This window comes from Mesoplodon densirostris, chromosome 8 (assembly GCF_025265405.1).
Source record: "Mesoplodon densirostris isolate mMesDen1 chromosome 8, mMesDen1 primary haplotype, whole genome shotgun sequence".
Taxonomy (NCBI): Eukaryota; Metazoa; Chordata; class Mammalia; order Artiodactyla; family Ziphiidae; genus Mesoplodon; species Mesoplodon densirostris.
The window spans coordinates 75,722,311-76,010,668 of NC_082668.1; positions in this window are offsets into that span (position 1 = coordinate 75,722,311).

Sequence of the window (288,358 nt, forward strand, 5' to 3'; positions counted from 1 at the left end):
CCCCAGTAACAAAGTATAACATTATTAAGTGTCCATAGACTTATGCAAATGCTGAAATAAAAAAAAATTAAAGTTCTCAGTCTTGAGAAGGAAGACTTATTATGATCCCATTTTAAAGAAGATGAATCTGAGGCCCACAGAAATTGTTTAGTTTGCTCAAGATCACAAATCTAGTAGATGGCAGTCAGGACACTGAAACTCTTTGTTTGACTTTAAAACTCATGTGTGAATGACCACACATTCCTGTGCTTTTTTCCTCCTGCACCAGAGACTAGCCCACTGGGTACCTAATAAGCTAGGTTACCAAGACTGCCTTTAGTATGATTTTCTTTCAAGTTGTCATTTTTCTTCACTCCTCTCCCTCACCTCCCTCTCTCAAGAGGGGGGAAATTGCCATTAAAAATGGACGATGGCTTTCAGAAAGGGTATTTGCATGATAGCAAGGTGAACAGACTTCTGAGTTACTACAGCCAATTCACTCAGTTATGATCATCAGACAAAAGAAAGGGACAAGGAAAATCAAGTGGAAAATGCCTAAATTAATACTCTCAGTTTCCCCAAATGTGAATATCAAGAAAGACTCTTCTAATGAAGAAAAGCATGTTAGTTCTCTAAAAGAGAATTGCGGTACTTGAAGTTGTTTCAATGTGTTATTCAGCTTTATGCTCTGAAGCAACTCACAGTACCCCAATTGTTTCCTCACTCAGCTACATATAAAATGTGTACTTAGGAATGCTTTATAAGACATTCAACAAAGTCTTTCTTATTTAACTGCACTGATTAGAACGGGCAAGCATTTCATTTTGGCACAGTGTGGCTCACTACTTCATTTCATCCTGTTTGAAATATTACTCAGAGTTCAGAATGCCAAGCTTTGAGCAAAGAAGAACAATGTATGGTTTTAAAAATATAAAATAAAATAACAATAGTTATGATGAGAAGAGAGTGAAAATAATGTAATTCTTAGTTCTGTCAGATGGCAACTAGTTCGGTGGGGGAAAAGGTGGGTCCCATGATGTTACCAAAACAGCATCTAAAAAACCCCTGAGATTACAAAAGAAGCAAAGTTTAAAACTACCCTGTAGGAGTGAGGGTCAAGCAAAGCACTGTGTGACTAGATGAGAAAGACTTGGGGAAAATGTATGTGAGAAGAGGTACTAGTGAGGGGGAGGGAAAAATTGCCAGACAGCCTAAAAACAAATCTGACCTTAATGGTGACCATGATAAACATATAACAGAAAACCTCATGGAGCAAAACCAGGGCAGTGAAGAAAACAGGCAAAAGCTACATGGAGTCTAACATTTTTCCTTAGATACTTAAAATATGTGAGTGATGGTCCCTGACATTTCTTGGTGCTCCATCTATGTGAGTTCTAGATCTTGCTCTAAAAAGGAAAACAAATCTACTTCTCCATCAATATAGAATGAGACCATGTACTGAAGCTACAGATCATGTTAGAAAATTGTGGTCTATGACCTCACCCCCCGTCATCTTTAGGTGAAGAAACTATAAGTTCAAAAAAATTAAATGACTGCTCAATGCCATTAGTGTAGTGACTGTCAGAGCTTCTACTTGTAGGGCGTGTGTGTGTGCATTGCCAGGGAAATTATTTTTAATCCTTTTTGCTAAATCATATGTTTATTTTTCACATTTTTATAATTCTGAAATATAAGTACACTTACAATTAATGTGTACATTTGAAAAGGTCATGTTTTACTTCTTTTATTTTCTTCCCTCTCTTCTTCCTGTCTGCCTTCCTTCCTTCCTTCCTTCTTTCCCCATTTTCCCTCCTTTATTTTTCCTCCTTAAGAGCTGCTGCTAAATCTATGATCCATCTTACAGTCTTGAATCTTTTGGACAAGTAACTTCCAGATTGAGATCTAAGCCAATGAAAGAGAATTCTCAGTGAGCAGATCATGGATATGATGGAATGTTTGGGGGAATATCACTTCAAGTACAGCTAAAAACTTTTCTTGTTTAATTATTTTAAATCCAATGAAACATTAGCTATACAAGAACTAAAACACATCCCTTCTAATGATAAAGCTAATGTTTTCTTTACTCTATCACATTAATTATTTTAATTATAGTTTTCACCTGACAATTGTTTAAGGTACAGAAAAAATACTATGGTGCTTCACTCACCTTTAAGCTTCTGATCAGTACAAAGAAAACTGAAACTGAGTCAATATTTTTTGAATGTCATTAGTGAAGACAGTAAATATATCATAGACTAAGTCGTAAAGGGTTTTCACATACGTCAGCAACAGATCTAGAAAGTAGGGGTAGAGATTATTTCTGTGGATGACCCAGCAACCCCACTACTGGGCATATACCCTGAGAAAACCATAATTCAAAAGAGTCATGTACCACAATGTTCATTGCAGCTCTATTTACAATAGCCAGGACATGGAAGCACGTCCATCAACACATGAATGGATAAAGAAGATGTGGCACATATATACAATGGAATATTACTCAGCCATAAAAAGAAAGGAAATTGAGTTATTTGTAGTGAGGTGGATGAACCTCGAGTCTGTCATACAGAGTGAAGTAAGTCAGAAAGAGAAAAAAAAATACTGTATGCTAACACATATATATGGAATCTAAAAAAAAAATGGTTCTGAAGAATCTAGGGGCAGCACAGGAAAAAGGATGGAGACGTAGAGAATGGACTTGAGGACACGGGGAGGGGAAGGGCAAGCTGGGACGAAGTAAGAGAGTGGCATGCACTTATGTATACTACCAAATGTAAAATAGCTAGTGGGAAGCAGCCGTATAGCACAAGGAGATCAGCTTGGTGCTTTGTGACCACCTAGAGGAGTGAGATAGGGAGGGTGGGAGGGAGATGCAAGAGGGAGGAGATATGGGATTATATGTATATGTATAGCTGATTCACTTTGTTATAAAGCAGAAACTAACACACCATTGTAAAGCAATTATACTCCAATAAAGATGTTAAAAATAAATAAATAAATAAATAAGTCCTGGGGCGGGGGCGTGGGGGGGAACACAGTAATGTAGGTCAAATTAATAAATTCTATGTATACACTTGGTTATAAGTTTTTAGATTGTCTTATTAGTGTGTTTATATTATACAAATCCTTTCTGGGAATCATCTCAACACTACTTCCTAAGGTGCCTCATTATATGGAAGGAAGGGAGGGGAACGAAGAAACTAGCATTGACCAATTTTTTGTCTCTTTTTTTTTTTCTGTATTGGCATCGATCTTTTATGAAGGTACATTTCTCTTGAAAATTGCTACTGATTTGGCTTGCAACCATTTTCAAGACAAGGATCATAGTTTACTTGTGGATTTTTACAACTATTAGAAAAACAAGACTGGTTTCAAGCAGTTTTAAGGGAAAATAGTCATCCTCTTTTCCTGATTTTAACAGTCCAGGACACTATTGATTTATTAAAATATCAGTTCTAGTTGATAAATCCAAATACTATTTGCCCAAGAAAAAGTACAACCTTGAGACATTAGCAGGAAGTTTATATTCATTCGAAGAGAAATTTCTACCTGAGGATTTCATTAGATTGAGTATATGATACAACTTTTATGACAAAAGTTATCTTTTTTCTGGCTTTATGTTGCAGATTTAAAGAAAGAACATAATTGCAACTACTCTTTGTGTCTTTCAGGCACCTCATTTCTCCAGTCTTCTCCAAGTGAAACAATACAGATCTATTAGTGTAATTATCACATAAGGTCATTTACCACTTTGTAATTGCTGTAGGTTGTGAATGATGTATGAAATGAAAGCATCTGCAGTGCAAATAGAACATAGGCAAGAATGCGCTGTGTGCTAATTAGGTAACCATCTAACGATAAGACCCTAGGGAAACACAGTATAGCAAAATCCCACAGTGCTCTGCAGTCACAAGGCAACAAAACATTCCTAAGGAGTTCAAAAATATATCCATTATTAAGTATAATCCTTTCCTCCCTTCAGACTCTCTGAACTCTGTTCCCTGTGAGCATACACCCTCTCTATCTATTTCATTCTGTGCAATGTTAATCAGGCTCCAACAGTCAAGAACCATCTGATTGACATAAGAATTGTTCTTCTCATTCACATTAAAGATTGAGAACTTATTTGAAGAGTGTGGATGAATTTTGCATTTATGTTGTTTTCCTGACCATTCTATTAAAATTTTTGTTTAAAGAGTAGGCCACATTGCTATGTAAGGGTGACAAGCCTCAGTTATCAAAACTGATGGGTATGAAAGGAATGGAGTCCATGTTACTTAAGGCAAACTTCTACTTTGTTTATGCAACAATCCAACAGGTTTAGAGCAAAGAGAATATATATAAAAAAAAAGTTTAACAAGCTGAGTTCTTCACCAACTCTTAAATATTCAGCTAATATTTTATTTGGTTGAATTGTAAGTTTCAGGAGTCTGGCTGAAACTGAGCACCTGACATCAAATACACTGAACATTTGGCCAAATTAACTAATGAGATGTTCCTTCTTTTCTGCTTCTATAATGCATTACTGAAAAATATTTGTTTAATGGCCTGCTGTGCCGATTTGGATAGAAAGGATTTATTTCTTTAAAGTTGCCTACCAAAATGCATAATCTAGTCATTCTGAATGCCAGCAATGGCAATTATTTCCTTCTATTGTGATTTCCTTGCTATTTATATAGTATTTTCTACTCATCTTGCTTTCTTCTTGAGCTCAACATAATGTACTTCTTAAGATGTCACACTGTCACTTCCTACTGCCACTCCAGCACAACAGGATTCCTATGAACTTGTCTTGAGACAACAGTTGATTGGGGTTAGTTTCTTGCCTTTCCATTCACTGCTATTTGTGACTCATAAGTGGTGCTAATAAAATGTGTCTATGTGCTTCACACAACAGGTTCAGATTTTTGGTAAACTTCTACTTAATTTGGAACTTTCGGCCACACTGAAGTTTTTCTGCCAGTCTTCTACTTGATGGGCTCCTTCTCTTGATGCATTTTTTTGTAGCTTCTTGCCACTTCACAGCTACTTAAGTAAACAGAACTTAGTGACTATTTTTCATTCTATACCATCAGTTTTTCCACTGTGAATGTGGTTCCCCAGATGTTGGTTGTTAATGCAGATAGGGTAAATTTATTCCTACATTATTTTATAATTTTTGTATATGTCCACTTATAAGACCCAATCATTTTTTTCTTTATCAAAATATATGTGCCTACATGTGACAGCAATAGACATAGATTCTGAGACATAGGGGAAAAGACACAGAGAATGTCATTGTTATCATGGAGCTTGCACTGAAATTCATGAAAAATCAACAAGCAAATAACCAAGAAGATTCTCAGGTAGTTATAAATATTTGGCAGAAAATTAAGAGTGCAATGTTATAGTAAATGCAAATTTAGACTGAGGATTTAAGAAGATATCTCTGAGGATGTGATATTTATGCAAAGATCTGAATGACACAAAGCAGCTAACTGTGGTAAAAATCTATGGGAAGAACATCCAAATAAAATGAAGAGTTAGTGAAAAGGTCAAAGGGCAAAAATAAGTTTTTTTCTATTAGAAGTTCCTAGAACTTCTTAAGCCTAGAAATATGGGTACAGTGTAGGATTTCAAAAGCTCTTTCAGGCTTCAGTGAGGAGAATCAAAGAATCAGAGTTTAAACACAAGTCTTGTTAGCTGATTGTTACAGTAGTCCAAACAAGAGAAAATGGCTTGAACCAGAAGAGATAGGGGCAATTGAAAGAAGTGGGTGAATTCGGAATATATTTTGGAAGTAGAATTCACAGGATATACTTGTAGAAAAGGTGGTAACAGAACTAATAGAAAGGATAATTCCAAGATTTTTGGTGATCAGCAAGTAGATATGGGTCCATTTACTCAGATAGGCAAGGATAGGAGAGAAACCTGTTCTTTGGGGAGAGGAGAATAAAACTTTTTCTTTGGCCATGTTTTGATTTGTAGAGTCTTAGAGTCATGCCTATAAGAATGCCAAGTTGACACTGGAAATAAATGTGAGATTCATTAAAGCTCTGAGACTAAAAGACCTCACCTAAGAAGTTTATATCCATAGAAAAAATAAAAGGGAGCAGAGCCTTGCCCCGAGGGCCCTCCAATCTTAGAGGTGGAGCAGAAGAAGCAAACAAAGGAAACTGGGAAGGAAAGGCCAGTGAAGTAGGAAATATAGTATTATGGTATCCCTAAAGCCAAATAAAGAAACACATTTCAAGACAGAAGGAAAGGGACCAAAATGGCAGAGTAGGAGACCCCAGCCTCCATGGTCAGAAAGATCAACAATTAGACAGCTACCCGTGAAGAACAGTTCAGGGAGAGCGCAGAAGTCCACTTAAGAAACATCAGCAACACAGTGAAACAAAAAACCTGAGAATAACTGAATGAAAGGGGAAGGAAGAACAACTTCATTTTCCCTGCATCATCCGATCCCCTAGGCGGGCACTGCCCCCAGCTAGAAAGAGTTCCTTTCACCAGGAAAGGGAGAGCAGGGTGAGTGACCAGGTTCTGCAGTCTTTTGGGGAGCCACATGAAGGACTCACTTTGATTTCACCCTACCCAGAGACCAGCGAAGCTGAGACATATAGAGATGGATAAGAACAAGGAAGAAGAGTAGGGGCTATAAGGATCAGCCTCATAGCAGGGGTGACCATGGATCACAGTGACCTGCTCTGCAGAGGACCACAGCTGCTTTCACCACTGAAGACACCAATGCCAGCCAGCACAGCTGCTGGGATCCCCTGCAGATTTCACAGGTTCCCCTGACAGGTATTTGCCTTTGCAGACACCAGTCACCTGCGTCCCTGGTGGCTCCCTACCTGTGCCCCATCTGAGCCTGGGATCTGCTCCAGCAGCCCTTCAAGGCCTCTGTGCATCATAATATGCCAGCTTAGATCCCTGAGACAGACCCCTTCACCACTGTCACTAGCCTCCAATGCACACCTACAGCCAAGGCCCCTACAGCTGCGTGTGGGCCCAGATGCGGCCCTATCTTCCTCTGTCACTGGCCTGCACCACTGGGCTCACCTGCAACTAGACCCCATCCAGCTGTGTATGTGCATGCCCATGGCCTGACCCCTGTCACTGGCCTCCACTGCATACCTATGATGAGACCCTGCAGGCATAAGAGTATACACTGATAACAGGGCCCCCGAGTTGCTTGTGGTCCCTGATTTGACCCTATTTCTTGTCACTGGCCTGCACCACTGAGCACACCTAGATCTGGGCACACCTAGAGCTAGCCCCACCAGCTATGTACCTGCGTGCCCCTAGCCTGACTTCTGACACTAGCCTCACTGTCATGCCCCCAGGGTGAGACACTGAAGCCTCACTAATGCACTCCAATATTCAGAGCCCCACAGTTGCTGTGGGCCCAGCTTCAGGCTGTCTCCTGTCATTGACCTCCACTGCTGGGTTAGTGTGCAAGTAGCCCTTCCAACTGTGTACTTGCACACTGCCAACCCAACTCCCTTCACCAGCTTCTGCTGCTGTGCATGTGCTGGTGGTGAGACTCTACAATCACAGGAGTATACCCCAAAGAGTCAGAACCCACACAGCTGTCAGTGCATCTACAGTTGGTCCTGGCCCTTGCTGCTGACCTTGGCCCTGACCACTACGTGTGTGTTCGCAATTGGCTCCTACCACTATACAGGCACCCGCAGCTGGACCCCACAGCTTATTATGTGTACACCACCAGCTTCAGCTACCATCACTGCCTGCCCTGATCCCTTGCTGCTGAGGACCATGAAAGAGTGTACTTTAAATATTATTTATTATTAAATATTAAATATTAAATATTATTTCGGATTAGGGGAGAAATTAAAGTGGAAATGAGTAAACCTTGCCCTGTTAAACTGAAACAAATTCTTCAAAATATTTGAAAGGTTCTGATATAGAGAAACAACAACAACAATATGCGAATCAGGCATATCTGGATAGAAACTACAGCTCTGCCATTTACTTACTGGATTACTTTGAGCACTTTACTTATTTTCTCTGAATTTCAGTGTGTCCAAGTGCAAAGTAAGGCTCCAAATGCTTATTTCATAGGATTCATATCAGGCTCAGTGAAAAAAATTATGTAAAACATCTAGTATAATGCCTGGCAATATGACACATGTATAATAAGTAGTGAATATTTTTCTTAAGACTCTATTTAATAGAGCCTTGGTAATCATGACTTCTATATTCAATTTTAAACTGTAAGTTACATGAGGGCAGAAACCATGTCTTATTTACTTTTTTCTTTTTTTTTTTTTGTGGTACGCGGGTCTCTCACTGTTGTGGCCTCTCCCATTGTGGAGCACAGGCTCCAGACACGCAGGCTCAGCGGCCATGGCTCACTGGCCTAGCCGCTCCGCGGCATGTGGGATCTTCGCGGAATGGGGCAGGAACCCATGTCCCCTGCATTGGCAGGCACACTCTCAACCACTGCGCCACCAGGGAAGCCCCTTATTTACTTTTGAATCTCTACAATCATCCACAATGCCTGGCATATAGTGGGGAATCTATGTATACCTGTTGAAGCAAACTGAACTGAATTCCTTGATGGTTCTTATCAATTGCTCTGTAACAAATCATCACAAAACTTAGTGGGTAAAACAACACAATATTTATTTTTTTGTTGGGACTACTTACTCTACTCTACTTTGTGCCAGCTAGGATGGCTCAAAGCCTAGAAATTAGAATCATCTTAAGGTTCACAAATTTGCAAGTTGATGCCTGGCTAGAAAGACTTAAATGAGAGATGGAACAGCTGGGATAACTTGGGCATCTCTATCTCCAGTTAGTCTCTCCAACTTGATGGCTTCAGGGAAGAGAGACATATGCCAGCTCAGAGCTCCCAAGGCATGAATCTTGAGAGAGAGAGAGAGAGAGAGAGAAAGTCAGGCAGAAAGTGTATCTCTTTTCATGATCTAGATCAGAAGTCACTTCTACCATATTCTTCTCATTGAATTGCAGAACAGAACATATCATGGCCTTTTCTGAAAATATAATCTACCCCAATGTATTAACAATGTTGTTTAGTAACTGATCCAAGGTAATCTGACCAGGATTTTGTGAAGGAAAGCAATGACACAAAATTGGTAATACTTTAATAACTGTTGAAGATATAAGTAAGATATGTGTATAAGGGGTTCATTGTTATTCTGTTTGTGACTCTATTTGAAATTTTATATAATACAAAGTTTAAAAAATTTAAGGTCTGATTTTAAGCTAGAAATACATCTCAGATTTTCTTGTCTTAATCCTGTTAATATTCACCTGGTGCCTTTTTATTTTTTCAGTTCTACTCTTATGGGCTTCCTATTTTCTGATTTCAGTGTGGGATAGAGATTAGACTCTTAAACAGACTCCTTGATCATATTCATTGTTGCTTCTCAACTATCCAATTTACTACAAGCATTGCTGACACTGACCATGTGCTCATGCAAATGCCCAAAAGTTTACCCTTCTGACCCTACCTCTACCCTCACAAACTCCTGTTTAAGCTTGGGCTAGACTGTATTACTGTTCAAAATACTTGTTGCCCATTCTTGTGGGAGAATTATCTACTTCTACCCCATTGACATCATATTTGATCATTTAACTTGCTTAGTCCAGTGGAATGTGAGGAAAGATATGTGTGACTTCTAAGAGAAGTGATTGTGTGATTCTAATAATCTCTTTTCTCCTGCCAAAAGATCAGAAATATCCCAGGTAGTGGTTTTTCCTTCAGCCTGGATCCCAGAATGAAGATGATGACTCACAGCAGAGCCATATACCAAAAATGGATACGTAGTACAAGTGGGTATTAAACTTGTTGTAAGCCACTTTTTTTTTTTTTTTTTTTTGCTGTACGCGGGCCTCTCACTGCTGTGGCCTCTCCCGTTGCAGAGCACAGGCTCCGGACACACAGGCTCCGCGGCCATGGCTCGCGGGCCCAGCCGCTCCGCGGCATGTGGGATCTTCCCGGACCGGGGCACGAACCCGTGTCCCCTGCATCGGCAGGCGGACTCCCAACCACTGCGCCACCAGGGAGGCCCTGTAAGCCACTTTTGAGGTAATTTCTTCCTGCAGCATAACTTAGTCTAGCTGCCTGACACAAACTATGTCCAATCAGCATTTGTTGTGGCTTGTTCAGTGCTAGATAAAACGTTTTCCACCCACCAGCAACTGCCATCCACAAAATAACCTGGTTGAGTTTAATGTTAGATCCTATCCTTAGTAATTAGCAAGATCATCATCATCTAGATTACTTCATTTGTGATGGCAAAAGGATTAGAGATTAATATATCTGTCTATGTATATTCATAGTCAACACTAATCCCTGCAATAAATTATCATGTAATGTTCAGTATTATATGTTAAACTGGTGAAATGTTATGGTCAGTTTATTACATGTGCTTAAATATCTGAAAACAACCATTAGAATACTGAATAAAAGCAAGTGAACTCCAACAGCAATAAATATTTATCTCCTAAGTTTTCATCCTTTCAGTACAGTGAGAGTCCATTAAGACAAGTAATGTGCTCTTTTTCTTTAAGACAAGAATGCCAACATTAGTTGTGCATAAAAAATAAAGTAGTACTTTGTACTGATCAAGACAGACTAGATAACAAACCACAACAAGATCTCAGTGGCTTAACACCTACAATTTATTTCTAGTTGATGCAAAGTGTGCTATAGGTCAGGTCACCCGCCTGGGCAGCTGTCTTCTGTGTGGCAACATAACAACCTAAGGTGTTTTAATCTTGCTGCTCCACCTTCCCAACAAACAATTTCAGTGATTACTACTGAAGGAATATAGACAGAGGAATCATGCAGAGGCTTCGCATTGCTTCCATCCAGAAGTGACACATTTAATTGGACAGCATCAGTCATGTGACCTTACCTAGAGCCATGTCAGGGCTGGCTCAGTTGGCTCAGGAAGAAAAGAAATATTGATGAGCTGCTGCTTTTATGTTTTAAATAATATGAAAAGGATGCCTGAATAAGGGATGATTACACTGATGGAAGTGGAAAGAGAGAAAGGTTGCACAAAAATTTAATTATAGGGTCACTGAATTCCCACGTATATGCAAAAATATAAAAATATTGAAAGTAGTGTTTTACCATTAATGTAGCAGGAATTCCCCAAATTGTACAGTAACATCTCCCACCACTGTATTTCTTTCAATCAAATAGTAGGATATAACTGGAGGAACAGAGGTGACAATAATACTAACAATAGCAGCAATAACAGTAGTAGCAACAACACTGTGAGCTAATGTTTGTTAAGTACTTAGTCTGTGCTGGAAACTATTTAAAGGGCTTTGTAGAAACTGTTATGTAAAATGTCAAAGAAGACCTAGAAAATAGTTATTATTGACCTCGAGAAGTTTTTTCAGAATCTTAGAGTAGTAATTAATATAGTCAATATTGTTTCAAGGAAAATATGAATGACCAATACCAAGGAATGTACGCTATTGGCCATATCTCATTCTATGTAGTAGTTTTTATATTTCTTTACATTCTTTTATGGTTTGGCAGGAGTTCAAAGATAACATATGTGCATTCCAGTGCTCCAAGTATTTTTGAATCTGTGCTAACATAAAATGTGCTTTCACCTCACCAACTCTGTGTTATAATACCAACTGGGGAATATTCTCATGTACATCAATCAGGCACAGGGTAGACACTACAAATCTTAATCCTCTCTTAGGTTGGCATGGGGACAGGGGAAAGAGTTTAAACAAAGAAATCATAAGACTACCAAGTTCTTATGGAAAGTAAAAGAAGAGGCATGTGAAATTCTAGGTAGTGGAGCAGGGGGAGAATGTGATGGGGAAGGCATATAAGTGGCTTTGAACGGTATTAGTAAATTTTATTTCTTAAACTAGGTCTTGGTTATATGTGGTATTTGTTTTATTATTTAAATATGCATATAGACTATACACATTTGTATAGTATAATTCCACAGATAGCAAAAGAAGTTTATTGGGTGAAAAACTTAAATAGACACAAGATCATAGCTATATTTGACTTTTCACATCACCTTACTAATTTATTTTTGCTATGTAGAACAAAAGACTTTGGGGAAAGGTGACATAAGAAATATTTTTGAAGCAATAGTGACCACTTTCATTAATGGGCAGTTACATACAGTGGTAATGTGTAAAAGTTAATTGGATTGGATTAACAATCATTTCAATACTAAATTATTAGAAATAGATTCTAGGAGGGGAAACACTCTCATGACTTCCAATTTGTTCCCTGTATCTACTTCCTGTTGATCAGATATATCCTCAAAACTGATGCCAAAAGGATCTTTGTAAAATGCAAATCTGGTATCTGATTTCTGCTAAACATCTTCAGGGCCACCTCTGTTTCCATGGAGTGGTGTCAGGATCTCTATGTACTTTTAAAGCTTCATTTTCTTTTACTCCCACCATGTGATAACAATTACATTCAGTCACAAGTGGTCCATCTTCCATGTTTTGCTCTTCCTCAATTTCCTGCTTTTGCATATTGCTGGACTCTTTTTCAGGAGTATTCTCAGTCTTATCTGCCTGGCAAACTGCTGCTCATCTTTAAAATTCATCTCAAATTTCACCTCTGCTGAGAACTCCCCTGACTTTTCCAAGAGGATTTCAATGTTTGCTCCTTAGGCTCTTACAGTATGTTATCTGTACCTCCACAAATGCACTTAATGTAATTTTGTTTTTTTCTGAATCTGTCTCTCCCACTGGAATGGGAACAGGTGGAGAATTGGACTATATTCTAGTCATCTTGGTAGACAGTCAGCCCTCTGTATCTGTGGGTTCTGCATCCGCATATGCATATTCAACCAGCCCTGGGTGAAAAATATTAGGAAAAAAATAATTCCAGAAAGTTCCAAAAAGCAAAACTTGAATTTGCCATGCATTGGCTACTATTTACATAAATTTACATTGTATTAGGTATTATAAGTAATCTAGAAATGATTTAAATTTTATGAGAGGATGTGCCTAGGCTATGTGCAAATACTACACCATTTTATATAAGGTAGTTGAGCATCTGCAGATTTTGGTTTTGGGTGGGTGGGTGAGTGAGGGGTCCTGGATCCAGTCCCCTCTCGATAGGGAGGGATGACTATACTTAGGATTTAGAGTAGTGCTTGAAATGTAGTGGGCACTTAACAGATGCTTGTTGAATGAATAACTAAAAATGAATAAAGATGAGAATATTTAGAACCAAGATTGCAAATTTCCCAATATAGCTGAATCTGGTACCTCTTGGGTTTGACCAAATAACCAACAAATGAATCACATTCCTTCCTTCCAAACATAATGATGATCTTCTAATTATATCTCCCCTAACAATAAATATAATGGTTTACCTTTGTTTCATGTGTTATAAACTTGACACTACATTAGATGCAATTACATGCATTCTCTAGTCTTCACATTAACCCTTCTAAAGTGGGTATTATTAAAACCCATTTCATGGTGAAAATCTGAAGCTCAGAATAGATAAATAACTTATCCAAAATAACATAACTTAGAAGTGGTAGATTGAACCTCCAAATATGCCCCAAATGGGCATATTATAACCCTACTGCACAGAAAAAAGAATCAAGGATTGCACAGATGTGAAGATTTCTCAACCTACAATAATAACACAAAACCACTAGCAAGCCTGGATAACCAAATCCAGATAATCTATCCCCAGATAACACAGATAATCAAAGGTCTGTTCCTACATCCAGTATGGAGGTATATGAAGATCTTGAATCTAGAGAAAGGAAGATCCTGCCCTTTATGCCTGTATTTCTGAACTACACAAAAGAAGAAATGTTCCAGTAAACTCATTTTGAGAACATTATTTATGCCAACTGTCTGGGCAAACACTTCTATTTCATTCAGGAATATTTGTTATCAGTTCCCTCAAAAAGAACAAAAGTCTAAAACTTTTGGCTTTCTACTCACATTGTTTTTATCTCAGTAAGAAAAACAAAATAGTGTATATTTTGTCTAGGTTGGTCACTAGCTTGGAGATTCAGAACCATAACTTTGCAGTTACATTTCCATCATTTTTCTGTGTAAGATTCTTTCACTTTTTCTGATTCTTTTTCAGAACCATATTTACATCCGTTTCTAATAAAATATTTTGTCACTCCTGTCAATTCTGAACGATCTATTAAACTTTGCATTTTACCTATGTTTAAAACTACAGAAGTAATTTATTTAACCTTTATCCTTATTTTCCTCTGCAAAAGTAATGAAGAATAACTTATCTTTGTTTTTTTAATGTGTAGTCTTTTGCGAATTGATGGGGAACATGATTACCAAACTAATTGACTGTTTAGTTTATTGAATGTTGGTGATTTATAAAATGTTGTATTTTTAATGCATAATTAAAAGATATACACAAGAAAGATATCCAGAGGCAAATTTCCTTAACTAAAACAGAAGAACTCTCTATAAGTTGGAGGGTATAAATCCAGCAAAAGGTAATGTGTACCAATGTGGCTATATTCATGAATGACATGCCTAATGAAATATGCTATTTCTAGTACAAATAATTGCCTTTGTTTTCATCATCTTTCCTGGTGTATCCTAGCAGCCTACAGAATAGTGTACATTTTATCCTGATCTACAATCAGATAGTTCATAAAACTCTAATGGAAATGAAGATTTTTCTATTTGAAGTGGTCAAATTTCCATTTTCAAACATATCACAGCTTATAACAACTGATGGCATTTGGGTTTTCTTTTGAGTTTTTGGATAATAGCAAATTATAGAGAAAATCTACCAATTCTTTGTGAGTTGAACTATGAGGGAAAAAAGGCCCATTATCTGCCTGAAAGAAAAGCAAATCTACATGGTATTTTTAAATGAAAAATATATATTTGTTTGTAGCTGTGTGCCATTTCCAAATTTAAGATCATTAGTCCTGCTTAAGAGACCAGGGAGTTTGTTCAAATAGATAAAAACCTTTCTTCTCTTATGTGTAAATCCATCTGAGGAATAAAGAGAGGATAAGGAAAGTAATGTAAGAGAGTACTATTTTTCTTCCTATTTCAGTGGCCTGTGCTCCATAAAATCCAAGTGGTTATTTAGAACAATCCACTTTGACTGGAAATATGTTGTTGCATACCTTTGCCTTCCTAATATCAATACTTTTTCTTCTGTTACTTCCACTTCTTTCCTTTGTACCTAATTGAAACCCCCAAGGCCTCCCTCCTTCAACTCAAATCCTCTTCTCCGTTGAGTATTTCACCATCTGAGCCTGCTAACTACCTCAGTGATCTCATTCATTCAACAAATATTTCACAAGAGCAGGCTTAGAGATCATCCTAACCTCCATCCAATTTGGAAAATTTTGCTATAAAATTCCTAACATATTAAACTTTTGATTAAATACTTGCAACTACTGGGATCTCATTACTTTGTAAGACACCAATTCCTAAAACATCTTCCCCATAGTTAAGCTAATATTTGCCTGCCTGTAGTCTTCACATATTGTTTTTTAGTTCTGTTCCTTAAGGACGCCAAGAAATTATCTAATTCCTTTTGTTCAAATGATGGCCCTTCAAATATGTGAAGAACTTTGTGATGTTTCACTGTTGAATTTTCTCCAAGTAAAAATATGCCCAGTTCCTTCCATCAGTCTCCAGTATGGATCAGTTCTAATTACTCCATAATCTTGATCTTCTTCTTCCACATACACTTCAGGTAATTGAATTTCCCTTTTGAAATATCACCCTAATAGAAGTCTTGTATCTTGATAATGGTGTTTACATGATTTTATACAATTAATAAAGCATATGAAACCACACTTAAAATGGGTGAATTCTATTGAATACAAACGACAGCTTAGTGAAAAGCAAAAAAACACTGAAGCAAAGCCACATATATATCACCTACACATTACCTCCGGCATTGCCTAATGAAAGCATAATACACTAAAGTTATCATCTCCTTGGTTCTAGACATTACTTTTCTACTTTAATTTTTCAACCATGGCAGTGCTGACTTATGGTAAATATGCAAGGATCTTTTGCTGTTTGTTGGAAATTATACACAATTGAGTTCTGAAATCAAATATAAGCATAAACATATATTCCAGTTTTGTTTATTCTTAACTTCGATTTATCTTCCATGTTGATTTATTCACTCTGAATGTATTCATTGAATCCATACTATATGCTATGCAAAGGTGAATAGGCGGGATAAGGACCATGCCTTCTTGTGGCTTACAGTCACTTGGGGGAAACAGATGTAAAACATAAACAAAAATAATTACGATTTGTGTCAGTGTAATGGAGGGTGCTGAGACAGAGAATAAGAATAACAGGGAATAGGAGGTGAAAGGTAGAGAAACTCTCTTTAAACTGAGAGTTTAAGGCAGACAACATAAAGGAATTCACATTTAATTTGAAACCTTAATGTTAAGTTGCAAGAGGCAACAAAGGGAACATCTGAGAAAATCACACTGCAGACCAAGAAAACAGAGCTCAGAGTGTTTGAGATAAAGTCTGAAGGCCAGAGCTGTAAGGCTTAATATAAGAGGCACTAGCAAGAAATAAGGGAGGATAGTTAGGCAGGACCAGATCATGCAGGCTGTCATAAAGGATTTGGATTTTTTTTTCTGCATAATACAGGAAGTCATTGTAAGACTTTAAATAGAAAAATGATATGGTCCAAATTATAAATTTTATAAAGATCACTTTGCTTGATGTGTGCACAGTAGGACAGAGAGAGATTGAATAGATAGAGAGGAAAGAAAACCACATCAATAAAAATACTGAATAGAGTTAAGCTTGGACCACAATACTTGAGATCTCCTCTTGGATCATCATGTCTCCCTTAGTAATCACCCTTTGAATATGGTTGTTAAACTTGTGTTCTCCAAAGTGTGATGGACACACTTCTTGAGTGTGCAAATGATCCTTTGAGAGAAGAGAATAATGATGAGGAATTTCTATTTATGTTTATCTCATTTGTTACAAAATTTTCTACAGACATAGACAAGCTTATTCTAAGCCTTCTATGAAAAAGCACAGGCCCTAGAATAATGAAAACACTCTTGAGCAAGAAGAAAAAGTGGGAGGAAATACTCTCCTAGATATTAAGGCCTACTAGATAGCTCCAATAATCAAAATCCTATGTGATATTGACAGAAGGATACACATATAAATCAATGGAACAAATTAGAGAGCCCAGACAGACTCACATAAACATGCCAATCTAAATTTTACAAAGGTGCAAAAACAATCCAATGGAGTAGAGTTAGCCTTTTCAACAAATGGAGCTGGAACAATTGGATATCCATAGTCAAAAAATGGAGTTCAACTTAAATCTCACACCTTATACAAAATTTAACTCATAATAGGTCATCAATTTAAAACATTTAGAAAAAGTTAAGAAAAAAAACTTTTATAAAAAAATAATTGAAAGGTTTCAGGATTTAGCCTAGGCAAAGAGTTTTTATAATTGACACTAAAGCACTATTCTTAAGAAGAAAATTGACAAATTGAATATCCTTGAAATTTAAAATTTTGCTCTGTAAAAGCCCACATGAAGAGGATGAAAAGATAGACTTAAAATGAGAGAAAATATTTGCAAACCACATACCTGACAAAAGACTGGCATCTAGCATATACAAAAAAAAAAAAAACTCAAAAGTCAAGAATTAAAAAAAATCAATTAGAAAATGGGCAAAATACATGATCATATATTTCACTAAAAGGATAGAGAGATGGCAAATAAGCACATAAAAGATGTTCAACACCATTAAACATCAGGGAAATGCAAATTAAAACCACAATGAGATACTGCTAGACACTTAGAATGTCTAGGAGAAAAAACTAATGACAACACCAAATGCTGGTGAGAATTTGGAGAAGCTGGACCACTCATACATTGGTGATGAGAATGCAAAATGGTACAGCCATTCTCAAAGCATTTTGGAAGTTTCTTATAAAACTAAACATGCAACTAACTATCATATAACTCAGCAATTGAACTCTTGGGTATTTAGCTCAAAGAAATAAAAACTTAGGCTCACACAAAAATCTGTACACAAATATTTATAACAGTTTATTTGTAGAAGTCAAAAAAATGGAAAAACCCGTACATCCTTTAATGGGTAAATGGTTAAACTACAATATATCCGTACCATGGAATACTACTTAGCAACAAAAAGGAACAAACTACTGATACACACAACTTGAATGAATTTCCAGGAATTAATGCTAAATGAAAAAAAGCTGATCCCCAAAATGTTTCATACTGCATAATCTCGTTTATATAAAATGTTTGAAATGACAAAATTATACAAAAGGGCAGGGTGCGGCAGAGGGCCTATGTGAGGCTATAAAAAGCAATGGTATGGATACTTTTGATGGTGGAACTATTCTGTATCTTGACTGCATTAATATCAATATCCTGGTTATGATATGATGCTACTATGGTTTTGTAAGAGGTTACCATTGGGGAAAACTAGTAAAGCGTACATGGGATCTCTCTATTATTTCTTACAACCACATGCAAATCTACAATTTTCTCAAAATAAAATGTCTAATAAAATATATGATGTGTAAATGTAGTATAAAATTAACATATAATTAATGTTGTCTTTAAAAATGTAACCTTCACCCTAATCTTTAGGACATATTATGTAGTAATTTCTGAATAGAAACTTGCCAATCAAAATGAAATGTCCACACAAACTATTGGGTGTAAGATAGGCTTAAGGATGTAATGTATTGTACAACACAGGCAATAGAGCCAGTATTTTGTAATAACTGTAAATGGAAAGAAATCTTTAAAAATTGTATTAAAAACTTTTAAAAATTAAAAAAAAAAACAAAATGGAGTGTTAAAATTTATGTATGTGTGTATATATATATATGTCTATCTAACTATCTATCTATCTATCTACCAGGCATCCGTAAAGCCCATCCTCTTGCCTTCCATAAGATGCATTTAAGATTATTTGCCCATGTAGGAAATATGACAGAAATGAAAATATTCTCTTCATAAGTTTATCAAAAATTTTTCCAATAGTTTTACCATCAAGAAAGGGTATGATGCTAATTCTATTTATTTTAAATTAAAGCTAATTAAAATCCAAAATTACAAACTAATATTTAAAATTAGCAAACTACCTGTAGTTAACATAATTTTGATATTTCATTGTAGATTTGATATAAGTAGCACATTTGCCTATGCGTATTTCTCCTACATGGAATTTTAGAATTGATAGAATATCTGCCCATCTTGTATACTATGAGTAATTTATAAATGGTTGGTAATCTCAATAAATTCAGAAGTAGTAGAAATGAGGCGGGCAAGTAGAGGACTTAGAAATTGGTAATGTTTATACTTCAAGCCACATATAGAAATGACTTCAGAATTGTTGTTTAACACTGTAACTACAATGGCATAAATAATTTACATGAGTGAAAATGATTGGAAAGAAATTCTTACCATGTGATTAGTGGTTATGTTAGGATGAGGATGGCATATACATGGCACTCCTTTCTGCATCATGGCAGACATTATAAATCAATTACAGGTACTGTGACCAGATGTGGCCAAAGAATCTTTCTCAATTTGCTGCCTTGAAGTCATGACAAATCTGCCAAATTTAGCAGTCATGTTAAAATATTTTTCCATCCCCTTATGAGAAATTTCATTATGAATTATTTTGTCTATTTTTCAAATTTTCTATACTTTATTATATTTTTATAAATAAAATGATTACATATGAAATAATTTAAAAATTTAAGCCAGCATCTGAACTATCCAAAGGAAATAAATTCCTTATGCCAAGAAAACTTGCCTACTGGGAAATCTGTATTATCAAAATTAAGAGAATTAAATGCTTAAGTTTTCCAAGAAAGAATCATTCCAAATATGAGGACGGAGCCTGAACTGTTCTATAAACTAAAAACATTGCACTCATACATTTACAGACTGAGAGGACAAGGGAGCTCAAGTGGTTTCTAAGTGTAAATTTTTACTCTACTAAAAGTAAATATCATTCCAGTCTGTCCAAATGAGATTAAAAATTCAATTTAGCTATGACCTGCTATGTTCCAGAAGCTGTGCTATGGTCTAGAGACCCAAAGGATGAACAAGCTGTACACACAGTCCTTCCTTCATGTGGTTCACAGTTGATCAAGGGAAATAGGTTTATGAATAACTCCTTGTGGTATCAAGTGGCAATGTCCTAATAAAGAAATCTACAGAGGGCCATGGGAACACAAAAGATGGACAGTTAATTCTGACTGGAGACATCAAGGAAAGCCATATGAAAAAAGGTAACGTTGAATTAGCTAGTTCTTAAAAAAATAAAATGAAGTTCTCCAAGTATACAAATAAGGGTATGCTAAGGAGAAATACCATAAATTTAAAAGCATCATGGGTTGAATTTTCTACTCCTCTGCTTCTCCTCCAAGTCCCTACTTTTTGAACCTGACAGAACAAAACTCAGCAACCTTGGAGGCTGGATGGAGAAAGAGCCGACTGTGATGTGCTTTCACCACACGTGCCAGCCTTTGTCAGCGTGATGAAGTAGATGTTGGGAAAAGATTTCAGATTAAATTAGGTTAGAGTTTTTATTATTTTTTGGAACTGGATCTTTTCAATTAGTGAAACTGAATGTTGAGCTTAAAACAAAAGATCACTTTTTTAACACTTAAATATGAGCAGAAAGTCATGGGCCTACTGGAACTTTCACCAAGGAGCAAGGTAAGAATTATCCCCCAAAGGACTTAAAGGGGCAGTGGGACAACTAAATAGAGTTTATGCTGTGATTATTTTCATTGCATTTTATTTGTTCAATATTCTAATGGCCCAATTATTTCCTGGCAAGCCCATATAGAATAATGTACAAAGCTGGTTTCTCCAAAGCTAACCATCAAATGAGATCATAGCTGTTGAACAGTTGCTAGGAGTCAATCATATATCTAAATGCTTTAATTATTTGATCTCATTTTTTCCTCATCAAGCCCAAGAACATACAGGTGGTAAGTAAACAGCAGGTCCTGGATCTTAACCCATATAGTCTGAATCAAGCACCCATACTTGAAATATGTAAACTACATTTACTTCTAAAACTCTAAAATTTCAAATTCAAAGTAAAGGATACATTTTAAATTCAAAGTAAAGGAGACATTTCAAATCTGAGACACCTATTTTAATGGTGTAATATTACTGGGCTTCCTATCTGACCATTGTATTTATTATCCTAACTAAAAATTTAAAATAAATATTGTCCATATACATGCACGTAGAAAAGCAATTCATTTCAATGAGACCACATAACAGACCCAAATAATCAAATAAACAACTAAAGAACAATAACAAAAGCCTTTTGGGTTGGGTTTTGTGGAAAATAGTGTTAAGATCCTACATTCATCAACTTTTAGACTTGTGGACATAAACAGTACCTTTTTTGATGGATACCAGAAAAGGCTTCAGGAATAAATAACAGATTTCTGGCCTTCAATTTCAATTCACTAACACCCGCTCTTATAAGCCTTTAATGGTATGCAGGCTAGAATCATTTAATGATACCTGAAACAGTATCATTAGAGACCTGGAGACATGCATGTCTCGACTCAAAGTTGGATGCATAGAAATCCGTTACTTATCTCCTTCTTATTTAGTCTGTCTGAAAACGGATAGTTAAATAAAATATTTAACAGCTAAATTCTTTTTTTCCTATTAAAGATATTTAATGTGAAACCACAAACAGAAAAAAAAGCAAAAAAAAATTTGCTCAAAAGGTTATAGAAATTGATGCATATAAAAATGGCCATCTAAAAATGACACAACCTCAAAAAGTTTCTATTTTTTTTAACAAGTATGTTCCAAAAGAATATGGCCACATTTCAGAAAGACATTTCTTCTCCCAACACCATGACAAGTGTTGATATCACTACAAGGATTCTGAAAATGAATTCAAAGCAACATCAATTTTTTTTAAATGTTGGAGAAAGTAAAATGACTCTGGTATATATGTCTTGTAAAGACCCTGGTTTTTACAGACTTAACTGTGTTCTCTTAATACTCTTTCTCTTAAAAGAACTATTTGGACTGTTATATGGATCTTTCTCAAAAAATTTTTTAAGCACTAACATTCACACACAGATGCACGCAGACACACACACACACACGTACACACACACAAACTTTCATAATTTTTAAAGTGAGCAAGTCATTTTATTCACAATCTCACGTCTTCTTTGCTTCACAGTATATTTCGATCCCTGCTAAACAATACAAAAACAACTGTTTGTAGCTAAAGCTCTTATAAGGAGAGTTAGAATTTTCCACAGGTACTCTCCAAGCACAGAGTGATTTTTCCAAATGGTCTGTAAATTCTCTGTAAATTAAGCACTGGCATTTTACTTCCCTTCTGCTAATCATGTCAAGCCACCTAATTCCTAACTGTAAAATCAAATGTCTTACTGACTTTCTCCTAGCTGAGTCTTCTCCTCACATATTAAGGGTTCAGTGGCTGTGCTTTAAATGAACCCGTTTCACTGGCAGGTGCCTGCTGTTTTTTAGGTTTTAAACGGTACCATTACTATCATTTATAAGGATAGCATCACAATTAAGAATGTATGAATAATTTAAAATTGGGTAGCATTCAGTTTCACAGTCTGTCTGGCACGAAGGTTTGAAAGTGCAAGGTCTTTATTTTATTACAAAACACTGGCTGTCTGGGAAAGAGGAGATGAAAAGTTACTAATTTCAGGTTTTACTTCAAACCCTTTAATCTTGCAAATAAGTGCCTTCAGTGAGGACTTTGTTATTTTCTAAAGCCTAGCCAGAGTCGTGAATGTCCTTTGTCTTTTCCCAAAGTTCTTACCTTATCCTAGGTGAGCCGAATGAGACAAAAGGGAATCCACTGGAGGAAGTGATTATTTAATAGAGCTTTTCTATTTAAATCCTAACTTGTGCTGTTGGCAAATATTATGAAACACGATCATTTCATTGCCATAAATAATGTTTTATAATTAAAATTCCATTCTGTGGTTGGGAACTGTGTGATAGACTGTTTGCGAATTGGTAATTCTATTTATTAAAAACAGCGGCATTAATTTTGACACATTGAATTATAACACAGACAAACAGATCTTGCGTTTTAATTAAATGCTCTATTTGATGAGGGGTTTTTTTTGTTTTGTTTTTTTTGTCTAAGATTTAATACCAGATCCTACAATTAGTACGGTATACAACAGGGGACGATCTTAGCACAGAACAGACTCTGGCAGAAAAGCTCTGTTAGGATTCAAAAGACGCAGAGCAGAACTCCTGGACCTCTCCCTACAACAGCCCCTCTTTGTGTCAGGCCTGGTACCCTTAGCTGGTTTGTTAAGCCCTCTCCAAGCCACCATTTTCTTTCAAAGTCTCCAGCAAGGCTTCCGGTCCCATAATGTATTACTTATTTTCTAATGATGAAGCAGGGCTGAATATTTTTTAATAAATAAATAAATAACCAAACTGCTTTGAGCTTTCTTTCACATTAAACTACATTTAATATTCATTTCACATTTTTTTCTATTAATTAAAAGTAAACCGTGTATTGTATGGTACATTATCCCTCTAACAGCCCCATGTGGAGATCATGAAGTGGAAGACTAATGGTGTAGACTTTAGCATTTAGTTTTAACCAGAATAATTTACATATCTGTGAGAAGAGTCCAAGGCATGTGTAAATAAGCAGAACTCTGAGATATCAAGACCCTTGCTCAGTTTACTATGGACTGCCGAGCTATGGGCTGTGTATTTATTCCATCAGTCAGGTAATTTAATGAGACTTACACAGCATCATCTATTTCTGAAGAAGAGACAAAAGTTATTATTAAGGAGAGGCATGTGGCACTAAGAAAAATGTGTTTGCTTGTTTTATTTTATTCTATTACCCCAAGTAGCAAAGGTGATCCTATTCAATGTTCATTAAAGTTTACCTTTATAATTTATCAAAAGGGGACCACATCAACAGTTTTATGCTGAGATTTCAAAATTGGAAACATTAAAATTTGATCCAAAATGCCAGATATTTATGGAGCTTTTTCATTAGAAAAATAACTACACAGCTTTAATCTATAGATTTTTATTAATGCACAACACTATTATGTGAACAGGAGAAAGTACATTAAAGAAAAGTCATCGACTCTGAAAAGGCATTTTTAACTTCACATTACCAACTTTGGAAACAGTTCTAAGAAAGGAAAGATATTTCTTAAAGAATTGGTAAGTTTGAATAAATGATCATAAAAGCGTAATTTTTAATGAATTTCTCCAGAAAGAGTTAGACTGTATTATGAATAGTGTTAGGGAGTTACTAAAAGACTAAGATTATTTTAAGAAAAAAACTCTGTTTCTTTGATAAAAATGTAAAGGGAATGACATCAGGATTTAGTATTCAGACTTATTTAAGTAATATGCTCTTAACATATGCCTTATATGAAAGTTTTCTCTGTTAGGAAATCATTGTGCAGGGTACAAAATTCAACGAGGACTATGGCTATACATGTCAAACATCCTGAAGAAAAGTGAAAAACTCAATTACCAAGGATGTTTCCAAATATTCATAATTTTTGGCATTGATGTGGCCAAACAGAAAATGAAGAACAGAAGCAAGTTTCACCCTAATGATAATTCTTTTTTTAGTAAGATATTCAGATCATTGATGCCAAGGCTGCTTATATAATTTGAATTATCTAGATATTTATCCTAAAACTTCATCCCAAACTTCACATCAAAACTGAAATTAATATTAAAATATTTAGAATTGATTGAATTGATGCTGTTTCTTTAAAAAACATCGTAATCTTTTGTAACCTAAACCAACAGTACAGAGCACAAATGTTCAGACATAGACACTGCATTTTTACATGGCCTCTTGAGTGTTCACACTCCTACAAAGGCTGTCAGACCTGCTAAATGGCATAGCCAAATTTCTCTTGAATCTTTTTATAATACAATGATGCATAAGTGTAAGTCAACGTAGCATTTGACTCTTCAAATACCACACCAAAAAGTCCTTTAAATACACAACTCAACCCATAGGATGAATTTGAGCCAATTCCACAAAAATATCTAAAACTTTACATACCCTTTGCATATTATAACCTAATGTTAAACTTACATACAATTCTTCCTGCAGCAAAAACTCATTTTAAGATTATCTACCTTGGTTTAGAATGGATCTACTTCATTCAAATCATGAACGCTACCCTGATTAAATGAAAATAAGTCTACAGAATGCATATTTTTATAAATGCTAATATTGTATTTTCTCTACTTTCATTCCAAATAATTATTTTAAGGAATGTGGGAAATCATTTCTTTGCAAAACACATAAAATAAAAAATGAGTCTGACAACAGAAGACTGAAAGTTTCAGAAAATAAAGTTCTTCATTTTTATAAAGTTCTTGTCATACTACATTTTAATCTTTTATTTTTTCTTGTCATTGTCTCCAATATATTCTGAGTTCCTAAGGCACAGACCACAGTTTAGCTGTCTTTCTCTCCTCAGCACCATTTATATTATCTTGTACACAAAACGTGCTTTTTAAAAATATCTGTATTGAAAGTTGAATGAGTAGAACTTTCGCAGGAATTCCCAGCAGAATTTCAAATAGTTTAGCTACAACTTGGATTTTGAGACTAATAAATAAAAGGCAAATTGCTTTGGATAGAAAAATGTATACATAAATCACTGAAAACATATTTTTTAAAGCAGAGAGGATCATTCTCTTTGAAAGATGATTTTTTTCCCTTCAAATATTTGTAGTCATGATAGGCCACACATTTTATAAATTTTAAAAAAAGGTATCAATTCTTATTTTATTTCCACTTAGGCTTTATAAAGTATTTCAGTTTGTCTGGCTGAGTTTGTCTGCTTTATGTTTTTAAGACATAATTTAGTATTTTAAAATATTGTACTTTCCTCATTCTTCCAGAAAAGTGTGATAATATAGGAATATGTGTCAATTAAAAGATTGCTTACTACATCATTAGTTGACAGAGATTCAATGGAGTTTCTCAGCAAAGTGAATCTTGATGCATTTGCCACCCTTTTATTGCAGAGTCTTTTCTATACTTGTCATTACACTTGTTTGGACAGAGATTAAAGTAGAGTTATTTTCTATTAAGTTGCTTAGCTAACCATCAGTGGTTCTGAATTTTCAGTGCCAGTTTTAGGAAGACACATGCACATGTCCCTTTATTGGTTTTGATTTTTAAATTCTGGCATGGGTCCTGGGGATCTGTATGTGGCATTCACTCAAATCACTGTGATTCTTTTTCATGTTTAAAAACCAGTGCTGACTTCCATGACGTCAAGCCTCCAGTGTCATATCAGATGCGAGCTTCCATATTTGTTTTCAACTTAGTAATATACAGTATACCAATGTTATATGATTAAACTCCACCTTTTAATGTGGAAAAAAGATGATATTAATTTTCTGATCTTTAGGACCAAACTGTTACAGTAAAGCAATATATTTGAAAGTCCTGAATATTTACAAATTATTCAGTTGAAATGTTGTGATTTTTTAATGATCTTTCTCTTTTATATTCTGCTTATTGATAAATATACTGAAACAATATATTTAATTCCTCTTAAATCATAGCAATGTTTAAAATGACCTCAAACGGAAATATACTGATGATAAAATTATTGAAATTTAATGACAGAAAAAGTCCATTTCTATAACATGAAGAACTTTATAAAGGAGTCATATGATTGTTTGGATAATACTAGATTAAAGCAATAAGAACTGGAATGCTGTGACATGGAGTCTCCTTTCTTAGGTACTAATAACAGCCTTCTGAGCACACATATTCACTTTCAGATTTTTAAGCAATTAGTTTGCATATGTCACTAAATAAATGGCATCATTCCTTAAGCAGGAACCATACCTGTTAACCATCTCAGCTTATTCTAGCTTTAAAGCTGGGCTTGATGTGCACAGCATGCTCAAAAACTGTACTCACAGTTCAAATGAGCTGGATTACAGACCATGACCACTGAGACCCTCACATGACAAAGCCTTTGTGTAATTAATATGCAGGGTAAAATGCTCCCTGGACTGCTGCTAAAGCGATTTAAATCATGCACATAAAAAATGTAATCACAAATTTAGCATGGTGGACAGAGTAGTCACACTGGGCTTGATTGCATAGAAGGTTCCAAGTGTGTTTTAAATGTCCTTTAAGATTGAGATTAGGACTTGTACTTACAAGATGCATATTAATCTAAAACTCAACATTTTTCAGTGTGGGATCACAGTAGGAGAACATTATGGGCAATAGAGGTTCATTCTAATCCCAGTAGGTAATTACACTTTGAAATAATATTCTTTAATTAAATCTTGTTTGCAGTTGATTGATTTAAACACTAAATCTAAAAACCTAAATTTGAGTTTTTATCAATTTTTGATGCTTATTGCACACAACTTGGGCTTTAATTGATGTTTCTGAAGTTTTAAAGCCCTTGTCCACCGTATCCTGGCTGAATTTAGTGTAATTATCAACATCATTCTTTAATACTTTTGATGACTTTCTCTGGAAGCTCAGTAAGTTTGAGCACCTTTACAATTTTAATGTATACCTGAAAGGTATTTTATATGTCACAGTGCCAATATTTAAATGGAAGATTCCTCTCTCACACCTCTAGTAGACACATACTTTAATCCCTTCTCTGAAATACAGACATAGGGTGTTCTTCCCCAAATATTTACCGTTTGCAATATTACAGCATAAAAACTAAGTTACAGCTCTAATAATGGATGAGGTACAAAGAAAAAAATGTACTAAATTTCAGAGTTATTTGCAGTTTTTCAAATTTTAAGTAATATGGCATTGAACAACAGCAACAACAGAAAGAAACTCCTTTCACCTGTGAACAAAGGGAAACTAACAATATATACATCATCTTTTACTTTTATAGCTTCTTTCTGGCTACTTGGAAAAGCTACCAAAACATGATCAAAAAAATTATTGTGGGCATTTTAAGATGAATTCCTTTTATATTCAGTAATCCATATGCCACCAAATCTGTGTAATAACCCTTAAAAGCAATATGCTATACCGTACCATTGCGAAGGAAAGACAGTTCTGGCAAGTAACGTTAATATCTAATTGAATTTTAGCCTTGTAGATTCTGGAACTCTTACAGTTCCTCACTCTTCTGACATAAGTGCTTTTTCTGAAGCAAAGTTGTGAAAAATGTCGTATCTTATGACCCACAGAAAGGAACTTTGAAATATGTCCTAATTTGGCACATGATATTATCTGTCAGCGATGATCAAGAATCTTCATAATTTGTTGCAAATTTTCAAATTACAAGAGACCATTTTAATAGGCATCCATATAACCAACTAGTTGTACACTTTACAGATTTATTTCCAGAAACACAAAATTAGGTCTGGTAGCCTATGCATTGTGATTTAAAGATGCTGTTCACCACTGTTTATATTTAAATTCATACAAACAAGGATTGGCTTGGTATCAGCTTCAGTGGTGCCATATAGCAGCATCTTGTAGATGTAGCCCAGTAAATTACATTCATGATGCCATATTTAATAACTGAAAATTCACATTTTACAACAATTGCATTTGTCACTGCTGAAAAAAAACTAGTGTGTGGAATGTTTTATTACAATGACTACATTCTTGTGAGAAATGATTAAGTCACTATAAGAGAAAAGTAAGGCCAAAAGACCTCACTCACCATAACGCAAATATTAATCACACATAAATAATACAGGTGTCTTGCAGTAAGCCACATTCCCCTAAAATATAGATTACACATCCTAGGGGCAAATAGTAGCACAACAGACTTGAAATAAATCCCTCAAGCCATGGTGGCCAAAAGGAAATCATTTATGTTTTGACAGTTTAATATACTTTTTGGTTATGCATAACAGATGAAAATATTTACACCAATATAAGAGAGTGAAAGAAAAATTAAATCTGACTAATCGACCTGTTCAAAGTGTGATTTTTAATTTCAAGGAATTTTTTAATAACTACCCCAAATAATAAATATGCTTCCTACAATTCAACCGTATCCATTCATTTTTAATTATTTCACAGCAACTAAAAAATAAACCAGTCTCTCAACTCAAAGAGAACTTTTCCTGGTATGCACACATACCACATCTGGAGAAAAGAAGGGCTGACTGCCAACCCAGAACACTGCGAAGTGAGATGAACGTCACCAGGAGGGATGCACAGGGAGTGGAACTAGGAATGCCTCTGGGGAGAGAATCAGGCCTAGAGGAGGTTATGGGGCAGAAAGACCTATCTGCTATGACTTTCACTTTTGTACTAACTGAATTTTTTGACATATGTAGGCTGCCTCTTCAAAAACAATCTTAAAAAGGTGGAAGTCAACAAAATAGAAATCCTTGTCTTAGAAATATATTTCATTCCTGCTTTTCAACAAGCATTTATTAAACACTTGCTAAACTTGAAACATTGGATTAGGAACTAAGGAAGGAGTTAAAAATTGGCAATCAGCAAGCTCCTTAGCCTTAAAGTGTTTAAAATTCACTGAGAAATTTATCTGATAAATTGAGTATCAGGACAGACCATATGCAATCAAACAGACATCATATGGTTCATACTGAAGCATTTCAGGAAAAATCTCAATAGGTTTAGGATAATCAGGGAGGCGGGGATACAGGGAGAAGGTGGGGATGAGTAGTTAGCCTTTGTTAGGAATATAGACACTCCAATAATATGAGTCCTAAAATTGAACTATAGAATTCTGAGATTGGCAAATGAATGAAGACATTATTTGTAACACCTATTTTAAGGAATTAAGAAAATCTATGTCAAGGTTTCAGAGGTTTTAGGTAGAACACATTTACAAATATGGCACATCTCTACCAAAAAAAAAAAAAGCTGATTTACCCATGATCACTAAATAAGATATGGTGATGTGCTACACAATTATCACTATTCACATGAATGGTATCTTTGGAAACTAACATGTCAAAAGACTCCAACATCCTTGTAAGAGATGGTAGAGTAAAAGTAGGTTCTAATATTTCCTAGTTGATTTTCTTTTAACTCTTTGTTCTCTTGTTCTGTGTTGACTAGTTAAGAGTTCTCTTTTTCAAATAAAGTCATTCACTTTTGCTAACCTCTACAACACACGTTCCTTATCATTACCCCAGCAAAATGTCCAATCAGTCAACATCACAGGCTCTACTGTCCTAACTGTTACTGGGAATAAAGTGCCCTGTTTCAACGGTGAACCACTACACTTATGCCCTGGATCCTTCCTTCTCGCCATCCATTACACTGATGAGAACTTTTATCCTTAATTATCCCCTATGGCTCTTATAGTATCAGTTTCTCCCTACAATGTCATTTCTATCAGCATGCAAAGATGACCTAGAAGGTCCTGTTTTTAAAAAAGAAGAGAAAGGAAGGAAGGGAGGGAGGAAGGAAGAAAAACAACTCTGCTTCTAGCCTACTTCCTTTTACACTGTCTGCTTCACACTAACATTTCTTGAAATGATGCTTTATATTCACCTTTTTCACAGAGTTTCCTGTATCTAATCCAATCACACTACCATTCTCACAGCATCACAAACACTGCTCTTAAGGTCACCATGTTTTAAAATCCAAAGATCCAGTCTCTATCTATGCATATCTAATCTAAACCTTCACCAGCATTTGACACAGTTGGCCACTCCACCTTTCTGAAAATATTTTATTTTGGTCTCAGTCTTCTCATATTCTTAATTTTCTTTCTGCTCCACTGATGGTCATTTTAACATATCATATTCTAGATTTTTCTATTCAGCTCAAACTCTAAATTTTGAAGCCCTGCAGAACACTCTCTTATATACCCTTCTCTTTCCTATCTACACCTTCCACCTTGGTGACCTCATCCAGTCCTATAGTTCTAAATTCTAATTTTAAGGCTCAATGTATATCTTTATAACACTCAAAACTCACATCCAACTGCTTCATTCACTCTGCTCCTTGAACAGTAAAACAAAACTAAACTGTAAAACACAATTTTTAATTTTTCTTGCCAAAATTGTTTCTTTATGAGTTTTTCTCACTCATTCAAGAACACCATCCACGCAGCTTTTCAAACCGAAAATGTAGGGTCACGTCCCTCTCTTGTTGAAGAGCTTCCAATAAATTCCCATCATGCTAAGAATGGAACATTTACTTGTTTCCAGTGTTCCACACAATCTGGCCCTATGCACTTACTCCTCTGACTTCTTCTGTGCTCTCCTCCTTCTTCACCATGCTCGAGCCACATCAACCATTTTCATTTTTCTGAACATTATATTTTAAATTAAATGCTGGACTAGCTAATCTAATGTAGCTAGTAACACCAATGTTCTCTATCCCGTCATTCTTTTATAATTCTCTGCATTGAAATTATCACCATCCGATATTTATCTTATTGGTCTGTTTCTTTTATATCACACTAGAATGTTAACTCGAAGAGAGTAGAAACCTCACCTATCTATTCTCCACTATTTTCTCAGAGTCTAGAACATAGTAGGTAGTAGATACTCCCTTCCTTTTTGATACATATAGATATTCCAACAACTTTCATAGGATTGTGGTGAAAATTCAAGGATAACATATTTGAATATTGTGTTACCCAATACATGTTAACTGTTATTGTTTTAAATTATTATTTCACTGGTATCATCATTTGTATTAATAGTCATACAAGTAGTTATAGGTAAAAATGGTATATACAATGTATATATCTGTTAGGAAAATTGTAGCTTCCTACTAAAGTGTTCATGTAACAAGGGCATATGTTTAGCCTTATTCCTCGTGTGTGATACGGGCCTTCACCAACTACCAGAAAAGATTTGGATGCTGGAAAGAAGGGCACTTGTTTACTTTACACAGAAATAAGCAAAGTAGCACTAACAGCCACCTGGGATTTGATCCTAAATGAAATGAAGGCCGGCCATGTGAAGCTGAGGTCCCACCTAGTTATTTTGTGAACCTGAACTATAATCAAATGTCCTCCTCTATCCCTGTTTTCATCTGAGGCTTGCTGATGCTTCCAACTCGGGTATCTCCTCAACCTTTCCCTGAGAAAACATCCTCAATAGTTCTCAGGAGGACTTTTACCATAATTGATGAAAAAGACATTAGAAAATGAAAGAAGTTCTCTCCACAAAACACATAATAAAGATATTTGAGGAAAGAGGGTAATTATCTTTAGAGATTTTTCAACTCCCAAAGAAAATATGTTACCTTGTTCCAGATACACAAATTAAAATGAAATCTTAGGTAAGACTAAAAAAAAAAGTATTCTAACACTATACTGAAGGGTTTTTAAAGAGTATTTTTTCAGTTTCCTTGGACTCCATGACTTTTGTAGGCTTCATTCACTTTTGCTTTTGTGAGACTCCTTCCTCCATAAGAATTATCAAAAATTGTATTTACTAACTATATTCACTGACATAAGAATATATTATTATTATATATTTAAAACACTTTTCATGATCTAAAAGTTTAGCATTTGAATTCAGATTTTAAAGAAATTAAAATGTTTTCATGGGCCTCAAAAATTTTGGTAGGCCTAGGCTGCTATGCCCACTGGGCTTAATGGATAAGTTGGCCCTGCTCAAATGAAAGAGAAATAATTTGAACATAATTTGTCTATCAAAGGACTAAATAATTCTTCAACGAAAACACTGCATTCACATATCACAGTTTTTGTTATCCCACATTACTAAATGATTATTCAACATACATTTTGAGCACTTAGACACATGACAATAAACTCAAGCCCTATTTTTTGCTCTGGTTATAAAAAGAATTAAATTAAATATATTTCTGTAACCAAATGAAAGTAAAGTTTTTAAATCATCAAAAATATTGCTATTTAATATCCTTGAATATATGGATTCACAAGAGCACACCCTCACTTTTTTTGTATAAGAGCTTTGAAGACTAAAATGATGTATATCAGAAAAAAAGTTATACTTGAGCCCATTAAAGACTTTGAATATGAAATTAAAAACCAAAGATTTTATTATAATGACTCACTATTTTTCCCTTTTCCCTTCTCTTCCTGATAATATTCAGACAAGTTTTTATATGCTCTATCTTACCCCCTTTCTCCATCTTCATCCTAGGTAGGATGACTATACATTCCAATGTGCTTGGGAGATTTCCTGTTTATGCCTTTTGCCCTAATGCCTTCCTTCCACTCATAAGTGATCTAGGTTGGACAATAAATTATAGCCATCTTATCTACAGTGACTCTGCAGTTTATTGTTCATTCAATTCCATTTATATTCTAGCCAACAAATTAAACTATTTAAATACAGATAAAGATAAGGAAGATATTTCTATCACATTCAATCTCTCCAAGTATAGGTCTAGCTCTGTAAATTCAAGTGCAAATATTATCATTAGCATTCCATTGTCATACAATAGAGTTCAATGTAAGATTCCCCATAATCTTATCTCAACCTAGAAATATGATATTGTCTCTCTTATCTAATCTATTCACTGTTCTCCACTTGGCTTTTCATCATTCTCTCATTCTTCCCATTCCTAGCTGCTTTAGATAAAATATTGTACACATCCCAGACACACCCCTGAGAGCCAAATCTCAAGACTGGCCTATCATGTCAGCATCCTAAGTAGATCTATTTCTCTGCCTCCCTCTCTCCCTGCTATGAAGAGATGTCACCGGTTAATGCCATATGGCTTCATTTTGTTCTCAACATTAATAACTTGCCTGGTAGGTAGACAGCACAGATGTCCATCTACATAGTTATTTCAGAAATTTACTTGAGTCTAAAATGTGTCTTCTTCTACCCCCTGAAATATTATTAGAACTTCATCAAAAATCTTCCTTTATTATCATTCAAATGTCCCTGGGAAAGGCAATTTCTAAAGTTTTTGTCAATACTCCATACTCTAATATAAGTTAAAATTTCCAAAACAGAGTTTAATAGGGAGGATGGGGAGAAAATGGAGGCTCTGGGGTAAAATGGAGGCAAAATGGTGCCTTACCAAAAGAAAATCATTATGACCCCTAGTCCAGCTAACTCTGCAGCCCATCAAATTCTCTTCCTGCTAGAATCAGCTTTGAAACCAATTTTAAAATATCAATTTTTATGGAGGCTTCATAGTGTTAAAAATAAAATATGCTTTAGAATCTGTGAGATTTGGGTACAAATACTGATTCTGCCATTTACTTACCCTGAAATTTCATGCAACTTAAGAAATTTCTCTAAGCCTTAATTATTTAATCTATAAAAGAGGTGATGATTCTTAACTAAAAATGCTGTAAAGATTTGGGGAAAATTACATCACTAACTGCTTAGGCTACCCTGCATTTTCATAAAAAAAATAAAAGGGCCCTTCTCTTTTCCACTTTTCAAATAAAATGAGATGTCACAAATGTATCAATATTGCAAGAAAAGAAGGACATTCGAAATAAGAACACTTGCACAGGGACAAATATCTAACTGGAAACAGGCAGTTTGTATGAAAGCTAGCCCAGATCCTACCTGTACAGCCAAGCACTTCATTTCTTCCATCCCTGCAATTCTGAAAATTTTAATCTCTGGAAGAAAAGCAAAACAAAACAAAACAAAGAAATACTGTATTCATGGACACCAAGCTCAGATGATGGGGGAAAGGCACCACACTGCAAACAGGGAAGAAGTCTACAATGTTCCTCTTACCTCACTCTCAGTAACTATGGCTAGGCTTGTATCAGCCCACATGCCTGCAAACTACCAAGCCAGCTAGCAGGCTGGGCACCCTAGAGCAAAGTCAGTCAACTGACATTCTTCCTGGGCACAGTAAGCTTCTAATCAGTACAGCCAAAAATCACCAGATATTTTCAACAAGATGTAAATGAAAATTCTTGAAATAAAGGGGACATAGAAAATAAATAGGGACTAAAAGCAGAAACAGAGATAATGTTCATGCAAAAGAAAATTATGGGAAAATGTAATTAACACACTTAGAAAATAATAAATGACACTACTTTCATAAAACACACAAAATAATATTTTTTAAATCAAAGAATAAGAAATAATCCATGGAAATTATAAAATCTAAAAACAAAATTTTAAAAATCAATAGAAGAGTTGAAAGATAAGCTTAAGGAGCTAACATATAAAACAAAAACAGAGTAAATTAGATAAGAAAAAATAAGATAATTAGGGGACCAACTCAGGAGTTTTAACATCTGGCTAGTAGAAAACATAGACAATGAAATGGAAAGAAATTGTTAAGGAAAACAAAAAGGAAATTTTCCAGAACTAAAAGATATATATATATATATATATATATATATATATATATATTTCCAGGCATATGCCCAGTAGGAAGAATGAAAAAGACTCATACCAAAGCACAAAATCATGAAATTTTAATATGTCAGGTATTACTATTAGATTAGAATTGCTTCCAGAGAGAAAAACAAAACTCACCCCTTTAAAAAAGTTAATATACAAGGGATCAAGAATCAGAGGTGTTTCAGACTTTTCAGAGAAACACTGGGAGCTACCAAACAATGGAACGAAGAAGGGTAGTGTACAAACATTTCAGTCAAAGGCTCTAACAACTTATCTTCCAAGTACCCTTTCACATAAAGTTCATTAGAGGATTTATTCCACCAAATTCAGGAAGCAAAGCAAGAGCAAAAAAAGGAATTCTGGAAGACAAGAATGAGACAAAACCTAGTAGCAGGCCTAGCTTGAAAACAATCAAACCAGAGCTGAGACATGGATGGAGACTTCTAGGAGGGTGGTCAGAGGAAATAAAATCAACACATTCAAAAATCTGAATGCATAGAAAATTACACTAAGAATTTGAAGGTCATGGGGAGATTTAGCTACAGGTACAAAGATAAGTAAATCAAGCATAACAATTTATTTTCCCAAGGAAAACTATAAAAAGCTATGCAAGAAACGGACTGCCTATGCTGTGCTGGTCTGTCTCTAACACATCTTGGAAGCAGAGCTCTCCACTCCAAGCTGGAGGATAATGAAAACTTCAGGCTATCTTCCCAGCAGGAAGTTCTAAGGTACATGTCAGCCCTCTTGCAGTTGAACCACTTTCTTTTCATTCAGCCTTCTCTAGACTTTGACATCTGGGGATGAGTAGGGTCCTGCTTAAGAGCGTATATCAATCTAATAAAGCCATTCTTGGTTTTTTTTTTTTTTTTTTTTTTTTTTTTGCGGTACGTGGGCCTCTCACTGCTGTGGCCTCTCCGGTTGCGGAGCACAGGCTCTGGACGCGCAGGCTCAGCGGCCATGGCTCACGGGCCCAGCCGCTCCGCGGCATGTGGGATCCTCCCGGACCGGGGTACGAACCCGTGTCTCCTGCATCGGCAGGCGGACTCTCAACCACTACGCCACCAGGGAAGCCCTAAAGCCATTCTTATCTTTGGTTTCAGCCAACTGGCTTTCCCATCACTGGCATGCTGCTCCATCTTTATTACAGCTGATTAAACTGGGGTGACTGTGTATCTTTTAGTGGTGGCAGAGCAAGCCATTATCTTTCTTTAAAAATTTTTTTTCTATATCTCTATATATTCCCCAATATGTGTGGAAAGTAAAGAGTTAAAAAAAAAAATTCTGGGACCAGTCGGGTCCTTAACCTTGGAAGAATAAAGCAGCCTTCCAGAATGGATGTTTGGGTCTGTGAGAGCTGGGGAAGTGGAGCTCATTTCCGGGTTGTTTTCTTTATTTAACTGTCCTTCCTTTCTCATTTTATGTTTGGTCCTATGGAAAGAGTGTCAGATAGTTAGTGAAGTACTGATTTCCTCTAGCGTTAAGTCATCATGTAAATACAGCAGGAGATAAACAGCTCAGTAGTTCTAGAATCAACGGGGATAAGATGAGACTAAAATGGGAGGCAGACATGTCCAACATGAAGAAAATTAGTGGAAATTGAGAGGCTCATTCTTTATTTTCCTCTGGTAACATGAGGAAGAAATCCAAGAGCATCTATAGCAATTGTGGTAGATCAAGGAAAAAATATCAGTGAGTTCCGTATCCAAGAGGACATTTGCCATGGATCAACCTGATTGTGTCATGAGCTGGAGAAATGACTTCTGGTCCTTTTCAGTTTGCTAGTCCCATCCTTTGCCTTTATCTAGAGACCTTCCCCCTCACTGAACTCCTCTCTATCTGACTAGCCAACTTGCCATTTCCTTGAGACTAGTCTCAAAACACAGAGTGTTTAGCTTAGGGAACTCACTAAGTTGCACTATTTCATTGGATGTTTCTGGAAAGATGTTTTGATAGATTGCAGCTAGAATTTACAGCCACTGAATCTGAGGTGTATATAACAGGAATGCATAATAGAAGTGGACACAGGCTCCCAGGCATCACAGTCACAAGGCTCTGCTGTAGATGAGTGTGCCCTACAAATCCACTGATAGCCTGACAGTGTGTGACTTGCTAAATGGACACCACCATCTGCACATCCAGGTAGATACTTGACACGTATTGGCCTCAAATTCCTGTGAAGTTTACTGTGGCACAGTAGGTGCCATGGAATAGCTTGTGCTCCTTAAATTCATAGCGTGTTCAATGTTCAAGGAGTTAATTAAAAAATACTCTCCAGATTTACACATTTTCTCAGAGTAGATCAAAAGAGGGTTTGGAAATACAAGCCTAAAGTAAATAAGACCAACTGCTGATTTTTCAATTAGGTTATGTTTCAGGGATACAAAATTACATATTCCTTTCCTATGCACATCCCCTGCACTTTTTCAAACACAGAGCAACCCATTATTAAGCTATTAATCACCTCTTCCAATTAATTGCTAGAAAATGACTCAGGTTTTAGTAGTAGAGTTGCAATTGAAAAGCTCTTTGCTGTTTGGCAAAGTAAAGTTACAGGCAGTAGTAATTTGAGACAGTGAAGCTATTAGCTGCTGTTTAGAATCTCAATTACTCTAAAGATAGATAATTACAAATAAAACAAACTTGTTCTCCTATGTTAATAAGTGCTTCTCTTTGCTTTACAAAATTTATGAGTGATTTTTTCAGCCACTAAATATAATTTCCACGTGAAAAATTGACCTTAACAGTATGAAGTGTGGCTACAAGTAAAAGCTGTGTTTTCATCGAAAAGAATTAATGCATTTCCTGAACTCTGGCTGCTAAAGCTAATTGATTTATTGGCTATCTATATAGTGTGCTATTGTCTTTATGCTCTGGGGACGTGGAAGTTCTTCACAAAAGAGCTAAATTCTGCCATATCAATATGACAGTTGAAGCACATATTCCCTTTCTTCAAGTGTAGGGTTTCTTGAAGCTTGCAAATAAGAAAGAAAAAGAAAATCCTTTTCCAGGATTGGTTGGAGTTAACTGAACACTGCTGCATCCCTTGGCTTATGGAGTGTGTACTTTTACTGCTTTAATGTTCCTGAGAAGTTAATAGTGTGGGGTTCCTTGTCTTTTTAATCATATTCCTTTCATAGTAAAATATTTATTCAAGCAAATGTAAAGTACTTGTCAAAATATGAGAATATGAAATTGCCTTTTTTAGGTTTCTTAAACACAGCAGTGATACAAAATAAAAAGTGATGCATTTTCCCTGAGGGCTAGTTTTTAAATTCATGAAATTACCAAATATGTTTTTAGTTTTTTTTTCCCTTTTACCATTTGGTTGGTATACAAATTAGTAAATATAATGAGAGAAGTTTCTCAGCTGCAATTAATCTTAACATTTGTACAATCATCTCCATAAAAACACATTTAAAAAGGTGAAAAACCCAAATACTGAAATGATTCTGTCTAGATTTTTCTTGTAACATGAAGTATAGTCAACAGAGTTGGTGGTGCCTTTAAGATGAATTTCAGTTCAGGAACCAAAAGAAGACAACATTTTATAGCTGGTATGCACATATCAGACTGACACCAAAGGGAAGAGAATATGGATGAAGTGATTCCAAATTCAAGGTATCCTATGCAACCTACAGGCCTCTGGGCCTTTGATGAGAAGTTCTCATCTTTCCTTGCTCCAACCTTACTCTTTATATAGGTGTTGATTTAGGTTAGCTAGAAAGATAGTATGGTGAATTTTAATTTTTTCTTGAAAGTTTCTTTACCTCCAAGGATATATACATAGTATTCTGTATAGAGATGTAATGCATAAGGAACATTTTTTTCCCTCAAGGTAAGAGCATTAGTCTGATTTGCCAATGTCACTTCCTTGTTTGGTCCAAGTATGTATTAACTCCATGCTGACTGCAGTGCTGATTGCAGTCAAAAACAGAAAAAGAAAGAGGAGCTCAGATATTTTCAAAGGGAATTAGTAAAACAAATTTATCTTACATGTCCAAAAGATCTAGAGAATATCTGGAAAAGAAGTTAATTGGTGTAAGAAAATAGGATTTTTCCTTTTTCAGACATTCGTGTCATTCAAGTTACCTTGCTATTCTCCACCAGTTTTCCCAGATAAACTCTTTTGTATATGTAATTGTTCCCTCTTTCATATCAGCACACCTTTAAAGCAAATCAGCAGAATGCTGCTTCCAAGTTTTAAAAAGAAAAATATTACTATGTGATTCACAAATTAAAATTGTCTTTCCCAATACAGAAAAGTAGGCAGTCTGCATCTGAAACCAACAGTTTTAAAACAGAGGAAGTTTGAAATTCCAAGTAAATTTAACTTTGTGAATTGAAACAAGGACAAGACAAAGGTTCATTCTGAAATAGTTTTCATTAACAGGCTCAAAAGGTTTTCTGAATGATCACTGGGAAGAGTTAGTACCATGGGTATATGGGGTACCATTTAGGAATGAGTATGCTCCCTATATTCAAAGTTTTTAGAATTTCATAGGGAATAATACAGCAATAGGCAATCTGTACCAGCATATATCCATACAACCATTTCCAAGGAGCATGGTATGGTGAGTGGTCAGAATTTTACAGAGCGGCTGAAAAGGGAAAGTTTACAGTAGATATTTTATATTCATGGATATTCTGTATTCTCTATATATGTTGACTCGCATTACAGGTAATCCCATCTCTTAATAGCTGTCATAATGCTGGCTTAAAAAGTCAGAGATCAAGTGAGAGACCTGTCAGCAATAAGTAATATTCAACTCTGACTTTTCAGTATTTCCACATTTATTGACCCTACTATTCTACTGTACCCTATGTATCTTTGCATTTGCTTTAATTCGCACTCTGTCCTACACATTGTAGTGGGAAGAAAACAGTCAGTGGCTGAGTGAATGGAAGAATGGATAAGTAAATCTGCATTTACTTCTGATGAAATGAAGCACTGAGCACAAAGGATTACAAATATTTCTGAGAATATGCCTTATTATCCTTAAGGGAATTTTCTGCTTTGCCCACCTTTACAGAAGATATATCTGCAGAGACTGCAGAGTCTCTGCAACCCTCTGACTCTGCATATGTGTGTATGTGTTTGTATATAAATACACTACAAAAAGTATCAAAGTTTGTAGAAGATAAGCAGTCTCTACCCTGGGATTAGAATTCTCTGGATTTTCCTGATCCCATAATCTTCTTGCTAATTGTCTGATATTGGATATCTATATACATTTTATCTATCATTTTCTGCCTTCCTAGTACTGGACTTGGCTCTGGAATAAAACTCCAGATTTCAGTATCCGTTAGATCAGCTTTCCAACTTGGACCTTTGTTTCTGATCTCTCCTAGTCATCTATACACTGTTCCTTCATATCTTGCAGGTTAATATTAACTTTGCCAGTGGAACAAAGTAAGTTGATCGTAGTTCATTACTATGTTGAGGTCTGTATCAATTAGACTGATTATTCTGAACAAAATTATACTACTGACTTTTAAATATGCATTAAACTAATCTGATCACCAGGAGTCTAAGCTTGGCTGCATTCATACCTCCACAGATAATATGAGAAATAAAAGCAACATTTTTACTTATGAATTACAGTAAAGTGTAGAAACTGTTATCCTCCACTGACAAATGCGTGAGGAGGTACAGAACAAAGGTACCATGGTATGTCTATGGCAACCCAAACTTAATTCCACTTCCAGTGTTACTTTGCTTTTTCAGTAACTGTCTATTTTTGGTGGGACAAACATCTCAGAGCATAAGCAAGTCCAAAATAATAATAGGTACTAAGCAGCACACAGAAGGCTGAAGATAAAGAGGAAGAAAAATGAATGGCCCAGGAGAACACTTCAAATTTCCTAAAACAATATTTAAAGTTCATACCTAATCATACTTGGCCAAGACTTATGCTAACCTAACAGCATATAAAAATATGCAAGTTTTTACCTAAACATATGTAGTCAAGGCCTCTTCTGATTTAAAAAAAATTATTACTCAGGATATGCATAGACAACAAGTACAACTTTCAGGAAAATACTGACTAAGGAAAAAGAACACTAATTATACTAGTTTGAGCAGTGGTGACTATTTACTATCCATTTTTGTCAGAATTTTAAAACAAATCTTAAAATTGTCATGTAGATATAGGGAACCTGTTACTTGCTTTCTTCTCCCATCCATCTTCCATTAGCTAGGTAATGAGAGCTCTGTCCATTGGTTCATATAGAATGAAAGTGAATCTGAGTAAGATGTTCAGTGAGCCTGAGAAGCTTTAGAATGGTGTCCCAAAGAAATGCTTATTTTCTAGTCATTTAACTGAATTTCATCTTTTTTACTTTGTTAGGGAGACTGGAACAGGTGTTAATATCCACATCTTGTAGAAGAGAAAAGGGAAGAACCAGGTACAAAGTAACAACATCTTTCCTAGGACAGCTCACCTGGACTGAATATCAAGTCTGTACATATCACCTATTGTCCCATCCATTCTTCTGTTCAGGCCATGTGATTTTAAAACCCAACCTCATAATAGGTTAAAAATACAAAATTGGAAAACATAGAAATGTCATAAAACACCAATTGTCTTATTTCACCAAATTTTACATATTTTTTTAGAATGTAGAGGATGGATAAAAGGGGTTTTTGAAAATTCTATTTCGTTTACGTGCTCCTTCAGTGCAAAGGGAAATAGCAATCTTGTGCATAAATGGCTACTCCTGCCTTCCTAGGATTCTTATGTGTTATAAAACCCTTTATAATATCTGATACCCAACTGAGTACTTCCTTTAACCATTAACTCCTTAAGCCATGAATATTTAACGAAAACAAAGTTTAAACCCCTGACTCTTTTCACAGTTAGTATCTATAATCCTTTCTTTCCAGACTAGGTATTTCTAAATCATGTTAAAACTTTCATCTTCCTTCTGGTCAATTTCAAGGTTTTTATTGAATCAAATGCAGTTTTTTTATACCAGCTTTCCTTTTGCTTTTAGACATTTCTAGTGGCTTAGCAAGAGCTGTTAAAATTAGGTGATTATCCTATATGTGGTACAGTGAATTAAGCATTCCTCATTTTTAGGCAATGACCTCTGAGTGAATCACTTACCTATTTATTTTTAATACCTATTTATTTTTAATGTATGGGATAATTAAAATTGGTCCTGAAAAATTGAGGCATTTTTCTTTCTTTTAGATTTTGTTAAAAGTTTAATTTTTTTAACAAACATCACAATAATTCACTTTCAATAATACTAAAATAAATGTTAATAAGCAAATCTTTGATTAGATATATTTTCTGCCAATAAATCACTAGAGGAATAGGCTAAAAACAATATAGTTTAATTATAAGAACAGTGATTCTGTAATAGGGTTTTTTCCCACATTAAATGATTTTATTTCCTATGAAGTTATAAAAGATTGACTCTGTTATTTATTCCCCTTAAATCATAAAACCAAAGAAAAGGTAAGGAGGAAGAACAGTTAACCTCTGGTGACCAAAGGTGCACTTGATCTGTTATTTTGTATTCTATACTCTTCAAAAGAGCAATATAAACAGAATTATTTATGCCCAGCAAAATGTTGCTTAATTACTTATGCACCACTGTTTGCTTGTATTTTAAGCTCTCTCTACCACCCACAGGCAGACGTTAAACAGCTGCTAAAAGCTAGCTTTAGTCTTGCCTGTTTGAAATTAGCATACTTGAGCTTTGAAAAAACTTTGTTACCAATTTACATATGCATAGAGACTGATATTTAGACTCACCATATGATATGTCCCTCAAGAGCTTTTCTTATTGCCTCCATCCTCAGGTCTCAACCTAGAGACTGTAAATCTAGCAGGTGATTAATTCTATACCCTTGAGAAACTAGCAATTAGCACTTTCAACCAGTAAAAAATTGTCATTTCAAAACCCTGTTTACTATGCCCATGTATTTTCTATGAACTCACAGTTAACTCTACATAGATGTGTATGGCAATAGATCTGCAGACATTTCTGTCTCTTTATGTAAAATATAATATTGCTACCAGCTAATCAACCTATTAAATATATATAATTGACATTCCTTTTTTAACATAAAATAGCAAGATGTAGCAAGCATGGAAACACTATACATGATGTCTTATGTTACTAAACCTTAATCAGTTCATTTCAACATGATGACTTTGTAGGGTTTACCTGTTCTGTGTCAATTCTTATCTCTGATAGCTGAAATTACCGTACTTCCAGATGTTCTTATGCATTATTGAGGTCTTCTGCAGTAGATGCTGGAAAAGGTAAGATAAGGTTTTATTTCTTTGTAGTAGTCACAACACTGAGATCAAAGACGGTAAAGTGCAGTGCTTAATATTGAAAACTATGATGAACCTAACATTTATTTTCAAGTCGCAAACCTATCATAAAAACTGCTCATCAATCTTTAGTTAACCATTTTATGTGTAATCTGTGAGTCAAGCAATGAAATGTTTTGAAAGGTTTAAAAATACATATTTGACCACACAATAAACTAGCGCTAATTATGTATGTGGATAGCACAAGTTTTAAATTGAAAATATATGTTTGGAAGCTCTATCCTGTGAGACAAGTGAAAATAAAAAGACCTATTAAAATTGTTTTACAGAATAACTTATATGGAACAATGTACTTTGGTCAGATTTTAAAATCTGTTAAAGAAGAATTTATACACTCACACACACATACACACACACACATATTTTTTAAAAATGGTTTCTGATAAAATCTTCCAGTGCTCTGGAGAGTGCTAACTGAAGTGAAAACAGAGTAATTCCATTTACTGAAATGTTTTCAGTTCAGTTCAAGGGAAAGAAGATAGGTGAAGGTAGCTATCATGTACGCCACCCACAGTGTTAACTTACTATAACCAAAACATTGTATTTTGAACATTGTTACACATTTTTATGATTACAAGAGTTAAAAAAATGCTATTAGAGTATCTTAATTTCCTAACTTCAGTGATCTTCAGTTAACAGACAACCTTACTTTACAAACAGACATTGAAAATCTAGAAAACATATGCAGGAACAATTTAGTCCCCAGTATTAGAAAGCTAAGGGCAGCAGATCTCCTTTATTCAGAAGTGCAAAGTAAGGAGCAAATGCAGAATGATCTTATAGAAAAGTGGACTTTATTTTCTCCAGATGCACAGTCATTAGATGGTCTGCTATAAAAAAGCCTGCTAGACTTTTGACTAATTACATCATCGAATCATCATACTGTTAAAATCAGTTGCAGGGCACTTGTATACAACTAAATCCCTGCTTCTAATTACTATTTTAGTCTCTTTCTCCTTGTGACATGTTGGTGATAGATCATTATTTTTTCAGCAATTTGTTCACATTTATATGCAATATAATTGGATCTGATTAATTATTATGATTAATGACTGCAGAATTTCCTTGCAAAGCTATTAATACTGGTAGTATCAAATGAAAGACATGGACAAATGAAAGCCAATGGATTCCTGTTGCTGGTACTTGCAGCGTCTGGGCTGAAGTAACCCTTTGCTGTTCCCCAGCAAACAGAAAGTGGCTGCAAAGGAGAGCTCTTGGAATGCCTATCAGAAGCTCATAATGTATGAAGTGTTTTGAATGTTTTTTAGCTTATTTAGGTGCATAGTAAACGAGAAATCTAGCAGGTCTCTGTTCAAAAAGAGCACGTCATGTTATTGATCTAAAGTAGTAAGGAAATGTGTAACATTCAAAATATGTAGAAAGCTATTAAGAAATAATTGTCTTGAAGGATATTTGTAATTTCTCCATTTTCCTCAACAAACATGATATAAGGCACTTAGTTAACTTCTATTAAATGTCAGATTACAAAACTTCCAAAGGACATATTTATGTACAGTGTGTTTTGTATTTTAAATTATATTCTGGCTTAGAAGTAGGATATTACATGTAAAAAAAGCAAACAACGACTGAGTAGCTTAGGGGATCGACTTTCCAGTTACCTCTGGGACCTGACTTTAAATCTGGCTTTGAGCAAACTGAAGAAAAATCATTTCAATCTAATGGCAGCAGCAAATAAAAAAATCAGATAATTTGAGTTCCTTGAAGGTGGCAGCAAGCTTTTTGCTTTATGAAGTGTCCAGAATTCTGGGCTTTAAAGGAAAGAATTGGATTTGGAGGATGCATGCCTGACTATAAATTGTAAAATACAAAAGATGTTGAGTATAATTTGCATCTGTCATAAACAGTACCAGCCCTGCTCATAGCATGAGCCTTAACAGGGGGGCATGAAGTCTTGAATCTTGCTGAGAAAATAGATTCATTTGTCTCACCAAGAATTGGTAGTGGTGCCTGCATTAACATCAAGATTCTAAAAAAATATATTTTAAAGCTTTTTGGTTAGAAGTGGATAAAGTTATCTGAAAAATGTTCAAGACGAAAATGTGAACAATTATTTTTTTAAATGAAACAAGGCTGCATGGCCAACCCAATATACAAATAAAATAAATGAATTTGCTTTATAAACAGCTACAATTTTTCTTCAATGATTCATATAAAATTAAGCTCACCAAAAGGAAAAAGAAGGTAGACTAAAGAAATCATTGTGTTCAGATGAAGAGCAAAGCAGTTAAAAAACACTCTTAGTCCTTTTAGTTTTAACAGAGAGTAAATTCCTGTGAAGCTTTCACATGATTATTGATACTGACCTGTAAAATTTTTTATTCAAATTCATACATTTTACAAGATATTTGCATCGGGTCTGTAATCTCATGGAAGTGATTAAAACAAATGCAGGAACATCATTAAAAATCTTCTAGCCCCTAGTAGAAGAAGCATTCTGGCCTATCAGGCTTCTTAGATAAGCTACGAGTACCCCACTCCCCTGCCAATGGTTTCATATAAATTATTTATATAAGGATAATGTTAGTTTTTCTTCTGAGAGTAGAAAAACGGGATTAATGTGAGGATCAACACTGAAGCCGTTTTCATGGGCTCCTTGTATATATAAACTATATTCATGGCAATTATTTTAAAATTAGAGCTGGCCTTCACCCCAGGTGACAGTAGGAGCTGTGGGGAAAGGCAGGAATCCTGCTAAAGGGTTTCATTTCTGTTCCTAAGTAAGCATCACTGTCCAGGAGAGAGAGGGCACTCAAACACCTGATAAATAATGTTGGCTGTTCACAGTTGCTAATATGAGAAAGGTAATGAAACAATTAGTAACAGGGCAATTAATGACATTATTAAATACACCGTGTGTGAATTGCCATTAAGAAAATTGGTTATGAAGTACATTTTGTTGGGAAATGCAACCTAAAGCAAATAAAATCTCGCACCATCAGAGGCATAAATAAAATTAGTCTGGGCAACGGGTGTTTAAAATTATAGTAGATGACCTATTTGGTACTACAAGAGAACTTCCTTTAGTTCACATCTTAGCTTGATTTCAGGTACTCAGTTTGGACTTAGCGGAAAGAAATCATAATATGTTACTAACGTACTGCCTTGTGGCAACATGCATCCAAACGTTTTACACACTTTTTCAAGAGAATCTTTATACTTGACATTTTTATTGTCATTACCCAGACACAGAGACCATAGAGTTGTGCCTGATATGTGTGACCAAAGAAAGGGCTCCACAAAAGAAGCCCATTTTTATTTTAATTGAACTAAACAATGGAATGATCAAAATCAATTATTCCCATGTTACCATTTTAGAGAACCAACTTATGTATCCGTTCTTTATCTAACGATTCACAGATCCAAAAGCAAATCATCTAGTAAACTAGTAGAAGAAGCAAGAGTAAATACTAAATACTAGTGTCCTTGAATCAGTTCTACGCCACTGACAGAATCTCTAAAAGCTGCTCCTTGGCACACTACATTCTAAACAGCCTGTCCTAACTCAATTCTAACGTCAAGAATCTACCCAGACAAGGAAGGCTCTGAGAAAATCTGATCAATCCAAGACTGACCAAGCATCAGAAACTCTTCCATCCAAAACTGAATTAATCTGCTGTGTCTGAGTATAGGACATCCCACCTAAGAATATAAAGTCTGGATTCCCCAAATATATCTGTAGAATAGAATAGAGGACAAGGAATGGCTAAAATATAGACATGGAAAGGAGTATAGATTTTGGCTATTCTTCAATTTATGTGCCATGACGCCCACCAGCCTTTCCTACCACAAAATAAATAATCTAAGGTGATGGGGGACTGCTTATTTTTCTCTGAAATCCTCACCTCACCAAGTGAGTGATGGGTACATAATTTTTTACAATGGCAACGTTGAATCTTCCATTTAGAGTTCTTAGACTCTTTAAAGACCATGGAGTTTACATTCATCATTTTGTCGATGAAAAAACAAGGTTCAGAGAAGTGAGATGGTTTGCCCAATGCCATATAATTAATAAGTGACAGGGTTTGAAAGAGACCCAGATTCCTTGGCTCCAAATCTACAGTCCTTTCCAATACACTACATAGTTGCTGACTGATATAAAAATGTGGTATAAAATCTAGGTCTCTATTTTTTCTATCTTGACTTTAGTCAGTGAGAAGTCTCTAGGAGATTAGTGTTTTTCATCTGAATAACTAATACTCTGGCTCATAACTAAAGCATATGTTTTACAACTATTCCCTTAGAAATTGAATTAAAATTGGAAACAACCTAAACATCCACCTATAGGTATTTAATTCAATAAATAATGTCATATTCATACAGTAAAATGCTGTTAAGCCATTTGAAAGAATGAGGTAACTCTTCATGTACTGGCATGAAAAGATATTCTTAAATGTTTAAAAAGCAAGCAGCAAAAAAATATGTATGGAATGATCATTTTTAAATTCTATATTTGGTTATATGAGGAAAGGAAGTCTGACATAATACACACCAAATGTTTACTAGTAGGTATCTCTGGGAATAGAAATAGAGGGGTTGGGGCTTCCCTGGTGGCACAGTGGTTGAGAGTCCGCCTGCCGATGCAGGGGACACGGGTTCGTGCCCCGGTCCGGGAGGATCCCACATGCCGCGGAGCAGCTGGGCCCGTGAGCCATGGCCGCTGAGCCTGCGCGTCTGGAGCCTGTGCTCCGCAACGGGAGAGGCCACAACAGTGAGAGGCCCACGTACCGCAAAAAAAAAAAAAAAAAAAAAAAGAAATAGAGGGGTTGGGAGGGAGAATTTCATAACCAACTACATATAATTCTGAGCTACTTGATTTTATTTCAACAGGGTATTCTTGCTTTTGTAGTTAAAAATTAAAAGGTAAAACTAAAGTAATTCCATAAAATAAAATAAAATCCTAATTTTTACAGGCATATTGATATTTATGAAGATCAGTTCTATGAGGGCTTTTTTTTTCAAATTGTTATCACATTTTGAAGTGCAGACAATTTTTGGTAAGCAAAATGTCGAGTGGTTTTTTTAGTATCTTGCTAAATATTTGCTAATTTTTCTTCAATATGGGTAAAAGTAATTATCAGTGGTCATAAAATAAGTTATGGAGTATTACATTTTTATCAAATAAGAGGAAATTAGTCTATTCTATTATTATTAATATAGTGCTATTTTATGCAGAGAAATGAGAAGAACAAATTGAGGGTTTTTTTGTGGGGCGGGGTGAAATTTTAAAATATCATTTCCAAGGACATTGGTGTGCATTTCTTAGTGGAAATATTCAAAAGACAAAGCAATTCTGTTGTTTGGCAACTGTCAATGACTCTGCTATGCAATTTCCACATATAATATTTGAGCCCTTCAATTTTCTAAACATACAGCATATTCTTGGAATAAAAATATGCAAACTCATGTGGATTTAGTAAAATCATATTTGTTAGGAATTTGGAACTCCTCAAAAGAAGACATTCTATAGATACTACATTTGAAGAACCCCAGATTGCCTATTTAGTGTGCAAAACAAGAGTTTATCAGAACATCAATTTGTGAACTCCCTTTTCATCCAAACCTCTGATTTAGCTAAGATTTTTTGAAAATGTTAATGTGTCATATTACTTTTGAAATCTCTATTTAACAACAAAACATTATAACTCAGAATACACATTACATTTTTAAAACATAAAAATTTCTGAAGTAAAATTTATACCTGTAAAATAAAAAAAATTAAAAAACTGTTGAGAAATGTTGTTTTCTATGTGATGAATACATCAGTTTTCTTCTCAATGCTGAGAAGTAAATGAAGGTGTTGTTATACATTTATTCTAGGAAAAAGTGCAATAATTTTAAATTTAACAATTGCATATTGGCAATACATTTCTGCTTGAGTATTCAGGTCTTGTATAAGAACTATTTAATGGAAAGGAGAGCTTCATTTTATTTCTGATGAAACTATGTACAGAGAGGTTTGGTTGCTCCCCCAAAATATAAAGCAAGAAATAGAAAACCAAGTCAAGAACCAAAAAACAGCCAATGCTTTGTTATTCTCCAATACTTTTTATACTTATATGCATACCAACTACATATTTTGATGTTTTTAATTCCAGCATCTTAGATAAATACCTAGTAGGAAGGACACATGTCTTCTGATCAAATTTTTCACAATGAAATATTTCATAGAACTTGTCGTGCTAAATATAGTTGTTCTTTTCAAATATTGATGATGGTACATTACAAAAATATGAATCAGATCAGCAGCAATATTAACATCCAGAAATGTGTTGCTACATATTCTTGTTTCTCAAATTTTTTAATCCCAGAAGTAAACATATGCAGAATGACAAACAGGCATTAGAAATTGAAGTTTCAACTTCAAGACGCTGAGCTTCAAAAAAAGAGGGTCAAAAGGCACACTGTTGTAAAAGAGACTTACAACACTAACTATGTGGAAAATCACACATTAAGATATGATAAATGCAACTCACTAATGATCACCTCTGGTGATATTATGGTTTTGCAAGCATACTGCTTGTATTCATAGTCAGGAAAATAACAGTGATTTACCATTCTACTGCCAATAGCTGCTCTGGATTCCAGTTCTGTTGCTGTAGAAATACTTCTTAAAGCTGTTTTACAATAACAGGAAGGCTGTTTGTCTTCTGTTGTTGAGCTGAGACACTCATGTATGTTCTGTTAAATTAAAAATAGAGGAGGTCAGTTTATTTATTAGAACCAGGAAAACCAAAGAAATAGGAAAACCAGAGAGAAGGTTAAGTGAAGGAAGCTGTAATAGACCGTGGTTGGGGAAGTAAAGAGTTAAGAACAGGTTAATAATATCTAGCTGAATAAGAAGGAAAATATTTTAATAATGGAAGGTCCAGGAATGAGAATTGTGTAATAATTGTGTAAGGAGCAATACAATTTACTCCTGCAATTGGCAATATTTGTCAAATGAAATCATACAGTTTGTGATCAGGAAGTACATTAACAAACTTCACCTCTTTTTATCCAAAGATGTGCATGAAATCCATACAATCAGAGGATGAGAATTTCTCAAACATGTCCCTGGTTTTCTGGTGAATGATTTGCCTATTTACTAGACCAAGAATCTGTTTACTCTGATCTGAATTCACAGCAGAAATATACCCAAAGTTAATGCAAGCTTAGATAGGTGCAAAGAGATGCTTGTTACTTTTTAAAGAAGAATAAAAGAATTAAGAATAAATCCTGATTTCTAGAGAGGCAGAAACTAAGCCTAGTATACCTATCTGTTTGTATGTATGTTTGAAAAACAAGGCTCCTACAACTGAGTCATTGGTGAAACAATGACCAGAAACACACTTGATGAGGTCATGCTATGATCTTCCATGATTGCTCTGACTGTCATTTTTGTGCCATACTGTTCTTGGGAAAAGACCTTAAACATCTGTATCAGTTTGTTAGAGCTGCCATAACAAAGTACCACAGACTGGGAGGCTAAAACAGAAATTTATTTCTCACAGCTCTGGAGTCTGGAAGTCCAAGATCAAGGTATTGGTGTCTCCTGGGGCCTCTGTCCTTGGCTTCCAGATGGCCACCTTCTCCCCATGTCCTCACATGGTCTTTCCTCTGTGAGCGTGCATCCCTGGTGTCTCTTTGTGTTTCTAAATTTCCTCTTCTTTTAAGGACATAAGTCATTGAATTAGGGCCCACCCTAATGGCCTCATTACAATTTAATCACCTCTTGAAAGGTCCTATCTTCAAGGCACTGGGTGTTAGGTCTTCAATATATGAATTTTAATGGGACACAATTCAGCCCATTAACAGCATCACTTGTAAACATCCACTGTAATCTATCACAATCTGTTAATCTGCAAAGAATACTATTTCATCTCTCTGAGCCCTTCAGTGTAACATGTAGATAGTACACTAGATTGATGTTTTTTTCAGTTGTGTTCCTCAGAGTACTCCCATTACATACTCAGTACTCAGTGGCAGACTGGTAGATGTTTAACAATGGCTTTCTGGAAAAGAAAAAGAAGTTCTGATTTGTAGCCTTTGCCAGTTTCCAGGATATAAATACCCTCCCCATGGCCATTTACAAGCTGCCAGTGTAACATCACTGAATGCAAAGTTAGGAAGGGATGCCAACAACTGGGTGTCATGAGCCAGATAAGCTGAGTCTAGCACACCACTGCCAGGTACGTTGGTGGCTTCAAGGGGTAAAAACTTACTTTATCAGAACAGTGCTCCTTTTTATTTGTTTTATACTCTTGATATTCATTTTTCAAGTGGTTGGATTGACTCCACAGAAAAAGTTTTAAAGTATCTAATTACCTAGTCTCTAAGATTTTCTAAAACTGTAAAACTTTTACTCTTGATTTTAGTATATTGTTTCCATTTTATTTTTGATAGACTCTAAATATCTTTTTTTAAAAGATAGAATATTGTTTCTTATTGCTTCCTTGATTTGAGTAGAGATGTGTGGTTCTTGAAACTCTCCTTGGAAATTTTTTGCAAGATACCTGATACAGCCTTTATCTATAGGATGACAGAACAATTGACCAATGTCCCAATATTAGTCCATATAGTTATTAGCCTTTAATTCCTGTAAAGCTTTGATAGTCACTTGTCAGAAGCTGTTCAGGTCTTTTGAAAACATATCATTTAATGTAAAACATCTTTGAGAAGAATGAGGCAAATATTGAATGAATTTCCCTCTTCTAATGTAATAGTCCTTCTCCTATGCTCCTACTAATCTCTGAAATACCTTCATCAAATCAACAATTGTTTTGATCATTATGTGTGTTTTCATTTCTATCTTCTCACTAACACTCAGAAAAAATATCGTGTCTTTGTCTTTATACCTGTAATACCTAGAATTTATTGTACACATTATAAATATTAGGGGATTGAAAAATTATTAACCAGTATAAAAATTAATAATTAGTACTCAGAAGAATGAATCATTATTAATAATAAATAGTACATGGTGTGTTACATTCAGGAAAAATAAAAGGATAAAATGAGTGATTTTTAATTAAGAGAATTTTCAGACTGGAAAACTTTCTATATTTATATTAACGTGTTATTTTTAACTTTTGAAGAATTTTTAGCAACTCTTCCCTTAGGAAATTCTTAGAAATAAGTAAATAGTTTATGATTTTATTTAGCTTCAGGAAAATATGTTAATGAACAAAGACTGCTGGGTAATTTCAAGAAAGCATGGAATAGCTAATGAACAAATTCTAGTTTTATTAGAGAATAATTTGAATTATTAGGTGCAATAAATTTTGAATAATCACCAAAAAAGTGACTTCAATATTTGCAATAATTTCCTAACTCTATCACCATTAATGTTTGAAAATATTATAGTTATTGGCCATTATGATATTTCCTTGGTTCAACAATATTCTGAGGTCCCAACATGTATAAACAGTATAACTCAGAAACCCTGCACCATAATTTAGTCTCAAAAGTCAGCCCCCCTCTTATAGCTCTCAAATTTATGCAGTAAACTGCATGTATTAACATCACTCTACTGATCTCTGAGACTCACTAAATTCAATGTACAAATACAGAAAAATGATCATAAACACACACACGCATTTACATGAAAACAAGGAGGTTATATAAAAGACACTATTTGGGTAGCCACTGTGCCCTATAATTGAAATGGCCAGATCTAACTGTTTCACTCTAAAATTAATCACTAATCATCCCTAATCGATTATCTAAGGTGTTTTTTTTTAATTTTCTTTTTCTCTATTTTTTGGGTCAAAAGAGCATCTACTCAAATAAAGCTACCTTAAAAAATGTAGCTGGCTGAGCCTATTGTATTTCTAGAAATGTAAAGAGCAAACGTTTGAAATCCCCACAGTCACACAATATATCCCCAACCATAGGATTCCAGGTAAAGCAAACAAACCAAGCAACATTAAAAAACTATGCAGAAGAATTTTTTCTAGTAAGATAAAGCAAGTTTCTATATTTTTAATCTGTTACCTTCCTTTGGATACATCACCTGTCAATCAACTTTTATGTGTTTATGTCATTTTCTCATTTTCTCATCAAATGTACAAAGTATATCTGTGGAAAACTTGATCTGAAATGGCCAAATAGTGTTAAAAAAACTGAAGATCAAACTGACATTTTATATGATATCAAAAGGTAATCACCCTAAAAAAATGTGAAGCAGTATTTATTTCTTCCCTTTTTGAACAGGCACACTGTGATGCTATCAATGAGACACCATATTTCTTTAAGGAAAAAAGGAGAGAAATGTGTATTTAAAACTTTGAAATTGAGTGGAATTCCACTGATATCTTAGAGAAAAATAGAATCTATGGAACCTGAAGTTGAACTGACGCAAAGGAGGTGGCCATTAAACATCATGGCAGTAACATAATAAAGGAATTAGTATGTATGGTTTAACAGAAATTGCTTACCAGGTCTAATTGTATTCCATATAAATGTTCCATCATCTTAAAGGTCACCTAACACTTAGGACAAGAAAATGCCTAGCAACCTGTGGGAAACCTAAGAAAATCCACAATATCACTCTTTGAAACAACAGTATGCAAGAATTGTAACTTACAAGTAGTAAAATGTGTGGTACTCCTCTAAAATATTCTACCTTCCATTGGTGTGACTTTTTAGAGGACACCAATGCATTATATCGGTTCCCTCAAACTAGTTTTTCTTCCTCAAGTGACTATAAATATAGGGGGAAAAGTTTGATATTTAAGCATACGTATGTCAAATCTAATAAATGAGTGTGTGTGAGGAGGTGGGAGAGATCTTTTATCCTTAAACCAAAGAAATTTGAAGTATTGTTTTGCTTATCTTTTTTCAATTTTTTTCAAGAGGATCTCTTTATAATGAAGGCAAATTCTGTAAATGAGAGATCAGTGAAGACATCAGTTTGAAACTGTAATTTAGAAGGTACTAGTAGGAAAGGCAAGAATGAGGTTCATAATGTTAGTGCCTTGCATTGTATTAGCAAAATACCATATCATCAATCTCCTTTCTTTTTCTGTGTCTGACTCTGCCACCTTCTTGGCTTGTACACCCGGAGGAGCATAATTATAGGCATGTAACACATGCATTGTGACTTTGAAGGTATGGAATTTAAATTACTTCAGTACATAAATCACCCTTAGCCTGTAAGTCCATATTACTGTGCAAATGAGGAAAACCTAGTGCTTGTTTACCATACTTTGGAAAACTTAAAAAGAAAATCTAGTACATTGCATAATTATTGGATTTGTAAAAACATGCTGTGATAAAATTAAATGGGCATTTAGTTTGTCAATGCTACTTTCCATAACACGTTACACAGCATAAATTTCAGATAACTGCTCATATAGCAACTTATAAATATACCCATATATTTGCCTTCACTTTAGCATTAAAGAAAAAAGTGATTAAAGCTGTAGCATCCAACTCTCTTTCACTTACAGCATTTCATTTGAGCTAAAAATCTCAAGCTATAATAATTAACCCAATAAGCCTGCAGCAAATATATGCATCTGACACTATTTCCCTCCCTTTTTCCAAATGTTTCATAATAACAGACAAAAAGTTTGTGTGGCTGGTAAATACTACAAATTCAACAACACATAAATGTATTATAGCATCCTTCCAAAACCTGAAGTAGACGTCCATTATACTCCAAAAGCCAAACACAAACAGAAGCCCAAATAATATACCCTATATTAAGATACCGAAAGCTTGCAGAACATTTTGGCTTTAATTATTATCTTCTGAAAAGCAGTGCATTGTTCTCTGGAGCATGAACAACTAAGGAAGATTAGAGTACAGTGAGAGCTTCTATTTATTCTAAAAATTTAAGAGAGAAAAATGTATGAGTTCTAAGAAAGGGAAAATAACCAAAATCAATTAATATATGCCCTTGTTTTTCAAACAGTTCTGATGGAGTTGGTCTCAGTCATTTTTTAAATACCAGGCCCTAAAGCATTTTTTTTGAATCTCAAGATGATTATGTAAATACTAAGTAGCTCATGCTAAAATGAATTCCTCTATGAAATTCATTTTACACTTGAGAATAACACCCCTTTCCCCTGCCTGAAAAATGCCAGATCTCCTCCTGGTTGAAACGTGAATTCTGCTTCTATAAAATTCTCTCAAAGATCTATAATTTTTATATATTTAAAAAATTTTAAATATGTCTCAAGAAGAGCTAAGGTAAAAATGAGAGTAAAATAGAAATAAAAGATCAAGGCTATATAGAGTAACACTGGCCAATGGAAATATAATAAGAGTCACGTGTAATTTTAAATTTTCTAGGAGCCATAATCAAAAAGTAAACAGCCATATTCAATTTAAAGTATTTTATTTAGCCCAGTGTATCCAAAATATTATCATTTGATCATATAACACATATAAAACACTCTTAATGAGATATTTTACATTTTTTATACTAAATCTTGTAAATCCAGTGTGTATTTTACATTTATCCACATCATGATTTGGACACTAAATTTTCACTGGAAATTCTTTTTCTGTATTTAAATTTCACACAATTTACAGTTGAAAAAGTAGATTTACATACCCAAATTTTCCAAGCACACTTAAAACTTTTCCAATAACAAAATTAAATATCTTTTCAAGTTTAATTAAAATAAAAAGAAAAACTTATTTCTATAGTCTGATTAGCATATTTAAATAGTTTTGTATCCACCTATGGCTAGTGGCTGCTATAATGGACATTGCATAATAGAGAAATAATAAGGATAATTAAAACCTTAACAAGAAACACTAATGGCTTTATTATCTAATTAAATATCTAATACCTTATCTTACAATTTCCTACCATATTTGAAAGAATGTAACCTATTGTTTTTTAGTTAGTTAAATTGCTATATATGTAAACAGCATATAAACTCATTCACATTTTAAGTTTCCAGCTGGTAGACACAGTATTTTCTACCCTATATTTAGCTGAATACATTTTAAAGTTTGTGAAAGTATTTCATATAATTGCACTCAAAACATCTGAGTAAGGTGTCTTGGATGGGAATAGGAGGGACTTTTAGGATGACCTATACCATCTTCCAACTACTTAAGTTCATGGATTGCATTTATTTTTAAGTCTTTTGTTGAAAGTCTATTTTTAATTCAATAAACTTGGACAAATTCATGTTTACTACCAAATTACAATGCCAAATAATGGAGTAGCTTTAATCTATTGGGAATAGTACATTCTTCATATTTCTTGCTGTAAACTGGGGACTCTCTCAGCTCCTAAAATCTTCCCCACATCTTAGCCATATGGCCCTCTTACAGTGAGCAGCTTATTTCTTCACAGCCAGAAGGAGAACTTTCTCCTAATCCACTAAAATAGATACTTTTATAAAATAATACATATATGACTCTTGCTCATATAATGTAACCTCATAAAGGGAGTAACTATCCCATCATATTAATAAGTTCCTCCAACACTCAAGTTGGGGGTCTTTATACAGGATTGTACACCAGGGGCAGGAAATGTGGGAGCTATCTTAGAATTTTGCCTACCAAAAATAGGTATACTAAACAAAAGGAAAAAAATTAAAAGGGCTATTAATACTAATTTTGGGCAAGTAAAAATTCAAGGAAAATACAATAGGCTCCATCCATGTGGAAAATTTCTATCAGTAAAAATTACAGTTTGTGTACAATATAAAATAGTCTTGATGGTTTATGCACTAAAAATCAGACCACCAAAAAAATTAAAGGAAAAACATTTTTAGAAATAGGAGGAGAAATTAATAAAAATCTAAACATAGCTTAAATGTTTCCCATAATTTGACAGAAAAGGTAGAACATAAAGAAGAAGATGGAAGATTTAATTAGGATAAATAGTGAATTTGTTTGGTCAATACACCCTACTTTGTATTATAATCCAAATGTAAGTAGACTTGCATTTCACAGTAAAAAAAATAAGTCCATTTTTCAAATATTCAAGGAATATGAACAAAATCAACCATAAAATGTCAGATTATTTCAAAAAATTAAAATACTGCAAGCTACATGCTCTAAAAACAAACTGCTAATTAGCAAACATAAGTTGATGTAAAAATATAAAAAGGAAAATAAAAGTAATAAAGATTAAAGCAGAAATTTAAAGATATGTATCCAATACCTTCCCCCTACAGACAAATAATATAATTGATTAATCAAACCAGAATCTGTACTTATCAGGAATATTTGCCTAAAGTTTTCTTTTCTTGTGGTGTTCTTATGTGGCTTTGATATCAGGGTAATTCTGGCCTTGTAAAATTAGTTTGGTAGTGTTCTCTCCTCTTCAAATTTTTGGAAGGGTTTGAGAAGGACTGGTGTTAATTCTTTAAATGTTTGGTAGAATTCACCAGTGCAATCATCTGGTACTGGGCATTTCTTTGTTAGGAGTTTTTTGATTACTTATTCAATTTCCTTACTCATTATTGGTCTGTTCAAATTTTCTTTTTCTTCATGATTCAGTTTTGGAAGGTTTTATGTTTCTAGGAATTTATCCATTTCTTCTAGGTTGTCCAACTTGCTAAGAGATTAGATCTTAAAAGTCCTCACCACACACACACACACACACACACACACACACACACACATGCTAACTATGTAAGGTGCTGGATGTATTAACTAACCTTATTGTGGTAATCATTTTGCAATATATACATACATCAAATCATTACATTGTACTTCTTAAATTGATACATTTATATTCATTTATATCAATAAAGCTATAAAAATATTTTTAAAAAACCAAAAGCTGGTGTTACTAAAGCAAATAAACAATAGAATTTGATGTTCAGAATACTAAATATTGAAGGTTATGAATAAAAAAAGACACACAATGCCAGATATGGAGAATTTCAAAAATTTAAAAGATAATTTTATGTTAACTAATAAAATCTAAGTGAAAGAAGCCATATTTTCTAGGAAAATTTAAACAACAAAATTGACTTGAGTAGTGATAGATATCTGAATAAAAAAATAAACATAAAAAATGGAAATGATTGTCAATTACCTAAATTAAAAATTCATTAGGCATAGAAGGACATTATAGGAGAGTTTTATAAAATTTTCAAAGAACAAATAATATTTGGTTTTGTAATTAGTTCTAACACTTCTTCCCCCTTTTCTAATACCAGATGATGAACTCTGGGTCTCAATCTTGAATTCTCATCAAATTCTGCAGTTTCTTTATCTTTCTATTCATCAACACATAGTCCTCTACCCAGTTTATTTACTTGCATTTAGGCATCTCTCTCTCATTTCATTTGTTTTCTGATACAATTTTTGACTTTTTTGTTTATATATTTATTTTTAAATTAAGGTATAATTTACATATAATTACTCAGTAATTTTAAGTGTGTAGTTCAAAGAGTGTTGACAAAAATATAGATTTGTATAACCACTACCATAATCATAGTGTAAAACAGCTTCCCAAATACTTCTCTCATCCCGTTTGGTGTCAATCCCTTTCCCCACCCCTGGTCACTATTAATCACTTCTCCATATTTTTTTACTATAATTATTTCTTGTCTGGAATTTCATGTGAATAGAATCAGGCAATATGTAGTCTTGTGTGTCTACCTTTTTTAATTTAGCCTAATCTTTTTAAGATTCATTTCTGTTGTATGAATGCATATTTTGCTCCTTTATACTGCCGAATGCAATCCCATAGTATGTAGATTTTTATTTTCCTTAACATCTTTTGAAGAGCAGGAGTTTTTAATTTTAAAGTTTCTACTTATTTTTTTCCTTCATAGTTCATGGTTTTTGTGTCTTTTAAAATAAATCTGCCTGATCCAATATCACAAAGATTTCTATGATTTCTTTTAGTATTTTTCAACCTATCATCTATTTTGAATTAATTATGGGTAGCATGAGAGATGAGTACATACCTTGCACATAGTTATACAATTGTTGCTGCACAATTCGTTGAAAACATACTCTTTGCACATTGAATCACCTCTGCACTATTGTCAAAATCAATATATGGGTTCATCTAATTTTGGACCCTATTCCGTTCCATTGATCTATTTGTGTATTCTTATCCCAACCCCACATTGTCTGTTTAAGTCTTGAAAGGAATCTAAGTCCTCTAATTTTTTCCAGTTTTTCAGAATTCTTATTCCTCTTCTAGGATCTTGGCATTTCTATATAAACTGACAATTTCTACCAAAAATCCCACAAGAATTTTGATTCTGATTACATAGAATCTACGGATTACATAGAATCCACAGATCAATTTGTAGTGAATTGATAGCTTAAAAATATTGAGTTTTCTTTTTTTTTTTTTTTTCGGTATGCGGGCCTCTCACTGCTGTGGCCTCTCCCGTTGCAGAGCACAGGCTCCGGATGCGCAGGCTCAGCAGCCATGGCTCACGGGCCCAGCTGCTCCTCGGCATATGGGATCCTCCAGGACCGGGGCACGAACCCATATCCCCTGCATCGGCAGGCGGACTCTCAACCACTGCACCACCAGGGAGGCCCCTGAGTTTCCTAATCAATGAATATGGTATATCTTTCTAATTATTTAGCTCTTCTTTAGCTTTTTAGCTTTGTTTTGTCATTTTCAAACTATAAGTTGTTCATATACTTTCTGATATTCATCCATAACTATTTCCTATTTTTCATGATAGGTTGATTTTTTTAAAGTTCATTTTCCACTTTTTCATTGCTAGTGTATAGAAAAACAGTTAATTTTTTTATACTGAATGTGTTTATTTCATCTGGGTCATCTGATTATTGGAAAAATTGTTCATAATATTTCCTTATTTTCCTTTTAACTTCTAAAAGATCTACAGTGGTGTTCTTCTTTCAATGCTAATTTAGGAATTTGTGTTGTTTCTTTTTTTCCTTATCAGTTTGGGTAGAGTTACATGAATTTTATTATTTTTCATTTTCATTTTATTGATTTTTTTCTATTCTTGTTTAGTTTCCGTTTTTGCTGATTTCTGCTGTCATTTTTATTATTTTCTTTCTTCTGCTTACTTTTGGCTTAGTTTGCTTTTCCTTTTCCAGTTTCTTAAGTGTAAGCTTAGCTCATTGATTTAAGATATTTCTTGTTTCCTTTTCTGGAAATATATTCTGTCTCATATTAATGTAGTCACTCTCATTTACTTATGCTTACTGTTTGCTTTGAACATCTATTTCTAGCCTTTTGGTCTATTTGTGTTTTGGTCCTTAAAGAACATCTCATGTCAGCTCGGTGCTTTGTGACCGCCTGGAGGGGTGGGATGGGGAGGGTGGGAGGGAGGGTGATGCATGAGGGAAGGGATGTGGGAACAGATGTATATGTATGACTGATTCACTTTGTTATAAAGCAGAAACTAATAAAAAAAAAAGAACATCTCATGTAGATTACATATAATTAGCTCTTGCTTTTTTAATACAGATTGACAATTTCTGCCTTTTTATTGAACTGTTTAGCCATTTACATTTATTATAATTATTGACGTGATTATATTTATGTCCAGCATTGTACTGTGTATTTTTGTTCTTCTCTTCCTCCATTTCTGCCTTTCTTGATTAACATAATCAAATATTTTGTAATATTCCATCTTAAGAACACTATTGATTTTTAGCTATGTCTCATTCCATTGTGATTTTAATGGTATTTCTAAGAAAAGGAGTATGTTTCTTAAATGTATATCAATCTACCTATAATTAATAGTAAATTAGTAAAATAGTAAATTACTTCAGGAAAAATATGACAGTTTGCAAAAGTTTAGTTCTATTTGTTCTCTCAATTTTAGTGTCATAGTTGTCTGCAATAGATGATAGATAGATAATATTATATATAATAAACTCAATAAGTGTTATAAATTTTAGTCATTTTTTAAAATAAAGAAGAAAAAGAAAAATAGTTTTTATATTTACCTTTTCTGATGGTCTTTATTTCTTCTTATAGAAATTTACTAATTTACTAACTAGTACCATTTCCCTTCAGACTGAAGACTTCATTTAGCATTTCATATAGTTCAGGTCTGCTGGCAGCAAGTTCTCTAAGTCTTAGTTTATCTGAAAAATGTCATCATTTTGCCTTCATTTTTTACAGATTTTTGAGGTTAAATAGATGTAGCACAAACTTCACATATCTAAAAGATATAACATGATAAGATTTTACACACATGCATGTGTGAGTGTGTATTTCATGAAGGTTATACATATAAAAATCATCAAAAATCACTAAAACAAGACAACAAACATTTTCATCACTTCCAAAATTTTCCTGGTGCCTCAATGTTTTATAGCCCCCCCTCCTCCCCAGTTCTCAGGCAACCATTGACCTGTTTTCTGTCATTATACATCAGTTTGCATTTTGTAGAATTTTATTACAATTAGAAATACACAATCATCTTTACTTGTGGAGGATAACTTCACTGGATTTAGAAATTTTTTTGCCTCTTTTGTTCCTTCAGAATATTGAAAATGTCAAGTCAATGTCTTTTGGCTTCCATAATTTTTAATGAGAAGCAAGCCATTATTGTTTTCATTCATTATTGTTTTCAAAATTTCCTTTTTTATTGACAATCTATATTTAAACTACTGTGTGTCGCAAACTGGATTTCTTCATTTTCAGTCAGCTTAGGGTTCTGTGAGTACTTGAATCTTTAAATTAATATTTTCTAGCAAATTTGAAAGGCTTTTGACATTTTTTTCAAATCATTTTTCTGTCATTTTCCCTTGCTTTTCTCCTCCTAGGATTTCAATTACATGTGTGTTGGACTGCTTCATATATGACCACAGATCTCTGAGGTTCTGATCATTTTTCTTCAATCTTTTTCCATCTGGGCTTTGGACTGGGCAATTTACAGTGATATATATTCAAATCACTGCATCTTTCTTCTGCCATTTCCAACATACTATTGTGTTCACCTTGCTATTTCAGTAACTGTAATTTTCAATTCTAGAATTCTATTTTTTTAATAGTTTGCATTTCTCTGTTGAGATTGTTTATCTGTTCAATTATTGATGCCATATTTGTCTTCAATTATTTGAATAAATTCTAATTTAATTCTTTGAACATACTTAGAGTGGCTGCTTTGAAATCTTCCTCTGCTTATTTTAATATCTGGCTTACTATAAATAAGATTCTATTGATTCATTCTTTAAATTAAAAAAAATTGTGCCTATGGGCTACACTTTTCTGTTTCTTTGCATGTCTGGTCGTTTGGTTGTTATTTGCCCATTTTAGATAATTTATTGAAGTGACAATGGACAATGTTCTCCTGATGGTTATTGGATTTTTTTCTAATAAGTGGATAGTTAAGTTGCCCAGAATCAAATCACAAACTATTTCTACTCCAAGTCATGCAGCTACTTACATCTGCCCTGTTCTTATGCTTTCCCATTGCTGCATTTTTTTAACCTAATCCCTGTGGGACTCTCTTTTACATACAAAATTTAGCAGGTTTCCTTGCTTTTCAGGATATCCTTAATTCCAGCAATTCTGCTGGCTTTCAGCTTTGTAATCTTACCCTTGAGGCTTTCTGCACCCAAAGGTATTTACAACTGGAGAATGCACTTGTTTTTGAAAAGCATTAACTTCACATTTCTGGCGCCTTATTGCTCTAAGTTTCAACAGTATTTTTCTCTCTAGTCTCTGCCTTTCTTTTGGTGCGCCATTTGTGGTGTCTTTTGCACATGCATAACTTAACTGTCAACCAGGGACTCAGACAATTTATGTCCTGAAGGGGTCTAATCTTTTGCTTTTTCACAGTTAGGGATTTCCCCTTTGAGTTTCTCAATGTTTTCCAGACCTGAATGCTTATCTCCGTTAACTTCAGTTGATAAATCTGTTGTTTTTCCACTATAATTTCTGTTTCTCCAATGTCATTTCCTTCAACCAGAGCCTTGGGAGGTTGGGCAGCACATGTGGGCCAGGAAGCTGCAAACTTTCTTCTAGTTCTGTCATTGGATACATTCTAGTGTCTTTAAATATATATGTATTTTTATTTTATCTGCATTTTATAATTGTTTATATATTGGAGGCTTATGGGAGCATTTCAAATCTCTGCCTCATCAGTAGCTGAGTCTTTGATGCAATTATTTTTTATAATTCATGGGGCTAGACTAATAGTGTTTTAATAGTTCTAATAGTGTTCTCATTGATCATAAAGTCAACATATATACACTACCGGATGTAAAATAGTTAGCTAGTGGGAAGCAGCAGCATAGCACAGGGATATCACCTCGGTGTTTTGTGACAACCTAGAGGGGTGGGATAGGGAAGATGGGAGTGAGGCTCAAGAGGGAAGGGATATGGGGATATATGTATGCATATGGATGATTCACTTTGTTGTACAACAGAAACTAACACAGTATTGTGAAGCAATTATACTCCAATAAAGATCTATTTTAAAAAAATGGTGTTCCACAGGTAATGTAAATATGTTCATAGTATGAACTATACAATAACATCTTTATGAGTTTTTTAAAACTCATGACATCTTTGTTGTTTAAAAAATAATAGCCCCTTAATGTGTTTATTTGTTATTGTACTAATGAGAGTTGTAAAGTGAAGGAAACCCACAGAGAAGAGTCAAAAACTTTAAATTGACTTTAGATTTAGTCACTAATCTATATTCTCGTATATCAACATTTGAAAAGCATTTATTTCTTCTTGGAATACCTGTAGAACCAAAACATTAGGCATAAGGTATCCCTGGAGAACTCAACATTTCTGAGAAAAAAGCTTCACCACGTTTTTGTGGAATTTTTTATTGCAAATCAACATAAAACTGCATGAAAAACTTTGTCAAAGTAGAAAAATATAACAAAATTGGAAACTATGTGGTTTTTCTTAACAGAGATATGGGACTTCCACACTGATAAGCATGAGAAAGTGAATTGGTTCCTATTGGTTCCTATTGGTTCATATTGGTTCCCACATATGAAACGTTAGTTCCACTGCAATATGGAAAAGTCACGTTTAAGGAGCATTTATGGAATTACGGCATTCAGGTAAAGACTTAAAATATATGAGTCAGTTCTGTGTTTTAAGTTCAGAGGAAAACAATATAAAACGATTTTTCAGTGCATAAAGAAAAAAAGGTAAAAATTACTTAATTTTCATTCCATGAAAATAAAAAGATGTTTTAAAATTCTTAAAGTAGTTTTTCACTGTATGTCATACTCAGCCAAATCTCTTGAATCTCGGTTATTTACTTCTGTATCCTGAGCTGTAAGTGACCTATTTTTCTGACTGTAGATATATTCTCCAGAAGTTTGTTTTACATTCAACACTTTTGATATTTTCACACCATTTTAACTTCAACTTGGCATTAGTAGTGACGCTCTCACACAATTCTATCCTAGAATTTCACAAAAGGAAAAAAAATGTACAAACTTCCTGTTTCTCTAAAGAAGTGAAAAAAAAAGGAATTGGTGGTGTGGTAAGCAGATGTTAAGGCTATGGATTAAAAGGAAACTGTATTCATATATCAATAATCTACACATTTAAACAAGCTTATTAACTTCTCCCTGGGCATGATTATCTCAGTGTATTTCTATAATAAATTCCAGTGTATCGAGTGTGCAGAGGACTTTCGGCAGAACTCATCCACACAATAACAAAATGTCATAACTGGTGGCAAACTCAACAGCACATGAGGGCATCAAGCCTAGGAAGAGTCCCAGAGTCAGGCAGCAAAGCCACTGATTATAGGTAGAGAAAACCACACAATTTATCATCCAAACCAAGAGAGAAACACTGTTAATAATAACACTAGACAACAAATGAGTCCAAGACTCTACTGTGCAGGGCAAACCATATGTATGGTCTTCTTAGCAATAGGCAATCAGAGAGAAAAAAAAGGCAAATGCTAATATAAAGGAGTCAGAATTGCAATTCACCAACTTAGAGTACTCAAGAAGAGTTACTTATAGCAACGAATAGTGTTTCCTGAAAGATATTCCTCTACTTTGATATCTGACAAAAATCTCAAATGCTCTGTAACTCATCCTTTCAAGTTAGCCAGAAAGGTGCTTGTTAGAGCTTAAAGAGCCTGGACCAAAAGTGGCATTGTCCTGGGAGAGCTAGATATAATTTTTCAATCCAAATTTTGTGTCTTTTAGGCCTAAATGAAGAATCACATCTCTAAGCCAGCTTTTCCCCAAGCAAGTCCTGAGAAACACTAGAACTGAGAGATACAACATGTTACTATAGAAAAAACTTATTCCATTGTTTAAAAAATTGGAATATTATGTTAAAAGAAAATTAATAGTATTTGTGACTGTAGAACATCATAATCTTTAATATGCAAAGTTTACTGACTCTCTAAGACTAGACAGTAATAATCAATAATAATAATAAATAGTAATAAGCAGTTTTTCCCCCAAATATATTTGTCTTAAGTCAGATTTCACAGTAGCAGAACATGAGAAAGGCATTCTAGCACAAGTGATTTACTGAGAGAGTGCTTTCAGAAACGAAATACAGTTTCAGCTGGAGACTAGCTTCAGTTTGATTCCCCCAGACAGCACAAATTGGACCACAAATTAGTCTCACTCTGTGGCAAGGTGGCTAGTTTTTTTGTACCCCTTTGCCAGTCAGTCATTGGCTATGTGTTGCCTGGATTGTGGGTGTAGAGGAGATGCTACTGTTAAACAACAAAATTCAACTGAGTAAATTTGAAGATCTAATTGGTTTTACTCAACAATTCATGAATAGAACAGCATCCCATTAAGCAACTGGAAAGCATGTCTAAAGAGCTACAGAAAATGAAATGTTTATAAAATTAAAGAATGGGTGGGACAAGGAAGTTGCAAATGAAAAAAGAATTATTTTGAGCAAGGTCACCTTCCTTTGGAAAACAAAGTAGTCTAATAGGCAGATTACTTCACTGGTGCTGACCAGGAAATTCCAGACTGACCAGCTAAGATTACATTCCTGAAGAAGGTCAAATCTGCAATCAGGTTAGGTTAGCCTTGGTTTGGTAAGGTGAACTTAGCACAAATGACTCCATTTGGGGCCTGTTTCTTTTTTTTTCTTTTTTTTTTTTTTTTTCTTTTTTTTTGCGGTATGTGGGCCTCTCACTGTTGTGGCCTCTCCCGTTGCGGAGCACAGGCTCCGGATGCGCAGGCCCAGCGGCCATGGCTCACGGGCCCAGCCGCTCCGCGGCATATGGGATCCTCCCAGACCGGGGCACGAACCCGTATCCCCTGCATCGGCAGGCGGACTCTCAACCACTTGCGCCACCAGGGAGGCCCTGTTTCTTTTTTTTTAATACTACCTTCTACATCAGGCAGCTAGTGTTTAATAAGATGGTAATTCTTCAGAAAAAAAAAAAAAAGAAAGAGTAGTGGTGAGTTATTAACAGCTAACCTTCACAGAAGCTGAGAGATGACTGCACCTGACAGTAAAAGTGATACCTGGGGCAGAAATCTTAACATCTGGAACACTGACAGCAAATTCATATAAGAAACTAACCTTTAATTTATAAAAGCCAAATTTTCAGGTAATACAGAATCATTAGTATTTGGATTTATTTTTTTTTTAATTGAAAGGGGTTACGGAAATCTCAAAAATTCCAGGGCAACTTTTAGATTGAAAGATTTAGGGAGACACAATGTCTCACAGGTTGAATATGTGAGTAATTAGAAGTACTGCTTGCAAAAAAAATATTCATTCTCAAAAAGAATGATAATACGTTTATGACATAATAAGAAATATTTTCAATTTTAACCTAACTCACAACCTAATAGTATTTTTATCAACTGAAATATTCAAAATAGTATTCCAATGTTTAACTACATTTACAATACCTAGAATTCAAAGACCAGTATTAAACTGCACAATTTCTAGAAGTCAGAAGTAATTAACTGAATCAGAGGATCTTAAAGTTGCAAATGAAATTCAAATTTTCATTATTATTAAGTCAGTTGTATAAATAGTAATAAAATAATATTCAGTATATATAAACATAATTTTGTAATATTTAAAAGTACTACATTCTTTCACACTAACTACCCAAATAAGTTCACTTGAGAACATCAAAACTTAGGATTATTAAAGATAGTAAATATTTTATTTTCTAGTTGAAATTAGTGTGTTCCAATCCATTAAAAAATTTCAAAAATTGGACTTCATATCAAGTACTTCTAGCTTCAGAAGAGTGTTAAGGTAATAAAATAATAAGATACAAACTGGGAGAAAATATTTTCATATCATACATCTGATAAAACTGAGAAAATATGTGCATATCATATATCTGATAAAATACATCTGGATAAAATAGATCCAGAATATATAAAGAACCCTTAAAACTCAATAATAATAAAAAAAAATTTTTAAATGGGGAAAAGATTTGAACAGACTTTACCAAGGAAAAAACACAGAGAGCAAATAAGCATATGAAAAGATGCTCAACATCATCAGTCATTAGAGAACTGCCATTTAAAACCACAATGAAATGCCATTCCACACCTATTATAATGGCTAAAATTTAAATAATAACAATAGTGATAACAGTAATAACTAACAAGACCAAGAGCTGGTGAGAATGTGGACCTGGTGAAAACACGGAGCAATTGGAACCTTCATACATTGTGGTGGGAATGCCAAATGTTACAGCACCTTTGCAAAACAGTGGTAGCTTCTTACAAAGTAAAACATACTTACCACAAAATGCAGCCATCCCACTTCTAAGAATTAACCCAGTAAAATAAAAACTTATGTTCACACAAAAGCTTAAATGCCATTTGTAATGGCTTTCTTTATAATCACCAAAAAACAGAAAGAAAAAAAAATCTCAAAAAGGGAGTAGATGAATAATATATCATGGAATATTATTCAGCAATGACAAAGTAAAAATTGCTGATAAACACAATGACATGGATGAATCTCAAATGCACTATGCTAAGTGAAGAAAAGCCAGAATCAAAAGGCTACATACTGTATGATTCCATCTATATGAAATTCTGGGAAAAGCAAAACTCTAGGGATAGAAAACAGATCAACGGTTGAGTGAACAATTGACTGTTTAGTTAATGGGGAAGTTTGTGGGGTGATGAAACTCTTCTATATCTCAATGTGTTTGTGATTATAAAATTGTATATGTTTGTCAAAACTCACAGAATAGTCACTAAAAGGGATGAATTTTACTTTATGTAAATTGTGCCTTAATCAAAAAATAGGAAAAAAAGTAATGTGAATCTATTTAGTAAAGTGATTTTTCTTGTCAGAATATTGTGGTTCTTTAATTAATATCATTTGATACTCTGGCTTGAACTGAAACTATATGCCACTTGCTATACTAGCCCACTCATGAGAAAACACATCACCTTCTGCAAATAAGTCAAGGAGTACTCTTTCAAACTTTATTGATTTGGTTAGCCAGTTAGTGAAACTTTTAGAAGTTCAGTCAGTTTTTAAGAATGTACCTCAATCTAAATTTTTCTATTTATTTTTGAATTTTTTTACAAAACCATAATAAAATTGATTCTAACATCTGAATACAATCTAGAATATTTTGTCACATTTAAATTACTTTCCATACTGAAAATTTTTCTTTTATTTAAAAAAATCCTGTTGAGATTTGTTCATTAAGAAATGAATCTGTCTCCATCAGAAGACTCTAAAAAATAATAAATATTTATTCCAAGTAATCCTGTATGAATAACATTAAATCTGAATAAATAGAAGTTAGTTAATAATATTTTCAGTTTTCATGAAGTACATGAAGATCTATTTTCAAAGAAAAGAAAAAGAAAAAGATGAGAACTCAAGATAGCTACTTCTGTAAAATTCAGCTTGAGCAATCTCAGATTCCTTTATCAATTGAACTCCATATAAAGGAGAAAATCTGGAAATGTCCCCAGAGTATGGTTCATGGCCCTCTAGTATTCTGTTCTAGTTTTATAAATGAGAAATCTTGTCATCTTATCATAGAGTCCCAGAAAATTGTAGCAAACTTTTTCTGCTAAGTGAACCTTAATAACCCTAACTTTAACTTCAAGGAAATTACCCTTGGAAACATTTCACAGCCCTGCAGGTTGCTGAGGATATAAAAATTTTTCCCTCTCCAAGAGTTACTAACCCGCACAACAGATTCCCTGAGACCTTAGCAGTAGCAGTTTAAAAACATTCAATTATAATAATCGCATTTTTTATTTCTCTTATAAAACTAGTTCCTCCAAATTTTATATAGCAAAACAAACTCCGGTCAAAAAGCGTTAACAATTTATTCACTCTGCAGCTGCCTAGTTCTTAACATGCAATTGCTACTTTATTGACACTGTGGAGTATACATCAACCCTCAGGAAATGTTTTACAGGGTACACTTCAGATTTTTTAAGAACGTGATTCTGAAAATGTTCTCAGAATATCATGAATTCAAACAGAAATAATGGAAGAAATGCTTACCCGGAAGGCTAGAGTGCTTATTTAAAACCAGTTCCCCTCAAGTTGCTTTCACTGGAAGGTTATTTTTTTTTATTATTTTAAGTTTAAACTTTGGGAATCTATTCTGGAAACCTATCTACTAAGGAGAAGCAACAACCAGTCTCGACAGACACTCCATCTAACTTCCAAGAAGCTGAAGCAAATTATTTGATTTTACAAAATGCAGGGTATCCTCATCCAAAACTCACAAGCATAATGAAATTCAGATGGTAACTAATATCTATTGCACCATTCCAAGCTTTCTTTCAATAAATTCCCTGTATCATATAACACAGGCTAATGAAAAACTTCCCATTCACAGCCTTGCTTTGCCATCTATGTGCCTTTGCTCAAGCAATTCATCTACCTTAAATGTCCTCCCTCCCTATCTCAGCCTGCCCAAATCCTACTCATTCTGCAGGGGTCATGTCAACCATACATTCCTCTGAAGCTTTCCTTGACTTCCCAACATTCAAGTAATTAATCGGACCCCTCCTTCATCGGAATTCCTATAGCTCTTTATTTATACTTAATGACACTTAATTATTTACATTATAATAGGACTATTAGTATATGTGTGATAAATCATTACTCAATTGCAATATCTTTGTGTCCCAAATTTTTTCTGATTTAGTTTTAATCCTCTCCTCCAGTTATGCCTTGCTTAGCACATATCAAACTCTCAATAAGTATCTGACAAAATGAAAAAAGGAAGGATATTTTTGCTCAGTACATTTCTAGTTCAAATAAAAATGAGCTTGAGAAGTATGTATCTTCTGAATTATCATTTTAAAAAGTGTGTTTTCTGCCATTTCAAAAAAAATGTATTGCTCCTCAAGAGAACAAGGAGAGACTTAACTGAAGAGATAAAACAAAGAATTATCATTTCTGATAACTGATCCCTCTATCTATTGATACTCATAAATACTCTTATTTACTTATTTATTTATTTTACTTTGGCCTAGTGATTATCTGTATTGTGCTTCTGTGCCCCTCTTAGTCTGTTCTCCTATACACCTTGGCTGGTCTGCTCAGTCACATGAGGCCACTAATACTGCTCTGGGGGCAAGGCAACCTCCATCCCAAATGCCTCTAGTTAATGTGGGTTTCTGCCCTTGTGGATCCTGGAGAGGGGTGGGGATGCAGCAGGGCTTCCACCCGCTCCCACCAACCACTCTTATTTATTCTTAAAGATTTTATTAACTCAAAAAATATTTATTTTACAAGGCACTTTAGATATGTTAAGAATATAGTTTGTCTCCTCAAGAAGGCAGAGGAGAAAGATCCTGGGCTCACCTCCTCCCACAGACACACCAAAAGAACAACTCTCTCGGAGAATGACCTGAAGACTAGCAGAACAACACTTCTGTAATTAAGGATATAAAGAAAAAAACGAGATGCATCTTCAAGATGGCGGAGGAGTGAGATGTGGAGATCAACTTCCTCCCCACAAATACATCAGAAGTACATCTACATGTGGAACAACTCCTACAGAACACCTACCGAACTCTGGTAGAAGACCTCAGACTTCCCAAAAGGCAAGAAACTCCCCACGTACCTGGGTAGGGCAAAAGAAAAAAGAAAAAAACAGAGACAAAAGAATAGGGACGGGACTGGCACCAGTGGGAGGGAGCTGTGAAGGAGGAAAGGTTTCCACACACTAGAAAGCCCCTTCGCGGGAGGAGACTGCGGGTGGCGGAAGGGGGGAGCTCGGGAGCCGTGGAGGAGAGCGCAGCAACAGGGGTGCAGAGGGCAAAGCAGTGAGATTCCCGCACAGAGGATCGGTGCTGACGAGCACTTCCCAGCCTGAGAGGCTTGTCTGCTCACCCGCTGGGGCAGGCGGGGGCTGGGAGCTGAGGCTCGGGCTTTGGTCGGATCGCAGGGAAAAGACTGGGGTTGTCAGCGTGAACACAGCCTGAAGGGGGCTATTCTGCCAGAGCTAGCTGGGAGGGAGTACAGGAAGAAGTCTGGAGCTGCCGAAGAGGCAAGAGGCCATTGTTTCAGCGTGTGTGAGGAGAGGGGATTCAGAGCACCACCTAAACGAGCTCCAGAGACAGGCGTGAGCCACGGCTATCAGTGTGGACAACAGAGACGGGCATGAGACGCTAAGGCTGCTGCTGCAGCCACCAAGAAGCCTGTGTGCGAGTACAGGTCACTATCCACACCTCCCCTCCCGGGAGCCTGTGCAGCCTGCCAATGCCAGGGTCCTGTGATCCAGGGACAACTTCCCTGGGAGAACGCATGGCGGCCTCCGGCTGGTGCAACATCATGCTAGCCTCTGCCACTGCAGGCTCGCGCCACACTCCATATCCCTCCCTCCCCCTGGCCTGTGTGAGCCAGAGCCCCCGAATCATCTGCTCCTTTAACCCCGTCCTGTCTGAGCAAAGAACAGATGCCCTCAGGCGACCTACACGCAGAGGCGGGGCCAAATCCAAAGCTGAACCCCAGGAGCTGTGCGAACAAAGATGAGAAAGGGAAATCTCTCCCAGCAGCCCCAAGAGCAGTGGATTAAATCTGCACAATCAACTTGATTTTCCCTGAATCTCTGGAATACCTGAATAGACAATGAATCATACCAAAATTGAGGTGGTGGACTTTGAGAGCAACAATAAATATAATTTTTTCCTTTATCTATTTCTGTGAGTGTGAATGTGTATGCGTCTTTGTGTGATTTTGTCTGTATAGTTTTGCATTTACCATTTATCCTAGGGTTTTGTTTGCCTGTTTTTTTTGTTTTGTTTTGTTTTGTTTTTGATAGTTTTTAGCACTTACTGTCATTGGTGGATTTGTTTTTTGGTTTGCTTACTCCTTTTTTTCTTTCTTTTTTTGTTAATTACCTTTTGATTTTTTTACTTTTAATAATTATTTTTTATTTTAATAACTTTATTTTATTTATTTATTTATTTCTCCATTTTCTTCTGAGCCATGTGGCTGACAGGGTCTCAGTGCCCTGGCCGGGTATCAGGTCTGTGCCTCTGAGGTAAGAGAGCTGAGTTCAGGACATTGGTCCACCAGAGACCTCCCAGCTCCACGTAATATCAAATGGTGAAAGCTCTCCCAGAGATCTCCATCTCAGCATTAAGACCCAGCTCCACTAAACGACCAGCAAGCTACAGTGGTGGACACCCTATGCCAAACAACTAGCAAGACAGGAACACAACCCCACCCATTAGCAGAGAGGCTGCCTAAAATCATAATAAGGTCACAGACACCTCAACACACACCATCAGACGTGGTCCTGCCCATTATAAAGACAAGATCCAGCCTGATCCTCCAGAACACAGGCACTAGTCTCCTCCACCAAGAAGCCTACACAACCCACTGAACCAAACTTAGCCACTGGGGGCAGACACCAAAAACAATGGGAACTACGAAACTGCAGCCTGCAAAAGGGGACCACAAACACAGTAAGTTAAGCAAAATGAGAAGACAGAGAAACACACACCAGATGAAGGAGCAAGGTAAAAACCCACCAGACCAAACAAATGAAGAGGAAATAGGCAGTCTACCTGAAAAACAATTCAGAATCATGATAATACAGATGATCCAAAATCTTAGAAACAGAATGGAGAAAATACAAGAAACATTTAACAAGGACCTAGAAGAACTAAACAGCAAACAAACAATGATGAACAACAAAATAAATGAAATTAAAAATTCTCCAGAAGGAATCAATGGCAGAATAACTGAGGCAGAAGAACGGATAAGTGACCTGGAAGATAAAATAGTGGAAATAACTACTGCAGAGCAGAATGAAGAAAAAAGAATGAAAAGAATTGAGGACAGTCTCAGAGACTTCTGGGCAAAATTAAATGCACCAACATTCGAATAATAGGGGTCCCATAAGAAGAGAAAAAGAAAGGGACTGAAAAAATATTTAAAGAGATTATAGTTGAAAACTTCCCTAATACGGGAAAGGAACTAGTTAATCAAGTTCAGGAAGTGCAGAGACGCCCATACAGGACAAATCCAAGGAGAAACATGTGAAGACATATATTAATCAAACTATCAAAAATTAAATACAAAGGAAAAATATTAACAGCAACAAGGGAAAAACAAGAAATAACATCCAAAGGTATCCCCATAAGGTTAACAGCTGATCTTTCAGCAGAAACTCTGCAAGCCATAAGGGAGTGGCAGGACATATTTAAAATGATGAAAGGGGAAAACCTACAACCAAGAGTACTCTACCCAGCAAGGATCTCATTCAGATTCTACAGAGATATTAAAACCTTTACATACGAGCAGAAGCTAAGAGAATTCAGAAGCACCAAACCAGCTTTACAACAATTACTAAAGGAACTTCTCGAAGCAGGAAACACAAAAGAAGGAAAAGACCTACAATAACAAACCCAAAACAATTAAGAAAATGGTAATAGGAACACACATATCGATAATTACATTAAATGTAAATGGATTAAATGTTCCAACCAAAAGACATAGACTGGCTAAATGGATACAAAAACAAGACCAATTTATATGCTGTCTACAAGAGACCCACTTCAGACCTAGGGACACATACATACTGAAAGTGAGGGGATGGAAAAAGATATTGCATGCAAATGGAAATCAAAAGAGCTGGAGTAGCAATTCTCATATCAGACAAAATAGACTTTAAAATAAAAACTATTACAAGAGACAAAAAAACACTACATAATGATCAAGGGATCAATCTAAGAAGAAGATATAACAATTGTAAATATTTATGCACCCAACATAGGGGCACCTCAATGCGTAAGGCAAATGCTAACAGCCATAAACGGGGAAATCAACAGTAACACAATCATTGTAGAGGACTTTAACACTCCACTTTCACCAATGGACAGATCATCCAAAATGAAAATAAATAAGGAAACACAAGCTTTAAGTGATACTTTAAACAAGATAGACTTAATTGATATTTATAGGACATTCCATCCAAAAACAACAGAATACGATTTCTTCTCAAGTGCTCATGGAAAATTTTCCAGGATAGATCATATCTTGGGTCACAAATCAAGCCTTGGTAAATTTAAGAAAATTGAAAGTGTATCAAGTATCTTTTCTGACAACAATGTTATGAGACTAGATATCAATTACATGAAAATATCTGTAAAAAATACAAATACATGGAGGCTAAACAATACACTACTTAATAACCAAGAGATCACTGAAGAAATTAAAGAAGAAATCAAAAAATACGTAGAAACAAATGACAATGAAAACACTATGACCCAAAACGTATGGGATGCAGCAAAACCAGTTGTAAGAGTGAAGTTTATAGTAATACAATCCTATCTCAAGAAAAAAGAAACATCTCAAATAAACAACTTAACCTTACACTTAAAGCAATTAGAGAAAGAAGAACAAAATAACCCCAAAATTAGCAGAAGGAAAGAAATCATAAAGATCAGACCAGAAATAAAGGGAAAAGAAATGAAGGAAACAATAGCAAAGATCAATAAAACTAAAAGCTGCTTCTTTGAGAAGATAAACACAATTGATAAACCATGAGCCAGACTCATCAAGAAAAAAAGGGAGAAGACTCAAATCAACAGAGTTAGAAATGAAAAAGGAGAAGTAACAACTGACACTGCAGAAATACAAAAGATCATTAGAGATTACTACAAGCAACTATATGCCAATAAAATGGACAACCTGGAAGAAATGGACAAATTCTTAGAAAAGCATAACCTTCAGAGACTGAACCAGGAAGAAATAGAAAATATAAACAGACAAATCACAAGCACTGAAATTGAGACTGTGATTAAAAATCTTCCAACAAACAAAATCCCAGTACTGGATGGTTTCACAGGCAAATTCTATGAAACATTTAGAGAAGAGCTAACACCTACCCTTCTAAAACTCTTCCAAAATATAGTAGAGAGAGGAACACTCCTAAACTCATTCTACAAGGCCACAATCACCCTGATATCAAAACCAGACAAAGATGTCACAAAGAAAGAAAACTACAGGCCAATATCACTGATGAACACAGGTGCAAAAATCCTCAACAAAATACTAGCAAACAGAATCCAACAGCACATTAAAAGGATCATACACTATGAAGAAGTGGGGTTTATCCCAGGAATGCAAGGATGCTTCAATATACACAAATCAATCAATGTGATAAGCCATATTAACAAACTGAAGGAGAAAAACCATATGATCATCTCAGTATATTCAGAACAAAGTTTTGACAAGATTGAACACAAATTTATGATAAAAACCCAGCACTGCCATCAAAACCACAAGGCACATGCAGTCTACACAGGGATGCTCCTGCACAAGGTCACAAGGTTGTTTTACCTTCAAGACCAGGAGAGGTAACTGTTTAACCTAGTTAATAGAAACAAACACAGAAAGTCAAACAAAATGAGAATAGAAAAGAAAGAGCAAAATTTAGTCCCAAGAAAAAATCCTAATGAAACAGAGATAAGCAATTTACCTCATATAGAGTTCAAACCAACAGTCATAAAAATGCTCACCGAACTTGGGAGAAGAGTTGAGGAACACAGTGAGAACTTCAACAAGGAGTTAGAAAATATATATAAAAAAAAGAACCAAGAACAAAGAAACAGACATCAAGGTGCAGGAAGCACAGAGAATCTCAAACAAAATGAACCCCAAGAGATACACATCAAGACATAGCATAATTAAAATGGCATATTTAAGGATAAGGAGAGAATTTTAAAGGTAGCAAGAGAAAAACAAGTCCCAAAAAAGAAAACCTCTTAAGGCTATTAGCTGATACTAAGGTTATTCTGTTGATATCAGGAGAAACTTTGCAGGTCAAAGAAGAGTGGCATAATATATTTAAAGTGCTTAAAGGAGAAAATCTACAACCAAGAATACTCTACCCAGCAATGTTATCATTCAGAATAGAAGGAGAGATAAAGAGTATCCCAGACAAGCAAAAACTAGAAGAATGCATCACCACTAAAATGGCCTTATAAGAAATGTTAGATGGTCTTCTTTGAGGTAAAAGACAAGATCATAATGAAAAATAAGAAAACATGTAAGAGAAAAAATCTCCCTGATAAACATATAATAAAGGCAGTACATCAGCCACTTAGAAAGCTAGTATGAAATTTAAAAGACAAAAGTGGTAAAATCAACCATAATAAGTAGTTAAAGGTAACTTAACTACTTATGTAAAAGTTGTAAAATATGATGTCAAAAACGTAAAATGTTGTGGGAGGAGTAAAAATGTAGAGATTTTACAATGTGTTTAAACTTAAGCAAATATCAGATTAAAAAAATAGCTAAATGTATAGGTTGATATACATGAACCACAACAAAAAACCTACAATAGATACACAAAGAGAAAGGAACCCAAACATAACACTAAAGAAAACCATCAAACCTCAAGAAAGGAGACCCAAAGAAAGAGAAAAAAAGAGAAAAGAACTAAAAAAACAACACAAAAACAATTCACAAAATGGCAATAATTACATACCTATTAATAATTTAAATGTAAACAGACTAAATGTTTCAATCAAAAGATTTAGGGTGGCTGAATGGAATAAAAAAACAAGACCCATCTATATGCTGCCTATAAGAGATTCTCTTCAGCACTAAAGACACACATAGACTGAAAGTGAATGAATGGAAAAAGATATTCCATGCAAATAAAAATGAAATAGCATACTCATATGTGACAAAATACTTCAAAACAGAGACTGTGATAAAAGCCAAAGAAGGGTATTACATAATGATAAATGTGTCGCTCAAGCAAGGAGATTTAACATATGTAAGTAATTATCCACCCAACATACGAACATCTAAATATATAAAGCAAATATTAACACACATGAAGAAATTGACAGTAATACAATAATAATAGAGTACTTTAATACCTCACTTACATCAATGGATAGATCATTTAGACAGAAAATCAATAAGGAAATATTGGCCTTACATGACATATTAGATCCAAGGTACTTAATAGGTATACATAGAACATTCCATCCCAAACTGCAGACTAAACATTATTTTCGAGTGCACATGGAACATTCTCCAAAATAGATCACAGTCTAGGTCACAAAATAAGTCTCAATAAGCATAAGAAGATTGAAATCTTATCAGGCATCTTTTTCAAAGATGAAGGTATGAAACTATCAAATATAGGCAAAGATATGAAACTATCAAATACAAGAAGAAAACTGGACTACCATATGACCCAGCAATTTCAATCCTGGGTATATATCCATCTGAAAAAAAAAAAGAAAAAAACGAATTCAAAAAGATCCATGCACCTCAATGTTAACAGCAGCATTATTTACAATTGCCAAGATATGGAAGCAACCTAAGTGTCTATCAACAGATAAATGGATAAATTAGAAAATTAGATGTGAATGTAAGATACACACACACACACACACACACACACACACACACACACAAAATAGGATACTACTCAGCCATAAAAAAGAATGGAATTTTGCCATTTGCAGCAACATGGATGAACTGTAGGGCATTATGCTAAGTGAAATAAGTCAGAGAAAGACAAATACTGTACAATATCACTTATGTGTGGAAACTATATATAACAAACTAGTGAATATAACAAAAAAGAAGCACTTTCACAGATATAGAGAACAAACTAGTGGTTACCAGTGGGAGAGGGAGGGGCAGTATAGGGGTGGAGAAGTGGGAGAGACAAACTATTGGGTGTAAGATAGGCTCAAGGATGTATTGTACAACATGGGGAACATAGTCAATGTTTTGTAATAACTCTAAATGGAAAGTAACCTTTAAAAATTGTATTAAAAAGAAAAAAGAAAACTGGAAAAAATGCAAACACATGTTACTGAACAGCCATCGTGTCAGTGAAAAAAAATCAAAAAGGAAATAAAAAGTTACTTTGAGAAGAATTAAAATATAAAGACAAATTTCCACAATCTATGGGATGCAGTAAAAGTAGTGTTAAGAGGAAAGTTTGCAGTGATACAGGCCTACCTCAAAAAACAAGAAATTTCTCAAATAAACAACCTAAAATTACACCTAGAGAAATTATATAAGGAAGAACAAACAGCCCAAAATTAATAGAAAGAAGGAAATAATACAGATCAGAGTGGAAATAAAATAGACACTAAAAATAAAAGAAAAACAGAAGAGATCAATGAAACTAAAATCTGGTTCTTTGAAAAGATAAACAAAATTGGTAAATATTTAGCTAGACTCATTACGAAAAAAAAGAGCCCAAAATTAGAATTAAAATTAGAAATGAAAGAGGAGAAGTTTCAACCAAAGTCACAGAAATATAAACAATCATAAAAGCAATTATATGCCAACAAATTGGACATCCTAGAAGAAATGGATAAATTATTCCTAAAAACATATAATCTTCCAAGAATGAATAAGAAATAAATAGAAAGTCTGAGCAGACCAGTTCATAGGGAAATTGAAACAGTAATCCAAAAACCTCCCAACAAACAAAAGTCCAGGACAAAATTCCTTAGGGGCAAATTCTACCAAACATTTAAAGAAGAGTAAATACCTATTTTTCTCAAATTATTCCAAAAAAATGAAAAGGAGGGAATACCCTCTAGCTCATTCTAAAAGACCAGCATTACCCTGATACCAAAACCAGATGAAGAAAAAAGATAATTACAGGCCAATATCTCTGTTGAATATAGATGCAAAACTCCTCAACAAAATAGTAACAAACTGAACTCAACAATACATTAAAAGGATCATACACCATGATGAAGTGAAAGTTATCCCAGGGATGCAGGGATGGTTCAATATTTGCAAATCAATCAACATGAAACACCACATTAACAAAACAAAGGATAAACATCACATGATCATCTCAATAGATGCTGAAAAAGAATTTGATAAAATTCAACATACATTCATGATAAAAACTCTCAATAAAGTGGGTATAGAGAGAATGTACCTCAACATAATAAAGATCATATATAGCAAACCCACAGCTAACATATACTCAATGGTGAAAAGCTGAAAGCTTTTCCCCTAAGACTGGAAACAAGACAAGGATGCCAACTCTTGCCACATAGTATTGGAAATTCTAGCCACAGCAATTGGACAAAAGGAAAAGAAATGAAAGTTATCCAAATTAAAGACGAAGAAGTAAACATGTCACTATTTGCAGATGGCATAATGCCATATATAGAAAACTCTAAAGACTCCACCCAAAAAAAAAACTATTAGAATAAATGAATTCAGTAAAGTTTCAGGATACAAAATTAATATACAGAAATCTGTTGCATTTCTATACACTAAAAACAATCAGAAAGAGAAATTAAGAAAAATTCCATTTCCAATTGCATCAAGAAGAATAAAATACCTAGAATAAATTTAACCAAGGAGATTAAATACTTGTACTCTGAAAACTATAAGACACTGATGAAGGAAACTGAAGACAACAAAAGTAAGTGGAAAGATAAACCATGCTCATGGATTGGAGAATTAAAAGTGTTAAGATGTCAACACTACCCAAAGGAATCTACAGTTTTAATGCCATCCTTATCAAAATATCTGTGACATTTTTCATAGAACTAGAACAAATAATCCTAAAACTTGTATGGGTCCACAAGATACCCCAAATAGCCAAAGCAATCTTGAGAAAGAGCAAATCTGCAGATATCACACTCCCTTATTTCAGCTTATACTACAAAGCCATAGTAACCAAAATGGTATGTTACTGGTATAAAAACAAACATATAGATCAATAGGAGCTCACAAACTCACACACATATGGTCAATTAATCTAAGACATGGGAGGCAAGAATATACAATGGGGAAAAGTCTCTTCACTAAATGTTGTTGGGAAAACTAGTCAGCTACTTGCAAAGGAATGAAACTACAGTTGACTCTTGAACAACATGAGTTTGAACTATGTGGGTCCATTTATACACAGATGGTTTTCAATAAACATGTACAACAGTACTACACAATCTTAGATTGGTTCACTCTGTGAATGTGGAACCTCAGATACATAGGGCTGACTATAAAGTTATAAACAATTATTCAACAATTTGGGTGGTCAATGCTCCTAACTCCTGTGTTATTTGAGGGTAAACTGTAGACCATTTTCTTACACCATATACAAAAATAAACTCAAAATGGATTAAAACCTTAAATGTAGAACATGAAACCATAAAACTACTACAAAAAAACATCGGCAGTATGCCCCTTGACATCAATCATAGCAATAATTTTTGGATATGTCTTCTCAGGCAAGGGCAACAAAAGCAAAAATAAACAAATGAGACCACATCAAACTAAAAAGCTTTTGCACAATGAAGAAACCATTAACGAAACAAAAAGGCAACCTACTGAATGGGAGAATATTTTGCAAACAACATGTTTGATAAGGGTTAATATCCAAAATATATAAAGAAGTCAAACATCTCAATATAAAAAGGAAAAACAAAAAATCCAATTTAAAAATGGGTAGAGGACCTGAATATATACTTTTCTGAAGAAGACATATAGATGGCCAACAGGCACATGAAAATACTTGACATCACTAATAACCAGAAAAATGCAAATCAAAACCACAATGAGATATCACCTGACTCCTGTTATTAAAATGATATCAAATAACAAGTCTTGGTGAAGATGTAGAGAAAAGGGAACCTTCATGCACTGCTAATAGGAATGTAAATTGGTACAGCCACTGTGGAAAACAGTATGGAGAGTCCTCAAAAAAATTAAAAATAGAACTACCATATGTTTCAGCAACCCCACTTCTGGGTATTTATTAAAAGAAAATGATAACACTAATTTGAAAAGATAAGTGTACCCCATTATTTATTGCAACATTATTTATAACAGCCAAGATGTGAGAGCGACCTAAGTGTCCATCAGTAGATGAATGGATGAAGAATATGTGATATATGGGGCTTCCCTGGTGGCACAGTGGTTGAGAGTCCGTCTGCCGATGCGGGGGACACAGGTTCGTGCCTGAGTCTGGGAGGATACCACATTCCACGGAGTGGCTGGGCCCGTGAGCCATGGCTGCTGAGCCTGCGCGTCCAGAGCCTGTGATGCACAATGGGACAGGCCACAGCAGTGAGAGGCCCGCGTACCACAAAAAAAAAAAAAAAAAGTGATATATATGTATATATATGTATGTATGTATGTATAATGTAATATTAGCCATAAAAAAGAATGAAATCTTGCCGTTTGTGACAACATGGATGACCCTAGAGGATATTATGCTAAGTGAAATAAGTCAAACAGTGAAAGACAGATACTGTAAGATTTCTTATATGTGGAGTCTAAAAAAAAAATCAAATGAACAAACGTAACAAAACAGAAACAGACTCATAGAAACAGAGGAGAAAACAGTGGCTAACCAGAGGGTTGAAGGGATGGACAAAATAGGTGAAGGAGATTAAGAATGTCCAAATGTCCAGGGATGTAATGTACAGTACATGGACTATGGTCAACAATATTGCAATAACTTTGCATGGTGACAGATAGTAACTAGACTCATAGTGCTGATTATTTCATAATGCACAAAAATATCAAATCACTGTGTTGTACTCCTGAAACTAACATAATACTATAAGTCAACTATACTTCAATTAAAAAATAATAAAATGAATAAACAAACAAATAAATAAATAGTTTCAGTCCTCAAGATAATTCTATCCTCAAGACAAGACAAAATTTATAGGTTTAAACTTGGATGTCAGAAAGTTAATAATAAAATATAGTGTAAAAAGAACTATGCATAAGCACAGGTATTTTGAAAAGACAGAAGGATATCACAATCTTGAGTGACAAGTATATCTTCCCAATAAAGGGTAAATATAATCTGTGCCTCCCAAAATAAGAATACATTTCCCAAACAAATTTGAGATAAGGACAAGGCTAAGTTATAAACATGCAGAAATTAGATGGAGTATGACTCCTTGAGTCTGCGTATTTTCTGGCTAGAGTGAGGCACTAAAGATATGACAGTGACGAATCTGAAACAGCCTAGTTCCATTTGAAAATTATCTGACACATACTTTATAGTATCCAGCATGTGGCCTATTTTGATGAAAATTCTATGTGTTTGTGTATTCTACATGGTTAGGTATATTGTTCTATAAATGTTAATTAGCTCAATTTGGTTAATTTGGTTCACATTTTCTACAACTTCTATAACTGATTGTTTGTATGCTTCTTCTCAAAATTATTGAAAGAGGTTTTATATCTTCAGGTATGATTGTGGCTTTTTCTATTTCTCCTTTTTTGTTTATGTTTTCCTGTTTTGCTTTCATATATTTTATAGGTATGTAATTAGTTGCATATATATTTAGTACTGTTATGTCTTCCTACTGAATTTTCCATTTGCCACTTTGAAATGTCCCCCATCATCTCCAATACATCTCTTTGAGTTAAAGTCTACTCTATCCAATATTAATATAGTGAAATACAGGTTTTTTCCACCCATTTACCTTGATGTAGGTAAATATATATTGTATTGGGGTCTTATTTTATACTGAGAGTCTTTTTTTTTTTTTTTTTTTTTTGTGGTATGCGGGCCTCTCACTGTTGTGGCCTCTCCCGTTGCAGAGCACAGGCTCCGGACGCACAGGCTCAGTGGCCATGGCTCACGGGCCCAGCCGCTCTGCGGCATGCGGGATCCTCCCGGAACGGGGCATGAACCTGCGTCCCCTGCATTGGCAGGCGGACTCTCAACCACTGCGCCACCAGGGAAGCCCTCCTACCAGCTTTTGAGTTACAACTTTTTACATTTTTAATTAGCTACTCTACAGATTACAATATGCATCTTTAACTAATTAGAATCTACATCAATTTAGTACTTTATCACTTCATGAATAATGTAAGAACTTAGCAATAGCATGTTTCTATTTACTGCAAGCCCCCTACATACGAACCTTCAAGTTTCGAACTTTCAAAGATGCGAACGTGCATTCATGTGTCCAATCATGTAAGTTAGTTCACGTGTACATTGGTGTACATTGTCACATGTGTGCATCCTCTACAAGTGGTTGTGCTTTTGTGTACTTTACTGTAAGTACTGCATAGAGTACAGTAGTACAGTATCTTTGTTTCAAGCCCAGGATGTCCAGAAGCAAATGTAAAAGCAGCAGTGATATAATGGGTACTGCTAAGAAGCACCAGGAATTGGAGACACAGAGAAAAGATGAAGAGAGACAAGAGGAAGAAGTAACTAAAGAACTGAAGAGATTCACAACACAGGAAACGGCAAAGGGATTTTCTTTATTTGAGGGGGCACTGTTAATTTTTGAGGCACAGGACCTGAACGTAGAATGGTACAGGAAGGTTGCAGCAGATGTTCAGAATGCAATGCAGTGCTACTGTGTCACCTATGATGAGAAAAAAAGACCTACTACCTAGACATCACTGGATCATTTTTTCAAGAGGGTGATAGAATTGAATCCAGCAAGGAACCAGAACCTATGCCATCAACATCAGGCATGAGTGAAATTGCAGCTTGCCCTCCATCTCCTATTGCTGATGATCCTTCAACTCTACCATCTCCCACCTCCTCTCCCTCCTCCAGTCAGTAACTCTTCTTGCCTGTTCACTAGATGCCAGCCCCTCTATGCCAACTGTTGTACTGTACTACTGTACTTTTCAAGGTACTGTACTGTAAGGTTAAAAATGTTTTAGTTTTTGTGTTTGTTTTTTAGGTATTATTTGTGTGAAAAGTACTATAAACCTATTACAGTACAGTACTATGTAGCCAATTGTGTTAGTTGGGTACCTAAGTTAACTTTGTTGGACTTGGGAACATGTTGGACTTAACGAACTCACTCTCAGAATGTAATGAGTTCATATGTAGGGGACTTACTGTATTCTCTCCTCTTTCATTTTGCACTGTTGGGTGCTGTATTTTATCTTTATAAATGTTATGCACCATATAATACATCATTAATTTGTCTTGCTTTATATAATTTATTTTAAAGGTTTTAAAAATATTTGTATATTTACCCAAATACTTACTCTATTTCTTCCTGCAGTCCTATGGATTCTTCCAAAAGTTTTCCTTTCAACCTGAAAACTTTCATTTACTATTCTCTATAATTTTGGTCTTTTGGCAGTGAATTCTCTCATTTTAATCTTTTTTAAAATGTCTTTATTTGGCTTCATTTTTCAGTAATGTCTTCAATAAATATAGAACTCTAAGTTTGCAGTTATTTGTCCTGGAACTTGAGAGCTAGTATTCCATTGTAATTTTGTCTTCCGTAGTTTGCATTTAGAAATCAGCTTTAAATCTTATGATTGCTTCTTGAACATATTGTGTCTTTTTTTCCCTGGCTGCTTTTAAGATTTTCTCATCATCTCTGATTTTCAGCAATTTGACTGATGTGTCTAAGTGTGGCTTTCTTTGTATTTACCCTACTTGTAGTTTACTGAACTTCTTGAATATGTATATTGAATTCTTATTATCAAGTTTCAAAGAAATTATTGGTAATAATCTCGTCAAAATGGCTCCTGACCTGTTCCATAATCTCCTCTCTTTTTGGGTCCCTAATTACACATATGTTAGGTGACTCGACAGTGTTCTGTATGTCTCTCACACTCTGTTCTGTTGGGTTTTAGTTTTCTCTCTGTACTTCAGATTGTACATCACTGAGCATTTCTTCTGTCTCATTCAGTTGTTGTAAGCCTATCAAACTGATTCTGCATTTCAGAGGTTGTAGTCTTCTCTTCTATAACGTCCACAAGTTTTGGGTTTTCTGGGGTTTTTGAAATTTCAATACTCTGTTGAATTTTTCCATCTTTCTCCATTTTCCATCTTTTTCTTTATTTTCTATAATATTTATGACTGTTATTTCAGATTACTTTTTTGCTTATTACATTCGTTTGATGTGTGTTTCTGCTTCCATTGAATTGTTTTTCTCTCCATTATATGGGTTATACTTTTTGGCAATTTTCCATATCTCATAATTTTGAGTATATGCCACAAATTCTGTATTTTAAAATGATAGATAATTTGATATGTATTTTCCCTAGAGAAGGCATGTCCTTTTCTCACATGGCAGATAGTTTGAAGGACTGATCACTTAGATTTAATTGGGAACTGAGTTGTATTGAGGTTGTTCTGTGGCTTTATTTAGCATCTTTTTACTTCATGTTAAAATGTCTTGAGGATAAGAACATTCTTGAGTTTATCATTGTTTCCTTTTACCAGAAGAACTCTCTCCCAAGCATCATGACTCTGTGGGAGAGTTTTTATCTGACTTCCTACCTTAGGCTTTCAGGTCTCAGCCCAGCAAAGTCCTTAAGGGGAAACTGATGGTGAGAAGTGGGATCATTAGTGAGCTTAGGATTCCTGGTGTTCCAGTAGGTCACACTGGCCTGAATGATCATTAAAACATTGCCAGTTTCTTTCTTTTTTTACATATCCTCAGCTAAGGGGAGTCTCATCTTCTTCCCACTTATGGCACTTTTGCCCAGTATGAAAAGTGCAACCAGCAAATTACCATAGTGACCGATAACCATTTAACCAGGAAAAACTATTTTCGTTATGGAATTCTATGTTTTTTTAGATTTTTTAGAACCACAGCTTTTCTATGTCTTCTGACATAAGTGGGATTGTAGTTTATCTGGTTTTCTCTAGTTGGTAAAGTACAGGTTTGCTGTAACTTTCTACATTCTAAACAGAAGTGGACTTGGTTTTCTTGTAATCAAAATACAATTTTAATAATTCAAAGTTAATAAGCATATCTGAAGAGTAAGTGTATATATATATATGTATATCTATGTGTGTGCATGTATATATTCCCCTCGCAATCTGCGCATCTATCTTAGAGACTCATAAAAAATTAATGTTTCTTAATTAGAAAATATGACAAAGAATAAACAATTAATAGAATGGCTTTTGTGAATACAAATTTGTTCACCAAGTCCCAGACAAATACTTAAAACTTGTAAATTTAAGTAAAGAAAGCATTTCTTTACATTAAGAAGCTCATTACTGCTGTCCTTTCTACCTCCATAAATAATAAAGAAAAAATAATAAGTAAACTTTTAATGGGTTATAGGAAATGTTAGAGTTTCAGCTGCATTCCTAACTTTTTTTTCCCCTTTCTTATCCTTATGCTATGCCGCTGCTTTCCACTAGCTATCTATTTTACATTTGGTAGTGTATATATGTCAATGCTACTCTCTCACTTCGTTCCAGCTTACCCTTCCCCCTCCCTGTGTCCTCAAGTCCATGCTCTATGTTTGCGTCTTTATTCCTGCCCTGCCACTAGGTTCATCAGTACCATTTTTTTAGATTCCATATATACGCGTTAGCGTACAGTATATGTTTCTCTCTTTCTGACTTACTTCACTCTGTATGACAGACTCTAGGTCCATCCAACTCACTAGAAATAGTTCAATTTTGTTTCTTTTTATGGCTGAGTAATATTCCATTGTATATATGTGTCACTCTTCTTTATCCATTCATCTGTCGATGGACATTTAGGTTGCTTCCATGTCCTGGCTACTGTAAATAGTACTGCAATGAACATTGTGGTACATGTATCTTTTTGTGCATTCCTAACTTTTGAAGTTGTGATCATGGACCACCATGTTCTCCTACACATGGCAGCTTGATGCAATGGTCAGAGACAAGACACTGCACTGGACCTCAGCTTTAGAGTCAGGTATTAGCATGGCAATACTTTCTCCATCCTATGGCATCAAGTAGCATTTTTATGTCTCTAGGTCTTTTTCAGGGAAATGGAATTGATCATATTCACCACTAGTCAATGCTTGCAAAGAATATGGCTCAGCTTAGAGGCAGCATTTTCATTATTATTTAAAAGAAAGAAAGAAAGAAAGAAACAACTCTTTTAAAAATTTTAGAATAATCAAACAACTCTATAACTTCAAATTCAAAGTATGGATACCAATATATATATAGATTTTTGCAGTACGCGGGCCTCTCACTGTTGTGGCCTCTCCCGTTGCAGAGCACAGGCTCTGGATGCGCAGGCTCAGCGGCCATGGCTCACGGGCCCAGCTGCTCCATGGCATGTGGGATCTTCCCGGTCTGGGGCACGAACCCGTGTCCCCTGCATCGGCAGGCGGACTCTCAACCACTGCGCCACCAGGGAAGCCCACCAATACTTTTATACAAGGCTATTCCAAGTAAGTCAAGAATATTTACTCAGATGCAGAAAGGGATAAAGGGTATAGCTAAACTTACTACAGTAAAGAGGACTTCTTGAACAGCTACTGACTTAGGGATACTGACAGACAAAATTTCAGAATTATTGTAAGTAAAATCTTGATTTTCTTATAAAACTGGAAAAATAGTATTATATTTACTTTCTTTTCTAAGATTTGTATGTATGTGTCTGTGTCTGTGTCTGTGTCTATGTGTATACATACACATATATTTTCAAGAAAACTCCATTCCCTCAAATAATTAAGTTATTGATGAATGATCACACTCATTCAGATCAAACTAAGGCATTTCTTTTCTAAGTACAAGACATTCAATCTTCATCCTCTAGTCCAAAGAACAAAATCTCTTCCCATATGTCTATGACAGAAGTTATATTTTTAATCTTATTTAAAAAGTAAAATTTTCCTTTAAATCTTCATTAAATTAGATTCAATTTCCAGGAAAGGTAGGGCTAAGATAGAAGTTTAACATTCCTTCTCTGTTGCAGGGTACAATTATACAAATTGCCTTTTTCATTCAGAAATTTTAAATACCCATTTTTACCAAAGTTTTTAAAACTCCTCAGTTTGTTTGGATAGGAACTCTGTATAAAATATAATGCAAAATAACTCATTTCTAATGGGCATTGGAAGATCTGGCCAGGAAAAAGAGATTCCTTTATTAAGCTTAACATCTGGCAATTTAAAAATCAAACATATGACTCAAAACAGAAAAGAAATTCTTCTAAAATACACTTTGGTTTAAATTCCTATTATTTCCCATGAAGCATTTTGGAGAATATAAATATTAACTTAGCATCTGAAAGATAATAAAATAATGATTGGTTGTCAAATATGATATGACAAAATGAGAAGAGAAAGTTTACAATTTGATCTGTCAAATAAGTTCACTTTTTGTCACAAATAAGTTCACTATTTGATCTGACTATATTGATTGTCAATACAGTCTCTTTGGACTGTATAAAAAATAATATTAAATAACGGCATGAGAAATATTCACTTTTTACACTGTATTTTTATATTTTATATTTATATTTATTTATATATTTATATTTAAATTTACTCTATAAAAATTAACAAGAATATTGACTTGTTGACTTTAAAAAAACCCAGCATATTCCACTGTTCCTCCTTAATCCAAAGGGTTAAATTTGCACTGCAAAAGAAACATCAAGATATTTCACATTTTAAATTCTAAGACATGATTCTCAAAATGTAACTATACTCATTTAATGATGATAATACTCCACTAAGTAGATACTTTAACTTAGAATTTTAAAGGTAATCTCAGAGAGAAATTATGTTTTTCTCCTAACTCATCAAGAACCTTGCCTTTATCATTTAATCTTCCTAGAATTTTAAATACTTGGTGCAGGAAATGAATACTTTCTCATATAAAGTAATCAAAGTGGCATAAGAATCTAAAAATATCATACCACTGGTCAACACATGCAAAATACTTTGATGATAATCCAAGGAAATTTTTGTCTTAGTGTCTAACTATTTCCTGTGATGTTAGCCTATTTCAATATTTCTGAAACTGTGTTGCCTGAAACTGCGTTGCCAGTTGTAATATATAATTTAATACATAATTTTACCTCAGACCTTCTGCACCATATAGTTTAATTCTGTACCACTTCTTAACGTTACAAGCCTATAGCCATCATATGCAAACACAGTGAGTGGAAATTACATTAACTACATTAATATGTAACTACTTTTGCCACTTAACTTCCTAATATATTTTTCATTATCTATAAATAAGAGGGCTTGTTGGGCTAAAAAAATATCTATGGGAATGGGTCCTTCTAACTCTACCTATAGAAGTTTGTGTGTTATCCTGCTATTGGCTGAGGGTTTTCATCCACAAAATAGTTTTGTTACTCTTTGATCCAACTCCCAGTACCATGGCTTCTCTCTATTGCAGCATTTCCACATCTGCATAAACTATTATACCTCTGTCTGAAGGCAAGCTTTTCATTGATCCCTACTCCAAAAATCTTCTCTCACCAAACATTTGGTGATTTTAGTAGTTTCTACTGACTTTGGGAGGAAGGGCACACAGCATAATCATCCTGCAGCCCCTCATTCTAACAATCACATTTTCCCACTGGCTCCTGTCCCAAAGAAACAAATACATCTTCTCCTTCCTCACTAGTCTTCACCCCTCAACTCTGATTTCTCATCAAACATTTCTCCCTTCATCTGAGGCCCTCTTTGTTTTACTCTCCACTCTGAGTGCTTATATTAAAGCATTTATTTTCAAAAAGAATGCAGCTCACTTCCTAAGAGATATTAGAATAATAAGGTTTTTTTCTATTTTACCATTTGTTTTGACATAAAACATCCTTCTAAAAGAACCCTAGTTTTAATTTTCAGGAATTTTGTAAAATTTTCATCATCATCATCATAATCATCATCTCTTCCTTCTTGCACTCTCATGATTTTCTTAAAATGTGGTCACTGCTCTTCTCAATCTTCATTTTTCCAACTTCTATTTTTTCTTTAATATGTTTAAGAAAAATGTCTCATTGCTCTTTTTTCAGGATTGAAGTTTTATTAAATCATCTTTATGGAGTTATGAGAACCTAACAACATTTGATCATCATGGTTCCTGTTGCTTTGGAGAAAATAAACTCCTTAGTCCTTCCTGAATATGACTGATACCAATAAATAAAAATATGAAGAAGTCATCTACCTTAATCAGGACTTGGAAGAAAATATGGCCTAAAAATCAGTATCTTTCTAAGTCACTACTGTGAAGCAAACATGCTATAATATTAAAATCTGGTCAGTAATAGTTCAAGATTTGAAAATTTAGACAAAAAGTATATTTTGCAGCCTATCTAGCATACTGTCTTTTTGCAAATGATTTTTGAGCACTTAACATTGGCCAGGAAAAATTATGTCACGAAATTGTATTTCAAAATAAAACATGCAATAAATTTCACTTTGAACAGAATATAATCTTGAAAGGATGTATATTGAAATATAAACTATTGGATAGGATTAAAACAACCACAATTCTTTGTCTTAAGCAAAGATAGGTTTACAATATGAACCCTTGATGTAATCATACAGATACAATGCCTTTTTTTTTTTTGCTCAGAAACAAACAGGTATAAATTCAAGGTATAAAGATTGCACAGGCATCTATAAAAGCTTTTAAACTCTTCTTCCAAAGCTGCCCTACTAGTTATAGATTGAAAAAAAATCCATTATTAAAAGAGGGATCAAAACAGGCTGCAATTATGCCCAGTTAATCCCCTCAAAACAGTGTGGTATTTCTTCACCAAAGTAATTATTTGCACAGGAGAGAAAATAACAACCATATAGAGCAAATTAAAACTTTACCTTCAGATGCTACCTCAATTGTTATGCAGATTTCACTCTGTGCATTCATTGACCAGAAAGAGAACCAAATAATAAGATTTTTCTTCTCTAAGAAAAAATATTTTAATATTATTTATTCCCCAAATAGTTGAAAATGATTATAAATGTCACCTATTTTCTCTTTTATATGACCATATACATTTGAGCACACTTATGTCTTTAAATACCCATGTATTGAAAAGGTGAGCAAACACATCAAGCATTCTTAGAATTTCTGTAGGCTGCACCTGAATGCATGTGCAAACACACATCAAATGACCACTGCCGTGTACAAACTGCTTGTTTAGGCTTTTTTAAATACGACGATCACATGTTTAAATGTCATGCTGGGATTTAGTTAACTAAGGTGGCAGGTTCTTAAGATGGAGAATTTATTATGTTGAAATTTTCCTAATGCAAGACTGAAAAGGAAAAAAATATGTCAGCTTTTATTTATCTCCAATATAAATACAGGCAATTTAGTTCTTCCCCAAAATACAGGCGGATTAGATGAGTTAGACAGTAGTCAATTCATTTTGCATAGGAATGGCTCATTAAGAAAAAAAAAGGGCCCTGCATTTGTATTAAGCTCTGATTGGACAGAGCACAAAATGAATTTACAGTGTCACTCAGAGATGTAGCAGGACTAATGAGGGAGGAATGGTGCAGCGCAGGGTGGGTAAATCTGTAGTGTGTTCATTCATTCCTTCAGCTGGTACCGCTCATGAAACTGAGGTGTCCCTCATTATGCATGTGTCCCAGGGGCATTCTTTAATATTTTAATAAATAACAACATCAGCCCAACAAGAAATTAATGAATAGTATCATTAATAATGAGCTGGAGTCTTGTAGTGATGGGACAGATATTAAATTGAACCACTGTGGTGCTATCTCTAGAGACTTGGGTTATTTCCAGTGGCAAACAAGGCGTCTGAATGAAGCAACCACTGCTTTGTGCCAACAGCTTTTACAACAGGTTGGGAGTAATAAAAGAGGATTTTCTGCACGATAAAGTTAAGCCCTAGAAAATCTGCTGGTGTAGATCGGTGTGAAAAGTACTGCCAAACGTGATCCTTAATTAAACTTTAATTAAGATAAAGCTTTTATTTTTTTTCTCTTCCAAGAAAAGTAGCAGCCAAATGGGCCCTGGCTATTTTCTACCAAAATCTAACCTAAAATCATTTTGTAATATACCACAAAAATTATGCTCAAATAATATTAAGGTGTTGACTTAAATCCACCAAATGAGAATTTTATTAGGAATAGTTGAAATGGCATAATTGCCCACCAAAATAGTAAGAACATGTGTGCATATCTGGAGTTGTATGAACAACGAAGTTGTTCCCTGTCTCAATGTCTCACTTTCTATTATTTTCATATTTAAACCACTTAAAAATTTTTCAATTTTGTTTCACAATATTGAGAATATTTTTACATTGAAAACAATGATATAGGTTATATAACTTTTCAGTTAATCTTGAGTCTCAGATTAAATTCAGATTATATAAAATTGTTCATAAAATTAATAATTCTCATCAATTAAAAAAAACTGCTTCAGACACTGAAAAAATTCTTCAGTTTTCATTCCTCTAACTACATGATGTATTGCTGCTAGTTTTATTCATGTTAATAATTTTATTCTTGTATTTTTGTAAACTGAGGTGGTATAATTTGGTTCTTGCTTCTCAGCAAAACTGTAATTGTGCAAAGAGATGTGTTATGTTGAGAACCGAATATAATATTTGGAATAATAACAGTAACTATTTTATTCAAATATTTTACATGGAGTATTGAATGTTATTATTGTGGAGTTTCTATTTTCTACCTAATTTTTTCTACATTGTAAAATCTTAAAATATATGATTTTAAAATTATTTTTATGGAAACTTAAAATTCCTTTTTAACACAAAAATCTACATTTGATATTTTAATAGAAGAAAAAGTGGTTGCAAAGTATACACATTGCTGCAACGCTCTATGCTTTTTATTCACGTGTGACTATATGCTTTATTACATGGTGACAGATTTTAAACAGTTTGCCTCTTTAGTAGACAGTTTTCAGATTTATAAGAATTCTAATATTAAGTGGCTTGAATATAATGTATGTTAGTTTTATTATATCTTTGTAGTTTATCTCTGAATTTTTTATACAGTATAAAATTAATAGCTGCCACTTATTTAAGGAATGGTTTCCAGATATCATAAAGCTTAATTCCATAAATAGGAACAAGACTAATTCTATAACTAGGATATCAGTAAAGGGTATACAAGTTTTTAATCACCATATGGCCTTTGCCCAGCGTAGTTATGGAGCAATCTAAAACTAATGCCAAGCTGCCCCTAAGTAAACTTTGTAAAGCAGATTCATATTTTTGCTCTATCTTCTTCATTTTTCTTCTTTTTGGTATTGGGTCCACACAATCTCTAGTAAATTTTAGGAAATAAACATCCCTCCCGTTCTGAATAGTGGAAATTAGAAAGGATAAACTAACCAATTATCTCTAAGGGGACCTATAATTTTATGGTTAGTATTATGTCATTAAAAATAGTCTCAGACTGATGGAGCAGTTTGTCTTAGACAAGAACAATGGCTATAAGGCTCAAGGTGTTAAGTAAGTAGAATACCTTAGTTAGTTCTCTCTGATATGCTTGTAAATAGTGAAAGGTGTTGTTGAGATCAAGGTGAGTCAATGACATAAGATGAAGAGCTAGGGCTGTTAAACTCAGCAAAAAGCCTTTTATTTATGGCCCTATGTATCCCACTTTATTTGATTTTATCTCCTTTTTACAACATGCATACACAGACCTTAAGTCAAATAAACATTTAAATTAGTTCTACTCTAGCCAACTTTGAAACATTTCCAACACACAAATTATATGATATGATTTGAGGAAGCTTAGTGTTTCAAACTGAGTTCCATCAAATGTTGTCAATAATTTTTTTTTTTTTTGCCTCAGAACTGAATTAATCTAGTTTATTAAAGGCAAAAAATTACAACTGCAGGCTTCCCTGGTGGAGCAGTGGTTGAGAGTCCGCCTGCTGATGCAGGGGACGTGGGTTCGTGCCCTGGTCTGGGAGGACCCCACATGCCGCGGAGCGGCTGGGCCCGTGAGCCATGGCCGCTGAGCCTGCGTGTCTGGAGCCTGTGCTCCACAACGGGAGAGGCCACAACAGTGAGAGGCCCGCGTACCGCAAAAAAAAAAAAAAAAAAATTACAACTGCATATCTGACAAAAGCATATTCTAACTGTGCAGTTGAGACCCTATAATTTATATCATATCATATACTCATAGGATATAACCTTAGCATGTATATATATATATATATATATATATATATATATATATATATATATATATATAAAATTTGTAGTCTCCATCTTGATTCCAGTAATTTATATAGATCATAATTGGATCTTCCTACACATGAAAACTCTAAGTACAAAGATGTTCACCGGACAATTATTTATAATAGAAGAAAATTGGAACTATCCACAAATTACAACAACAGGGAGCTATTAAGTGAAATATGCAATAGCCTGTCAGGTAGCAGGTTGTAAAAGAATTAAAGACTGACAATTAGATGATAAATGCATGTGTTAATGCATGTGTTATGAGATAAAAGTTTAAAAATTAAATTCAAAATTATAAATAAAGACAAGAAGAAAATACATGTATAAGATCATGGAAGCATTGTTCACAATAGCAAAATCTTAGCAGACTAAATGTTCATCAGAGGAGAATGGATATATGAATTTGTATATTCTCTTACTAGAATATATATAGAAGTCAAAATGACTTAACTACAGTGGCATGTTACAATATAGTTGAATCTGAACACCTATAAAATAAGAAAAGAAGGCTTAAATAATTAGGTTCCATACGATACCCTTTGTATGATTCTAAAAATAGCACAAACATACCACATCACACAAATGCAACAAGCATATACAAAAAGGAAAGAAAAGTAATTATAAATATGGGATTCAGGGTGATAGAATGAGGGAGAGCTTATAGGTAATGGTTAAATTCCAAGCAGGGTGATGGATTCATGGGTTTTTATATAATGCAGATAGACTGATGATGATAATGAAGAAAATGATGATGATGAAGAGGAAGAAGAAGGAGAGGAAGAGGAAGAAGAAGGAGAAGAGGAAGAAGATAAAAATAGATGATATATAGATATATAATAGATATATACATACATACATACACAGAAAATAGGAGAGCTAAATTAACAAGGTATCATCATTGATGATTATGATTCATCCATTTCTATATACCTAAATCCCGTGACATAAAGTGACGGTGAAAATGGTAGTATGTTTTAGTGGTTAGGATCATAAAAATTTCAACCAGACAGACTTAGCTTTGAGTCCCAACTTAACCACTTAATAGTGTTTGAACAGAAGAAGAGTTATATGAACTCTTTGACCCTCAGACTCCTCATACATAAACTAACAGTATCCTTCACACTGCTGTACAGCATATCATATATAAAACACCTGGCAAAATACCTAACACATAGCATATCCTCACAATAATCCTTAGGATCATTAAATATACTTATCATCAAATAATTAAATATATATTATATATAATGATATATTCCATATTACATAAAATTATATATATAATTTAAATAAAACAAGCATATAGTAAGACTAGAATAAATTATTTCATATCTTGACTTTGGCTATTTCTAAACAACATGACAAGAAATTAGTTTTAGTTCCCTGTTCAATATATGCTAATTTTTCTATAATAACTATGCATTTATAGAAGCCTAAAAACAGATCCTGTCTCCCAGTAGGACTAAACATAGTACATGAGGATGGAGTAGGACATTATAAGGTAGTTATGCCAAGAGCCAAATGAGTGGGGAAAACATCACCAACAGACATATTGAAAAGGAGGAAAATTGGGAGAAGAGAAAACATTTAAGATAATGTTAAACATTTGGAAAGCTGTATAAAAGTCCCTTTATAAATGAGCATATTCTGTGTTTTAAAACTAATTTTAACATCTATTTTGAGAAAATAAAATGTAGGACTTCCCTGGTGGCAGAGTGGCTAAGAATCCGCCTGTCAATGCAGGGGACACAGGTTCGAGCCGTGGTCCGGGAAGATCCCACGTGCTGCGGAGCAACTAAGCCAGAGAGTCACAACTACTGAACCTGAGCTGTAGAGCCCGTGAGCCACAACTACTGAAGCCCTCACGCCTAGAGCCAGTGCTCTGCAACAAGAGAAGCCACTGCAATGAGAAGTCCATGCACTGCAACAAAGAGTAGCCCACGCTTGCTGCAACTAGAGAAGCCCGTGCACAGCAATGAAGACCCAACGCAGCCAAAAGAAAAAGAAAAAGAGAAAGTATATAAATAAATAAATAAATAAATAAATAAATTTATTGAAAAAGAATTTTAAAAAAAGAAAATGTAAATAAAATTGTGTAAAGGCATGAATTAGAACACTATTTATATTACTGAATTTGTATTGGAGGCAATTTCTGCCCAAAGCAGTTGATGGTGATGTTGTTGATGATGATGATAATGTTGGGGTTGGTATATGAAGATGATGGTGGTGATGGTCAAAGGTGATATAATAATAATAAAAATAGTTAACATTCATTGAGCAATGAGAGGACACCTGCATGACTATAAGTGTTCCACAACTATGAACTAATTGGTTTTTTAAAACAATCCTACAGTATTATTTTCTGCATTTTACAAATAAAGAAACTGGCAGTTTCTTGTAAAACCTTCTAAAGTTTATCTAAAATGTTAAAGTTATGAAGCAAAGAAGAATCAAACTCAGACTTTCTGACTCTAAAAGACAGAATACTATAAAACAATGAAAAATAAGATTTACAATGAAACTGTGGTCATGTGAGAAAGTACTTACAATGTTAAGTGTAACTACATTGTATAAAATTGTGTAAACACAGATATGAATTTAGGTTTTAGCAACATTTTCAACTGGGCCTATGTATTTTTCTCTCCAACTACAAGTACAGAGAAAAGCTGGCTATTATGTAGGTAATATTATAAAAATTAGTAGAAAGAGAAATTCCTGAGTGTCAAAGAGAAAATAAAGCTTAAAGCAGAGTGGTACTATTTATTACTGGTTGGTATTGCAGGAGCCTAGGTAAAAGTGCTCTAAAATTTAGGAGCTATAAATTAGGGAAGGCAGTTTTAATCCATAAAATTTTGAGAAAAAAAAAATAAAAACAAAACCCTATCAGGTCAGGGAAGACGCAGGCTTTACCTATGCCCAAAATTTCTAGGTAGAAAAGTAAAAAGTCATCTATGAGGAGAAATCAAAAGCACAAGCTTATAATAAACATGAGTGTAGAGTCAAAATTCTACCTGCATTTATTCATTCAACAAACATACTATAAAATAAAACAATAATAATAATGATAACTCACATTTGGTGGAATTAAAAATAAGATGAAACTAAAATACAAGAGAGTAGTATAATGGAAATGAAAATGTGAGGAAGAGGTTTTAGTTAAAGTATGCTGATTATTATATGGTATCTAGAGGACAGACATGTCCATGGACTCATTTGGTACAGTATGTTGGCTAAAATGCAAGGGCCACCACTTAAAGAAAAAAAATAAAAGAATGAATGAATCATTTCCAAAACAGTGAAAGGAAAAGTCTTGGAGTAGGGGGAGCAAAAACAGTCAATAATACAATAAAAGGTAATAAGGAGAAATAAGTAAAGAAAGAATATTATAAATAAAACTCATAAAACCACAATTCATTTATATGAGTTATCCTAATAAATGTAAAAAGATAAAAATTTCCTTTTAAGACACCATTTCTAAGTTTGGATTTTAAAAAATCTGTCCACATGCTCTTTATAAGAGACATGCCTAAAACCAGGCAAATGCTAACCCAAAGCAGCAGGTATGGCAATACGGGTATCTGACAAATTAGGTTTTAAGGCAAAAATGATTTAAGGGAAGAGGGAGGTCATTCAATTGTCATAAAAATGGCAATTCATCAGGAAGATATAATAATGCTAAAACTGCTTGAGCCTAAAAAGATAGCCTCTAACATAAATACATGGAAGAAAAAAACTATTAAAAGAATTTGAAACACATATGATCAATCATACTGGGAGATTTTAACTTACCACTTTCAGGAACCCTTTGGAAGAGCAGAAAAAATATTTGTAAAATTTTGCATATTAGAATAAATAAACCATCATTAAAGAGGATACTGGTGAGAGTTGCAAAAATTCTGGAAATATCACATATTTTTTGACAAGGATTTGATCTGTCAAAAAATAATAAAGTCTCAACTATAGTACCTTCTACCTAATCATTATGTTCTTATGTTTTCTGAATGCATTTAGTAGTCCTTAGCTTAGCTAACAGTTCATTGGATGGTTCCCAGATAACCTTAGAGACTGGAAGTACTTCATGAAGAAGTTTCATTAATTCTGTTTGTAAAATATTAAAAACGAGGATGAGAATGAAACTTTTATGACTCAATTTAACTTTACTAAATTTACTGTAAAATCTCCTTGTTAAAACATGGAAAAAGATAATATATATACTACTGTTTTTTAAGTAATTATGTGTATTATGTATACATTTTTAAAATATAAACTTTTTAAAAGGTATGTTGACATAGATAGTAAATATAGTGGAATTTATATGCACTTATATGTGTATGGATTATCTCAAGAAGAATATTTAAGAAACTGGTGGGAATGATTACTTTGGGGAAGGACATGAGCTGGCTGGGAGATAAACATAAGACAGAGGTTGATGTTCACATTACACCTTGTGCTCATTTTGAACCACATGCATGTTTTACTTATTCAAATAAATAAAATTTGCTTTCAAAATGTACCTATTAACTGAAGTGTTAGTGACAGTTAATAATTCATATAGCTTAATATTATTTTCTTTAAAAACTGCCAATGCATTTACAACAGGATGTCAATGATGAAAAATTATGCATAAAAAAGAAATTTATGCAGTTATATTAACAGTAGTATACTCTGGATGATAAAATACTGGATTTTATTACTCATTTTTTCTGAATATTTAACTTTCACATTGAACATGTAATTTATTAAAAATCAAGGATAGAAAAAAATTAAATACTATTATAATCATGAGCTTGTGTATTAATAGTAGAATTGTGAAAGAAATGACACATAGGAAAGAGGTTTTGAAATAAGCCTAAATAGGAATTTTTAACTGATTGGATATTGGCAGGTGAGGAAAAAAAGAAAAGGATTTAAGATTCTGAAGTCTGGCCTGACAAAATAGTAGTTATTAACAGATACAGGGAAACTGAAAAGAGGACATTTGAGTTTTAAGTTATGACAAGACATGAAGTAGAAATGTTTAGCAAATTTTTAAAAAGTTTTAAGAATGGATTTTTAAATAGAACCTCCAAGAAGGTCATGAGCTGTTGTTTGGATTTCAAAGCCTTTTATTAACTGGCACTGTCCAGCTTCTACAGGCTTAAATCCAAGAAAACAATAATATATCAACAGTAAAAATACTGAAATAAATGGCAAGTTACAAACTGATTTATTGCATATTACCTCCTTCACACTGTGAGGAAGAAAAAATGGTTATTATAAGATCTATTTTACCAATGAGGAAACTGAGATTCTTGAAGTCATTAATAGTTTGCCTTGGAGAGAGAATTTAGGTCTTTTGACTCTCTGATCAGAATTGTGGGTGATGTCCATAGGAAGTCAGACCAATCTATCTAAACAAAATAACATACTTCCTATATGATTGACAGATGCAGGGATACTTTAACCTGTGTAAATCATTATTTTTATCCTTTAAATTAGCTTTTTATTTCAGCAATATGGTCATTGATTTTTCTCAGCCCTGTTTCAAAATATAAATTTAATTCTTACATATTTTTTATTGTGTTACCTAATTTGGCTATTTTGAAAATACTCTACAAACCTTAGAACAAAATTACAGGGTATTTGGCAATGAAAAAATGAGCAGAAGACCTGAGTAAACATTTTTCCAAGGAACACACACAGATGACTAATAAGCACATGAAAAGATGCTGAACATTGTTAATCATCAGATAAATTCAAAAGAAACCTCAATGAGATATCACCTCACACCTGTCAGAATAGCTGTCATCAGAAAGACCACAAATTACAAATGCTGGTGAGGATGCAGAGAAAAGGGAACTTTTGTACAATGTTGGGTAGGAATGTAAATTGGGGCAGTGGCTGTGGAAAGCAGTGTGGAGGTTCCTCAACAAACTGAAAATAGAACTACCACATGATCCAGCAATTCCACTCCTGGGTATATACCCAAAGAAAATGGAAACGCTGATTTGAAAAGATACATGCACCCCAATGCTCATAGAAACAGTATTTACTATAGCCAAAATATGAAAGTAACCTAAGTGTCCATAAACAGATGAATGGGTAAAGAAGATGTGGTATAGATAGATAGATAGAGATATTTATAGATATAGATATATTATATATATATAGATAGATATAATGGGTAAAGAAGATATAGTGTATATATATATACACACACACATATATAACATATTATATTATATATAGAAAAATAGATATATCTATATCTACATATAATATAGATATAATAGATTAGATATAGATAGATATATCTATATATAATATAATATTATATAGATATATTATATATAGATATAGATAGATCTATATATAATATATTATATAGTATATATGCTAAATAGATATATAATATATTATATATAGATATATAAAATGGAATATTACTCAGCCATAAAAAAGAATGAAATTTTGCCATTTGCAACAACATGGATAGACCTGGAGGATATTATGCTTAGTGAAATAAGTCAGACAGAAAAAGACAAGTACTCTATGTTATAACTTACATATGGAATCTAAAAAGATAAACCAGACTAGTAAGTATAACAAAAAAAGAAATAGACTCACAGATATACAGAACAAATTGGTAGTTACCAGTGGTGGGAGGCAACATAGGGGTAGGGGATTAAGTGGTACAAACTACTATGCATAAAATAAATATGCTACAAGGATACATTGTACAGCCAGGGAATACAGCCAATATTTTATAATAACTATAAAGGGAGTATAATCTATAAAAAATTTGTATCAGTATGTTGTACACCTGAAACTAATATAATGTAGTGAATCAACTACACCTCAATAAAAAAAATAAATTAATTAAAATTACAATGTGGGGCATTTGGAAGGCAACTATTTTTATGTTTTATCTTATGAATTATTGCCATGAGCATAGTATCAACATTCTTGAAATAGAATCATTAACTTTCATGTGAGTCTTTCACAGTAGCAAAATTGAATCAATGTGGAGCAGTAGGTATACAGTTTTGTGCATATTATGTGTTTTCTCTTTCCTCTATTTCCAACATTAGTATTTAAGAGTTCTGATCTCTGTTTATAATACTGCAGAATGTAAGCATGAAATGGATGCCAAACACCATTATTTCTAAAAGAAGTATTTATTCTAAAAAAGTACATTTTATAAACAGCAACCAAAGCCTCTCAGCATCATCAATGGACAGGGGCTCTTGTTGCCAGTTCTCCTTATATTAACAGATCAGTTAAAGTGGCGACATTCAAAAAGCATCTAGTGGTTTTGATTATAGAGCATTGTTGTTGGGGTCTCTGAAGGCTCTCCTTAGTTCTGAGTGATGAAAAGGCATCATATATACAAAATAAATGGCCAATTTAGAGAGTCCAGTGTCTACCATTTGAGTGACGACTTCCTTGAACTTTGAATAATAATCTCCCACCTTCTGCTATGGTCTGAATGTTTGTGTCCCCCCCCCCTAAAATTCATAGGTTGAAACCCTAACCCTCATTGGGAGATGGAGCCTTTGGGAAGTGATTAGGTCATGAAGGACTGGAATTAATGCCCTTATAAAAGAGATTCCAGAGAGCTAGTTAATCCCTTCCACTATATGAAGACACAGTGAGAAAGCGCCATCAATGAACCAAAAAGTGAACCCTCACTAGACACAGAATCTGCCAGTACCTTGATCTTAGCCTTCTCAGACATTAGAACTGTAAGAAACAAATTACTGCTGTCTATAAATCACCCAGTCTCTGGTATTTCGTTATTTCAGCCCAAACATACTAAGACACCCCTTATAGGAAGGAGTAGCATTAGTTTGGCTTTCTAGAAACAAGTTTTGTTTCTGGGCATGATTATTTGTGCTTCCTGAATTCACAGACTGGCTAAAGAAGAGCTTGTTAGCACTGACAGCTAGATTTTGAAAGAAGTTTACACTAGACCTTTGACTTGAGCTATTTGTGCCAAGTTCTGCACCCAGAATTGTGTGTGGGCACTAACTGCACCAAGGATGTAGAAGTTGTGAGCACTTATAATTTCAAAATGAGGTCAGATGGCTAATTGTGCTGGCTACTGGTGATCTGTTGGCATAACTACCTAACTCCAGCCCATTTATTTGTATTTGTGATTTGAAGTTCAAACTAATTGAAGCAACAACAACTATAGAGATTGAAGAAAGGGGATCATTGCTTTTAGATCTGACTCTGCATATCTTCTTCTGTCACTTAAACAACCTCCCTGTCCTCTTGAAAATAGGATGCTTATTTAATTCTGGCAATAAGTAGTGGGCAAGATATTCAACATACTGATAAATTATGGAGTAAGGAAATTGTTTTTATTGAAGTGTGTTATTAATTAGAGCATAATGAAATAGTTAGGTGGCCTTTTCAATTGACAGCTAGGAGTTAAAATTCAAAAGAGCTGTTTATTATAGAGTACAAATGGCATCAAGATTCCAGAGTAGAATATGAGGAAGGTATGCCTCTGTACACACTAAGTGCTCTCATTTCTGGTGACTCTATCATGCAGTTATGATGCAGTAGCAACAAAGTCTTTTTTGATAGCTTTCTCTTAGCTTTTCATTTCCTGTGTGGGGTTAAGATAGTGGACATTCCTCCATTTTTTCTGATACAAGTCAATCTACACTAGAGTAATACAATAAAACCATAGCAGTGATCTATCTAAAAAGTCACACTTTGTTTAAATGACAATAGCTTATTTTATGCTTCCAATCCAAAAAATTCAGCCTAAAAATGGGAACTGATTCACGTATTCTTAAATTGTTTAATGAGTATATTAAGAGAGAGTTAATACTATGATGGTATGTAACATTATATACCATGTTACATCAATGCTATATGTATAATTATGGGCATGTAACTTCTATACCCATATCCATTTGAAAATGTGTGTATCTGAGATTCTGTGTGTATATACACAATGGAGAATACTGTTTAGTCTCTAAATGATTTCTCCCTACCCTTAATCTGTATTTAATCAGGAAACCATTCTGTAATGAGAAAACTGTTCATTTTAGTCTTTTATGTTTGCAATCCCAAGGTTCCTCCTTAGTGATTACATTTAGTAACTCCCTTTCACAGTCTGAAAGCACAGGCAGTTTTTCCATAATAAAGGCTGGATTAGCATGTATCACGAAGAGACACCACCAGCTGTCACTTCGAAATCAGACCACTCAGCCCTATTCGAGATGACAATAGATAAACTGATAAGTGACAAGCAGTTTTCCTGTATTTATCCCATAAGTAGTTAATACAGGCTAACATTTTCTGTAATAAAGCTATAAAAAGGGTCAAAACATGAAAGTTCCATTTAAATAAGATAAACATTATTGGCAGGGAAAAATTCACTTCAGGACGTTGTGTTATTTCATTCATTCAGTTGAGCTGTTATAATCGTCATTAATATTTCTACTTCTCTTTGCGGATGTGTTATCTTCTCATTTGACAATATTCAAAGTTATATTTGCTGTGCAAAATCGAGGATACATATGTATAAAGACAGAATCCAAAATGATTAAAACATTAAAAAATACCTTCTCTTCTAAGGATTTCTGCATATCATGGTATTTCAGAGAATTCTCTGAAACCAAAATTAGTAGAGGAATTTTAATTCTCACTATGTTTAGCAAGTAGAATGCTTCAGGCAGCCCTCAAATATTGCTTAACACTGTTAAGCTGTTCCTGACTATAGGAAAACTAAGATAAAAGACATATGGGCAATATGTATCAATGAGAGATTTAGGAAGCACTTGTTATTGATAATGGCTTTCAGTAATCAGGAAATTAGGAGAACATGATACTCTGATCATCACCATTCAAAATAGTGGTTTTGGAGATTTACATGATGACTGTTGGATTTAAAGCCTTTTAGTCAAATGATTTTGTTTTCAATTTTTCTTCATTAATTGCTTAAATTACAAAACAATACGTTCTCTTTTCAAGTATTGAAAAAGTATCCATCAAGTATATATATATATATATCAAGTATATATCACCCTCTCTGCATTTCCACCCTCTCAGCTAATTTTTATTATCAGATTGGTATCTGTCTTTACATGACTTTTTCCATGTATTATCATCCCCATGTTAGAGAAAATGAGAGCAGTACAGACAGTTGAAGTACCTTGCAAAAGATACAGACCTAGTAAGTAATAGAGCCAGGATTTCAACAAAGGCAGTCCACATCCAACACTCACATCAAAACCATTATGCTACAAGCCTGCTTCTATCAGATTTGATGGTTGCATAAATGAATGGGGTGAGGTAAAATTTAATTTTGATTCTCATATGCAGTTTTGGGCAAATGAGTTCTGTTATTAGCACATATTGGTCTCAAAAGGAAGGAGGAGATTTGGAATAGGAGTGATGTAATAAGTTCATTTTGGTAAATTTAGTTATATTCAAAAAGGCATTTGAGCTTCAGATGCCAGTAAGATTTCCAGTTGTGGATGTTCAGCAGGCACAACAGCAAACAAAAGATGTCTGGGTGCGGGCTTCCCTGGTGGCGCAGTGATTGAGAGTCCACCTGCCGATGCAGGGGACACAGGTTCGTGCCCTGGTCTGGGAAGATCCCACATGCCGCGGAGCGGCTGGGCCCGTGAGCCATGGCTGCTGAGCCTGCACGTCCGCAGCCTGTGCTCCGCAACGCAGGGGGGCCACAACAGTGAGAGGGCCTGCGTACCACAAAAAAAAGAAAAAAAAAGATGTTTGGTATGGATATACAGAATCAAGAGCATAAGCATACAGGTAAAGAACAGAAAAATAAAGTCTGAAAGAAGTAATCAGAAATCCAAGGCCAAAAAAGAAAAAATGGAGACACAGAAGCCAAGAGAGTTGAGCGTTCCAAAAAGAAGAGAGTAAGATAGTCAAAAATGTCCATCACTTCAGATAGGCAAGTTAAAGGAAAACTGAAAGGAGAACATTGAATGTGGCACTGGAAAAATCATTCTACATTTTTGCCAGACCAATTAGTGGAGATGTAAATAAATTGAGATGGTGAAAGGAGAAAACATTTTTATAACGCTAGCTAGAACAGAAATTGGTTGTCCAAGGGAACTGCTGTTCAATGGTAGTTTCATTTGTATTGTTTTGACTAATTTTGTCTTACCTTAAGTGGAAGAGAACATTGTGTATACAATCAGCCCTCCGTATACATGTGCTTCACATCTGCAGATTCAACCAACTGCATATGACAACCAAGGGCAGTTGGTTGACAACCGCAGATGAGGGGGTGGACTGTATTCACTGCAATACATCATTTTATATAAGGTACTTGAGCATCACAGATTTTGCTATCCACAGGGGCTCCTGGAATCAATCCCCAACGAATAACAAGGGACAAATGTATTTACAAGCTGCAGGAAAAGAGTCAGGGTGAAGGTAGGGAGAGTGGAGAGGAGAAAATCTGTCCTGCTCATCATCTGATCCCTAGTGTTTTCCACAGCATCTCTTACTGACTAAGTGCTTGACCCCCCAAACTCTCTGATCTGAAGAATAATAATGCACAAGTTGTTCCCAGAAGGAGAATTTCACCCTCTGGAATTTTTATTTAATAGTGAATATCTTTTACTCTGAAAATCAAAAAAATATATATGGCTGGGAATCTGAGAAAGGATTCCCACATATTCTGGTCAATACTTTTAACCCCTTTAGTCTCTGATTCCTACAATTTCCACCCAGGACTAAAAGCCCCTTTAAGGGCCCTGTGGCCCTGTCATGTCTTTGGATCCAGAGAACCGAGCCTCAACTCTCCTCTTTTCTTCACTCTGGGGTATGATTCATGTAGTGTTTACTGGGTTAAAAGACTAAGATGGTTCAAGAGTCTACCAGTACTCAGGCTGTCCTCATGCTTACCCAGCCTCCCCCCTTGGCAGACACAGGGCAGAGCTGGCTAGACTACCATCCACTGCTTTGCCCCTGCTACCTGTGGCTGACGGTTTCCAGAGACTCCTAACCTCCCAAAAGCTAAGAAGCTATAGTATTTTAACATTCGGGATTATTTCAGTATTATTTTTCTAGGTGTCAGAGTTTATGTCCTGTATGGTGCTTGTTGAGGCTGCAGTATGATACACACACACACACATACACACACACACACACGTTTATATATGTACTAAAATGTCATATTATATATATAATATCAGAAAATATGATTTTCTATAGTTATTACCATACAGAAATGTAAGGATTTGTCAAATGAACACAAAATGGTCTAATTTGTTAATAATGCTATTACACTCTTAACTTTCAAACTTAAAGTTTTAACATTTAATTCTGGAGTGCTATATTAAAGGTTTTGGGGCATTCGATATTTTAGGAGGGAGAGTATTCAATGAATAGGATAACATATACCAAATATACCATGCTTTTTTAATAAGAAAATAAGTGAAAGAACTGTCAAAACTCTCACTTCACTACCTGTTTTGAATCTATGTTTAATTAAGTAGGACTTTTAGGCATCTCAAGCACTTTCACTTGTGAATATCTATTTTAAGAGATCAATGAAAAATTTTCCAATTTTTGTGCTTTGTTATTTTACATTCTCCTCATGTGTGTTAGTTGGCCAGTTTCTTTTAGGTTACCTTAATGTCTTTCTTTCTTCTACATTACAGATATACTCACTTATTTTTGCCATTATATATAACATCCCAAAATAACATGAATAAGAGTTTTTCCTTTGCCATTGTTTCACTCAAATAAGATTAAACTTAAGTTTATAAATATGGGAAACCTTACATAGAATAGCTTATCAAAGAGGAGTAAAGGTCTTTCTAAAATCTTCTGTGTGTAATTACTATAGTCCTGTACTTGACTTCCTGTTCCATTAACTAGTCTATTAAGATTTGATTTAGAACTATCATAACTGAATATGGATAATATCTCATGTCCCTATTTCATAACACGGATGTGAGTCAAGTTCAAAATAATTATTTTTATTGTTCGGTTGCCAAGTAATCAAAAGCATGAAAAATCATCCTTAAAATTATCAGAAACCTGAAAAAACTCTTTTTGATTACCCATTAGTCATTCTCTCCCATTCTTCCTTGTGATGAGAACCTGATTTTGCTTGGGTATGAGGCAGTCATATGCTTTAGAGGAGCTAGGATTTTCACCAGACCCAGTGGATGAGTCTTGATTAGTGAAGGACAGTTATATGGTGAATCTGGTCTCCTTGACCATGGTTGTTCAAGAATGGGTTTGCAATGGATGCAAGATTGCATAGATAAGCTTAGGGAAAGAGAGTATTTGCTAAATCTCTTATAAAGAGGCATCAGAACAAGCATTTTCTCATCTAGGCTCTGCATTTTGTGTGTCTATGCGTGAGAATATGATACCTGGAGATATTGCAGCCATTTTATGACTATGACAAAATAAATCTGCAGTCAAAAGCCACCATGATGAGGGTGGCAGAGCTGAGCTATAAATCTAGATCTTTGATCATATTACATAATAATGAATTAACCAATCTAGAAATCTTCCTACCTCTTCATTCCTTGTTCAGTAAAGAAATGAGTTTAGCAAAGTCATAATATACAAGATCAATATATTAATGGTATTCCTAGATACTAGTAACACACAATTGGATTTTTTTAATGTCATTAGATAAAATATTTAGGGATAAACAATAAGAAATGTGCAATATTATGCAATGAAAACTAAAAAATTTTGCTAAAAGAAAATAAAGAAGACCTAAACAAACTGGTTTATAGATTTCAATGCAGTCTCAATCAAAATTCAATCAGGCTTTCAGTATAAATTACAATCTGATTCTAAAATATACATGAAATGCAAAGAACAAAATAATTTCGAAAAAGAAGAACATAGTAGTAAGTAAGTAGTAAGTAAGTAGTACTCTACCCTATTTCAAGACTTACAATAAAGCTACAGTAATCAAGACATTGTGGCATTGGCCAAAGGACAGACATTTAACTCAATGGAATAGAATAGAGGGTTGAAAAATAGAGTTACACATATATAGTAAACCAATTTTGACAAACATGCCAAGGTAATTCAAGGGGGAAAATAGTCTTTTGAAAAATAGTTCTGGAATAGTCAGATATTTATATGTAAAAATAAATAAGTAAAACTTTACCCTTACCACACACCGTTTGCAAAAATTAACCTGAAACGGGTCATAGTTCTAAACGTAAAAGCTAAACCTGTAAAACTAACAGAAGAAAACAGAGGAGAAAATCTCTGTGACCCCGGGACAGTCAAGGTTTCTTAGATATTATTCCAAAACCTGGATCCATAAAAGAAAAGAAAATTGATACCTTGGACTTTACCTTTTTATTCTCTAAAAAAAAAAAAAAAAAAAAAGGAAAACTTAAATCTAGAATATGTGAAGCCTTAAAACTCAGTGATAGGGCCTCCCTGGTGGCGCAAGTGGTTGAGAGTCCGCCTGCCGATGCAGGGGATACGGGTTCGTGCCCCGGTCTGGGAGGAGCCCATATGCCGTGGAGCGGCTGGGCCCGTGAGCCATGGCCGCTGAGCCTGCGCGTCCGGAGCCTGCGCGTCCGGAGCCTGTGCTCCGCAACGGGGGAGGCCACAACAGTGAGAGGCCCGCATACCGCAAAAAAAAAAAAAAAAAAAAAAAACTCAGTGATAGAAAGACAAACAACCTCACTTTAAAAATGAACAAAAATGAGCAAAAGTTTTGAACACTCTCCCAATGAATTGCAAATAAGCACATAAAACTCAACACCATTATTTATTAGAAACTGTATATTAAAATCACAATGAGATACTCCTACATACCCACTAGAATAGTTAAAATCAAAAACACCATACCAAGTGTTGTTGAGAATGTGGAGCAACTGGAACTCTAATACATTGCTTGCAGGAAGGCAAAATGGTTATAGCCATTTTAGGAAACAACTTGGCAATTTCTTATGAAGTTAAATATACATTTACTATATGACCCAGAAATCCCATTCCTAAACATTTCCCCAAGAGAAATGAAAAAATATATTCCTACAAAGGCATAAATGCAAATATTCATAAAGTCTTTATTAATAATAGACAAAAATTCAAGTGTTTATCAATTGGTGAATAAATCCATATAATAGGATACAACTCAACAATGAAAAGAATAAAAAAGCTACTTATACATATGACAATATAGATGAATTTCAAATTCATATGCTAAATGATAAAAAAGAAACAAGAACCTGCATACTTTGTGATTCTAGTTATATGAAATTCTAAAAAAGGCAAAGATAAAAAACAGATCAATTATTGCCAGAGGTTGATGGTGGGCTGGTAACAAGGAAGCACATGGGAACGTACTGAGGTGACGAAAAAGTCCAACGTCATGATTGTGGTGTGGACTATCCAACCGTATTCATTTTCAAAACTCACTGACTTGTACAATTAAATTTTGTAAATTTTATTTCATGTAAATTATACATCAATAAATTTGATTTTTTTAAAGTATCTGCATTTTGCTTGTTTTTGCATCCCTTTTCACCTTTCTTTGTCACCTCCAACCAAGAAAAAGAATACCTAATCCGTGATCCTTTGAAACTATGACCATTTTGGAGAATATAAACACTTTGGAAAATGTTTCATATTTTTTTATTGATTCTAACTCCAGGAGTATTGCAAGGAGCATTTTGTTTCTTGTTACAACATATAAGACATAACTGGAATTCAGACCAAAGAATTAAATAACAGAGAATAATATGTGGTCAGTCTCTTTTCACCTTATGCCCCCTGTGATTACGTAAACTAGAGAGCATAAAATTGAACTAGCACCAGTCCTCGTTCTTAATATTACCCTCATCTCTGAATAGACTTGAAAGTGATTACCAATCATTTTTGTGTGTGCTTTCTCTCTGTCTCTGTCTCTGTCTTTCTCTGTCTTTCTCTAGCAAACCATACAGTTTTTCATATAAATTCCATTTTTACTTCTTACAATTAAGAAAGTTAAGTTTGCAGCCTTTAAAAGTGAATTAACTACAATCTTATTCTAAAATTAAAATTAAAATGCTTTTGAGATGTGGATATATTTAGTTAACTCTTTATTGCCACTTTTTTTGGCAGGCTATGAAGAAAAACAGTATTTGTACGGCATTTATAATGTTACTACAGCCAAGAAAAGTGAACAATTTTCTGACAAGAACTCCATCCTTATGCCTCAACAAAAGAGACTTAAATAAATCTCAGTTCTTAATCTGAAATCTGAGATGATTAAGCCAAGAAAATCACATTTGGCATTTTAACACTTTCTAGCTTTACTTCTTTTCCCACTTGTATTGTGTATTTTAGCCATTCTTTCCTCATGAAATTTTATTTACATGTATTTTTTGTTAATATTACTGTGAAAAGCTAAGTATTCAGCAGCAACAGGCAGGTTTGAGAGACACAAAGGTGTATTTTGATTCTCATTCAACTTCAGGCTCTAACTTCAACAATTCTCTACTTTATTCTTTAGTTTTCTTTTTTGTTGTTTTAAAATTTTTATTAGAGTACAGTTGATTTACAATGTTGCATTAGCTTCTGCTGTACAGCAAAATGTGTCAGTTATATGTATATCCATTCTTTTTTAGATTCTTTCCCCATACAGGTAATTACAGAGTATTGAGAAGAGTTCCCTGTGCTATACAGTAGGTCCTTATTAGTTATCTATTTTATATATAGTAGTGTGTTATGTCAGTCCCAATCTCCCAGTTTATCCCTCCCACCTCTTTAGTTTTCTTGAATATAAAAGGATAAAAGTAGCTATAACAACTAATCTTCCCATTGTAAGGACAAATCTTTTAAATATGATAATCACAAATTATCCAACAATTATCCATATTTGTATGCATAAAAGAAAATTCAGGAGGTTTTTTATCTACGTTCTGAGTTTTCTTTATTTTCTTAGGCATATCTTATTTTTGTAACATACCAATTTATGTTCTCTATTCCTTTAGAAGACAAAGCTCTGTCTCCTGACTACTGGATATCTTTTATTTGAGCATACTAACCTTATTTTTGGAAACTCTGTAAATACCTAAAACCTATTTTCCTTCATTTCTTTAGCTTAAAAGTAAAGATACGTAAACTTTAGGAAAGTGCTGAATAATTGGTAATGTGAATATTGAAAATCACTGTCTCCTTAGATGCATGTAATTCTGGTCACAATTTCTAATATGCTTTTGACAACAAATAAAATGTCAAGAAAAAACAAAAATCTAGGAGAATATTAGTAGTTTAACTTTTTGTAACTGGTAACCTTAGACCTCTTTTTTTTTGAAAAATGAAGTTCCATAGTTTCTGGAGCTGTTTTAAGATCATTTAGTAAGAAGCTACACTTTTAGCTGGTGCAAAAGCTGCTCTCACAGTGCAAACAATACTTCTTGGTTTTAGAAGAGGGGGAGCTAAAGGCCAAAGGGTAAATTCCACTTATAACTTGATGCATATTTTTGTGGGCAGAATCAATGCCAGAATGGTCAACAGCCTTTCCACCACCAGGCTAGCTTGTTGCTTATGTGATCAACTTCCCTTAGATGTGACAGAAAAGTCACGCTGAAAAACTAAATGTATTGATAAGTTGAGAAAAATTAACCTTGCCTTATTTTTGTTAGATTTATGATTTCTGCATTTTCTTCATGAAAATCTGCTTTGTGAGGTTTTGTCTTTGTTTTATTCAGAGTGTAGGAAGAGAAGGAGGATGTGAGGAAGAAAAAGCCTGTGAAAGAGTTTGTTTATAACATTTGTTCTTATTGTTTAGAAGAATTTTTAAGCCATTATGGAAAAGGCCAAAAATAAGGAGAAGGAATAATTATGAAGACAATATTTTTAAGATTCCTTTTGAGAATAGGGATGAAGAAAAATTAAGCCAGTTATAAAGAATGTCTCCCCAACTCCAGGTTTTCTGTCTAATTAGATTCTGGCAGAAATTACATTCTAAAGTATTCTTCAAAACATTTGGGAATTTTAAAAAATCTCTCTACAGGGGGCTGTATTGGCAAGCACAGGCTCAACAGTGAAGAAAATGAAGGAATCAATAAGACGTCCCAAGTCAAAAGAGGAACATTCTTGTACTATACCTCCCTAGAGACATGTCTTTTACATAGTAACTGGAAGAAGTAAAACCTCAAGAGCAAGAAAGGACTACTAAATGTGTAAAACATACTTTCTTTTTATTCAAAGTAATTTTTAATTATTATGCTAAATATTGATAGTATTTACCTGGGGAGGTAAAATATTTGGGGCAGAGATTAAACATAAGCTTCTACCGTCAAAGTGTGACACTTAAAGAACATTGAGTGAGAATTATTTACATTATTTTTTGCTTTTTCTGTATGATTCAGACCAATAAATGTTTCAAATGAAAAAGTAAAAGTTTTCAAAAAATTATCCAAGGAAAACGGTTTCCAGTCCACACGTCAGGAGCTTGGAAGTTGCCACCCCTCCTAACAACAAATAAAAAGCTGAATAGACTGAAAAGTCAACAACTCTTCTTGGATCTGTAAGAGAGTGGGGGACACAGGAAAAACTGCTGTCTTTCAGACTGGAGAGACAGAGAGGTGAAAACAAGAAGTCTCAACTAACTGTGGAGGGAACCAGTGCTAGGAAAACCTGAACTGTAATTGATGAATTGCTGGAGACTCAGTATGGACAAATCAGAGATTTAAAAACACCAAGGGGATTTAGTAACATGGGGACTCCCACAATATTGTAAGATTTACCTCCAGAAGCTCAACCATGTGCTCAGAGTAATTATCAGAGAGAAATCTCCTCTTTCTTCCAGCAGGAGGAGAAGAAAGGAACCATTTTGAAAGACACCAGAGTACTCTGTTCTTAACAAAGCCTGCCCTCAGGGGAAACTAGTTAACCAGAACCTATCCTGCTGGGGTATTATCAGAGCCTAACTACCCAACTCAAGCCCACTCTAGCCATTCTGTGCTAAGTTATATGTAATGCAGTAGGACAAGAAAAGAAAAGAAAATGCATACAGATTGTGAAGGAAAAAATAAAACCATCTTAGTGCATAAATGATATGATTGTCTATGTAGAAAATTTAACAGAATTGACAAAAACACTCCTGTAATGAATAAATGAACATAGCAAGATTGCAGAGTACAAGATTAATACCCAAAAGTCAATTGCTTACCTATGTACCAGCAATGAACAAGTGGAATTTGAAATTAAAAACACTATACCATTCACATTAGTTCTCCCCAAATTAAATACTTAGATATAAATCTAGCAAAATATGTACAAGATCTATATCAGGAAAACTACAAAAATCTGATGAAAGAAATCAAACAAGAACTAAATAAATGGAGAGAAATTTCATGTTCATGAATAGAAAGAAAATACTGTCATGATGTCCGTTCTTCTCAATTTGGTCTGTAGATTAATGCAATCTCAATCAAAATCCCAGCAACTTATGTTTTGGATACTAACAAACTGATTCTAAAGTTTATTATAGAAAGGCAAAAGACCCAGGATAGCAAACACGGTATTGAAGAAGAACAAAGCTGAAGGACTGACACTACCCAACTTTAAGACTTACTGTAAATCTACAGTAATCACGACATTGTCGTATTGCTGAAAGAAAAGCAAAACTGATCAATGAAACAGAATAGAGAGTTCAAAAATAGAACCACATAGATATAATCAGCTGACCTTTGATAAAAGAACAAAGACAATGCAATGTAGAAAAGATAGTCTTTTCAATAAGTGGTGCTGGAGCAACTGGACAAATGCATTTTAAAAAAACGAATCTAGATACAGACCTTATATCCTTCACAAAAAAATTAACTCAAAATGGATCACAGATTTAAAGATAGAATACATAATTATAAAACCCCTAGAAGACAGTAGAAGAGAAAACCTATGACCATGGTTATGGTGATGACTTTTTAGATATAACACCAAAGGCACAATCTATGAAAATAATAAGCTGGACTTCATAAAAATTAAAAACTCATGCTCTGCAAAAGACAATGTCAAGAAAATAAGAAGACAAGCCACAGACTGGGAGAAAATATTTGCAAAAGACATATCTGATAAAGGGCTGTTATCCAAAGTATACAAAAAACTCTTAATACTCAACAGTAAGAAAACAAACAACCTGATTTTTAAAATGGACTAAAGACCTGAACAGATACCTCACCAAAGAAGATATATAGATGACAAATAAACATATGAAAAGATGCTCTACATTAGAAGTCATTAGGAAATTGCAAATTAAAACAATGAGATACCAATAAACACATATGAGAGTGGCCAAAATGCAGAACATTGACAACACCAAGTGCTGGTGAGAAGGTGGAGCAACGCTCATTAACTGCTAGTTGGAATGCAAAATGGTGCAGCCACTCTGGAATAGAGTTTGGTGGTTTCTCACAAGACTAAACATATTCTTACCATACGATTGCATGTCTTGATATGTCTTCAAAGGAGTTGAAAATGTATGTCCATGCAGAAACCTGCATATACATGTTTATAGCAACTTTATTTATAACTGGAAAAACTTGGAAGTAACCAAGATGTCCGTCAGTATATGAATGGATCAGTCAACTGTGGTACATCTAGACAATGGAATATTATTCAGTACTAAAAAGAAATGAGCTATTAAGCCATGGAAAGACATGGAGAAATCTTAAATGCATATTACTCAGTGAAAGAAGCCAATCTGAAAAAGCTACATGCTGTATCATTCCGACTATATGACACTCTGGAAAAGGCAAAACTAGGGAAAATTTAAAATTTAGTAGTTGCTAGAGGTTGAAGGGCAGAGGGTGGACATAGAGATGATTTAGGTGGAAAACAAAAGACTCCTAAGGAAGTGAAAATACTCTGATACCATAATGTTGGCTACGTGTCATTATACATTTGACCAAACTCATAGAATGTACACCAAGAATGAACCTTAATGTAAACTATGGACTACAGGAGATTATGAAGCATCAATGCAGCTTCATCAATTGAACCAAATGTCCCACTCTGGTGGGGATATTGATAATGGGGCACACCATGCATGTGTGGGGACAGGAGGTATATGGGAAATCGCCATACATTTCCCCCAATCTTGATGTGAACATTACATTGCTCTTAAAAATAAATTCTTAAAAAAACCAAAATGCCAAAAAAATCTAGCCAATATTTTAATAATATTTTGTGAATATGTATTTTCAAAAATATTCAACTAAAGTATGACTTGGAAGTCATTAGTTGCCATAAAACATGTTGAGGACTCCTAGTGGAGAGTTTTATGAGTGAAAATATTTGAGTTCCAGTGCCATCCATTTTACTATTTGTGAGTTCATGGACAAATAACTTTGCAGCTCTGTGGTTTATCTTTCCCATCAGTAAAATGAGGATTTCCTGATTTGCCAGGTCTCCTCAGATTCTATGAGTGACCCTGTTATTGCCCCATAGATGGCATTAGGCACTATGCCTAATGCCTGTGCCATCACTAATCTTTCTGACCAATTACTACATCAACTATTTTCAGTCCCATTCAAGTACAGTGAATCTGAGAAGCTAATGCAATACTAAAGGGTTACAGAGCAATGATGAATTTTTACTGTATTCCATGTTTCAGACAACATTTCAAAAAACCAGAAGTCTTAAACCAAAATAATTATCAAATATATTGAGAAATTTCAGGCAACTTAATTGGTTCAGGGAGAAAGTAATATGTTGCAATTCATTATTTGTTTCTTAAATCTGTCTGCACTAGTTCCCCTCTCCGCCCTAGTTTTTGTATCTTACATGATATCTTAGCTTGGGCTATATTAATAAAATATCACAAACTGCGTGATTTAAACAGCAGAAATTTATTTTCTCACAGTTCTGGAGGGTAGAAATCCAATATCATCTTTCCTCACGACTTGGTTTCAGGTGAGAGCTCTTTTCCGGACTTGCAAATACCTCCTCCTCACTGTATCTTCACATGACAGAGAGAAAGGGAGGGAGAAAGAGCAAGCTCTCTTATATCTCTTCTCATAAGGATACTAACTGTTGGAAGAGGGCCCAACTTTATGACCTTATTTAACCTTATTAACTCCATAAGGCCTTATCTCCAAGGGGGATTGGGGCTTAAACATATGAATTTTGGGGAGATACAAACATTCAGTCCATGGCAGATAATTTTAACATCTACTCTGGCAACCAGTTTAGAAATTGACATCTCCCTTACTTTGCTGGTGAAGTTTGACTGAATTCTTCCTCAAAATGTGTTTAAAATTCTGCTTCTTCCCTCCTTCTAAACACGTCTCACTTTGCTGCATTTTTCCATACAAATACAATGATCTTTAAAAAATGATAATGGATTTCTAATGACCCAAGTAGTAATACTCAATGCTTGTATGCACACACATGTGCATGTGTGTGTGTGTGTGTATTGGTGGTGGGTGAGAAGGCATTGAGGGTGGGTGGAGATGAGTCAAATCAAAACACAAGAAGAGTTTTTTCAAAGTATATATATATTTTTTTTTTTCCTGGAAGCTCTCTTCTCCACATCTAAGCTTTAATTTTTTAAAATGTTCCCTGGATAGTGCTCATAGTCAGCTCGCTCTCTCCTCTTTAGCCCAATGGCAATGCCACACCATATTCTAAATCACTGAGATACAGAATAAATTCTCCATTCTTTATTCTGAGATTTATTTCAGAGAGTGACCAGAATTTAGTCTCTTGGGCTATATATGCCTTATAGCATACGTGAACATACAATACACTCCAGATTTCAACGACCCTAGGCTAGTCATAACTACTAAATATCATCCTACAACAGTGGTTCTCCAACATTTTGGTATCAGAACTGCTTTATATTTTTAATTGTTATTAACGAACTCAGAATTTTTGTTTATTTAGGTTCTACCTGTTGATAGTTACCATATTAGAGATTCAAACTGTAAACTTCTTAAAACACAAGACTACACAGCATACATTCTATTAGCCTTCAGAGCAATGATATAATCACATGTCATTTGGCCTCTGGAAAACTCCATGGCACTCAAGAGAGAATGAGTAAGAAAGCCAAAAACATCCTAGCATATTATAAAAAAATTTGACTTTGCAGACTTCTTAGAAGGTGCTTCAGGGAGCCTATGGATATTCCAGCTATACTTTGTGAATCATTACTGTAGGCTATTCATAATTACTAACTGTGTCTTGAAATTATTTTATCCTGAAATCGCCTCATCCTCAATTTTACTTTTCCTACAGGGTGTTGCTCAAATGCCAATTTCCCTATAAAGCATTTGTTGACCTAGTTATTTCTTAACAGTGGAGGTGGTACAAAAATATTGATAGAATCTATATTAGAGTAACTAGACTAAATAAAAATACATATATAAAATAAGTAGCAATATATTTATATTAAATTTTATTTTTAGAAAAATAAAATTTAAGGGTAGAGTAGCCAGACCTACTAATGGGTATAAAGGAAACAGAGGAGTCAATGATGACTGAAAGCTTTGTCCTGGGCAACTAGAAGCATGGAGTTTCCATTGATGGAGAAGGAGTAGGCTATGAGGGAAGGAGATTTAGAGCAAGAGGGATATCAAGAGCTTGTTAGTGGCAGGTCAAGTGTGAGAGGCCTAATCAAGATGTTGAGTATTAATTTGGATATATGAGTCTAGAATCTAAAGGAGACATTTGTCTAGGAGATATAAATTTGGGAATCGTCAGCATATGAGACTGGATGAAATTACCAAGAGAGTGAGTATAAAAAGAAAAAGGAAGACCTCTAAAATCAAGCCGCAGGACCTTCCAGAAATTCATGTCAAGGAGATAAGATAGATTAAGCAAAGGAGACAGAGAAGGAGTGGTCTCAGAGGGAGGAGAAAACCACACAAGTGGTTATGTACTAAAGACCAAATCAACAAATGTGTTTCAAGGAGAGAAGGGAGATCAAAATTATGGAAATGCTGCTATTAGGTCCAAGGACGTACTCTATGATCTTACAAGCCCAGAGGCATCATTCACATACACTACCCTTGATGTTGCCTGAACAACTACAACCAGATACTGGGATCTTACTGGATGCTATTACAATGAGAGTTCAGAACTGACAATTGGATTTAGTGATATGGAGGTTACTGGTGACCCTGATAAAAGCAGTTTCACTGTAGCTGGGGGTAGAATCTTGACTGAAGTATGTTCAAGAGAATAGGAGATGCTAAATTAGAGAGAGTAGGTATAATCCTTTCAAGAAATTTTGGCGTAAGTGAGAACAAAAATAGGATGGCACGAGAAGGGGATATGAGCTCAAGAGAAGATTTTTTGATGGTAAAATTTTGTTTTGTTTTTCTTCATTTTCTGTTGATTTGAATTTTCTAGTAGAAAGGGAAAAAATGTTAATGCTGTAGAGAAAGAGGGGGTGGAGAATAGCAGGAGAAATGTCATTGAGTAGGAAAGAGGGAATGGTTGGAATACACTGTTGGAAGGCAGGGCTTTGGCTAGGAGCATGGACAGTTATCTTTAATAAAAGGATAACAGGTAAAGTATATGGGCACAGAAGAAGGTAAACTACATAGAGTAGTAAAATCTTAATAATATTCTCCTCTAATTGTTTCACTTTTCTTAAAAACAAAATTGGGGCGAGGGAGGAATTTTCCACTGCAGAGATTGAGGATTAGAAGGAGGCACTGGAGATTTGAGGTGAGTAGAGATAATAACAGTCATCTAGAGGAGAGGGGGAGTGAATGGATTATGGAAATGTGGGATTCTTGGGCAACACTAAAGATCCACTGAATTTTAAAGTTCATAAAAATTAAAATGAAAATAGTGTGATGACAAGACCTTCACAGGATTCTTATTTTGAGATTCACCTCCAAGGACCCTATAGCTAGAAAATTACATTTAAATATAATTAGTTGTCTTTGTAAACCTATGTATTATGATCATATGTATCTGTGTGCATGATTTTATGCATTTTAAAACATTTTTCTAAGAAAGGTACAAAGAACTCACTAGACTGACAATGCAGTTCATGCCACAAAAAAGGTAAGACTGAACTCTAGCGAGTAGCCACAAAAGTAAGGTCTGGAGGTCAGTTGGATGGCAAAAACATTAAGGAAGAATCTCCAGCTTATCTCTGCTGATAGAGGCATGGCCTTCTGCAGAGGGACTGTCTTACTCTGAACACAATATTTATGGAATAAATGAATATACTCTTCTCAAAATGTGGGCTATTCACTTTCAAAGGTAATCCTTAAATACCTTCAATTTCTTCTATAAATATTAGTCTATGTAGACTTAAAAAATCTCTTTTTGAGTCTTTTTTTACTTCATTTTATCTATCCATTTATATTTTATGTCATCCATGTCATACAGATTATAAAATATATTGCTATAAAGTTGGGTGTAGTATTCTCATAAAATTTTAAACTCTACCCCATATCTGTAATTTTACCCTTTTCTATTCCTAATGTGTATTTTTGTATTTTTAAATTTTTTCTACTTAATCAGACTTACTATGCGTTTGGTTGCTTGAGTTGATCTTTTCAGAAGACAATCTAGAATGTAATGATGCAGCCTGGTTTATTTTTCCTACTTTATCAATCCTGGGTTAGAATCAATGTCAATTTCTCCAACTTGCTGTCAGGGTGACTTTAGGCAACTTATTTAAGCTTCTTGAGCTTCAACTTCCTATATATAAAATAGGAATAATAATTGCCAACCTCATAGAATTGGTTTGCCCTATCAATTAATTTATATGTAAATGGCTTAGAAGTGTGGTTGGCACATAGTAAACCCTCAAGAAATACTATGTTTATGACATTATTTTCTGGTTTTTCTTCTATAAAACACGTAAGATATTTTCCACTTTTCTTATTTTCTAAATTGCAGTGATAAATTGTATTTTCTGAGTTTTGCTTTGGCTTTAACTTACAAGTATTGAGTGTACAAGCATTCACTTTGTCTTAATTTCAAAATTGTTTGCCACCTCAATAGCATTTTCATCTTTATACCCAAGAGTATGTAGAATGTTTTAAAATGTTCCATTAAGTAGGCTATGAGACACTTTTTTTGTGGTTTATGTTAATTTTACCATCTAATGATCAAATATATAGTTTCTCTTATTTTTGTGTATTAAAATTTTCTAGTTATTTTCTTTAAAATTGCCCGTTTTTTTAATTGAAGTATAAGTTGATTTACAATATTATATTAGTTCCAGATATACAGCATAGTGATGCAGTATTTTTATGGATTATACTCCACTAAAAGTTGTTATAAGATAATGACTATAATTCTCTGTGCTATATAATATATTCTTGTTGCTTATCTATTTGTCCATGGTTTTATTCAACAAACTCTGTGAATGGGTCTTTGAAAGTTGAATATAATGTACTTAACCTGTTCATTTGATGAAAAAATATTATTTAAATCCACTATATTGTTATTTACTTTACCCTTTTTTCAACATCTTTACTGGAGTATAATTGCTTTACAAAGGTGTGTTAGTTTCTGCTTTATAACAAAGTGAATCAGATATATATATACATATATCCCCATATCTCCTCCCTCTCGCCTCCCTCCCACCCTCCCTATCCCACCCCCTCTAGGTGGCCACAAAGCACCAAGCTGATCTCCCTGTGCTATGCGGCTGCTTCCCACTAGCTAGCTATTTTACATTTGTAGTGTATATATGTCCATGCCACTCTCTCACTTCATCCCGGCTTACCCTTCCCCCTCCCTGTGTCCTCAAGTCCATTCTCTAGATCTGAGTCTTTATTCCTGTCCTTCCCCTAGGTTCTTCATAACCTTTTTTTTTTTTTTTTATATTCCATATATATGTGTTAGCATACAGTATTTGTTTTTCTCTTTCTGACTTACTTCACTCTGTATGACAGACTCTAGGTCCATCCACCTCACTACAAATAACTCAATTTCATGGTTTTCTCAGTGTATATGCCCAGTGGTGGGATTGCTGGGTCGTATGGTAGTTCTATTTTTCATTTTTTAAGGAACCTCCATACTGTTCTCCATAGTGGCTGTATCAATTTATATTCTCACCAACAGTGCAAGAGGGTTCCCTTTTCTCCACACCCTCTCCAGCATTTATTGTTGGCAGATTTTTTTTTTTTTTTTTTTTGCGGCACGTGGGCTTCTCACTGTTGTGGCCTCCCCCGTTGCGGAGCACAGGCTCCGGACGCGCAGGCTCAGCGGCCATGGCTCACGGGCCTAGCCGCTCCGCGGCATGTGGGATCTTCCCGGTCCGGGGCACGAACCCATGTGCCCTGCATTGGCAGGTGGACTCTCAACCACTGCGCCACCAGGGAAGCCCTGTTGGCAGATTTTTTGATGATGGCCATTCTGACTGGTGTGAGATGATATCTCATTGTAGTTTTGATTTGCATTTCTCTAATGAGTAAAGATGTTGAGCATCCTTTCATGTGTTTGTTGGCAATCTGTATATCTTCTCTGGAGAAATGTCTATTTAGGTCTTCTGCTCATTTTTGGATTGGGTCGTTTGTTATTTTGATATTGAGCTGCATGAGTTGCTTCTAAATTTTGGAGATTAATCCTTTGTCAGTTGCTTCATTTGCAAATATTTTCTCCCATTCTGAGGGTTGTCTTTTCGTCTTGTTTATGGTTTCCTTTGAAGTGCAAAAGCTTTTAAGTTTCATTAGGTCCCATTTGTTTATTTTTGTTTTCATTTCCACTTCTCTAGGAGGTGGGTCAAAAAGGATCTTGCTGTGATGTATGTCATAGAGTGTTCTGCCTATGTTTTCCTCTAGGAGTTTGATAGTGCTTGGCCTTACATTTAGGTCTTTAATCCATTTTGAGTTTATTTTTGTGTATGGTGTTAGGGAGTGTTCTAATTTCATTCTTTTACGTGTAGCTGTCCAGTTCTCTGAGCACCACTTATAGAAGAGGCTGTCTTTCCTCCATTGTGTACTTTTGCCTCCTTAATCACAGATAAGGTGACCATCTGTTCATGGGTTTATCTCTGGGCTTTCTATCCGGTTCCATTGATCTATATTTCTGTTTTTGTGCCAGTACCATACTGTCTTGATTACTGTAGCTTTGTAGTACAGGCTGAAGTCAAGGAGCCTGATTCCTCCAGCTCTGTTTTTCTTTCTCAAGATTGCTTTGGCTATTCGGGGTCTTTTGTGTTTCCATACAAATTGTGAACTTTTTTGTTCTAATTCTGTGAAAAATGCCATTGGTAGTTTGATAGGGATTGCATTGAATCTGTAGATTGCTTTGGGTAGTAGAGTCATTTTCACAATGTTGATTATTCCAATCCAAGAACATGGTATATCTCTCCATCTATTTGTATCATCTTTAATTTCTTTCATCAGTTTCTTATAATTTTCTGAATACAGGTCTTTTGTCTCCTTAGGTAGGTTTATTCCTAGATATTTTATGCTCTATCAGCCATGCTGATAGCTGCGGCCATCATATGCCGCATCATATGCCCATCTCTGGAGCTCGGTTAGGCAGTGCTCTGAATCCCCTCTCCTTGCGCACCCTGAAACAATGCTCTCTCGCCTCTTCGGCAGCTCCAGATTTTTTCCCGGACTCCCTCTGGCTAGCTGCGGTGCACTAGCCCCCTTCAGGCTGTGTTCACGCAGCCAATCGCAGTCCTCTCCCTGGGATCTGACCTCTGAAGCCCGGGCCTCAGCTCCCAGCCCCCACCCACCCCGGCGGGTGAGAAGACAAGCCTGTCAGACTGGTGAGTGCTGGTCAGCACCGATCCTCTATGCAGGAATCTCTCTGCTTTGCCCCCTGTAACCCTGTGGCTGCGCTCTCCTCTGTGGCTCTAAAGCTTCTCCCCCGCCCACCCCTTGTCTCCACCAGTGAAGGGGCTTCCTAATGTGTGGAAACTATTCCTCCTTAGCAGCTCCCTCCCAGAGGTGCAGGTCCCACCCCTATTCTTTTGTCTCTGTTTTTTCTTTTTTCTTTTGCCCTACCCAGGTACATGGGGAGTTTCTTGCCTTTTAGGAAGTCTGAGGTCTTCTGCCAGCGTTCAGTAGATGTTCTGTAGGAGTTGTTCCACATGTAGATGTATTTCTGATGTATCTGTGGGGAGGAAGGTGATCTCCACGTCTTACTCCTCCGCCATCTTGAAGGTCTCCCCCTTATTTACTTTTTACTATGGACTCTTTTTGTCTGTTTCTGAGAAAGATAGAAATAATCTACTGATAGGCTGAGACCAGCACACAAGAGTGCCTCTGTCTCATTTAATGCTTTTTGGTTTGACTTTTTAATCAAAAATTATATTGCATAAGTAATGGTCTATAAATACATTTTCATTCTTTTATTTTTATTTTTCTGTGTAATTTTATTTTCTGTGGGATTCTTACAGCACATAGCATGTTTAAAAAGAAAAAAAAGACAAATAAGAGTCTGTATTTTTAAAAAGATTGCTTAACCCATTAATATTTATCATGACTTACTGGTCTGTCTGAGATTATTCCTGCTGTATTTTTTTAGGTTCTCTAATTAACCTGCTTTCTTATTGTTCTTGTATTTTCTTCCCTTTCCTGCCATTGGTTGTCTTGTTCAAGTTTTCTTTCTCCATTTTTCCTTTACTTATCTAGGGTTTTGGACATTATACATCCATTTCTATTGTCCTATTAAAATTTTAAACAGTATATTTAAACTTTAAAAAATGATTTCCAAGAATTAATCCATATCATATTGTTCTCTTCTATGAGATAACTATAAATAACTAATAAATAATTGTGCTTTTACATATTCTTTCTCCCCAGCTTTCATATGTTTGGACTCATAAGGGTAAGACTTGTTTTGAATTTCAGACCCAATTCTTTTGATTTTTGTCATCTTTGAACATTTACTTGGATTGGGCATTTGGTATTTGTAGTTCAACTCTCCAGGAGATAGAATTTACAATCAAATATGAGCCTACTCTATACTGTCAGCAGTTTATTATCATGACATAAAATAAAGCTATAGTAATACTTGGTGTGCATTTGCTGCAGAAATATACATGTAGATCAATGAAAGAGAGTAGAGTCCCAAAAGAGGCAAATGCTTATGAGAGCATTTAAGAATTTGAATCATTTAGGGAAAATAGACTATTCTGTGAATGACCACATAGTAACTGGTTACCTATTTGGAAAATATAAATATCAAACTCATAAACACATACAACATAAACAAAAGTGTATTTCAGATAAGTAGAGGGACAGATGTAAAAATTTTAAAATATGACATATTGGAAAAAAAAATTGAAAATATTTTAATAATCTCAAAATAGAAAAGGCTTTTCTAAATTACAAACTCCAAAATCCATAAAAGAAACATTTGAAATATTTGGCCAAATTTTTATATTTCTGTATTTAAAAAGACATTATGGCCAAAGATAAAAAGCAAGGTACAAAGTAGGAAAACAACTTTCAACACATACAAGATTCAAAATATTTATAATCAGACTACTTCAAAAAGAAAACTACAATGCAATGGAAAAAATGAGAAAAGAATAAGAAAAAGTAACTCTGGGAAGAAATATAATTAGCCAATAAATACAATGTATTTCAACCTCACTAAGAATCAGGCTAAGACAATTTTAAAATAAGATTTTATGTTTTAGCAAAACATGAGAAAAAAATTTTAATATTAATAACCAGTTTTGGTAAAGGTGAGAAAATGGGCAAGTTCCTATATTTTTAATAAAGCCATTTTGGAGATAATTTTTTTAAATTTCTACTTCTAGGAAAATTCCACCTCCACCCTACTTTAGAGAAGAACAAGCATGCATGAATTAAGAACAGTATGTAAGGATATTCATTATAGCATTGGCTGCTTATTTTTTTTTAGAAATTGACAAGCCATGTCAACGTCCCTCACTTTAGAATGATTAAATTTTGACTCATTTATACAATACCTTGAAGCTATTTTAAAAGTATAACCTAGAACTAAATACACTGTTTTGTAAATATTTCTAAAATATATTAAGAGTATATCAGGACCTCCCTGGTGGTCCAGTGGTTAAGACTCCACACTTCCACTGCAGGGGACGTGAGTTCGATCCCTGGTCAGAGAAACTAAGATCCCACAAGCCACACGGCACGGCCAAAAAAAAAAAAAACAAAAAAAAAAAAACCATAAAACAAAATATATTAAGAGCACAAAGCAACTTGCATATGCATATTACAGGTTTATAATACCTTTTGTATAAAGGAGAGTGCACAACAGAAAGACAGAGAAATAGAGAAAGAGACAGAGATGGGAAGGAAGGGAGGAAGGAAGAAAAGAAGACAGGAAGAGAAAGAGGTGGGGAAGGAAGAAATGTACCCATGCAGGAAACACTTGTTGAACATTTACTATACACCAGTCTTTGTTCCATGATAAAGATAGACAGTGTCCCTGCTCTCAAGGAAATGTAAACAAGTACATGAACAAATAACTGTGTAAGGAAGTTATTCAAATAGTAATAATTCACACATTAAAAAGTGTTATAGAGCAAATAATATACACAACACATAGAAAATGTAAGAGGTGTGTGGCAAATACAAGATGAAGTGGTCAGGGACGGCTGCATTGATAAAGGCCCATTTGAGCAAAAATCTGGATATTGAGGAGAAAACCAGAGAAGGGAAAAGGAATTTCAGCACAGATAATGCAAAGGCCTTGAAGGAAAAGGAAGACAACCAGTATGACTGGCACATGTTCAGTACAGGCAGATATGTGAGAACTGAGTTTGGAGATATAGACCAGGACCAGTTCACATAGGGTTACATGGGCCATAGCATAAAGTTTGGATTTATTAAAAGTACAACGAAATGATTATTGGAGGGTTTACATCAGGTAACATAACTTGATTTGTGTTTAGAAATGTCACTTTCACTCCCATGTAAAGAATGAATTGTAGGGGACAAGAGTAAACCAGAGAGACCAGTTAAGAAATGTTACAGTATGGGGGCTTCCCTGGTGGCGCAGTGGTTGAGAGTCCGCCTGCTGATGCAGGGGACATGGGTTCATGCCCCGGTCCGGGAAGATCCCACATGCCGCAGAGCGGCTGGGCCTGTGAGCCATGGCCACTGAGCCTGCGCGTTGGAGCCTGTGCTCCACAACGGGAGAGGCCACAACAGTGAGAGGCCCGCATACGGCAAAAAAAAAAAAAAAAAAAAAAAAAGAAATGTTACAGTAATCCAAATGACAGATTACAGTGGTGTGCATTAGCTGCAGAGATAAAGTTCAGTGAGTTTATCATATACTTAGGAGGCAAAACAACAGAAACCTACTCTTATGTGGAATGTGAGAAAGAAATCAAACAAGATTCCAAGATTTTGGATTTGAGCAATCAGGACAGATGGTAGAACAACTTATTAAGATTGAATGACAAGAGGAGGGGCAGATGTTAAACCTATAGGAGTCGAGAATTTAGTTTTTATCATATTAATATTAATAACATAACTAACACTCGTGTAATAATGTGTTTTAAGCTCATGTATATTAACTCATTTAATCTTCATAGCATCCTATTACATAGATAGCTGTTGCATAGCCAAGTGAAACCTTAAAGAAGCAAGCTGAGGAGAGAGATCAGGGAGTTAGTTATTTTCATATCAACACTATATTTTATATAGATAGTTTTTAAAGCTATGGAACTAAATAAGACTCCTAGTGTCCTGGTTATCTATTGACACAAAACAGCAACCAATATATACAGTCAGAAACTCTTTGGTTTGATGAATCAGACAAGGCACAATGGAAATGGCTTGTTCTCCTCCAGAATGTCTGGGAATGACTGTGACGAGGAAACCATCAAAAGAGCCCTTCACTTACCTATTTGTCACCTGGTCTGGTCAACTAGAAGAATTTACTTAGGATCTGGACTGAAATGCATATGTATGACCTCTGCATATGGCTTGTACTTCTTATGGCAAGGTGACACAGCAAAGAGAACAACACCTAAGAAAGAGCCTTCAAAGAAAATGAGACAGAAGCTGCCTATTTTCTATAAGCTAGTCTGAGAAGTCACACAGTGTGACCTCCACCATACTCTGTTGGTCAAAGCAGTCATGAACCCACCCAAATTCAAGAGGCTGGTACTTGGACCCTACCTATCAATGAGGAAAGGGAATGTTAAAGAATTTGTGGACTTTTAAAAATAATTCCACTCCTAGAATGTACAGAAAAGGGAGACAGGACTGAGCATTGGAGGACTCCAATATTTAGAATATTCAAAGAAGCAGCCATCAAAGATAACTACATGCATATATATGTACCCAAACACATAGAAAAAAATATTCAAAACACACAGTAGTAAAGTCTGAGGATAGATACAATTGAGGAAAAAGGTAAAGGGGAATATTTCACTTATGGTTTTGATAACTTCTGTAGAGCTTGAAGCATTTTGAAAGAAAATGTACTAATATTTTACTTGAATATTGTTTTTCAAATAAGTGCTCAATAAATTATAAGATCATCATAACATGTTTGTTAACTTAAATATATTTGTTCCTTATTCTGTCACTTGAAGTATGCAATTTTTAAAAACACGGATGTCAACAGTTACAGATAAAATTCAGAATATTTTGCAAGAAAGTTGAATGTTTAGGTTTTTTAATGTAAAAAAATAAATTTCAAACATTCTCCACAATTCTGACCCCCAGCATTGGGTGTTCAGACTCAGTGGAGAAGAGAAAGGAGAACAGACAGATTACATTACAGTTTTCCCTTTCCATTATCAGCTAAGGTCTAATAATTATATGTATACTCCATTCCTAAAATGAAGAATAGGAAAAATTAAAAAATATTTTAATGGAGTATGAAGAGGGTTATAATTGTAATCTTAGCTGAATAAAAATCTTGATATTTTATGGCTTTCCAGCTTTATTTGACTCTTAAAAGAGAATTCTTATTCCCAGAGAGAGAGAGAGAGAGATTTATAGCACTTTGTTCTAAAGAATTGCATTCATCCCAAAGCAAATTGGAATAGGAAACATATGTTTGCTCATAAAACCTATAGCAGCCACTAAAATGTAATCAATGTTTCTCTAAAAAGACTGAATATTCATTCACAGTTCACCAAGCCTCTCCCAGGGTAACGCAGTCAAATTGATCTATTCCTAAGACCTTTACCACAGGTAGTTTTATCTGAGAAAAAAAAGGATGAAAAACATTTCTGCACTCCAATTGTCCATTCTTGGGCAATGCTTAGCACCAGACTGCTCTGTCTTCTTCCTCAACCATTGACAAATGCTTTGAAAAAGTATTATTGTAATCTGTGAAATCAGAAGACAACAGACCAATGATGCCCTTCCATACAACACGTCTTGAAATTTCTAATCAAAATTTCATATCTGGAGCAGCTTGGATCTGACAGAGAGCCCCAACATGAAATGCCAATGTTTATTCATTCACACCCTCCTAACTTTCAAGGAAGATACTGGCTTTGTCCTCACGCAGTGAAGAGTGTGCTCTTACATTTTCAGGCAGTCTTTAACAAAGTTCCACATCAGAGATTAAGGTCTTGGTAGAGAGGTTGAGGTCTACAAAAAGAGGAAAACAGAACAGACATAAATGTACATAAAATGGATTGAATGTTGGCTAAAGGGCAGATGAGGGTATGGTCATAAATAAAAACTTTTCATGGTGGCAAAAGGTAACTGGAGAGATATTATTGGATCAGTGTGATAATTCCACTTATTTATCAACTGTTAAGGTGAATTTGGCAATCGAATAGAAAGCAAAATATCTGGTTCTCTAAATATAATTATATTGAAAGAATGGAGAATAAAATTGAAATTCTATTCCCTAAAGAAGAAAATAACATTGAATTGTGTGATATATGTCTTATAAATAAATACAAATTAACAGGCCTTCATGTTGAAGTGTTAATCTATATGGGTTTTTTAAATTATATTGTACCTCCACACTATTATAAAGAGGAGCAAGTAGGTAAACTGAAAAGGGAAGGGAAAGTAAAAGTGGAGAGTCCATGAAGTGAAAATGGAAAGAAGAATCTTTTTCCACAAAAACCAGGAAATTATGGATTCAGCACTTAGCTGTCATTGCTTGTGGTCCCCTTGCTCCTCTGACATATCACCCATAGTTGGGTTGTCAGATAAAATACAGGTTACCAGTTACACTTGAATTTCAGGTAAATGAATAATAAAATTTAGTATAAGTATGTTCCATGCAATATTTATAGAATATAGTTATACTAACATTTATTTGTTATTTACCTGAAATTCAACTTTAATTGGGTTTTCTTGTTGTTGTTGTTTTCTGGATCCTGCAACACTAACCTATAGACAAGCTGCCATCCAACAGTTCTAGACATTGGTAAACTCTCTAGGGAAAGAATGGTACACTTGGGTACGTTATTGGGGAAAAAAATTAAAAAACTTGACTATGATGAAAGTGGAATCAAACAGAACCAATTATCATTATTAAATTAGATTTTTGTGTGACTGTCCTTTGAAGTTTATCCTTTTTAAAGAATCTTACTCCCTGCTTTACTTTTCTTGCCCTGTTCATTGTGAATATGATAATTTGTATTAAATAAAATTTTGCTGTAGCTAACATCATAGTGCATTTCTTAGTCTTGCAGATATTTTTGTTTTGCTTTCTTTTTATAGAAAAAAATATTTTAGATCACTTTAAACATATCAGAGCAACTTTAGTCAACTTAAACCTAAATTAAGTTCCTCAAAGTTTCTATGAATGCAAGGTAATTTAAAAAAATAAAGGCATATGATATTGTCAGGAGAGACAGGAAGTTTAGCATCTGTCTCTCCTGTGAGGTAGCACTGTATCTTTGAATAAGTCTGTGACTTTTTTTGGCCTCAGTTTACTCACATATCAGAAAACAATGCTGACATTACTAAGTAGATTACATTAAAAGTATTTTCTAAGTCTTAAGATTTTAAAATTGCAAAAATGAGAAATGCAATACCTACATGGTAGATTGAAACTTTTATAAACTTGATCTTTTTTTCTTTGCTGCAATCCTCCATTCTTTCATGTATACTTACAAGGTCTATGCAACCTGAAATGTATGTCATAGTCCAACTCTAAAATTCAGGCCCAGGACTTGCATTTCCAACAGTATGACTGATTAGCTATTATGAAAACTCCCCTGTTATGAAAAACCTATTTAAACATATATAAAATATAACATAAGGCCTTTTGTGTGCATAGCTGAGCTCCTGAAACAATGAGTTATCCCCAAAGGCAGAAATTGGAGGAAAATTGAAAACCTGAAATGGAAGTGAATGCAAGACTTAGCTGTCCTGGTTGTGGGTGTAAATTGAGGGGCCGTGGGTGGTTGTTGTGAACGTTGGTAACCAAGAAGTTGGGACTTAATGGACATTAAGGGACAAATTATAAAATCCTGGATACATGTGAGCTGAAGAGTTGGAATTGAGACCCCACAGAAAGCCAAAATTCTTGAAATGATACATCTTCAATGTATAAATACTTTCTGTCAAAGAGAGATGAAATAAATACTTTCCGTCAAAGAGAGATGAAAAGAAAGTCTATCTATCATGACATTGACACTTCACGCAAAATCAATTCTCATTCGAGAATTATCGATATATCTATCTACCTACATATATACACACATACTATGTATTCATATACATACAATGTGTGTGTGTATCCCAGAAAGCAAAATTAGTACTTAAGACTTAATCAAAGGACTGCCCACACCCACAGCGTGGGTCTTGGGAAGGGTGTGTGTGTTCTATGTTTGAAAAGAAGAATTTGATTGATATGATAAAAAAGTAAACTCTGGCAAAAGTAGCCTATGTGTCCACCAAATAACATTCCTTTTCCTTCTGTTCACATGGTTCAACAGCATTTTCCAGCCTCATTTGCAGTCAAGTATGGCTTTGCCACAACTTTGGCCAGTGGAATCTGGTAGACATGAGTATGTAGCTACAGCAGCCATACAAAGCCTTTAAAATAGTGGGTGCTCAATAAAAAAGAATGAACACCCTCCTCTCTTCTCTCACATTTATTTTTGATTCAGTTTCTCAATAAATACTAACTGAGTATGCTACTCTTATTCTTTGGCCTCCTGGAACTCCTCCACTTAAGGACTAACCCAAGGCATCTCTCTCCAATAATACCTTATGAGCCACAATATTTCACACACCCTCACTACTATCAGAACTTCCTTTCCCCCATGTCTTCCAAGTTTTCCAAATTAACAACTGAACTGTTAAAACATTACGAGGGCATTCTTGACAGTTTCTTTTTGGCTGCAATGCCCTAATCTAAGAGATAGGCTTTGGTGAGGATCTTTTCAGTTGTGCATTAGGTTAGTGAGGATTTGCCCTTTCTGATACAATTTTTCCATAGGGCTTATCCTGTTGCCAGAAGTTGACAATAAACCATTCAGGGAATGTTTTATTAAAATCTATCACTTTTAGTCTCTAGGAACTGCATTAGCAGGCCCTTAATATATTGATAAAAACACAGTTGCAATGGGAAGTGTCTAAAATACCTCTTTGTAAAGCAAAAGCTTGAGTGGTATATTGCTAGGCCAAATTTAAATTTTCTTTATCTGAGATATCTTCCAAACAGCATTAGTGTTTATCTTCCTTTTGTGTGATCCAAAATTATCTGGGAGCAATCTAAAAAGAATTCTAAAATGGTAAATATATGTGTTCTTTGAAGATAAACACTTTTTTAGACATGACCAGTTGTTTAAACGCACTATTTATCATTATAATGAAAACCCTAGTCTTTTCCTAACACACAAAGCATAATTGTTTTGGCTTATGAATTTGGCTGTTACAGAGCCCTCCCCTATCATTTTATACGGTCTTTGAACATCATCCCCCTACACTTTCATGTATATAGACTAATTAAAATAATAATAATACATTTCATTTTCCTATTTTTATCAAAAGTGATTATCTTTAACGAACTCTTTAAATTGTTCTGCTTTTGTATCAGTGATTAATGTATTGTGCCTGGTTCTTCTTGCCTGTTAATTGTTTTATACAAGTGGATGCTAATATAAGCAATAAGGTTTTATTAATGTCCCAATCAAATATATTGAAGCATATATGTGTTAAATACACGAGTGCTAAATAGGTGATCTTTCTTAAAAGAACATTAGGTTTTGAACATTGATCCATATTTATTAATTAATGTCTCTTTCAAAGCTTCTCTGCAGGATGATTAAAAATTGTTTATATTTTATCATATAAAATGGTATATCTATTAAGATTTAGATTTATTCAAAAAGTATAAGTGAAACTCCACCCCTTGAAAATATAAGCTTGAATATAGAGAAATTTATAATTCAATCCATATTTATTTAAATATATCCACTTTTAATAAGTACTTTACAATAAAGTCTTTCTCTGCCAAGCTATAAAAATAAATTACGTAGAATTAAATAACACAAATTTTTTTGAAACCTACAAAAGAGAGAAAAAATGTTTGTTAATTGTGATACTTTGGTGCTATCAAGGTATAGTTTCCGTTACCAAGAAATATCTCAAAATTAGATTTGGTTCAAGCATGTGAAACTCAGAGATACCACAACAACTTTTTTAAATTTTTGAAAAAAAGGATTAGCAGAGACAGAGTAAAATGTTGACATCAATGTAAATGTGATTATATCAAATAATGTTCAACTCTTTCTTTCCTCAATTTTCTAATATCTGTTACACTGTAATCTTAGCATAATGTTTTGCCTGCTTAATCTTCAAATTGAGTTGCCATCATGAGTAAATTAGAACGACCTTAGACAATCTCTGAAAATGCAGTTATTTGGTTCATTTTTACTCATTTTTATTTAAATATGATATTTTTAACTTGAAAAAATAGGGTATGTGGATAGATGGCAGCCTGGTCAAACAATTTTCAATAATCATATGGTACAAAAGTTTCATAGCCATAATAAACAAAGAGTAAAAACCAACAGGGAAAAGACAAATCATCTGTGGTAGTTTTAAAACACTGGGTTTAAATACTTTGTTTAAAAGTTTTTCCCATTACTCCCAGTGAGAGATCGGGTATATGTACCTTCCCCTAGAATTTGGGCAGCTTTTTGACTGCTTAATTAATAGAGTATGGAAGAGTAATGCTGTGCAAATTCCAAGGCTGCATCATAAAAGACAATGCAGCTTCACCAGAACACTCACTCTTAGGGCTCTGACCCTCTGTGTAACCGTCCACCTGTTCTGAGGACACTCTGCTATGAGGAAGCCAGGTTATGAGGAGAGAACATAAGCAGGTGTTCTGGTCAGCAGTTCTAGTCTTTGAGTCATCCCAACCCAGGTGCCAGACATGAGTGAATGAGTTTGTGCATGTATTAATTGTGTGTATTAACACAAGTGTGTTTTAGCTTCTATAACAAATTACCACAAACTTAGTAGCCCCTTCCAAGGGAGCTACTTAATCAGATTCACCAGGAGGTAGACAAGATAAAACTATAATTTTAAAAACATATGCAATTGATTTTAATGGGCTTAAAAGCCACTGAACTAATGAAACAAAGTAATTCCTCCTTGACAACATTGCTTTTTCCTCATATATACCTAAAATGAACTATTTACTCATATTCATCACAATCTTATACTCATCTAATCAATTACAAGGTTCAATTGTAATCATATCCTGGGATATAATTTCATCTTTACTCTACCTGAAAACTCCACCCCTTTCCATTCTCATTGCCTTCATTCCAGGGCTCCACCCAATATTTTTAGACTATTGTAATAGTCTAAATAGCAACCAGAACACCATCTAATCACCTCTAAATAGTAACCAGAACACCATCTAATCACCTCTAGTTCTCATTTCCTTCTATCCAGACTTCACCAATTACTCAGAGGGATCTTTTTAAAAAACTGAATATCTCTTGTTACTTTTCTGATTAAATCATTTCAGTAGCTTTCCATAAAGTAAATGCCTGTAAACACCAATTCCTTCAGAACCTCTATAGGACACACCCACCCGACTCATCCTAACCCCACGTTCTCACCCTTCATTTACCTAATTCATCATTCAGGTCTTAACTTAAATGTTACACCCTTTCCTTAACACTCCCCCACACATGCACACATGCCCCTAAATTAGGCCTTCTTGTTATCTTTCATCAGAATCATTGCTCATCCTTTTCATAGCCATCATCACATCTCCAATTACGTGCTTTCTCACATATACTATAAAATCCTAAAGAGCTTGGACCATACCTGACTTCAGTGTACATGATAAGAATTCAGTATTTCATGAATAAATAAGTGAATAAATTAAAAAATTGATGAGAGGTATTTATTTCCAGTTACCAGATGTTTTGTTTTGTTTTGTTTAAAAACAACTTAAAAATTACAGAATGCCAAGCTAAATATTTTGATTCTACTTTTTAACAAAAAGTATCTCGTGTTCTCTCTGCAGATGCTTAGAAGCTTCAGATGAAAATGTTAATTATTATAAAACATATTTTTATACTGGTATAAAACCACAGTCATACACTCATGGATAGTGTGTTAGTCATGGAGTGGGCAGGAACCAGATGGCACATCCCAGAGGAAAGTTCAATAAAGGGATCTTTACCAAGGTGTGAGTGGGTGTAGGGCAGCGGTCCCCGAACTTTTTGGCACCAGGGACCGGTTTTGTGAAAGACAATTTTTCCATGGACAGAGGGACTGCTGGGGATCATTCAGGCGGTAATGCAAGTGATGGGGAGCATCAGATGAAGCTTCGCTCACCTGCCATTCACCTTCTGCTGTGCGGCCCAGTATCGGTCCCTGGCCAGAGAGTTGGGGACCTCTGGTGTAGGGCAACCTTGATGCAGTTATGACTAGTTAATGTTAAACTCACCGCCATCACTTTTCCCTCCTCCTATCTCCTACTGGGTTTCAATCAGTGGAATTATACTGGAAGCCAGAAAGCAAGGAGTTTTGTATCTCAGGTCAATCTCCCAGGACACAGAAGAGGGTGGAGAGAGTGGACGGTGTGTCTCCAGGGCAAACCAAGAATATGCAGCTCAGGGGAGAAAAGGGCATGCCTCCATGCATAACTCAGGCTTTTTATTAGCTTCAGGTCTTTACCAGAACTATTAGCAAGCATTAGAACACTTCAGTAAAAAGAGGCTAATACATTTTTTCCCCCAAATGCAACAATAACATAAAGTACTAACTATAGTAATTCTCAACGATGGCAATTTCTCTCTCTGTTAGGCAGACAGCAAAGATGGAAACAGGCATAGGGTAACCATAAATACAAATTTTCATAGGATGGTACCAATATAAGCCTGTTGTCCCATCCCTATTAATAGTACCTTCTTTAACTCTAAAGTGTCCTAGTCTGAATATCAAATTATACTACTATACTATTACTATCAAAATATATAAAGCAAAAGTCTTAGAAATAAAAATAGGAATGGGCAGAAACAAAATTACAGTAGTAATCTTTGATCGACATTGTGAACTAACTAAATTAAAACACAGAGTGTTTAAAAAATGTAAATTAAAAAGGTAAATTCTGATTTGGAACCAAGATGGGGGAGTAGAAGGACGTGCTCTCACTCCCTCTTGTGAGAACACCAGAATCACAACTAGCTGCTGGACAATCATCGACAGGAAGACACTGGAACTCACCAAAAAAGATACCCTACATGGAAAGACAAAGGAGAAGCCACAATGAGATGGTAGGAGGGGCGCAATCACAGTAAAATCAAATCCCATAACTGCTGGGTGGGTGATTCACAGACTGGAGAACACTTATACCACAGAAGTCCACCCACTGGAGTGAAGGTACTAAGCCCTACATCAGGCTTCCCAACCTGGGCGTCCGGCAATGGGAGGAGGAATTCCTAGAGAATCAGACTTTGAGGGCTACTGGGATTTGATTGCAGAACTTCAACAGAACTGGGGGAAACAGAGACTCCACTCTTAGAGGGCACACACAAAGTAGTGTGCACATCGGGGCCCAGGAAAAGGAGCAGTGACCCCATAGGAGACTACCTGCTACTGTTGGAGGGTCTCTTGCAGAGGCGGGGGGTGGCTGTGGTTCACCATGGGGACAAGGACACTGGCAGCAGAAGTTTTGGGAAGTACTCTTTGGCGTGAGGCCTCCCAGAGTCTGCCATTAGCCCCACCAAAGAGCCCAGGTAGGCTCCAGTGTTGGGTTGCCTCAGGCCAAACAACCAACAGGGAGGGAACCCAGCCCCACCCATCAGCAGTCAAGGAGATTAAAGTTTTACTGAGCTCCACCCACCAGAGCAACAGTCAGCTCTACCCACCACCAGTCCCTCCCATCAGGAAACTTGCACAAGCCTCTTAGATAGACTCATCGACCAGAGGGCAGACAGCAGAAGCAAGAAGAACTACAATCCTGCCGCCTGTGGAACAAAAACCTCATTCACAGAAAGATAGACAAGATGAAAAGGCAGAGGGCTAGGCACCAGACAATGGTAATAGGAACATACATATCGATAATTACCTTAAATGGGAATGGATTAAATGGTCCAACCAAAGACATAGGCTTGCTGAATGTATACAAAAATAAGACCCATATATATGCTGTCTACAAGAGACCCACTTCAGACCTAGGGACACATTCAGACTGAAAGTGAGGGGACGGAAAAAGATATTCCATGCAAATGGAAATCAAAAGAAAGCTGGAGTAGCAATACTCATAACAAATAAAATAGACTTTAAAATAAAGAATGTTATAAGAGACAAGGAAGGACACTACATAATGGTCAGGGGATCAATACAAGAAGAAGATATAACAATTATAAATATATATGCACCCAACATAGGAGCACCTCAATACATAAGGCAACTGCTAACAGCTATAAAAGAGGAAATTGACAGTAACACAATAATAGTGGGGGAATTTAACACCTCACTTAAACCAATGGACAGATCATCCAAAATGAAAATAAATAAGGAAACAGAAGCTTTAAATGACACAATAGACCAGATAGATTTAATTGACATTTATAGGACATTCCATCCAAAAACAGCAGATTACACTTTCTTCTGAAGGGTGCATGGAACATTCTCCAAGATAGATCACATCTTGGTCACAAATGAAGCCTCAGTAAATTTAAGAAAATTGAAATCATATAAGGCATCTTTTCTGACCACAACGCTATGAGATTAGAAATGAATTACAGGGAAAAAATTGTAAAAAAACACAAACACATGGAGGTTAAACAATACATTACTAAATAACCAAGAGATCACTGAAGAAATCAAAGAGGAAATAAAAAAATACCTAGAGACAAATGACAATGAAAACACGATGATCCAAAACCTATGGGATGCAGCAAAAGCAGTTCTAAGAGGGAAGTTTATAGCTATTCAAGCCTACCTCAAGAAACAAGAAAAATATGAAATAAACAATCTAACCTTACACCTGAAAGAACTAGAGAAAGAAGAACAAACAAATCCCAAGGTTAGCAGAAGGAAAGAAATCATAAAGATCAGAGCAGAAATAAATGAAATAGAAACAAAGAAAACAATAGCAAAGATCAATAAAACTAAAAGTTGGTTCTTTGAGAAGATAAACAAAATTGATAAACCATTAGCCAGACTCATCAAGAAAAAGAGAGGACTCAAATCAATAAAATTAGAAATGAAAAGGAGAAGTTACAACAGATACCATAGAAATACAAAGCATCCTAAGAGACTACTACAAGCAACTCTATGCCAATAAAATGAACAACCTGGAAGAAATGGACAAATTCTTAGAAAGGTATAACCTTCCAAGACTGAATCAGGAAGAAATAGAAAATATGAACAGGCCAATAACAAGTAATGAAATTGAAACTGTGATTAAAAATCTTCCAACATGGGCTTTCCTGGTGGCGCAGTGGTTGAGAGTCCGCCTGCCGATGCATGGGACGCGGGTTCCTGCCCCAGTCCGGGGGGAATTCCGCATGCCGTGGAGTGGCTGGGACTGTGGGCCATGGCTGCTGGGCCTGAGAGTCCGGAGCCTGTGCTCCGCAGCGGGAGGGGTCACAGTGGTGAGAGGCCTGTGTACCACAAAAAAAAAAATCTTCCAACAAACAAAAGTCCAGGACTCAATGGCTTCACAGGTGAATTCTATCAAACATTTAGAGAAGAGCTAACACCCATCCTTCTCAAACTCTTCCAAAAAATGGCGGAGGAAGGAACACTACCAAATTCATTCTATGAGGCCACCATCACCCTGATACCAAAACCAGACAAAGATACTACAAAAAAAGAAAATTACAGACCAATATCACTGATGAATATAGATGCAAAATCCTCAACAAAATACTAGCAAACAGAATCCAACAACACATTAAAAGGCTCATACACCATGATCAAGTGGGGTTTATCCCAGGAATGCAAGGATTCTTCAGTATACACAAATCAATCAATGTGGTAAACAATATTAAAAAACTGAAGAATAAAAACCATATGATCATCTCAATAGATGTAGAAAAAGCTTTTGACAAAATTCAACATGCATTTATGATAAAAACTCTCCAGAAAGTGGGCATAGAGGGAACCTACCTCAACATAATAAAGGCCATATACAACAAACCCACAACAAACATCATTCTCAATGGTGAAAAACTGAAAGCATTTCCTCTTGTTCCAGGAAAAAGACAAGGATGTCCACTCTCGCCACTATTATTCAGCATAGTTTTGGAAGTCCTAGCCATGGCAATTCAAGAAGAAAAAGAAATAAAAGGAATACAAATTGGAAAAGAAGAAGTAAAACTGTCACTGCTTGCACATGACATGCTACTATACATAGAGAATCCTAAAGATGCCACCAGAAAACTATGAGAACTAATCAAGGAATTTGGTAAAGTTGCAGGATACAAAATTAATGCACAGAAATGTCTTGCATTCCTATACACTAATGATGAAAAATCTGAAAGAGAAATTAAGGAAACACTCCCATTTACCATTGAAACAAAAAGAATAAAATACCTAGGAATAAACCTACCAGGGAGACAATAAATCTGTATGCAGAAAACTGTAAGACACTGATGAAAGAAATTAAAGATGATACTAACAGATGGAGAGATATACCATGTTCTTGGATTGGAAGAATCAATATTGTGAAAATAACTATACTACCCAAAGCAATCTACAGATTCAATGCAATCCCTACCAAATTACCAATGGCATTTTTTACGAAACTACAACAAAAAATCTTAAAATCTGTATGGAGACACAAAGGACACCGAATAGTCAAAGCAGTATTGAGGGAAAAAAACAGAGCTGGAGGAATCAGACTCCCTGATTTCAGACTATACTATAAAGCTACAGTAATCAAGACAATATGGTACTGGCACAAAACCAGAAACATAGATCAATGCAACAAGATATAAAGCCCAGAGATAAACCCACTCACCTATGGTCAACTAATCTATGACAAAGGAGGCAAGGATATACAATGGAGAAAAGACAGCCTCTTCAATAAGTGGTGCTGGGAAAACTGGGCAGCTACATGTGAAAGAATGAAATTAGAACACTCCCTAACACCATATACGAAAATAAACTCAAAATGGTTTAGAGACCTAAATGTAAGACCAGACACTATAAAACTCTTAGAGGAAAACATAGGAGGAACACTCTTTGACATAAATCACAGCAAGACCTTTTCTGATCCACCTCCTAGAGTAATGGAAATAAAAACAAAAATAAACAAATGGGACCTAATGAAACTTCAAAGCTTTTGCACAGCAAAGGAAACCATAAACAAGATGAAAAGAGAATCCTCAGAATGGGAGAAAATATTTGCAAACAAAGCAACTGACAAAGGATTAATCTCTGAAGTATATAAACAACTCATGCAGCTCAATATTAAAAAAACAAACAACCCAATCCAAAAATGGGCAGAAGACCTAAATAGACATTTCTCCAAAGAAGACATACAGATGGCCAAGAAGCACATGAAAAGCTGCTCAACATCACTAATTATTAGAGAAATGCAAATCAAAACTACAATGAGGTAACACCTCACACCAGTTAGAATGGGCATCATCAGAAAATCTACAAACAACAAGCGCTGGAGAGGGTGTGGAGAAAAGGGAACCCTCTTGCACTGTTGGTGGGAATGTAAATTGATACAGCCACTATGGAGAACAGTATAGATGTGCCTTAAAAAAACTAAAAATAGAATTACCATAAGATCCAGCAATCCCACTACTGGGCATATACCCAGAGAAAACCATAATTCAAAAAGGCGCATGCACCCCAATGTTCACAGCAGTATTTACAATAGCCAGGTCATGGAAGCAACCTAAATGCCCATCGACAGACAAATGGATAAAGAAGATGTGGTACATACATACAATGGAATATTATGCAGCCATAAAAAGCAACAAAATTTGGTCATTTGTTGAGATGTGGATGGATCTAGAGACTGTCATACAGAGTGAAGTAAGTCAGAAAGAGAAAAACAAATATCGTATATTAACACATATATGTGGAACCTAGAAAAATGGTACAGATGAACTGGTTTGCAAGGCAGAAATTGAGACACAGATGAAGAGAACAAACGTATGGACACCAAACAGGGAAAGCGGCAGGGGGCTGGTGGTGGGAGTGTGATGAATTGGGTGATTGGGATTGACATATATACACTGATGTGTATAAAATTGATGACTAATAAGAACCTGCTGTATACAAAAATAAATAAAATAAAATTTAAAAAATAAATAAAATAAATTTCTCTCAGTAATTAAAAAAAAACATAAATTCTAGTTTTAAGTAAATTGCTCTCTATAGATCTTATAAGGATCAGAAATAAATCTTATAAAAAGCTACGCAAAGGAAACAGTATATTGACAACTCAAAACATAAAGAGAATTCAGACTCTGTTCTCTTACCCACAGTGCCATAAACTAGAAACTAATAATAAAACTTAAAATAATAACAATAATAATATCCTCCAAAACTTGGAAATAAGATTACAGTGTCAAAGAAGAAATGAAAATTACAGTTAACTGATCTAAAAACTAACAAAAATAAAAATCCAAACAACTTGGCCTATGGAATAAAGTCAAAATAATGTTCAATGGTAAATTTCCTGCTGTATAATGTTTTTATTTCCAAAAATAGAATTAAAAAGTAAATTCAAATGCAGCTCTAGAAGGTAGAAAAAAGGCAACATTAGCCCAAGGAATGCAAAGGAAAATAAAAAAGTCAAAAATTAGTGAATTTACAAAAAATAATTCATTCAACACATCCAATTCCTGATTCTAATGAAATAAACATATTGTTGAAAATACACCAATAACAGAAAGAAAATAATGTAAAGAGTTTATTTCAAAATTATAAAAATTTTTATTGTTTAAAATTTATTAAAATATGAAATATAAAAACACTTCTGTGGAGCTATGGGTGGATTTTGGGTTTGTTTGTTTCTTTTACTTTTTTGCTTTATATTTTTTGCTTTCACCAAAATAACCTCATTTTACTAGTGGGTTCTTTCAGTTTTTTAGGAAATAGATCTTTTCATTGCTTTCTCCTATCTAAGATGGGCTTTTATTAAGTTAGCAAATCTTCCATTCCAAAACATTAAAATCTTAAAAAAAACAGGAAAAATAAGATGCTTTTACTTATAAACACAGATAAGTAATGCTAAATAAAATAAGGGCAACTTAATTTAAACAGCATTAGAAGTATTCACCACAACCAAATAGTATTTATGTATAATTATTACTTAATATTAAGTAATAAATTAACAAATTATACAAATTTTCAAAAAAACATAATTGCTTGAATAAATATTAATAAGGAGTTTAGCAGAATATAATACCAATTCCTGATTTAAACTACAAATAAAATCTAGGTAAACGAGGGACAGTTTTCACCTATATGATAAACCATTTAATATATTAAGAAATATTATTGGTAAAGAGGAGATAATGTTATCTGCAGATAGTATGACTGTCTTCTGACAAATCTCAAGATAATTTTTGACAAAAACAAAATTTTGTTTTTATGAAAAACAAAGTACATGAAGGTGGCTAGTTACAACAATGAATGCTATATCATTCTGGGTGTCTCTTTACAAGTTGTTAGTTAAATAAGTTATGGATTTAATGTTCAGTTTCACCATTCAAGCAAAACACATTACTTGCACAAGGACAAGTCAAATGTTCCCATTATGCCTTTCATCAATTTAAAGCTTGCTCTCATCTACTGTATTTACATCAAAAGGGTTCTATCTTTCATAATAGTTACCTTTGTTTGGTGCAAAAATGGCTCTCAAATTACTAAGAAAATGACAAACACCAATGATTCTTTAGGAATTGTATATATTTTGTTAATTTAGCCCCAATGTCACCTCTCCTCTTAAATTAGATAGAACTGACAAAGCCCCATCAATTCAGGGAGAAATCCAGTGCTCTCCCCAAGATGTCAACAGATGCCCAGGTAATTATCCTTGTCTCTTCTGCCTTGCTCTTTGTTCCTTGCTCTTCTCTCTTCTTTCTTATTACTATCAACAAAAGCATATTTGGCTTTCCCCATCCCCAAATTTCTGTTCATTTCTGATGTTGGAGGATGCAGAAATTCTCCTACAGTCTCTTGCTTCTTCCAGCTTTCTAAATATAACCAAAAAACGTAACTCTGTTTCTCTAAACAAACAAGCAAAGTTACTTCCTAAGGAGAATTCTGATGTCTCTTGTTAAGTCAGTTTACCTCATTATAGTGTGTAATTACATATGCATGTTTATCAATACCACCAGCTAGTAAGAGGATTTTGCACAGAGGTTAAAAACATGTCAAATTGCTTTGGCCTGAATCCAGAATTCCCCTCTTACTAGCTGTATGACCACAAAGGAACATCTTTAAGCTTCAATTTCCTCATCTAGAAACAGAGACCACAGAAGCACCAACTTCACAGGTTATTGTGAAGACTAAATGAGATCGTCATTAGAAAAATTTACTAAAATGCCCATAGTAAGGCCCAACTTAACAGTTTATTAATATTATTTTTACTATTTTGCTGCTTGAGCTTAGTTTTCAGTTAATGGAAACACTGTTGTTTTTATAATAATGCTGAATACTGACAAGTGCCTAAGTGTACTTTAAATACTGATATTTTTTTCTTTTATGATATCAAAAACCAACTGTAAATAATGGAATAAAATACCCCACTCACAATAGAAACAAAAATATTGACTAAGGGTAATTCTAGCAACAAAAGTGAAGGGTCCATGAAGGAAGACTATAGGTAAAGAACCAACCTGCCATATTTCTCGATAAGAAGACATTGACTGATGACCAATCATCTAGGTTTTCAAAATAATTCTGATAAAAATCCAATGTTTTACTTTTTTAACTTCAGAAAATTATTCTAAATTCCATCTAGAAGAATAAACAGGCTAGTATAGCTAAAAACTCAACAATATTATCTCTCAATAGAGAAAAATTTACTGACCATTAGAAAGTATTTAGGTTTTTTGTGACTCACATTTAGGAAATAAAGATGCCATAGGTAAGAGCATCACCATTCCTTTTTCAGTGAGCAGAGAAGTCCTGTTGCAATACTGTTGTGGTTTGTTTGTTTTAGGATGACAATGAAGGGAAACAGGATATGAGGATTCCAGCAGTGTCCAACACAATTTCTCCACCTACCTCCTTCCCTAGGAGAGTTTTTTCCCTTTTTCACCCTCTTAACAAGGATGTTAAGACAATGAAAAAAGAAAAAAAAAAAAGGCTTCTTGCTTGTATGACTGAAGAACTGTATTCTATTCAAATTTCAGCCCTCTTACTTTGACATCAAAAGGCATTTGTGTTTTCTAAAGCAAAAATGAAAAATGATAGGACCAGCTTTTTGCTGTTTTCTCCTACTAGACAGAGAGTTCACTCTTGAGGGCACACATATGTTTTTCTTCCTTCCAAGGATGCCATTTTATTTCTGAATAAACAAGAAGTGAATGTTTTCTGAGTGGAGAAAGACATGGCCTCAGGGCATTCTAATGCTTACCAGGTTGTTTATCTTCTAACTGGAAACATATTTATTATTTTCTGAGGCTCTACTCAATTTATGGTCTAAGTTTGAGAAAGAGAGAGGCAGAGGTGGGGGGAGGGGGGATTGGCTAAGGGAGAAGATGAAACACTTGCCTAAGGGGAAATGAGTGACAACAAGAGGAAAATGTCTTAGGTCATCAATTCTCAAAAGCCATCTTTTATTTCTACCATATATAAATCATAAAGGAAATGTGTCAAAATTATAAACAATGCGAACAAGTTTTTTTAAGAAAAAACTTGTTCTATTCAGATAGATTATCACAAAGAAAATCTATATATCATCTACATATGAATATTCATTTGTATATGAATAAATGGAGTTAGAAAAGAAAATTTAACCTTGATTAGTTTTCAGCCTTGGTCCTCATCCTCTTCCTTATCTCTGAATCTTGGATTATTTTAACTAAGCTTCCTTGAAATTTTCCTCTGTTAGAATGTCTGACATAAGTAAGGTTACCTTGGAATAACTTTTTTTTATCCTATCATCTGGGAAATCTATTTCCTAAACTTCTGTCCTTAAGAACTTTCCCTTCTCTTTCTACACTTTTCTATTCAGGAAATGCAATCATTCCCATTGCCTCAATTATCACACTTACAGAAATGACTCCCAGATATAACACTTAACTCCTGATCCTAGTTCCCTATCTGTAATAACAAACTCAACATTTGTACATATTTTACATCTCAATCATATTTCAGTTTCTTAACTCAAAAAAGTAGATTTATATTTTTCTCCTTTTTTACTCTGAATTTTATAACTAGTTTCCAAATTTCAGTACCTTTTGCATTATGTGTCCTCCTTCCCATTCTTATTGCCACCACCCTGCTTCACACCTTTTATATTCCCTACTTTAACTGTCAGAATTTGTGTCTTATTTTTCCCTGTTCATATTTATCCATCCCACACACTGTGGCCAGATTATTCTACCCAAAGCATCACTGAGATCGTCTCTGCCAAAAGAAATCCTAAACTCCACTTTAAGGTCCATTTTAAATGTCACTTCTTCCATGGCATTTTCCTTGACATACACACTGTTTGTACTATCTCCCTCCCTTTCATACCCCATAACATTTTGTGTATGTGTGTCTTTATGTCAGTTGTCCTACCCCTATAGCTATCTACATGAAAAAGCATGTAGAAAAAGAGAAATTAAGAACTTTTCAAAAAAACAATATGACAGAAATGAATATAGGTCTCCCATGATTGTAGTTGGCATGCTTTATTTATATAAACTTTCAACAACAGTATTAATTTGATACATTTATTTTTCAACACATTTTGAATTCTGGTTCATTTTTTTGAATGTTAGGCATCAAGACTGAACTCCATTAATTATTCAGACTATGTCATCCAGTAAGATTCTCACCAATCTGGAAAATGACAATTTGGTACAAAACAGCTGTAAGTAGAAAGAGTGAGAGAAGACACAAAACTCAATATTTATATCCTATTACAGTTTTGTGAACTTTGAATTGAATTTCTGAAGAAAAGCAGTTCAGTTTTGCATTATCTGGAAACTGTCCAAAAGGAAACCTCAGCAGCCTGTGATTTCTAAAGGCCACACAAAAGCCCAGCTCTAATGACGAACACTAAACCTCCACTCCTTCTGTTTCTTGGCCTACTGTCACCGATGGCTTTTTAAATGATTACAAAAGTCACAGTTGCACAACTCTCAGGGAAAAAAAAGTACTGCTAAAATCAAGTGTATAGCGCTCATTTATATAGATTAGAAATATCAAAATTCTTTAAAGCTATTTCTCATCCCTGTAAACGTAGCATCACCTAAAAGCTAGCAGTCTAAGAAAATTGTATCATTTTTTAGCATTTTCATGGTACAAATGTGCTCTCATATGGCTGGCAATCTGAAAGATGGGTTATTTATAAGAGGAACTTCAACTGGAAGTCAGCAAATTTGGAGCCCATAATCACAATAATGACCAGCTTGCTTACCCTTATCCCTCACTTCTTTGTTTTCCTTAAAAAGAAAGAAACATGCTAATTAAAATTAAATATTCAAATTAAACACCTTACATAAGAAATATATAGGTCTGATAAGGGAACAGGAAAAGCTGAGTAGAAGGAAGAGAGTACTGATAACCAAATCTTTGTGTGCACCATATAAAAAACAGAAAATCAAGCAATGCCAAACCCAATGTCTGCAAGCTACATAATAACAGTGCTATCTCCCTTCACTTTTTTGGAAAGAAACTGGAGTCTTCTTAGTTATTTAAATGCTTACAGGCAAACATTTTATGGCAAAGTAGGTTTTCAGCTAGAAAAATCTAAAATTATTTAGATTTTTGGAATATGAAAAAATTTGAAGTAATCTAGAATGTACCAATGCAGAAGCTCTGAAATTCTTTTGTAGTTTATTAATTTTCCTAGTTTTTTTGAAAATCCCAACTAGTCCCAGGCAAAAATTTGAATTAATTCACCTCACTGATTAAACTTTTGTATAATATTCATAATTTATAGAGTGACGAGACTTTGGGTAAATGACCCATAAGATACCATCAGATTTAAGTTCTAGAACATTTACTTAAAGCAATGAAGTTGGAAGAATCTGAACTTCACTCCCAGTAGAATTCTTGCTTAAAAATAAGAAATGCTTCTTCCTCTTTTTCTCTCTCTTATAAAATCCACTCTTAAAGCCACTTTGCTTTGTTAACTTTTATAGCATGTATTCTCACTACAGCCTTCAACACCTGAAAAATTAGTGGAAGAATTTGACTGATTATAGAGGCTGTTTTCCTTGTTCCACGGCTTGTTCTAAAAGGGATACTCAGCAGAACTTGCATTTTTTTCTTTCATTTTGTGCTGTCTGCATGAGTAATTACCTCCCTGATTTCTGAGATGCAATTGAGTAGCTTCCACATTAGAAAAATCCAAAGATTGATAGAGCCATCGCTCCTAAAGGATTAGTTTGCTTCTGTAATTCCATGGAGTAGGTCATTCCAATAGCAAAATGCTATAAAGTTTAATTTCTCCTGTTTTTGAAAGCCACATATTGTTACCAATTTCAGGGAAACTGGAAAGGTCCCATGGGTCTTTTAAACAGGTAATGATCTTTAAAATTCCCGAGGGGCTCTCTCTTGCCCTCATGGCATGTGTCATCCCAGAGAATGGTTTTGTGATAACCAAAGTGTAGAGTTCACTTTCTTGAAAAATAAAGCTTATGACAATTAATTTACTCATTTGTTAATTACAGTTTCTAAATATCTCTACTGGTACATTCAAAGCAAGCTGAAATCAACTATGCAAACCCCTTAGCAGTATTTGAACTATGAAGAAGCTTATAACCTGGTTCAATGATGAAGAAGTACTTCTTCTAAAACAGGTGTCATTACTGAATGAGTTAGCCTGCCTTAGTCTGCTTGGGCTGCTGTAACAAAATGCCATAGATTAGGTGGCTTAAACAACAGAAATGTATTTTCTCACAGTCTGGAGGCTGGAATTCTGAGATCAGGATACCAGCATGGTCTGGCTCCTGTGAGAATTATTTTCTGGCTTGCAGATAGCTGCCTTCTGACTGGGTCCTCACATGGTGGAGAGAGAGCAATCTCTGGTGTCTCTTCCTCTTTTGTGTAGACACCAATTCTTGCAGATCAGAACTCCACCCTTATGACCTCATTAAGCCTTAGTCACCTCTTGAAAGCCCTATCTTCAGCACAGATACATGAGGGGTTAGTGCTTCAACATATAAATTTGGAGGAGACACATTCAGTCCATAGCATAGCCCAAAGAAAATAAAGAGCCAATGAATTCTCATACATTTAGATGTTCAAAAACTACATAATTCCAAACTCGTGTTATGTGTGGAATCTGTTGCACTTTAGTTCTGCCTTTTTTTCTTTTTTTTTTTTTAACTCATCAGTCTGGTGGTCCCTTATATCAGGCAGGTATCTGGCGTGTATATTATAGAGATTGCAAAAACCGTTACAAATAAAATTATTTGTAGCTAGCCAAAGAAAACAGTATCAAGTTTTGTTTACTCCCCAGTACTTTTCAAGTTAGCTTATTTATTATATTCACAAGCTTATTTAATTTGTCACAGATGTTCACGGGAAGATTTTGTAAGCGTCCACTGTTAGAATATTTTTTCAGAAAATCCATTTTCCAAATGTCTGAATAATGACAAAAGACTTCCTAGCAGAATATTAAGCCAGGAAATTCATCTAAACATCACAAGTGTAATCATATGTGGTATAAGCTGTAGTTGCTGTCTGATTAATTTTGGCTCAGTATAATGTTGTTGGAACGACTACATTTGACTCAATTTTTTTTCTCTTACATAAAAGTAAACACCAAAGCAGAGAGGGCACAGGAAGAAATGGTGGCCTCTTAAACTAAATTCTTAATGAAATCAAAAAGTTTAGATTTCAGGTCACCTTGCAAATATGTCCTGTTTTCTTCCATCAATATTGAAAAATAGACTCATACTTTCCATATATAACAGTAGAGTTTTATTTAAATATTTATTTTCAGTCTATCTATGTAGTCTGGGGTATTTGTTTTTTTTTAAATTTTCTGTTATACTATTTATTCTTGGCTTTTAAAATTAGTTCTGCTCCTTAGTCGGTTTAACTGAGACGCAAGATCTTTGTAAGTTAGCTGCACATTCAGTAAATTGAAATTCAACCTCCCAAGACAAACCACAGATGCTCTACATATTTAGCACAGTGCTTCTAACCAGCTGTACTAATCTGGGCAGTAACACTGCCCTGTGGCTAAACATCTGGACAGAGCTAGAAACCAGAATAATAAATAGTTTTAGAATTCTATCAGACAGATGACTACAGGTGACATCACAAAATGTAAAAGACAAAAAAGTAAAAATATATATCTGTAGCCAAATATGGTACTATAACTTGAAAGACAGATCATGAAAATTTCACATTACTGCTATCAACGAATTTGACCTAAAACAACATTTTCCATTTTATAACTAGCTGTCCAACCATATGTACAAAATCTTAAATTTCAAACAGAGATGAGGTTGTACAGTTATGAAAATTGCACCACATTTTGAAGAGGTGAAGGTACTAGCTCTCTTACAATTTACTTGTGCCAGGAATAAAGTTAAATTCCCTAGAGAAAATCATGTCAAAAAAATGTTCCCATGCCCTAATCCTGCCCACTGCATTAAGACACCATTGGATTCACCACAAGAATTGTGAGAAAGAGTTGCTTACTTTTGAAGATTCTATCAGGGAGGCATATTGTTGTATTTGTATAGAAATTACTACGATAGTTGACATTATCTGTTTTCACTTTAACATAGGTGGAAGTTGAAAACACTTGCACCACTTGCTTTGGGTACCAGAATTCCAGGATAATCAAACAATTTTAACATCTATGTCCCCAGCATAGATTTAGGAATTTTGATGATATGAAGGAAGAATAAAGAATATCTTGTGCCTAATGGCAGATTTCCATGGAAATAGATAGGAAGTCAGAGACTATGGTTATCTGATAAACATATTTCTTCTAGACAGAGATTAATTGGAAAAATCTTCCTCAGTTTCAGATCAGAAACTAGGAACAACCAAGTAGATGTAACATTCAAATAATTTGAGCCTAAAATTGACCTAACTAATGTGCAGAATTATTGAAAACTCTAGTTTGATGCTGCAGGAAGACCAAACATTCAGAAAACTGGGTTTTTTTTCCCTCCATGCCAACTCATAACTCACTAATTAAAATCTCTAGGTGATCTGAGAAAAAAATATTACTAAACATTTTTTTAGATTTGTCATTCCATGATTAGGCATAAACATTTATACTTCAGAGTTCTTTTTCATCCTTTCAATGTTATTTCAAATATATATAGAAAGTAACTGAGCATTTTAAAAGATTTCTTATAGATATAAACATCCATTGAGGACAATATTGTTCTGTAAGCTATTAGGCCAGAATTTGTTTTCCTACCTTAACTTTACAGAAGATTTTATCTCCTATATATTCATATGAAAAGGGTGTTTTCATAAAAATAAAATTTGAGGGAGGTTTGACATTTTTATTGTCCTTTCCATTGCAGAATAAAGTCAAGTGTGTGCGATGAAGAGCTCACAATATCATTGTAGCTGAAATCTATATACCAGAAATTTACCATTTGATAAAGAGGGAGGGAAGACTATTAACACCGGTAGTTTCCTGAGCATCATTTTCACAGTAATAAAAAAGTAAATACGTTTCTTAAAATTTGTTCAGAAAGGTATCAATTGAGGAAAAAGTATTTTCCCATTCTAATATTCAGTGTCTTGATTGAAAGACAGTCCAGGATTTGGGAAGTAAAAGAGTCATAAAGAGACTTTCGAGAGATGGAGGAAGACGCTGAGTTCAGCTCCCCTCATGAACACACATCAAAACTACCATTAATTAATTTGGAATAAGAGAAAGAAGATAAGCAAAGAATTAAAGGAAGGGGGAAAAGCACAAAAAATAAATTACATTTGTCTTTTATTTTGTGCCTACGTGCAACTTCAGAGCAGAAACTCTAGAAATACTAATAGATTATGTTCCAAAAGCCTGTTTATAATGTCATTTATTTATGAGCCTTTAGTGACACTATTGTCAACAGTTGAAAGTGGGCAGAGTTGAAACATTATTTTTCCCCACTGGGTTTACATTTCAGAAAGTATATAAATTTAAACTTAGAAGAGAAGCCTCTGTTTGTGGTCCAGAGGCACGTGCCATGTCTGGGTCTCACTGCAGGAAAATGAGATTGCACCACAGGTCTCTTGGCCCTGTGTTTGAAAGAATGACAGCAGCTCCTGTGCCCTGTCAAGCCAGCTGGCCATTCTGAGTGCTTTTCTCCACACCTCCTTGCTCCATGTTCTTCAGAAAACGGAGCTTGCTTTCTGAAGCATATCATTTGTTTCCCCATGATCAAACTTATGATAAATGTTTAGGGACAAAAACCAGTAGCTCCTGGCAAGGTTAATATGCATCTTTCTCCTTGAAGATTTTTTTCTTCTTCACATCACAGATAGGCAGTCAGTTTTGTGTGCTCTTGCCTTAGGAATTTTGACCTGTATAGATGGAGTCAAAGACAGGAGGAGATAAGAGCAAGTGTTCAAGAGTGAGAGCTTTTTTTTTTTTTTTTTTTTTTTTTTTTTTGCAGTATGCGGGCCTCTCACTGTTGTGGCCTCTCCCATTGCGGAGCACAGGCTCCAGACGCACAGGCTCAGCGGCCATGGCTCACGGGCCCAGCCGCTCCACGGCATGTGGGATCTTCCCAGACCGGGTCACGAACCCATGTCCCCTGCATTGGCAGGCGGACTCTCAACCACTGCGCCACCAGGGAAGCCCCAAGAGTGGGAGCTTTGAGGAAGAAAGCTTTTGTAGTCAAGGAGAATCTCTAAGTTAGGTAAGAGGACTTGTTTGTTACCCCTGGAGTGGCAGTGACCATGTGGATATATGTAGAATAACTAAGAAGATCAGATTCTAGCCACTGGAGTCCCAGGCTCACAGGGTCCCTATGTTCAAAGGATGACAAAATATTTGAAGAGCCTTCAGACTGAAAGGGGCATCTCTAAAGTTACCAGTATAACCCATGACTGTGACTCTTAAAGGCCTCCTGTATCTTAGTTCTAGGTGTGACCTTCACTGAAGCGTTTATGGATAGTCTTAATAATTAATATTAAGGTTAAATTTGCAAATAATCTTGCAAGAGGGGAACCCCAGAGTCAGTTTTAGGTGGGTTTTAAAAAAATAAAGGAAAACGTTATCTCTTGCATACTGAGTTTGTGAGCTAAAAATCTGTAAAGCATTAAAGCAACATTCTCTGTAGAAATTCTGAAGGAAAACAGTGTCCTGTGACCTTGGAAATCCAAGCAGAAATGGCAAGAGAGAAAAAGTAAGCTATAGGAATAGAATTAGAAAAAATGCCCTTGGCTAAGACAGAGCAACAGAAAGACCAGAAATTAAGAGAAGAATGACTCTTTTTGAGAAAAGTTGCAGAGAGAGCATTGTTTTGAGAGTAAATTTTTATACCTTAAATACAAATCTAACTATAGTTTCTACATGTGTAAAAGGCAGAAAACCTATTGCATTACATTATTCTTTTCAACAAAGCTGTCCATTGTAAGTGTTATCACGGAGAGTGAGAAATAGTCCATATCTAAGAAAATGTTAAGATAGGAAGAGTAAGGTTACTTTTTAAATGAGATGTAGATATTTTAATAGATAATTTTGACAGTAAAGTATTCACTGGCCCTATATGATCAGATGTCTATTGTGTCAGAATTGTGGGAATAAAAATAGAGGGAGATATGGTCCTGTTCTTGGGTATCTCAAACAAAATCTATGAATGAACAACTTGAAAACAATACATCTATCTAAATGACAGCATATGTGGTAGATATCACAAACTAGTGCTCTAGGCTTTCAGAGAAAGAGAAAACTGATATGGCAAGCAAATCTTCCCAGAAGATAGGGAAAGAATAGAGAAGAAGAAATTCAGGCTGTAGAGAGATCTTGCTAAATGTATATTTTCTATTAGACTGACTTTAACAACGGATAAGTAGTGTCACTATATTCAACATCAAAGTAAACTAAAAATAGTTGAAATAGAATCATTAATAGGATTCATAATACATCTTTATTTGCAAAATAAAGAGAGCTAAAAGTAATTATATTACATGTGGTTTTAGGCATCAAATGTACATTAATTAACACAGTAAATATGAAAACTTAAATTTATGAATGCCCATGGAGAGATAAAATGATCAAGTTTTAGTGTGCTAAATCTCTCCTCCATTTTACTCCCAATACTTCCTGTCATTCACTGAAACACATGGTATGACTCCTCATAATATAACATAAGCAAATAAAAAACATCCCATCACCAGAGATTCTCTCAATCTCTTAAGCTTCTGCTGTGAGAAAAGAGCAATTGAACAGATTTTACTCAGCCCATCATGAGTCTTCTAGGTAAACTCTGAGAGTTTGGTAACATGATAAAAATCCACTCCCCAGTGGGAAGTCTAGTTGACTACACTAGCTAGACATGGAGCTCTAATGATTATTAAGCATGTCTTATAAAAAGGTCCAAAGTCGTTGGAACATTCTTTGTTTTTTTCTCACTTAAGTGGCACACAAGGAGTAAAAACCTACAAAAGCCATTGAACAGAGTTCTTATTAACCAACATTAACTGCCTGCTCTGGGAATTGAGTCCCGGTTCTCAAAAGCAAATAATAAAAAGCAAATTTCATCACACAGGGATTTTTTTTTTGGTTGGGTTTATAAGTGTAGGAAGATTAAACAAAATGGCCTTAAAGGCTACAAATGTCCAACAGAGAAGCCTTGCTTCCTAGGATTCAAATCTATTGCAAGAACTACCTGTTTTTTCAGAGACAGCTTTCTTCTGATCCCTATAAACTGGCAGTTTTCCCTTACTCTCCCATTGCACACCAACCTTTTATCAGAACTCCAATTAGTTTCATTGTTTAACTAAGTGAAGAAAAATCTCCCCTGTCATTGCAGTTAAATCTCAGATAAAGCATTCATGTTCTTTTGATAATTGGTATATGTGATTTTTCAGTACTTATATGCAATATATTAAAGAAATTTAGACAACATTATAAGAAGATACATTCTGATGGAATTCCCTGTGGTGTCAGTTCACTGACATGTAATATAATAACAAATATGAGATCTAGTTGGCATTATTAGACCTCAAAAATGGACCACTAGAATAATTGCTTATATTCTTGCTCCATTATTAACTTAATTATTATGAGAGGGTTAATTGTTAAAGTCAACCAATTATTATGAGATAGTAAAGTGGGCTAACCCATATGATCGTCAACTTGTTTTTCTGTAATTTTCATATTCAGGAAGCAAACCTTTAAGGACCAGATTTCAGCAATCTAGTTCAAGTCTAGAAACTGGATTAATCAACATATGTGCTGAGATGCAATTTCTTTTCATTTTTCCTTCCTAGTTCTTTGTTTTGTTTACCATCTAATTACCAATTCTGATCCTTAACAGAAATTAACTAATAAAATTTTAGGCATAAGCAATTAGAAATTTATAAAATAAAAAAACAGAGTAACTCTACTGAATACCTTTGAACACATACCTTCATCTTGTTCACCCTAGCAAGACCTCCTATAAGTTCTAAGTCTCACTACAGAAAAATGCTTCATATTTTCACAGCCATCAAGTTATCCATATTGACCTGAAAGTAAATTGCTTTATTACGCTCATAAAAATCCTAACAAAGAAAGCTATCAGTAGTTATATCAGGGATTTCAAACTCAAATGCCTACTCAGGCCAGAAAGTTAATTAAAATGAGTAAAGTTTTCCAGGGGTAGACCATCATTATACTGGACAAATATGACATCCATCTAAAAGAAGCAGACACCACTCAGCAATAGCTTATTGTTTCCGGAAAGGCATTGAGCCTAGACCAGCTAAATCTTTTGACGTTCCAAGGGAAACCAGTATTGTAGATTTTTATGGGAGAAAAACAAACAAACAAACAAAAAAAAACCCTCATGATTTTAAAACTTTGGCATAAATTTAAACATTTTTAAAACACTATGAAAGTCAGAATAAATACATCTGCTGCCTGGATTAGCCCATTTTGGACCTCTAAATTAAATAACAATGCACTTCAGCTGGAAAAAGATCATATTTGACTCTTGAATGCCATTATAGACTATTATCATTCCTATCCTTTTTCCTTTTAGAAAGCTGTCATATCCTTTTTTATTTTATGTATCTTTTCACCATTTAATTCACAATGAAACATAAGTGAATTAGAGTTAAGAAGGATAATGGTAGGGAATGCTCATATGCACAGTAGTAAGAGTGGTTAAATGCTGTTTTAGCCAAATTATCTTCTATTACTTTAGATTTTTCCACTCTGACTCTAAAGTAAACCCTCAAGGAAAGTATAGATTCTTACTGTCTCTTGTTAACTGAGCAGAACTAAAACTCAGTGTTCCATCCATACAACTAGGAAGGCAATTCAAAACCACTAGCATATCTCAATAAAACTGGAACCAAACAAATACATACATACATACATACATACATACATACATACCCCAGGATATCAGTTGGAAAACTTTTGAATTCTTATCTCTACTATCATTCAGAACCTATATATGGACATTTACAAATCTGATCTACGGATCTAATGTGTAAAATGCCCAGATATCAATCCAGCTTTCTAAGCAGCCCTTTCTACTGTCTGACAAGACAATAGGTGGTGGGAGAGCAAGCCCCTTAATAAATGCTCAGGATTTTGATTACAAAAATAATGATATTTTCCTGATAAGAAAGGGTCAAACACAGAAGAATTAATTGTTTTATTATAATGGAAGAATTAATAAATAACTTGGGTCACATTGTGATTTCTCCATTAGACATATGATCAAACTGATTCACTTAAGAAAAACCTTTTATCTTTGGCTGGGGAGTCATGGGAATCATGGCATTACCAAGAATTAAAAGACACAAGAACTGAAATCATTCACTATCTAAGAGAAAGAGGTGAATGTGCTATTGCCATGTCACTGCCCATTATAATTAAGAAAAAGCATACAACATTCTCTATTTGTACCTGACAAAATGTAAGAACTTAACAAGGAATTATTGATTTATAAGAACAGAAAATTACAGACTAATAGCCTTCATAAACATAGATGCAAATATTCTTGGCAAATTCTTAACAAATTGAATTCGATAATCCATAAAAAGATTAAAATATCATGACAAAGTATAGTTTACCCCAGGAATGCAAGGTTTGTTTAACATTGGAAAATCCATGCAATTCACCATATTAACAGTAAAAAAAAGAAAAAAAGAAATGACATCTCAAGAAATACAGAAAATGCATTTGATAAAGCTCAACACTCTTTCTGTTAAGAATTCTCAGTATGCAAAGGACAGAAGAAACCTTCTTCAACATGATAAAAGGGATCTGTTATGATTTAATATTTATAATTGATATTATAATTTAATAATAATGGAAACAACCTAAATGCTCATCCATGGGGTATTGATTGAATAAATATGCTATATTCAAAGAAGCAACTACTCCCATTTGAACGTTAGCTGGACGTACTGACCAGCTTTCAAAGGATAGAATAAGGGAAGGGAAAAAGTGACTGTCAAGCTCTACCTTAATCAAGTAATCAAAGTTAACAACACTAGTGATAAGTCAAGTTGGTAACATGTCCCCCTGGTATGATGCAATGAGAGGGGCACCTTATCTCTGTGGTGTTCTTCCCCAAAACCCATGACCTCAGTCTAATCATCAGACAAACCCAACTTGATGGACATTCCACAAAATACCTAACCAGAACATCTTGAAAGTGCCAAGGTCATGAAAAAAGGAAAAACTAAGAGATCAGATGAGACTAAAGAGACATGATAACTAAATGCAATATAGGATTTTTCATGGGATCCTGGAACAGAAAAAGGACATTAGTGGAAAATCTAGTAAAATTATAGTAAAGTCTGGAATTTAGTTAACAGTAATGCACCAATGTTGGTTTCTCGGTTTTGACAAATGTACTACAGTAATATAAGATTTTAACCTTAGGGGAAACTGAATGATAGGTATATGGAAACCCTGAACCATTTTTGCAACTCTTCTATAAATCTAATATTTTTTTCCAAAAAAGATTTTTTTAAAATTGAGGTAGAAAAGAGTTTGTGTAATATAATAACTTTGTGAGAAAAAGAACTTAAATATATTTTTCTTATTTTAAAAAAATGAAAAAGAAACACAGGAAAGATAAACTAGAGGTTGATGACAATAGCTTCCTATAGGATATGGGTAGAATTAGAGTGGATGGGATATGTAGGAGAGCAAGATTTCCTGAATATATCACTTTCTATGGTTTGATTTTTGAAGCATGTAAATGTCTTACATTTCTAAAATATAAAATTAAAGCAAAAAGAATAAAAACATTGAATACAAACAGAAAGAGTGATCCTAAGGGTATCCTTGCTGGATCACTTTGCACTAAATCCTGAAGAATTCAGAATGTAGGGTATCTTGCTAAACAACTGAATTGAACTCTTTAAAGGACCTGAAGTCAAGAGGAACAGAGTGAGGCAGTGTGGGGTGGGAGGTAGGGTAGCTGTTCTTAGGGACACTAGGGAGACATAACCATCAATTACAATGTGTAAACCCTAACTGGATCCTCAATTAAAAGGAAAAAATCAGCTATATGAAACATTTTCAAGAAATGGGAAAATTTAGTATTTAGTGTGGTCTGTAGGGTGTTCTATAAGTAATGGTGATGTTCTTGGGTGTGATCATGGTGTGTTTGTCAGAAGATGTCCCTGTTCTTGGCAGATGCATGCTGAAGTTTTTAGGCATGAGGTATCATGATGGCTGAAATCTACTTCCAAATGATTTGGCAAAAGGGGATTGTATGTCTATTTATAGAGCAAGAGGGATCAGACTTGGCAAGATGTTAACAGTTGGTAAATCTAGGTGTGGGATACACTGGTGTTCATTGTACTGTTTTTTCTAACATTCCTATAGGTTTGCAATTTTTCAAATACAAATTAGACTTCAGAGAGTCAGCTTACTGCCTTTTACCTTCTTTCCTTCCGATGAGCATTCTCCATCAGGCTAGGCACTCTGCAACTTTGTCATCTATTTTATATTCATTTTATCTATAGTTATTGGCTTATTTATATTTTCCATTTCTCTTATCAATTTTGCTAATTTGTATTCTAGATCATCCATGTCATCAATATTTTCAAATTCTTTAGCACCTCCCACATATTAAAAGTACATATATGGAGCGTTGTATAAGTTAGGGACATCTCATCCAAAGAAGGTTTCAGTTCCTTTCATATTTGTCGTTTTATTGTTTGACTTCTCACACAAAAGCTAACTATAGAGACAGCCATAAGCAATATAGGTCAACATATTCAATTCCAGTTAGTATACTACATATGCCCCTTGACTATACCAGTACTAGTTAGCTAGGAAAAAGTACTGGTCATAACCTTTTGATGTCAATACTAGGAAAAGCAGAGTCTAATACCATTAACCATTAAATATACTAATGTATACTTATGGTTTTAACCTCTCTTTTTCTTACATGCCTTCCTTTCTCACATATTGGAAAGGACAGGATACAGAGAGCCAAATCCATATACATTGGTCCCAGGTCAGCAATACTGCTGGGATGCCGGGCAGACGCAAAGGCTAATCACACAGCAGGGAAAGATTTCCTCAAATGCAAGATGTTTTCCTAAGTACAGCATGGCATTTGGGGAGACTTTTTCTAACCGTGTCTCTTTCTTCTCTTTACATTCATTCTCTATACAGTAAATATTGAAGACTTGCTATCTGAGTTATAAAGAAATTGAAAACAATATTTTTTACTTCTCTGTCTTAAAATATTAAATCCTAAAACCTTGCCAAATGTGTACTTTAATGCCAGCTCATGCTCCCATAAATAATACAAAATAAATATTCACCCAGAATTTTTAATGTCCTTGATATGATTCCCTAATAATCATCTCAAGACTATTTAAGAATTTAGAGAGCTGAATTGTAATTACAAGTAGATGTTTCTCTTATATTTTAGCTCATTTTAGTTTTTAATAGAAGAGGATGATAATTTAAAGAGTTCTAAAGGTGTAATTGGGGAACTAAAACCTCATACTAGGGTTAGTGGCTAAGTGCATGGACCTTCTGTGCTAAACTCCTAACTCTGCTACTTCACAGCCATGTGGCCCTGGGAATGTCACTTTACCTCTTGGCCTTGATTTCCTCATCTGTAGGACAGGGTGAGCAAATACCTATAACATGGGATTATAATAAATAAATTGAAAGTTGGAAACAAGGTGAACTAAGCAGAAAATAAACCAATGCTGGATAAATTATAACAAACATATTTTAAAACTTATCTCCTGGGAGAAAAAAAGGAAAAAATGTCAGAAGACAGAAACAAAAGGGAAAAGGAAGCCAGAGCAATAATACCACGTCTGGTTCTGCCATAGCTCTTTTTTCAAAAATTTTTTATCTTTATACAATTTTTAAAGGTTACTTTCCATTTACAGTTATTACAAAATATTGACTATATTCCCCATGTTGTACAATACATCCTTGAGCCTATCTTACAGCCAACAGTTTGTATCTCCCACACCACCACCCCTATACTGCCCTTCCCCTCTCCCCACTGGTAACCACTAGTTTGTTCTCTATATCTGTGAGTTTGTTTCTTTTTGTTATATTCATTAGTTTGTTGTATTTTTTTAGATTCCACATATAAGTGATATCATACAGTATTTATCTTTCTCTGTCTGACTTATTTCACTTAGCATATTCTGCCATATCTCTTGAGTGGGGAAATGGGGCTATCAAAGTTGGTTATGACCAAGAGTTCAGATAAAATATAATCTTGAGAAAGGATTGGGGCTATAAGATGCATGAAATTAGAAAGGGCACACCTCAATTACTGATACCTTTAAATTACTGCATCTTCAGTTAAAAAAAAAAAAAGATCTTACAGGGGGAAAAAAATCTGTCTACCTACTAAGGGAAAACAAAGAAGTTTGTTTCTGTCTAACCTCTAGGTGAGAAAAAAAGTCTCATCCAGAGAATTTGAAAACACAGACTGTGACTTCCAAAGGTTTAGAGTCTAAATATATACTACGTGCATGGTATAGTCAAACCTAAGCTGAATAGTTAGAATAAAAATTGCATAAGGCAAAGCTTAGGAACACAGATTGACACAAGGTACTGACTGATGCTAGCAGCTGTCAGAGCAAATATGAGAGCATATGGGTGAATGATCGTATTAATCCAACAAGGAACATTTACATGCAGAAGGACATGGAAGAGTGGAAATTGAGGGTGTTGGAAAGAAACGGATTCAGGACTTCAGTTGAAGAAGATGAGAAGTGATGCTGAGAGACAGGAAGTGGTAAGATGGACACAAAAGCTCTGGGCATCACAATGATTTCAAAACAGGTGTAGTGGGAGAAACAGAGTGAGATATCTGAAAGGTTAGGTGATCCCATTGAAAGATTAGTATGCTACATTTAGGATGCTAAAATTTGAGATTCCTATAATGGAGTAGGTTCAGGATAAGGACAAAGGAGAGAATTCCTGAACAGCAAAATTAATAAATATTCTAATGTTAAAGAAGTCAATGTTAGGTTCAGGGTGCCAGCCATTTTCCCCCTCCTCCAGGATTCTGGCTGATAGAAATGAGACCAATAGGAATCAAAATCTCAGCTCATTAATAACAGTGTCATTCCCTCCAAATGCCCAGCTCTGTGGCAAAGCTAGATAGAATCATGCTGCTGGCACCTGAGACCAAAGTGAAGGCAGGTCAACCACCTGCCCCAAACAGTCTTTGTGATCAACCTGTCAGGGAGTGTTAAGTCTGCAGAGCAGATTCTGACTTACCTACCTGGTTTTACTACCAAAGTGAGTCATGAGCAGAATGGAAGGTGGAAGAGAGAGTGGTGACCTTCTGACCTGACTATGCTTACCATGTAGAAAAAGGAAGTAGAGAAGAGACCAATTCCTTTTGTAACAATTCTTGAAGCAGATAAAAACAAGAGAGGGAGGGAAGCGGGTGGGGACAGAAAGGAGGGAAGGGAGAGAAAAGAAAGGAGGGATAACAATAGAGCATAAGAATGTGAGAGGGAGGGTAGGAGGGAGAGAGGGCAAGCTCCAACTCCCATTTTTGAGGATAGTTAAGAGCACCCACCAGAAAAGAAAAAACTTGGTCAGTAAATGTCAAGTTCTTCTCAATTTTACCAACATATTAGGTATTCCTTCTCATTTAGAGAGACACAAGCAAGAGGAGGAGATTCTCTCCATAACCGCCCCAACCCTAATAGAGAGGAGAGCACAAGTCCCCACCAAAAGAAGTTTACAAATCTTCCCAATGAATGAGACAGTGTATAGGTCATCTGCATGTATACCATTGTCATCCATGGTGCAGGTACAGTTACAGCTTAAAGAATTATGGTAAGTCTGTGTATTTGCAGATTTTATCACATGTCTAAGAAATTTTATTTGCCAGGTTATAATACTAGACCATTAATTTCCAAGTCTTTCAGTAGATCATAAACCTAAAGTAAATGGTTTCCTTGGCCTCCTCTATGGCTTTCCTACCTCAGTAATGGTCACGTGAAAAGCCACATGAAGATGATGATACCTAGCTGTTGCTTGTGGTTGGAACCTAAGAATATCAGTGTTGTCCATACCCACACTTAAATTAATCCATCACACTACCATAAACATATTTTGGAAGTTTCAAGCTATGTAAATTTACACACACACCATTCTTTTTTCAAATATATTAAATTTTCTAATTGAAATAAAACAGTTATGATTGTTTCTCCAGATTACTTATATATTTAAAATGTATAATAAAAGATTCTTATCCTAATGCATCCATTATAGTATCATAAACTAGGTTTTAAATTCCACTACCTGTTCATACTGAGTCTCCATCTCAGCTACTGTACTATCTGGCAACTATACCAGTTACACAAATCTGCTGTTCAACTGCCTGACCCATTTTTGTGTTGCCTCCAAAGGCTATTCTTTTTCATTGGCAGGTTCTTTCCTCTTCATCTATTACAAATCTCTAACCTTATCTCCTCAACATGACCCACAGCCTAATAAGATAAAACAGGGAAATTGCATGGGCATTGGATTGGACTCAAACAAAACAAATGGTTCAAATTCTGGTTCTACGAGCCACTAGAAACATAATCATGTATAAAACATCTAGGTATTATATGTTTTAGTCTCCTTCACTATTAAATGTATACAATAAAACTGCTATCATAGGCTTATATAGAATCAATGAAATAATGTATATAAATATTAAAACATCAGCAGTGGCTGGCATGAAGTAAACACTGAGTAAATGTTAGTTCACCTTTCAACAAAATGTGGGTACCATTTTTGAAAAATTGGCAACTCCCGCCACCATATCTGAAAGTCATTCCATGCTAGCCTTGACAGTTATTTTGCTTTTTTGGACAAAAAATATATTTCTTATACTTCCACTGCAAACTACATTTCCCGGCCTCCATTGCCTGCCAGCTCACAGCTAAATTCAGCCCACAGGAGGCACTGACCAGACATGAGAGGGCAGGAGGGAAGGAGAAGCCAGGGTATAGCTCATCTGCTCTCTCTTCTTCATATAGCATTTCCAGAGCAGCTCCCAGTGGGCAGACTCTCCCTCCATGGCCCAGCTTCCTCTTACAAGGGCTGTAAGGAAGAATCTGTCCATGCCTTCCATAGCTTCTGGCAGCTTGGTGACAATCTTTGGCATTCCTTAGCTTGTAGAATCATCACCCCAATCTCTGCCTTGATCTTCACATTATGTTCCTACTGTCTTTATATTTGTGTCCAAATTTTCCATATTTATAAGGACATTAGTCATTAGATTAGGGGACCACACTACTCTAGTATGACTTCAGGTTAATTTAACAAGTTGCATCTGCAATGACCCTATTTCTAAATAAGGTCACATTCTCAGGTACTGGGGGTAATGACTTCAATAATTTTTTGAGGTGGACACAATTCAACCCATAACACAGGCTAAGGTGCACACTGGGAGAACTTAAGTGTTTAAAGGCTGCTGCAAAATCTAGACACCTCTTTGAACATAATCTTCATTCTATAAAAATAGAAAATTTGCAAGCATCTTCCTTTCTTTACAGATCATTTCAAAGAGAAAAAGGGATATAATTCAAATGTAATCCAGTCTCTCCTTTATTCATAACCCTAGATACTAAGTGATTGTGAAGATATCAGTTTATGTTTCACTTATATTATGGTATTGAATGATGTAACTGGTATATAATTTATGATGGGTCTTCCAATTAGCTGTGTTCCTTAAAAGTCAGGTCACCCAGAGAGGGTCTGGAGGCATATTAATTAGAATCAAATAAGACAGATTGGCATTACATGTCACCACTATAAAAGGCACAGTAGAATCTGAGAAAGAAGAGATTTGCTATAAGCTGTTACAGAAAGAGGAGACGCCATATCAGGGGAAGAAGACAGGATAGAAATAAACTGAAACTGATGCCCTGCAATCCAAGAAAGAAGCAGAACAAAATATTGCTTAAGACAGCCTAGTAAGTAGAAAGAGATAAAATGTTATTAACACAGAAATAACACTTAAAGCCAAATGGGAATGAGCTGATACAAAAATCTTAAAAGCAAAATTGTTACAAAAAAATAGTTTTAAATTTGTGCTTGCCTTTTGCTTGCAGCAAAGAAAGCGCTGGCATATATGGGAAGGGTAAGGCAGGTTGTCTTCTACCATCCTTTCAAGACTAAGCTGCTATTTATGGTATAGATGCTTCAGAGAAATAATTTTATGGAAAAAGACTGCTTGGGGAGAAGTACAAATTTATTGAGCTCTAACCAAATTTGCCCCCCAAATCTTTGAATTTTCAAAGGAGATACTGGAAGTTAGAAATAACCATTTTCAAAGGTTCACAGTAGCGCTAGCTTTGAAAGAAGTGGAGACTTGAATTCACCTTTGGAGCACACGCTTTCTTTGATTTTTAAAAACCACTGTAATAAGTATTTCTAGTCAAGGAAATGCAAAACAGAGTTCCTCTTTTGAAATGAAGGAGTTTGCTATGCTCTAAGAAAATAATCTGCTCAGTACGATTATGTGAAATAGTGGGGTTTTTTGTGGGAAACAATGCATCTCTAGGTCCAGTATCTTTCTGAGAAATACTTGGAATAATGATCTACAGTGCAATGACTCTATAAATTTTTCCTTGTTAGCAGGCGTGTGCGTGTTTGTGTGTCTGTGCATGTGTGTGTGTGTCTGTGCGTGTGCCCATGCTCTTTGTCAAGAAATTGGCATCAAGAGATTAGGAATTAAGACCCTAATGACTACAAAATCTCATGTAATTCTTAAGCTAGAGGACCACCTATAAGAAGAAATAGGTCTTCACTTGATGAAGCACAACTTAACCAGGATGGTTTGTGGTCCAATGAGGCTTATGCCAAGCAAAATAACTCAGATGCTGGGCAATACACTAATGTCAGATTATGCATTCTAATGTGAGTGTATTGTTGGATATTACAGGTAAGGGCAGTTCCTATAGGTAGGGGGTGGATAGTGAGTGACTATCCTGAAATGAAGATCATTTGGGATCAGAAACTGAGAACTTGATCTCAGACTGTAGTTGAGAAAGAGTTCTCCCTCTTTGGAGGCTTTAGATGTGTGCAGAGGGCTGGCACTACTCAGTGCATGGATATACTGAAGTCTTCCCACAGTGATGGTGAAAGAAATAGTTCTCTTTAAGATACACACAGAGCTTAAAGAGTCATACCTAATATTGAATCCAGTTTGCAGTGTCCCTGTATTGGGTACTCTTCTGTTATCCCTAAGTCTTAAGAACACTTGTTAAATGTTACACTCTGGTCTTATATGTGTTTTGGAGAATTAGGAGCAGAACTTATGTCCATGTTTGGGACCAAGTAGTAAAGAGGAGAGCATCCTTATTCTTCCTCCTACAGGTTGAATACTGACAACAGCATCTTCCCAAGGGACACTTTTTCTAGACCTATAGGAAATGATGACCAGCAAAACTAACAGGAGGTCCTAGTAGGTGAATACCAGAGTACCAGGTGTAGAAAGAACTTTACTGGAAATTAACAGAGGAGCTAATTCACCTGATGTCCAGAAGGAAAAGAATATCTAAGGATGACGGGAGTTTGGGGATCAAGGACTCATTATTTGTAAGGTAGTAACTAAGCAAACAGGTATTTCAAGCTATGTGCACTTAGAAGTTTCTCTGCTTTGTATTCTGTTTTCTGAATAGCATTATTTGACTCAACTTTGATAAATAAACTAATGTATGCTGTTCTTATAAAAACATGCTTTTAAAAAGTAAAGGTAACAGTACATTCATCTTCCCTTTGCATTTGAGATGAAATACCTGAGTAATAAAAAAAAATCTTATTTCTGTTAATGGTTTTCCTTTCCTCTTGTCCCAACTACCCTCACTCCCACACTTAAAACTTTTAACCAGTCCTGGAAAATGGTAGAAAATGCCGATTTTCACCTCCTTTCCCTGCCCACTCTTTGATAAGCTTGTTAATGAGTAATGAAATAACCAAAAGGTGAGGAGAAGAAGGAAAAAGAAGAGAGGTTAAGGGTCCTGAATAATCAACACACTAATTAATCTCCTCTGACTAATCCTTGATTTATAAAAGAACATGAAAAATGTCCCCAAATAAAACATCATTCTATTGATAGTCTCACAAAGGAAAGAGAGAAAAAACATCTTTGCTGAAATTATTGAGGAGGAAATGTGCAGGGAGTATATTTCAGACATGAAGGGTAAAAATAGTTTAAATTTCTTTTGGGCATCATCTAGTAGTAACATAAATAGAAATAAATTTGGAAAGGGTGAGTAAAGAGTCATTTTGTCCATGGTTCTGTCTCCTGACAGAATAACACTTGCATTTTCAGCCTCACAATTGGCAAGTTTATCAAAAAAAAAAACAGCTACTTTGCTTGATAAATACAAGCAGGTCCCACATTCTCTCCAATAAACAGACTCTTGTACATCCTGTCCAAAGAGACTGGATAATTTTTTTTTGTAAAAGTAAATGTCATTTTAGGATTAAATAATTACCTCATATTTTAAGAAATTAAGGCATGTCTGTGATTTAACAAATAAGTTAATGTAAAGTATTTGTTCTATCTATGCCCCCATAAAGAAAAGAAAAGGCTAACTAGAAATTTTGTGGGCTGATAAATTTGTGGTATTTCCTAATAAAATAAGTCTACCATCTTGGATAGAGAATTTCAGTCTTCCTCAATCACTTGGGCATCCCATGCTTTCCTAAAAGAAAATGCTTTATGTGACTTAAATGCTCCTCCCTGTCTAAGGCTACAGCTAATTAGTGGCAGGGCTAGTTGCCTTTAGTTCCTTGTCCAATGTTTTCTCAGTTATACAACATTGTTTGTGTTCAACACTGCTCTGTTTTGAACTCCTGGTTCTGAGTACTCCCTGGATTCACACATTTTCCCCAACCTGTCCATTCCTTTGTTTTCTACCTTCTACTCTGGTTCTCTACGTCCTCCCAATTTGTTATTACCCATGATGCAGCCTGATAATGCCTTCTCAACAGTAACCTTCAAGAGAATTAGTTAAGGTTATACCAAAACAAACAAAAAAAATACCAGTAACCAATCCTAATTTCTCATTTCTTAAGGAAAAACTATAATGCCCTTTATCATCAATAGGTCCAGCTTTTTAGGAGAAACAATATTATCATCAGTCCCAAAGGCCAGCAATCCCAGGAAGAAAAATCCTTATTGAAGAAAAACTCAAAATTAACTAAAAAATGAATATAATACAGAGGTGAGACTTTTTTTTTCTTTTTTGTGCCTTTTGTTGGTTTGCATTTTCCTAGATCAAGTGGAGAAATTCAGGTTAAATTATGTGCACCCACTAAGAACAGACCTAATTAGCTCATGTGTTATAGAAAGAAATTCTTATTTTCAAATGAGTAAAAATTTTTTATGGTTAACTCTGTTTTCTTCATCAGGAGAAAAAAGAAAGAGAAGGGAGAGGAATGGAGGGAAGAAAGAAAGGAAGAAGGAAGGAAGAAAGGAAGGAAGGAAGGAAGGGAGGAAGGGAGGGAGGAAGGGAGGGAGGAAGAAAACTGATAGATGATACCAAATAGAGACCTCAGAATGTACACGGACTTTACTATTAAAAAGTGAGATACTATATATAGCTTTACAAAGAAACCTTATTATTAGACTTTTATTGCATTTTAATTTTTTATATATCCTTATATGTCTGAATAAAAATAAAATTAAAATATTCAGATAGCAAGATGAGGTGTGAGTACAAGCTTCAGGATAAAACAGGTTCCATTTGACTAAAGAGAACTAAATGCTCTGGTTCTTTTATGGCAAGCATATTCAATTCCCTCAAACCAATCAGGAAATCAAATTATTTCTCTATTAAGAGGAATGGAAGTACAGAAGGGAATGAGAAAACATTTGTCATACGAGCCCTATTCTAATGTTTTCTGGGACCTATTTATCTCTTGCTTATTATGTAGTCAATATAGAGAATACAGTCTCTAAAAGCTGTCCTGCAGCTCTGGGGAATAGCAAAAAGTTGTATTCCACGGACCTCACAGAGAGAACGGTCTCCCCCTTGGAATCAGGTATGGTTCCCATGGCTGCTCAACCTTAGAAATTCATGAAGTGCCTACGGTCCAGGAACTACCAAGGTAATTTTGCTCTGGATGGAGCTCAGGGAGGAGCCGTTCTTCACATGCTATTGATCACAGATGGAAATATATCTCCCTTAACTGGGTATGCTGCCCTTTAAAGTCTCCCACTTCAATGTAATGGGACAGATTGAATATTTTTCTATGTTAGTGGGTGGAAGTTTTTCCAATGCCACCCAGTTGCTCTTTTCTTACAGAAAGCAAAATACAGATTTTCTTTGGGTGAAACAGACATCAAGAAATAAAAAATAGCTGTCTCACATGCAATGCAAAATGACATCCAAAGAAATCACACATCAGAAATCACACATGGCAGAAGTAAGCTTCCTTTTTGAAATATTTTGGCACCTGACACAAGAGTAAAAGAATTGCACAGGCCACCTGAAAAAAAATTATGTTATAAAAAAAAATAAATTAAATAATATATTCCTTACAGGCTTGACCTGAAAATGCAGATTGCGGGCTGCCTGTTCAAACATGATACTTTGGGAAATATGTTTAACAAACAGAAATAGTAGTCAGACCTGTAAGAACAAATTGTAGCTGGTTCGAGTGCCTCCATGATACAGAAACTGGTTTAGTTACTATAACCTAAGCAAATCAGGTACAAAGGGATTCAGACCATTAAGAAAGCTCTGGTTGAAATAGTCAAATTAATTCCCAAAACTTGATAAAGACTCCTAAACAGAGAAAGATTCCTTTAAGTTCTAATTCAAATGTGTTCTAATTCATTATGTCAGATATAAATCCCAATATAGAATTTCAATGGCTAATCATTTTTATCTTAAGAGCCACTAGTTCCTTTTGAAAATTTCTCAATGCTTCCTCCAGAAATAACAGAATTCTTCCCAAAATAAGTTAGAAAGTAACACCTGGAAGCAGATTAAGGGAAAGCATATGTCTCATTCCGTGAAAAGGTGTGCTTTTATATGTCTGCAAACACTAAATACCAGAGCGCTTAAGAACTGAACGTCATATAGTAAACCTGTGTGAAATATTAATGAGACAAGTTCCCAACCTGTGTGTAATTCAATGAAAGAGTTACATAGGCAGGGAAATTGGCTCAGGAACATCTAATATATTGGTTGAAATGTTAGAGGTGATGTTTAAAGTTTGTAGCCTGTCAATGTAAGTAAGAGTATGAGCTAGTTCACTTGCTGCAATAGCTTACATTTTTTCTGGATTTTTCTCTGTAGCTGGACAACTAAAATAATTTTAGCACATAAAGTTCTCTAAATTATACACCCAGTGTCCTTGTATGCTTCTTGGTCTTTCTCCTAAGGTGAGAGAACTCTTTGCAAGGAATGAACAAAATTTCCTTTTGATTCTTTGTTTTTATTCTGACTATAGTATGACCAGAGCCTAGGCTTTTAAGTAACCCATTGTTATGTATACTAACGTGACTTTTTAAATTCCATACTAGAAATTTAAAAAAATGGGGATTAATGTGAATTTTAAAATACCACAGCACAGAGGAGGAAACATAATTCTGCCCAGAGAAATTTAGAAGACTTCACTAAAGAGATGACATTTGAGTTCTGAAGCATGCATAGGAATTTTCCAGGTGAGAAAAAAAGGAAAAGAATTCAAATTTGAGAAATGGCATTTGGTCCTACAAGACTCTAGTGTAGTCAGGAAATGACAAGCCTTTCCGACCAGCTATGGAATAGCATACACAAGGGGAAATGATGGATAGGTTCAGCATAATTACAAACCAATATGAATTTATTTTATTTTCCAAGTAACAGTTTTATGAAAATCCCCATTTTTAAGGCGATTCTGCATATGCCTAGCTCTGCCTTACTCTGCCTTCCAATCTTGCTCAGAATGGCACAAAACATATGCTGAGGGAGCGTGCCAGCTGAATTGACAAAGAAAATTGATAGAATACACTTTTTGTGTGCAGAGGCGCTGTAAGTACCTTAGTTAGAAAGGAATAAGAAGCAAAATTATGAAAATGGAATGAGAAGATAAAACAAATCTTATATCCACAAAAAGATAGATAACATTATATAGAAAATGTACATAGAAGAAGAAACATTGTTACCAAGAATTAGCATTGGATGGATTAAGTTGAGTTGATTAAACTATGTGGAAATAAGAAGATGGACACAATAGCAGATATTAAAAAGGGAGGGATAAGAATGTAAATGACAATTTTCTTCTGTGTCTTGGACTGAAATACAAAGGCTTATTGGCTGTTTTTCCCATTGTTTAGGAGGGCTGATATAAAACCATATATCTATGGTAGACTCCAAGAATTTTATTCTAAGACTACTTGATCATTCACTCAGTTAGGCCCAGTTGTTGGATCATTTCTCTGCAGATGAGAAATTCCCACCCTACATGAGACATCATGGGAAGCTTTTAAACAAAGGAGTAGTACGGCCAGATTTGTTTCTTAGAAGATAAACACTGGCGACAATTTAAAGAAGGGCCTATGGTGGAGAGAATCACTAGATTCTATGATACATAGAGGATAAATAAAAACTAGCATGATTCAGATAGTAGTTTGTACGAGAAGCAAAATCATGAATGAGAAACTAATAACTGGTTCTGCTACAAATTTGACCAGACCCAATGAGAATGGACAAGTGAGCTAGCAACAGCCAATACAAGCTACTCTATCTCTCTGAACCACTTCTTCACCACACCTGCCAGGATATGATGGAGTTTATGAGAGGTCCTAGAGGAAACTGAGTTTGGTCAGGAGATTTAATTGTGCAATTTTGCAGGAAGTGTTTGGAGAGAAAGGAGAGCAAAGCACTGATTTTTATGGAAGGAGAGATGAATTTCAAATAGCTCTTGAAAAATTAGCAATTGTTCTGGAATAAATACTTATAAATGTAATAGAATACAATTTAGAAAATTATCATACCAGGAGAAAAATAAAGGGAGTTTGGATGTATTCTTTTGTGGCTAGAGAAAGTATTTGAGGAAATATCACATTGGCTTGGTGACTAGCCTTTCAAATTCTTCCTCAGTTGGTAATGATTAATAATTGTAGCATAATCGTGATCATTAAGGACGTCTAAAATCACCTACCTACACCTATGCCTTATATAACAGGTATGCCTTTAGATATTTCTTGAACATCATAAATTTTAAATCTAGTACTTTTAAATGTCCTAAAAGGAAGCTAGTTATTTAAAGATATCCTGTGATAGATGTTTGGTAAAGGAAAGATCCTTTGGTAACATGAATAATTCCCCCATATTTATAGGTTAGTCACTTTGAATTTTCATGTACTGAATTATGCTTCCTTAAAGGGAGTATATCCTGACTGGCAATGATTTTATGTTACAAAGTGTATATCTTATACTTATTTCAAATTTCAGTGCAAAATGAATGCAAATATCATTCTAATCACCTTTACAGCATAAATATGCCAAAATATCTTAGCCAATGAAAAACTCCCCACTGCTAAATACATGTTTTCATGAAAAACAAATTAGATACATTTTCCTAAGGAAAAAAATTTTAATGTATTCTTTGAATCATGCTCTACATTTTTTTCCAACACAGCTTATGCTGTTCCTTACAAAGTCAATGTTTACCAGTATATTTATATGATTTTCTTTCTTTTGTTTTCCCTCTATTTGGCAGAACATACAGTACTGTATAGGCATGTGTCTGAATATTTAGCCATACTATGCCAGGAGTCCACACAATGCTTAGGACTGTTTAGTTTAACAAAGAATGTGTGGCTTTTGCACGTGCTGGCACATTTGTATGAATGGCTCCAAAAACTCTATTAATGGCAGAACATACTTGTCATTTAAAATTTACAAAAGTGCAGTGAGTTTAAACAAACCACCACCAACTTTATAAATATTTCTTTTTTTTAACTTTATGCTTAAGAAAAAAGAAACAAACAGACAAAAAAAAAAAAACACCCTTATGAGTATTGGAAGCATAGGGCAGTCCATCAGAATTTAGGGAAATAAACTTTAGAGTCACCTCTTTGTGGTTGTCTTTTTCCCCCTTCTGTCTTTGGATTTTTATGGATAACAAGGAGAATTTCTACTACTGAAGCAGGTGTTTGAATCATTCACTGGTAGAAATAATTTGGTAATGCCAAACAAGCTATTTTACCTGTGTGGCGAGGTTTGCTTTGTCATCTATACGAGTGCTTCTCAAATTTTACTGAAATATCTGGGATGTTGTTAAAGATGCAAATTCTGATTTAGTAAGTCTGGTTTTGTGGCCAGAGTTTCTACATTTCTCATCATCTCCCAAGTGATATTATTTTTGCTGGTCTGTGAACTGTACTTTGGAAGCAAGGATATAGATGGGAATCGAAATTTGGGGATCTAGTCTTTATGTTATATTTGATGATGAGTCAGTTATCTTTTTTGAATTTTATTTTTACCCAATTTACTCAGTATTCTTTGCAGATGTGCAAGGATGGAGCATAAAGACAACATAGTAGTATGTACGTACATAAGATATATTCCAAAGGCCTGTATTTGGGTTACAGTTCCTCTATACAGGGTGGTATAGTGTTTGCTCAGTTACGTCAACTCTGAGCCAGAGTTTCTTCTGTAATTTGGGAATATGTCCTAGTCACTTCATAAGGATGTTGGAAAAACAAGTGAGAGAATATATGTGAAAACTCTAGATACTTTAAAGCACTATAAACCTTTTAGCTTTTGAAGTTATTATTGTAACATCACTGAGTTCCTGAATAACATCAAGAATCAACAATAAGCATTACTCTGTGCTCTACATAGAGTTGTGATGTATTTTGTATACTCCTAATCACCATTCTGAGTCTCCTACCTTTCTTTCAAATTTCAATTTAAAAATTGCCAGTTGGGAGTTGCAACGTTTCTAATGTATATTTAATGAACCCTCCCTATATACAGGTGTTGTGTAGAAGTAAAAACAAAACAAAAAAAAACATGAATTCTGGAATCACCACTTTATGTCCTGAGATTTTTTAAAGCAGGCAGATAGATTTTAAGAAAGAATGCACAATGAGAATGAGAAATTTTATTTCTTTAAAAATATCCATACCTGAGTACCTCCTGCAAATTATTTGTGCACCTTCAGGGGTGTCCAAAGACCTTCATGTTTGAGATGAATTACCCTTCTCCCTTAATGTATTTTCACAGGTAGTATCTACACTATTTTCAAGACTCAAGTCCAAAAGTATCACTTTCATGAAGTTTTCCCAATCCATGTTCTACCCAACTCCCTCACCACACAAACACACAGCTAGATGTGAACTTTTCCTCTTTTGAAACCTTATAATAGCATTTTTTTGAAAGATCTTTTTTTACAGAATAGGTCTGTGGTATAGTTATAAGCTTCATTTTCTAATTCCTCTATTAAATAGTAAACTACATAAGCACAAGATCTGACTGAATATTCTGTGACCCTGAATATTTAGCACATTGCTTTGTACATGTCAGGTACCCATACAGATTTAAGCTTCCATTCTCAATACATATATATATATATATATATATATATATATATATATATATATATATATATATATAACCTGCTATTGTATTAACATAACATGCGCATGCAAACTATGCCCAAAATTAAAAAGTGTAAAGGATAATATTATCCAAATAAAAAATAGAAATGCTAATATTTTCATCCCATACCCCAAATGCACTCCTGGAAGTTTGGAACTCTCTGTCTCAGAGAATGTAAAACAGATAGACAGAAATCAACTTTTACGCTGTATGACTGTACAGTTGTCCCTCTGTACCTGTGGGGGATTGCTTCAGGACCGGCCATGGATACCAAAATCCGCAGATGCCTAGGTCCCATAGTCAGCCCTCCTTATCAGTGAATATGGAGGGCTGACTGTATATCTAGTGTCAGTATAATTTATTGAGATACTGTTCTGTGTATGTTCTCTTTGATTTTTCTCCTGAGTTTAGGAGGCAGAAAGGGGAAAAGAATCTGAATTGGAAGCTCTTCTTGTTTTCTGTAAACCTGAAGTTCATGGAGAAAACAATATTTGATTCTTGAGAGAGATAGGAGAGAAAGAGGGGAGGGATAGGAAAGGAAGAGAGGGGAGGAGACATCAAGGAGGACAGAGAGAGAGAGGAAGAGAGGCCACATTGGTAGATACCTGGTGTGGGAAGAATGGGAAAATCAGCTGGTCCCAAGACTCCCAAACCTGGCAAAGATCCTCCTAACCCTTGGGTGGCATCAAAGCAAAGAACTTTTGGATTTCAAGGGACTACCAAAAATTGGACCTGGGTATACCATCAATTCTGTAACAGTCTGTTAGTTCTGGGCACTACACAGTGCCCCCCAGTTTTCAAGGTTTTGATAGAAAACAGGAGCCCTAATAATGACTGAGATGAAATTTCATCCAGCCAATCCAGGCTGGATGGGACTGTGAAATCAAAATAGAGGTGACTTAAAACAAAGGATGTAATCATTCTTGCATACCTGAGTATATATGTTCTGATATTTATACCTACTAACATACTACTGCTTTGAATCATTTTTTTCTATCTCTTTTGATGATACTTCTTAATTCTCCCATTTCTTATCAGTGGCCTTTAGCATAGTCTTTTATATGTATTATGTTCTGAGTAAAAATGTTTAATGGATGAATTCACTTTTTATAGAGTGTTATTAGTCTTATAAATTATAGGCTTTTATCTGTGATTTTGCTTTTTATAATTAGACATTTAATTGTTTTTGTATCACAACTTTTGTTTGTTGTGTAGACACCCAACAATCAAAGGCAGTGAAACCAAGGAGAGGTGGTAATATCCTCAGCAAAATTTAAAGTAAATTAGATGAAAACTTTAACATCAAAAGTGAAAAACGATGGTGAAGCCAACTCATGGTGACCATAAGTGGCAGGTACTATCACATAAAGGCTAAATGCCAAGTGGTTAAAGCAATTACTATACAAGTAATTACCATGGAAATAGAATCCTGTTTCATAATTACAAGTTTTTTTTTCCTTCTAGAGAAGTTCTGATGTGCTGTCCATGCTACAAAATGTCTTTGCTAATAATAAAACTAAATGTGTCTTTCAGTTTATCATTAAATAAAACCATCTTTCTAGGTGAGATTAACACTAAAGAAACTAATTACTATTTTAATAGGAAGTGAGGATAGTTACAGTGCACTTTGAAAACTTTGAAAATAGATTACTGAATAATCACTCTCTATGTAAAGTTTTGGTCATTCACACAGGTAACTCCAATCTAAATCCAGTAATTAAATCCTTCAAAACAACTTGAATCTGAATCTACTCACTGCATACCCTTTAGTAAATTTCTTAATATGTTTCACTGCTCCAGAATGCACAACACAGTTAAATCTTCCCATATGGAATCTAGTTCTTCTGCTCCACAGGACAATAGAATACTACCCTGGAATATCTTTATCTCTGATAAGACATAATTACCTTTTCCTATCTGCTTCTACCAGCCAGTAGTCATTCTAATCCTGCTTAGACATTTAATAGAAATGAAATAATGCAAACCACTCCTTGCATATGTCTATTAAAATCTACTTGAGTTTTTGAATACCCAGCAAGCCAGACACATTTTACAAAAGTGTCTTATAGGAAAAATATGTAGAAACCACAGATATGGAAAAGATAGATACTAGTTGTCACGAAAAAAAGTAGTGGAAAGAGTACTCACGGGTTGCAGAGAAGAGCAGGAACGATTGAAATGGGTATCTTCCCTTCCTTTTTATCACCATCTTTGTGGGGCTGTTAGTTCTGATGCCTTCTCTTCCCCTCCAAAGTTTCCCTCATCTCGTTTACAAAATCTTTATATTAAAGGGAAAAGAGAGAAGAATGGGATGGTTCTTTCTAGAAAAGGTCTTTATAACTATTGTTTTCCTACATGTTGAGAATATTTGAATTTGTATGAAGTCATTTTTTATAGCAAAGGCCCAAGAAATAAAGAAAACTAAGTCACTCTTAGGAGAAGATTAATAGCCCATAATCCTTTTCTATGTCTTACCAGGAATTGGGTGATAATTTAATTTCATATTCTAATTCATTAGAAAAGTATATCATTTCCTTCCACAGGAGCTCACTGGGTCACAAAAATGTTCATTTTTTGAGGTTTTATTAGAAACCCAATATTCAAAGAAATTGTTTATCACATGTATTTCTGAAGGCCATATTTTGTTCAGCCAATTAAATTTTAGGGGGAAAATAACTTCTCATGACCTTGATCACCTTTTTTCTCTGTTGGAACCCAGCACATTTTACCCACAACACATCTAGAAATCACAATGAGAAAATTCTAACCAAATATGGAAAAAATTGGTCAAGTTAAGGTTAAAGTGGGTCAAAAACAAGCTCCTGGAGGAGTATTGGGCTCAAGCTGATAAAGACATTCCATTCATGGATTGCTTGTACTGTATGTACTGCAGGGGGCTAAAGCCTAAAGAAGAGACTTAATTACTTTGTCTCAGTGGAATATGTTAAAACCAGCTCCATTCTGATCCCTGTGGGTAATGGGATTATTTACCTGGCTTATTCCATAGTTAATCTGGTTAACCATCAATTGTTGTCATTGAGAGGGATAACATATAAATCTGATTCAAAGAATTTAGTTGTCTGAGTTTTGTACATTAGAGGTTCACTTTGTTTGCAGATTCCTAGAGGATTAAAACCTGAATAATCTACAGCTAAGCTTGAATCAGATAATATGACCAAAATCATGTGAATGATACAAAGAGTTAAATGGTTTGGGATGTTAAATAGAAATCTCTTTTGTTACCTATATTCTACCCTAAGAATTAAACTGTGACCCAATATTATTAGCCAGTTATAATGATTAAAACTACATCACTCTGGCTTCCCTGGCAGCGCAGTGGTTGAGAGTCCACCTGCCGATGCAGGGGACACGGGTTCGTGCCCCGGTCTGGGAAGATCCCACATGCCATGGAGCGGCTGGGCCCATGAGCCATGGCCGCTGAGCCTGCGCGTCCGGAGCCTGTGCTCCGCAACGGGAGAGGCCACAACAGTGAGAGGCCCGCGTACCGCAAAAAAAAAAAAAAAAAAAACTACATCACTCACTTTATTTGTTGTCTGCAACTCTTATAAATAGCAAGTATATCTCTTTTAGAATATTATACACAATTAACCATATAATTAGAGAAATAGAGTATCTTACTATATTTATTAAAGGAGTTTTGAGTAAGGTATAGGACATACAACTTCTAAAGATTGTACATCCTTGAAAGGATGCTTGCAATTTTCTAAGACTTCATATAGAAATAATATTTTTATGTAAAAATAATACAGCATTATTATGATAAATGATCAGCCTAATGGTACTTTTTGAGGGCCTAGTAATCAGTACTGTGCATTGATATCTTGGTACTTGTCTTCATGAGTTTTGGTTCCTTTTTTTCAGTTTTATAGAGAAATAACTGACATGTATCCCTGTAGAAGTTTAAGACATACAGCATGATTGATTTATATATATTGTGAAATGATTACCACAATAGGTTCAGCTATTGAGTTAATTTTTGTGAGTAGTATAAGATATGGGTCCAGTTTCACTCTTTTACATATGAATATCCAATTATCTCAGCACCATTTATTGAAAAGACTTTTTTTCCATTGAATATTGTTGACACCCTTGTCAAATATTACTTGACCATATATGCTTGAGTTTATTTTTGGTCTCTCAATTATGTTCCATTGATCTATTTGTCTCTTTATATGCCACTACCATACTGTTTTGATGACTATAGCTTTACAGTATAATTATAACTTAAAATCAGGAAGTTTGATACCTCCTTCTGTGTTCTTCTTTCTCAGGGTTACTTTGCCTATTTTAAGGTATTTTTTAGGAGTGTTTTTTTCTACTTCTGTAAAAAAGTGCCATTGGAATCTTATTGGGATTGCATTGAATCTATAGATGGTTTTTGGTAGTAGTGACATTTAAACAATATTAATTCTTCCAATCCATGAACATGGATTACCTTTCCATTTATTTGTATTTTCTTCAATTTCATTCATCAATGTCTTGAATTTTCAGAGGAGAGCTCTTTCACCTCCTTAGTTAAATTTATTCTTAAGTATTTTATTGTTTTTGATACTATTATAAATGGGATTGATTTATTTCTTTTTCAGAAAATGTGTTGTCAGTGTACAGAAATGCTACTTTTTGTATGTCAATTTTGTATCCTGCTACTTTACTCAATTTATTGATTAGGTCTAACCATTTTTTGCTTGAGTCTTTAGGACTTTTTATATATAAAATTATGTCATCTGCAAATAGAGACAAATTTTACTTCTTCCTTTTTAATTCTGATACCTTTTATTTCTTCTTCTTGCCCGACTGCTTCTCGTACTATGTTGAATAGGAATGGTGAGAGTGGGCACACTTGTCTTGCTCCTGATCTTAAAGGACGAGTTTTCCACCTTTCACCACTGTATGATATTAGCTCTGAGTTTATCATATATGGCTTTTATTATTTTCCTCCTTTGCCTAATTTACCTAATTTGTTGGGTTTTTATCAAGAGTGAATTTTGAATTTTGTCAGACAATTTTTCTGCTTCTATTGGAATAACCATATGACTCTTTTCTTTCATTCTATTAATGTAATGATTCACACTTATTGATATGCATTTGTTGAACCATCTTTGCATCTCAGGGATAAACCCCACTTGATTACAGTGTCTGATCCTTTTAATGTGCTGCTGAATTTGGTTTGTTAGTATTTTATTGAGAATTTTTGCCTCTATATTCATCAGAGCTATTAGACTGTAGTTTGCTTTTTTTAGTAGTGTCCTCTTCTGGTTTTGGTATTAGGATAATGTTGGCTTTGTACAATGAGCTTGGGAGTGACCCATCCTCTTTGAGTTTTAGGAGGAGTATGAGAAGAATTTGTGTTAATTCTTCTTTAAATGTGTGGTAAATTCACCAGTGAAGCCATCTGGCACTGGGCTTCTCTTCATTGAAAGAGTTTTGATTACTGATTCAATCTCTTTACTAGAAATTAGTTTTTTCAGATTTTTGTTTCTTCCTGATTCAGTCTTGATAAGGTGCATGATTCTAAGAACTTATCCATTTCTTCTAGGTTGTCCAGGTTGTTGATGTATAGGTGTCCATGGTAGCCTCTTGTAATCTTTGAATTTCTGTGGTATCAGTTGTAATGCCTCCTTTTCATTTATAATTTTGTTGGTTTGGGTTCTTTTGTTTTTTTCCCTTGGTTAGTCTAGCTAAGGGTTTGTCAATTTTGTTCATCTTTTCAAACAACTAACAGTTTGGTTAATTTTTTCTTTTTTTTTTTTGTTCTCTATTTCATTTATTTCTAATTTGATCTTTATTATTTCTTTTACTTTTCTAACTTTGGGCTCAATTTGTTCTTCTTTCTCTAGTGCCTTAAGGTGTAGAGATCAGTTGCTTATTTGGCATTGTTTTTGCTTCTTAATGTAGGCATTTATTGCTGTGAATTAACCTCTTAGAACTGCTTTTACTGAATCCCACAAGTTCTGTTCTGTTTCCATTTTCATTTGTCTCAAGCAACTTTTTCATTTCCCCTTTAATTTCTTCTTTGATTCATTGGTTGTTCAGGAGAGTATTGTTTAATTTCTATGTGTTCATGAATTTTCCAGTTTTCCTCTTGTTATTGATTTCCAGTTTCATGCCATTGTGGTAAGAGAAGATACTTGATATGATTTCAATCTTCTTGAATTTACTAAGACTTGTCTTGGCCTAACATATGGTATATCCTAGAAAATGTTCCACGAGCACTTGAGAAAATGTGTATTCTACTGCTGTTGGATAGAATGTTCTGTATATATCTGTTAGCTTCATTTCGGTTATAATGTTCTTCAAAACAACTGTTTCCTTCTTGATTCTCTGTCTGGATGATCTATTCATTGTTGAGAGTGGGGTATTAAAGTCTCCAACTATTATGGTATTACAATTTATTTTTCCTTTTAGCTCTGTTAGTTTCCTTTATATATTTAGGTGTTCTGATGTTGGGAGCATAAATATTTACAATTGTTGTATCTTCTTGATGTATTGACCGCTTTATAATTATATAATGATTTTTTGCAATTTTTACTTTAAAGTCTATTTTATCTGATATAAATATAGTTACCCTTGCTTTTTCTTTTTTTCTAATTATCATTTCCTTGAAGTGTCTTCTCCCATCTCTTCACTCTCAGTCTATGTGTATCTTTAAGGCTAAAGTCAGTCTTCTGTAGGCAACATATAGTTGGGTCTTTTTCTTTTTTTAATCTATTCAACAAGTCTATGTCTTTAATTGGATAATTTAATTTATGTTTAAAGTAATTATTGATTAGTAAAGGCTTACTATTGCCATTTTGCTAACTGTTTTCTGGTTGTTTTGTAGATCCATTTTTCCATGTTTCTTATCCTGCTGTTGTTTTTTGTGTTGATGTCTTTTGGTATCAGTATGTTTTGACTTCTTTATCATGATCTTTTGTGCAAATACTACAGGATTTTTCCTTGTGGTTACTATAAGGCTTACCTAAAATATCTCAAACCTGTTAACATCATATTTTAAACTGATAAGTACTTAACTTCAATAGAATTTGTAAATTTTACACTTTTACTTCTCTTCTTCCTCATATTTCAGGTTATTGCTGCTAAAATTTACATGTTTCTCATATTGTGTAACTAATAACATTATTGTAGTTATGGGTATTTTTATTACATTCTTTTTTTTTGTTGTTTTAAAGTAACAGTTGTAAGTTATGCACCACCATTATCATATTGCCAATCTAACTATATGTTTACCATTACCAGTGAGATTTACACTACCTTTTTCTGTTTATGATGTCAATTAGCATTCTTTTACTTCCACTCAAAGAACTCCATTTCGCATTTCTTATAAAGCAGGTCTGAAGGTAATGAACTCCCTCAGCTTTTGTTTGTTTGAAAAAGTCTTTATCTTTCTCTTTCTGAGGGACAGCTTTGCCAAGTATTAGAACTCTTGGTTGACAGTGATCTTCTTTCAATATTTTGAATATGTCATCCCATTCTCTCCTGGCCTGAAAAACTTCTATTGAAAAATATGCTGATAGTCTTATGGGGGTGCCCTTTAATGCGACTCTTCCCTTTCCTCTTGTTGCTCTTAAGATTCTTTCTTTGTATTTGACTTTTGACAATTTAATTTTAATGTGTCTAAGTGTTGCCTTATTGGGGTCCTTTGGGCCTTATGGATCTGGATGTCCATTTCTCTCCCCAGGTTCAGGATGTGTAGCCATTATTGCTTTAAATATATTTTCTGTCCCTTTCTTTTTCTCTTTTCCTTCTGGAATTCTTATAATGTGAATACTGTTTCTTTTCATTGTGTTCCATAATTCCTGAATGCGTTCTTCACTTTTTTTTTTTTTAATTTTTTTCCTCCTATGACTAGGTAATTTCCAATGCGCTATCCTCCAGGTTGCTGGTTCTTCTTTACACTGTATAGTTGAGTCTATTTTTGAAACTCTCTATTGAATTCTTCAGTTCAGTTATTATATTTTTAGCTCAAAAATTTGTTTTTTTAAATTGATGGTTGCTGTTTCCTTGTCAAACTTCTCATTTTGTTCATGCATTATTTTCCTAATTTTGATTAGTTATCTGTCTGTGTTTTCTTGCAGTTCACTAAACTTCCTTAAGAGGATTATTCTGAATTCTTTTTCTGACAGTTCATTTCTTTAGGGTTAGTTATTGGAGACTTAATAGTTTCCTTTGGTGTCATATTTACCTGATTTTTTTATTATCCTTGATTTTTTTATATTGGTATCTGTGCATTTGTGTAGTGAGTAATGGGGTTCCTCTTCCAGACTTTACAAGTTTGATTTTGCAGAGACAGCTCTTTACTGGTCAGCTCAGTTTGGGTTTCTGCATGTGTCTGCTGCTGGTAATGTCCTTGGGTAGGTGGAGACTGCTATTATGGTCTATTTAGGGGCAAGGTAACTGTTCCAGCTCTGAAGACAGAAATGGGGCCGTGTGTCACTGGCTGAGAACAATTGCATAGGACTGATGGCTTGGTTCCCTGCCCAAGTGAGGCTGTAGGATGAGCACTGGGGTTGCCTGGATTCTCTGGTCAGATTTACTAGATGGTCAGGACTGGGTACTCTATTCAGTAGTAGATGGGGTTATGAATTGGCTTCCCTGTCCTGCAGGGCCTGTGCACCTGACCTAGGGCCTGTGCACCCATTGTTTGGGTGCCTGAATCAGGCTGAGTGTGTACGGAATTCTCTGGTCAGGTGAGGCCACTGGTTTTGCTACTCAGGCAAGGGGAAGCCACCGGCTGTCCTCTCAGTTCAAGTGCCACTGTACATAGAGCTGTTGAATGGGCTATGCAATTTCGCATGTTCTCTGGTTAGGTTCCCAGCTTGGAAGGCTGAAGGCTGACTGTATTGAGCAATGAGCAGCACTATGAATTAGATTCCCTGCCTGGGCACAGTGGGAGAAACAACCCCAAAGTCAGTAAAGTTCTTTGTTGTCTTAACTCAAGCTGACTTGCACTCCAATTTCCCCGAATGAACAGGGCCACTAGCTTTGTTCAGCAAACTATCATCTTTGCACACCCACCCCTCTGCTTGAGTGACACTGGGTCACATAGCCTCCAGGAGTTGCTGTCAGCCCTTCCCATCAGGTGGGGCCAGAGGACACTCTCCACATTGCGTAGGGCTGTGATTAGGCTCCTTGCCCGGGTGGGAGTGGGAGGGGTCACTCCAGGCTGCTCTCAATTTCTCAAACAGACTCTCAGTTTGGGAGGGGCTGGGAACTACCCTCAGCCTTGTCTACGAATTAATTCCCCTGCCTGCGCATAGCACAGGGATGCTCCCCACTTGGTACTGGTTTTGCACTAGGGGCGTTCACCTCTGCCTGCCTTCCTCTTGGCTTGAGCGCTACTGGGTCACACAGCTTCCAGGAATTGTCACCAGCGTTTTGGGCAGATGGAGCTGAAAGACACTCTCCAAATGAGGTGGGGCTGTGATTCAGCTTCTTACCTGGGATTGGGCAAACTGAGCTCTAGGTCTGGCAAAATTCCTTGTTTGAGGGTTCAAATTAAGCCGTCAGCACCCTGCTGAGTTTCTTCCTCAGAGTGTGCTCCCAACTTGGTTCTGCAGATGAGCAAAGCTGCTGGTTGAGATTACTACTTGGGCACTGCAGGTATGAACTCAGTCTGCCAAGATCCATGTGCTCGTTGTTGTAAGACCCTCCCCTTCTCTGTCACAGTCAGATTCCCAGTAGTTAAACCCCACAGATTCCCCTGCAGTCCCCGTGGTGTGAGATCAGTGTAGAGGCTACTGCAAAGTGACCAACAATGCTGTGGCAGGGGGGCCCGTCAGGTTCTCTTCTCCACTGGACGAATAAGAGGCTCAGGGGAAACCTCCCTATGGTGCTGCACTGGCCTGGGGGAGGGGCAATGTAGTCAGTGTGTAGTGGCTTCTCTTACTTTCCCAGTGCAGTCTGTCTTGGTCTCTGTGATGCAGGGGGTGCTTCAGCTTCACCCTGAAGTTGTAGAATTCTCTTGGCTGTATCTTGTTCTTGGATAGTTGTTAGCTGTTCTTCTTGTGAGGGAGAGAGAAATCAGGAGCAACTTATGTTGCCATCTTTGTGATGTCACTACTTCATGAGATTTTACAAAGGTAAGTAATATTTTAAATACACAATTATGTGGAAAAGTAGGTGGAAGAAACTACAAATGCCTTTGGAATCCTGAGTACAGAGATGAAAGGGAACTGGCACAAAGAAGGATTCAAGGAGTAAAATTTAACCTGAGCCTCAAAGATTGGTTAAGGTTTGAATAGGTAAAGGAAATTGTGAAGATGACTCTCATTAAAAAGAATTGGTCTTTACGATTCCTATTTACTGTCTAGAAAAAACCAAGATCCTCACTGAGAAGCCCTAAAATTCCAGGAGAGGGTAAGGAAATGACATTCTCTCTACGGGGGAGTTTTTTTCTTCCAGAAAGGAATTGCATCTTTTTATACTTTCCTTAGCAAGAAGAGAAGACTAGGTTGTTTTATTAAAAATAAAAGGAAAAAGACTATATCAAAAGCATAATCAAGCATGGATCAAAAACATATTGACTCTGTTTAAAACAAGTGTTGAACAACAATTTACTTCTAGGAAAAGGTTAAAAATCCAGACAATAGGTATCATTATATGTGTCAGCCAGCAGCAAAGACAGCAGTACAAAATAACGTTTTTTAAATGCCAGCAAAGATTAAAGATTTCTAAAAGTTATTTTTTAAATGGATCTTCTACTTCCTTCTACAATTTATTTTTATTAATTTTATACAGTTTGGATAAGACTTATGAAGCCCACAACTTGTTGGAATTATGATACAGATGTTTTAGATGTTCCTGACAAGTCATAGTAACTCTCTATAATTTATAATTTTTTTTCTTTTTATGACTTGTATGCTCAATGTGTGGTTTAATGTTTTTGTTTGGAGTCTTAGATGATGCCAAGTTTTATTAGTTAAATATGACATGGCAGTCTCTTTAACCAAAAATGAACACAGACCCCCTCAGTGAGAATGAGGTATGATTAAGCATTATAGGCTATTAAAGCAGAGTGTAGGGATTTGAAGGTGTGAATTTTACCATGTTTCTAGTACAATGTAACCTCAAAGCTTGGATAAATTTTTTTTCTCTCATTTTCTCTCCATTATTGTATACCAACAGCATTAATGATAAATGGTATTTGTCAAACTCTAATAACTGAAAAATACCATGCCTTTTTGAAACAGTCTCCTACATTTAATGCCATTGAATACATGTGAAATACTTTGTACCTTTGTTAGGACTTTCAAAAATAGCTGCCATATTAAAAGGAAAAGACAAAATTGATCTCATATATATGCAATAAAATCTTACTGGAAAGACCCTCTCATCACCCTCATAATAAGTTGATGTTTTCTTGCATTTCTTCTCATGGTACATTTCAAAAGCTCTCATTCCTTTTCTCTCTCCCTCATAAGAACTCTTCATTTCACTTTTTGTAAGTGAATTTATTTGAAGGTTTCAGTTGAGTACTTTACCTAAACCCCACAGATGGATGCCATATAATTGTTGCCGCATTCTTGATTATCATCAAGAAACATTGCCGTGATAACTTGAAATCCTTGACAAATTTAATGGGCATTTTATATAGTGCATCTTGACTTGAAAATGTCAAGCAAAAAAAAAAAAAGTCAAAGCAACAGAATCTATATAAGCTCTCCACTGAATGTGAAGGGCTGCCTAAGACATGTAGCTCTGGCTGCCAGGTTTCTAATCACAAAGCTAAATGACTCTGGTGTTATCAAACTTATTTCTTCCAAGTACTCAAGTACTAAAATGACAAATCATAGGGGTGGTTGTTAGCCTGAAGACACTTCTGTTCTATTATTTAAAGTCTATTTTTTTTTTAATGTCTGAGATTTCTATGTGGAAAAAATAATGAACTTTAAGAAATGTCACTTTTACTAACAGAAATTATGGCTTGAGCACCTGAATATGAATATTAAATACAAAAAAGTACATTTAAATAATGTTAAGGTTGTGACACAAACTGACAAAAGCAGCAAAATTCAAAGTTAAGGATGACACTCTACCTTAACTCACCCCGTTATGAGGGGGAAAAGGGCAGCAGAGTGTACAGCTGGAAACACTATCTTGGCCTTCATTCTCCGTTGCCTGATTGTGTCAGATAGTGTTTCACTCTTCATATTATTTAATTGGTTTGTGGCATTAGATTCCCTCTTTTTTGCTTCAGAGAATTTTTGGTGCCCATTTATAAAATGTCACTTGCAAACCTACACATATTGATACTGTACATTTTGGGGTCACTCTTGGGAGTGTTATCATTTGAGTTATCTAGAGAACGTGTTTATGTGTGTGCATGTTCAGAGAGAGGCCTTTATCACACAATGTGAGTACCGTGAGTAAGGCAGAAGAAGAATAAGCTAACGACTTTGGGGTGTTGACTCTGTGTCAAGCATGGTTTAAACGTTTACAGGTATGAACTCCTTCGATCTGCACACACCCAAAAATCTATAAGAAAGTGACCACTCTCATCATCATCATCACCATTATATGCATTTACAGATGAGGAAACTGAGACATAATGACTCTGGTGAAGATCACATAGCTAATGGCTGCCAAGGTCAAGATTCAAACCTGGACTCTAAGCAGTCAAGTTCTTAATCACCATGGCCAACACATATAAATGTGACAAGAATGTCACAAATACCTCTTCTACATCAACTAGTACGCAGCTATAGCCAATTCAGAATTTCTGGGTCCCATCAAGCAAACATCTGTTATATATAAAGCACCTATTATATGCAAAGCACTGGAGTATGTGCTTTGGATAAACAGAAGGCAGCAAGAGGAACTAACAATTATAAGGAATCTGCTACATGCCAGATGCTTCACTGAGGAACATACATATGCCATCTCTCCTAATTGTTTCAAAATCACTCTAATTGTATTATAATCCTGGTTTTAAAGATGAGTAAACTGAGGCTCAAAAAGATTAAATAATTTGGGCAAGTCCTCACACAAATTCTGGTGGTGTTGTGTACTAGCTGTGCATGCATACTTTTTCAAAACACTTAACTTCTATGACACTTACTTTTCTTACTATAGAGATAAACAGCCCTCGTAAGGTTGTTGTAGTTCACTCTCTTGCATTTTCCAAGGGAATCCTACTGCCAATCTATAAATCAACAAATATTTGCTTGAAACCAACAATATGTCAACTAAGTTCTCTTGGGATTGAAACATTTAAGGATAAATTAACATTGGTCACAGGAGAACATATAGGCTTTGCTGATAAAAAAAAAAATGGTGATTAACAGCAGGCAACTATCTCTCTTCCACTTCTATAAATACCCAGCTAATAATAAAGCAAATGTGACATAAAAGCATTGTGACATATATACACTAATATGTATAAAATAGATAACTAATAAGAACCTGCTGTATAGCACAGGAAACTCTACTTCACTGTACAATAGAAACTAATACAACATTGTGAAACAACAATACCCCGATTAAAAAAATAATAAAAAAACCAAAGTTCATATGAATCATCTAGGATCTTGTAAAAGTACAGATTAAGTATATGTGGGGTGGGGCCTGAGATTTAAAATTGCAAATAAATTCCCAGGTGACATTAAAAAAAAAAAAAAGCATTGTGTTATATTACTAAAAAGAATCCTAGAGGGTATTTCAACCAAATTTCTTTTTATTGATACATAAACTGAGTTCTCCCCACAATTGTATAGCCTGCCTATAGCAGACCTAGGGTTAGAATTAAGGTGCCTGACTCCCAAGTGAATACATTTGCACTTTACCATTCTTTACTTTGTCATCAATTATAGAATATATCTTTGCTTTAGACATTGTGCACTGTCTTCTGATCATTTTCATCCAAATCTATTGAGACAAAGTTGTCTGACACTGATGACAGTGGTATTAAATGATACTATGGTGATTAAGAAATAAACACTCATCTAATTCAAATAATTAAAATTATATTTAACTCACCAGGACATCAAGTTTTTATGAAGTGAGATATACAAGGTAAAGATAAAAACTTTTCAGATATGGTCAATTCTCACTCCTGCACACTAATAAAGGGAAACGAGGGTACAGGCAATTAGCATATAAATCAAAAGTCACTAATGATAATTACTCGTGAACTGATCATTCTGTTTGCTGCGAACTCCAGATCCAGGATCTACACTTCCCTGCCCTGTTCTGGGCCACGATAGAATGATTGTGCAGACACAAGAGGAGGTTGGAGGCCTCTGTTTCTGTGCCTCTTTTTAGAAATGGCTATCCACCTCCATATTTCCTCTCCTGATGGGCAACCAGCCTTCCTCCATGGGTCCAGCTTGTCCCAATCTCCAGTAACTCTATTATTTTTTCATGGCATTTTCTGTCCTGGAAGTGGTAATGTAGATGGCATTATTTTTTACCCATATCCAGGGCACCTCACTGTAAGTGAAATATACATCCTGACTTGTTAAAGTTGAGCATGACAACACAAACAAATGTACCTAAAATAAGCAACGTGACTTGTGTCACTTCTCAGCCAGCCTCTATTATGTTCTCATTCCCCTCTGTCATGGTGACAAGCAATGTTGTCAACAGGAGTTTCATCATCATCCTGGGTTCTAAAAGGAAGATAAGGAGAAGAGCTGCAACTCACTCACAATAAACATGTCCAAAATGGACATGCAGCATGATCTGGAAATAAATATTTTTTGGATTCATAATTTGGAGTAATTTATTACCATAGCATAACCTAGATCAGCCATTGTCAATTTTCAGCATCTATCAAAATCACCTAGTCCCACACCGAGTTTCCCATTCTCAGGTAAAACCCAGAATTTGCATTTCTAACAGATGATACTGATGCTGCTAGTCCAGGAACCAGACACTGAGAACCACTGACCTGGTCCACCCTGACTAATACATGTGTAATGTTTTTATGCTGTTGTTAGTCTCTTGTAGATATTGTCACCTTTTTTGGCTTCTTTAACCTTACCCATAGCTCTGTACACTGATTTCATTAAATTCTCTTCAGTTGAAACAATCTAAGTAGAAATTCTCCTTCATACTAGGACCCTGATATACCCTGTATAATATTGCACTTGATGTTATCCAAAAATTTTCAATATATGTTATCTCTTATCCACACAAATAAAACTTAGGCAAATAAAACTTAGCAAATGAGGAAACAGAGTTTCAGACAGAGTGCAACTAATCCCTCCTTGGTGGCTAATTTGTTTCAGATCTTGGATTGAATTTAGATGGCTCCTACTTCATATATTTTTCTGTGATATGTTATAGATAGTGTTGGAATATATCCTATGAGTTTCTTTTTGGTTTTCCTCATATTAGTTTATTGCATTCTTAATTACATTTTACTTCAAAATTACAGGAACTAGCTTCAGTTCCCAGAGAGGACAACAACCACATTATAAACTTTCTGAGAGATGCACAAAATAACATATGTTCTAGGAACAAAATTTACTTGACCAATAGTGATTCAGCAAAGAATGGAAAACCATTTGCAGGTATAGTTAATGGGATTTAACTATACCTGAATTAGTTTTCAGTCTCTGATCATTACAAACTAGGAAAATGCAGTACATTTCCTGGTGCTTAACACTGAATTATACATTTCTATAATTAGTATAATAATCCTGGATTCGTCCCATCAGGACCATTATTCACATATATGAATACAGTAAATTATGAACTTGAAAAGGAAACCCTGAAATATTTCACTTTTATGGGAGAATATGTAAAGAAGGTATATAAGCTTACTAGTTTGCTTATAATGTATTTTTGTTAAAATTTCAAACACTAGTGATTATTATACAGATATTAAAAGTGTATGTAAAAGAATGTCCATTACTTCATGTGTTTGTTGGCAATCTGTATATCTTCTTTGGAGAAATGTCTATTTAGGTATTCTGCCCATTTTTGGGTTGGGTTATTTGTTTTTTTGATATGGAGCTGCATGAGCTGCTTGTAAATTTTGGAGATTAATCCTTTGTCATTTGCTTCATTTGCAAATATTTTCTCCCATTCTGAGGGTTGTCTTTTCATCTTGTTTATGGCTTGCTTTGTTGTGCAAAACATTTTAAGTTTCACTAGGTTCCATTTGTGTATTTTTGTTTTTATTTCCATTTCTCTAGGAGCTGGGTCAAAAAGGATCTTGCTGTGATGTATGTCATAGAGTGTTCTGCCTATGTTTTCCTCTAGGAGTTTGATAGTGTCTGGCCTTACATTTAGGTCTTTAATCCATTTTGAGTTTATTTTTGTGTATGGTGTTAGGGAGTGTTCTAGTTTCATTCTTTTACATGTAGCTGTCCAGTTTTCCTAGCACCACTTATTGAAGAGGCTGTCTTTTCTCCATTGTATATTCTTGCCTCCTTTATCAAAGATAAGGTGATGATATGTGCATGGGTTTACCTCTGGGCCTTCTATCCTGTTCCATTGATCTATATTTCTGTTTTTGTGCCAGTACCATACTGTCTTGATTACTGTAGCTTTGTAGTATAGTCTGAAGTCTGGGAGCCTGATTCCTCCAGTTCCATTTTTCTTTCTCAAGATTGCTTTGGCTATTCGGGGTCTTTTGTGTTTCCATACAAATTGTGAAATTTTTTGTTCTAGAATGCTCAACATCATTAATCATTAGAGAAATGCAAATCAAAACTACAATGCAATATCATCTCACACCAGTCAGAATGGCCATCATCAAAAAATCTAGAAACAATAAATGCTGGAGAGGGTGTGGAGAAAAGGGAACCCTCATACACTGTTGGTGGGAATGTCAATTGATACAGTCACTATGGAGAACAGTATGGAGGTTCCTTAAAAAACGAAAAATAGAACTACCATATGACCCAGCAATCCCACTACTGGGCATATACCCTGAAAGAACCATAATTCAAAAAGAGTCATGTACCAAAATGTTCAATGCAGCTCTATTTACAATAGCCAGGAAATGGAAGCAACCTAAGTGTCCGTCATTGGATGAATGGATAAAGAAGATGTGGCACATATATACAATGGAATATTACTCATCCATAAAAAGAAACCAAATTGAGTTATTTGTAGTGAGGTGGATGGACCTAGAGTCTGTCATACAGAGTGAAGTAAGTTAGAAAGAGAAAAACAAATACCGTATGCTAACACATATATATGGAATCTAAGGGGAAAAAAAGGTCATGAAGAGCCTGGGGTAAGATGGGCATAAAGACACAGACCTACTAGAGCATGGACTTGAGGATATGGGGAGGGGGAAGGGTAAGCTGTGACAAAGTGAGAGAGAGAGGCATGGACATATATACACTACCAAATGTAAAATAGATAGCTAGTGGAAAGTAGGCGCATAGCACAGGGAGATCAGCTAGGTGGTTTGTGGGACAAATGGGAGGGTGGGAGGGAGGGAGATGCAAGAGGGAAGAGATATGGGAACGTATGTATATGTATAACTGATTCACTTTCTTATAAAGCAGAAACTAACAAATCATTGTAAAGCAATTATACTCCAATAAAGATGTTTTTTTTAAAAAGAAAGAAAAAGAAAGATAGTAACAGTGTAGCTGCTGAGCTGGAATTGGACTAAAATATTACAAGTATAGGGAATTACATCTTCAGATTGCCAGGAAAGAGGTGACTTGGGCATCCCTTGAGCTTTCTTTTTGGTTATTAACAAACTATCATATTTTTAAAATGTAAAAGCAACAGAAATGAGTCAATATGCAAATATTGTTTTTTACTTAGAATTTGGGTTGACTGTTTTACATAAGGAAGGTCAAAAGCTGCCATCACCCAATCAACCAAGGAAGCAGAGAGGGATCATTCAGAGGGACGAAAGTAAAGGAATGAGTAGAAAACTTCTAAATAAGACTGACTTTTCCTTTGTAATATGGTCCCTTCCAGGGTGCTCTAGGAAGCAACTGGCTTGTTCCTACAGAAGGATTATCAGTGGTGGACACAGCTGTGAAGATCTGGCATACAGTGTGCTTCCCCCACCCCCACCTCTAGATTTGCCAGCTCTCTAACCTCCCTCAACCCAAAGTTGTTGCTCAGAGTCCTCTAATCCTTCTCTGAGAACACATGATCTAAGCTTGGAGTCTGCCTCTCCCACCCTGGCCCCCATGGGGAACCTGCCATTACAGGCAGTAAGAGTGTTTTCTCTTTGCTATTTTCAAACAACATTTGGGAAAAAATGAAGAAAATAAATAGTATCAAAACTTCTATAGTCTCCACTTGTATGAAACCCATGTCTCCTGCTACCTTTTGAAATTCTGGCCTTTATTATGACTAATACAGGCTAATGAAGTGTTGGAGAAAATATCTGCAGCCCGTCAAGAAGGAACAATAGTGGTTGCAAGATCCTATAGCATTTATCTAGGTGAGATTAAAGAGTACCACTCAAAACCAACAATGAATACCCAAATAATGTTTAACTACACAAGGATTTTTAAACTGTGAGGAATTTCATAACTTGCCTGTTTGTCTAAAGAAAAATTAATGAAACAAATAGCTGGGTTAAAGCTAGGGTTCTTTATCTTGTAAACCACTGTATCTGTTTATTTTTTTAAATGGTCTGGGGCTTCCCTGGTGGCGCAGTGGTTGAGAGTCCGCCTGCTGATGCAGGGGACACGGGTTTGTGCCCCGGTCTGGGAAGATCCCACATGCCACGGAGTGGCTAGGCCCGTGAGCCATGGCCGCTGAGCCTGTGCATCCGGAGCCTGTGCTCCACAACAGGAGAGGCCACAACAGTGAGAGGCCCGCGAACCACCCCCCCCCCCCCGCAAAAAAATGGTCTGGGTTGATGAATTTTTTTATCAAACTAGTGGGAAATCTTTTTCTTTGACTATCATATCCATTCATTTACCCATTTGGTCAACAAATATTTCTTGACCATCTGCTATGTGTCAGCAATGTTCTATGTGCTCAGAATACAACAATGAACAAAAGATACCAAACCCTAAACAAACATATAAAAACCCTTGGCCTCACTGAATTTAAATTCTAGCAGGGGAGACACATGATAAACAAGAGACGTAATAAATACGTAAATTATGCGGTATTTTTAAAAGTGATATATGCTCTGGACAAAAATAAAGCAGGATAAGGAGGACTGGAAGTTCTCAGGGGAGTTGCAACTTTAAATAGCTGGTCAGGATAGGACTTAGTGAGAAACTAATGTTTGAGCAATGACTTTAAAGAGGTAAGGAATTTAGCTATGTGTTATTTTGGAGGAAGACCATTTCATTTAGAGAGACTATGAAACAAGAAGGCCAGTGTGACTGGATAAAGGAGAGTAAGGGGGAGTGTGGTAGAAAATGAGATGGATGAAGGTGTATTTAATAGGGAATAACAAATCTGACTCCATATTAGATCTGTTTCTTTTACTTTAACCTTTGTATTCTATTGCTTTTGCTAAGTGGTGTTGCCTATAGCTGAATGTATACATAATGGCCCATCTTTGAGAACCCTGCACCTCCTATGGCTGAATTTTAAGCTATAATACCTTCGTTTAGCTCACAGGAAACATCCTGACCCAGCCCCCTGAGATGCCTGCAGGAAAGAAGAAATTAAGACATCCCCTACTAGAGTCCGACTGAAACCAGGAAGTATTTGCAATAACTTATGGTCTTTTTATGAAACCAGGAAGTATTTGCAATAACTTATGGCCTTTTTATCAAACCAGGAAGTATTTGCAGTAACTTATGGTCTTTTTACTTTACTACTCACTTTCCCCTCTCTTTGTTTTTTAAAAGAAACTATCATCCAGACCCTGGTAAAATGGTTCTCTAGGACAGTAGTCCACCACCATCTGAGCCTCCCGGCTTTCTGAATCAAGTCATTATTCCTAGCCCCAAAACCTCATCTCCAGATTTATTGGCCTATCATGCAGTGAGGCGAAAGAGCTTGGACTCAGTAACAAAGATACCAGGCTGCACAGGGCCTTGTTGAACATGTGAGGACTTTGGCCTTTTTCTCTGAAATGGGGAGCTGTGTCAGGGTTGTGAAGAGAGGAGTAACTGACTGAACTTCTTTTATACGGGTCCCTTTAGCTGTGAAATCCCTTTGGAGATGGGAATATAGGTAGAAATATGGAAACCAGTTATGAGACTTTTGTAGTAATTTGAATGACAGATAATAATACTCTTACCATCCAGGTTGAAAGCAGTTTAAGTATTTTTGCTTAAATAAAAATATTTGTTTTATTTTACAAGTCAGCTTGATAACAAGGTTGTCAATTAAAAATTCTACAATTGTGGTCCTCAGAGCAGGGTAAGTTGATGATTTAGGCCAAGTTGTGAACTACACATGCATCTTGGTATTGGGGTTCTGAAATGCCTCTTCTTCCTCCAAATTTCTCATGGTTTATCATGGTGACTTGGTCACCCTATAAGGTCACTATGAATATGCTCAGTACCTGGGAGGGAGGATAGAAACTTACTAATAATGTGAAGCTTATCCATACACTTGATAATATTTCAAATTGTATAGTCAGAGTCTTCTAAATCAGAAATCTGAGAAAAAGCAATGCAAGCCCATCCACTTTGGTTACGAGGAGGTAAGTAAACAGAACTCCAATCATTAGCTTTGGCTGTTGACATGTAAGTCAAGGAGAGCCAGCCTTGAGATGTCTCTGTAACTGGGCCTAGACACAGGAGGTGGGGATGCGGGGGGTTCAAACTAGGGTAAAGATGATACTGCAGCCCAGGGTTTCCCAAAATCTGGTAATCAAACAGAGGAGCCTGGACAAATTAATATGTTTGTTTTGGGGTTTTGGGTTTTTTTTTAAACTAAGAGTCCTTGGGAAATGCTATCTTCAAGTTAAGCAGATATATTCCTATCACAGCTTGTCAGAACCTTTAATATGCTAGCTTTCATCATAAATCTCCAAGAGTGTAATTTATTATGCTCAGTTTCCCAGTGTTATTTTGAGACCTGATCCACCATAAAATTTTTTTTCATTCTTCTGTGTATCTTTTGCCATCTGAACACCTAGCACAGTGCTCTGAGTAGAAAATTTTAAAAGTAAATAAATGTATCTTCCTAATTCTCCAAATAACTTATACTTAATGGAGGCTACCAAGTTGCATGGCTTTACTTTAATATATAAAATATCAGAGAAAGATAGCACCCTCAAAAGAAGAGACATACGGTGTGGCTCTAATTATTCCGCTTTCTTTTTCTTTATAGACTCTTGATTGTATAATATACAAAGTCATATTCAGTAGTTAGTCCATGAATACTAAATACTAATATATGTGTGTGTGTATATATACATATGTATACATGTATACATATATACACACACCTCCACACACACACATTCTTAGAATTATGATACACCTTTTAGAAATGTACTCTTAACTTCAAGGCCTACTGTATCTATCATGATTGTTTTAATATGTCCTTTTTCTGAATAATAGGTAATTGAGGCAATTGGCATACTTGCCCTCTGTCATCCACTACGCTAGGTAAAATAAGTAAGAATTTAACCAACATGTGCTAAGTCAAAGTCATTGTTTTATCTACTTCTAAGAATGGCCATCATCAAAAAATCTACAAACAATAGATGCTGGAGAGGGTGTGGAAAAAAGGGAACACTCTTGCACTGCTGGTGGGAATGTAAATTGATACAGCCACTATGGAGAACAGTATGGAGGTTCCTTAAAAAACTAAAAATAGAACTACCATATGACCCAGCAATCCCACTACTGGGCATATACCCTGAGAAAACCATAATTCAAAAAGAGTCATGTACCACAATGTTCATTGCAGCACTATTTACAATAGCCAGGACATGGAAGCAACCTAGGTGTCCATCGACAGATGAATGGATAAAGAAGATGTGGCACATATATACAATGGAATATTAGCCATAAAATGAAACGAAATTGAATTATTTGTAGTGAGGTAGATGGACCTAGAGTCTGTCATACAGAGTGAAGATAAGTCAGAAAGAGAAAAACAAATACCGTATGCTAACACATATATATGGAATCTAAAAAAAAAAAAAAAAAGGTTCTGAAGAACCTAGGGGCAGGACAGGAATAAAGATGCAGACGTAGAGAATGGACTTGAGGACACAGGGAGGGGGAAGGGTAAGCAGAGACGAAGTGAGAGAGTGGCACGGACATATATACACTGCCAAATGTAAAATAGCTAGCTAGCGGGAAGCAGTCACACAGCACAGGGAGATCAGCTCGGTGCTTTGTGACCACCTAGAGGGGTGGGATAAGGAGGGTGGGAGGGAGACACAAGAGGGAGGGGACATGGAGATATATGTAGACATATAGCTGATTCACTTTGTTATACAGCAGCAACTAACACAACAATGTAAAGCAATTATACTCCAATTAAAATGTTAAAAAATATAAATAAAAAGTATAGAATGAAAACAGAATATGAAACAGGCTAGGTATTAACTATTTTTATAACACACTTATAACAAGTGACCTGAAACTCATATTACCATACCTTTTTAGTCCATTAAGTAGTTTTGTTTCACATAACTGAATAGCTATAGATATCATTAAAAACCTTAGAGCCAATCATTTAGAAGCTTCTGTACACCAGTAATTCTGTTCTTCAAAGACACACATATGGGTTTGCCATTGTAACAAATGAATTTATATCTGCGATGGGTGTTAAGTTCTTATACACATACATACTACAAATGTAGGGTTTTCTTCCTAAATATCGTATCTCCAGTACGAAGATTGAAATAAATACATAGGAAATCTTTTCCTTTATATAAAATAACAGCAAAAGTTTCCCTTTGTATAAATTAAGAGCCAACTTTCTTCCACTTATTATGTCATGTTCATTCTAAAATGAACAGTAAATGAATAGTAAAATACCTTTTACTATGTAATCAGAAACAGATTCTTTGAACAGGTTTAAATTAAAAACAACCACCCAAAATTCTGCCTTCTAAGAAGAAAAAGAGCTCTTGAAAGTTCTGAAACCTTAGCCAGTCACTGGTCAATATACTGGTCACAGGAGGATTCAAAAAAGTATATGTGGCTCTAGACGGGAAGGGTCCTGGAAAACCCACCTCTGAAAGTCTGCCCCTCCAGCAATGGGGCAAGAGCATCTTCCTCAAATACACAGGACAGTGCATTTTGGTAGCAAAGGGAGAGGTACTCAATCACATAGGTTTGAATGTGCACAAAGAAAAAGCAATGACTTTTGGTACTGAATGACCCTTCTTATTAATACAGTTGACAGCATTCTGTACATTGTGGGTAGAGCTTATGGAATTTAAGAACTTCATGAGTCACCTATAACAATTCTCCAAACTCCTTAAGGTGAAAAATATTTTAATGAAAAGAAAAGAAAATGAAAGCCTTTATTTTCATTTCTTCTGATTTTGAACAGATGCACTCAGGGAAATGGTGATGTCCTTTTAGTAAATCAGAATGTCAGCTGAGTAAAAAGAAATATAAACTCCTGGACATTCTCTGTAAGTTAAAACAGTGTAAGTAAATTTAGTCAAAGTAAATGACATCTAGTGGGGAATACAAGAAAACTATATTTATTTATAAATGCATTCATTTAAATTCTAAACAAGTAATTTACTAAGCTATAATTTTGAGAAATTGTGATGTGATTCTGAAAAAGAATGTCAAGAATTTCAAACGGTAAAAAGGTGATGGGTAGATAAAAGAATATAGGTTGATAAAAAGATTAATGTACAGGCTCAGGCACCATAATGTTACAATCTATGGTTATGAGTAATCATTTGGAAACAAAAACTCCTCTAAGTGGCTCTTGTCCTTTTCCTGCCCTCACAGTACCTAACCAGCTGTAGCTGACATCAGTTTAGGAATAAGCCATGTTTCTACAAATCAGAGTCTGTTAAAAGAGATGTACACTGTCAGCCAATCAACTAGATTCTGAGGGAGTACTGAAACACATCTCCATTTATTTAGTTCTTCCTTGCTTTCATTGGAGTTTTGTATTTTTCCTTGTATAGATCTTGTACATATTTCATTAGACTTATACCTACGTATTACAATTTGGGGGTGGCCAATGTAAATGGTATTTGTTTTTTATTTCAAATTCTACTAGTTCTTTGCTAGTATACAGGAAAGCAGTTGACTTTTGCATATTGATCTTGGATTCTAAATCCTTGTATATTGTACCTTTTTAAGAAATAAGTTTTACTGGAGCACAACCATGCCCACTAATTTATGTATTGTCTGTGACTACTTTTCAGCCACAACAGCAGAGTTGAGTAAATGTGATACAGACTCTATGGCCTAAAAGCCTAAAATATTTGTTACTGACAATAATTGTACTCTTCGTCCATGATTTCAATTGCAGGCATCTCACTCTCCTGACTGCCTCCTGTCTTTTCAGCTTACCTCCCCTAGATTTCTGATTCCAACAATTCTATGACTTTTGGGGACTTTCAATCCATTGATCCAGTACATCATTTTTTTCTTTCATTTCTTACCCACCTTATATTCCATGATCCATCATTTTAATCATTCTTTTTCATACTTCTCTTTCTTTTCAACATATTTACTTGGAAAAAATGTCAAGCCTGGATAAATGTAATTCTCCATCTGCTTTGTGCCTGAAACTTTGCAGTTGAATATAAGTGACAAAAAAAAAAAACAAAACACAGAACCATGTCCACTGGTTTCTCTTTCACTTCATAACCACAGAACTTAAACAGACTTCAAGTTAAAAAAAAAAAAAACTTTTATTTCCTTAACCAATTCATTCTTCTTGCTCCCTATTTTCTACTTTCTCCATCTTCCTCCAGCTATTACACTTCCTCCCCTATCTCACAACTAAAAAATGAAAGCAGAAGTAATCAGAAAAGAAATTTCACAAACTCCTACCACATCTACTCACTTGTCCAAATCTGTGTCCTTATACTGTTTTTCCTTTGGTTTCCATAGATAACTGTCCATGTTCCTGACAATTTATCCACTCATTCTCTTCCCTCTAGACTACTCAAGTGCATTATTCCAGAAATTAACTCTTCTTTTTCATACATTGTTATTTTACCCTCACTACTGGATCAGCCCCATCAACACAAAAACATGCTGTAATTCTTCTCATAGTAAAACAAAAAAGGAACTCTCTTGATTCTATATTACCTTCCAACTACCCTTCTGCTTCCTTTTACAATAAAACTCCCTAAAAGAGTAGAGTATATTTGATACCCCTACTTCATTTTCTTCTCTTTCTTCTTGAAGGCAATCTAATAAAACTTTTACCCTAAACCTTCCACTGAAACCACTCTTCTCAAGGCCACTAATGCTGACTCCAAGGGATCAAACAGTGCCCTCATCTTCCTTAACTTTTCAGCAGCATCAGTTTGGGTTTTTCCTGATGCAAACCCTGAGACAAAGGTTCAAATGAAAGTATTTATTTAGAAATTGCAAGGAACATGAATAGGTGAGTGGAAAGTGGTACAGGAAAGGAAAGCCAGCCAATGAAGGGTGTAGTATTAAAACAACTACCACTGGACTTTAGTTCATTGAGGAAACTCATAGAAACATTACAAACATTCACTTCAGCATTATTCTCACTTATGAATCTAGAGCTGGAATATTTATATAATGACTCCATCTAGTCATTGATTAAGGGTATCTGAATAGGAAGAATGTATTAATTTCCCAGCATTTCTGGCTCATGCTTGGGTAGAGTGCATTTTCATTTGTTTTGAAAACAATCCTCAGGTGTGAAGATGTGGATATTGATAGCTGAAAGTTGGCAGGAACACTCAGAATGATGTGAATGAGGCAGCAACAGCTTCTGTTAAAGGACATACATTCTCCTTCTTACAATATTTCTTCAGTTGGATTTAGAAGGAACATAGACTCTTGGTTTCCCTTTTATCTTTCTGGTCTCTCTTTGCAGTCTCCTCTACCTCTTCTCCTCATCCCTAACCAATAAATGTTCTCCTTATTAGCTACACACACTCCCAAGATAATCTTACCCACTTTCTATATGTTGGTATCTTCAAAATGTATGGCTCTAACCTAGATTTTTTTCTTGAAATTCAGATTTATATATCAAACCATCTAGTTGACATTACCACTTAGTTGTCCAAGAAGCATCTCAAACATATGATGCCTAAGACCTGATCTCCCTATACCCTTCCTTATCTTAATGGAATTTCCATTTTTTAAATTCCTCAAACTCAAACCTGGGAAACAAGTTTAACTCCTTCCTCTCCCTCAAACTCATCTCCAATCCATCAGTAAATTCTATGAAATCAACATTTGACATATATCTAGAATCCAACTACTTCTCATCACCCCCTCCATTAATAACCTGGTTCCACATTTTGTCAACAAATTAATTACAGTAGGCTTTTGTTGTGTCTCCCTGTTTCATCCTTACCACTCCACCTCTACACACATATGCAAACAGAGAGTCTATGCTCAGTATAGCAGCTAAAGTGATCTTTTAAAAACTTTAGATCATATGACTCCTCTCTTCAACTCTCTAATGGTTTTCTATCTCAGTCAGAGTAAAATCATTCTTTACATGATCTGACCACCACTACCTTAGTGATCTCATCTGCTACTATATCACTTTCACTCATTTTGCTCTGTCAACGAGGACCCCTCACTTTTCCTCAAACATACTAATCACGTTCTTATGTCAGGACCTAGTAATATGTTGATCTCTCTGCCTAAAAGTCCTTCTCTCCAATATCAGCATGGCTCACATCCCCACCATCTTCAGGCTTCTGCACAAATAAATGTCTTTGTGACAAAGAGACTTACCCTGACCAACCTAGTAAAAAGAAACCTACCCCCCAACAGTTCCTCTCCTCTTTCCCTGCTTTAATTATTTGACATATTATACATTTTACTTGTATATCTGTCTCTCCTCACCTGAATGTAAGCTCCATAGGGCTAGGACTTTTCCCAATTATTCACCATTTTCAGACACTGAAACAGTACATGTCACAAGGTTGGCACTCAATTAATACATGGAAAATGTATAAAGAAATTAATGAAGAATAATTAAAGTTTAACAATTAGCATTTTGCCATGGAACTAACTCAGATTACCTAATTATAAACAAATTTAGATGAAAGGAAAACATACAATCCTGTTTCAGTTTATTTATTTCTTTTTACATAATATCTTTTTAACAAAGTTCACTTTTATGAAAAAAATGGATCTAACCAAAATACAGGATGTGAATGTTTACAGACTTTTATGTATTTTTCATTGAATTTATATTTTTTATAATTTATTTATAAATTGGGAGAACAAAGATGGGCAGATGATATGCTTTATAACCTGTAATTATTTAAGTAGAAATGTTTTAAATAAAGTTCCTAGGACTTTAATCTTCTGCTCACTACTGCTTCATAAATTTTGCAAATTCTGATTATTGTGAATATCACACTTTGATGTGTGACACACATGTAATTTCTATTCCTTGGATTTTTTTCCTCACAATATTTTGCAAACAATATCGGCTTGAGTTAAATTAACAGAAGGCAATATGAAAAACTTAAATAGCAATTCCTTCTTTCTTTAAATTGCCCAGTTCTGTCCTTTTTGTGTTTTGCACATGTCATATCTTGTTCATGACTACAAACATGGAAATTTTTTAGTTTGGTGCTTATCGTCTCTTTCACAGGCACTCTGATATCTACCCTCTGTGTGTTCCAACTCCCAAACACATACTAGAACAATGTGCTTTCTATCATGTTAAGTTCTGTGGGCCATTCAGTAGTCTGTGTCAAACCTCAGATGTGTTGTGGCCTCCTCACTTTAAGCAAGAGTCATATTAAAAACACTGATTTCACATATTAAAAACTGAAGGGACACATTCATCTCTCTCTTTTTCTATTACCATGTTATCATATCATCCACACCAATGTGTTTTCTTCCTCTATAGTACTTTGTTTAATTTCAATATGTTTTTTTGTTTCTGTTAAGTTAATGCCTAACTATGACAATCTATGAAATATCTGTCGATTCCTTATTTTATGCTCATTTACTTATCCTAAAATGAATCAATAATTGGGAGAATATCATCAAATAATTGTTTCTAGAGCAATCTATTACTAAATTATTCCATGAAAATAAAATTTTATTAAATTTGCTTCGGAATGTTAACAAAGGTAAAAAAAAATAAAGTAGAAGAAAATCTCTTTTATGTAATGGTTAGTGCTATAGACTGGATGTGTACACCCAAAATTAATATTTTGAAGCCTAATCTCCAATGTGATGGTACTTGGAGGTGGGAACTTTGGGAAGTGATTAGATCTTGAGGGCAGAGTTGTCATGAATGGGATTAGTGCCTTTATAAAAGAGACCCCAGAGAGGTCCCTTCTCACTTCCCCCATTGAGAACACAGGGAGAAGATGAACCAGGAAGTGAGCCCTTACCAGAAACTGAATCTGCCAGCACCTTGATCTTGGACTTCCAAACTTTCAAAACTATGAGAAATAAAGATCTGTTGTTTATCAGCCACCTACTCTAAGCCTAGTTTTATAGCATCCAGAATAAACTAAGACAGCCTAATTTATAAAAAGATAATCTTCAGTAGAATATAATGAGTCATATCTTGCCAGAATCATTGTAAGAATTAAATGATAGAATGTATTTAAAAAATCAGGTTGAGTATTAGCTCATCATAGATGCTTCATAAAAGATGAATCTAGTGCAAGATCTTTCCATAATCAGAGTCCACATTAGCCAGGCAGATGTCATGGTTTTGCTCAAAATGCCTAAGAAATTGATGATCTGGGCATGGCTGAGCACTATTTGATAGAGTATAAAGAACTTAATAGAAAAACTCCAAGAAATTAAACCTCCTCATTAACACCAAGTGTACCATTTTGAAAGTAATTAAAATATAAAGCACAATAGACTAATCACGATGACAGAGCTATTACAATATATATTGCTATTTTGTATTATACTATTCTATAACTACACATTGTACTATTTTCAATAGTCAAGGTGCTTTTTTTTTTTTTTAATTTATTTTGGTATTTAACTTTTTTTTTTTTAATTTTATTTATTTATTTATGGCTGTGTTGGGTCTTCGTTTCTGTGCGAGGGCTTTCTCTAGTTGCGGCAAGTGGGGGCCACTCCTCATCGCGGTGCGCGGGCCTCTCATTATCGCGGCCTCTCTTGTTGCGGAGCACAGGCTCCAGACGCGCAGGCTCAGTAATCATGGCTCACGGGGCTAGCTGCTCCGCGGCATGTGGGATCTTCCCAGACCAGGGCTCGAACCCATGTCCCCTGCATTGGCAGGCAGACTCTCAACCACTGCACCACCAGGGAAGCCCCCAAGGTGCTTTTTTAACCAGACAAAATGGAAGCATGCAAGATTTTTTTTAAATGCATACATCAATAAAACTTTTGAAATCAAACTAGCACTCATCAATCTTGAAATTTTCTTTTAGGAATTAGGAGTCCAAGAATAAACACAAATGAAATATTTGAAGCTTTCAAATTGTCCCAAAATAATCAAAATTTTAAATATAGTATTGATGATGAAGAACTATTTTACACATAATCTATATTTCCTGTTTGTACTAGATATCAGAAAACAAAGTGTTAAAACTCAGTTTAGAATAATGTTCGAGTCCTTGACATACATTTTTAAATCTTTTGTTAAAATTTACCAATTCTCATTTTCAGGCCATAAAAAGGAATTTAATGATTTACTAATTAAATCATTTGTATAAAATGCTTCATACACTTTAAATTGTTTTGTAAATTTTTGTAGAATTATTTTTAATAAAGATAATATTATTCAATATTTTCTGTTGTTTTTAAATTCTTAATAAATAACTTACTTCAAAACTTCAACTGTATTTAAACAATACTTCTGCTCAATTTTGTTAACTGGAAGTAAAGTGAAGCCCTAGAACAATTTTAGACATAAGTAGTTTAAGATATACAGATGTTTTCTTTTTTAAAAATAGTCTATAAACAACTTGGTTCAAAATTTATCGAAGTATTTCTTGGACAACCTTTATCCCAATAAGAAATTTGTCTAAATATGATGAGACCATTTGTGGACTTTCAGGTATGCTTAGTATATCTGGAGGATGAAAGAGTCTCACTGAAAAACAGAATCAACAGAGAAATAAGATGTATTTTATGATGAATCTTAAAAGAGTATCTTCTCAAAAAAAAGAGTATCTTCTAGCAGGAAACTATATATTAGTGGAGAATTTGTTGCTAATTCTCATATATACAGAACATGAGAAAAATTGTATTTCTGCAATCTCTCAGTATAAATCATGAATAAACACCAAAGAGTAGTTCATAGTCACTCTTTCTCTTTCTCACTGGAAAGAGAAAGAGTTAAAAAATTATCCCACTTTTCTTTATACATTATTTACTTTGCACAACATACAGCACATTAAAAATGGACCAAACACTATTCTAGGGGATTTCCCAATACTATGTTTTTTAATTCTTATAACAACTCCATGAGGTGGGTACTTGTGTTGTCCCCATTTTACAGGGAGGGAACTGAGGCTCAAAAAGTTTAAGTAACTTTCCCAAGACCACATGACTTAACCACTCTTTCATACAGGCTCTCTCATGGCCTCTTTCCATATGTCTATTCTTGTACTTTTATTAAAATAAAGTCTTCTGTCTTTATCCGGTTCTTCCATAATTATGTCATCACTGCAAATATAATAAAATTCAGACACTCTATCATCCCCTCTCAAATAAACACATCACAGAAGTAGGTAAGTGGATGATCAATAAGCACATGAAAAGGTGTTCAAAATTATTAGTTATCAATGAAATTAAAATTCAAATGAAGAGACACTATTTCACTCCCACCAGCAAGGCTAAAATCAAAACAGATGACAATATCAAATGTTGCTGGACCACTCATATGAACTGGACCACCCTACTATATAAAACTGGTAGATGTATAAAATGTGTTCATTTACACTTCAGAAGTATTTGGCAGGTTTTTTTAGTAAAGTTAAATCTAGGCCAATCTCACAATTTTTCAGTGGTGCTATGCCCAGGTATACTTTCCCAGATACCCTGCCCACTCATAGATAATTGCCTGCTACTGAAAGTGATCCTGCTCTGCCTCTCCCACACTTTGTATTTTCCAAACTGAAGTGTTTTAAAGTAAATTCCAGTTTTCAGATTATTTTGCTGCATATACTTCTGTGAACATTGTTAACAAGTTCCAGTTCCAATCAAGGCTGAGTAAGCACTTCCATTGTTTCTCTCCCACTGACTATAACTAGAAACAGCAGATAGAATGCATGGAGCAGCTACCTGAGGACTCTAAAAAGTACACAGCAGCTGAAGGAATAAGGGAAGGAAACTAGAAACTGAATGCCATTGAACTGGTAGTGAGTTTAACATAGATTTTTCCACCAGTATCCCATGCTCTGGATTCAGAAGCATCATAAAACCTGAACCTATGTACCAAGTATGAACAGAAAATGTTCCAAGAGAAACTACCTATTTCTGGTCCACACAGTAGGAAAGGAGGCTTCTATGGGTCAGAGACAGTGTGGGGAATCTCATGGGGGCTTTCATTTGTTTTTGCAGTTCCTTCCTTCCCTCTCTCCCAGAAAATCCTGTAGCTGTAGTGGGGATGATGACAGCAATAGATGAACAGGTGCCTAAAACTCTAAGGGAAGGAATCTTTCTCACTGACCAGAGAAACTGTTCTTTTAAGAGCATGGTGGTGGTGGTGGTGGGGGAGTCCTGTTATGCTTCTCTCTCTCCCTCCAACTTCTCCATTCCTCTACCATTTTCTCCTCTCTGTCTCCTTACTGCTCAGCACTAGAAACAGGCCTGTCAAGGCAAGGAAACTAAAACCCAAGATTGCCAGCTGAGGAAAAGAGAAATGTGTTAGGGAAATCACAGAGAGGTGTGAGTTCAAGAAAGTGATTCCATAAAGTTGTGTATGAACTCCTGGGCTCACCACTAAGCTGAGCATGCATAGATCTGACTTTGCTAAAACAAACAAAAACAAGTGACGTTCTCCATTAGATTAAAAAAGACCTAGAGTTGTATAATATAATATTAAAATGTCCAAGATACAATCCAAAATAACCTGACATATAAGTAGTGAAAAATTTTAACTTCTCACATTTAAGATAACAGATGCCAAACTTAAGATAATTTTTGGAATTATCAGACAAAAAATTTAAATCAGCTATTAAAATCATGCTAGAAGAAGAAACATGTGAAAGAACTGTTTACAAAGCACATCTTTTTCACTGTTGATTTCTAGCAAACATTTAAAGAAGAAATGATACCAATTCTAAACAATTTCTCTAGGAAAATAGAAGAGGGTAGATCATATCCCAACTCATTATCTGTAGCAAGGATTACCCACAAAACAGACCAAAACAAGAGGAAAATTAACTACTAGCCAATATTCCTTATGAATATTTACAAACAAAAGTTATCAACAAAATATTAACACATCAAATCCAGCAATAAATTTAAAAAATAATTCATCATGACCAAGTGGTGTTTATCTCAGGAATGCAAAGTTCATTCAATATTGAAAATCAATTTTTGTAATCCATTATATTAACAGATTAGAGAAGATAAAATATGTGATTATATTAATCAGTGCAGAGAAAAATCTGACACAATTTAATATCCATTCATGATTTTTAACAAAAACTCTCAGCAAATGAGGAATAGAATTATACTTCCTTAACCTGATAAAGGAAATTTAAAAACAAAAATAAAACAAAACAAACACACATAGCAAACATTATTTGTAATGGTAAAGAATAATTGCTTTCACTTTAAAATCAAGCATAGGGCAAGAATATCATTCTCATCACTCCTATCCAACATTTTATTGGAAATTCTAGCCAGTGCAGTAAGAAAAAAATAAAGTAAAAAGAATAGTTTAGAAAAGAAGAAATGAAACTGCTCCTACTGGTTGATAACATGATTGTCTATGTAAAAATTCCAAGGAGTAAAAAAATAAATTCCTATAACTACTAAGTAAGTTTAGCAAGTTCATAGGGGGATAAAATGCCAACATTAAGAAAAATGAAAACTTATGCTCACACAAAAACCTGTACCTGGATATTTATGGCAACTCTGTTAATATTATCCCAAGACTAATGAAACAATTCCAATGTCCTTCAATGGATGAGTGAAAAACAAACTGTGGTACAACCATACAATGATGGTATAGCCATAGAGTGAAATACTATTCAGCAATAAAGAGAAATAACTTTCAGTTGCACACAAAAGCATGGATGAATCTCAAAGTCAGTAGGCTGAGTGAAAGAAAGCAGTCTCAAAATGTTATAAACTATATAATTCCATTTGTATGACATTCTCTAAAAGGTAAAACCATAAGGATGGAGAACATCAGTGGTTGCCAGAGGTTAGAAAAGGGGGAAGTGTTTGACAACAAATAGGCATCAGAAAGAAGTTTTTGGAACTATTCTTTACCCTGAATGTTGTGGTGATTACACAAATCTACACAAGTGGAAATTCATAGAACAGTACACCAAAAAACAGGAGTTAATATATGTATGTAAACTTTCAAATAATTTTTTAAAACAAAAGATACGGGCTTCCCTGGTGGCGCTGTGGTTGAGGGTTTGCCTGCCGATGCAGGGGACACGGGTTCATGCCCCGGTCCAGGAGGATCCCACATGCCACGGAGCGGCTGGGCCCGTGAGCCATGGCTGCTGAGCCTGCGCGTCCGGAGCCTGTGCTCCTCAACGGGAGAGGCCACAACAGTGAGAGGCCCGCGTACCGTAAAAAAAAAAAAAAAAAAAAAAATACATCTAACCTATGACCCACCAATTTCACTCATAGGTATTTACCAAGATAAATGAAAACATGTGTCCACAAAAGGCTTGTACTTAATTGCCTTATTTATAGTAACCAGAAAGTGGAAGCAGCCCAAATACGCTATAATAGAATGAATAAACAAATTGAGGTGCTTTTATATAATGAAATACTGCTCAGGAGTAAAAAGGAACAGCATGAATGAATCTTAAAAATATTATTTTGAATAAGAGGAGTCAGATACAAAATAGAACATATGCAATATGTTTCCATTTATAAGTTCAAAAAAGGTACACAAACACACACTCTCTCTATATATATAGATATCAACCATACCCCACCACCCATACACCCATACACAACATATAGATAGATAGATAGATAGATAGATAATATATATCTATAGATATATGTTGTTATTGGAAATCAAAACATTGATTGCCTATGGACATGGGGGGCAAGAGTCTGGAATTAATTAAAAGAACAGTGAGGAAACTTTCAGAAGTGATAAGATATGTTCCATATCTTGTTTGGGTTATGGTAACATAGATATATATAATTCTCAAAACTCATCAAACTGAACATTTTAATATAAAATAAAACTAATGATAAAAACATATAAATTTTGAAATTAAACTGAGGTACTATAATTGCTTCATTCCCACAATGACCACAAACTTAAAATGGAGCACATGTGGTGGAATGTAGATCAGAAAGTCAGTATTAGACATGAATTCCCTGAAAAGTCATTCATTCTCTAAATGTAGTTTATTAAAATAAACTTACTTTAATTAGTTTCAACATCTTGTGCTAATAAGAGCTGAATCATGTTTTGGACGTCTGATAGTACCTGCTAAATTTCATCTCAGATGAAGTCACTGTATTGGCTCTAAAAGGGCAATCCTGTATGGATTCTAAACAAAATATTTCCTTGTTTGCTCTGTCTCCTAGACTTAAGGGTAAAAAAGTTTACATCCTTAGGCATAAGGTTTTAATTTCCTTTATGTTAACCACAGCTTCTCAAGGTACTTTTAATTCCTTGGGTCATAAAGGAAATGAGAAGTATTTGGAAATAATGAATCTTTGTAATGTCAGTGCCTTCAGTAAATGGGCACCTGCTCCATAGTACCACCAACCTGTTTCCTCCCAGTGGTTTTAACTTGCCAACACCACTGCTGTGCCAGTGGAATGAATGCAGACCCTGGCATCCCTAGCAATCATACTTTCTCAATGAGCTCCCCTTGCCCATCAGAAATTCCCCTGAACTACAGAAATTTCCAGTGAGAAAAACATGTGTAGAAGTGAAAAGTCAGAGAAGAGCAAAGATAAGAGTTACAGAAAAAATTAATATAGCAAATAAATATGACATATCTATTTGAAAAAAAATGTAGTTAAAGTGGTCATGTGCCATGACTTCCCCATTCTGCATTTAAGGCAATTGTCACTAACATCTCATTATATTTGTTCCTGCTAAGCCTAGATAGAACCTCAGAGTCAACCTCATCTCACCATGTCAGGGAAATACTACCAACTAGTCACAATTAGTATGCAAGAAAAAACCTATTATCCATCCCATGAAAGTTTTATGTTAACTTTATAAGATGTATTATTGATTGAGGAAAACTACAGAAGGCATTTAAAAAACTGGTCCTCGCCTATCTGGGTTTTATAAGAAATGACTCTTTCTGCAAAAACCAGACCACATCCATTTGAAACCTAAGAGTATCATGAAAGGAATTCCCAAATTTCCTTATAATAATGAAACTACTCCCCATCTTTCACCCCATAACCACACCACAAACTTCACCTACATTCTCCCAGGATTTCTAACCCAGAATTGTTTAAGTCAACACACTAAAACAAAACACAGTGTGGTCTCCAAAGTTCCAAAAAGTAAGTATTAATGAAACTGTTCATTTAAAAGCAAACCTCCTCCTACAAGTTGCTCCCTATTGCCAATGGAGCCATTCCCACTGTCAATAATGGAAGTTTTATATATAATCAAAGAGCAATGAGCATCCTTAGGTCTGAAGAGCTTTAAACAGAGACTTAAATATATCCATTAAACAATATTTAAAATTATAAAAATCTTCTTCTAGTTTTGCAAACAAAATATCCACTATGGCTTGTGTATTTAGGTTTCTCAGGAAAATTCAGATTGACATTTTCTGTAAATGAACAAATACTCTAATTTCAAGAAAACATGAAAGATAATCCATTGGATGTGATATGAGAAAGCAAAGGTTCAATGAAAGATACACAAATTATAGTTTTAATTTCCAAACCAACACAAATCCATCATATAGCATTTTCATCTCAAATACGCCAAGAAATTAAAGATTATTTGACTTGCAGCAATTAGACAAAAGCACAGCCGTTATGGAGGCATTGCTTTTCATGAACGTAGACTAGTTTTAAAGATTTATTTATTTTGTTTTGTTTTTAAAGCAAAAGTATTATCTGCTCAATTGCCCAGCAAGAAGATTTTACAAATTTCTCTCGTTTCCATAGAAATGCATTGATTAGAGCATAATTTCCGTTAATATTTTCTTCTTCTTCAGACTCCTCTCCTTGCTTAAACTAACAGTGCATCTGCCCCTTGCGGTCATTTTCATCTTTTGTTTGGCTCAGTAGGTTACCTAACTGGTGGATTTTATTGAGTTAAATCAAGCTGTCACTTCATCTGCTTGAAGGATGACTCAAATACTACACATAATAATAAAAGAAAAGTAGGATAAAATAATCTTGTCAAGCCAGAAAAACTGATTGCTTGAAGTTGTAGCCTTCAATCAATACACTAATTCCACAATTTATACCTTTTTCAATTGAAGAGGAAAGAAACCCTGATATGGTATTTCTTGGCTCACTGACCAACTTTGACCTTCTATCTATGTGAATGTAGGATTAACAGGGGCTTCTGCTTAGTGAAATCATCTATGAAAATAAGAAAGCAAATGTGGGCATTTGTGGCTCCAGGTAACTATTAATTTCAGCAATGCAAGGAGGACACAGTATTTATTTAGTATGTCTACTAAAATGAAGATTTTACTTAGCTTGAGGTAGATGGTCTTTTGTATTTAGAAATAATTTGAAGCTAGAATTGTGGCACAAAATGTTTTAAGATATGGCATAGTGTAATCCCCTAAGGATTTTTTTTTCTGTTTGATCTATTCATTAAAAACTTATGCAAAAGAATAGGTAACTAAGCAATATACCACTCTTTCTTTCAAATTGTACACTTATTTGGCTTCTTACAAAATCTGTCATCTATGATAAAATAGAGTTACAACCTACTACTGAGCTAGAGCTATGATTTCTTATAGAGTATAATGAACTATTTTTTCACCTGTTATTATTATTTTAAAATAATCTATCATTTTCAAAAGCTTAGGTTTGTTTGTAAATTGTAATCAATTTGCATACCTTTTAAAATCAATAAAAACACTTCATTTCAAAACTCCAGACTCTCTTTAGCTGTCAGATTTCTGCTTTCCTTTCATAATTCCTCCCCTGCAGGCATCAACCAGGAAATAAAATTCTTTGTTTAAATCCTTTTATATTTCACTAGGCCACCTGCTTACCTTGAACTATGGCATGCAATCAAGCAGGGTCCCCAAAACTAGTACTTTTTCTCCTACCCCATACCTTAGATGTGTGTGAGTGTGTATTTGTGCATACTACAAAGCAACCTATAAACTGGGTCATTAAAATTTTGGTTAAAAACATTTTCAATTATAAAAGTTTTCAAATAGTTTTAGCTTTAAATAAGTCATCTTCTTATATTATCAAGCAGTAATATTTTCATCAAAATGAGAGCTATATTAAATGCATAACATATATACATATATATTTCTGAAATAAACTTCTTTAAATGCCGGCTGCTGCGGAAACACAAGAATATCTTTGTCCTTCTGATGTACTTAATCACATCTTGCTTCCAGCTTCAGCTTCTTAAGCCCTGATTTGAACTTTTGAAAAAACTGGGTGAGACTATTCTGTCATATAAACCAATTGAACAGACTGAGATCATTGAATGAAGTACAGCACAGATCTCCAACTGCTGCTAGCATTTAAGAGCAGTAAATCAGAGTATGAGATAGGTAAACAAAAACAACAAGTGTTTTTTTTTTCCTTCAGAGCAAGCATATACTTGCCAAACCCAAAGCGTACCCCTCAAAAGAGACCATGGCCTCTTACTTCTATACCGTTTGGATTTGTTATAAGAGGGAGCAAAAGGGAAAAAGAAGACAAAGAAAAAAGTTAAAAATCTTAAGTGCTTCTCCTCCCTACCAGTCACTTACACACATACACATACACACAAGTGCACATACACACACACACCACTTCTTACCTTCAGTAAGAAGTTTAAAAAAATCATCTCAGAAAAGTTTACATTTACACATACAGAAACGTATGTTCATTTCTAAATGGTGAAGAAGCACATTCAAACCAGTACCAAAATTATCTAACAAGTAAATTCCAGGATGCAATTAAAGGCCAGGATTGGCTTTCTGTTTGCACAATCCGATGAACTTGACTCACTTTTTATTTCTCTACGATATTTATGTAGTATTTCATTCAGTTGACTAATCTCTTCATCATGAAAATATCTGTTCTCCTTTATACTCTTCCACCTTTCCTGTGTCTTTTATTCCCTTTTTATTCTCTTCTTCCTTTCCTCTACTTTGAGCATTTCACAAGGTTTGACCCAGAGACCTGTACTTATTTAATATATATTCTCCTCTCTTTGATAATTCATTTATTCTAAAGGCTTCCATCTTCTGACTGAACTGTGGACAGCAGTCAATCTAGGGTTCAGGCTTTGGTTCCTAAGAGTCATGGAGAGGTCAGTCATTAAGCACAGGGTCAGGCCAAGCAGACAGTCTGGAACCAAGAAGAATACGGAAGTCAGCAGTCAAAAGCCAATTGGAAGATCAAGGCTGAGTGAAATGCAAAGAAAGGGATCATGCCTCAGCCAGATGTCAAGCAAGTAGAGTGGGTTTTAAACTGGGACAGGGATCAGAGACCAGAAACACACATAGTTTCATATACCAAACACCTTAAAGAGGGAAATCCTGTCTCCTCTACTTTCATGCCAGGCAGAAACCAGTAACCAGCTTTCCCAGAGATTCAACACCCAGGATCTGGACATCCTCACTGTTGCCTTTAAGTCATCTGAAACAATGAAAAGATCCCAATAATTCAATAATTTTCTCCTCTATACAAATATCCCCCAAATCTCTATATCTTTTTTTATTTTTATTTTTTGGCTGCACCATGCAGCATGCAGGATACTTCCCTGACCAGGAATCGAACCCATGCTCCCTGCAGTGGAAGCATGGAGTCTTAACCACTGGGGCACCAGGGAAGTCCCCCAAATCTCTATATCTTACCTGACCTCTCTACAGTCTCATATTTTCAAAAGCCAGCTCTGCCTGGAGGCTCTGTTGTCACTTCAATTTGGCAGAAGCCAATTATCTTTTCCCTTGTGTTCCCTATTTCTGTCCATTCATTCCTTTATTTAACAACAAGTATCAAGTGACTACATTGTAATAGACAGTATTCTGGGAAACAGCAGAGAACAAAAGTGACAAAAATCTCATCCTTTGTGGAGCTTGCATTTTAGGGTTTGAGAGAAACAGACAATAAACAAAATAAATGGGGAAATCATGTAATATGTTCCATTAGAATACGATGCATAAAAAAGAGAGTATGAATATAGCATCAAGATAGACAAATATATCAGTAGAACAGAATAGAAAGTCCAGAGCTAGATCCACACATATAGAGGCAACTGATTTTTGACAAAGAGGAGAAAGCAGTTCGGTGGAAAAATAATAGTATTCTCAACAAACGGAGCTGGAATAATTGAATATTCATATGCAAAAATAATGAACATCAATTCATACCTCATGCCATACATAAAAATTAACTCAAAAAGGATCATAGACCTAAGTGTAAGCCCTATAACTATAAGATCTCTGAAAGAAAATATAGGAAAAAATCTTTGTGATTTTACTTAGGCAAAGATTTCTTAGATACAACACCAAAAATAGGATCCTTAAAAAAGAAATTGGATTTCATCAAAATTTAGTACTTCTGCTTTTCAAAAGGTACTGTTAAAATAATAAAAATACATGCCACAAAACAGGAGAAGATATTTGCAAATGACATATCTGATAAAAATACTGTATCTAAAATATGTTTTTTAAAAGTTCTCAAAACCCGTCAATAAGAGAATAACCCAATAAGAAAGTGGGCAAAGATTTTAAAGATAATTCACCAAAGAAGATACAGAGGTGACAAATAAGCATATGAAAAGATGCAAATTAAAATCACACTGATATACCACCACAGACATGTTAGAATGACTAAAATGACTGGCCACACCAGGTGTTAGTAAGAATGTGAAGAAACTGGAGCTCTCATATGCTGCTGGTGGGTATGTAAAGTGGCGCAAAGATTTTGGAAAACAGTTTGGCAGTTACTTACAAAGTAAAACATCCATCTACCATAAGATCTGGCCATTCCACCCCTGGGTATTCCCCCTCTCCTCAAAAAATGGAAGCCTGTATCCACGCAAAGACTTGCTCATGAATGTTCAGAGCAGCATTATTTATCAGTACCGAAAATTGGAAAGAACTCAAATGTTGATCAACAGACAAATGGAAAAACAAACCATGGTATATTCATATAATAGCTGAACCTAGAAATACCTAAAAAATTAAGAAAAATTTTAGATATGTCATGAATGAATAAAATATACGTAGACACTAGTCTATCTCTGCATAGGTATAATGTGAATGATATTTAAGATAAGATTAATAATGTGTTAGTTTATTTACTGTTTTATAACTTCACTTTCAAAGAATTACATTATTGTACAGTATGCCGCTCTCCCATAATTGGAGGGACTGAGTATCAGCCTATTATCACAGGTAAGTGGTTTTTTTAAGTAATAATTTTTCCAATACTATATTTATGACTACAATATCATATGCCATAAAAATTTTATAATGATTCATTTATTAGTGTATAGTCTAGGATACCATGAAGTAACTGTATTGATTACGCTAGGCTACCATAAAGCAATCATACTGTGGCTTCTTCGTTATCAATGTATGAACTGTTATGTCTGCAAATAAATATGGATTTCTTTTTCACATTATATTTTCACTTTTGATGTCTATGTTAGTTATATGTATAATATCTCCAATGTTTTTATCATATAAGACAATATTGACACTATCTCTGTAGGTTTTGACAGAGACAATTCATCTTATAAACGGATGATGTAATTTTATGATATCGATAAATACAGTACTGTAAATGTATTTTGTTTGTTATGGTTTTCTTAATAACATTTTCTTTCCTCCTGCTCACTTTATTGTAAGAACGCAGTATATAGTACTTATGCAAAATATGTGTTAGTTGACTATGTTTTTGATAAGGCTTCCAAACAACAGTAGGCTATTAGCAGTTAAGTCTGGGGGAAGTCAAAAATTATACGTGGATTTTCCACTGTGTGGGGCTTGGCACCCCTCATCCCTGTGTTGTTCAAGGGCCAACTGTAACAAACAGGAGTGCTACGTGACAAGATGGAGAAATATGGTGACTGAGAATTGACCAACCTAAATATGCAAGCAACTCATACAGTTTTACCAGATTGCAACTGCACAGAGCCACTAAGTTAATTCTATGATCAATTTTAAACCTGTATTTAGTGCTGAAATGTCAGGCATTGTGCTATGTTCTGGATGATACAAAAAATATATAGCAGGAAAGGTCCCTGAAATTGGAAATTGGATCTTTCAATGGGTGGGGGAAGAAAAGGGTAAAGAGCAAAGAAAAAAACAATACAGAGCTGTCTTAGACCTCAAATTGCTCAAAAAAATGTTAAAATAATAAGAAAGAAATAAAGACTAAAAGGCAGGTGTGAATCCAAGAGGTAAATGTGCACATAAAATGGCAGATTCAGTGAAAGCACATTTCTTTGAAGTGGGGAACATGGCAGGGATGTGTTGGAAAGCAAAGCAGAATTCCACTCATTATTCACTCACAAGCCATTTATTAAGCACATAATAGACACTGAGAACTAAGGATATAAATATATAGCTGGGTTCTGTCATGCCATTATCAACATACTACCTGTCTTATATTTTCTTCTTTTGTTCTTTAACTCTTTGTGAAAATAGGGGGGTTTTTTTAGCTTTATATCACTGACATGAATTAAAACCAGTAACACTTGCCAGTATACAATCTATAAATTAATGCAAATAATGCATACCAGAAAATAAGTTCCTCAATGAAAAGAGTAGAATTATTTATGTCCAGTTGCTAATTAGTGACTATCAACCACAATGTCACTTATTTTGGTACAACATTAGATTCTATGTCAATAAGTTTATTTAGTCTTTCAGGTTCACTGTTAATCAGTACTAAGAAATCCCAAGCCCTGTGGGCATACGGGAGAAAAGTTTAAAAACTTTCCTTCCTTCTCTGAATAGTAAAATGCTGAGAATTAATTCCTAATCAAATGGTGTGGCCTTGCTCAGTAAATAAAGAAGCTATGTAAAGTGATCTCCAGAATATTTTCTTCTGAAAATGTTAAATACCTTGGAACTGTCCAAAAAGTGATGGGAGAGGGTTTCTTATCCATTCACAGCTGTCATTTCATTTGAAAAAACATTATGATTAGCTTTTATCAAGTCTTTCAAAATATTTCCAGTGAATATTCCTGATGGCTGTATACTCATGATGCTAAGATGACCAAAAGTTTTTAACATTTGTTGGTTGGCTGAATGGAAGATAAGTTTTGGGGCCTCAGTGCCCCAGATGTGTGATGTCTGAACACAATAATGAAAATAGCTAACATTTATTTACTGCTAGCTATGTATCAGACACTATTCTCATTCAATATTATTATTATTAATTATGAGAATTATTGTTATTCTCACGATAACCATATAAGGTAAATATTACTATTATCCCCTTTCACAGTTAAGGCAAATTGGTTTCAGAGGGGTGAATTGTTATGCCCGAGATCATAAAGCTAGTAAGTTGTAGAGATATGACTTGAACAAAGATCTACTTCCGGACTGTCTCTTAAGCCTCAGCACTGCTCTCTAGCTAGAAGCTACAGCTCTTCCAGTCTTCCCAGGGCATCTGATTCAGACCTTAGGCACCTGACCTTGGTTGTGTATCAGACCCTTTTCAGGTACTTGGGCACTCTGGCCCTTAGGAACATTCCTGGGGAATCTCACCTCTACTAGTTCACTCTGCCCAGAAATCTTAAGTGTAGCTTAAGAGAAGGGAGTGTTGGAAGGAGGTTGCCATCAAAACTAATGGTCTGTAGCAAAGAAAAAAAAAAAAAATCACCATAGCAGCCACCCGTTATGCCTCATTCCACCATACCCCACTCCCTCTCTACTCCATTTCCCTTCCACTCTTCCTCTTCTCCCAGCTTTCCAAGCCAAGTCTGCATGTCTTTCCAGCCATGTCAACTTCTTCTCCAGATATTGCACTCAGTTAAGGAATCTCCAGTCCTGCAGGGTTTTAAGTAAAAACAGGCACTATGCTGTGTCCTGGATGATGAACCTATCAGACTTAGGCAACAATGCCCCAAGAGAAGCTGTCTCTCAACATAAAAGTATTCCACATGTTTACAGATTGAAGAAATACAGCCTTTAATACATTTTTAAAAAACTAGTAATCCTTAGTGATAAATCTAAGAATTTATCTAAAGACTGTAGAAAGTAAACAAAAAGAAAACATAAACAAAAAGACATGGGGAAATGATCCAGGAAAGTGTTCTGGGGATGGGATGGTTTTTTACTAGGTAGGGCTGACACGCTGGCATATGTGCTTTAACACATTTTATGTAAGAACATCAGTATCTGTTTACTAAGATTTTGTCCCCACAGTTCAGGAATAGTGTCTCTTATGTTTTATTTTGAAGAATAAAAAACCTGTAACTTTTCAAGATTTGATTTGTTTAGCTGGTGATTCGGCTTACTCTCACCTTGCGATGTTACGATGTCTTAGCTTATATGTGGAGTCAATCCAGATTTAGTTTGAGCAAAAACTCCAATCCACAGCCTGCTCTGCTTAACAGCAACTCTGTTCTCATGATTCTAATGAAACTTTCTTTGGGAAACTTTATTCTTGAAGTTGAGGGTATGTATACTCTAACACAAATCTAACATGAAACACAAATTTGAAAGGTAACCATCACAGATAAAATTTTTTTATCTACATAATACACACTTATTAAGAGCCTGAATGCATTTTGCCAGTGTTTAGTTAGTTAAGTTTTTTTGTAACAGTTTCATTGAAATATAATTCACATAGCATACAATTCACCCATTTAAATCATATGATTTAAGGGTTTTCAGTATATTCACACAGATGTACAACCATAACCACAAAAAAATGCAAAATATTTTCATCACCTTAAAAAGAAACCCTGTACCTTTTACCTATCACATCCCAATCCTCCCATCTACCTCTGCCCAAACCCTAAGCAACCACTAATCTGCTCCCTGTCTTTGTATATTTGCCTATTCTGGACATGGCATGTAAAATGAACCATATAATATGTGGTCTTTTGTGTTTGGTTTCTTTTACTCAGCATAATGTTTTCAAGGATTATCCATACTGTAGCACGGATAGCTACCATACATGTAGCATTATACTTCATTACCTTTTATGGCAAACAATATTCCACTGTGTGCATACACCACATTATGTTTTCCATTCATTGGATGATGGACATTTGGGTTGTTTCTACCTTTTGAATATGATGAATAATTCTGCCATAAACATTCATGTACAAATTTTTCCATGGACATATGTTTTCATTTCTCTTTGGTATATACCTAGTAGAATTGTTGGGTCAAATAGTATCTCTATATTTAACTTTTTGAGAAACTGCCAGACTATTTCCCAAAGTGACTGCACTGTTTTACACTCCCACCAGCAGTGTTATGAGGGTTCTTATTTCTCCACATCCTTGTCAACACATGTTACTGGCTGACATTTTGATTAAAGCAGTCCTACTGTGTGTGAAGTGCTATCTCAAGGGGGTTTTGATTTGCATTTCCCTGATGACTAATGATGTTAGGTACTTTTTCATATGCATACTGACAATTTGCGTATCTTCTTTGAAGAAATGTCTATCCAGATCCTTTTAATTGGGTTTTCTTTTGATTATTGAGTTGTAAGTGTTCTTAATACATTCTAGATAAAAGAATCTTATCAGATATATGATTTGCAAACATTTTTCCCCACTACATTGATTGTCTTTTCACTTTCATGATAGTGTTTTTTGATGCACAAACACTTTAGAGTAATTATAATTCATCTTTCTTTTTTTGTTTTTGCTTGTATTTTAGTTTTCTGTTATTAGGTGCATATATGTTTATAATTGTTTTATCTTCCTGACAGATTGACAATTTACTCATTATGAAATGTCCTTCATTACTTCTAGTCACATTTTTTATTTTGATGTCTATTTTGTTTGATATTAATATAGCCACTCCAATTTTCTTATTGTTCAGTTAGTTTTTGTTGCTGAGAAAGGATTCACTTTGGATAGTGAATACATCAATTTTGGCTTAAAAAGTTAGTCATTATTCATTGCCTATCCTAAACAAGAGGGCCTAGGTCTTTAATGCCTGTTTAGAACTTGTAAAAAATGCTAGTCCTTTGGCCCCCAGGCCCACAAATTTAGAATCTTCAGGAATAGGATATAGATACCCACATTTTTTTGAATTTTTATTTTGGAGCATAGTTGATTAACTATGTTGTGTTAGTTTCAGGTGTACAGCACAGTGATTCAATTATACATATACATTAGATACCCACATATTAACATTCTCTGAATGATTCTTATTTCTAATGGCATTTGTCAGCAACTGTGCTAAAGATTTAATTACATAAATGTCTTTATTCTGAATTTTTTATTGATTTATATCTTGTGATTTCCTGTTTGAGATAATTTAGTCAACTCCTCCTTCTGGATTATAACTTCCCTTCAAGAACAAGCCTACATTCAGCTGTTAAAGAGTATGAATGATTCTTAACCCACAGCAAGTTATACAAGCAATGTTGAACAAGAGATAAACAACATTCTAAGCAGGGGCCTATTAGAAGTGTGACATAGGCTAGCTTGATTGGAGAGCTATAATCAGTTAGATCATAGGATGAGCCTGGCAGGGACAAAATACGTTATTGTAGGGATATCCAGGGGCCAGGTCATCCTGTCACAAGCAAAAGAGTTTAGATGATACACTAAAGTAATGCCTTTTAAAAAGATTACTTCACTGCCACATTTAAGCCTTAAATTCCACAATATTCCACAGAATATAAGACAAGGGCTTGACTACAGAAGGAACTGAAATACAGAGAGAGGATGGATAATAAGAATGATAAAGGCATAAAATCAACCCAATTTAGATGAGGATAAAAGAAAAGGGAGTTTATAACCATAATTTCATAGTTCCCATAAATGACTTGGATATGGTGAGTTCATTAACTAAAATTTACAAATAAAATGTTATGGCACACAAAGATTAGTTACAGCTACACAAGATGAATACATTCTAGAGATTTGTTGTACGACATAGTGACTATAGTTAACGGCATGGTGTTGTACACTTTAAAACTTGTTCAGGAGGGTAAATCTCATACTATGTGTTCTTACCACCACCAAGAAAAAGCAAGGAGACCCAAGAAATCTTTTGGAGGTGATGGATATGTTTATTATCTTGTTTGTGATGCTGGTATCGGTGTATGTATAGGTCCAAACTCAAAATATATACATTAATATATATACATTAAATATGTACTTTTTTTTTTTTTTTTTTTTTTTTTTTTGTGGTACGCAGGCCTCTGACTGCTGTGGCCTCTCCCGTTGCGGAGCACAGGCTCCAGCCGTGCAGGCCCAGCAGCCATGGCTCATGGGTGCAGCCGGTCCGTGGCATGTGGGATCATCCCAGACCGGGGCATGAACCCGTGTCCCCTGCATCGGCAGGTGGACTCCCAACCGCTGCACCACCAATATGTACAACTTTTTGCATATTAAATATATTTTAATAAAGCTGAACATTCAAATAAATGTTTTTTAATTTCAAAAAAAGAAAGGTTTTGTAAATGTTGAAAATTAAAGTCATTAAAGAGACATGATACCTAACTAATGTGCAATCAATGCCCTTCTTTAAAGGAATTATTGCAACATTTGCCACAATTTTAATAAGTTCTACTGATTAGATGATAGTATTATATTATGTAAAATATTTTAAATGTGTGTGGGTCTACATTTGGACTCCTAAGTGAGAAGTTGGAACTACTTCCCTTGATCAGTTGTTGTACCAAAATTTGATTTATTTATTTATAAGCTTTATTTTAAGAAATACTATGTAAAATTTACCCTTTTCTTATTATGTGTAATAGTTATCTCTTGCTGTGAAACAAATTATTCCAAAACTGGGTAGTTTAAGACAATAAGAAATATTTTAATTCTCAGACTTTCTCAAGGTTAAAAATTCAAGAGTAGCTGAGCTGGGTCCTTCTGCCTTCAGTTCCTCATGTTGCAGTCATGATGTTGGCTGGGGCTGTAGTCTTGGACTTGGGCTGGAGAATCCTCTTCCAAAGTAGCTCACTCACATGGCTGATAATCTGATGCTGGTTGATGGTGGGAAACAGTTACTGGGCAGGTGGCCTTCTCCATAAGACTGCTTGATTGTCCTCGTGTTTGCTAATCTCCTCCAGAATGAATGATCCAAGAGAGAGAACCAAGTAGAAATTCTAAACTTTCAATGGCCTAGCTTTAGAAGTCATTTGGCATCCCTTCCACTACCATTTACTCATCAGAAACAAACCACTAAGTCTGGCCTTTTTCAACTGAACAAGAGGCATATGGCACTTCATACAGAGGCCTAGTAAACAGACTGATTATTTAGAACTAATTAGTTAGAACATGGGCTCCACCTTTTAAAGGAAGGGGGAAGTCAATGATTTTGTAGACATATTTTAAAACCACCACCTTGGGCTTACCTGGTGGCGCAGTGGTTTTGAGAGTCTGCCTACCGATGCAGGGGACACGGGTTCGTGCCCGGTTCCGGGAAGATCCCATGTGCCGCGGAGCGGTTGGGCCCGTGAGCCATGGCCACTGAGCCTGCGCGTCCGGAGCCTGTGCTCCGCAACGGGAGAGGCCACAACAGTGAGAGGCCCACGTACCGCAAAAAAAAAAAAAAACAAAAAAAACAAAAAAAAAACACCACCTTATGTATTCAGCTTCCAAGTTGAAATCCTTTATTTGAACAATCGAAAATCTGATACTGAGTATAGTTTCATTCCTCAAAGTATTTATATGTAATTCAAATGGCTCTAAGCATACTTATTTGGATTACAGACAAAATGAAATGGAAGATGCAGAAGAAGGTGTTTGCAGGAATCTAAATATAAAGTGACCAGGATTTGCAGATGGTTTGGTGATGAAAATGAAGCAGAAAAAGATCCTTGCAAAATACTCTGCACAAAATCACCAAACCTTACTGGCTCTTGAGGCTTTTCCATCCTGGCCTCTTCCTTGTATAATTTCTCTAATCATTATGCCATATATTTTACAGTTGAATTTTAGTTATATAAACGTTAGTTCATTGTGTATCAGTTAGCCTTTGCTAGTGACTGAAAACAAAAACAATTTATTATTTCTCACATTTCCGTGGGGGCTTGGCACTTCTGGTCTGGGATGGTTAAGCGGAAGACTGGCTGGTCTAGTTTGGCTTTACTCAAATGTCTGGGGCTGGGGCAGGGAAGGCTGGAATGTCTGAGCCTCTCTCTACACATTATTTTGGTAGAGAGAAGAGAACGTTTGAGCCTCTTCCTCTGGTCTTTCTCCTGGAAGCTAGCCCAAGCTTTTTCACTTGCTGATTTCAGGGTTCTCAGCAATGAGAGAGTAAGCCCCCATATTAGTCAGGATTCTCCAGAGAAACAGAACCAACAGGACACATATAGATTTACATAAAAGGAAATTTATTATAGAAATTGACTCACTAGGTTTTGGAGGCTGAGAAGTCCCACAGTCTGCACTGTGCAAGATGTAAAATTAGAAAAGCTAACAGCGTAAGTCAGTCGGAGTGAAAAGGTCCGAGAAGGGGGGTTGGAGGGAGGGGTTGATGGTGTAATTTCCAATAAGCCTGAGAACCAGAACTAGGAGAAGATGGATGTCTCAACTCAAGCAGAGAGAGAGAGAGAGAGAGAGAATTTGCACTTCTTCCCCCTTTTTGTTCTATTCAGTCCTTCAAAGGATTGGTTGATACCAACCCACACTGGGGAGGGCCATTTGCTCTCGCCAATTCAAATGCTAATCTATTCAGGACACACCCAGAAATAATATTTTACTAGCTATCTGGGCATCCCTTAGCCCAGTCAAGTTGCACATAAAATTAACCATTACAGGCCCCAGTATACAAAGACTTTTCAAGCCTCTGCTTGAGTTGTTTGCTAATGTTCCATTGAACAAATCAAGTTCCATGAGCAAGCCCGGATATAATCGGTGGAGAAATAAATTTCACTGCTTGAGAGGACCAGCAAAGCCACATTTCAAACGAATGTGCATACAGGAATGAGAAGAGTTTTTAATTATCTACTACACATTGTTTCTGGCTTATATTACAATTTTCTACTTTTGCACATTTTCTCACCTTTAAGCATTCTGACATTCAGTGAATATCTTTAGCAATCAACAATGTGCCTGTAACACTACAGTGACTAAGAATTTAAGACACATTCCCTGACTTGATAACCCACACAATTTTGCTCTGAGGTTTTTATGAGGATGCAGACTTATTATTCCTAGTAGCACCCTTTAATATATATCTCTTCTTTACCATACAACAAGCATACAGGTGAGCTAGCAATAGGCTTACTTATTATTTTCCATGAAGTAATCCACACTTCTTGCCTTCATTTACCTACTTGAACGAATCAGTTCATAAGTTTCCTACCTTTGAGGATATAATACCTAACATATATCTCCATTTTTCACTTTCTTTTTTTTTTTTTTTTTTTGCATTACGCGGGCCTCTCACTGTTGTGGCCTCTCCCGTTGCGGAGCACAGGCTCTGGACGCGCAGGCCCAGCGGCCATGACTCACGGGCCCAGCCGCTCCGCGGCATGTGGGATCCTCCCGGACAGGGGCACGAACCCGCGTCCCCTGCATCGGCAGGCGGACTCTCAACCACTGCGCCACCAGGGAAGCCCCTCACTTTCTTGATGATGTGGTAATACTGGCAAGCACATAGACACACTAGTTATTTAAGTGCTTTGTAGCTTATTAATGAGATTGTACTGGGTTCCATTTAGGATTTTAATTATGTTATTTTCCCCTTTTGCTTCCAGCTTGTTTTGGCTAATAAAATCACCGATAGCCACTTCAGACAGACCGTTCCTTCTGGGAGGAAAACCATGTAGAATGCTTAGAACAGGTGCTTGGAGCTTGACCAGCTTCATCAGTTTAAATGAGTTTGACCTGTGTCACCTGATGTTGGAGCACCAGCCTACAGATGTGTTCGTAAGAATTGGAAAATTGCCTCTCATATTACAAGGACAATGTTAAAAACTTTTGCTTCCATATAAGAATTTTCTCAGTTGATGTGAGACCACAGTGTAGTAAACTTGGAAATGTCGACAGTATTTAAACTGGCAACTGAGTAGGGGGAAAAGCAACTCTCGGTTTCCTCAGCCCTCATATTACCATAATATTGGGTATGTTACCATCAACCGAAGAGCCAGGAACAGAATTGTTATTGTCCATGAAAGCTTGCAGTAATGACTTTTTACACCCTTAAAAGAGGCACTGGAGGAACTGGAGATTATCCACAGAAAGATAATTAGGGAAAAAAATTAATGCTGGGGGTTTTCCGAGAAGTTAAGGCTACTTACCTAGAGGGGAAAATAAGTCAGAGATTTCTACATTAATGAATTGAAATTATGAAGAAGGTGTTGAGCAGCTGCTCTCTGACTTTACAGAGAGCTGAACTAAAGACAAAATAAGCTTGGCAGGCAACAACAGATGTATCATTTGAAATGTAATTCCCAGAATCTTGACTCTAAGGTTTGTTAATCAGTGAATGGTACCAAATCTGCTTAGGATGTCTCAAAGAACAAAACTAAAAATTGATTTTCTGAGTTTCATGGCTTATAATTCTGCCCCAAGAATGGTGGTCAGTTATTTCTTCATTTATCCATCAATGTAGCGATTGTTGAGCCTCTGTTATATGTCAGACACTGTGTATGTGAGCATATAAAGAAGGCTCGGTCCCATTCCTCAGGCTTCTCCCTAGAGCTAGGATGTCTCCTGCTCCCCAGTTCTTTGCTCTGCACCCAGCGATTTCTAATCTCCTTCTGGGTCAAACATTTCTCTGATTTCTTGGCTGGAATATAATTTCAGGCATATGTACCTTAATGGTCAAATGAAAAGTATGCAGAGAATTACCTGCAAGGCTCTGGCCTGTGGGCATGTTAGAGTTTATGTTTCTGTAAAAAAAAACACGGAGGAAAATAGGTGGGTGTTGCTTTCTTCCCCATGAAATACTAATGAATCAGAATAGACTACCTTATATCTTTGGCTGCTCATTTCAATTAATTTAAAACCCTGAGCTTTGGTGATCAAAACTGCTGATTTCTTGCCCAGCAAGGTCATTTGTTTTCTAACTCTGGTCAGCAGACCTGTAGGTATTCCTGGTACTAGCAAGAATGAGTGAGAGAGAAGGAATGAGCTTAGGCACAGCCAAAAGCTTTCATTTAGCCTGAATTTCCTAGGCAGAAATACAAGTCAAAACATAATAACACTGATAGCAAATCATTAGGGTTACATTAATGTACAAATCTAAAAACATAGCATTTCTGTTAAAGTAGTAGAACCACCCTCTTTTTTTTTTTTTTTTTTTTTTTTGCGGTACGCGGGCCTCTCACTGCTGTGGCCTCTCCCGTTGTGGAGCACAGGCTCCGGACGCGCAGGCTCAGCGGCCATGGCTCACGGGCACAGCCGCTCCACGGCATGTGGGATCTTCCCGAACCGGGGCACGAACCCATGTCCCCTGCATCAGCAGGCGGACTCTCAACCACTGCGCCACCAGGGAAGCCCCACCCTCTACTTTTTAATCAATGCACACCAAAGAACTCAAATCAAAGTTATAAATTCAAATAGAGATTTCAATAATTTTTCCCAGATTTTTGATAAGGAGCCAAATTTTATCAAACTCCTTTACAGACTCTTATCCAAAATTCTAGTGTGACTGATAACTTATTATAGAATAGAATATAAAATGCTAGTGAAAACATGTTTTGAAGTGATTGAAGTTTATCCTTTAAAAGAACACTAAAAAGTGAACATAATGCAAACATTTTGTACAGGAATATTAATATCTGTCTTCAAAATATTATGCAAGAAATTCTATTTCTGACTTTCAAATAAAAACAATTTCATTTTAATTCAACAACTGTTTATCAAATGTTTACCAACTGACTACAGGAAATCAGTGGATCAATACTATGTGAAATGGAAAGGTGATTATAAGGCGCAGTCTTTACCCTCAGATAGCTTACAGTACAACAGAGGAGATAAAAAATTTCCAAATCTATGATACACTGTACAGATTAGAGTATGATAAAAGCCATATATGAGAACTCAACATTGCAAATGACTAAGACTGGCTTAAGGGAAAAAAAAAAAAGGTATTGGGAAAGACAGAATATATTGCTTCACAAATTGCAAATTCCACAAGCATTAGTAAATCCAGACACAGCTGGACCTAGGCATTCAAACCATGTTGATAGAAATCTGTCTTTGGCTAATTCTTAGCTCCCCTTGATTCACGACTGGCTTAATTCTCAGGCAGGCCCTCTTATGTGTTAGTAAAATAACCACTAATAGTTCCACACTTATATTCTACCAGACTGTCAAACACAGAGATAGGCAAGTCTTTTTCCTGAGAGTTCTTCTTTTTTTAATAGATCTTTACTGGAGTATAATTGCTTCACAATACTCAGTTTCTGTTGTATACCAAAGTGAATCATCCATATGCATACATATATCCCCATATCCCCTCCCTCTTGAACTTCCCTCTCATCCCCCCATCTCACCCCTCTAGGTCATTGCAAAGCACCGAGCTGATTTCCCTGTGCTATGCTGCTGCTTCCCACTAGCTAACTATTTTACATTTGGTAGTGTATATATGTCGATGCTACTCTCACTTCGCCCCAGTTTCCCCCTCCCACCCCGTTTCCCCAAGTCCATTCTCTATGTCTAGTCTTTATTCCTGCCCTGCAACTAGGATCACCAGTACTACCTTTTTTTTTTTTTAGATTCCATATATATATGCATTAGCATACGGTATTTGTTTTTCTCTTTTTGACTTACTTCACTCTGTATGAAAGCCTCTAGGTCCATCCACCTCACTACAAATAACTCAATTTTGTTTCTTTTTATGGCTGAGTAATATTCCATTGTATATATGTGCCACATCTTCTTTATCCATTCATCTGTCGATGGGCATTTAGGTTGGTTCCATGTCCTGGCTATTGTAAATACTGCTGCAATGAACATTGTGGTACATGTCTCTTTTTGAGTTATGGTTTTTTCAGGGTATATGCCCAGTAGTGGGATTGCTGGGTCATATGGTAGTTCTATTTTTAGTTTTTTAAGGAACCTCCATACTGTTTTCCATAGTGGTTGTATCAATTTACATTCCCATCAGCAGTGCAGGAGGGTTCCCTTTTCACCACACACTTTCCAGCATTTACTGTTTCTAGATTTTTTTTGATAATGGCCATTGTGACTGGCATGAGGTGATACCTCATTGTAATTTTGATTTGCATTTCTCTACTAATTAATGATGTTGAGCATCTTTTCATGTGTCTCTTGGCCATCTATACGTCTTCCTTGATGAAATGTCTATTTAGGTCTTCCACCCATTTTTTAATTGGATTTTTTTTATATTAGCTCCATGAGCTGTTTGTATATTTTGGAGATTAATCCTTTGTCCATTGTTTCATTTGCAAATATTTTCTCCCATTCTGAGGGTTGTCTTTTTGTCTTGTTTATGGTTTCCTTTGCTGTGCAAAAGCTTTTAAGTTTAATTAAGTCCAATTTGTTTATTTTTGTTTTTATTTCCATTACTCTAGGAGGTGGGTCAAAACATATCTTGCTGTGGTTTATGTCAAAGAGTGTTTTTAGTTCTTAGAGTAAACCTGGGCTGGTGCCACTGATTTATTCAGTCATTTAACAAAATATTAAGCACATACTAAGTATTAGGCAGTGTTGCAGGCTTAAGGGTTTGGGTACTGAACAAAATAGACAAAGCTTCTGCCCTCATGCAGCTCATATTCTAATGGGGAAAATATACATTAGACAAATATCAAAATAAACATGTAAAATTATTATGATAAGGGCTATAACGAAAAGTAAAGCAGGGCAAGCAATACAAAGTGATTTGCCTACCAAGTTTGTGTTGCCTGTGCATCCCTGAAGCATTTAAGGGGCTGTTGGGGCAGGCCTAGGATCTGTAACCATCTCTGTTATCAAGAGGAATGCCCTTAACACCACCCATATCATCTGAGAGAAGAATATGGAATAAATAGCTCCCCCAAGAGAAATTAAAGATGTTGTTACTAGAAGAAGGCATAGATTCTCAACTGACAAAACTAACCAGACTCCGCTGGGTTATAAGAAAAGTCTACATAAAATCTTCTCGGGGGCATAAGATGGTTCATGTGGACTGGGGATTAATAAAAGTTAGGTGGTCCAGGTTTGAGTGCCGTCTGTGAAATGGGCCTGGAAAGATGGCTAGGATTTAGACAACGATTAAGGAATAAGGTAGAGTGACAGTAAAGGGACAATGAACAGAAGAGTTTAGTGTTTGCAGGAGTTTGTGTACAGGGGGCAGTGAACACAAGATTGTAAATGAAGATGTGGCTGCATTCAGAAAGGCCTTGAAATGTTCATTTGGTAGGCAAAGAGGATATACTGAGGAGTTTGAGAGGAGAGTAGCATTGCTGAGATCTGCTTTAGGAAAGTTAAACTGACAGCAGTGCACAGGATTGGTTCAAAGGGAGAGCTAGAAGAAGCAGAGAGATAGCTTGGAAACTTATTGTAATGGTCCAGATGAGAGTCTGGATTATGATGCTGTCAGGATCAAAGGAAAAAGAGTCGTGTGTGGTTTTGATATTTCAAGCCTGCATCGCATGGGGAATGGTACTGCCATTGTCAGCATACCGAAGGCAGTAGTGAGGACTAAGTTGAACAAAGGGGTTGAAAGAGAATTGGCATCATAGTACATTGACTTACAGGCTCTGTCAGAACCAAAGTATGGTGTTAAAATGACAGTGAAAAATGCAATCTAGGGCTTAGGGGGAGGTTGGGGCTGGTGATGTAGGTTTAGTAATTACCTGAATAAAAAAAACAATTAAAGCCATCTGAATGGGATGAAATCCAAGGTTGCTTCTTCTCAGGTTCCTTTGCAGCCTCTCACCTCCTTGACCTCTAAAGGTTGAAATACCCAGCACTCAGTCTTTGTAACTTTGTATGTCTAACCATACTCAGGTGATCTCATTCAAGTCTCAAGGTTTGAATATTGCCTTTTTGTTGGGGAGTCCAGACCACTCCCCTGAACACCAGACTCATATAGTCAGCTACCTACTCAACACCTTACTTTGGGTATCAAATAGGTCTTTTGAACCTATCTCCAAAATCAAGGTCTTGATTTTTCCCAAGACCTCCTCCTCTTACAATCCTTATCTCAGCAAACAGCAACTTCATTTTTCCAGTTGTTCAGACCAAAAATTTTGAATATTCCTCACTCTTCTTTCTTAAGATAGTATACATAACCCATCATCAAATTCTATCACCTATTCTATAGCCTATTCTGGATATTTCATATAAATTGAGATATACAATATGTGATCTTTTGTGTTCAGTTTCTTTCACGTAGTATAATGTTTTCATTGTTTATCCATATTGTAGCATGTATCGGTATTGCATTCCATTTTGTGGCATAACATTCCATTGTACTGATACACCACATTCACCACATTGTCTTTATTCGTTTACCCATTAATGGACATTTGTGCTACTTCCACGTTTTGGATACTGTAAATAGTGATGCTATGAACATCCATGGACAAGTTTTGTTTGAATACCTGTTTTCCATTCTTTTGCATATACACCTAGGAATGGAGTTGCTGGATCATATGGTACTTCTGCAGTCTTGAGGGACTGCCAAACTGTTTTCCACAGTGGGTGCACAATTTTACATTCCCACCAGCAATATACACAAGGGTATCAATGTATTCACATCCTGACCAGCACTTATTTTCCATTGTTGGTGGTGGTGGTGGTGGTTTTTACCATCCCTAGTGTGTGTGGAATGGCATCTTGCTGTGTTTATTGTGTTTCCCTAAGGACTAATTATGTTGAGCATCTTTTCTCAACATTTGTATATCTTCTTTTGAAAAATGTCCACTGAAGTCCTTCGCCCATTTTTTGACTGATGTTTGTGTTTCTGTTGTTAAATTGTAAGTGTTTTTCTAATATATTTTGCATTCTAGGACCTTATCAGATATATGATTTATAAGTATTTCTCCCATTCTTTTGATTGTCTTTCTGGTGTCCTTTGATGTGTAAAAAGTTTTAATTTTCATGAAATCCAATTTATCTACTTTTATCACTTGTGCTTTTGGTGTCATATGTAAGAATCCCTTGCTTAATCTAAGGTTTTGAAACTTTAATCCTGTGATTTTTTCTAACAGTTTTATAGCTTTAATTCTCGCATTTTAGTTCTTTGATCCATTTGGAGTTAATGCTTGTACATAGTTTCAGGTAGGAGTAATAGACTATATTTTGTAATTTACTTATTTACCTTGTTCATATTCTGTGCTTCCCACTAGAATGTAAGCTCCACCAGGACAGGAAAGCATTTTGTTCAAACATATTATTTGTGAAATTAATAAATTAACTGGCCAAAAGTGTCCCAAAGGGAAGGCAGCTACAATGATCTTATGTCAATATACTACTATCTAAAAGATTACCTTTGACAACAATGCTATGAGACTAGATATCAAATACAGGAAAAAATCTGTAAAAAATACAAACACATGGAGGCTAAACAATACACTACTAAATAAACAAGAGATCACTGAAGAAATCAAAGAGGAAATCTAAAAAAACCTAGAAACAAATGATGATGAAAACACGATGACCCAAAACCTATGGGAGGCAGCAAAAGCAGTTCTAAGAGGGAAATTTATAGCAATACAATCCTATCTCGAGAACCAAGAAAAATCTCAAATAAACAACTTAACCTTACAACTAAAGCAATTAGAGAAAGAAGAACAAAAAAAACCCCAAAGTTAGCAGAAGGAAAGAAATCATTAAGATCCGACCAGAAATAAATGAAAAAGAAATGAAGGAAACAATAGCAAAGATCAATAAAACTAAAAGCTGGTTATTTCAGAAGATAAACAAAATTCATAAACCATTAGCCAGATTCATCAAGAGAAAAAGGGAGAAGACTCAAATCAACAGAATTAGAGATGAAAAAGGAGAAATAACAACTGGCACTGCAGAAATACAAAGGATCATGAGAGATTACTACAAGCAACTATATGCCAATAAAATGGACAACCTCAAAGAAATGGACAAATTCTTAGAAAAGCACAACCTTCTGAGACAGAACCAAGGAGAAATAGAAAATATGAACAGACCAATAACAAGCAGTGAAATTGAAACTGTGATTAAAAATCTTCCAACAAACCAGGACCAGATGGCTTCACAGGCAAATTCTATCAAACATTTAGAGAAGAGTTAACACCTATCCTTCTCAAGCTCTTCCAAAATATAGCAGAGGGAGGAACACTCCCAAATGCATTCTACGAGGTCACCATCACCCTGATACCAAAACCAGACAAAGATGTCACAAAAAAGGAAAACTACAGGCCAATATCACTGATGAAAATAGATGCAAAAATCCTCAACAAAATACAAGCACACAGAATCCAACAGCACATTAAAAGGATTATACACCATGACCAAATGGGGTTTATACCAGGAATGCAAGGATTTTTCAATATATGCAAATCAAACAATGTGAAACACCATATTAACAAACTGAAGGATAAATCTCGATGGGGTAATCTCGATAGATGCAGAAAAAGCTTTTGACAAAATTCAACAACCATTTATGATAAAAACTCTCCAGAAAGTAGGCACAGAGGGAAGTTACCTCAACATAATAAAGGCCATATATGACAAACCCACAGCCAACACTGTTCTCAATGTTGAAAAACTGAAACCATTTTCTCTAATCAGGAACAAGACAAGGTTGCCCACTCTCACTACTGTTATTCAACATAGTTTTGCAAGTTTTAGCCACAGCAATCAGAGAAGAAAAAGAGATAAAAGGAATTGAAATCGGAAAAGAAGAAGTAAAACTGTCACTGTTTGCAGATGACATGATACTATACATAGAGAATCCTAAAGATGCTACCAGAAAACTACTAGAGCTAATCAACGAATTTGGTAAAGTAGCAGGATACAAAATTAATGCACAGAAATGTCTTGCATTCCTATACACTAATGATGAAAAATCTGAAAGAGAAATTAAGGAAACACTCCCATTTACCACTGCAACAAAAAGAATAAAATACCTAGGAATAAACCTACCTAAGGAGACAAAAGACCTGTATGAAGAAAACTATAAGGCACTGATGAAAGAAATTAAAGATGATACAAACAGATGGAGAGATATACCATGTCCTTGGATTGGAAGAATCAACATTATGAAAAAGACTATACTACTCAAAGCAATCTACAGATTCAATGCAATCCCTATCAAACTACCAGTGGCATTTTTCACAGAACTAGAACAAAAAATTTCAAAATTTGTTTGGAAAAACAAAAGACCCCGAATAGCCAAAGCAATCTTGGGAATGAAAAACGGAGCTGGAGGAATCAGGCTCCCTGACTTCAGGCTATACTACAAAGCTACAGTAATCAAGACAGTGTGGTACTGGCACAAAAACAGAAATATAGATCAATGGAACAGGATAGAAAGCTCAGAGATAAACCCACGCACATATGGTCACCTCATCTTTGATAAAGGAGGCAGGAATATACAATGGAGAAAAGACAGCCTCTTCAATAAGTGGTGCTGAGAAAACTGGACAGCTACATGTAAAAGAATGAAATTAGAACACTCCCTAACACCATACACAAAAATAAACTCAAAATGGATTAAAGACCTAAATGTAAGGCTAGACACTATAAAACTCTTAGAGGAAAACATAAGCAGAACACTCTATGACATAAATCACAGCAAGATCCTTTTTGGCCCACCTCTTAGAGAAATGGAAATGAAAACAAAAATAAACAATGGGACCTAATGAAACTTCAAAGTTTTTGCACTTCAAAGGAAACCATAAACAAGACGAAAAGACAACCCTCAGAATGGGAGAAAATATTTGCAAATGAAGCAACTGACAAAGGATTAATCTCCAAAACATACAAGCAACTCATGCAGCTCAATATCAAAAAAACAAACAACCCAATCCAAAAATGGGAAGAAGACCTAAACAGACATTTCTCCAAAGAAGATATACAGATTGCCAACAAACAAATGAAAGAATGCTCAACATCATTAATCATTAGAGAAATGCAAATCAAAACTACAATGAGATATCATCTCACACCAGTCAGAATGGCCATCATCAAAATATCTAGAAACAATAAATGCTGGAGAGGGTGTGGAGAAAAGGGAACCCTCTTGCACTGTTAGTGGGAATGTAAATTGATACAGCCACTATGAATAACAGTATGGAGGTTCCTTAAAAAACAAAAAATAGAACTACCATACTACCCAGCAATCCCACTACTGGGCATATACCCTGAAAAAACCATAATTCAAAAAAAGTCATGTACCACAATGTTCATTGCAGCTCTATTTACAATAGCCAGGACATGGAAGCACCCGAAGTGTCCATCGACAGATGAATGGATAAAGAAGATGTGGCACATATATACAATGGAATATTACTCAGCCATAAAAAGAAACAAAATTGAGTTATTTGTAGTCAGGTAGATGGACCTAGAGTCTGTCATACAGAGTGAATAAGTCAGAAAGAGAAAAACAAATATCGTATGGTAACACATATTTATAGAATCTAAAAAAAAAAAGAAAAAAATGGTTCTGATGAACGTAGGGGCAGGACAGGAATAATGATGCAGATGAAGAGAATGGACTTGAGGACACGGGGAGAGGGAAGGGTAAGTTGGGATGAAGTGAGAGAGTGGCATGGACATATATACACTACCAAATATAAAATAGATGGCTAGTGGGAAGCAGACGCATAGCACAGGGAGATCAGCTCAGTGCTTTGTGACCACCTAGAGAGGTGGGATAGGGAGGGTGGGAGGGAGACACAAGAGGGAGGAGATATGGGGATATATGTATATGTATAACTGACTCACTTTGTTATAAAGCAAAAACTAACACAACATTGTATAGCAATTATACTCCAATAAAGATGTTAAAAATAAATAAAATAAAAATAAAAAATAAAATAAATATTTATCTCTGCTGAAGAAAAGTTCAACAAATTTTACCAGTCCTTTAACAACCTACTGTAAACAAAATAGCTCATTTGATTTTTGTTCTATAATAAACTAGGTCACTTGACATTTATCATGTTTTTTTTACTTTCTAATTTGATAACCTCATACAACATTTGGAGTTTGCTCTTAAAGAGACTTGCATTAAATTACAAACACAAATTACATTTTGATCACCTTGATCACTTGGATCTCAAAGTCCCCCTAGAGGGATCAACTGGCCAATAACTAAATGAAAAGCTGATGTTCAGAGTCATAAAATACAAATATGTAATTTGTGGAATTTCACCCACTGTAATTTGTTCATTTACCAAGAACGTTTCAGACACTGTGCTAGGTGCTGTTAGTAAAACAAAATTGTAACATAATTCTCAAACTTTTCACCATAGGAAAATGAAACACACACAAAATATTAAGCTATACCCTTAATATTAGGATGAATAAAAATAGACAGTGCACTACATAATAACACTACTATTGGACAAGCAAACAAAGTGTCCAAGAGCTGATGGAAAATATTTATTTGTGCCAGCAGTTGCCTGTCAGTCACACTGAGTCTGTTTCCTATGAACATTTAGGGACACTTTCTCTCTGACCTCTCCTCTCCATGTCCTCCAAAATCTCCTTGCATTTTATTCCCTCTGAGCTCCAACAGGCTTTTGAGTCTCTCTTCACTATGCTTTGGTCCATGTAGTTCATCCTCCAGCAAAGTTGAGGGAAAAGGAGCAGACTTTCAGATTCTGGGGGAGGAGATGAAGGAAAATTGTCCTTCCCAGTTTAGCCTCCATGAAAATAAGTTATAACACCAATCCAGTCCTTTCCTGCTGATTTTCCTCACTGCAAGCTCTTGTTAGTATGCTATAAAAATATCTTTCTCTTTTGTCTGCATTCCCAAACTAAACATAGAACAAATAAGTAAAATAACTTTATTATCCTAGTTGTGCATGGCTCAGGACCTCAGAAATGGGGTAGATATGTGCTTTCTTCCAAAAAAAGTGAGGAGAGAATTAGAAAACTCTATTTTCCATAACAATATCAACTTTTAGTACTACTATTACAACCCTAATAAATGATAAATCAAGCTGAAGTTAATTTAGCCCAAACCAGGACTGACAATCTCCTAGCTCCAGTGTAGAGAGCCATATTAATTGGTTCCAGTCTGTGATGACCCTGCTTGGCTCTTAATAAGATACATCAGTTGATAAACATTTTAAATATCCCTTGTGGCTAACCTTAGGAACACAATTGTTGGAAGAATGTTCTCAAAAGAGTTAACAAGAAACAGAAGATAAAACCAAAATTTTACCAGAGTGAACCAACGTTTTAAATTATTGCTAGAAATTTAAATTGGGTTTATTGCAGATACCAATAAAACATTTCATTTACCCCAACCTAATTTTTCTGGGAAACCTCAAAACAAATTGGTTGGCACTAGGTAATGAACCCCCCGTGTCAGTGAAAAACTATCTAGGCCTCTACTTTCTCTACACAGTGGGGAAGTCTAATACATTTGGAAAACAAAATGAACTCCAACTCATAGTAATAAAACTAATCCCTCTTTAATTATCAAAAGCACTATGTATTCAAAATCCAAATGAATCTTGAAAGTTGATCAATAGAGCAAAAGAAGCTACAACTACACAAATTAACTGAACATCCATTGCTGTCAATCCTCTTTAGAGTTAAGAAAACAAAAGCAGCACACAGGATTTAATAAAACTAGATTACCCCCAGCTATAAAGAATCTGATTCTCTTCTGAACTCAGACCCACTTTATTGAAATTTTGTCAGGTATCTTGCTTTATGGTTAGTCCCATATATGTACATGGAGGTGGGAGGAAAAAAATACTGTTTTTATTTATTGTGAGATGGATCCATGGGAAAAAAGTTAATAAAATCCTCCATCTTACCAAATACTAATATTAATTCTATCTCTTCTGGCTCAGAATCATCCATTTCTGGTAATTATGAAGACAACTCAAAGTTCAACTCCTGTTCAAGGCACCTCTTTTCCTTCCCAAGATGGCACCTGGGTATGAAGAGAAGCTAGCCACACCTCATGGCATTGAGGAAGGGACCTTGTGATCTACTTCCCTTTTGGTTTTCAATCCACTAGCCTGTGGGAAACAAGCAGTCTGTCCTCACTGGCTTCGGTGCTAAAGTGGCTACAGTTTTAATTTGTCTATTCTAATCTCTCCTTAGAGAAAGGAATTGTGATTTCTCCCAGGAAACTTGTCCATCTATCTGTTGTATAGGACACCTCTTCTTTTCTCATTGGGGTTACAAATCTCCTGTGGTCTGGCCATGATTCCCATTTAATCCCCTACATTATCATCTTCCTTCTGCACTCCTCAGCTGGAGACAGGTGGAAAATTTTCAAATCCCTTCCATCACACATGGAAAGAAGGAGACTCATGAGAATTATTTCAGGTCCCTCTTTTCCTAAACATCCCATGCAGCCATTTCTGTGCTATGATGAGAGGTATTCAAAGAAGCCATATTCAGAATTACAGTTGAGCAATGAACAACTCCAGTGGCACAACTGAGATAGACTATAATTTTACTAGCACCCCCTAAATTTGTGTTGTGCTCACAGGTACATGATGGCCCATTGTGACAGTCTTCCTCCCATAGTTCCTAAGAAAAAAGAAGGCACAAAATCTCCTAGCTTTTAGCTTCTATCTCAGTTTATATTGCTTTCATCTCTTCTGTCTTTCTATAACCACCTTCTAGGGCCAAAGCCAAAGACAAGCTTTGAGCCACCTGAGGAATGCCCTTCTTTCTGTGCTTTTATATCCCCAGAACAACAACAAAAAATTTTCTCTGCTACTTGAATAAGAACTTTTCTTACATCATGTCTTATAATCTCCATACATTATACTTTATAATAAGACACTAAGATCTCCAAGTTTTGCTCCTGCTATATAAAGGCAAACTTTTGGATCTTTGAAAGCCATTTTCCTTCTCAACAAAGCTTGGTTTTTAATATTCTTGTCTCTAACTTAAAATCACTTTTGAAACTTAAGCCTGAATAATAACTTCTTTATTTTCTCTGAGTAGTCCATGGGCTCTGGGGATGGTGGAATCACAGTGCAAAAAGATTGATGGGATATAAAAAATAAATAAAGTTAATATTTTTTAAATAATATATATTTTTAAAGTATCTATTATATTGGACTTTAAAGTTCTTAAGGATACTATCCATGAAAAATTCATTTTGGTATTACCTTAATTATATATAGTAGGCCCTCAATTAGTGTTTGAGTGAATTAAATAAACATGTTTTTTCTTAATCAAGTCCAGACTGCAATCTTAATAGAAACTGAATATGGAAAGAAATTGCTTCTTAGTCAAACGCTGTGGAGACTTAGTGTGTACACCAATGAGTATTTGGATAAGAAACTCTAGAGAGAGAGATTCTATGTGAAATCCAAAAAAAGAAAAGACACTCCAGTACCCAAGACATGCTGATTCCAGAGATAATGAACAACGTTGAACAGAACTTAAAAAACAACTACATGTTCTTCCTCTGATCTTGCTAGATCTCTAAATAGACTAGGTTTTGCAGGAGAAGGAATGTTCTTCAGACATGGCTAACAGGGTTTCTCTTTTATTTTCATCAAACATACTAAGCTTCTTTCTGCTTTAGGAAGTTTGCACTAGTGTTTGTGTAGCTCATTGCTACTCATCCTACAGGTCTTCTCTCAAATGTCACCTCCCCCCATATTCTTCCCTAACCACCTGATTGAAACATTATAATTCCTACCCTCCTGCATCCAAACCCCATCACTCTGTCACATCAACTATTTTGATTTTTTTAAAACATGTACTAGTTTTTCATGTACTTGTTTGCTGTGCTTCAACCCTCCTCAACTCCTACACACATCATTTGCTAGCTATGTGACCTTGTTGATTTAATATCTATGCTAGTCTTTTCATGTTGTAAAATGTAAATAAAAATAGTATTTGTCTCAAAGGGTAGTTTAGAAGACTTAAATGAGATAATACATGTAATACAATTAGGACAATATCTGGCATACCGTAAATTTAAAAAACAGCTTTTGTTAAATGAAAGAATGAACATATGAGCAAACAAAGAATCTTTGAAACAAAGAACCATATCTTCCAAAAGATTTAATACATTCTATGTATTAAATATTATAGAAAATGTTTGTACCTTAAGCCAATTTATTAATAATATCTCACCTTAGAGTCTAATCTACACAAAATGATGAAGAAGGCAAATTTTGAAGTTATTTCTTTTTCTGAAATTAAACAGGGTCTTCCTCTGCATCTCATAGGGCCTGAGACCCTATCCTTCACCAGTTTCCTCTCCAGCACCCACACCTTTGCTGGCTTCAAATGTTAGTGCCTCTGTTAATGACCGTATATGTTATCCTCACAGGGCTTTCTAGGAATCATGAGTTAATGATAAGGTGGCTCACTTGATGGGAATTATGGTACTTGTTTCAAGAGACTCCGTGACAAAGGAATTTTTAGTAGGTCCGGAGGGCCTTTTGGCTGCCCCTCAACTATAGCACACAGATGCCTGCTCATAAAGTCAGTCCAGATTAAACTGCCTGGGAAACATGAAAACAATTCACAATAAACTGAAATGTAATGCCTTATCTAAAACTCAACACTAGTGTTACAATATCATCTTATTTCCATATATAAAATGTTCCAAATGCAAATAAATTTTGACCTGAGATAATTTAGAAAATGACTAAAAAGTGCAATAGGTTACCAGGTTTGGCACAATTGAGAACAACGTGATGACTTGCTAGAAAGAAATGCTGAGTATTTGTAATGGTAGATTGAGAAGGAATTATGGAGAATCATTTTTAAAAGATTTATAAGCCTGAGTCTATTCAATCATACCAAGATTACAGGGATTTAACTGTTGTCCTAAAATCTAGAATTCTGAAATTCTGGTAAAATAGTGCTTAAAATTGTGATGGAAGAATGTCTTCTTTTGTTAGAAACAATAGAATATAAAGAAAAATTTCTTCTTTCAGTAGTAGGTTCCAAAGGACAAAGCAAAGTTGAATAAGACAAAAGTTCTAAACAAAGGTATAAAGTATAAAACAAAAGATTTTATTCACAAATTATGTTAAATTTAAATTAATTTATTCTAGACACCAAAATTTTCAGATGCTATCTTTTAAATCTATTAAGTCTTGTTAAGAGTCTAAATAAAATGTTGCTTAATGTTATTGATGAGATCTTATACAAGAGTATTATTTTAGCTAATCTACTGAACCTCATCTAGGTGACTGGTTTCCTCCTCTTCCCATTCTCATTCAATAATGTAATTTTATTCCTGATGTTAAAAATAATGTCCTCTAGGGGCAAGGGAATTCAATGTGGTGTGAGCAATCAGCATATGCCCCCAGATGAAGAGTCTCTTGTGTGGGGAAAGTGTGCCACTTCGCTCATCCCCAGCTTTGACTCCCAGTTGCCTTCAAAACCAAAGTCCAGACTTCCGGGGAAGATGACAGAAGAGTAAGACACGGAGATCACCTTCCTCCCCACAGATACACCAGAAATACAGCTACACATGGAACAATTCCTACAGAACACCTACTGTACTGGACACTACACAATGATAAAGGGATCGATCCAAGAAGAAGATATAACAATTGTAAATATTTATGCACCCAACCTAGGAGCACCTCAATACATAAGGCAAATACTAACAGCCATAAAAGGGGAAATCGACAGTAACATAATCATAGTAGGGGACTTTAACACCCCACTTTCACCAATGGACAGATCATCCAAAATGAAAATAAATAAGGAAACACAAGCTTTAAATGATACATTAAACAAGATGGACTTAATTTATATTTATAGGACATTCCATCCAAAAACAACAGAATACACATTTTTCTCAAGTGCTCATGGAACATTCTCCAGGATAGATCATATCTTAGGTCACAAATCAAGCCTTGGTAAATTTAAGAAAATTGAAATTGTATCAAGTATCTTTTCTGACCACAGTGCTATGAGACTAGACATCAATTACAGGAAAAGATCTGTAAAAAATACAAACACATGGAGGCTAAACAATACACTACTCAATAATGAAGTGATCACTGAAGAAATCAAAGAGGAAATAAAAAACTACATAGAAACAAATGACAATGGAGACATGAAGACTCAAAACCTATGGGACGCAGCAAAAGCAGTTCTAAGAGGGAAGTTTATAGCAATACAATCCCACCTTAAGAAACAGGAAACATCTCGAGTAAACAACCTGACCCTGCACCTAAAGCAATTAGAGAAATAAGAACAAAAAAACCCCAAAGTTAGCAGAAGGAAAGAAATCATAAAGATCAGATCAGAAATAAATGAAAAAGAAATGAAGGAAACGATATCAAAGATCAATAAAACTAAAAGCTGGTTCTTTGAGAAGATAAACAAAATTGATAAACCATTAGCCAGACTCATCAAGAAAAAAAGGGAGAAGACTCAAATCAATAGAATTAGAAATGAAAAAGGAGAAGTAACAACTGACACTGCAGAAATACAAAAGATCATGAGAGATTACTACAAGAAACTCTATGCCAATAAAATGGACAACCTGGAAGAAATGGACAAATTCTTAGAAATGCACAACCTGCCAAGACTGAATCAGGAAGAAATAGAAAATATGAATAGACCAATCACAAGCACTGAAATTGAAACTGTGATTAAAAATCTTCCAACAAACAAAAGCCCAGGACCAGATGGCTTCACAGGCAAATTCTATCAAACATTTAGAGAAGAGCTAACACCTATCCTTCTCAAACTCTTCCAAAATATAGCAGAGGGAGGAACACTCTCAAACTCATTCTACGAGGGCACCATCACCTTGATACCAAAACCAGGCAAGGATGTAACAAAGAAAACTACAGGCCAATATCACTGATGAACATAGATGCAAAAATCCTCAACAAAATACTAGCAAACAGAATCCAACAGCACATTAAAAGGATCATACACCATGATCAAGTGGGGTTTATTCCAGGAATGCAAGGATTCTTCAATATACGCAAATCAATCAATGTGATACACCATATTAACAAATTGAAGAAGAAAAACCATATTATCATCTCAATAGATGCAGAGAAAGCTTTCGACAAAATTCAACACCCATTTATGATAAAAACCCTGCAGAAAGTAGGCATACAGGGAACATATGTAAATAATAATAAAGGCCATATATGACAAACCCACAGCCAACATCGTCCTCAATGGTGAAAAACTGAAACCATTTCCACTAAGATCAGGAACAAGACAAGGCTGCCCACTCTCACCACTCTTATTCAACCTAGTTTTGGAAGTTTTAGCCACAGCAATCAGAGAAGAAAAGGAAATAAAAGGAATCCAAATTGGAAAAGAAGTAAAGCTGTCACTGTTTGCAGATGACATGATACTATACATAGAGAATCCTAAAGATGCTACCAGAAAACTACTAGAGCTAATCAATGAATTTGGTAAAGTAGCAGGATACAAAATTAATGCACAGAAATCTCTGGCATTCCTGTACACTAATGATGAAAAATCTGAAAGTGAAATCAAGAAAACACTCCCATTTACCATTGCAACAAAAAGAATAAAATATCTAGGAATAAACCTACCTAAGGAGACAAAAGACCTGTATGCAGAAAATTATAAGACACTGATGAAAGAAATTAAAGATGATACAAATAGATGGAGAGATATACCATGCTCCTGGATTGGAAGAATCAATATTGTGAAAATGACTCTACTACCCAAAGCAATCTACAGATTCAATGCAATCCCCATCAAACTACCACTGGCATTTTTCACAGAACTAGAACAAAAAATTACAAAATTTGTTTGGAAAAACAAAAGACCCTGAATAGCCAAAGCAATCTTGGGAACGAAAAATGGAGCTGGAGGAATCAGGCTCCCTGACTTCAGGCTATACTACAAAGCTACAGTAATCAAGACAGTGTGGTACTGGCACAAAAACAGAAAGATAGATCAATGGAACAGGATAGAAAGCCCAGAGATAAACCCACGCACATATGGTCACCTTATCTTTGATAAAGGAGGCAGGAATGTACAGTGGAGAAAGGAAAGCCTCTTCAATAAGTGGTGCTGGGAAAACTGGACAGGGACATGTAAAAGTATGAGATTAGATCATTCCCTAACACCATACACAAAAATAAGCTCAAAATGGATTAAAGACCTAAATGTAAGGCCAGAAACTATCAAACTCTTAGAGGAAAACATAGGCAGAACACTCTATGACATAAATCACAGCAAGATCCTTTTGGACCCACCTCCTAGAGAAATGGAAATAAAAACAAAGATAAACAAATGGGACCTAATGAAACTTCAAAGCTTTTGCACAGCAAAGGAAACCATAAACAAGACCAAAAGACAACACTCAGAATGGGAGAAAATATTTGCAAATGAAGCAACTAACAAAGGATTAATCTCCAAAATTTATAAACAGCTCATGCAGCTCAATAGCAAAAAAACAAACAACCCAGTCCAAAAATGGGCAGAAGACTTAAATAGGCATTTCTCCAAAGAAGATATACAGACTGCCAACAAACACATGAAAGAATGCTCAACATCATTAATCATTAGAGAAATGCAAATCAAAACTACAATGAGATATCATCTCACACCAGTCAGAATGGCCATCTTCGAGAAATCTAGAAACAATAAATGCTGGAGAGGGTGTGGAGAAAAGGGAACACTCTTGCACTGCTGGTGGGAATGTGAATTGGTACAGCCACTATGGAGAACAGTATGGAGGTTCCTTAAAAAACTAAAAATAGAACTACCATATGACCCAGCAATCCCACTACTAGGCATATACCCTGAGAAAACCATAATTCAAAAAGAGACATGTACCAAAATGTTCATTGCAGCTCTATTCACGATAGCCCGGAGATGGAAACAACCTAAGTGTCCATCATCGGATGAATGGATAAAGAAGATGTGGCACATATATACAATGGAATATTACTCAGCCATAAAAAGATACGAAACTGAGCTATTTGTAATGAGGTGGATAGACCTAGAGTCTGTCATACAGAGTGAAGTAACTCAGAAAGAGAAAGACAAATACCTTATGCTAACACATATATATGGAATTTAAGAAAAATAAATGTCATGAAGAACTTAGGGGTAAAACAGGAATAAAGACACAGACCTACTTGAGAATGGACTTGAGGATATGGGGAGGGGGAAGGGTAAGCTGTGACAAAGTGAAAGAGAGGCATGGACATATATACAGTACCAAACGTAAGGTAGATAGATAGTGGGAAGCAGCCGCATAGCACAGGGAGATCAGCTCGGTGCTTTGTGACCGCCTGGAGGGGTGGGATAGGGAGGGTGGGAGGGAGGGAGACGCAAGAGGGAAGAGATGGGGGAACAGATGTATATGTATGACTGATTCACTTTGTTATAAAGCAGAAACTAATTTAAAAAAAAAAGTCCAGATTAAATTAAAAATAGGAAAATCTGTATATGCTGGTTCCTCTCCTAGTCTGACCAACATCAAAAATAATGTATTGACCACATTTCTCAACTACAGAATTAAATATATTCCAAACTATTTTGGTAGATCTGGATCTTTAGTAATGCTCTACAGTTTTTGGTATAGTAGTTGGATATAGCCTTTGAGAAAACTTCAGTTATTTAGTAGATATGATTTCAGAGCTTTCATAGGTTTTCATTCTTTGTAATCCTTTTTCTAATATTTCCATTTTTTGTCTACACTTCTTGCAATGTAATCTATTGTTCCTGTCATCCCAAGATCCATTCTTTCTTCTAGAAATATAACTTTATGTTTCCTAGAGAACCATCTTTTTTTCCACTCAATTCCTGGGATTCAGCTCATACTAATCTTACTCCTGAATCCAAGCATTAGACATAGGACCCAAGACAGAGCATCACATCCCACAGGCAACACAAATTGAATTACGAAAGGGCATGTGATCCACACATTACAAATGCATATTCCAATTGTCTGGTCAGAGTGTTTGGGTCAAAGACAGGCAAAGCACCCAAGCAAGTCAAGGAAGCTCCAACTGCAGAGCTTTTGTTAAGAGTATTGGAATGGAGATTCTCTTTTCATTGGATTGAGTTTAGTAATAAGGCAGCTTTGAGCTGCTGAGGGCCATCTAACTTTCCTATGGGAAGAGCTACTTGAGTAGGAAGCCAACACAGAGGAAATCATAGCCAAAAGATAAAGAAAGTCTGAATTCTGATGGCATTATGTGAGCTCCTGTATCTAGCTATGACTAAAGAACTCCTGCCAAATTTTCAGTTACATTACTTTACATAAACTAATATTTTTTTCTGCAGTCTGTTCCAATCGGATTTCATATCACCTGGAACTGAAATACTTCTCTCAATATATTTCTTCATTACTTTTCCAGAATGTCAGAATCTCTTGTCATGATAGCCAAGCAGATGAAAACAAAGATTATTAAATTATTTCAACAGAATGTAGATCAGAAATTTTACCTGTTAATCTAGAGATTATTGAGGAAACAAGCACATTAAACTAGGGTCTCATGGCTCCAGAGGAAGGCTATTACATACACTCTTTCTGGGAAATATATATATTATATTTAATACAACTAAATATATATATTATACTTTAATACAACTAAAGACATTAATACAACTAAATAAGTGGTCATATATGATTAAGCCATGTGCCTGTTCTTCAAAGACAGGCTCTCTGTAAAGCAAACCAAAATAATGCAGCAAGTTTTGAGAATTATAATAATTTCCAGATTTTAAAAATGTATAGTTGAGTCAACTCAAAATTCAGTTATATTTTCAGTTCTCTGTTTATTCATCCATAGAAATATTTGTTGGGTATTAACTCCGGGACAGTCATTTTGCTTCTTGCTGAGTGCACAACATCTACATAGACTAATAAGGACTTATTTTGCCTCTTGACCCTATGGGTTATTTTAGCATTCATTGGTACTTCCTTCACAAGATGGATAAGACAGGGAAAAAAAGAGATGAAAATCTTTTCAGTTAAATGTCATCACTTGTAAATGATTTTACTGGTGGCTGAGTGGAAAAGCACTTTTAAATGAATCAACAATGTGAAATTTGGAGAATATTTGTCATTTCCATTTTCCTCTAATTTCCTTTTCACCTATTCTAATAAATCATTGATAATTGGCCATATTCCAAGTGGACAGATTTGTCAGAAAGCCAAGGTTATAATATTCATTATAAATATTTCAAAAATTGCCATCTCTCAAATATTTTTGTCTACACAGGACTGGAAAGGGGGCAACTTTATAAAACTATCTGCATAATTCAAGTGTTCTAATTGTTGGTGCCCAGTGAGGTTTTTGATGATCATAACAGCATAACAAGTTTAACTTTGGGAAATTCAATACGATCAAGCAGTTTGAACATTATATTATGAACCATGGTTCCAGTAATCCAAAATTTGAATCTCCATAACTTTGCCCCCAACCATTTGAAAGACAGAGTTATTTAGTGCTAATGGTTGCAATCATTATGTTTAAAGGCAAAGGGAAAATACTGTAAACAAAGCAGGAAAATATTTTTGGTATGTAGCATAAACACACAAACAATTATCTTAAAATATAATCTTCATGTGACTTATTAAAGTAGATTACATTTTAATGTGCACTGCAATTTGCACATTATAGAGAGCACTCTATATGCAGCGTTAACTGTGTGACCAGCCTGACAACCTGCACAACTGAAGATATAAAAAAAGAAAAAACCCTCTGCTATCTTTCCCTAAATGGATGTATTTGGTGTTGATAGTCAGATAGAGTTTTCACCTTTATCCCAGCTTGTTTCTGACCCAGTGGGTTAGTGTTAATCACCACTGTAGGCACCAATAATTTCCCCATATGTGGAATTTGATAAGTTAGAGCACCCACTTCAATTCAAGGAGATTCCAGCTGACTATCCAGTTATCGCTATGGACAGCTTCAAGCACATCCATGGCTGGCCTTGTATTCTTAGCTTTAACAAGCGCTTTGCACTTTTTGTCTTTTATCTCTTAATTGAGACCTGACTGCAAGAAATGCCTATCTCTTCAACTGGGTTGCATTAAGTATTAACTTTAACTGCTTTGGGTACTTGAGGTACAGAAGAGGGAAAAAAAAGCCTTAAGAAGCTGTGTAGAGTGGAAAACCTTCCCAAATCTCTATTTATAAATCGTGTAAATGCTACAGCATTTTTTAAAAAGTAAATAAATTTGTATCTCTTTTCCAGATTTAGAAAAAAAAGTGTTTATATTACCAACCAGAGGAAAGTTTATGAATCCTCCATCATATTTGGCAGTAATAATAATCCTACAACTCTGGCAAAAAGAGATAATATTTAGGAAAAGTAAATAATTCAGTAATAACAGATGAGAAATGACTTTGTGTTTCATGTCTCTGGAATGTCTGTGGACTAACTCTTTTCTAAAGGATATGGAAATAGGTTTTTATTTGAGCCTACAGTGTACCAATCCAAAGATTCAAGATAGCTTGTATGGGTTCCACATCTTGCAATTTCCTTTTCTAAATATTTCCCATTTCTAAATATTACCCAATTTGTACTATTTTGTGAACTCCTTGAGAGTTCTGTCTGTGCCTTTTGCAGCTTTTCATGCCAGTTTCCCGCATATAGTAAATATTCAACTAACACTGATTGGCATAAATGACATTCACATGGGGTCTTGCTCAGCATTTGCAAAACCTCCCTGTGACTCCTCTTTGTTTTCCTCTGTAAGAGATGTCTAATTCTGCCAGCACTGTAGCACTTGTGAAAGGTGTTCCTCCAAGAATAATGTAGAAGCAATACTTGGAAAATAAATGCCAAGAACAAAACAATAACTTTAGATAACAGCACTGAAAAACCAAAACTCTAGAAAAATGGCAATTTACTAGTGGGAGAGGGGCTTGATTGTCACTAGTTGAAATGGCACTGCTCAATTTTTAAACCAATGCCTAAAAACTCAGAATAAATGCTACGTGCTAGTGTTTAGATATCCCTTCAATCAAAATGTCTCCAACTAAATCCAAGTACAGACAAGAAATATCTCCCTAAGAATCAGATGAAAGATAAAGCTCTAAAATAATTTTAAAGCTAGGAAGATTCAAGAAAACATAGAATAACAAATAAGACTGTTAAACTCATAGTAGTTATTATAAAACAAATTAATGTCACTAATATCAAAAGTAAATTTTCCATACTGTATGTAATTTCAATTAAAAATTCAGTGACAAACCATAAATTGAAGGGTGCATAATGAAAGGCATCTATACTAGCAGATTTTACATTCTGAGATTTTGATATGTAGTAATTAGTACTCAAGTCCATGATCCAACTACAGTGTTGGTTACCAAAGAGTTATCTAGATCTGAGAAGACAATGGAAAAGAAAAGAGAATCATAATTCTAAAGACAAACAGAATATTAAGTCCAAATGAGAAGAAATTCTATCCCCCAGAACTCATGTGGTACCAGAGCACCATGGGATGAGTTAATGTGTCACTCACTCTTTCACTCATTTCACAAATTTCTGAGCACTTCCTAAATGGAAGCACCAGAGTAACAAAACAAACAAACTTTTCATATTGTCCTCTAGGCCTGGTTGGCAGAGCACACTGCTTATATTTAAAACTGTGAATCATTAAAATTTGAATCAAAAGGGCTTTATAAATAGTGTTTATTGACAGCAAATAACACAATCTATTCATCCCTATACCACCTACAAGGGAATCTGGATTTTCCTTCAAGATCCCTAATTCACTTGTCAGTCAGGTGCATTCATCCTCCTTGTACTCAGATCAAGTCCCAATCTCTGCAAGAATTACAGTGTAACATGGTGACGTTCACTGGTAAAACCATACTTGTTATGAGGAAAAATAATACTATTAATAAGGGTTGAATCCTCTGCTTTTCTGTAGTCATGGAGAATATGTGAAAAGAAGAACTTTTTCTTTTATGCTTTTATTTAATTTCAACTTCTAAAAAACCCCCTCCCCACTTAAAATGAAAGACGAAATACCCTCATTTTATTGTTCTTTTATAGGCTCATAAAATTTTAGCTTTGTGTTACTTTTTCAAAGACTCTGTTAAACTTGATACATGAGACTGGTAAGCTGCCACAAACTCATAAAAACCTTTTCAAAGAATTGCTGCCTAGCAGTGGAAATTGAATGACAATTTCTAAGAATCAAGCTAATGGCTTAAACTATAGAAAATGTGAAGCCTACTAATAGATAATTTAGGATTTCCCCCTCTCCCCCACCCCACCACTGGTGAGAAAAGAACAAGAGCTTGAATAAGATTGCACCAAGATCTTATTAATCTTCTGTCTGTAAAAGCTCAATTTTCCTCAGCAATGGGCTGTGGTACACATACCACATTTAAATATATGCTTAAAATGTTCTTCATATTTTGGAGCTAAAAGTTCTGCACCTTTTGACTATGCAGACACTTGTGTTATTGTCAGTTTCAAGAGTTAAATATTCCAGCAGGAATTTGTTACTACACAGCGGTACATAATGCCTGAAAAGCCCCTGCACCAATATTGCTCTCAAATTGGCAGCAAGTGAACAAGGGACATGAAGGATGCTTCAGCACAGTAACCTATCCTTCCTTCTCTCCTGGGAGCCACTTGGCCAGCTTTCATCCTCATAATTATAATAAATTTGACATTTCATAGATAATATTGATTTCTGTATTTTAGCATTTCACCATAGGTGACAGTCTAGCGTCAAGAATGAAATTTCTATTGATCTCCTGCGCATTAATCTCTCATGTGTATGTGATCATTTTTATAAGACCTTTTACTGCACATAAATCAATATTTCATATTTCCAGCTATGCCAGAGGAGATGTCATATTTGTAAACTGTGAGTTGACACCTGCAATTCCTTCCCGTTCAGCTTCAACTGTGCAGTAACAGTCGATTCAGGGTTGGGAAAGGATCAAGCTCAAGAAACACAGTAGATGAAAGGCATGAATGTAGACTAGAGTAATTAGCTTAATGAACAAAGAAACCAAGTAAGTGAAATAAGGTGAAATAATTTTTCTTCTATAAAAATTGCTTCTGTGGACATAAGCATCTGTAAAATACTTTAGCTTTCCATGCTTGCTATGGACCTGATGCTAGATTTAAATGTCTATGTTAATAGGAACATAGAAATACTTTTAAATAATTGCTTAAAAAGAACTAACAAATCTTGTTGGATAAGAGAGTCACTATAATTTCAAGAATGTTTAACATATAAGTATATGATATTTTTATCCATGACTCCAATAGGGCACCAATACTGATGAAATAGTTTTCAGGACTGTGATCTCTTTGCTAATTTAGCAAGCATTTTAGAAAATAAGTAAACCATTTTTATAGTTTAATATTTAATGATTTTCATATTTCAACAATAAGATCTTAGAATTATATATGAATATTCTGATGAATCAAAATATAATAGTATTATGAACAGAATGTGAGGTTTTCTTTGTATAAATTTTAAAGCAGAGTGAGAACTAGCAGGCATTTTTAGCAGGTAAATTCTTCACTCTGAAGAGATACTACTCTTATAAGCTACTTAAGGATCCACTAAAGTATTCATTTTGCCAATTTCAATGAAATGTAAAAAATTAGTGTGCATTTGTATATAATCTTATTGGACATGTCTATGCTTTATTATTTCAGAAATGTTTCCTACCTATTAAATAATTAGAGCTTATCCGTGACATATTTTAAGAGCTTTTGGAATAAACCATTGGACACAAGCTGATCTTTGTGTATGTTTATGCTTCTATCTATAAATTTTCCCTGACTCTTCTTACACTTTCTGATAGAGGTTATTAAATGCCAAAGTCAGTTTGAACATGGTCTAATCTAAATGAAAAGGTATTGAGAACAGAATGCTACCTTGTACAGCATTAACATTTATTCTTTACAAAACTGCTCTTCCACATATTTAGAGAAGTTCAGAACTCCAAAGTTTGTGCAATAAACATTTTCAGAATCTGACAAAGATGCTTTTAATTCATAAGGTGTTTGCTGGTTTAAAAAGAACTACATTTTCCCAGCTAAAAGTGGACTTGGAAATGTCCACTTTCTAGCAATTTCCTATAGTTACTATTGACACACTATTATTTCAAATTATATGTCGTTTCACTAGAAGGAAATGCTACTCTTGCTTATTTTTTAAAGGCCAATCCTTTTTGCTGGTTTCTGAAACATGTTCATGGCCATAAAATATGTCAGCAAATGACTGTTTTAACATGATGACAGACATTATCGGACTGTGACTGACTAGGGTATGAGTGACTATATTTCGACAGTTGTGTCAGCTTTTGACTGAAGGAGCACAATAAAAAAAATAATAAAAAAAAAAAGACCTAGACTGAATAGTAGGGTATTACTGAGCAAAAGTCAGCAGGTGACATGTATCTTTACAAACACTCGAGTTTTCTCAAGTGTCAAAAGAATTAGTAGTGAGCTTTAAGCATTATAAAATTTATTTTGTTTAAGAACAAATTAACATTACAAAGAGTTGGGCAGCAGGCCCGTGTGTACTCAAAACTTGAGAACTTTGACTTTTAATGTCCAAGTTCACTGTATCTAATGCTATCATTTTGACTTAACTTTCATTGTACACTTTGGCATTTTATTTCTCTAATGTGAAAATGTCTAAGCCCGGAAATCCCAAAGCTTAGATAATCACCTACATTCCTTACTAATATCTATTTTTTAAGCATTTGAATAAAAAATTAGGGGAAAACATTCCTCTAATTTTGTGAGCAAAAACTTTTAGCAATAACAGGATATATGAGGTAATGATCTCAAAGTTATGGAGGGCATGTTTCAATGGTGTTTTAATTTGCACTTGATAATTTTGCTATTTCTTTGTGTTCCTTTCCCTCCTCACAATTGTCAGCTGCCTTTTCTATTCCAGAATCTGTAGAGATTTCTCCAGGACACAAAATATCATTAATTCTGCTCTCTTGCCTCTCTCCTCCATTGCCTGGATATAATATTTACTATTCTTGGTAAGGCTGGGTTGTACATATCCTTGGTTCCTGTGGCTCCCATGGATACTTTTGTCATCATACTCCACTACACTATTATTTTAAGCATTTATATTTCTTTCTTTTCCACAAGTTGACAAATCTTTCTTTCCTGTCAATATTCCCACTGTCTTGTACATAGTATATGCTTAGTAACCATTAGATAAATAAGCAAACCATTGTGGAATCAATGGATGAATGAATAACAAACGGTGGTGCATTTAAAATATGTTCCACAAGGAGAGGAGTCATTAATTCAATGTGGATTGTACAAAAAATCCACTTTCTTATCTTAATAATACTGTAAATTTAAGCTCCTAACACCGCTGTTTTTCTTAAATCAAAAGGTACTTAGCATCTAGTATGGACTTAGTAAATAATCTGAACAGTGTAATACAAAGAAGTTTTTAACTTTTAGCTCATACATAAACAACATTTTAATTTTAAGAGCACAAAAATGTTGCCCCGTAGCTTCAATATTTTAAAAATAAGCATACTATTAGTGTTTTAATATGGGAAGAAATAAAGATTCTGATGATTATATTTGGAGTACACTTCTTTATAATTTCTAAAGGAGAAATTTTTTTCTAAATAAGATATCAAAAAAATCTCTTTATTTCATATTAATTACTTAAATGTAGATGTTGACTGAACATTATACATTTTTAGGAAAAATTTGGTTTAATTTTTCAAATTAATTATCCGTTTTTTTAAATTTTTATAAGTCAAAATTTCAAGATCTAACTAAAAAATTTTAAGACCAAAATGTATACAGAAATTATTTAAAGTCATGTAAAATCTCAAATTATGGTGAAATTTAGAAATGTCTATAAAATAAACATAGATTACAGAGTTTTAGGGCTAGAATGATTTTGTTATTTGGAACCAATTAGTTGCATCTGTATAAATTATGTATTTGAAGTAATTGATAACAGACTAAAAGATCCAATTTTTAAAATAAATTTGATGTCTTAGAATTAAGAGATTGGCAATGACAACATGAACACTGAGTGAAAAAATACCTTCTAGAATGAAATTAGGAAGGATGAAATTAATATTATGGTAGATTTCATAATATATAAAAACAATCGAAGTATTTCAATGAAATTCAAGAAGTTGAATGCTGCAGCAATAAAAATTCTCAGGATTAATATTAAATGATAGATTACTGGGAATTTCTTCATTCATATAAAAAGGAGTTTAGTAAATATACATAAATTGAAATATATATATTTGCTATACAAATATTTTTACTAAAGGATTCTTATGGGGTAGATTTACCCCAAAATTTACTTATTATTAAGTAATTAATATCAACCATACATAAAAAATTAAATTCGGACTTCCACAGGGTTTTTCAAGTGTTTTAAAATTAAAATGTTGAAGCATGTTATGATTAAAAAGAACTGATTAAAGAGACAACTATAGAAATTAAGGTTTCAATGGATATATTTTTGTTGTTTTTACCAAGAATAATATGGAAATTTTTATAGTGCATAAAAATGGAGAAAAAGGAAATGATTCAGTTGCTTCATTTGCTCATGCAGAGCTAAAATTACAAGTTAAAGGAAGAACATTTATTTTAATTATAATCAGAGCACAGTATGGAATATTTTTGTTCATGTCTTACAGAATCTTTTAAGAAATTCTCTCATTGATTCTGGTTTCCCAGAATTTTAAAGTTAAAAAGAAAACCAAAGAACAAGGAGGATTTACCTAGTAAGCACTGAGCTTAAAAATGTAACAACAGTTCTAGAGAGAACATGACAAAGTATGTATTACCATGTAAATCTATGTACCAAACTATAATTAAAAGGGGTAGTCAAATCTACAGCATGGAAGACTACCAAAAAGAATTACCATGTAATAAATAAGATCTCCTTTCTTCAGTTTAGCTTATCTCCTTCTTACTGACGATATTTTCTTAGGAGCATGCAATCTATCAGTCCCCTTATAAAGTTCTTTCTGGTAAACTTTTGAGCAAAATTTTCTATAAGGAATTAGGAATAACCTTATCGGTCCCATTTTACAGACCTACTTAACAAAATTCCTTACTGTAAGGCCAAAATTATAACCAAGAATGTTTTGTAAAAGGAAAGCATTAAGGAAAAAAATGGTAAAATGCTCAAGTAAATCAGTAAGATTATACAACACAGTGAAAATGGGCAAAAGAATTTTACAGTAAGAGAAAAATAATAAACACATGAGATGTTCAACTCATTCACAATTAAATAATTAAAATAGGATACTAACTTTTGCCCACTAAATAGGTAATTTATTTTAAGTTTGTTGATAACCAGGAGGGGGAAAGGGAGAATCCCATATTCTACTGATGAACATATAAATTACTGTCACCTTTTAAGAGTAATTTGGCAATATCTCTCAAAATTAAAAATGTATATACAAGTAGACTAAGAAAATCTACAGGAATTTGCAGCATATTTATACAAAAATGTACATACACAGGCACACTCACAAGAGTTATAACATTGCAGTTAATTTTGTAAAATCAAACTACCAAAAACAACTGTAATGTCAATCAATAAAAGACTGGATAACTAATATGTGATATAACCATACAATGAAACACTCTTTTTTGTTCTCTTAAGAGTAAATTTTTTAAATGTACAATGTATTCATGTAAATTTGCATCTATTTAGTGATTCTTTCCTGATAAATTTTAAATTTTGTTTAAGAAAAGCTCTTTTGTTTACAAAAATTGATAACACTTGGTTAAACTGAGTAAACAAGTCTTCTTTAGGGAGCAGAAATTTGGGATTTGTGGTGAAGGGAAAGGAGGTTTTCAATTTTTACTTTTTTCCTTCTGAATTGTTTTAATTTTCTAAACAGATTCAATTATTACTTATAAAAGTAATAATTTTTAATAAAGTAACTGATTATCTAGAAAAGGTGACTATAGCTTCTTTTCTCCTTTTCTCTTATAAAATGTGTCTAAAAGCTTATTAAAAACTAATAAGTATTATACACATATACAGATACACAAAGAATAAATGAAAGCCAAAAAGATCATATATGTCGTCAAACATTTAATTGATAAAAGCATATATATATATGTGTGTATATATATGTGTAATTTTGTATGTATGGGTAAGCGTGCATGTATGTATATTCAGCATGTCTGAATCAACATGCATGGAAGTAATGAAACAGCATCATCACAAAGTTACCTTTTTTCTTATTTAAAAATGCCTGCAATTGGCATGTCCCTCTTTATCCTGGGGCTCAAAATATGTCCACTTCTCTTTTAATATTTAAGTTAATATATTTCCAAACCCCCATTTCTCGAACTCACAATAGCACAGTGAATTAGGAATGCAGGTTTTAGAGCCCACTTCTGCCCCTTAGTAGATACGGGAACTTGGGCAAATTAGTTTCTCTGTGTTTTGGTTTCTCTTCTGTAAGGTGAAGAACTTTTCCCACCTCTAGTTTCTTGTGTTGTAAAGATGACATATATTAATATAAGTAAAGCCCTTGGAAGAATAAATTACTGTACAACATTAGCTAAGATTAGCATTCTCCCTCCAGGTGTTCCCAAAGATTCCCAGCGTTGTTTATTTAATCCAGTTCAACCAGATCTTTTTATTATCAATGGAAGGTCTGGTCAGTCAGCTAAAGAAACTCATTTTCTCAATTTTGCTACTGTCACCATCCCACAGTATCACCAACAAATATGGGCAGTCTTGGTAATAGAAAAAAAATGCATTCATTTGATAAATATGTGTAGAGTGCTTTCTATCTGCCAAGAATTCTCCTAAGCAATGAGAATACAGTAGTGAACAAAACCAAGCCACTGCCCTGGGGCATTTCTGTATATTTTATTAACCAAGATGATATTCAAACCTCCACAATTTTTTTTTTTTTTTTTTTTGCGGTATGTGGGCCTCTCACTGTTGTGGCCTCTCCCATTGCGGAGCACAGGCTCCGGACGCACAGGCTCAATGGCCATGGCTCACGGGCCCAGCCGCTCCGCGGCATGTGGGATCTTCCCAGACCGGGGCACGAACCCGTGTCCCCTGCATCGGCAGGCGGACTCTCAACCACTGCGCCACCAGGGAAGCCCCCCTCCACAATTTAGTACTCTAAAACTGAAATAACCAAGTAAGTTGACTTTTCCCAAACTGTTCTTAATTTTGAATGATGTTGTAATGGGAAGCAACAGAAAGCAGCACTAAACAGTTTTCTGAGAGCGTTTCCCCAAAAGAATGCCTTAAATTACTTTAATTTCAATTGTGTTTCATGTTACAAAACCAAGAAAAGAATATTACATATATGACTGTGTATATTTGTATATGCATGCATGAGAAAAATATAGGTCAGCAGTATGTGTTAAATGAAATTGTACCTGCAAGCAACATAGTGAAAGGGGTTTCATTTAATTTTTCTTCTATTTAGAATTTAAACTTAAATCCTCTAATTTCCAATTTCCATTCACAAGAAACATCGTGAGAAACAAAAACACTTAAATGCAATCAAGTATCGGTGGATCATTTTAATCAAAGTAAATATTTTGTAATCGATGCTAAAACCTTAAGCCTAAGCACAAATGTATACTATACATATATAGGGTTTTCCCCCCAGGAAATGTAAACATATCGTACTCTTTGTCCACAGCAGCTATCCTTGAAAAACTGATTCTACATGCCAGTGATGTAATTTCACAGAATTCTAGGAACAATGCAAACCCACCAGCAAAACTCCAGCCAGGCCAAGTCGTTACATAATTCCACCACCATAGAAAAATGAAGAATACAAAATGTCAATGCATAGCTCTCCCTAATCAAATTTGCATTCCTTGGAAAGAAAATTTCAGTTCAATAAGAGAGAAAACCCCAAGCAATGGAAAAGGGATGTCTACCTATTTACTAAATAGAAAATTCTCTATGAGCACAACCAGACTGATATTACTCACATGCTTATAGACTCTTGCAATATTTTCCCAAGTGGGACTGCATTTCCCTTTTGAAAAAGAGAGAAACACAAAACTGCATTCATCTGGAAAATAGTATGCTGTGATTCAGTACACCCTACTGCCTCAAATGGAAGTTACTTCAACATGCATTTCTTTATTCTATACATTTCAAAACAAGTGTTTTTCATACTCTACACTCAATACTTTAGGAATTATTTTATCTTATGGTGAGAAATATTAGCAGCTGAAACCCCAAATCATGCAAAGTTCACTGTTTTTAACTCCAAATTTACATGCCAAATTTACATGTCGATATAATATCTATTCAAAACATTATTGAACATATCATATGGTAGACATGAGGCTACATATAGCAGTGTATAAAACACATGTGGCCTTACACTCATGTATCTTGAAGTATTATAGGGTGGAAAGTGAATACACTAATAAATATCTAATTACAAATGCTGAGGGATACAAGGTAAATAATAAAGAGCCATGAAAGAGGAGATCCTCTTCAGACTATGTGGTCAGGGAAAGTCTCTAGAAGGAAGAGTGTTTGAAAATTAGACAAGAAAGATGAGAAGCTTTATAGCAAACTGGGAGACAAGAGCTTGTGTGAAGGTCTTGCTGAGCGATTATTTGACTTATTCATGGAACTAAAAATCAGTAGTTGAAGCTTGATGAGAAATGGGGAGAACAATTCCAGGAGAAAATGGAGAGAAGCAGGAGCCATTGGATGGAGGTCCTTGAGGCCACTTATTTTAGCTAGGGAAATAACATTTTCAAATTTATGATATGAAACAATCACACCAGAGAGAGTTCTGAGGAGGCCAAGAGTAGAAGGCTGGAGACCAGTGGAAAAAATACCAGTGTACACAATGCTATAAAAGTCTTGTTTTTTGTGTACTGACAACTTTGGACACTGTCTTGGATTGATTTCTATACAACTAGTAGAAATAAAAATAAATTTTCTTTGGAAAACTTGCTCTGAACTGTTGTCAACAATTATCAAAAACCACTGTCCGTCCATAATTCAAGGATGCTATGTGTTTATATGAGTTGTCATGGAACCTTAACTGACATCTGTAACAGTTTCATATGGGAGTTATGTCTCATGTGAATGTTGGGGGTCATGACAAACCAAGGACATGTGCTCCATCCAAAAGGGGGATCCACTCTTCATCTTTGTTTTGAAGGAATGACAGTTCAGTGTTGACAAATTTCTAATTTTCCAAGATAAGCTGGAAATCTGGCTTTTGAGATGAAATCTTTCAATGTTTGAGGTTGGCTCAATTTTTTAAAAAAATACACTTATGTTAACTTCCAGACCTTGTCAGCAACTAAACTCTTGACCATTATAAGGCTGTCTGGCTTGTGTGGTGAGGTACAAAATGATGACCTCATAATATAAGAGGAGAAATTTGATTAAGCAACAACATAATGCACAAAGAACCTTTCTAATTCTAAATTACTCTAAGAAATCCTCAACTGTTAATAGTTTGCTCCAAATCCAAAAATATGTTTTTTCTACAAATGAATTCTATGAAAAATTTTGACATTTTCAAAAAGGCCCACTGTATCCAACCTCTTGGAACAGACATTAAATGATTTTAGTATACTCAGATAATCATTCATTTATTCATTCCTTTATTCAACAAATACAATGGGTCAACCATTGTGTTTGGCACTGGCACAAATAGGATTCAAGATAAAATTATTGTCCTCATGAGCCTTACAGTCAGTGGATGGGGGAGGTAAGTCAATAGGTAGCTGCATTATAGTGTATTGAGTGCTTTACAATGGGAGAGTACAGGGTGCTATGGAACTACACAGAAGGAGTACATAACCCACACTTGTAAGTGGGGGATGGGAGAATGGGCCAGCAATGTTCCTTGTAGAAGTCCATAGCAGAAGGATAAGTATGAATTGTCTAGGTATGTGTGAAGAATGAGCATGTTTAAAGAACCAGTAACTACAAAGAGTATAATGCTTTCAACAAATCATTGAATGGCAAACAGAAATAAGCCAACCTTACGAAAGAGGAAAACAGAGCATGAACCATACACAAAGTAATAGCTTCAAACGACATGGCATTTGGTGAACTTTTGGAACAAGTAGCAGCACTAAGATCCTCAAGATAAGTAGCCATGAGAAATGGAGAAGCTCTTTTCAAACCATCACTCTAGGCAACCACACATTTTAGAGTTAAGAGAGTAGGAAACAGAAGATTCTTCAGATTCCCAAAATTGAGCACCAGTTTCTCATGCATGCTGTATAGTAAGGAATATCCACCTTTTCAGTGAAACCTTGCACAAAAAAGCACAGCATCTTCATTGGAAATGGACCAGAATTTATGTCAACAAGGAAAGGTCTTTGGGTAATCACCGCCACCCCAAAGATACTCAACCCTACTAAACCAGCATCCATCTTTTACTGAAAATCTGGAGAACTCAAATCTCCCCAGTAGAAACTCCCATAACTACTGTGACTGGTTATACACTGTTATGCAATTTCTGCCTTCAAATGTTCTATGAAATCCTCTTCTCAGCATTTAGGCAGGTAACACTTGATCCCAGAAGAAACAAGTGGCAGAGATAAATTTTAAAAAGGTACTCATCCTTTACTTATTTCTACTGGGGAGAATGATGTCATAAAGGTAAGGATGCTGTGGGAGCATGGTTAGATATAGAATGATGCAGAGGAGGACTAGGGTGCCAACTGCAGAAACGTTCTGGTGAGGTAGGGAGTAAAGGAATCACTAGCTAGATCCTGGGGGAGACAGCCCAGAAAGGCAATAAGTGAAGAAATGAAGAATAAGTCTAGATGGAGCTGTAACATGCAGTTGCTCTACACACAGTGATTTAGATATCTACCAGGATGTATTGATTAAGAGTCTTTTTCTTTATAAAACCCAATTTAAACTAGATTACCAAAAATTATTTATTGGTTCACATAACTGAAAGGTCCAATAAGTATACTGGGCTTCAGACATAGCAGAAGTACAGAAGTTCAAATGATGTCATTGAAACCAGGTTTTTCTCTTTTCTCTGCTTTTGAGTTTGCTCACTTTAATAACCAGGCACAACATGTTGACTTTTGACAGCTTCGGGCTTGTCCCTGTGGTGGCAAGATATTTAATTTGTTTTTCAGTTTTTTGCCTTTATTATGGTACTTTATTTTATATTCTCATTTGACTTCCTTTTTTCCAATTTTTTTAACTGTGGTAAAATACACATAACATAAAATTTACCACCTCCACCATTTTTATGTGTACAAGCTCAGTGATGTTAAATATATTCATAATGTTGTGCTTTCATCACCACCATCCATCTCCAAAATCCTTTTCATTTTGCAAAACTGAATTACTATACCCATTAAACTGTAACTTCCCTTTCCCCCCTTTTCCCCTGCCCCTGGCAACCACCATTCTACTTTCTGTCTCTATGATTTTAAATAATCTAAGTACCTCATATAAGTGGAATCATGCAGTATTTAGCTTTTTGTGACAGGCTTACATTTAGCATAATGTCCTCAATGTTCATTCATGCTGTAGTATACATCAGAATTTTTTTCCTTTTCAAGGCTAAATAATATTCCATTGATATGTATATCACATTTTGCTTATCCATTCATGGATGGATGAACACTTGGATTGCTTCCACATTTTACTTATTGTAAAAATGCTGCTGTGAACATAAGCATACAAATATCACTTCAATACCTTGCTCTCAATTCTTTTGGGTATATGGCCAGAAGTGGAATTGCTGGATCATATGGTAATTCTATTTTTAATTTTTTGAAGAACTGTCATACTGTTTTACACAGCAGCTGTAGCATCTTACAATTTTACATTCCTACCATCAGTGCACAAGGGTTCCAATTCCTCCACATTCTCACCAACACTTGCTTTCTGCTTATTTGTTTTTGATAGCAACCATCCTAAAGGGTGTTATTGGTATCTCATTATTGTTTTGATTTGCATTCCCCTAATGATTAGTGATGTTGAGCATCTTTTCATGCATTTGTTGGCCATCTGTATATCTTCTTTGGAGAAATATCTATTGAAGTCCTTTGCCCAGTTTTGAGTCAGGTTGGTTGTTTTTTGTTGTTGTTGTTGTTGTTGAGTTTTAGGAGTTCTATATATATTCTGGATATTAACCCCTTATCAGTATGTGATTTGAAAATATTTTCTCCCATTCTGTGGGTTGCCTTTTTACTTTGTTGATAGTGTCTTTTAATGCACAAAATTATAAAATTTTTGTGAAGCCCTATTTATTTTTCTCTTTTGCTGTCTGTTGTCTATGCCTTTGGTATCACAAGATATTTAATTTTGATAGGAAAAAAACAAGGGACTCTTTCCCAGGATTTTCAAAAAAATGAATCATTGTCTCCTTGGCTTTGATTAGTGTCATACATATATCTAGAGCAATCAGTGTGACCAGATCTATATTTAAAATGTACACAGAAACAGGAAGCATTAGAAAGAAAAAAGACTAGTTCCGACTAGCTATCTATTTTACATTTGGTAGTATATATAAGTCCATGCCACTCTCTCACTAGTCAGAAGCAGCTGCATAGCACAGGGAGATCAGCTCAGTGCTTTGTGACCACCTAGAGGGGCGGGATTGGGAGGGTGGGAGGGAGACGCAAGAGGGAGGAGATATGGGGATATATGTATATGTATAGCTGATTCACTTTGTTATAAAGCAGAAACTAACACACCATTGTAAAGCAATTATACTCCAATAAAGATGTTAAAAAAATAAATTAAAAAAAAGAAAGAAAAAAGATTTGGTGAAATGTCTTTTATCTGAAAAGTTCTGAAATGACAATGCAAAATACAACCCATATTATTTCACAAGTTTACATCAAATCAGGGCTTCAGCCTATTTTTTGTACAAGATCTGTAAACATTTTACCAAAAAGACATCCCAGCAATGAAGACTTCCTCTGCAGCTACAACCTAAATCATACTCCACTATGCTACACTTTAATCAACTGGTCTGTAGGCATCCAGAGGTACTGAAACAAAACACAAACATTTAAAATAAGTTATATCGAATATTCTTCTAGCACACTATCTTTTCACCTCAAGAATGATGTTGTGGAACCAGATAGTTTCAAAGAGCAATTACAGCACAAATTGAAGTGGGGGAAAGAAATATGTTTTAGTCTATTCAGATGGCTATAACAGAATACCATAGACTGGGTGACTTAAATACAACAGAAACTTATTTCTCACAGTTCTAGAGGCTGGGAAGTCTAAGATAAAGATGCCAGGAGGTTAGGTGTATGGAGAGGCCCATTTTCTAGTTCGTAGATGGCTGTCTTCTCACTGTGCCCTCACATGACAGAAGGGACAAGGGTAGTCTTTTAATAAGGACACTAATTCCATTCATGAGGGCCTCACTTTATGACCTCATCACCCGCCAAAGGCCCCACCTTCAAACACCATCACTGTGGGGATTAGGTTTCAACATGCGAACTTGGGGTGGAGGGAGAGGTGTACCAACACTCAGTATACAGCAAAATCAAACTAAAAGAATTATATAATTTTGTTTAGATAAGTGATGACTGAAAGAGTGCATTAGCAAAATCTATTAACTAATAAAAAGGTATAAAGATAAAAATAGAGTCAATATAGACTTAATAAGTAGAAACCATGGGGTTTGCTGAAAATAGTGGGCATCATATAAGAAAGGAGAAGTTATGAACAACTCTAATTTAAGAGATTAGTTGGTAGTAAAGGCTTCTGCAAAATTCAGAACTAGCAGGGCAAGGGATATCCGTTGAAGCTCCAGCCCATTAAATTTAGAGTAAACTAAAAAGAAATTGCACTTACCCCAGTAAATACTAAACATAAAGAACTTACTAGAAGCTCAAGAAGTGGTAAGTCTGAAAACCTGAATGAATCAGAAAATATTTTATTTATGAATTACAGAACCTTTAAATGAAACTGGCATGGATAGAACTTTAAGGACTTCATAGACAGTAATCATACGCCCTCTTAATTTCATGCCCATCGACATCTGTCATTATTTCACAAGGCAGCATATTCCATTACAGAACGACTCTTAAGGTTAGAAAGTTCTTCGTGCATTTGAACTAAAACAACTGGTTACTTCCATCCTACCTTAGAATGACTCAGGAAAAAAAGAAATTTTAAAGCATTATACTCAGAATTAAAACCACTGATCTTCATGTGCTCCAACCAATACTAACTAGAACAGAAGTATGGCTTCCTTTTTCAGGACACATATCTTCTAATAATGCTCAAAGATCAAAATCCATTAACTTTATTGACAACTTAGTGTTACTGAAATCTGTGCTGGATACCGATTGCTTTACAGCCAGCATTCAGTTTCAGTTCCTCATATGCTCTCCCCTATACTGCTGAATAGTGTCCCCTTTTCCCACCTCCTATCCCCCTCACCTCCAGATATCCAGCTCCTAATCCCTGGGACCTGTGTTACCTTATGTGACAACAGGAACTTCGCAGATGTTATTAAGAATATTCAGATAGGGAGATTATCCTGGATTATCTAGGTTGACCCTAAATGTTATCATACACATCCTCATAACAGGGAGGCAGAGGGAGACTTGAAACACAAGGAGAAGAAGGCAGTTTGATGGAAAGAAACAGGAAGAAGAAAAAGGTCATATGATGCTGTGAACCAAAGAATAGGAATATTCTCCAGAAGCTGGAAAAGTCAAGAAAATGGATTTGCCTCTAGAATCCCTAGAAGAATGGCCCTGTCAACACATTGATTTCAGCCCAGTGAAACCCATGTTAGACTTCCAGCCTCCAGAACTATGAGAGAATAAGGTACATTGCTTTAAGCCATCACTCGCTTGACGATTCGTTACAGCACCCACAGGAAACTAAGACACCCTCTCTTTGTGAGGAGCACTCACGTGAAATTTGGAAGATGCAAGAGAACCCAAACCATTATTATTTTTCCAGCAATAATATGCAGGCACAGGGAATTTGGAAGTGGCTTCCAGGACTTCTCCTATATCTCCTCCCCTTTCATGCTGAAGGCAACTGAGTCCATTGGCAGTGGGTATCTGCAATTCCTGCAATCTTCTGAGTTTCTGAACCCTAGCAAACTGCTTTCCATGACTTCCACCACATCCTCAGTTCTTCCAACTGATTTCAACCTCGTAAGTTTAAACCCATCCTTTAAAAAACATTTTAATAAATAAATAAACCCTTCCTGTTTGAAACACCTAGAGTGCTTTCTGTTTTCCTGACCAAAACTTGGCTAATAACGTACTATGTTCTGAATGTCCTGCAACCTACTTAGAATGAATATAAAATATTTTGTTTCCAAAAACTTCACAAGTTCTTATTTCTACAATTAGAAGTCATGGGAAGAGTTAAATATTTTCCAAAGCAATATAAATAAATGTGCATAAAAAGTATAACATTTAATATTTACTTATTCTCCCATTAATTCAACAAATATTTATTGAGCACCAACTCAGTCATAAATGCGATACACAATATTAGAGACTCAGTGATGAGCAAGCTAGACATGATTCCTCCTCTATCAAGAGGAAAATAAAGGCAAATATACAGGCAATTGCATACAGTATAACATTCTGTGAAAGGGTAAGTACAAGGTGCTACAGAAGTATACAAACATAGCAGGATCAAGGAATGTTTGCGTCTAAGCCAAGATCAAAGGCATAATAGATATTAATAAGGCATTATGTAAATGGAAGAAGAAATAATCCTTCTCTCCTCAACTTGTCACATCTGCCATTTGTCCCTCCTCCTACTCATGAATCCTAGTTATATAAAAGAAAGTGTATGTAGACTAAAGTCAGATAAACCTGGGTTCAAAGCTGAGTTCAGCACTTACTGCATGTGTAATCGGGGACAAAGTACCTAAATTATCTAGTAGTTCTTTTTTCATCTGTAAAGTGAATATAATAATATCTACCTTGCATAAAAATAATGTCTGTGAAATGCCCAGCTCAGTAGCTGACCTGTCCTTCCTTTCTCCCTACCCTCCCTCCTTCCTTCCCTCCTTTTTTCCTTTCTTTCTTTTGAAATAGTGCAGTATATAATCATATTGTAATAGTTATGTGTTAGCATCTAAGATATAAATCAAAACATTGTTTCTATCTTGAATATGAGCTATAATCAGCAAGGTCTCCAAACTTTAGATTTGAAACAGTCTGTCAGATGAATCAATTAAGTGGGAACAATTGGGACCCACACTTTCCTTCTTCTACCCTCAGAGAAGTGTCTTCTCATTTAACATGGCCCTCTTTTTTTAATTATTAGTGGTGACAGGAAAGATATTCTTCCTGGTTATATCTGTAAACCCAATTTTCTACTGCCTATGTCAAGTATTAAGTCAACATCCAAATAATGATAACATTATATCCAAGTAATGGACAAAATAGTCTATACGATATAAAATTAAAATGTGAACTAATTTCCAAAGAAAAATATTTTAAGTGATATTAATTCTTTCATTCTTATTGACTATTGGGAATAAAAAAACTGTTCTCAAATCATCTACATTTTCATAATTTGCCTTGTTTTGGAAGTAAATACTTTTCCTTACCACTCACTAGATGATGAGAACCCAGTGGGCAAGAATTAACCCTTTTGCAGTTTTGTAACCTGATAGATTTCCTAGCAAAATGTTTCAAATAAAGAGTATGCACGTCAAATGTACTGGAATCAAAAGCCAGAGACCATTGCATGACTCCTAGCATATCACTGAGTGATGTAAAGTTTTGTCAATTGTCCATACATTAATATTTGGACAGTTATTTGGACAATGTGTCTAGGGAAATTTTTTAATGTTTGGGAAATATTAATTTTCTCTAAACAAGGTCTTAAATAACAAAGAAACAAAGTAGGTCCCAGACTCCGGACCCTGCAGCAGTACAGGAATAGGATATTTTCGGGTGAAAATTGGAGGGTGCTACGTATTACCTGACAGTCACAGAAAAAATGGGCTTCACCAGGCCCCATTCTTCGTTTGGTGCCCAGGACACTGCAGACGGCATCTATCTGAGCCATAGGAAATTGCCTCCATTTGATGGGGCTTTATTTTTGACCCAGAAATATGGCAGTTTCATATGGTTCTGATTATTATTTAATAAAAATGAACTCAACATCTCAAAAAAAAAAATGGGCTTCAGAAGATGCCTTCCTGCCCTTGGACATGGTGTGCAGAGGACAAAGTCTGAGGGCACTGAGCTATATTGTTTCTATGAAGAGTGACATGAAGACCACAAATGGCAAATGATAAAATGAAAACAAATTAGAAACACCACAGCCATTCAGTATTAGGGTAATTTTTCTCCAATCTGAGTCTGGAGAAAATAGCTACCTGTTAGATTTTTCAGAAGCAATTGTTTCTACTCAAGTTACCATGAGGTATTCATTTCCCAAAATCAATTAAAAAGCCAGGATGAACAATCAGCACCCTTTTCTCCACATTAGTATCATTCAATCCTTCAGATTTAGGAAAGGAGGTACATGCACCAGATTTTCATACAACTTTGACACTTCAGTCTACAAAAAGATACAAAGTATTTTTTAGTATATAGGATCATAGCTTTAGTATTGGGGGGTTTGATTTATTTTTGGGGTTTTTTTTTTAATGTGACTGTCTCCATTATAGCAAAAATCCCTTCAGAGCTGCAACTTTGATATAGTAATCTTTGATATATAGTAATGGTACAGTGCCTGGCATATAGAAGATATTCAATATATGTTAGATGGATGGATGGGTAGGAAGATGAATGTATAAGTAGATTATCATGGAGGAGCTGTGGCAATGACAGGTACTTAGAAATATCCTATAATTAAGAGAAATGACTTATGTTCTTAATTTCCCAGGCACACGTTCTTTCCTGAAGCATGAAAATTTCTAAAAGATTTTCCTTACTGGAGAATGGAGAGTTTTCTGATATCCAGACTAACCCACAAACTAGCTTAGGGCCAGAGAATTAACTTAAATACCAGAACCTAAAGCACCAAAATGAAGGAACTAGAATGTGGTGAGAGTGTACAGTTTGTGAAAATGAGCTAAAAAGTAGCAGAGCAGTTTTACCAAAGTTAAATGCAAGGTAATGCAGTTAAAAATCTAAAGTATAAATAAAAGCGATAAGACCTCAGATTTGGGGCCCCAATGCCCTTGCATTCATCAAGAATCATCAAGTTCTTCTCCCTCTCATGAGATAAAAATGGGATATTTGGGTTCAGTAATTGTCTTTATGTAGAGGATACATGGTTTAGGTTTCATTTCTTAAAAGATTTAGTCTCAATTCAGCTTGGAAAAATTCTTCCTAGAAAAATTAACAGGAAACTGAATATCTCATGTGAAAAGAAAACATATATGAATACATTAGCCACTTAAGTCTGATGAATTGAAATGGGATCAACATTAAACTTTAGCCTTTTTAAAGCAAAAAATTATCAAATTTTACTAAAGGAGTAACTGTATAGGTCTTCACACACACGTTTAAATATTCACTGTCACGTGGTCCCCACCACTAACCATGGTGTATGTGTCACTAAAATCCATCCTGCTTAATCTTGCTAACTAATTATAGTTACACACCAGAGACAATGGAGGAAGGAAAGTATTCTAAAGAGCTAATCAAAATATAAAAGCCACATGTCATTAAAAATGCAAAATTAACACATAAATAGCTATTCTCAGAGTTAGAAAAAAAATTGTTCTAAAGATAGTCATTTGTTTCATATTTCAGAGAAACATTGCCCTGACCATAGGAATATCAGTAAAGAGATGTCTGTGAACTGTAAGAGCCAAAACATGCTTTTCTTCCTTAGGTGTTATGAATTGCAGATTAATCTATAAGGTAACTATTTGAAAGGATTTGTTTCTTATTCACCCTAAGTGGATTTCTTCTTCCTTGAAAATACTGCTATTTCATCCTGAAACTTTTCCTGGAGATCATTGTTGTTTGGGTTTTCATTTGTTTGTTACAGAGACACATTTTTAAGAATTATTTTCTCTTAATAGTGAACATAATCACTTTTCCTTTCATTTCAATGGTTGAAATATGTTCTCCTGTTGGTAAATGTGGCTCAGGAAAATGACTGACCTTTTCAAACAAAATTTATAATTTTAAAAATGTAAAACTTAACATTCTTTAGTAATCCAATATTAAAATACATTTAGGTTGATCTATAAAATGCTATGATTTCAACTATTTTTTGAGTGTGCAATAGAGAAGCATTAACAATGAGTGTGGTTTAGAAAAATTCATTTATATAGCCGTTTGCCATATCATGATGTATCTTAAACAAAAGAGGTACAGACAAAGGTATTGATTTTAGGGACTTAACTAAATAAATAGTATGTAAATTGTGTCTTTTTCTATAAAATTAGATCAGGACACACATATTACACTGCCTTTTTCTATAAGAATGACAGCTATTGAATTTGGCAGACATTGGAATTTGGTTAAAGAGTTACAGACCTTTGATCTTTGGATTACAATAAAATGAAACCATTGTAAAAGGACAGTAGTGGGCCAGCCAATTTCTCAAGCACGCCACAGCAGCCAGGAGGCGTTATCGCTTAGTGCTGTCAAGAAATTGACTCTGCATTTGGTTCTAGCCCTGTGTCTTCTAGTAGATGATGAGGATGGTGAGGATATCCTCATTAGAATACACAGTAACACCCTGAGAACACAGTTTGGTGTTTTTCCTCTCTTTTAGTTTCGACCAGCTATTCATGCTGATCTATTATACTTCCAAGTAATGATACTATACCCTGGGGAGTAGTTGGCTCACTTATATTTTTTATTTTTCTAAGACTCTACATGGGGTTATTTTTAGAGGGAGTGGAGAAAAACACTAAATCTCAGATTCAAATCCATTGGAGTTTTAAGGAAAAGCCAGTAAAGGAACTTACGATTAATGTTACTCTAGTTACTTCCTTATTTGCGGGAATTTTTGTTTTGGTTTTGTTTTTCCTTTTTCTTTTCTTTTCTTTTTTTTTTTTTTTTTGATAACACTTCCTTAATCAACCTAGTTGCTAATAAATTAACTTTCAGAGTCATACACAAGGAAGTCATTCCCTTTAAGTCTTTGCTTTTTAAGCTAAATTCTCCAAGTTACAAATAATGCTATTACACCCTAATGACAACATTTGACCACCAATTTATAAAAGATATTTATTGATAACATTTTGAATAAAAAGAATGCTTGGTCCCCAAGTTCCCTATTACTTCACATTCTTCTCATATAATTATGACTAATTTTAGCCAAAAGTACCCTAATAAACTGATAATAAACAGTGACTTAGCAAGTTTGCTTAATCTAAAATTATAGATTCATAGCAACAAATAGGCAAGTTAGATCTCTCTTAGGTCTTTTTATCCAGCCCACCAGATCTGTGCTGTTCTTTTTTTTTTAACCTTCTTTGTTATGTCATTCCGCAGACAGAACTCAGGCTGTTTCCTGTCACCCACTGGAGCAAACTGCTCAACAGAAAGCACAGTTGGACAGCCCTTAATTAGTGCTACTTGGGATAGTCAGCGTGTGAGCTTGTGTCAGCATCTCACTTAAACAGGAACAGAGCAGTGAGAATCAGCTGACAGTTTGAAATGCAAGACACCAGGTCTTCCACTTCCACCTACAGTCATACATTGCATGCTGCATGCCTGAGAATGTTATGAAAAATGTTGGAAATAATGTTCTGTATGTAAGTTGAACTCAAATTATTCCATCACTTCTTACAGGGTGTTTATTTCTTTAAGTTAATCCAGGTACATGTTCTCCAATCAAAACCTGATGTGCAAAAGTAAATAAATCTTGAAATCACTTTTCTGACAATTAATTTTTAAAAATTAACTAGACCTGGCATAATTTTTAATATTAAAAAAACAAAGAATAGCACTTAATACTTAAAAGGAGTGATAGAATGCAATTAACTTAAAATCAAGTGAACAATAGCCTTGGAATTTGTATTTCATTTTGCATTGGCATTAAATGTGCTAAAATGATCACTGATTATTATGATATCAAAACCAAACATGTAACTTAAAAATCAGAAACCAAATTATCCAGGTAGACTACATAACTGACACATATCATAGCCAAAATCTGGTGGGGGAGATGCCTTATAAACGAACTTTTCATATCCATGAACATAAAGGAAGATTTGCATCTTGACACATCTCTTGCGGGATGAAAACCTGAACACGGAACTCTATCACCTACTTGCACCCCTAAAGTTAAGGCAAGTAGCTATTCTGGTATTTTATTACAAATCCATCTCTATAGCCAAAACCAAAATTCTATACAGAATTTGGGTCAGCTTTGTGACAGTGGAATTTTCTTTGTTATAGAGCAGACAGTTTAGTCTGGATGAAAAATGAGATCAATGTATTCTAAGCCTGTAACTTACTATAAACATAACCTCCCCCCAAACTGTTTTAAATTAGTATTTTTCTAGTGGCTAATAGAGTCCCTTTAGGTTAAATGTAAAGGGAATCTACCATGTATGTTTTCAGAGGGTAAACACTACCTTTTTTTCATTTGCTCTGGAAAGTAGCTATTTCACTTCATATGGTAGACATTTTTAGAAACTGTTTTCGCTTTTTGTTGTTGCAGTTCAAAAGTAGGGTGGTGTTTCAGTGCTGGTGGCAGTACAGCCTTCTTTATAAGGATGAATGAAGATGAAAAGCAAGACAAATAGAAGTGAATGAGACACTGCTTTATGTGATTCATGATAGCTTGCCATAAGCCTGTTAGCCTCTGCCTGGCTCTCCTCTCTGAGAAAATAATGGATAGTTACAGTGTGTATAGTGACATTGTCAAACCATCAGGAATTGCTGATTATAGTGCTAAATATTGATCTCTGCTTCACATGTGTCAAAATTCTTTCTTCCCTTAATTAGAACTTCCCTAAGCACCATACAAGAACCAACTGAATATATCAGATCTCCGTGAAAGGGAGTGTGATTCTAGAATATAATTGTGACCTCTTGTCTTCCCCTTTTCTCTTGAGTTCTGAGATGACTTCAGCTGTCTCTCCTGCCCTTCCCAGCACATGTGATCATCATGCTCATTTTTCCCAATCTAACCATAGGAAGGTTTTTCCCAGCCTCTGCTTTTCATCATTCTGAACCACTAGGGTAGTAGTCAGATGGCAGTGAGACTTAAAGTGCCAGAAGGTGCCTTTTTCTATTTGTTTGTTTCATGGTACACCGCACCAGGCAATGACCTGTGGCAACAATGTCATACAAAACGGAGACAGGTTCACCCAATCAAAGGGAGGTTTAAAATTAATACAGATCCCTTCATTTCTTCACGCGAGATCTGCGAAGGGCAATTTCAGAGTGCCACAGTCTCCCTGATTATCAGCTGCATTCACTTAAAAAATATCTTTTAAAAACTTTTGTTATGGACACAATCCCCTTTTAGCTCCACATTCCACCATCAACTGAAGCAGGGTATATCTCCTACTAATTTGATATTACCATTCAATCAGCTTACATACTCTGTACTCTAGCAGTAATGTAATATAATGAAAGGTTGTGATATATGGTTTCAATTTGCACCGCAAACTGAGCACTTAACTCATTTATCTTAGTTTACCTGTAATATATCGTTATTTTTTAATCATGACACCATGGTGCATTTGCCTTTAGTTTGATGTGCTTGATAAAATCAATATTTCATTAAAAGATTTTCAAAAATTATTTGTTTCAAACACAGAGCCAGACCAATTTGGCAGCCATTTCTTAGAAGCAACATCTTGCCTGAGTCTGCAGGTAAATGTCCCCACTTGCCCCACAAATACCTTGTGTGAAGGACCTTGGCCTGCTGTTACTTCCCTGGTAAACTGGCAAGGTCCTTCCTCATAACATGTGATTCAGAGAGGCTATAAATAACAAATTCAATTTTGACCTTTTTATAATAAATCTAGAAGAGGATGATGAAGGAAAAGTTATTTAGCCTCCCCACTTTTGTGTGTGTGTGTGTGCTGTACACGGGCCTCTCACTGTTGTGGCCTCTCCCATTGCGGAGCACAGGCTCCAGACGCGCAGGCTCAGCGGCCATGGCTCACGGGCCCAGCCGCTCCGCGGCATGTGGGATCTTCCCGGACCGGGGCACGAACCCGTGTCCCCTGCATCGGCAGGTGGACTCTCAACCACTGCGCCACCAGGGAAGCCCTCCCCACTTTTTTTTAACAATTCAGACAGGAATCTCTGTCCCCATACAGAGAAAGCTCCAAGGGTCCTGCATGAATGCAGGTCTCTTCCCACTGCTGCCAAGTCACCTGGCTACATTGCACTACTGGTGATCTGCATCAGTGGTAATTATCAGGTTAGAAAGTGCAGAGAACTAAATTTTAAATTGAGCTGAAAGCCTCAGACTGCAATGGAGAGGTGCCAGCATTTCAAACATCCTGGTGCACAATGATGACACTGAATGTTTGTTTTAATGTGGTATAGTTTGCAAGTAGAGCTACTTACATGAGAAATGCTAATGAATGGCAACCGTCGACTTTTTCTTCCCTAGCTCAGGGATGTAGGAAGAAAAATGATCTTTGGGCTGCCTGGTTAAAACACACATTACCCGCTTTCTGGAAGCTATTCAGCTCACAGAAATAACACTTTTGCCCATTTTCCCCTCCATGTTACACATAAAATATATATTTATCACTATAAATCAATATCTAGCTATCTTCACAGGCTACATTTATGCCTTTTGGAGATAAATGTAGAATGTGATAACTGAAGCTACTATAACATCTCTGAATAGATACTTAGTTATTATAGAAATACGAAGAACGTGATGAAATATAAGCTTATATTTATAGATTTAAATGTTTGTTCTACAATAAAAGAAGAAAATCGTCATTGATAAAACTACACATAATTATTGAAATCCTATTCATTCTACTTTAAAGTGACAGCAATTTTGTAAATACCAAAAAACTGATGCCTAGGATGAGTACATCGACAACTACATATAGAACTTTCCATCAAAAACAATTATAGGTTGAGATGACTAAGTCACCTTCTCCTTTGGTAATAACTGGATGGAGGAGGATTTGCAAGGGCAGGTGTACATAATTTTTTATTAGCCAGTAGCATCTAAGGACTCCTAGCTTTTCTTTAATATCATCCCAACTGTGTATCACCCAAAATCTGGAATAAATTAGTCATTCCTCTATAAGAAATATTCATGACAATTCACAGCTGAGGCACATAGGATATGATCAATAAAAAGCCTACTAGTCTTTAGTACTTATGTCCTTCTCATGAATCTTAACCAAAAGAAGTAATAAATAAGTGGCACATATAAATAGTACCTTTAAATAAGCAAGTGAGCCTTCCTCAGCAATAAGCAACATTCTCTGAATATCAAAAATAATAACTGGTTTAGCAGCAATGCAGCATGGAAACACGAGGGTATAAGATATACTGTACTTTAAGCTCTGTTTGATGAATCTGAGCACAGTTCCTGGGGGATAGATTACTTTAAACCATGCTCTTTTACTTTCTAATCCTGACTTGATTTGATTTGTACTTTAATACAGCTGCCTGGCAATTCAACAGCAAATAGAGACTATTTATGTAATCAGATTGTAAGTAGTGGGACAAGAAGAAACTCTCTAGAACCTTTTTGGAAAATAGTTTGTTGTACTTTTTATTTATTGAACAGCAGGGCTCCGGGCTTTCCAGTGCTCATTATAATTGGTTTTCTGCTTGAACTTTCAAAAACTGTCATGTCAATACTCAAACAGAATTTTTTTTGCTTACTGTATGGCTATGGGCTCTATTTTCTCGTGTGCAACTTGACAAAGTTCTTGTAATACCTTGGAGGCAAAGTTCTAGAGTTTCCCTTCCTATTTAAAAAAATTGGGCATCAAAGGTCTTTAGTGCTTTGCACACTTGTGTTATTTTGCAATTAAATGCCTTAGACTAAGATATTGTTTCCTTTTCTGCCTACCCCTGCCTATTCATGTGTGCTATTGTCCTGTGGGAGGAATCCCTCTGCTTTTGTTTCACCATCCAACAATATGCTCTTTAATTCTATCACCTCGATGCAGCCCTACTGGTAAGTAAGCTCACTTTTCCACTGATGTGTTCATAATCACACTTCATATTCTAGTTACCATTTGATAAAAAATTTGCCCTTTCCCTAAAGTTTCCTTTCCTGTGTCACTACCAAGAGTACAAATGTGAATTTTATATTCCCCAACCCTTTCCTTCAGAAACCCTAATGATCCACCCAACAACTTATACACAAGAACCTCAAATGAATTTATGACAAAGTAAAACAAGTGTCTAAATTGGAAATGAATTTTTAAACTCCATGCCTGGAAATAACCTCTTTTGACTAATATAAGTATATTTAGCCCTATCATATTCTATTTTAAAACTACAGTGAGATCTCTTGTGTAGTGTAGGATTATTTATAGTAATTTTCTATGTGGCCAGAACAGAGATAATTGCAAGACAAAGGATTTCTGCTAGAAATTAGTGCTCTATGTTTCATTTTATTTCCTGTTCTTTTTCATTTCCTCCTACTTAAAGCAATCATCTCTTAGGAACTATGCGATGAGTGGATATTTTCTCTTCATGATAAAAATACAGTACTAAAAATAAATAAAAGAAGGCCATTGAATAACATCAAAATTTTGATAACTTTTAAGGTATTAAAATAGCCTTTGCTTCAAGTGGACAATAGAACACATAGATTCCATAGCATTTCAGATAGAAGTTGACCCCTGTTGTTATCAATTATTTGGTGGTCTTCTCTAAAGATTATTTAAGAGAGACATTGTGCTATTAAACTAAAATTGTGCGTTTGATTTGGTTCAATTTCATCCTCATTTTGTTACAGTCGTGGTCAAATGTTTGATTATGAAGCTGAAAGCATTTCTCTCAAAACCAACCCAGGTGCTGCATTTTCAACATCCAAATGTTCACTGACAAAGCAACCATCCACAAACACAAGCTTCACTTTAAACCCAATCAACGAAGTGCAGCTGCAAGGAAAATATGCATCATTGAAATGCTGTAGCTGCTGATCAAATTTGCAGCCATATTCTCAAGAATGATCCTTACGAAACAGAGTGACACAAGCTGCAGGTTACTTTAGAATGTATTTGTGTTCTTTTAACACTTTTGTGGGAAAAAATGGACACCTCTGGGATTAGGAGAATCCTTATGCAGTATGGAAAATATCGATTCCTTCTAATACCATGCATTCAGAACTTTTCAAATTCAGTATCCAAAAAAAGATTTCCAAAACATTGGTGGGAACTAGGTTGTAACTAAGAATAGAAGGGATAGTTCAGCATAATGAAAGTGTGACCAGGAATGAATTTTTTTTTTTAAGAAATTCAAGAAATGGAAAAATTCCTGACAATGCTTACTTGAAACAATAATAGACATGGAAGCTCTTGCTGGACTCTATTATTTATTTCAAATATTTAACTGGAGTGGATTTTTATATTGATACAATCATATCTGTGAGGGTAGTCATGTTTAACCACAGTATGACTTGCAGCTTGATCCTGTAAATATGTTTGCCGTGCTATACTACAGGTTAAGGTGACCATCGGAATCAAATAAAAATATGAAATCCATTAAATTCTTAGGGTAAAACTCATTCTCTCGATCTCAAAAAATTGCTTGTGTATAGCAGCTTTTTACTTTCATAATTATGTGTCTATGCTATTCCCTGTGTGAGTGAAAATATAATTTGTTATATGCAAACTGAAAAAAAACTATCATAATTTTTTGAAAAAATTATTGAAGGATACACATTTATCATACATATATATACATATAAATATCTATACACATGTATAAACCAACAAATCTGGTTTGCTGATTATTAGTAAAGAATTTGTCTTATATTTTCCTTATAGAATACGCTCAGTTCTTTTAAGAACCTGTATGACTGTGTTATCTATTCTATTATCTATTTTACTATCAGACAGAGGGGATGAACTAGTGTGTTAGTTTAATCGCACAGAACAACTGGCTGAGATTTGCTCTTCCTGTACACTAAACTCAGAAGACAGATCTGATTCTGTGTCTTTAGCTCCCAAAACTACATCAAGGCTACTCTTTTAGTCAACTTGGAAATTTATATACTATACACTAACCCTCCTTTAATATCCTCTCTCTCTTTCCTCTGGGCATTTATTGCTGTTCTTTCTAGTTCAGTAACCAGTGAGCAGAAGGTTCATTAAAACTAATTGAATTGGAAACTTGTCTGCCCTGGGAAATATTAACTCTTTGTTGTTATCTGTAGGAAATTCCTTTTGTTATGTTCCTTTGAATTGAATTATTGGATCTTAATGTTACCAAAGCTGTGTTAAAAGGAATTTCCATCTTTTTGATGGTCTAGACAGCAAGTTTCAGGAAAATGTCCTTATGTTGGATGGGATTTTACAAAATACAGCAGCATTTTATCCAATCATGTAAACAGCAACATTGCACACTGTTCAAAAACTGGAACGATGTTGCCCTGTCAACTCTTGTAGTTCTTCTAGTCACTGCTACACTGACTGGATTTTTTTTTTTTAAAGAGGTTTCTATCATGGTTCATTCTCACTTGGTGAAACAAATAACACAACTGCAGGTTAGCAAGTCAATGGTAGTGGAATACAGATTGTCAGAGAACATTAATCCCACAATTGCTGCCATTCTATCCATTTGAACAAATGTCAAAATGAAAAGATTATAATTATTCTTAATGATATAGAGAAACTCACTTTAATTTGTCATTTGTAATCATTTGGAAATTGTGTTGAAAAACTACATTTGAAATAGGGTTTAGGAGGCTGTGTGTGTTCTGGAATTGTTTAGAGCAGAGAAATATTGACAAAATTGGAAACATTTGATAATACTCACAGTGGTAGATGTTTGCCAGCTTTAAAAATCAATTGAAAATAACAGGCAACCCACTGTTGCTAATAAAAGTAAATATTTATGACTGATTTGACTGTGCTTCAATACCAGTCAATCACTTTCTAAAGGATCTTTGCAATTCATTAACCTCTTTTTACTGGTCTTGTCCCTGTTGGTATTAGCCATTAAAAAAGAATAAGGGAGGGGGTTTTGATTTTTTCTGTTCTCATCATTCATAGCTTATTTGTTCCTTCCCTTCATTCCCACACATTGCTACTAAATTGATTGTCTGTTTAGTCATATGAATGATAAAGTAGCAATGCCAGCAAGATTGAAAGCTTCCATTAATTTCTGAAGAAGGTGAGTTCCTCTGCTTCAACCACAACTGAAAACAAACCTACTTCTCATAGTGTCTTCTATCACTAGTAATTTTTGCTGTGATAGAGTCCATGTAACTCTCAGAGCTCCTTTCTGGACTTCCCTGGGCAAACTTTAAGAAAACAGATATTTATTAATATCATCTCAAAATTGCCTATTCTTCTGTGCTTTCAACCTGGCTATAATATTTATTTACAAAATCTGCAAATTTGTATTTAAACAACACTGAAAACAATGCTTCATATGTATTTACTTCTTAAAGATGCTACAAAATTTCATTCATTCAGTAATCAGCATATGCAAAGGTAAATCTTTCATGCAGTGAGAGACATCTTCCTTTATTAAAGGAGCTTTTTAGAGTTCTTCCATGACAGAGTTTTAGATTTCTGAGATCTGTGTTTAAAAATAATAGCACTACACTTCACTGCTTCTTTTTACTTCTTAAAATGTTCATAAAATCATAACCATCTAAAATTATCTACAGCAACTGTGCTTCCTTACAAAGGTATTCTGTGATGTATTACAGTGATACTTTAAGTTGCTTTAATTGCTGTTGTTAGTATATATCTTCTCACTGAATAACATACTTAGCAACGTGTAAAACCTGCATAACTTACCAGTATGTGTAAGTTAAACCCACCTCTAGGTAGCCTTAAATTATAATCCTCTATGGAAACAGATTTATTTTACTCTTATTTTATTTATTTTATTCTATTTATTTATTTTACTCTGTCAATGGTACATGTATCTTTTCACCCCATGGGGCTTTGTTTATAATGATAGCTAATATTTATTGAGCCATAAGGTTTGTTGTGTGGCTGGCAGTATGTTTAAAAAAAGAAAGTTTAACATAAATTATTGTAATTATTTACAATAGCCAAGATATGGAAGCAACTTAAGTGTGCATCGATAGATGAACGGATAAAGGTGTGGCATATAAATACATTGGAATATTACCCAGTCATAAAAAATTAAATATTGTAATTTGCAACTACATGGATGGATCTAGAGGGTATCATACTAAGTAAAATAAGTCAGACAGAGAAAGACAAATATCAAATGATCTCACTTATATGTGGGACCTAAAAAACAAAACAAACAAACAAAATAACATAGACTTTTAGGTAGAACAAAAGGGTGGCTGCCAGAGGGGAGAAGGGTGGGAGTCTGGGTCAATAGGTGAACGGGATTAAGAGGTACAAACTTACAGTCATAAAATAAATAAGCCATGGGGATGTAATATAGCATAAAGAATATGTTAAGTATACGCTTTGTATGGGGAGAGATGGTTATCAGGCTTACCGCAGTGACCATTTCATAATGTATGTAAATGTCAAATCACCGTGTAGTACACTTGAAACTAACATAATATTGTATGTCAAACATATTTCTATAAAAGTAAAATAAAATAGTAAATAAAATAAATAAAAAAGAACTTTAACATAAATTATCATGTTTAATCCTCTCAACAACTCCATGAGGTAGGTTCCAATTTAACTGCAATTTCTTAGATGAGGAAACTGAGGCTGCCAGAGGTTAAATGACTTTCCCAAGATCACGTGCAGGTTAAGCTGTAAGAACTGAATTTGCATGACAGTCTGAAGCCAGAGCCCATGTTCTCAATGCTCACTTCTACTGACCATTCAACTTGGTCTACCCTGCACAAGAAATACTGATACTTTTAGATCTGCCTATTTCACAATCCCAGGTTATAATATCCCACAAGGGCTGGGGTATCTTATTCCACTTTGAGCCTCACCTTTGCCTTAGCTTGGCATTTTGCATATAGTGAGTGCTTTTGAATTGCCAGAGTGTGCATGCTATACAAAGACAAACTCTAATTATTTAGAGTTTTTAGTTTTCTTTCTTTGTAATGGCTCCAAGCACTAAACAAAAAATAATGCTACAGACAACAATTTCAGAGAAAGGAACAGAAACACACACATACACACACACCAGCACACAAGAGGGGGTGACGCATGTGGCAGAGCCAGCAATACAGCAGGATTTTGAAGCCTTGTCCCTGAGTCTACCCTAGCTACCTTCATATCTAGAGTTCCGCGTGTGGTCTGTGTCATAAGATCTTATCTAATTGCATCACTGATTCTGCATAAAGAGGAATAAGCCTAAGTTATTGATTTCATCCACACTGGCATCTTGGTCTCCCATATGAACCAAGATTTCTGAAAGCCTTATCATTAGCCTTTCTACGGAGAGTCAGCATCATCGAAGTTAATTAGAAATGAGAACACGTTCAGTTTTTCCAGTCTTAGACGGTAGAATCTGGTCCTTGGCAGTCCCAAGTTTGGAAACTATCTTTCCATGGATTGGCATTTAGATTCACATTGGTAGAGAAGACTAACCTTCTGTTGTTCTCTGTAATAGCTGCACACAGGATATTGTCTTCATGCTTCCAACAGTGCACAGTAAGATCTTTGTGCGGCAGCTAATGCACAGCAGTAGACCTAGCATGGTTCCACATACTTTATAAGATACTGAATGAAAGATGACTTTAGGACAGGAATACAAATACCAGTAACACAAGAACATCCCACTACTGGCAAGAATGGAAAGAGGTGAGAGTCCTTCTTCACAGATATGGACCTAAAGCAGAAAGTCCATGACTTTATTTGGCAGGCTTTAAAATGTTTATTCTCATTGTAGGCATTTGTCTTTTCACATATTATCCTTTCCATAAAAAAGAAATATTACTTCCTGAAAGAAGGCTTCTGAAAATGAGTACATAATTATTCAAAGGATGTAAATGGCAGATGGGGCATAGCAAGTAGAAGAGGTTCTTCCGTGAAGTTACATCTTCTAAACCACTGTGGTTGGGAAGAGAAAAGTGCACTCAGAGCAAATACGGCAAAAGCAAAAGGCCTGAGTGGTCTGGTTCTCTACGAACGATTATAACATTAGCCAACAATTTATATGCTGGTTTTTAAAAAAGGAATATTTAAAAATGAGTATAAAATATTCATTAAATTATTTTAAAAATCACACTGTGCTGGTGTTTAATAGTTTCTTCAGTAAGTTATTATTTCTCATTATGTTAAGAATGTTTTAAATTATAGAAAATGTTTTAATGTTTATTTTAATAAAATTAGTAACATTTGACATCTAGGAGGAGATATAATAACTTCATAAAACTTATACCATTTATTTTAGCACTAAATTATTTTATTGGGAAATATATCCAAAGATACATCGTTTATCTAAAAGACTAACAAGTTCTTTTCCACACTAAAAATCTATCATAACTCTCTCTCTGGCAAAGGTGACAAAATAAACTTGATAAGAGCAATTCAGCAGGCAGTGAAACCTTTACATTGGGAACAAGGATAAGGTGATGCCAATATGGTAATGATAAAAGATTCCACTGAGGTTGCCTATTTGTAAGATTTCCCACGCCAGTGTTTCTACAGAAAAGCTGAAGTTCATTTGGCAGGTAGAAGCCTCCTGGGAACCGTTTTGTATCAAGCAGTGTTACAAAAAATGTTGAGAAGATGGTAATAGCTGTCTTGAGCCAGATCGAAAGCACTTTAGGATTCCTAGACCAGATGCCTCTGCCTTCCAGTCTATTCATCCTGGCATGCTGGCCCGGAGAAGACCTACCTACACACTTACCCCCAAAAAGCAAGTAACCTTGATTTTTCAGAAGTCCACCTGACACTTGTATTTATGCTCTACAGTATTTAAATCACTAACGTCTCATCAGTGTTGGCTCACAAACTTATTTTGTATTTACTCCTTCTTTTAGATCTATACTCTTTAAGCGGAAGCCAATTTTTATTTTCACAGTTTAAAATTGTTTTCAAAATAATAGCAAATAACTCATATCCCAAAAGCTTTTTGCTAAGAAGTTTTAAAAATGAATGATAGGTTATGATTTATATCTTACCTGCATTGACACTTGAATATCTGGAAATGATAGGCAGTACCAAATAAAAATTTTTGTGACATACATGTGAAACCAATTAATAATGATTCCCCCAATATCAGTAATAACTCAGATGGCTTATACTGAAATCACCAAGAGGATTTAAAAGTATATCTTTAGGGAAGTCATCTAACCTCTTTAGATCTTAGCTTTCTCTTCTGAAAATGAAAAGATTGAATGATTTGATCTCTTTAAATCCTTAACAATCCCAAACACTTTGACAGAGAAGGAAGGAGGAGGACTTGAGCTACCAAGTGGGCAGGTAAAAAGGGAAGATTGGAAAGGTCACTGATGACAAAATTCATAATTTGGTGCTGAGACTTGGCCTGGCAAGCAGTGCTGAGAACTGTTAAATGTTCTGAGCTTATCTTCAAGATTAGGAGACGGAGTCAATCAAAAGGATTAATTTTTGTAAGTTTGAAGGCCCCTAAAGAGAGGCAGGAAATTCAACCCACTGATCTTGAGGCCCCCTGTTGCCCTGTGATGGTATCTGTCTCAGATGAGGGGCCAACTCCGACCTTTTGTGAAGGAATCTTCCCTGCATGCTTCTCTCCTATAGCCAGACCTTTGAATTTCAGGAGAAAGGGGACCTCTGGCCTTAAATAGGCCATCTTGAGAGCCCAGCCACGGATTTCTGCAGCATGCAGCAACTTCTCACACAAAGAGTAAGCCCCTTGCCTAATGCCTCTTTGTACATGGAGGAAGCAAACTTGGTTTGAAATTTTTACAAAAGAGTAAATGGGAATTTTACTTTGTCTTAATCCCTCTTATCCCTTTCAACTCATAATATGGAAGTAAAGAATGTGGAGTTTGTGAGGTTCACTCAGGGAGTAATAGAAATACAGTAACACATCAATCCATTCATAGATATATTGGAGAAATTCGTATGACCTTTAATGCCTGGGAAGATTTTTGCCAAAGCCAAGGTCATCTAGAATTTCTCTCTTAAATGTCTTTCATAAAGGTAATCTTGTTCTCCCACCCCTTTCCTTAACCTGCCAGAGACTTTGCTATTTGGATCATCTTTCTCAAGTGTTTGGTGCTTCCTTCAATCTCCTAGAGAGATGGATATTTCAATAAAAATTCATGTTCAGGGTATTTCTTCTTTAATATATTTTGGTGAGTTCTAGATAAATTTCTCTCTCTCTTTTTAATATATTTATTACCCATCCTTTTAGTGAATAGAATTATTACATTATTATAAAAGAGAATTTTCAAAGTTTATTCTTCCATATTCTCCTTCATTGGGAATAATTATCAATATTTATTAAATGTTAAGGTTGGAAAAGGCGTAACACATCATAAATTATAACAATTTTCAGAGGAAGAAACTGAAACTTGGAGAAGTTAACTGACATCTGAGATTGTTAATAAAAAACACTTGATCTTTTGACTCCTAGTCCAGTGCTGTTTCATTATAATAAAATGCCTTATTTTAGATGAAACTGTGGATTGCCAAAGCTAATAGAAAACTTGGAAAATGAACTATGTCATGCTCCTCCTTTCCCAATAAGGACACTAAGGACTCCCCAGTGCCCTTCGGGTCCCCTTTTGTATTCACCAAGCAAGACCTACCTGACTGGAGGAGGAGATATAGACCTTGAGTAGACGATAACAGACGTGTGAAACCAAGACAACCAAAGGAGAGCTGCTTCATCATCCATATTAGCCTTCACACCCCCAAAATGCATCTCTCCTTAGTGTACCTTCACTTTCAAAGGAGTATTTAATAACACTATGGGAATTCCAGCACAGTATAGATGAGTGGGGAAGAGATCTTTAAGGTAAGTGATGCCTTAAGATTCTTCACACCATCTCATGGAAATCACACCTAGCTCCATCTCTGTGAAAGGCCTACCTGAGTACAACCACAACTGCTTTCCCAACCCTGAGCCATGCCAAAAATATTAAGACAATCAAAATCAATATTGTCAATGCGATTCGTGACTGCCTGTGGTTAAACGGCTAGAGACAAAACTGACATTTCATTTGGCCACAGTAATGCTTCCAGAGTGTAAATGATCTATAGTACACAACTGATTGCTATGCACAATACGAATCTACTGTTCTCATTCTTTCTTTTGTGGCTATAGTTACTTTCCTTCATTTGTTCAGACAAGGAATATACATTATTTATCCATACTCCACTGAGCTCAGTGGTAGGTCCTGGAGTACAATTTTGAATAAGACAGATATGATTTCTGACATATTTGTTACAAGGGGGAATTTCAGAATAAGAAAGCACATTAGAGGAGGACAAAAACACTGGGGATTCAAGGAAGACTTCCCTAAAGGAGCAACATTAAGCTGAAACTTTGAAAGAATTAATAGGAGTTAATGAGTCACTGAGCAGGAGGAAAAGTGTTTTAAGCAGATGGAACAGCATATGTAAGAGCCCAGAAACAAAAGGAAATGTGGCGTGGTTAAAGGACCAGAAAAGATCATAACAATTGGAACAGTAGGAGTGACAATGAAATACTCATGGATTATGACTAAGAAAAATATGTTTAAAAGAGGAAAGAACCTAGATGTGCAATTGGAATTGCTACATGAGTGGCCCACGCACAAATCCTAGTGTTCCCCGGGTAGCTGGGGTGCAGCCCATCCCCACTTCAACTGATACCTGATGTGGAAGACTTGTCCTGGTTCAACCTCTTCTATCCCACCAGGTAGGCTTCCTCCTTGCTGCTTGCAGCAGGATCATTCAACCAGTCCTCTGAGGTGGATCTTCAGCCAATTGGATCAGGTCTGGCCACTTTGTACAGACTGCAGGGACCCAGAGGAACAAACCACATCCATGCCACACCAAGCAGTCAGTTTGTGGGCTTCTCTTCTCTCTGCCTGACATTTCTCTCCAACACCCTTCTCCCCCTCCCAAGTAGTCACAGAGATCAGATTAGCAGAAGTCTAAATAAGGACAAGATGCCAATCTTTGTTTCTTGCAGGTGCTTCCAATTTCTACAAGTAATTATATGGAAGGTCCCTCACTTAACGTGGATGAAGAATACTTCCCTTCCCTCTCCTGTGGGAAGAAAAGGGGAATAAAAACCTCAACTCTCTCTCCTCCCCAAATTAACAAATGGCTCCACTTCCACAGGTCTCCACTCTCCCCTCAGCCGTTTTTCCTCTCTTCTCTATCTTCCTGTGCCACCCGCCCTCCACAAGTCTTCTGCTTATAAATTAGGAAAATGGGAAGATGAGTTATGCATACATAATCCATAGATGTGTAAGGAAAGCTCTGATTACAGATTTCTTCCCTATCACCATTTCCCATTGGTCTGTTATCAAAAGGTGAATTCACCAAATGTACATCCTTAAATCCTTAAACTCTGAAGCAGGCAACACTTGACAATAGGTGTTCCTTTAAAATCTCTTGCCTCAGGGACCACAGAGATCCATGCTCAACCATTTTAAAGCAATCTTGATTCCAGAAGATGTTGACCCATGGAATTAGTTTCCTTTTTTTTTTTTTTTTTTTTTTTTTGCGGTATGTGGGCCTCTCCCTGTCGTGGCCTCTCCTGTTGCAGAGCACAGGCTCCGGACGCGCAGGCTCAGCGGCCATGGCTCACGGGCCCAGCCGCTCCGCGGCATGTGGGATCCTCCCAGACCAGGGCACGAACCCGTTTCCCCTGCATCGGCAGGCGGACTCTCAACCACTGCGCCACCAGGGAAGCCCTGGTTTCCTTTTTAACTCCTGTTCTTCTGCCCCCTCATTTGCCTCTGATGTTTCCTGACGTTGATGTGTTTTCAGAATTCCAATTCTGGTATCCACGCCATTCTGTTCCTGGTGTCTTTTGTCCTGACACCCTGTAATTGAACTTAGCTTAACCCTCCAACTCCCATCCTGCCTCCCAGGCTTCATGTTGATTTTCTCTTTCCCTGATACTGACCCCAGGATATCTCTGATTTATATTTTAGCCTTGCAGATTCCTGGTATTAATCTACAAAGTTAGGACAGAAGAAACTCTCTGGAATTTCCAAAATCAAAGCATCATGTATTGTTCATAACATTTTATGTTTTTATTTTAAGTAAAAATGAATGACCATAATAATAAACAGAAAATCATTTTTCTGATAGAGGTTTTCTATTAAACTGTCACAGGATTTCTGGTAAAAAAGTTAATAATAAATAATAAGCTCATGATTTGTTAATATTATGAAGCTATATATATATAAAATTCACTAACAGAAAAATGATCTCTACATGATATAAACATTTGATAACTGAGAACATCAGTACAAAAATGTCAATTAAAAACCATTTTAGGGCTTCCCTGGTGGCGCAGTGGTTGAGAGTCCGCCTGCCGAAGCAGGGGACACGGGTTCGTGCCCCAGTCCGGGAGGATCCCACATGCCGCGGAGTGGCTGGGCCCGTGAGCCATGGCCGCTGAGCCTGCACGTCCAGAGCCTGCGCTCCGCAACGGGAGGGGCCACAACAGTGAGAGGCCCATGTACCGCAAAAAAAAAAAAAAAAAACCATTTTAAAAGTTAAAAGACAATACCATAAAGATTTAATATTTAAAAGTTGTTACCCTTAAAATGAAATTTTAAACACGCAAAGCATTAATGACCCTATCAAATAGTCTTGACCTTTGTTCCATGACAAATATTCCAGATGTAGAAAATCTTTCATTTTGCATTGTTCAGAATGCATCCAAAAGCACGTTCAAGCTGGGTGTTTGGGTGCAAATTACTTCATATGAACTAATTATTTTTAAATGATGAAAATATTTTGTCTGCTTGCTCTGATTTTGATTTTGCCCCTGAAAGTGATATTGCTTTTGCTAATTTAGATTTTAGATTGGTTTTTGACTTGTCTGAGTATTGAATGCGCTTCGTTTTTTCTTTGTATTTTTACTGTTAAAGTATTTACAAAGAACTGTAGCCTCCAGTGAATATTCAAACACTGAAAAACTCCAGAAAGATTATTGGGTAGTATTCAAATAAGGTAATATTTGAATCACCTAGCAAAGTTAGCACTACGTGTGGACTCACACGTCACAATTTCCAATTTAAAGAGTTCTTTTCTTCCAAAACTTGTTGTCTCATGGAACAGCACTCATAGGACTTGTATAAAATATACTAGGTGCATAAACTTATTAATATTTGTTTTATTTGCAAGAATGCATGTGTGAGCAATAAACACACACTTATAACTGGGCAAAAACTACAAGCAAAATTGACTGAAGAAATGGTGACCACTTCTCTCCTCCTTATTCCAATTCAGTTTCTGGAGCCCTCACCAACCTTGTCAGTATTAGTATTTCCTGCCTTTTTTTTTTTTTTTTTTTTTTTTTTTTGGCAGTACGCGGGCCTCTCACTGCTGCGGAGCACAGGCTCCGGACGCGCAGGCCCAGCGGCCACGGCTCAGGGCCCAGGGCCCAGCCGCTCCGCGGCACAAAAATAGAATCTGGGTAGTAAAATGAAGTCTTACCTGTTTTTTTTCCTTTGTGCTGAGTCTAGCTGCATTTCCTCATAGGGGCCCGTGTGCAGAGGCCTCACACCCGGCCCTTCAGACCAGAGCTCCTAGTGCGAAACGGATGCGCCCGAAACCTCAGCTCGCTGAACCGTGGGCAGGAGCGCTGTGCACGACACCTCCGTTTGAGGTGACTGACGGCAGTGTGCCGTGCGCAGAGACGCTGGGCCCTGCACTGCGATCTGGAGCCCAAAGCAGCACAGCTGCGCTTGCGCAGACCAGTGAGAGCTCCGCCTCCTTTCCCTGCTGAGGAGAACCGTATAATGCAGCCCTGCCCTCAGCCTGTCAGGGAGGCGGCGAGCGTATCTAGAGCTCTAGACCAGGCGCTCGCACCTCTCCATTCTTTGATCAGAGAAAAAGCTTTCCTTTGCTTCTGAACTGAATTCAGTCTCCTTCTATTGGCGGAAGGACCGTGTTGGGGCCCAGCTCGAAAGGGTTAGTAACATTCAGGATTTGAAAAACGTAAATTTCCTGAGAACTATTGGAAAGGAATTCCTTCATGGAAATCAGGTCTCTTATAGGCCAACACCTGGCCAATGCATGTCAAGGTTTACATGATAAAATAAAATATGGAGTTTTGTTTTCTAATAAATGGAATTTGCTAAGTAGAAATATAATCCAGTTTTGAACATGAAAACGTATACCTCCCAAACTTTTTCATGTCATAGAAAGTGTGTGGGACACATATTTGCAGTACACTGAGGTACCAGAGGAGGCTGCCCTCTGGTGTTTGTCACTCCAAGGCCATCCAGCCTTCCTGGGGATGGAGATCAAAATCTTAGCATGCCAGTCAGTCACCTCTGCCATGTGACCTGGGTGTCTGCCCTTGGAAGGGGGGTAGGGGCAGGGAAAAGGACCATACTAAGATAGACAGGCCCCCCAGGCTCAGAGCCAAGCTCTGGCCCTGAGAAAGGAATCAACAGCAAAACAAGAGGGAAAGGCAGTGATTTTACAGAGAGTGATTCTGACATGAACTAGCCAGCTGCTTATTCACCCAGATGTATACTAGTTGGGTGTTAATGGATTGCAAAGGTTTTGGTTTGGTTTGGTTTGGTTTTTTCAGTTTTTTATTTTTTGCATGTAAACTCATTATATTGTCGTTAATAATTTATGTTGGCATACCATACTTGTATGTTCAACTGGCCAGTAGATGTAGGTCAGACTTAACTGCGAGAGGGGGGTCCTTGAGAAATAAATGAGTGTCCTGGACCCTGGGGTTATAGAAAGAGGTATCTGCAGGTATGTGTAAGAAGAGGAGGAGCTGGGGACTTCCTTGGTGGCAGTGGTTAAGAATCCGCCTGCCGGGCTTCCCTGGTGGCGCAGTGGTTGAGAGTCCGCCTGCCGATGCAGGGGACACGGGTTCGTGCCCCGGTCCAGGAGGATCCCACATGCCGGGGAGCGCCTGGGCCCGTGAGCCATGGCTGCTGAGCCTGCGGGTCCGGAGTAACGGGAGAGGCCACAGCAGTGAGAGGCCCGCATACCGCAAAAAAAAAAAAAAAATATCCGCCTGCCATTTTCAGGGACACGGGACACGGGTTCCATCCCTGGTCTGGGAAGATCCCACACGCCGGGGAGGAACGAAGCTCCACAACTACTGAACCTGCGCTCTAGAGCCCGCAAGCCACAACTACTTAGCCTGCATGCCACAACTACTGAAGCCCACGCGCCTAGAGCCTGTGCTCTGCAACAAGAGAAGCCACCGCAATGAGGAGCCTGTGCACTGCAGCGAAAAGTAGCCCCCACTTGCCACAACTAGAGAAAGCCCATGTGCTGTAACAAAGACCCAATGCAACCAAAAATTTTTAAAAAAAGAAGGGGAGGAGCTGGTCCATGGATTCTTTTCTCTTGACTCTGTTCCAACACTAAAGCTGTGGGAGTCCAAACTGATTTCATTCCATTCCTGGGAACCTGAAGCTCAGAGAACAGTTCCTTGGGGTAATCACAAGCTTCTGTTTGCCCATGAATTGCCTTAACCAACTGGTCATGTCAGCTCTTTGGCAGCACACACCTTTCACAGCCCAAAGTGTGCGTAGTGGAATTAAAGTCCCAGGAGCCCACAGCAATTCATCAGGAGATGACCCACAAGCAGAGAAATCCAACTATTTGGCACCAACTTACACTCAGAAAGAAACTCGTTAGAACTAAGTTGATATTTCTCTAACAAGTGGTTCTCAGCTCTGGCTGTACATTAGAATTTCTGAGGAGTTTTAATGCTGATGCCTGGGCCCTATATCCCCCCACTTCTCAGAGATTCTGATTGAATTAGTTTGGGGTGACACCAGGGCATCACAATTCTTTTAAAGCACTCCAAGTGATTCTATTATACAGCCAAGAAAAGAACAGCCACTCTAATAGGGTCTTCTCAAAAAGATGCTAGCCTTTCCTATTACCCAGGTAGCTATATATATAACAAGAATATTCTACTTCTTATTTGGTTCACATCAATGTATTTAAAAGAAGTACTACTATTACTCACATATTTAATACATGTCAACTTGTCTCATAGTCTCATAAAGATGCTTCCTCTTCCCTCAAGAAACTAACAATCTAAATAACAGCATTTGATCAATGGCAAATTGGGCTCAACAATAGGTTACAAAACAGAGGATGTTTAGATTAGATGTTAGAATTTCTGGGCAACAAGTTTTCTAAGATGCTGGAATTTATTACAAAAAGAACCCATGGAAATTT